Below are 288358 nucleotides of genomic sequence, written 5' to 3'. Positions count from 1 at the left end.
TCAGCCTTGCTCTAAACTGAAAGTGCTTTCCTAGCCTTTCAGTAAATTGCTTTGTGCTTGAGTCTGCCAATGATCTCTAATATGTGCATAATATCAGAATGTTCTGTTCATTGCTTATTTTATACTTTCTAATACACTCCCTGTCTTGGCCCCAGTTCACTCCTGTACAGACTCTGGCAATTCTGTACCTGCCCTGCTGGCCTGGTACCCCCAGATCACTGCTGCTTGGGACCCACTGCGACCCCTGTTGTCTTTGCTCTTCCCAGCAAGATTGGGCTTAAGTAAAAGCAAATATCCATAAGGTTGCCCTCGTCATTTCTTCTCCTTCAAACAACACATCTCAGTCCCCTAGGTCCATATGTCTCACAATCACCTGTGTGACTGAATTAAAAGGAGATCCATAGGTCACAAACCCAGAATGCTGCTTCAGTAGGTCTGGGAGGGAGCTGAGGAATCAGCATCTCTACAAACTCCCAGGTGACAGTGAGGCTCCTTGTCTGGGAAATGATACAGCATGGCAACCCCAGTCATTCCACACTCTCACAGCTTCACCATTCACAGAGGCTGGTGCTATGAGATCTTTGGGCTATGAGATCGCAAGGTTTTTGGTACATATTTCTTTCACTTTTCATGGACAGAGCGGGACCCAAATAAAGAACTGGTGACAGGAATAATAAGTTTCATTCCAATGAACCAGCTGGCAAATTTGAAGTTACTTTTTGCCAGGTTGAATCTTGGTTAAAAAAAAATTTTTTTTTTTTCAGTGATGAGGTGGGAGGAAATCTGCATAACGTTGTAGATATACTGGTCACCATTTGACAACTGAAAAATAAAAATGCTTGTGTACAATAAGCTAGTAGCCACCCCAACCTACCTGACTGAGGGGAACAGAAATAAAATTCAGAGACTCAGATAAAACTCAGAGACTCAGATTCATAAGCACTCAGATTCATAAAACTGCCCCAGAAAAAGCTTTGTGCATCTGACTGAGGCAGAGCTCTGCATCAAAGGCAGGAGAAGGGACCATCAGAGCCACAAAAATATTTTCTAGCCCTTGTTTCTGTCCTTCTGTGCAATGAAAAATAGCAGAAACATTGCCAGCCAGACAAAGCAAATGACTTTTCAGACTTTTGAAAAGTATTATATTACATGCAGTTCTTAATAATACCTAACATTAATCTAAAACTAACACCCGCAGCCAGCTCCACAGTGTGTTTCATGATTATGAAATGATACAACATTCTCAATGTCTGGGAACAGACTTTTTGCATGGGAGGTGGCCTGGATTGTCAGCGAAAAAGCTTGTTTTTCTTTGTTTTAACATTTTCTTCTCTAACATCCTATCACTCCCTTCTTTAAAAAAAAAAATGTAGTAGCTGCTCTAGTTTCTGCCCTTAGAAATCTGCTCTATTTATTAACTACTCCTCTGGTGAAGAAATTCCTCTGAAATTCCTTCAGGGCCTGGCTGCCTTTCAGCTTCTCTTTGCACATTCCTGCCTCTATGTATGTCACCATCTTAAATAGCTGAGCCTTTTGTGTTTTAATAAGGTCTCTCTGTAATCTCTCTCTCTCTCCCTTTTTTTTAAGAACACAGACCTAGTTTTGCTAAGTTTCTGAATACCTCAGATTGCAAAACCCCCATAATACTCTAATTATTTTCTGTTTTACCTCATCTGTCCTCACTGGTCGGCTAATGACAGAAAGACTAGAACTTACCTCATTACAATAACTTCTGACATTTCTTACATTATAATCAAAATAATTCCTCCAGGCTGGTATTTGAATTACACGCCACCACACACTTGCACTCCCCACCCCCTAAAAGTACCCTATTAAAGATTTAGATGTGCGTTGTTTATAAAATCTAGTTTTCTGGGTTCCAAATTTCTGGTACTGAATCTTTTAAAAGGCATTTTCCTTGCTAAGTTCATGACATGTCCAAGCATTGCACTGCCTGCATAAAAGAAAACTAAACATCGCAAAACACGGTTCTGATTACTATCAGCCAGAATTTATCAAGAAAGGGCGGGGAAGGGGGCGGGTTGCTGGGAGAGGAAGAAAACTGCAAAACTCTTACTGGTCTTTCTTATGACAAGGGCTTTTTTGAAAAGTAGATTTCAGAAGCTCTTAGGAAGAACACCTCACCCTTAGGGTATAAGCTGTCAGCAAATATCTCATCTTGATTTTACCCAGATGGAGGCTTTCAAGGTATAGTCCTATGAGAAAATCACAGAATTCCCCACAAAATCATTAAAGTGAAGTATTTTATAAATGTCTCTCCCACCACCCTTCCCCACTCCAACCTCACTTCCTTTTTTAAATTACCTCCAGACACTTCATTGTTAACCATAGCAAAACTCAGTAATGGAGCACCAAATTCAATGGCTCTTTTTGCCGATTCCTGAGCAAGGTGAAAGGTAACTCTGTCACTTATGGAAACACCTTGAGTTTCTACTCAAGTGGCCTTTTGATGGCTCCCACGGAGGGAGGTCCAGTGCACTTTCCAGGCAATGGGCTCTATACCAGCTGCATACGTCACCATCCTAAATAGTAACATATCCAGTGCTAACCCGAGGCTTGACATGGCCCTCCCCTGGCTCCTTTAGTATTCTCCCTCCTGGGATGAGATCTTCCTGTACTTGTACAGAAAACACCCACTATCAGCGATTTTTAATTTATGGGTTTGTGTAGTCATAAAGCCCTAGGTGGCTTAGGCAGCACTGCGATTTTCTTGCTGAATCGTGTTCTGCAGTTTACATTCAGTACACACCGTACCCTTAAATCATGTCACACAAATGAAAAGTGACTGTTAGGGAGAGAATTATTTAGACATTTTATTGGAGGCAAAGTTATGTTTGAGGATCTCCCTACTATACTTGGCAGTGGCATCTACAGTTATTGTCACATAGCCTGATTCCCCATCCCCTTTGGAACACAGCCCTCTTTCCTTTGGGGAGCTCCCCTGCTCCCGGTGAACCGAGCTCCTAAGCTCCACCACTACCCCTGAAGCACCTGGGGAAGCGCAAAGGGGCTGCGCAAATCACAGGGCGTTGTTGACCCCGAGCTAGGCCAATCACAACCTTTCCCTGAGGGTGACACTGACAGGCTAGACGGAAGAATCCCCGTTGATTCGAGGGCTGGATAAAATAGATGACGCAGACCTGGAGCTAGTGATGACCATCTTCTCTGCCGCGTGGAGACAGCCTAGCAGCAAACTGCAGCCAAGTAGAGGCAAGAGTTGAGAGATTAGTGCCAGCAATTACTGTTGTTGTCCCAGCTGGGTTGGAAACGCTGGCCTGCAACTTGGCTATGTGGTAAGAGAGCAGGCTAGATTTTAAAATTCTTTCCCAGAAAGAGCTTCTCATGGCACAATGTGTTAAGAGAACAGCTCAACCAGCAGGACTTCTTTGTTTCAAAGGAAATCTGAAATTCAATTCCCTTCCAATTTAAAAAAAAAAAAAGGTAAGTATTCTTTTATTCTCTTCTGCATCCAATTTATTTCCAGGCTGTGTTTGGTTGGTTGTTGATTATTTTGTTATTCATTGTTATTGTACTAAAAAAAAAAAAATCCAGATTACCAGAAATAACTATTGCAAATGGTACTTTTTGCTTCAAAAAAATGAGCTCACCTTGAATTCTTTGAAAATTCTTTAAGCAAGAGAAGTTGTATACTGAAATCTGCACCAAAAAAAAAAATGGTATATACTTAAGAATGTTATTTTTATCAAGCACTTCAGTTAAAACATATTTTAAATAAATTCTAATCCAATATTTAATTGCCATTAATTCATCTTTGTAATCTTGTTGTAGGCAAAATTCTAATATGGTCTCCAAGATTTCCATGCCATGGTGTACACACTCTATATAATAATTTCATCCCCTTTCTTATAGGAAAGACCTGTGATGGGATTGCACTCTCATAATCAGTTTAAATTTTGTGGCTAAGGTGAAGGGATTTTTAAATTTTTATTTATTTATTTATTTATTTTTTTTTTTTACTTTTCAACTACAGTTCGTATATTTTTCAGGAGTACAACATTGTGATTAGACATTTATATAACATGTAAGGTGCTCGCCCCCATAAAAGGTGATGGATTTTGTAGACATAAGTAAGGACCCTATTCAGTCCACTTTGAGTTACTCAAAAAGTTACTATCACATTGTAAGGTATATAAATGTTGAATCACTGTGTTGCACACCTGAAACTAATATAATATTGTATGTCAGCTATACTCTAATAAAAATGTTACCTTGTGTGAGTCTGACCGAGTCAGGTGAACCCCTAAAGGAGACTCAAAGTAGCAACACCTACTCTCCACTGGCCTTGAAGAATTAAGTGACACGTTGTGAGAGAGACACATAGCTAGGACCTAACAGCAGCTTCTAGAAGCTGAGAGTGACATGCAGCCAACAAACAGCAAAAAAAAAAAAAAAAGTGGGGGGGCATATCTATCACCAAAATCTTAAAAAGACTGACTACTGGCAAAAAAAAGAAAGAAAGAAAAAGAAAAGGAAGGAAGAAACAAACAAACAAACACTGAGTTTGGAAAAGAACCCTGAGCCTCAGATTCAGCCACAAGTCCCAACCAACACTTTATTTCAGCCTCAAGAGACCCTTAGCCTAAAACCCATTAACCCATACCTGGATTCCTGACCATGTTCCATACCTGGATTCCAGAAACCATAAGATAATAAATGGACATTATTCTAAGCCACCCAGTTTATGTTAATTTATTATTCAGAAATGGAAAACTAATATAAACTTCAGAGGAAGCACATATGCTAAATATGGGAGGATGCCCATCTAACAGGAGATTCTAAGAGACTTTCCAGAAGTAGATAAGAGTGTTTTTGACGGGGGTGGAGAAATCAAAAATCGGCAAAATTAGCTGTGCAAAAGAAGCCTGAAAACAAACAGCAATATTTGTAGCCAATGGAAGAGATAAGTGGCTAAGAACCTAGTAGAGACATCAAAAATTCCTACTGTGAAGGGCCTGAAACTAGAAACCAACCTCAAGGAAAAAAACTCAAAAACACTCAAACTTACGGAGGTTGAATAGCATGCTATTAAACAATGAATGCGTTAATAATGAGATCAAGGAAGAAATCAAAAAGTTTCTGGAAACAAATGAACACACAACTGTCCAAAATTTGTGAAACACAGCAAAGGCAGTTCTGCAAGGGACATTCATAGTGATACAGTTCTACCTAAAAAAGAAACATTTCAAATAAACAACCTAACACTATATGTACAAGAACTGGAGTAACAACAACAAACAAAGCCTAGAGCAAGTAGGAGAAAAGAAATAACCAAGATGAGAGAAGAATTAAACAACATAGAAACTAAAAGAACAATTCAAAGGATCAATAAATCCAGAAACTGGGTCTTTGAAAACATAAACAAAATCAACAAACTTTTAAGCTTACTCACCAAGAAACAAAGAGAGGACCCAAATAAAAATTCAGAAATGAAAGAGGAGAGATCACAAATGATACCACAGAAATACAAAGGCTTGTAAGAAATTACTATGAATAACTATATGCCAAGAAATTTGAAAGCCTGGGTGAAATGGACAAATTCCTAGAAAAATATAATCTTCCAAAACTGAATGAAAAAGAAGCAGAAAGCCAGAACAGACCGATAACAGCTGGTGAAATTGAAGCAGTAATCAAAAAACTCCCAGCACACAAAAGCCCTGGACCAGATGGTTTCACAGGAGAATTCTATAAAACATTTAAGGAAGAGCTAACCCCTATCCTTCTCAGACTATTCAAAAATTCAAAAAAAAAAAAAAAAAAAAAAAAGGGAAGACTCCCAAGCTCTTTTTATGAAGCCGCCATCATCCTAATCCCAAAACCAGATAAAGACACAACAAAGAAAGACTACAGGCCAATATCGCTGGTGAACATATGTGCTAAAATCCTCAACAAAATATTGGGAAACCACATCCAGCAACACATTAAAAAGATGATCCACCATGATCAAGTGAGATTCATCCCAACGATGCAAGGATGGTACAATTTGTAAATCAATAAATATAATACATATTTACATAATAAATATAATAAACAAAAGGAAAGACAAAATCACATTATCATAACAATAGATGCAGAAAAAGAATTTGATAAGGCACAGCCCCCATTTATGATAAAAACACTCAGCGAAGTGGAAGTAGAGGGAGCATACCTCAACATAATCAAGGCCATATATGAAAAACCTACAACCAACATCATACTCAATGGGCAAAGACTAAAAGCTTTCCTGCAAAGATCAGGAACAAAGCAAGGGTGTCTGTTTTCACCACTTCTATTCAACATAGTATTGAAAGTCCTAGCCACAGCAATCAGACAAGAAAAGGCATCCAAATTGGAAAAGCGGAAGTAAAACTCACTGTTTGCAGATGATATGAGACTGTGCAAAGAAAACCCTATAGACTTCACCAAAAACAACTCAATCTAATACATGAATTTGGCAAAACAGCTGGATACAAAGTCAATATTCAGAAATCAAAGGCATTTTTGTAAAAAAAAAAAAAAAAGTGCAATATCAGAATGAGAAATCAGGAAAAAGATCCCCTTTGCTGTAGCAACAGGAAAAATAAAGTACCTAGAAATAAACCTTATCAAGGAGGTAAAAGACCTGTACTCAGAAAACTATACAATACTGAAGAAAGAAATTAAGGAAGACACAAATAAATAGAAGCATATACTGTGCTCATGGATTGGAGGAATTAACATCATCAAAATGTCCATACTACCCAAAGCAATCTATAGATTCAATGTAATCCCTATTAAAATACCAATGACGTATTTCACAGATACAGAACAAACATTTCAAACATTCATATGGAACCATTAATGACCCCACATAGCAGCAGCAATTTTGAAAAAGAAGAACAAAGTTGGAGTGATCACAGTACCCCATATCAAACAATAGTACAAGGCTACTGTAATCAAAACAGTCTGGTACTGGCATAAGACCATAAGACATAGACCAATGGAACAGAATAGAGAGCCCAGAAATAAACTCATGTCTCTATGGCTAATCAATATTTGAAAAAGGGGGCAGAAGCATAAAGTGGAGTAAAAGTAGCCTCTTCAACAAATGGTGTTGGGAGATCTGGACAGCTACATGCAAAAAAATGAAACTTGACCACCACCTTATACCATACACAAAAATAAACTGAAGGTGGATAAAAGACTTAAATATGTCCCAACACCATAAAAGTCCCAGATGAAAGCATATGCATGAAAATCACAGATATTCCACACTGCAATATTTTCACCAATACGTCTCCTAGAGCAAGGGACATAAAGGAAATAATAAACAAATGAGTCTTCATCAAAGTAAAAAGTTTCTGCACAGTTAAAGAAAACATCAGCAAAATGAAAAGGGAACCAACCATATGGGAAAATATATTTGCCAATGATACCTCAGACAAGGGTTTGATCTCCAAAATATATGAAGAACTCACATGACTCCACTCTAGCAATTCAAACAACCCAAATGAAAAATGGGCAAAGGACCTGAACAGACACTTCTCTAATGAGGGCATACAGAGGGCCTAGAGGCATATGAAAGGATGTTCAGCATCACTAGCCATCAGAGAAATGCACTTTAAAACCACAATGAGATACCTCTTCATACTGGTCAGAATGGTCATCATAAACAAATCAACAAAAAAACAAGTGGGTGAGGTTGTGGAGAAAAGGGAACCCCAGTGCACTGTTGGTGGGAATGCAGACCAGAACAGCCACTGTAGAAAACAGTATGGAGTTTCCTCAAACAACTAAAAATGGAACTTCCTTTTGACCCAACAATTCTGCTGGGATTATACCCTAAGAATCCTAAAACACCAATTCAAAAGAACGGGTGCATCCCAAAGTTCATAGCAGCACAATTTATAATAGCCAAGTGCTGGAAGCAACCTAAGTGCTCATCAGTAAATGAGTGGATCAAAAACCTATGGTACATTTACGCAATGGAACACCTGGGACAACTTTAAACATTCCAAAATCTGAGTCATAAAGGTACCAGAAGGAGAAGAGGAAGATCAAGAAATTGAAAGCTTACTTGAACAAATAATGAAGGAGAACTTCCCCAATCTGGAAAAGGAAATAGACTTCTAGGAAGTCCAGGAAGCTCAGAGAGTCCTTAGGAAGTTGGACCCAAGGAAGCACACACCAAAGTACATCATAATTAAATTACCCAAGATTAAAGGTAAGTAGAGAATCTTAAAAGCAGCAAGAGAAAAGGAGACAGTTACCTACAAAGGAGTGCCCATAAGACTGTCAGCTGATTTCCCAGAAGAAACCTTACAGGAAAGAAGGGGCTGGAAAGAAGTATTCGAAGTCATGAAAGGCAAGGACCTACCCCCAAGATTACTCTATCCAGCAAAGCTATCCCTTAGAATGGAAGGGCAGAAAAAGTACTTCCCAAATAAGGTCAAGTTAAAGAAGTTCATCATCACCAAGCCTTTATTATATGAAATGTTAAAGGGACTTAATCTATGATAAAGAAGAAGATCAAAAACTATGAATAGTAAAATGATAACAAACTTACAAATATCAACTGAACCTAGAAAAAACAAAAACAAAAACAAACTAAGCAAACAACTAGAACAGGAACAGAATCACAGAAATGGAGATCAGAGGGAAGGGGGAAAGGAGGGAATGAGGGAAAAGGCACAGGGAATAAGAAGCATAAATATTAGGTACAAAATAGATAGGGGGAGACGAAGAATAGTGTAGGAAATGGAGAAGCCAAAGAACTTATATGCACAACCCATGGACATCAATTAAGAGGTGGAAGAATGTTGGTGGAGGTGCAGGGTGGAGGGGAAGAAAGGGGAAGAAAAAATGGGACAACTATAATAGCATAATCATAAATAAATAAATACATACATACATACATACATACATAAAAATGAACAGATCCTCAAGGGTCTGTAGAAGAAAAAATAAATAAAAACCTTTTCAATCAGTATTATCCCAGGTTTATGTCATCTGCACATTGGCCCCTATATCATTCTGAAGGCTGCATACTATTCCATTAGATGGTATGTGCTGTGACTGTGATTTACTGTATTTTGCTGTGTATAATGCATACTTTTGTGCTCAAATTATTTGAAGGAAAAATAAAGATAGATGTTATACATGGGTATAATTATTACATACCATGGTATAATAATGGGTATGATGATCCCGTGTATAAATCACGCAAACATGGGTGTACATTAAACACAGCAGAATACGGTACTCAACCATTCCCCTATTGTTAGAAGTTAAAGCTGTTCTTAATTCTAAAATATTCTAAACTTGGAAAAAACATTACAGCATCAAAATCTGTAGAAAATAGTATTTGTTCATAGAACTTATTGCCTTAGCATTTGACTACCTTCCCTCAGTTTAAAACAGCCTAGAATCAACCTAATAGAGGTTCCTGCTGTGCACAATCCTATTTTACCCTTAGTTTCCTCTGTCCTTAGGTATTCTTTTTGTTCAAACATGTTATGACTTGCTCTAGATTACTTGTTCTCATTGCAATTTCCTCCCCTGGGAAATCTGTTCTTTCCTGTCCTCTCATCCGCTGTCTCTTTTGTAAATTTTAAGGTATGATATGAGATTTGTTCTAAGTAATGTTTACTTTCTTCTTTAGTAAAAGGCGTCTTCCATCTCTAAGAAAGCTTTATTGTCATTGTCACTAATAACTCATTCCCTTTGCACATGCAAAATAATCCCTACCAGTCTCTGGGCAATCTTCCCACCCTCCCATCTTATGACTTCCATGTGTCCTATTTTTCTTGCACTCTCTTCAATTTACCTTGTAATCTCTCCAGCTTGCCTCTGTGCTGTCATATGTTTACATTTAGCTCAGGGAAGCCACAGAACTAGTGGATACCATTATCCACTAGTCATGAAGGCAGGTTTTGAGGTCTGGTCCACCTTTGAAAGGTGGCTGGCACCCCAAAAGGGAAAGAAGCCCCATGAGGGAGATGCCATGCACTGTGTCTGGGGGAGGTAATGTAACATGGGTTTTACAGGGTCTGTATGTCAGAATCAGACCTGATGTGATGTGTCTAGGTCTGGGTAATAATACTTTTAAATTTTCCCAGGTGATGCTAATGAGAGCCAGGACTGAGAACCATTACACCAGCTTTCTGTTGTGCAGAGAAAAGAAAAAAAAATTGACAAGGAACGAAGGCCTCTTACATAACCAGATGCTTTTGTGGTCCTCTGTCTACTGGCTTTTACTCCTTTTCTAACACTGAACTGATCTCAAAATTCCTGGCTTCCTCATAAGGCATTCTTGGGAGCTCTTCAGAAGCCTCTAAGTGCTCCTCCACTTCCCCGCTGTGAGGATCCACTTCCAGCTAAACCTCCTCACCCCTCCTCAGCTCTCACCATCAGCCTTTCACCATACCCCTTACTGCTGGGGCTCCCCCAACCACGGTCCTCTCTCCTGGGTAGAGCAACAGCCTAGAGACTGCAGCTAACGATATTTGTGTGCTGTTCCTTGGTATACGGAAAACTCAGGCCAAACTGGCAGCACAGGCTCGTCCATTGCACACTCTGTCTTGTCCTGCCATTTCTGTCCCAGACACCTTTTGCCCTGCTTGGGCAGAAGATGGGTGAATCAACATGTCCTCTGCCTAAGGAGACATCTCCCTACACAACTGGGATCTCCCTACAAGATTGTTATGTCTATACACCATATTAGAGCCCCACCCCCATTTTTAGCTTGGCAGAGGTTGGGTCACCTTTTGGTCATGGTGGGGAATAACCTCAGAGGACAAACACTGAAATCCAGCTCACTCCTCCTCTCATTGTTCTCTCTTCCACAGTATTCTGCCTATACAACCTGGCTTGGTGTTGGTGATAGGCTGTTTCATGGCCTTAGAGGAAGTCCTGGAAGTTCTTTTTAGAGTTAAAGTCCAGCTGAACATCAGATTCATCTACAGCATAAAACAAACAAAAGAACCTATGTCCCCAAGTTCAAGCCCTGGAGACCTTTTCCTTTGGTGGGGGGAGGGGATCTGAGGTGAATCTCAGATTTTTGTGAATTTGTTTCCTTTTTCAGCTTTTTTGGGGGGGGGTTATTAAGAAATTTTTTTGAGATAATTCTACAATCTGCATGTAATTATAAGAAATAAGAAAGGGATCCTAGGTACGCTTTACCTGGTCCTCCCAAATGGCAACATCTTGCAAAACTATGGTAGAAAGTCACACCAGGATATGGACAGTGATAACAGTTCAAGATACAGAACATTTTGATCAACACAAGTTGTACAAGTTAAAACCACTAACATGTTCTCTGTGTACGTTCAAGAATGTTTATAAATGGAACCATGTAGTATGTAACATTTTAAGTTTAACACCCAGCATAATTCTCTAGGGACTCGTGTAGGTTATTTCATATATCATATATCAAAAATCTGTTCCCATTTCTGCTCTCCAGGAATCCAAAGCAAATTACTATAAACCGAGATGCGAGAACTTCTAGGTGGGACTCTGCCAGCCCCGTGCCGCTATGAGTGTGGGCAGCAGTCACCCAGTCCTTAGTATAGGCGGTTCGGCTTTTCATCGCAAGCCAGGGGATGGTAGGGGATGAGTGCTAGGGGCAGCTCCCGGGCACCGTTTGCAGCCGGCCGCCCACTCCCCCTCCCCCGGGAGCTTTTATATACTACAGGTGGTGAGGGCCGACTAAAGCGCTGGGCGCCCTGAGCCTGGGCTGGGAACCGCGCGATAGCCGCAGCAGGACCGTCCCAACGCGGCCCCAGAGCAGTCCAGGCCGTGGCAGTGGTGCGACGTAACCGGCGTGCGAGGGGCGCACGGGGCGGGGACGACTGGAGAGGCACGCAGGACTCTCCAGCCAGGTGAACGCGCGCTGTGCAGTGTCTGACGCACAACTTCCAGGGCTCACTCCGCGGGGCTTGCGCGGGGGTGGAGGGGGGGCACCGTTAAGCAGTATCTGTCTGATGCCAGGCCCGAAGCCCGGTCTTACGAGGGGTGTCCTTGGCAGGATGGAGCTGGCTGGATTTCTGTGTCCCCATCTGCCTCGGATTTGCTGTCCATTGAGCTGGCCATGCAAAGCAACCATTACCGTCACGCCCAGCAGAGTCCTGGCAGTCACTGCAGTCGCTGTAACTTCAAGAAGGAGCAGGCCTGTCGTCAGATCTCTGTGGCCTCTGCCATCTGCCTGGTGTTCATGACTGGGGAGGTCATTGGTGACTACCTAGCACATAGCCTTGTGCTCATGACAGATGCAGCCCATCCACTCGCTGACTCTGCCAGCGTGCTCATCAGCTTCAGAGGCTCTTCTCTCTCTGGATGTCCTCCCAGCCCGCCATCCAGACTGTGAACTTCAGCTGGCAGTGAGCTGAGACCCTGGGAGCCCTGCTCTCTGTGCTGGTCATCTGGGTCATGAGTGGGGTGCTAGTATACCTAGCAGTGGAATGGCTGATCTTGCCGATTATGATATGAAGGGGAGGACCATGCTGATAAGGGCGGGCTTCACTGCAGCAGTGAACATCATAATGGGGTTGACTCTTCTCCAGTCTGACCAGGGGGCACAGCCGTGGCTGGGGGCATAGCCATGAGGCCAGCCAGCAGCAGAACCCCAGTGTCCAAGTTGCCTTTATCCATGTGATAGGAGACTTGCTGCAGAGCTTGGGCATCCTGGTGGCAGCCTATATTTTATACTCCAAGCCAGCATGCAAGTATGTAGACCCCATTTGCACCTTCTTCTCCATCCTGGTCCTGGGGACAAACAACCTTGCCCATCCTGAGAGACATGCTCCTGGTATTAATGGAATGGGTCCCAAAGGCATGGACTTCCCAGCTGTTTAGGATCTGCTGCTGTCAGTGGAGGGGCAGGAAGCCTTGCACAACCTGCATATCCGAGCACTGACTGTGTCCCAGCCTGTGCTGTCTGTCCACATAGCCATCACTCAGAACACAGACTCCCAGGCTGTGCTGAAGGCCGCCAGCACCTGCCTACAAGGAAGCTCCACTTCACACCATGACCATCCAGATCGAGGACTACTCTGAGGAGATAAAGGACTGTCGGACATGCCAGGGTCCCTCGGACATAAAGGACTGTCAGTCTGGCCAGGTGCCAGCTGGGCCATGGACAAGACCTGCAGATGGCACGGCTGAGTGTCTCCCAGGCCCAGCCAAGACTTTGTTTACCTTGGCTGTGTTATAAACCAGATTTCCTCTCCTGCCCTTAGCTCCATGTTCAGTGTGGAGGAGTCTTGCCCACACCAGGAATGAGACCCTTCCCCTGTCTCCTGCATTGGACAATAGCCAGCCCTAGGATGGGAACTCAGCTAGTGTAAAGCTAGTATGACCTGACTCCTCCTGCTTTTGCGTCAGTTCCTGGAGGGACTGAGTTTGGGCCTAATCCTCTGCCAGTGCTGTCTTACCATGAGCCTCAGGGAAAGGCAATGAGGGCTGTTGGAAGGGAGCCTGGCATCAACGTCCCCTGCCTACCTGCCTCATTTTCTTTTCTCAGTCTATCTGGACTTTGCTTTATGAACCTGTAAAGAGGCTTGGGGACAGAACCCCCCCCCCCCCCCGCCTCTAACAACAACCTGATTTAAAGAGGCCATGGGGTTTAGGAAGATGTAGGTAAGACAGGCTAGTAAGCCAGGACAAGTGGAATAGGAAAACTGAGATAGTTAGCCAATCTATTTACTGCCATCTAGTAAATTGCAAAATCCTTTCTCTCTTAACCAAGGGTGCTTAAGAATAAATGATTTATACTTCTTCTCAACCAGAGGGTAAATAGCTTAAATCAACCTACTTAGGGAGATAGATAATAAAAATCTAATGAGAGCCATTTGTGCCAACCACACCCAAGGACAGATAAAGTAAGGGGAAACAATCTCATTTGGTGCATCAGCGTAAAGTTGCATACTCAGTTTTATAAGAAAATGCATTGCTTCATGGTCCAAGATAGTTCTTTGAATACCAGCGATCATTTCCTGAATTCCAGGTAACAGAAAGAGGAAAGGCAGAAGGGAAAAGGAATCCTCTCCAGTTGCATCACTTCTCTTTATCTAGTCTTCCCAGAAGTTACAGACAACATTTCTGTTTATGTCTTACAGCAATATCTGACAATACTTGGCTGAAAACGAGTCTGGGAAATCATAACTCTTGTGAGTATACTGCCACTCTAAATAAAACCAGAATCCCACCTATCAGAATAAACTAGATTATACTGCACTAACAATCTCAAAATCCCAGAGGCTTAACACAACAAAGGCTTATTTTCTTCTCACACTACATGACCATCCTGAAGAGTTAGGGCTCTTATCTGTAGTGTCTTCACTCTGAAACTCAGAACCACCATCAGAAACATTGCAGTCATCATAGCAGAAAGAGAAAAAGAACATGAGTCTCACTCTGTTTCTTAAAGTTCACATTTTATTGGCCAAAACAAATCACATGGCCACATCTAACTACAATGAGGCAGGAAAGTGTACACAACTCCCTTCCAAAGATCTTTCTCATTAGTTGCAAATAATAACTCTACTCACATCTCATTAACCAGAATTTAGTCACAGAGCTATACTCTACTGCAAAGGAGTCTGGGAAATTGTAGTCTTTTTCTAGTCAAGCATGTGTTGGCATCAATATTGAGGTTCTACTACCAATAAAGAAGACACGATATTGAAAGAGATTGAGGGACAAATAGCATTCTGTACTGCAAAGATGAACACACTAGTCCATTATTTTCTATTCCCCTTTCAGTCTTTAATTAATCAAAACTTATCTTTTGAGTTACTACTGTCTAGCAATAAGCAAGCAAGCAGGGTTTTTATATTTATGGAGCTTTCAAACATGAAACAAATAGCTACCCAGAGGAATATATGATTACAAATTTTAAATAGTGCAACAAAGGAAAATTTTGCTGAGAGAGAAACTAAAAGGGATGGGGCTAATTTAGATGGATGGAGGGATCAGGAAAAGTCTTTTAGGGGGTTTTGGGGAGAAGTATGGCTGGGGGGAGAGTGGCACAAGAATCAGCTGGCAATAGATTGGGGCCATTCTAGGAAGAAGGGGAAATATTTGCAAAGCCCTTGAGGCAAGAAGGAGTTTGATGTATCTGAAAAACAGAACCTGGTAAGGGAGAGGAAGAGATGTGTGAGTTGCAGGTGGAAATGTGGACAGAGGCCAGATCCCGGGACTTTGCAGGTCATGTTAAGGACTTTGGATTTTATTCCAAATACATTAGAAAGACATTGGAGGATTTTTAGGAAGAGCAACATGATTAGTAGATACCAAGCAAATAAGGAAATTAAGAAATGGTGATTTCTTATTTTTCTTAAGTTACATTTTCCCCTACATTATGCTGCTATTTTTATCATTCTTTGTATAATCATTTTTCTTTGAACATTTTTCCTTCTCCTATCCAAATTCTGCAATATTTGCATTCTTCTGAATTAGCCTTATTAAAATTCATCATTGGTTTATTTTTATTCTTTTTTAGGCCCCTGTTTTTCATTTGCCTATGCTCTAAAAAAGGCAGAAAAGCATTGATTCATTCAAGAAAAAAAATGGTTGTTTAATGTACTGCAATTTAAGGCCAGTCCCCAGTCTTCCTTTGTTGACAACTATAATCAGCCCTATCTTGTGAACTCACAAGCTGGTACAAACCATAAACTTCTAGATTCATCATTGGACTGCACAGCGCAAAGATGAATTGTGAGGAAGGGCACGATGGAATTCTCACGGCTACTTTTCTAGGCTTTAACCCTGCCGCGGTTCCCACGTTCTGATTTGGATCTTGGCCCTCGACTTTTGGCAGTGATATATTCTGGCCCAATGATTTCTGTGACCTCATCAGATTTTTGTCCCCAGGATTTCTCTACAAGCTTAAGCAATGGACCCTGGTGCTGGGCTGAGGATCTCTGCTTCAAGCCTTGAGTCTTAGCGTTTTGGATATATTTTTATATTTTAAATATCTTTCTATGTAGCCATCATAAATCTAGGAAATAGGAAATAAAGGAAAATTTTGCTGGGAGAGAGATTGATGGGGATGGGGGCTAATTCAGATGGACAGAAGAACCTGGTAAAGGCTTCGAGGGTTACAGGGAGAAAAGTGTGGCTGGGTAGACTTCACTGGGGTAGAGAGAAGGTACTGATCACCTACTGTGTCAGCACTGTCCTATGTACAGGGATTCAAGGATACACTGTCTGAGAGACTCAGGGAAAGATTCACATAAACACAGCTCTTAAGCTGATGCTTAAGGCATGAGCAGGTGAGGACAACATGGAGGGAAACTCAAGGGAAGAGGCACAGCATGGCCCAAGTGTGTAGATAAGAGAACATACTGAGGAACTGTAACATGTGGAGGCCAATGTAGAGGGTGCAAGAAGTAGATAAGCAAGATGTGAGACCAGAGAGCCAAACAGCATCTTTATATGGAGGGCCTCATATCCTGTAGGTGATGGAGGACAATTAAAATTCTTTTTTTACATTCTGTATTTTTAAAATTTATTTTTCAGCCATGGCCAGTGTGGCTCAGTTGGTTGGTACATCTTCCAGTAGAGCAAAGTGTGGCAGGTTTGATCCCTGGTCAGGGCACATACTCAGGTTGAGGGTTCGATCCCTAGTTGGTGCATATAAGAGAAGGCAACCAATCAATGTTTCTCTCCCATTTCAATGTTTCTCTATCTCTCTCTTTCTAAGCATTGTAAAAAAATTCTCCTCAGGTGAAGATAAGAAAACAATTAAATTTATTTTTCAATTACAGTTGACATACAACATTGTATTACTTTCAGGTATAAAACATAGTGATTAGATAGTTATACAACTTAGAAAGTTGTTTTTTACCCCAATAAGTCTAGTACCCATCTGACACTATATATAGTTATTACAATATTATTGACTACATTTCCTATGCTGTACTTTACATCCCACGACTGTTTTTATAGTTGGCAGTTTGTATTTTTTATCCCTTCACCTTTTTCACACATCTATCTGGCTATCATCAAATTGTCCTCTGTGTCCATGAGTTTGTTTCTGTTTTCTTTGTTCATTTATTATGTTTTTTAGATTCCACATATAAGCAAAATCATACAGTATTTGTTTTTCTCTGTCTGGCTTACTTCACTTAGCATAACCCCCCCTAGGTCCATCCATGTTATCACAAGTGGTAAGACAGATTTTAAGGAGACAGATAAGAAAACCTTCATGTGAAAAAACTTCCTGAAAGTCATGTGGAGAAAAGATATGAGGGCATGAGCCTGGAAGCATGGAGGCCAGTTTTCAAAGGAGTCTACATGCAAGTTGATGAAAACTGAACTTGAGTAATGGTAATACAATTTGAGCTATTGAGGAAGACACAGCCAGGGAGGCAGAAGGAACACACCTCAGGGAATAATTAGATGAGGGATATGAGTGACAGTCAGGGGTCAAAGATGAATCCTCAGTTGGTGGTTGGTGCTACTGAATGATGCTAATCACTAAGTTAAGCAATAAAGGGAGAAAAGCAAGTTTTGTAGGAAAGAGGATGAGTTCATTCCTAAACATATTGAGTCAACTGATATGAATGGTCAGAAAGCAAGTTGACTTTAGTTCCAACCCATTTCAATTTCATTTTTTCTCTACTGGATGTAAAGGCCAGAAGTAAAGATTAGTAAAAAAGAAAGAGATCAGTGGAAAAACTAGGCTATGAGAGCAAGCAATCACTTTGCTATAAAATTTGCGGCTGGCCATTCATTTCACAAATATTCACAGGACAAGTACAATTCCCAAGGTAATATTCTATAGAAAGTATAAAAATCACCGATATGTGTGTGTGTGTGTGTGTGTGTGTGTGTGTGTGTGTGTGTATATATATATATTTGTGTGCATATATATATATCATTATAAGTATCATTAAATGTAATAGAAAGATAGTAGTACCATTCAAGATAGCTATCACACAGTGCTACAAAAATTCCAAAAACAAAATGCAAAAGTAAAAAGTACCCTTATAATGAACAACTTAAATGATTTAGTAGTCATAATCTTATCTAAGTATAAACATTTCATCATTCATAGCAGGATATCCTGTCATGTTGCTTCTTGGCATGACACAATATGAAATAAAGAAGCATCTATGAAGCAATCTAGCCAAAAACTTTTACTTGAGTTTAACTAAGACTTTATATTAACTTTCAGATTATAAATAATATAAGGAGTTTAGAAATAAGTCCAGTGACAAGAAGGAAGAAAATCGAAAAATTTAGAATGTGGAACATTCTAGAGGAAAAATGATCTGGTATTCTTAAAAATCAATGTCATGTGAAAAAATGTGGATCTACTCCAGATTAAGTGAAACTAAAAGACATTACAATCAAATGCAATGAGTGAACTTTGATTAGATTTAGATTTAATATGGACTGGAGTATTAGATGATATTACAGAGTTATTAGTAATTTTCTTAAATGATAATTGTATTTAGGTTGGTAGAAGAATGTCCTTACTTTTAGAAGAAACATGTAGAAGAATTTTTAAATTGTGTTACTCAGAATCAGGAAAATACACACACACAAAAGAGGGGATTCAATACAAGGAACCATTTAAAAGGTATTAGAAGAGTTGAAAAGGCAAAAAGGGGACAAAGAAGCCACCCATAGGTTAACAAAAACAAAAAGCCATTGCCACCCCTTGGGCTGAAGGATCAATGGGAGAAGGTGGTTTTACCAGAAACCAAGAACCAGGGCTGTCCATTGGGAATTATTAGGGGCTCCCCAGTGGAAGCCTAGACTATGGACAAAGAGACTTTTTGGCAAAAATAAACAAAAACACTGACAAAGACACTTCCCAGAGCACAGCAAGGGGAGTAGAAATCCTGTCTTCTCTCTTAACATGCAGTTTCCAAAGTTTGCTTCCTATTGACTATAACTTAAACAGAAAGCAGTTGAAAGGGAGTCTGGGAAATGTAGTTTGCAGGTACCAGTTCCCTGAGATACAGAACAATGCAGAGGAAGAAAAGAAAATGGATCAAGCTGGCAAATGACTGGCTCAGGAGAAAATTTTCATGATGCTTGTAACTTATTTTCAAATAGTTCATAAAACAAAATACATACATATAAGTACAGATAAAGCAAATATGATAAAGTGTTGAATCTAGGTGGGTGTATAGATCTTCATTATATTATTCTTTCCATTTTTCTATTGAAAAGTGTTTGAAATTTTTCAGAATAAAAAGTTGGTGACAAATCCATTCTAATAATCCATGAAAGAAACAAAAAGAACCTGATACAAGGCCATGACCATGGGAAGGAAGAGAGGAAATACTCAAAATAAATTTGGCAAAGTTTCTCAATAAATTTTTGTACCAAGATGCAAAAATGTGAGCCAGAGTAACATTTATCATTTTTTCCCATCATGTTACATTTGAGAGTTGAGTTTTCTATTTGTCGCTCTCCAGAGGATATATTCACTATTATTCCCATGTCAGTTATAACCCCTACCTTATTTATCACACTCAAAAAAGTTTGATAAAATGAAAGTGAATGCAAGTCACTTTAATTTGGTGGTAATCTTTAATCTGCCCTGTATTTTAAGAAACAAATCGGTTATGAAACACCTCACAGTTGCTTGCAATACACCAATATGTTGTGACATTAGAGTTGAGAAACCTTTAACTAGAAAAATAGTATAATTATAAAGCCACATTCATGATTGAGCACTTCTATCCGAAGTTGTTGGCTAATGGATAAGATGTCAACCTCGAGAGTGACTCCACATGGTGTACCAGAGGGTATAACTTAGTTTGGCTCTATACAATTTTACACTTCTATCAAGATCTTGGATGAAATTTAGAAAACATTGTGTGGTTATAATTGCTGATGACATGAAACAGGGTGAAAATAAAGGCATCAAATGCCAGCTCAAGAAAAACAGGATCTGAATCAATCAGAGTGATGAACAAATATAATCTGATATCTAATAGAAATATGCAACCAGCCTTTCACTTGAGTCCAGAAAAGCCAACTAATTATGATATATATCATACATACTACTAGGGAGCTGGAGTTCATTCTCTGGTTCTGCCATTAATGACCTGTATAAACTTCAGCAAGTTATTTTATCTCCCCTCAACTGCCTCAGTTTCTACATGAGTAAATGGGAATAATAATAATACCTAACTGATAGTAGCTTGAGTTAACATATGTAAAGTAATGGAATAGTCTCTGACATAGAGTAAAAGATGTCGATTGCTATTAGTGATGTGTGTGTGGGAGTGCTAGTAGCAATATTGCCTAGTAAATAGCTACAAAAAAGATTTAGTAATTGATATTACATTTACAATAATAGATTTCAGTTGTGGGACAGAGTTGTCAAAGGAACACATTTCATTTAATACTTTATTTAATTAGAACCCCACTGCCTGGAATGAGGCTGATGAAGTCATGATTTACTCTGCTCTCCTCAGGCTGCTACTAGAGCAAGGGGTTCAGGTCGGGTGCCATAGTAACAAGCTATCATAAACAAATTGGAGTCTGTTCAACACAGTGCTGTAATGCAGTAACTGGTGACAGAATTAGAGGTGTCAGTCTGTCTTTAGAAATCTAATGAGCTGTGGAATAGAATTTCGAACTTGTTTTGTGGGACCACCATTGATTTCTCCAGAACCAATGAGTAAAAATTAGCATGACACAAATTCTGAGTCCACAAAATGAAAAGCTTCCTTGTGATCAGATTTAGGGGAAACTGCTTTGGAGTGTGCTAAGTTCCCTGTCCCCACAATGATTAGGCATTATACGTCAGGGTGACGATTTGTCCAGGATATGATGCGATTCAAACCCCAGATAAGAAATTAAATTAGGTGTCTTGTGAGACTGGCCCCTAGAAATTCTGAGATTTTTATCCAATGCTATCTGAAGATTCTAGATTTGTTTTTAGTTACATACTTAACTGCTTCCCAAACTGCTGGCTTTTAAGCTCTTACTGGGTTTTTTTAGGCTCTGGGCCAAAGGTCTGTACCTTTTTTTTTCCTCTCTCTCACCACCAAATAGGTTAAAGTACTCAGTGTGTTCATTTTTTAGAACATGAAGTTGAAATGACTAAACAGGAAATATGCACTTAGCTCCTAATGTTAACTGCCTCAAGACAAAATCAATTCCATTTCAAATGGAATGCTATTGGAGAGCTATTTAGAAATCTTTTGATAGGAAAGAAATATTGAAGGTGAATACAGCAGGGACAGGAAATGAGAAACCTAGATCTTTAAAGCTAAAAGGTACTCTGTCTTTCCTGTTTTCAGAAACATGAATAAATCTTTTAAATGTTCTGCTCATTTGAAGCATAAATATGTTGACTAAAAGCCAATGACACCTAGATAAAATACCAAAGTTTTCTCTGCTAGATACTTTACAGAAATTCAGAAATTTGAATTTTGAAGATGTCTAAATTAGTGGCCAGACCTGATTCCACTAACACATAGGCAATGGGAAAAGAAAATAAGAAAAATTAAAAATCCTGCTAGTTCTGGCACCTTTACATGAATAAACTGATTGCTCAAATCCTACGTGGCCTCAGTTGTCAATTAATAAGCATTCTTCACAAGCCTGAGAAGTAGTATTCATATATTATACGGTGCAGTGCCTCATTTCCTTCTCAATAACTGGCTCTGCTGCTTAGTCAAGGGAACATTCTCCAATTCTCTCAAGAGGTTTATATCAAACATTATGAGTTTTTCAAGTTGATACCACACAACTGCACTTAACTTTGTGGCTTCTGTTAAATAACCAAAAAGCATATTCAAAATCAGTGACCTCCAGTCAATAGTGCAGATGGAAGCATGAAATCTAAGTTGAATATATCATCTCTTTACTCAGTGTTAGGTTTTCATGTTTTACCTATAGAAGAAAAAGTCAAATATACATTTCAAAGGCTTATATTGATGGGAAGAGGAATTCTAATTTTTAAGTTTAATCAGACTATTCTTTCCAAGTTTCAGAACATACCAATTTAACACAGCTTATAGAAGTCAGTAATAAATGAAACTGAAAACCAGTAAAATATTTCTTGTAGTTGTTTAAAAATGGATGTTCTCACATGAGAAATTGGATTCTTTGTTTTTCAGAACTCACATTTTTCACCTTAGATCCAAAACTCTAGTTTACCACATCCTGGACCAGATGTCCCAGATTCCTGATTAGAAAGCATCTATGCCTTCAAGTCCAGGAGTTGAAGAAATGCTCCTCTACTATCATATTTTTATATATATTTTACTGATTATGCTATTGCACATGTCCCATTTTTTTTCCCCTATTCCTCTCTGCCCTGCACCCTCCCTCCCACCAACATCCTCCCTTCCTCCTTTTTTCCTGTCCATGGGTTGTACATATAAGTTCTTTGGCTTCTCCATTTCCTATACTAAACCTCCCTTTCCATTTTATACCTATTATTTATGCTTCCTATTCCTTATACCTTTTTCCCCATTCTCCCTCCTCCCCCTCCCCACTGATAACCCTCCGTGTGATCTCCACTTCTGTGATTCTGTTTCTGCTCTAGTTGTTTGCTTAGTTTGATTTGTTTTCTTTTAGAGTTCAGTTGTTGATAGTTCTGAACTTCATTTTCTGGCCAGAAGTCCTCAGCTATCTTCTCATATTAAGGATGGAGGAATGTTTTGTTTTGTCTTACTATACTTCTGAATTCCATCAGAAGTATATAGAAACAATACAAAACAAGAATACAGCAGTATTAAATAGAAATAAGATAGTGTGTATCATCAAATAGATCGATTTTTTTAAATTTGTTTTTCTGAGTAACATTCATACACAACTCTAAGAAGTATAGGTCAGGATCTATTATAGCAAATAATTTTTCTGTGGCACTATTTTAAATAGGAAAAATTTGGAAAACAGATTGGAGAACAAGAATAAAGAAATTCACCTAAATTATGTTTACCAACTATATGTAATAACATTGGAAATATTACAGGCCACCTTGAAAACTTATACTACCTCTTTGAAACTCAGCTTACACCTTAAGGTGATAACATTGAGAAAAAAAGATTTCTATAATTCTGAAACAGGTGGTTAACATCATTAGCCTTTTCTTTATGCATTAGTGCATCATCAGTTTTCTTTGACAACAAATATGGATGTGAACAAAGTGCAGGGCAAAATGAAGAAAAAATATTCCAAAAAAAACATTTTCCTACCCCGAGAAAACTCTGCTAGTAAAGTGCTAGTGAAACTTTTACCTACTGTTTAACTTACCCTGGTTTTATCTGACAACATCAAATTATTTTTTAAAAAATATTTCATAAAGAACAGCTTATAATTCCCAAAGATGACCAGCCATAGATTTAAAACTGCCTACTCTTCTGGAGAAAATAAGGGTCTCTTATTTACCTCAGTCCTGTGTGATTTGCAATTGAGTGGACACTCAATAAATGTCTGTGGAGTAGATCAATGAAAAAAAACCCCAAATGAATAAAAAGGATATATGGGAGAAAAGTGGAAAAATCACATTTTGAGAGATTAGAAAAGGCACCTAAATTTTCAAAATGTAGAATCTTGTAGATGATTGTTATGATTAATAAAGGCAAAGAGCTATCATAATCCCACATCATTTTATTTGGTAGGGTTTATGATTATCCTGTAAGTATTTGCCTACCAAGCAAATACTTAAAAATTGCATAACCTTAGACAAGAAACTTCACTTCTCAGAGTATCAATTTGTTCATCTGCAAAATAGAAATGACTAGAGTAGTGAAGTTAAATGATTCATAATCATAAAGCACTTAGAACAGAGCCTGGCATATGTTAAATATACAATAATTATTCATTCAAATTGTGATTATCATCTTTATCCTCAGCAGATTCATCTGATGCAGAGAAAGTTATAATAAATTCCTTTTAAATGATTTTTTTATAATCAGATTAAAAGTCGTTTTGTGTTCAATCAAGTACATAAAAATGGAAAAGGGAAGCAAAATGGTCTTATCCTTAAGGGCCAGATCTATGCAGTATTTAGCTTTTTACCTCTCATTGTATCTTGTAAACCCTCTTGTAGTTCCAGGTCTATGGTAGTCAAGATATGTTAAGGAAACATGAAAGAATTGATAGAACAAATTAATAGTAGAACAAACTCCCCACAACTGGAGTTGACGTCACCAAAATTTTTTTCATGTGGCTTTACTTTTACATACAATTTTTTAGCAACTTCAAGAATTTCTGTTCTGTATAAAAGAATATTGAGTCAGTCTTCTTGACAATAATAGAAAAGGTGGAACCCAAGAGCTAGCAATAGAAGAGAAAGGTAAAGTACGTGACAGAACTGGAATAGAGAGTTTTGCAATAAAGGGTTTTTTTTTTTTGCAAAAAAGGAAAGAATGTAGAGATAAAGTAGCCCCCTCGCTTGAAGATACACTCGTGTGTCTGTAAAAAGGCAAGAATATGATATTAGGAAAAGGCTACAGGCAATCTTTCTGAGCTTTGGCTTGAATAATGACTGTTGCCAATACTCATTGAGACTTTGCTATACACCACACAGATCAAATCATTTAATCCATGGTCACAGCAATGCTATTAAAGAGGCACTGTTGGCCTTACTCTGTAGATGAAGACACAAGTCATACAAAGTTTTAAAATGTGCCTGCAGTCACTTCTGGCAAATAGCAAAGACATGATTGAATCTGAGCAGTCTGACTGCAGAGACTGTATGGGCTTAAACACTGTATGAAACTACATGAGAAAACCTATGTAATTCTCTGTATTGGAGCAGGAATTAGACATATTTACTTGATGCCAATAAGGCTAAATAAAAGCTAAATAAAGGTTTTTGCCCCCCAGTATTTCTAGTTCTTCATCTCTGGGCCCACAATGATAAAAATCAAAACTGAGTCAAAAATTAGAAAAGCATTGGTTATTTGAGGAAAAGACAAGGAGCAGAAAGAGAAACAAAAGGAGAAGAGGACATTTGTGTAAAGGTCATCCACAGCAACAGCAAACGACCTTTATAAGCATCTTACTGAAACTCTAAAGGAGGAAGACTCTAAAGATTTCCTTAAAATGTCTTAAGGCAGGAAATGGAAATCAATTGCACACACTACTCAATTTACACACTGTAGTTTTTTTCATCTGCTCGTGATCTATACTTGTCTTCTGAAAAGAGCCCCCTGGTTTTACTTTGGGAAATCACTCTCCATCTCAGGACAAATTCTCACAGAAGTGACTCCACTCCCAACCTGCACGTATGACCCAGTCTGACCATTAAAAGATCTGCATCCCTCTGATCAGTATGTGTGAGAAGTCTGTCAGCCATGGGATTTTTCATTGGAATTACTGGGAAAGAGAAGGGTTCCACCCAAGGATTGCCAGTTATGCACTGGGAAGAACTTGGTGGTGGCCATCTTTTTGCATTAGTGGGAAAAGGCTGTCTGAAATGAAGACAATGCAGTGGATGTCAGGGAAGACAGATCGGGTATCATATGCACACCTGGATCTCACTGAGCGAACCAACTTGACTTTTCAATGATAAGGCCAATTTTTTTTAAGTTTTAAGTCAGTTTGACTTGGCTTTCTGCCACATACAGCAGACAAAATCCAAACTAAAACACTAATATGAGATATTTAAAATGTCCAATGGTAGTCTCATTAATTTGTAAGATACCTTTAAGATTTTAATTTTGTGTTCACAGAAAGAAAAGTATAAAACAATAGTTTTACATAAGGCTTAATCCTTCAACTTTTAACTTTTCTTGCCTGTGAATTCTTCTTCTACGGTGTCTTTAGGAATTTAAATCTCATGAATTGGGTGGACTATCATATAGCACATTACGTTTACTCATACAGCTGTTTCATTGAAGTATTGTTAATAAGTACAAGAGGTCAAAGACTTCGTTAAGAACTTAATATGGTAGAATTCCTTAAGCACTGCATTAGTTTATTTAGAAGATTTCTTTTTAAAAAAAATTAACATATCTAATGGAAATTGGAAATTAATGAATGTAAGTAGAACAGTGGCCCTCAAATTTTAATATGCATAAGAATCACCTAGGAAACTTGATGAATTGATGATTCCAGGGTCCCATCCTCAAAAATATCAATGGGATATTTGGGCCTGAAATCCAGAATTTTAAGTCTTCCTAAGCTCTTGAAGTGATTTTGATATAAGTACTTTCACCCTTGAGGTAGTCTTGGAGTTCTCACTGAGCATCAGCAAAGATGTTTGAGTTTGTAAATTATGGATCTGTGTCTCCAGTCATCAATGATCCCTAAGGATAAACCTGAAAAGTTTTCTAATTTTACTTTCCTGTAGCTTGGTCAAAATTAAATGACATAATACATATATAAAATACTTCATAGAAACAAATACTATATTATTTGACTTATATATAGAATCTAAAGAACGAAGTGAAAAAAAAATAGAAAGAGACTCATAGATACTGAGAACTCAGGCTTGCCAGACTGGAGGGGGGTTGGAGGGGCTGGGTAAAAAGGTGAAGGGGCTAAGAAGGGACTGTTTGGAATAGTCACAGGGATATAAAGCACAGCATAGGAAAAATAGTTAATAATATGTGAATAACTGTATATGGTACCAGATGGGTTACTATAATTATTGAGGAAATGACTTTGTAAATTATGTAATTGTCTAACCACTTATACTGTACACCTGAAATTAATACAAAATAATATTGAATGCCAACTGTAATTGAAAAATAATATATGATAAAAAGACTCCATAGAGTTAACATGTGCAAAGAGCAGTTCTTTTTTACCATGCTTATTATAATAAAACAAAAAGACAACAGCCTTGATCTTCTTGGTGTATTTAAAGTCCATGTCTCTTCCCTCTTTAATGTGTTTTAGGTTCGAGAAGGTTAAATACAGTAGTTCCCCATTACCTCTGGGTTCAATTTCCACGGTTTCAGTTACCTTAGTTCAACCATGGTCCAAAAGTATTAGATGAAAAATCCCCAAAATAAAAAATTCGTAAGTTTTAAATTGCATGCCCTTCAGAGTATAGCGATACAACTTTGCGCTGTCCTGCTCTGTGCTGCCCAGGACGTGAATCATTCTTTCGTCCAGAGAATGCACGCTGCATACGTTCCCTGCTGGTTGGTCACTTAGTAACTTCCTCTGTTATCGGATCTACTGTGGTTGTATCACACTGCTTGTGTTCTAGTAACTCTTATTTTATTTAGTAAAAGGTCCCAAATCACAAGATGCTGGCAATCTGGATATGCCAAAGAGAAGCCATAAAGTGCTTCCTTTAATTAAAAAGATGGATGTGATAAATAAGATACTTTGATAGACCATATTCACATTACTTTTATTGCTATATATGGTTATAATTGTCCCATTTTATTCTCAGTTATTGTTAATCTCTTACTCTGTTTAATTTATAAATTAAAGTTTATCATTAGTATTATGTATAGAAAAAACATACATACTATATATACTATGTATAGAGTTTGGTACTATCAGTAATTTCAGGCACCCGCTGGGGAACATATCCCCCAAAGATAAGCACTGACTACTGTATTGTGCCAGCTTTTTTTAGCTTTTGTCTCCTGGTACCAAACCTGTGAGTCTCTGGAATCAAAGGAAAATATATACCATATCTGTGGATGCTTCTCTCTGACCCATTTACAAAAAAAATTGTAAGGCTGCAAATTTTGAGTGGGCTTAGAGTAAGAAAAGACTGTAGCACATCCATTCTGCAGTAGAAGCTGCTCTGTCTCTTGAACTCTAGAAGAAAAGACTTGTAGCAGTAGTCTCCTTCCACCCAAGACCATCGGAATAAGACTCTCCAGATGCCAAAAATCTCTAGTTAGCTCTCAGTTCTTTGTATATTTTTGGTCTTTAGCTCTTGGCTATTTTCTTCTCTTAAAGTCAGTTTAAGGTTCTAAAAGCTCCCAGTCATTCCTGGTCTTTAATCAGAGTACTTCTAAGATCTCACCCAGGACAGTCACTAGATAAAGGACTGATTATCCAGACACCAGCAAAGTTGAGTAATCCACATCCAAATTAAGGGGAAATGACACTTGATTATCTAAGGAAGATTGAGACAGATTATAAAACATGCCTTCATAGCTTAGATTTGTAAGTCTCATATTTTGATTTTAAAGTAACATGCAAACTTTAATATTCTTTTTCTTAGTATGTTCGTGTTGCAGAAAACTAATGTGTGATCATCAGAGTCTTAATTGTTGCTGTATAGTTGCACAAGTGATCATCCAACAAAGAAAGCAAGAAGCCCTGATAATTAACTTCCTAATCCCTATAAACTTCCTTCATTCACCCATTGTGACACACCCCATGATTCCCCAGGGTGTACACTCCTTATTGCAGCAACAAGTTAATAAACTTAATTAACTTTATGTTCCTGGTGATCTATCACTGGTGGGATGTAACCAAGCACCCCATCACCCAGAAATAGCTGGTCTAATAGAACAGTAGAATGACCTACTGAAGATTCAGTTACAACACCAGTTATGAGGCAATATCCTGAAAGGTTTGGAGTGTCCCTTACAAGCTACAATATAAGCTTTAGGTCTGTGACAAATATGGTGCAATTTCACCCATAGCCAGAATAGATGGGTCCAGGAATCATTAAGGGTTAGAAGTGAGAGTGGCTTTTTTCAATTTTATACCCACTTAGAGATAATTTGATCTCTATTCTCCCAACTTTGAATTCAACATATTTGGAGGACTTAGAGGAATGCTTCTACCAAGTACCCAATAATGATTCCACTGAACTGGAAGTTTGAGATCTACTACATGGCTATTTTGAGTTCCTCATGCTACTGTATCAACAAGCCAAGAAAGGGTTATTTACTGACTGGACTGATTGATCTTGATCGCCCAGGAAAAGTTAGGTTGCTGCTACAAAATGGGTGCAGGAAAGACAATGTGTGCAACCCAAGCATTCTTTCAGGTACCTACTGCTTCAATTTTCAGTAAGAAAAGTTATTGGAAAACTATAATAACTAAAAAAAAAAAAAAAATGACCATGAAAGGTCCAGATACACTAACAATGAAGATTTGGATGACCCCACCAAGTAAAGGATTTAGAACAGTTGAAGTGCTAGCTGGGAGCAAAGAAAACATAAAATGTTTAGTGGAAGAAGGAAATTATAAATAGCACTACAACTTAGTGATATTTATAGTCCTACTGATATTTATAGATTATAAATATCAAAGCTAAGACTACAACTATGTATATTTTCTTCCTTGCATGTTACACAGATATAAATAAGTATATAATATTTGGCATATTATTGTAATGTTTTATTATTTTTTATATTATGTATAAGATATTGTGTACTCTAATATCCATATACTTGCACATATTATCAAATTTCTTTTTTCCTGATTTTGAAAAGATCATTGATAGTGATTAACTTTATAATTTAGTCATTAGATTACAAAATATTTATATGAAACTGGGAATGAATTTAAGAAATAATTAATATCACTTAGAGATGGACACCATGATCATCCCTGTACTGAATATTAGACATGTTAAGATATTATTTAATTTGACTTTTGTGACTTCATTTCTCTTTTTTTTGAAGAGAAGGTAAAAACAACTTCTGTATGAGGGGTACTTGCATATATATGTTGTTATTACTGTTTGGAAACTAAATTTGTTGAAAAGGGTGTGTATGGATGCCGAGCAGCCCAAAATTTGGACTGTCCCTATTTCTCAGCTCTTGTCTTTCAGCTGCAAACGCATCCTTCTATACTCTGCTTTGGAATCCTGTTGATAAAAATCTGCACACTGTATCCTCTTTGGCATCTGGCTCTTTGATAAGCTCCATTGATAGAGGGCACTAAAAGGGGACAGGAAGGATACAAGAGGAGAAAGGACTTATTTCCTCCTTCTTGCTTGCTGTTCCTGTCTGTTCGCCCCAACAACTGGTTCAGCAGCAGCTGTTTTTAGTCTGTCATTTTCTGGTGCTCCCAAGATCAACTTCATTATATTCCCTCAAATGTACCAGCTTTGGACAGGTAGTGCCACCTCTTACAGGCTTGAATTTCAAACCTTCAGGCTCTGCCTAATTTCCTAGGTACTAAAAATTCAAAACTTTTCCCTTTATCCTTCCAGCCCCAGAGTGATAACTCTTCCCATCATTATTCCCTCTCTCTAAATGGAGCATTACCCTTTTTGCCTTTTGATTCTCTAGCAACTGGTCAACCAATGTCTCAGATTAAATTCTCTGAGATAAAATAACTGGTATGGCTCCTTTTCCCTGATTGGACACTAAGGGATGAAAATATAAACAGCACTGTTGACTTAAGATGAAATTTAGCAAACAGGGTTCACCTGTTTAATTAAGTTGAGAATTCTATTCCTAATAACATTCTACTTTTACAACACAGGCCAACAAGCCTTTATTCAAAGTTTTAAAAGCCATAAATGTTTCAGAATTAGATTTTTAAAAGGTAATAGTGTATATATTCAATACAGTAAATTGTGTAATAGCTCCCGTGGGGTGTGGACAGACAGTACCTCATAATGAAACACTTAAGGGAATAAATATTTCCCTGAATCAGTTCAGGTTAAGTTTTTGCCACCAAATGAGTTACAGGGAAAAAAACAAAAAAAAAACAACAAAAAAACCCTGTGGTTTTCAGAGCATTTTCGTTTGCGATTGTACATAATGCACTTTGAACTTGTATTTTAAAAAATTACCAAAGGACTAATCAAAGGACCAATTTTCTTTAAATGTAAAATTGTATTAAAGTGTTCTCAGGAAATTTCTGAATAAATCTGGATAGAGATGTGATGTCTGGCTTAAATGTAAGAGAAATGAGAGAGAAGCAGAGAAATCTTTGAAGAGACTACGCTGATAACCTTCAGGAAAAATTGGCCCCATTTACCTGAGAGTCAATGAACCAGTTCTGTGGAAGAGGAAAAAACTCTGCTCTGACAGAGAACCATAAGGAGTCTGTATCTGAGACTAGGTTAATGAAATTGCATGTGAACTTCAGACAGTGAAACTCGATGCAAAGAGTTGTGACAGCGCTCCATGGAACACGTCCTAAAATGCCTATTTGTCACTTTGACTTTTTTATGTATTGCAAAATTATCCAGAAAAATATATACTTAAGTATAAATACATTCCTGATCATTTAAATATATCAAGCCAACTGCCAGAAGACCTCAAAAGAGAAACAAGTAAAAAGTGATTGCGGCGCGTGGGGGGCGCAGTTGAAGAAAGTAGACATGGGAAGGGGCAGAGGGGGTTTTATTAGGCCTTGTTGTCTTTTATTTATAACTAGGTGACTATATCGCTTTAATAAAAGATGTTTAATTACTGTCTAAAATGAGTAGACTTAAAATGAAAAGTCTCTGAGCTGCGGAGAATAGGCACTTTATAGAAAATAAATACACTGTTTTGTACTTTCTGAAGAACAATCTAAAATTTGATTTAATAAAATCAATTTAAGTTGGATTCATTCAACTTCTAGGTCTAAGTGACCTACCACAGACATTTCTACCCCTGCTCTTCTCCCCAAAGCCAACCTAAACAACAAGAACAATGGTCGAAACAGAGACAAGGACTTGATCTCCAGTGAAGCTGCAAAATAACCACAACCTCAGACCATAGACTATGAAAACCAGTTACCACAAGACAGAAGATGCTAGACCAAATTTAAAGACACCAAACTGACAGTCTTGTACAGTAAGGCAAGTTCCCCAAAAGCAGCAGGTGGCCCTGATGGGCTCAATCGGTGTTCCTTAAGTGGAAGAGCAAATTCTTGGAGTTTGCCCAGGAATATGTTTGATGCCTGCTCTGACCTGCCAGCAGTAGTGCATGTGAGCCTGGGTGAGAAACAGTGACTCATGACGTTGTTTTTTATCCTCACCTGAGGACATGTTTATTAATTTAAGAGAGACTGGAAGGAAGGGAGAGAAACGTCAATGTAAGAAAGAAACATGATTGGTTGCCTCTCGAACACATCCTGGCTGGGGACTTAGGCTTGTACCCTGACTGGGAATTGAACCCGAGACCTTTCAGTTTACAGGATGACGCTCCAGCCAACTGAGCCGCACCAGCCAGGCCCTGACTCATGACGTTTATACAAAAAGTCTGCCTATGTGACAAGGAGGAGAAGAGATGATAAGAAGCAATCAGATTTTGTAGCAGGTGATCACAGAAAGTTTTATTTATTTTTATAAACATTTAGTTCTTATTCTTTGCCAGAAACTGTTTGAGGTACCTTACAAATTTTAACTCATTGCTGATAGCCCTAGGAGCTAATTGTTATTATTATCACTGCCCATTGGATGCTGAGGCACGGAGGGGCTACAGTGACCAGCATAGGCCCACAGCTTGTCAGTGATGGAATCTGAAATCAGACTAAGCAGAATGCCTCTAGAGTTCATGCTTACAACCACTGATTTATCATACCTCTTTGAAGAGAAGAATGAGTAAAGAAACAAAAGAAGGAAGCTAGGAAAGAAACATTATTGCACACAAAAAACTTTGTCATCATTAGGAAGGCCAACCTGCTCAGTCGAGGAGACTACAGAGAACGCTGAAGCTACTGGGAAGAGAAATGCTCACAGGCAGAGCCCTTAACAGGGAGAGCTAGAAGGTGTTCTGAGATTTTCAGAGCTTCCATAAACTCTCAGATTTCTCAAATTACTGTTACCTGGGCTTAGTCCCCTAAATTGAAACTGCCTGCTGCTTCAATTCACCCCTTGGGTCCCTTTCCTCCAAACTATTGAGGTCATACTGTTTATGACCAGGGGATCCTCCTCCAAAGATGAGTAATAATCAAAAATGGAACCTTGGGACCAATAAGGAAGAACAGAACAAAACAAAGGCAATTGATTAGACAGCAGAAAGACAAGTGAGCAGCTGAAAGAAAATAAAACAGATACAGAAAATAAGGAGGAAAAAAATAGACTTAGCATTGCTTAAAACAGAGTCAAATATATGAAGATTTAAATCACACACACACACACACACACACACACACACGCAAACACACACCCTATATGTCCTGTGTCATACAGGACTTTGCTGTGAGCCAGAGAGAAATCACAATATTTCAAAATCAACTAATATTCATAGGCCAGTGTGTTAAGGAGAAAGTTCCCAAAAACTCATATTTATCAAATTACTGTGACTTCAGCATAGTCCTCTGGCTCATTCCCTACAGGTCTCCTAAAAATAGTTTATTAAGAAAAAATTCCCTTCATTTAGAAATAATTGATTTTTAAAAAACAGAATCAGTTTAGAATATATATAAAAATAAACTAAAAACCAAAAAACAGATAAAGAACACACATGCACACATTTATACCATAAAATAAGCTAGAATTCTCCATTAAATAAGAGAACTTAGGAAGAACAATGGTCTTCATGCAATAAGAACTCTGAGTAGATAGCTAACATTTACTGAGTGATTATCAAGTTCCAGGCACCACTCTAAGTAAACTATTTAAACTTAAAGATCCCTCTGAGACTCAAGGCAACAATAATAAAATCGCCTAGAAGTGTTTAAAAAAATTAAGAAAAGATAGCTTTGGACTTCTCCATAGCGGTACTCAACTCCAGAAAACAAGGCAGGAATGTCTACAAAGGCCACAGGAAAGCCCTGACTAATGTGGCTCAGTTGGTTGGACATTGTACCACAAATCAAAAGGGCACAGGTTAAATTTCCAGTCAGGGCAGATTCCTGGGTTGTGGGTTTGGTCTCCCGTCAGGACAGGTACATGAAGGAGCCAATGAATACTTCTCTCATTGATGAAACATCAATGTTTCTCTACTTCTCTTTCTCCCTCCCTTCCCCTCTCCTTAAAAATAAATAAATAAAATCTTTTTTAAAACTTTTTTAAAAGACCATGGGAAAAAACCAGAGAAACATATATTCAAGTATAAAAACAGCTATTTTCAAGCATGAAAAATTTAGGAATATAGTTCACCTGGATCTTCTTATATAAAATTTCAAGAACAACTTCACTAAACAACAGTTAGAGAAAATGTGATTTTTAAATTCACTTAAATGCTAAGTGCCCATCAGTAAATGAGTGGATCAAAAAACTATGGTACATTTACACAATGGAATACTACGCAGCAGAAAGAAATAGCTACTATCCTTCGCAACAGCTTGTATGGAACTGGAGAGCATTAAGTGAATTTCACTTAGAGCATTAAGCACTAAGTGAAATGAGCCAAGGGGCGAAAGACAAATAGCATATGATCTCACCTACAAGTGGAACCTGACCAACAAAACAAAAAAGCAAGGAAAATATAACCAGCAACATTGAAAGAAAAAAAGAAACCAACACAACCAAGAAGGAAGGGGGGAGCAGGGAAAGGAAAGGGAAGGGTCAAGTCAAGGAACATGTATAAAGGACCCATGGACAAAGCCAAACTGGGAAAGGACTGAGAGAGGGAGGTGGGGGAGAGGGGAAGGAGAAAGTGGTGGCAGGAAAATGGAGACAAATGTATTTGAACACTAAAAACATAAAAAGTAAAAAATTCAAATGTGTTTGAAAAAATAAATTAAAAGAATATATATAAATATATAAATTCACCTAAATGTAGCATTGAGACTAAACAACAATTAAGTTACAAAATAAAATGTAAATGTCATGAACTAAGGTAACATAGAATGAATATTATTCAAAAGGCACAAATTTTTAAGTAGAGATGAAATCAGCTTTCATGGAAAGGGGATATTATCAATTACACTGTTTGACAACCAATGAAGTTTACAGCTAATATTGTACTTAGTGATGAAATACAATGCTTTCCCCTTAAGACTGGGAACAGAACAAGGAAGTCTCCTTTCACCACTCCTATGCAACATTGTTGTGTTATTGTAACCAGAGCAATATAGCAAGGGAAAGAAATAGAAGGCATGCAAATTCAAAGGAACGAAGTTTTTATTTCTAGTCTACATTATCCCTACCTCATAAATGGCAAAAAGCTAAAAACTGTGAAACATTGATGAAGGAAATCAAAGATGTAATAAATGGTTAAATATTTTGTGTTCATGGCTCAGCAGATTTAATATCATCATAATGTCATTTCTACCCAAAATCATCTGTAGATTCAATGGAATTACCAATCAAAATCACAGAAGACATTTTTATAGAAATCAACAAGTTGATTCTAAATGTATATGAACAATCAGAAGCCCTAAAATAGGTAGTTACAGAATAACCACGGCAATGTAAAGTACAGTATAGGAAATGGAGCAGCCAAAGAACTTATAAGCATGTCCCACGGACATGAACAGTGGTGTGGGGCTTGCCTGAGGGAGTGGGGGTGCTGGGTAGAGGGGGATGAAAGGGTGAAAACTGGGACAACTGTAATAGCATCAATAAAATATAATTTAAAAATTAATTGATTAATTAATAAAATAAAAATCATTCTGAAATAGAAAAACAAAGTTGAAGGACCCATACTGTCTGATTTCAAGACTTCTCACAATCTACAAAGTGTGATACTGGCAAAATGATAGACGTATAGATAATAAGACAGAACAGAAAATCCAAAAATAAGACCATGCGTTTGGTTAAATTTTGTCAAATGTACCAAGGTAATTCAATGCAGAAAGGATAGTTTTTTTCAACAAGTGGTGCTGAAATGATTGGACATCTATATGTTTATATAAAGACTCTTACAATATAATAGGAAAAACAACGCGGTCTGTTTTAAATGAGATTTAAAGACATTTTGCCAAAGGAAGAATCAGATGGCAAACAAACACATGAACATATGTTCAACATTATTAGTCATGAAAGAATTTCAAATTAAAGCTTCAATTATACACCATCATACACCTAGTAAAATGGTTAAAGTTTTAAAAGGTGGCAATACCAAGTGTTGAGAATGAAACAGCAATGGATCTCTCATATATTTCTGTTGCAAATGTAAAATAGCATAGCTGCTTTGGAAAACAAATAGTCTTTTAGAAGGTTAAACATACACTCAGCAATCCACTACCAGGTAGTTATCCCAGAAAAATGAAAATATATATCCTCACAAACACCAGTGTGCAAATATTTAAAGCAGATTTATTCATAATCCCTAAAAACCAGAAACAACCCAAGTGTCTATTAACCTGGGAATGGATAAACAAATTGTGACATATCCGTACTTAGCAATATGAAATAAGAAACTACTGATGTATGCAACAGCATGGATGAATCTCAAAATTGTTATGCCAAGTGAAGTAAGGCAGACACTAAAGATAACATAATGGATTACTCAATTCATATGACGTTCCCGAAAAGCAAAACTATAGAGAGAAAAATCTGATCAGTGGTTGCCAGAGGCTGGAATGGTGTCAGTCAGGGGTTAACTACAAAGGCCTCCAGGGGACTTTGGAGCGTGATGGAAACATGGCTTGGTGGATATTTTACTCTTTGTTGATTGTGGTAATGGTTATACTATAGTATACACTTGTCATTGCTCTGAGAATTATACACCTAAAAAGTGTGAATTTTGCTATATGTAAATTATAGTTCAACAAACCTGATATTTAAAAAGAATATCCTGTTATGCCAGAAAGTAAGAAAATGCTCAAAGAATAATTGGATGCATCAAAGGACAAAGAAGGCAGATAAAGGGGGCTTCTAATATTCAAATCTGATACAATTCAAGAGTCAAAGTAACTAGATAATGATGGAGTACAGACTACTGAATAATATAGGAGTCCCTGAGTCTACATTGACAAAAGTAAGTAAATAAATAAATAGGGAGAAGAGAACGAGCTTTCTTACCATAGAAAGTTTTAAAAATGCAGATGAAATGAAGGAATAAGAAAATCATTTGGCATTAGTCAGAGTAACAATTCAGAGAAGAAATACCAATGCCTGCTGGAACTAGTGGGAGAAAATAAAATGATAAAGGGAATATTTACATACTCTCAAAACTATCTCTCACAAAATATTAATTGCAAAACACAAAGTAACGTAGTAAAGATATCTAGCAGACACCTCTAATTAATTACTCAAAATTAAGATCATGAATAATGGGACAAGTGAACTGCATGTAATGCCAGACAGCATGCAGTGTGGAAAACACAGCATCACTTCTGTGATATTCCTGGAAAAGATGCATAACCTAGGTCCTGCCTGAAAAAACCATTGGACAAGCCCAGATTGGAGCATGTTCTGGAACAAGAATGACCTATAATCTTAGAAAATGTCAATGGCATGGAACTCAAGGATAAACAGAAAAAGGGTTCCAGATTAAGGGAAACAAGAAAAACATGACAACTAGAAGCAACATGTAATACTAGAATGGACCCTCTTGCTGAAAAAGATGTTGTCTGAACTTGTTTAAGTTGACTTGGTTAAGAGTTAACAACCAGATTCATTTATTGTAAAAGCGATTGTATTTTTCCCTTAGCAATTAGTGATAAGAGAATATTTAGGCACTATAAGATAGTCCTTCTCTACAACTACCTTTCACATAATGGTTTTAAACTTTAGCATCTATGGATCATCCTGGCAAAAATCAATTATTTCACTGAGAATTGCAAAATGATGGTTTTTTAATTCTCTCATTTCGTCTACATTTATTAGCTGACATTCTTCCATAAAGAAGAGCTTTCCTTCATCATCTTCTAAAAAAGACATAGTAAATGATTATTCTTTCCCTTTAACTACAGATTTTCAGAGCAAGCATTTGAAGTAAAAGTCACCTTCAATGTGACACATGAGGCATGTGCTGTCTTCCCTCTCTCACTACAAATTCATGAAGAGAATCAGTTACATCTGATACTCTTTTTAATGCTAAAATTGTCTCAAATTTGGCCAATGGAAGACTCTTCAATCTGGTTCTTACATACTTTCATCACATGCCCACTATTCTTTGAGTATTTCCTTGTTTTCTATGACTACAAGACATCCCAGGCGGACTTTGTACTTTTCCAGTCAATGTGCCTGAGAATCATCCATTTTCCAAGGTGTTTAAAAAACAGATGACGATGTTAAGTACAACTGTTGCTACTGAGGTGTCATCAATTCTAGACCATTTCAGTGGGTAACATTTAATATAAAACCAAAAATTTTATACTGATATGTTCAATTCAGATTTAGATATCAGAGGGTTTTATTCCCCTAACTTCCCTAACTTTCTATTTTTATCTCTATCACTTACATTTAAAAATTTGATTCCTAATAACATTAACAAGTTATCTTATTTGCTTTACCCTATTATACATAAAATAGTTTCCAAGTTATAATAAAATATTATTATTAACGGTAAAACTACTGAGTTAAGTTTCAACTTTCTTTGCAGTTCTATTTGTCCTTAGAATATCCCACCAATAACATCATCAGGAAATGGAAATCCAAAGTACAGTGAGATACCACTTTGTATCCACTAGAATGACTATAATCAAAAAGACAAATAACAAGGATTGACTAAGATATGGAAAATTTGAACCCTCATATATTGCTGGTAAAAAAGTTAAATGTTTCAGCCACTAGAAAACAGTCTCGCAGTTCTTAAAATGTTTAATGTAGATTTACCAAATGACCTACCAGTTCTACTCCTAGATATATACCCAAGAGGAAAAAAAAATATGTACACACACAAGCTTGTACATAGCAGCATTACTGATAATAGCCAAAGAGTGAAAACAACCTACTGAAGAATAAATAAATAAAATGTACCATAAAGAAACATTTAATAATGTTAATTATTATTATTTTTCAGCAATAAAAAGTGAAGTGTCATTACCTGCTACCACTTAGATGAACCTTAAAAACATGCTAAATGGAAAAAATCAGTCACAAAAGACCATTCATATTGAATGATTCCATTTATGTGAGATGTCCAAAACAGGTAAACTTACAGGGTCAAAAAGTAAGTTCGTAGTTGCCATTGGAAGGCCTGGGGAGTAGAAGAAGAGGCAGCAGCTGCCAAGGGACACAGAGTTCTCTTTAGGGTAATGAAAAATGTTCTAAACTTAGATTGTGATGGTGGTTGTACCTGTTATTTTATAGTATACAAATTATATATCAACATGGATTTTTTTAAATAAAAGAGAACTTTCCAAACCTGATAAAAATTTATCTACAAGAACCTCAGATAAGTTCGTATTTAATAGAAAAGACTGATTCCTCTCCCCTATGATCAGGAAAGAAAAAGATGTCTGCTCAACCACTTCTTTTCAACATTATATTGGAGGTCCTAGCAGTGCCATAAGGCAAGCAAACAAAAAAAAAATAAAATAAAATAATATAATATAAAATATTGAAAGGCAAGAAGGACATGATCCCAAAAATCCTACAAAGGAGCTACTGGAACTAATAGGTGAATTTAGCAAAGTTGCTAAATACAAAGCAAATATATAAAAATCAAATGTTTCAACATATAATCAATGACAACTGGAAAACAAAATGACAAAAACAATTACATTTAAATAGAATCCAAACCGTGAGATACTTTATATAAAAATACATATAAGATCTGTGCATTGAAAAATGTAAAAGAAAATAAAAATATCTAAATGAATGCAGAGATATACCATGTTTCTGGATTGAAAGACTCAGTATGGTTAGGATATCATTTCTACTCAAATTGATCTATAGATTCGATGCAATATGACTCAAAATACCAGCAAGCTTTCTGTGTAGAAATTGCAAAGGTCTAAAATAGAAAAAGCAATTTTTGAAAAACCGTTCTTCTTTGAAGAATAGAGTTGGAGAGCTTACATATCTGATCTCAAGATTATCATAAAGTTGAAGTAATTAAGTCTAATTATAAAGCAAAAGACAGTGTGGTGTTGACATAGGAAGAAAGGTATAAAAAATGGAACAGAATAGAGAGTCTAGAAATAGACTCACACATCCATGGTGAATTAATTTTTGACAAAAGTGCCAAGGTAACTGAAAGTGAAAAGCATAGCCTTCTCAACAAATGGTGCTGGAAGAACTGGATATCCATATAAAGAAAAATCTATCTTGATTATTTCCTTCACATTACACACACACATACACACACACCACACACACACACATATCACACACACACACACACACACACACACACACACACACACCCCTCTAAGTGGATTATAGACCTACATGAAAGCTAAAATTATAAAACTTTTAGATAAAAACATAAGAGAAAATCGTTGCAACCTTGTGGTAAGCAAAGATTTCTTGGCTAGGGCAAAAAATCATAAAATATAAAAGAAAAACTTGATAAATTGAACTTTATCAAAATTAAAACTTTTACTCTTCAAAAATGCCATTAAGAAGTAAAAGTACAAGTCAAAACTTGGGAAAAAATATTTCTTCAATCTAAAATACACAAATAAATCTTTTGGATCAATAATAACTTAAAAAGTAATCTAGTTTTTAAAAGATAGAAGATTTGAAGAGCTACCTACAAAAGCAGGTATATAAATAAACATTAAGCACATGAATAGACAACCAACATCATTAGTTCCAAGGGAAATGAAATTAGAACCACAATGAGATGCTATAACATATCCATATTAAATGGCTGAAATTAAAGATTGAAAAGACTAAGTGTTAGCATGTTAATTCTTATATTTTTCTGATGGAAATGCAAAAAGCTATACAGCCACTTTGCAAACAGTTGAGCAGTTTCTTACAGGGTTAAACATACATTTACCATATGCCCCCCAAATTTTATATTTCTAGATATTTCTTAGCACTTAGTTATATCAACTTTAGGTAGAAAAAAATGACCCAAGTTTGGAATATATATGATTCAGAGATAATGGCAAATGGCCTAACTTTTCGGCCAGAGGCCAAGAAATAGTCAATGTTCAGTGTCTGGAAAGCAAGACATTGGAAGATTAAGTACAATGAGGTCTAAGATAGAGGTATGTGGATAGACATATGGAAGTAGGTGCAAAGGATGAAGATCTATGTTTCACATGTCAGCACCCACTAGACAACATCCACCAGAGAAGTGACACTAACCAACCAAGTAGACAAAATGGCTTGTATAGCTGACATCAGCAACATGTCATTGACTATATGAGCCCTTTTATTCTAGAAGAACCAGAGATTTGTCCTACCAAGAATAAACAAATACCCCAGGTCTGGTTTGCCATCCCTGCTTGCAGGACCACAGCCAGAACCACTACCTGAGGGCTAACCGAGGCCCACAAATATAGGATCCCACACAGCCCACGGGATCCACTTCACAGCAGAGAATTTACCAGTCTTCTAAGGCTATGGTATCCACTATTTATAGCACATCTTGCATCACCCACAAACAGCTGGCTTGCTGGGAGGATTTTCTGCACAATTGTCTTTCAAGGTCACTCCTGACTTCTTGGTTTGCAACACCAAATTGGGCAGATCTACCTATAAGTCAAGTATAGATGATTTCTTCTTTCAACAGCTGGTTGTAATGAATTCCACACGGCCATAGGTGTCAGCTAAGGTGCTTCTCCAGACATGTGGTCTGGGCTTTCTGTTCACATAGCTTGCTTGTGAGCTCTGGTCCTGCTTGTGCTCAACCTCAGATGCATTGCTGCCATCACATGTGGGATGGCTACTGGGCCTGCCTGACCTTATGACTTGGTGGATCGACAGAACTCAGACCCAAATGCATGGTCCCTTGGTCAGGCATGCCATCTCTACTGGGCCCAATTTTACCTATATTTTCAATTACTTCTATTTTTTCATAAAGCAGTTTTATCATGCAACCTCAAGTTTCTGTTTGTGTCCAGTCCTGAAAGAACACGCACAAAAGTGAAAGTTAAACAAAAAACATAGTTTTTAAAGGGTGCTGGTTCTCCAGGTGCTGGCGAGGCTGTGGAGAAAAGGGAACTCTAGTCCACTGTTGGTGGGAATGCAGACTGGTGCAGCCACTATGGAAAGCAGTGTGGAATTTCCTCAGAAAGCTGAAAATGGAACTGCCTTTTGATCCAGCGATTCCCCTGCTGGGACTATACCCTGAGAACACCAAAACGCCAATACAAAAGAACCTATGCACCCCAATGTTCATAGCAGCACAATTTACAATAGCCAAGTGTTGGAAGCAACCTAAATGCCCATCAGTAGATGATTGGATCAAAAAATTATGGTACATATACACAATGGAATACTACGTAGCAGAAAGAAAAAAGAAGTACTAAACTTCGCAACAGTATGGATGGAACTGGAGAGCATCATGCTAAGCGAAATAAGCCAGGGGGCGAAAGACAAATACCATATGATCTCACCTATAAGCGGAACCTAACCAACAATGCAAAGAAGCAAGGCAAATATGGCCAGCAACACTGAAAGGAAAAGAAATCAACAGAGACAAGAGGGAAGGGGGGGGCAGGGAAAGGGAAGGGAAGGGGAAAGTCAAGGAACATATAGCAAGGACTCATGGACAAAACCAAAGGGGAAGAGCTGAGGGAGGGAAGGTGGGAGGGGGCAAGGGAAAGGGGGGGGGGAAGGCAGAGACAAATGTATTTAAAAAGTAAATAAATTAATAAAAAAAAAATAAATAAAAAATAAAAATAAAAAAAAAATAAAGGGTGCTGGTTCTCAGAAATCGAAAGATATAAAAATTTGAATATCACTTCATGTTTGAATCATAATCTTGTGCTTTGTTCTTGTTGATTTTTTTCCTGGACATTGAAAGCAAAAGTTAAATTCTTCTATGACCAAAGATTTTCACTGTTTTGTTTTATGGTTTGTATTTTTGTCTCTATTTTCTTAAGCATATCAAAGGTCCCATGATTAATATTAACACTTCTCCTTTTCATTAAAATTGGGGCAAAGATCAAAATAAAATAGTCAATTAATTGATCAATTCAACTAATAAACAAAAGCACCCAGCATTCTCACAGAAAAGCTTGATATTAACAGTGAATGTACAAAGATTTCAATTCAATACAAGGAAGGGTTTAGGCACTTAAATTTGTATATACAAGCACAGGTTGTCCAAAAAGTCAAATACAAAAATTTAATACCAACTGTATTAAATTTACTTTAAAACTTGAATGGAGTATGACCCTAATAAAAATGGTATTGGACAGGCCATGAAGCCTACACATGAAAAGCTATTTGTTGACTTATAGAAAAGAACATATGACTATAGATTTAAATAGATACTTTAAAGGCAGAAGGTACTGGTTTCAATTCTAGGTTCATTCATGATAAAATTAACAACTTTGATACATGTAAAAAATTTGGATTTCCACAGAATTGAAGATGTTTTGCGTCTTATCATCTTATTGCTCATTAGTGTGTCTTTATTTCTGTTGCCATAAATAACTCTGTTTCCAAGTATTTTACATTGAAACTTCCCAGGAGAGGACTGCTTGGGTTCATCGGTCTATTCCAGTCATTTTCAACTGGTGTGCCACAAGAATTTTTTTTAAACATGCAATACCTGACTATTTATTCAGGGCACTGACCCCTTTTCCCTTAGACTGTCAAATTAAAAAATGACAACAGCCAGCACAACAATAGCCATCCAGTGTGAATGAATCAAAATTATTTTTAAAAATCCTATACAAATTGCAAATAGATTATTCGAGTTATCGTGTTCCTAAAATTTTATTCTATACCTCAAATTCCAAAGGTTTGATAATGTAGGTTAATTCTGGTACTTTGTGAATTACCCAAAATGCCTTAAGCAAAAAGTTTTCATATTTCAGGTGTTAAAAGTATAATCTCCTTCTTACAGTTTGCTTTCTGTGTTTCTGTGTTAGTAAAGATGTTCTTCAAAACACCAGCATTTCGCATCTGATTAGAGGAGGTATAATTTACATCTTCCTCTGAGTCACATCCCAAGTCATAAGTAAAAGCACAGTTCTGCAGTTTGAGACTGAAAAGAGATTTTTCAGGTTGTACTAATGTTAATGATGTTTCTTAAAACGATTTAGAAGGAAAGGCACACCCCTTTACAGCTTTTTAAGCCTAATATAGATAACAGTAATGCATTAGAACTTTTAAGAACGTTTGTGGCCATTATCTTGGGCTCCCCTACCAGAATCCATGAGATAAGGAGTGTAGGTATTACCTTACAAGTGAAGGATGAGGAAACAGGGATACGAACTGTGCAGTTCACTTTAATAAGGTTCAGATAAGCTGTTTGTAAGGGCCAGGACCTCAGTCTCCTGGCCTGCTACTCTTTGTCCTCCACCACTGTGAGGCCAAAGTATCTGTACTCTATGATTTTAAAATTGTGAGTCCTTGAAGGCAAGGGTCACATCTTCCAATGTAATGGCTTAGAACAGTGTGATACATATGGAATGCTTCAAATGGGCATTTACTTATGATCATTTAAAATGTTTCTAATAGGCCCAAAATATGTTTTTAAAAAGTCTTTGAACAAAAAAATAATCCTTGAAACTCACATCAGCGTTGAGAGTGGTTTTAATTTTTTTAAGTGAAAAATTCCCCCAAGATCAAGTCTCTTACTTCATATGTTCAATCTAATAACTTTCTTTAAAAAAACAGAAAAGCAATTTTTAAAATGAAACAAATCTTAAGATTTCTAACTTATCCTGGCCCCATTGTATCCCACTTTGTCCTGTAGTTACTGCTAGACTAATGAAGGTAATAATGACTAGAAGTATTTTCAAAGTTATATTCAAGAAATGTGCACCACAGTTACTGTGACTTCATAAGTTAGAGCCTATGTGTTCTATCTGGAACATAAACTTGAAGTTTTATTTTGATATATTTAATATATAGCATTTTATTTTTATATCCATTAAACACTGGAGAAGTAGAATGATTTTCTACCACTGTTTGCTTTTAAGGAATAAGTTTGTGAATTGAAGTACAAGGCCTCCCTATTCCTCTACCATCATATATAACTCAGGACAGAGACTTCTGGCTGACGTGTGAGTTAGATGACCTTTATTTCTAGCTATCAGTGGCATGGGAGCTTAGGAATCTCATAATTATACCCTGTGGACCAGCTCCAAAACAAGCTTCCAAGGAGGTTGCTGGAGGGTCATTTAGTGACAGGGTAGCGGGAGCTGGCGCTTCCTTATATGACAGCTGAATCTTCTCATTGCTCTTAGAGGCTTACTGGCAGGTGCCAATCTGATATTTAGTCTCCAGATTCTCCAATATTTATTGCTGAGATGCCAGTATTTAAATTGTATTTCCAAAAGCCCAAAGCACTCATCTGGTAAAATCCAAAAGTCATTTCATCTTAAATCTAATCTGTGTGTCCTTTTAGGCAGTTTTTTTCCACCCTCTTCACCAGGTGAAGACCACTTGCCCCTCCTCACCAAGGTCACTTTTAAAGCCCCTGTGGAAATTTTTTAATGTGTTTTGGGTTTCGGTTGTCAGAGCATATTCCTCGGATCACAAATTACTCTTTTTTCCTTCTCCTGCACAATTCCTAGAGCTCAGAATAAGCTGCATTTTGAGCTGAGAATTTTTGAATTAACATTGGTTTTTAATATGGGCTTAGGATCCTGATAACCAATAAGAAATTCATTTGTTAGGCTTATCAGCAACATCTGACAATACTGTTTCTTGAAAAAGGCTGGCGATAGCATATTTGATGTGTATCTGATTCATAAAATCCCGAATTTCTTGCCATGTGTATAGTTGCTATACTGGAACATTAATATTCTGGGTTGAAGAAATGAAATCTAAGGAACACATCCTGGATAATTTAACCAATGGCTCTGGTTCAATCTGAGACACACAAAAGAGATCAATAAATGAATCAGCAAATAATTACCTAATTAAGAGAAGTCACTTAACCCCACCATCGTTTAAATCCATAATGTATTATAATAAGCATTTATATAATAGTACGGTTCAACTTGGAGATGCCATTAATGATAGCACCTACTGTTGGCATTGGTCATTTGTTTGGGATCCACCCCTCTTTTCTATCTGCTTTATTTTTCTAAGGACACTTCCTATGATCAAGATTCCCTTCCGCAGCCCCATCACAGCCAGAGGACAAGCGCATGACCAGCCGCTCCCTGGACTTTGCATGCTGAGCAGAATAAAATTATTTTGAGAGAGTTCAAGATTATGTGAAGAAGCTAAGCGTGTGAGCCAGATCATTCCTTCAACGTGACCTTAATTGTGGCTTCTGTTGCCTAGTTCTCGGACGGCTCTCACCCACCCTTTAAGCCTGTTCCTCAAGCTTTCCCATTAACTCTCCTCACCCTGATACCCTTCCAACTCCGCCCTTTTTTCCACCCTTCTTCTTTTTAAAGAACTGTGTTTTCTGCTGCTTATAATAAAAAACCCGAGCTTAAACTGCACTGATCAGTAAGGATCCTGGGAGAAAAGAAAATTCCATCTAGGTGATTAATGGGAAGAGATTTTAATAAAGTGACAATTTACAGAGGTGTGGGGAGAGTTAAAGGGACCAATAAGGGGTGTTGGGGCACCCAGAGATTAGCACCATTACCACCGCTAAGCCTGAAGGGTAAAGGTTAGGAAATGGTATTACTGGGGGCCAAGAAGGAAGGGGCTGCTCGATGCAGAGTGGGGCAGAAATATTCCAACTTTCTTCTCCTCTTCCCCCGAGCTCTCCTCTCATTGGCTGAGCTCTTCCAGAAGCCTGTTGACAAGGAAGAGTAGGTGACGCAGTATGAATGGGTAAGCCTCCCAGGGCACAGCTGGGGCAGAGAAAAACAGAATATGAATCTGAGTGAGGCAGTGCCACAAAGCAAAGGGAATAAGCAACACAGTCATAATGGAGGAGGTGGAACTCTTCAAATTTTTCTGTTTCACGTAATAATTAAGCATGGGCATACAATCCCCTGACATTGTTAACCACACTTCTCATTACTGTTTGTAATTTTTATTTTATTTATCAAAAGTTGTGACAAAACATCTTTCTGAAATCCATACCAAAAATAAATTGAAAGCAGCTTTTATAATTCTCCATTATTAAAATTTTACTTTATGACACACAATTTTTAAAAATAAGCTTGTTTTCATATTATTTATTTTCCATTTCAAACCTGTATTTTGAGGTCATACCATATGAAGTTATATAAAGTTATGAAAATGTAAAATAGGTAGACTATATATAATTGCTATAGTAGGAAACATAATTTTTAAAGAAAAATTAAATTACTAATATTGACTTACATAAAAATCAATTACCTCAATTGGTCTTATACATATCAAAAAGAAAATGGTGACAACAATATTAATATCTGAGGCAAAAAGTACATTGAATGGGAATATTACATAACACAAAGTCATTTTATATTAATGAAAAAAATTAACAGTCATGAAACTATGTATTTCAAGTAAAATATATAAGGTAAAAAGGTAAATAAACAACATAGTAAAAGTACATGACCTAAATATCCATCTTCTTGATACAGTAATCAAAAAATTATGAAACTGAAGTGAAAATGTAATTAATAAAGTTGATTTAGTAACTACAAATTAAACTCAGTACTAAACAAGAATGTACTTTGTATTTTAAAAACTCATGGAAACTTTATAAAAATGTCCATGCATTAAATTTTAAAGAACACCTCAGTGCCATGACCTGCGTGGTTCAGTTGATTAGGCATCTTTCGACTCCCAGTCAGGGCACATGCCTGGGTTGTGAGTTTGACCCCAGGGGCACATACGCGAGGCAACTGATTGATGTTTCTCTCTCACATTGATTTTTCTTTCCTCTCTCTCCCTCCCTTCCCCTGTAATCAAATAAATAAATAAAACCTTTTAAAAAGAGAAAACCCCAGTGAATTCCAACAAAACAGGAATCATGCAAGATGTTTTTGACCATAAATCTTTATAACTAGAAATTAATTTCAAAAATATAAACTGAAAGACAAACATTTTGAAATGAAAAGAGAAACCACTAAGAAATAGCTCTTGGGACAAATCTGAAATTATAAAGTTCTAAAGAAAGAGCAATAATGAGAACATGACATAGCAATATTGATGGGACATGGGTAAAGCATTTATTTATACGAAGCACACTCAGAACACAAGGGAAAAGTTTAACTATTTAATTCAAGAAATCAGGAGAGAGTAACAAAACATATCAGGAAAGCAGGAAGAAAGAAATAATTTTAAAAGAAATAAAAATGACCTCAAAAAAGAAAGAGTAAATAGACAAACTTAAGAGCAGCTTACACTTTGAGGAAAAAATACAATAAAATAGAAATGCTTTTACTTAGTGTACTAAGTCAAAAAACAAAATGCAAATAATAAGAGCATATATAAAACTCAAAGCAAGGCATTTTTAAATCTCATATAAATAAATTAATTTCTAGAAAAATACAAATTAACAATATTGACTCAGGAAGAGACAGATGGCCTGAAATGTCCATTAATATTAAGAATATATGAAACGCTATCAAAACCTTATCTACAAGAAAATCATAGGGTCCAGACAGTCACATGAGCAAGATTTTTTGAACCTCAAGGAACATACAATTTCTATGCTACCTGAACCATTTTTAAGCATAAAATATATGGACATTTTCCACATCCAAATTCTGACATCTAAACTTTACAGTTGGAGTGGGGGATGGATGGACAGACGGACTGACAGATGGAAGGGCAGGCAGGTGGGTGGGTGAATAGGTGACTCTCATTCTTGAATATAGATGCAAAAATTATGCATAATCAGACCACTTCTTATTACGTCTGCAATAACTACCTGTTTCTTCTATTATTGTATAGTATTTTAACTGGACTCTCTGCTTCTGCCTTGTACTGTATGTATGGTTCATTCTTCACGCAGCTACCAGAGAAATCTTTTTAAAACATAAATTATAGAATGTCACTCTTCTGCTCATATCTCTTCAATAACTTGCTGTTGTCTCAGAGTAAAAACCAAAGATCTTAACTCGTCTGTAAGTGTTGACATGATCTGCCCGCATACACATATCCCACCTCTCTGACCCTTTCTTCTGATACTCTCCTTACTTGCTCAGTTCCAGCCACCCTGGCCCCCTTACAGGTTCTCAGATATGACAGGCACACTACTATCTCAGGACCTTTGCACTTACTAGCTCCTCTTTCAGGAAGTTCTTACCCAAAATTAAATCCTTATTTTCTGACTTCCTTCAGATGTCTATTCAAATGCCACCTTCTGGGTAGGTCCTCAAAGAACCCTACTGCAGACACATTTATCCTTGCCTGCTTTGTTTTTCTCCATAGCACTTATCTCCATCTGACCCACATATTTTATCCATATTTTTAATTTATTATCTGTCTGCTCCCCATTAAAATATAAGCTCTACAAGGACAAGGTTTACACTTTGTTTACTCCTGTGTCCACAACCCTTAGAACAGTGCCTGGCATATAATAGGTTTCCAATAAAAATTGAGCAAAAGTTGAAAAATATTCGGGGGGGAAGAATAAGCAATCCCCACAAAAACTAGCAATTTTTGCTATAAAAGAAAGAAGAGAAAAAATACAGATATCCAATAAATGTACAAAAAAATTAACTTACTAGTAATTTTTTTAAATGTAAACTCAAACAGTGAGATTGCACTTATTACTTACTAAATTACAAAAAAATTTAAATAATAGCAAGCAGTGTTGAGAAAAAAGAGGAGCAAAGCATACTATTAAACATTGCTGCCCTGGCTGGTGTAGCTCAGTGGATTGAGCACTGGTCTGTGAACGGAAAGGTCACCAGTTCAATTCCCAGTTAGGGCACTTGCCTGAGTTGTGGGCCAGGTCCCCAGCTGCGGGCATGCAAGAGGCAACTTATCGATGTATCTTTCACACATTGATGTTTCTCTGCCTCTTTTTCTCTGCCCCTCTTTCTCCCTCTCTTCCCCTCTCTCTAAAGGTAAATAAATAAAATCTTTAGAAAAAAACAAAAACATTGCTGCATGCTGCTTGTGCTTAAATTGACAAACCAGTCCAGAGGGCAATTTGGCAATATGTTTGGAGAGCCTTTTAAAAGTATTTTTGCCTCTTTTGTCTCAACTTCTCAAAAACTTGTCCTAAGGAAATTAGTTTAAAATATTCACAAAAATTTGGCTAAATAGTTATCATTGCCTACTTTATAATAATATCAAGTATGAAGAGATAAATATTAACACACATGTCCCTATCCTCTTCCTACCTGTTACGGGAGATTTCGGTCTCTGTCACCTTACACTGGTCTTTAGAGTTGATGAATCTGTAAAATGGGTAGAAAAAAAATGGAGAAGGAAACATGGTGATTTCAAAAAGAGAAAAAAGATTGGCTGATTTTTCTTTTTTGTGATTTTTTTATCTTCTAATTTATCTACAGTAAACTGGATTTTTGTAAACAATGATGAAATCAGTTTTTAAAGAAGAAAATGAAAGTCACCATTTACTGAGAAAAAAAAAATGGAATAGAAAGTTGCTGGTGAAATTTAATGGAATATTTTTAACCTAGGAATTAACCCAGAATTCAGACTACAAGAACTTTTTTTTAAATTGGGGCTTTTGGTTCAAAATGGTAACTGAGCACACATTTTTTACTGCTCACTCTCCTGAGGTGAAATTAAAATAAGAATGAACTTTTTAAAATAAGTTTAATGTCTCAAGAAGGAAGAGGAAGAGTAAAGGGAGAAGATTTTAGCTGACAAGAAAATGCTACACATTTCTAGAAGATGAAAAGATAATGAATGGAAAGGTATGTATCCATGAAGACAGAGAAAGGAAGCCCCACTTCAGAACACACACACGGAACGAAATGCGTCCAAGGAGCCCAGGAGAGGTTCAACCAAACAGGACCAGCGTAGGGAATGACGAATGAGATGAAAATTGGGGAATCATTTTTAAATGAATATGCTTAACAATGAACCCATCCCACATTCTTCCCCACTGTGGAAGAGCTTGCAGTCAGGCACTCAACACAAAGCAAAGTAAGCTGAGGGTTCTTCTCTAAAGAAATTAGGCTGATTATCTAGGGAGAACTACAGTGTCGTTTACCAAAGAATGATTATCAGACTGGTATCAGAATTCTCATCAGCAACTCAAAGATTTGGAGGAATGCTTTAATGTTTTAAGAGAACTTTTTCTCATAAAAATGAGAGAGAGAGAGAGAGAGAGAGAGAGAGAGAGAGGTGTACATGGGGGGACCCAAAGAAACCTGGAATTTATTTATAAAAAATTGTGTATCTATTCTTACACATTTAAACTTCAGTCACCTTCAAAATAGCAATACACTTATAGGGACATTTTTTCCACTGTCCAAAACAGTTTTTGAACTTGTCAATTTTGATATCTTTTAGTGCTTCTGCCATTTTATGTTTCACTCTTCCACATCTGCAAAATGTTTCTTTTTGAAGACTTGAGATAAGGTGAATAAGGAGGGTGGGGGTCATGCCATTTTTGGTCAAAAACTGCTGAACACTCAGCGCAGTGTGTGCAGGTGTGCTCATAAATCATCCATCGTGAAATGGACAAACATGTTAAAAGACTCTTCAAAAAATTGCACTGAAGCCGAACACAGCCTCTCACAACAATACCAGCAGGTGCACTGATACAGACGGGTTCCTAGAACACTCACCGAGCAGGAGAAGCCTGTACTACAGGTGCCTGCCCTCCAGAAGGTAATTTTGGTTTTTTGGAACCAGTAATGGTGGGGAATGGCAAGTCTGAAATTTGTAGGGCAGGCCCACAAGCTGGATAAATTAGGCAGGAGATGATGCTATGGTTTTAAGGCAAAATTTCTTTTTTTCCTCTTAAGATCATTCATTAATTGGATAAGACACATCCACATTATCAAAGGTAATCTCCTTTACTTAAAGTCAACCAACTGTAAATATTAAGGATATCTACAAGATCCCAACCAAATGTCCTCACAGCAATACATAGGTTAGTTTTTGATTTAATAGCTGGATACTATATTCTAGCCAAGTTGACAAAACTAACCAGCACAGGTGTCTGCTTTGGCCTCCTCTGCTATCTTTTTTTTTCCATTGTGGTAAAATATATATAATATACAATTTACCATAACGATGTCTGAGGGTTAAAATTTCTCCACATCTTTGCCAACACCTGTTATTTTCCACCCCACCCTCAATGATCATCTTAGTGATTGTAAAGTGGTATCTTATTGCAGTTTCGGTTTTGATTTTCATTTCCCTGATGACTGATGACATTGGTCATCTTTTTATGTGTTTGTTGGCCACTAGTCTATTTTCTTTGGAGAAATGTCTATCCAAGTCCTTTGCCCATTTTTAAATTAGATTTTTATCTTTTTTTTGCTGAGTATGAAAGTTCTTTATTCTGAGTGTTAGGTCTTTATCATATATATAGTTTGCAAATATTTTTTTCCCACTTTGTGGATTGTTTTTTCACTCTCTTAATGGTGTTCAATGCATAAAATTTTTTATTCCAATGAAATCCAATTTATCTATACATTTTTTGCTCCTTGTGACTTTGATATGATAGCTAAGAAAATCATTGCTAAATCTTAGGTTATAGAGATTTACCCCTAAGTTTTCTTCTATGATTTTTATAATTTTAGCTCTTTATTTTGAGATCATTTTTGTATCTAAAGTGAGTAAGAGTCCAACTTCATTCTTTTGCAAATGGATATCCTATTGTCCTGGCACCATTTGTTGAAGAAACTATTCTTTCTTATTAAAGGGTCTTGGCACCTTTGTCAACATGAATTGGCCCCATTATATCCACAGATTTATTTCTAGACTCACAATTCTTTTTCTCTGATCTATAAGTTATTCCTATGCCAGTATCACATGGTTTTGATTACTGTAGTTTGTAATAGGTTATTAAATTAAGGAGTGTGAGATCTCCACTTTTGTTTTTCTTTTCCAATATTGTTTTGGCTAGTTAGGGCATTTTGCAATTCCATATGAATTTGATGGTTGGCTTTTCCATTTTCCCCCCCCCCCAAAAAAGTTATTGGACTTTTGATAGGCATTTGTATTAAATCTGTAGATTACTTTAGGTTGTATTGCCATTTTAACAATATTAAATTTCCAATCCAAGAATATGTTATTTCCTTCCATTTATTTAGATCTCCTTTAATTTCTTTCAGCAATGTTTTATAGTTTTTAGTATGCAAATCTTTTATCTCTTTAGTTAAATTTATTCCTAAGTATTTTATTCTTTTGGATGCTACTGTAAATGGAATTGTAGTTCTGATTATTTTTGTACTATATATTGCTAGTGTGTAAAAATAAAACTGAATTGTGTGTGTTGATCTTGTACCTTGAAACTTCGCTGAATTCCTTTATAAGTGCTAATAGTTCTAAAGAATTCATTAGGGTTTTCTATATATAAGATCATGTCTCCCCGGCTGGGTGTCTCAGTTGGTTGGAGCATCATCCCATACACCAAAAGTTTGCAGATTTGATCCCGTCAGGGCACATACCTAGGTTGCGGGTTCGATCCTGGTCGGGGTGCGTAAGGGTGGCAGTCGTTGGATGATCCTCACTTGTATCAATGTTTCTCTCTTTCTCTCTCTAGAATCAATAAACATATCCTCAGGTACGGTTTTTTAAAAATGTTAAAAAAAAGATCATGTCATTTATGAATAGTTTTATTTTTTCCCTTTGCCTTTTGAATGCTTTTTATTTATTCTTCTTGCCTAAAATCTCTAACTAAAACTTCCAGTACAAAATTGAATAAAAATGGCAAAAGCACACAATGTTGTCTTATTCCTGGTCTTAGAGAGAGAGCTTTCAGTTTTTCACCACTGAGTAGATGTTAGCTGTGGGATTTTCATAAATTTCTTTTATCATATTGTGGAAGTTTTAAAAGAATTTTTTTCAACTTCAAATTCAGCACTCAGCCAAGCTCTCAATCAGAAGTGAGAGCAGAATACATTTTCAAACTTGTAATGTCTCAGAACATTTGCACCACATTAATCTTTCCATAGGCAGTTGCTTGAAAATGTACTACAGCAAAACAAGTTACAAAGTAATCAAAAGGAAGATGTAGGATACAAAAATAGTAGCTCTATCCAATCCAGGAGCACAATAAAAGAAATTTCTAGAATGACATCATGTCTAGACAGCAACTAGTCCAAATTTTAATACTATTAAAAGGATTCTAAGAGAGAGCTCTATGGTAAGAGTTGGGAGCGGGGTAAGTATAAAGTATTGGTCCACAAATGATGAAACTAGTCAAATTAAAACATAAGTCAGGAGCCTTAAGGAAGAATAAAATTGATTCTAAGTAATAAAGACTAAGAATGAGACTATTTAGATACATAGTGGGGAAAGTAACATTAGAAAACTGGCTGGGTTTAAAAGGGAAATGGTTAAGCAAGTAAAAATAAACAAACAAACAAAAACCACCACCTCATACACACGCACACTCCACAAAAACTGTCTGGACTAGATATTATGAAACTAACTGTGGAATGATTTTAAGTAATTGGTGGCATAAGTAATTGGTCACTTGAACTTAACACAACAAACTGTCCTTGGAATGGCACCAAAGTCATGAAACTGTACCATTGGAAAGACTTTAAGTGATGAGTATTTACACATTCATAGTAATTTTAGAGCTGCTGATTGCTTTTCAGTGTTCATAAAGAAATACAAAAGAAGTTTTCATTATAATTATAAAATGGAATGAAAATGTAACCCACAGTGTGATGGAAAGACAAAAAAAAAATGTCTTGGATTATCCCTTGGGCAAGGATTTTTTTCCCAATTGTCTCTTAGTTGAGTTCTTCATGAGACAGGCTCTACCAACAGGCTTTTCCCAATGTGTAGGAGGGAATGGCAGATTTACAAGTCAATGTGTGGACTGGTGGCATGAAGTTGTAAAAAGGATATGAAGGAAACCTTTCAAAAGCACTGGTTCAAAAAAAGGGGATATTCTGTCATCCTTTAGGGAAGAGAGATAGAAGTGGTAGTAATTAGTATAATTGAGATGGGGGCAAAAAAAATTCCAGAGACATCTGTCAAATTACTCTAAAAGTTCTATCTCTGTTTAACTAGTCTCTAACTTTTGCCTGAAAACCAAGGGTGATATATCATATCCAATTCATTTAAAGCATAAATTTGAATCTGTGAATAAAGTTCATTTTTGCAACACCCCACCATCTTCCCATCTTCTAGTTCTGTTCAATTTTGTTCCATCAGACAATTGTGCCATTATGATCATGGAAACCATTCCATGCATCCTTGGCATTAACTTTGGTCCTCTTAGTATCTACAACTCCTACTAGTATGAATGGGCATGATATCGCTATCACAGGGTCATTTAGTTTGGTGTAGACCATAGATATGCTCATAATGAATTATTTTCTGTGTATGTCATGTAAACAACTCAAAGCGTATATTGAATATAAATAGTTCTTGAACATATCGTGTCCTTTTTGAAAAGCAATGCTGTACTTATATGCATAAATCCCATGATTTCTTCCAGTGATTTTGGACATATTACATGTGATTTCACCAGAAAAAGAAAGTGGAAAATTAAGCAATTATCCAATGAATGTATTTAATGGAGACAGTCAGTCTGGACCACATAAATAATAAAACATTTTCTCAGAACGCCTTTTTGAAACTTGAATTATCAATACAGGCACCTTAACCCCTGAGTTATTTGTGTATGTGCTGCCAATTCCTAGGAATGATGATATTAAGTGTCAATATTTTACCTATTTTCATAGAAAAAAAGAAGAAATTGACCCTGCTTAAATAAATTTTAAGAATTTTGATGTAGACATTGGCAAGTTTAATTTCTTCAATGTGGTAAGTGATATATTGTAAGCTGCAGCTAAACTATAAAGATTGCTGCTTTTCCCATGGGCATCCTTCAAATACGACTTTTCCCAACACACTAGAAATAGATGAGGGAGAACAGACTCCCCTAGAGATTTCAATCACTTATCTTAAATGATCTTTTACATACATGTGTACTTATAGTTAAGAACCCTGGGGCTGAGAGTACAGATGTGTAAAATACATAAATTAGCACCTTGAGTCAAAAGCCAAGATCTGTTTTTTAACAAACTCTGAAATATGGATAAGCAGTCCCTCCTACTCTTCCACCTGCTTAGGGTGCTCCCACAGGAAGCAGAAGGGAAGAATATTTCATTTTTCACTCTCTCCAGCCCTCCTCTTCTGTCCTAGGCAAAGGGAGCTCATTGGCGTTATCCCAGCAGGCAGGAGAACGAGGAGAAAGCTGCTGAGAACCGGGCTTTGATAGCTTCATGTTTTCCGGAGCATGGCATCGTTGTGCCTTGGACACTGAGATGACATCAATTATAAAAGATAATATAAAAACTCATTAAGAATTAGTTACAAGACAAGGCCAAACAAATATTCATCTGGATACAGATCTACCATCTGTTTTCAGGATTGATTGGCAAAAATAATGTAGTTGAGAAATCTCTACCATAATGTATCATGGGAACTTTGGTCTTTCTCAGTGTATGTGGGCATCTTCATGTACTACCCCCAGCATGACCCTTCCTAATAATTAGACTACAGTCTCTTAATCAATGTATTTGTTATTTCTCCCATCCCTATTGTCACTCTGATACTCATGAGAAGACCATGTACTTCAACCTCCAAAGTTTTCTACTTGAAAACTTCCACTCTAAAGTTGTCATGACAGAAGAGACTTCTATTTGACATCTCCCCATCCATCAGTTCAATCCATGTATATCTGGTTAGCACTGAAACTCAAACACTTAGCCACTACATTTTCAGTTTTCTCTCTTACTGTCTGGTCCATCTTGGCAGCCATTTAAAATTTGTCACTTAATGACTTTTAGAGAGATAGCCAAGGTTGAAAGGTTTTCTTTGTTTTTTTAATTATTTGCTATAGATGATGAAGAGGTAAGCTTTGCCCTCTGTAAGTCTAGCCCTTCCAAATAGCTGCATTCAAAAAAGTGTTTTTATTTCCCACTCCCCTACCTTGTCTCTGTTAAAACAGAAGCAGGGATATGTGTCTCACTCCTGAATACATGTAAAATTTGTACAAAAATGTCTTCTATGAAAATTATTTGTAATCTGTAGACTTATTGGGACATCTCTTGAGAGGTGAATCCCATCCTTCGGGCTGTGGGATTTTTTGTTTTCTCCTAATAAATTTGGTATTTAAAGTTAAATAAAATAAAATAAATAAATAAATAAATAAATAAAACTTGTCACTTAAAAAATCTTTTTTCTGCTTGCAGGAATAAAACATGCTCATGAACACCTCAATGTTTAGCTGTACACTATTCCATAGTACAGATACATCTGCAAAATGACCAACCAAGTCAAGTTTCAACAATGTGTTCATCTGAAATTCCTTAAATATTTGCTGATTTACCAACTACTATCTCCTCTCAGTAGGTTGTGTTCTGTTTTCTCCCTTTTCTACTTCCAGGCTGATAAATATTGTCAGAGCAAGTCACAAAAACCTGTTGATGGAAGCCATCTATGTAATTCATGCTCTCTAAGCTTGCCTGGGTCCTTCTTGATTTTTGGCAATCTTTTAATGCTTTTCTTGCCAAATCACCAACAACGACTATTCCTCACCTGTTTCACTTTCTTGAACTCCCAACTCTGACCTTGATTTTTCTCTTTCTGGGAAGGTGATTTAACATCACACTTTATGGAAAAAATTAAGATCATGTGATTTGACATATCTCAGACTTCATTGTGGTCTGGGCTCCTGCTATCCTTCAGTAAATGCAAATCTGAGCTTTCCCCCAAGGATCATGTCTCATTACTTGCCCTGTGACCATGCAGTCCTCTCTTACCTGCTCTTTCACAGAGAGGCTAAATAATTTGCCCATATTCACATAGCTTGTAAGTGGCAGAGCTTGGCTTCAAACCTAAGCGATCTGGCTGCAGACTCTTATGCTAAACTACTATGCAAATCTGTCTCTCACTTAGGCTACTTACTGTCTTGTCTCTCCTTCTTTGTTATCCTAATTTTCTGAAAGAATAATCTTTGCTCTTGGTTAAATCCTCACCATGCACTCTTTGCAGTTTCCTTTATGATAAAGCTAGTGCCCTGAAAATACTCTCTCCAGGATGCCGTCATTGAAAGCTTTTTTTCTTGCTTCATCCTGAACTTTTCTAAAGGATTTGAATCTATTGGTAAGAAGAAAGGACATCGGGAGAGAATTTCTGTTTACTATTAGGTACAGAACCTTTGCAAATTATCTAGTCTAATTTTGATAACAATTCTACAGTTTAGGTAATGTTTCTTTTTCATAGATGAGAAAAAATATTTGCAAAACACATTCATTAAAGCATTTGTTTAAATCAAAACTTATTTTAAAATGAAAAATAAACTTTTAGGTCTCGATAACAAGACAACCCCCCAAAACCCCAATTTTTTAAAAGAGCAAAGATTTGAATAGATACTTCACCAAAAAGTAGTCAATGGATAATGAAAAGATGCTTAACATTATTAATCATTAGGAAACTGCAGATTAAAAAGATACCCCCTACACACATTCAAACAGCCAAAATTAAGAAGACTGACAATGCAAAGTATTAAGAAAGATGTCAAATAATTATACAAATTGCTGGTGGAAAATTAAAGCCATTTTCAAAACAGTTTGCGGTTTCTTATAAAGGTAAACCTAGATCTACCATACAACCGACTAATCCCAGTAAGAGGTATTTACCCAAGAAAAATGAAGATGTATTGTTCACACAAAGACTTGGACTCATATATTCATGTCAGTTGTATTCATAATTGCCCAAGGCTGGAAACAATTCAAATGTCCATCCAATTGACGAAAAGGTAACATATCGTGATACATTGAAAAAATGGATAACTACTCAACAATAAACAGGAATGAGCTATGATACCTGCAACACCATGGATGAATCTCAGAATCATTATGCTAAGTGCAATAGGCAGATACAAAATAGTACATATACTTGAAACATTAGAAAAGCCATAAATATGTTGATAAGAAGCAGATCATACTGGAGGCCAGGAATGAGAGGAGGGGATTGCGTACAAAAGGGCAGGAGGGACTTCTGAGTAGTGATGACGGTGTTCTATATGGTGACTGTGGTGGTAGCATCACAGCTACAAACATTTATCAAAAATCATCAGTAATTCACATAAAGTTTATGAGTTTATAATATATTGCTATATGTTATAATAAAAATATAATAAAATAAGTAAAATAAAATAATAGCCTTGGCTGGTGTGCCTCAGTTGAGTGGGCACCTACCTGCAAACCAATAGGTCACCAGTTTGACTCCCAGGCAGGGCACATGCCTGGGTAGCAGGCCAGGTCCCCCAGTTAGGGACGCGCGAGAGGCAACCGATCAATGTCTCTGGTGCACATCCATGTTTCTCTCACTGTCTTTCTCCTTTCCTTCCCCCCTGTCTCTAAAAATAAATAAATAAAATCTCTTAAAAAATAATAGTAAACACTTAAAATATATTATATTTTAAATAAAACAAATAAGAAATAGAATAGGAGGTGAGAAAATTAGAAAATAATTGGCTATTAGAAAAGAGCTACATTGACCTTAACTGTGTTTTCTCTTCTATCCCTCATTATTCCTTTTCTTCTTGGCCCTCCATATTATTCTATCTTCTTTTCCCCATACCTCAAATTTTTATTTCCATAAATGATTAGCTTTACAAATTATCTGATAATCTGTAATGATAGAATGTGGCTGTTACGTGAAGGGGAAAGGAAGACAGCCTTATGGAATCATGCAGTACAACGTTTCTCCTGAGTAGAAAAGCAAAGCTCTGTTAGAATGATATGCGGACACAGCTATGTGATCATAAATGGTGACTGCCATGAGGGCAGAACCAAAGTTGATGCCTGGTCACAGCAATTCTATTAGCCCTTCAGCAACATATTAGCAACATATTTGCTTTCTCCTTCTTTCCATGGTCTTGACTTTCTATTTCAATGTCATCATCCTTATAATACATCTCTTCTTCATGAGCCACTTAAATTTCTTTCAAGAAAAAAAGAAATATAAATAAGGCAAGGAAAGTTATAATAATAATGATGATACTTGTGGTAATGGATTATTCCTATATATGGAAAGAACTATGGTGGTTTGTACTCTACTTATAGTTCTTTTCCCAAAACACAGAAGTAATTAGTATCTTCCAGTACCAGTGTGTAATGGTCTGAAATTACAGAAAAAAAAAAAAAAAGAAATACGTTCTCATTTGTGTTTTACATATAAAAAAAAGTTAAATTTACTGCCACATTTATAAAAGCAACCTCATTTGAACCTCTAACTTGAGAACATCTCAGTTCCTCCTCAGGAGGAGTAATGTCCTGATGTCTGGGATGTTTTCTGTTTGCCCCTCCGGATCTACTCTCTACCCTTCTCTATCATGGACTGCATCATTGGGCATCTTTTCCTTTGGCATTCATTTTGATTTGGCCAATGAGAGGTGACAGCAGGAAGGTGGGGAGAGAATAAAGTTGGGTATTTATTCCCTCAGCTTTGTTTATGTCAGTCCACACACTGAAATTCTCTTTCAAAAGCCTCACTGCTTCCAGGTGGAACTACTGGCTCTAACAATGATCTGGCTCTGCAGATTCTGTTGTGTGTTTCTTCCCCTTTCTCCTGCAGCCCTAGTAAAACAAACCCTGTAGGGCTTCACTATCCCTTGTTTGTTTCCCACAATCCTGCTCTTGTGAATTGAATGGTGGTCCCCTAAAATACATGCTCACAGTTTAACCTCTAATTTGGAAAAAAAATTATCTTTGCAGATATATTTAAGTTTGAAGATCTTGAGATTAAGAGATCAGCCTTTACTACTTGGATGGGCCCAAAATCCAATGACAAACATCCTTAGAAAAGAAAGGTGAAGGAAAATTTGACCCAGACAGAAGATAACGATGCATTGTAGAAACAGTCACAGAGATTGGATTAAGTGGCCACAACTCAAGGAAACCAAGGAATACCAACAGCCACCAAAAGCAGAAAGAAGCAAAGAAGCTTTCTCCCCTAGAGCTTCGAGAGGGAGCGCAGCCCTTCTGACACCTTGACTTTGACTCCTGGCCCCCAGATTGGTGAGAAAATAAATTCCTGTTGTTTTAAGACACCAAGTGTGTGGTAATCTGTTACAGCAGCCTAGGAAACAAATACACCTGCCCATATCTTTGTAAACAGACCCTTTTAAAACTCTTGCCACCTATCTCCTGCCAAGAGCTGCTGTATATATCTGGCAATGAGTGAGTGCCTCATTATTATAACTCTGAACTCCAGGAGTGTTCTGGTGACGTAAATACAAAGTTGGTATTTACAGTACTTATTCTTATTAAATAGTATGTTTTATGTATTTTATTTTTTCCATCACCATTTATCCACCCTATACCCTTTCCTACCTCCACCTACTCCCCTCTACCCCACAATCACCACACTGTTGTCTGTGTTCATGAGTTTTTTCTCATTTTTTCTTTTTTGCTTAGTCTTTCCATCCCCACCCCCAACCCACTCCCCAACCCACACTCAAACATACCATTAACTTTCTATACAGCTTGAGGTACGTTTAGATGTATAAGGTATGTTACAAAGTCCCCATATAACCTTATGGTAAGTTTGTTTCTCCTGTGAGGTAGTTTCACAGTAAGGATTACAGTGTTTAAAATGTTCTATGAAACAATTCCTAGGCAGTGGGAGTTGATATCTGGATGAAGAGACTGTAACTTAGCCTCATAACTAAGAATTTTCACATCTAAATTCCAAAACTATCATAAAACCAAGATTAAAGTCACTAGGTGGCCTACTAAACCACCTCTGTGGGAGAGATCAGGACAACAGGTAGTTAGTTGCATGACCAGTGTTTGTAGGCGGGTAAAGCCATGACACAGTCCAGGGAAAACGAATCAGAGAAGAAGCCTAGGAAAGCTCTTTGGAGAGCATTTATATTTAAGGTGAAAGGTTGAAGAGGAGGCAGAAAAGTATTTAGAAGTACAGGAGGAGAACCAAGAGACTGAAGAGTTTTAAGGTACCTGAAAACATGAAGTATTCCTAAATCTGAACCTGAGAGGTTCAGAGGACTAAGCACTAATAAGAAGCCATTGATTAGGGGTCTTTCAAGAGTGTTGCCTGGGACAAAAGCCAGATTGCACCGGGAAGGGTCCGCTGATTGCTGATAAGGGTCCACTGTTCAGGGTCAACTTTCAAATACACAAACAGCAACTATTTCAGAGCAATGGCTTTCAATATTGGCTGCACATTTTAATCCCTGGGGAATTTTAACTAATCCCAACATTGAGGGCCCTCCCAGACTAAGAAAATCAGAATTTGGGGGTGCGAAGTTCAAGCAATACCATCATTTAAAAGCTCCTGGGTTATTCTAGTGCACATTCAAGACTGAGAATCACTCCTGTGGAGTGGTCCACAAAGTATAGCCCAAGCCAAATCCAGCATGATCATTGTTTTGATAAAGTTTATTGGATAACAGCTGCATTGTTTGTCAGCTGGGTTACTGTCAGTCGCTGATCTCATGCCACAATGACAGAATTGAGTGGTTGTGATGGAGACTGCATGGACCACAAAGGTGAAAATGCTAACTATTTGGCCCTTGTAGAAAAAGTTTGCAGGCCTCAGTGTAAGAGAGGCTTGGCACTGTTGACATTTTTGATGGGATAATTTTTCTCTTCTTTTTACTAGGTGTACAATGTTTGGATTCATTAACACTGACTCACAGCCAACAGCACTATAACTCATATCCTGTGTATTGTGTGGAGTTTAACAGGATCCTTGACCTATATCCACTAGATTCCAGTAGCACCTTCCCCCACCTCCAACCTCCACTTCACCATGACCATCAAGATGCCTCTACACATGTCACATGGGGTACAAAAATCACCATGATTGAAAACTACTGATCTATATAATCAAAATATATAATCTTATACATAAATTAATTCTTGTTACTCATAGTAGTTGTGTTTTATAAAGTCACTGGAAACACTGAGTTAGTGAATACTGTGCTTTTGCTCCTAGGGGAAATACAGGGTTAGATTCCTACAAGCTTCTGGTCACAATAATATCAATGCATAATCTTGTCTTATTCTGTTTAAAGACAACATATTTGATACAGATTTTTCACAAATAGTTATATGGAGTATTTCTTTATAAGAAGACTTAGCCAAGAGAGGTTTAATGTTTTCCTGACCCTGAGTAATGTGACTATAAATTTCTTTGGTTTTCAGCCCCACAACAATTCATTATCTCATGAATACACAAATTCAGCCACTTTTCCATTGTCTTCTTCGTTTCATCATTCACCATAGATGTTACAGTAGCACTTTCTGGAGCAGTCTCAAGTACAGATTGGTGAGTCTTCTCTTCCTTTTACTGTATGTACAATATTTTGATTCATTAACATTAAACTCACAGCCAACAGCACTAGAACGCCTGCTTAAACAAAGCTTATCTAATACATGTATTTTCTCCATAAGGCTTATCAGCCTTGTGTTTAGGAACACTAGACACCACTTTACTATACTGGGAGCCATTTTAAATAGCAAAATCACCAAAAAAGCACAAAAATAAAAAAAAAAATGTGGTAAATAAATAGACCGCAAAAAGGACACGTAACAGAATGAGAGCTGAAACAGGAAGGCAGAGAACAGACTTGTTTGGCTTCAGCTGGATATGTGAGTGACAGGGGACTCAATCTGTTTGTGCTCTGTGTATGTCCACTAATGACCGCAAAAGCACCTCAAGTCTTGATAATGGAATTACAAACAAATTTTATTGAGTAGACTAAATAATAATGAGGATCTGCGCAATAAGAAATCAACACTACACTCGGTAGTTTAGTTACTACCTGAGTATAAGTCTCATATGAACAAGGACCATGATTCATTTATCCTTATATATCAATTGCTTAACACATACTAGGGTTCAGTATGTATTCATCTACTAAATTCATGAACACTACAAATAAGAAAACATTTTAATCTGCGTGTTGCTCTTTTAAAACTAAGCAACTCTTACAAGTAGTATGAATACTGGGGAAGATCTAGTGATCTTTAGTGACTGTTCTAGCACCATTCAAAGTTTGAAAGTTGGTAACTGGTTACCTGACTGTGGAAAACTCAGGTAAAACTTGGAGATCATGCCATGGGGCAAGTAGAGAGACTGACAAATATGCAGTTATGGCAGCTTGCAGGTCCCGTTAAATGAAGAGAAGTTTGAAATGTGGATCCCTGCTCATCCTGATTGGATTAGGTCAGGCTGGCTCTTGACATCTTGAGAAAGTGATAGTTGCCTCAGAGACAGTTCATGAACCTTAAGATTTAGTTAACCACAAAATAGTGGTCACTTTGCTCAGTAAAGGGTAAATTTTTTCCTTGTGTTTGCACATCATCTAGGAGTTCCTATGCTATCGAATTTCTCTTGTGCTGTGAAGAATCCCTTATTTCAATTTTTCCTAATGTCTAGGGTCAGTATAATAATTGCATTTTAAGGTTAGTAATAACAGCTGACATACATAGTGTTGATTACTTAGTAGGTACCCTTCTCAGTAAGGGATACACATATGATATGAATAATATCATAATATGAATAAATATTACTTATTCATAATAAATTTAATACATATAACAATTTATGAATAGCAACAATTATTACCTTCCTCATTTTATAATGAGGGAATGATTGTATACAACAATTAAGTGAGAGAGCAAAATTTCAAATTTAAGTTTATCTCCTGACTCCCACCCACTTAGGTATCTGCATGTATAAAAAGACTGCATTATCACTTGATATGATCAGCAAATACAACTTTGGCTACATTTTCTGAGTCTAAGACCAATTAACCACTCAGTAATATTTGTTGAACATATGCCTCCTAAACACTGGTAAAATACAAAATTGTACTGCAGTTGAAGAGTTTGTAGGTTTTTACCAGAGTCTGACGAGAAACATATCTTGTTTTCTGCTTTATTGTGTTATTAGATTCAGACTACTATCTTTTCCTTTTTTTTTATTAACATACCTTGTTTCAAAATTATATATAACATAAAAAATAAAATCATGTCTTTGTCATGGGGATTTTTATAATTTATAAAAAATGATCAACACAACCTGTCAAAGTGATATTAACCATTTTCAAAAGTGTAAAAATATGATCCTAGAAAGTCCTGCAGGTACTGTAGCATGAATGGAAAAAAAACAATTGTTTCAACTAAAACATACTCTATTTTACTACACACAAACTAAGATGATGTAAAGATATAACTTTATACAGTAGCTGTCAGAGGAACCTTGAAAAGACAATCTGTTTTGCCCATAACAAACTTAATCATGTGCAAAATGGCTGAATCTGATAGAGAATTCTTATCTAGCACTTGTGTCTACATATCAGTCTCAGTGCCAAAAAGGAAAGAAAACAGACGAAAGAACCCTGGATCAAGGGGAAGTGTTGGCTATTGTTTATATTCTTCAAAATAGAAATTTTCTAAGAAAAGGAAAATAAGGAAACCAAACCTGTGAGAAGGTTGATATTAGAGGAAAATAATCCATCTATTTTTGTAGAATTAACGTATAAATTAAACTAGCCAAAACTATAGCAGTAATACATGATGCTTTAAGAAACCATGTGCTGACCTATTAAGAAAAACACCAGTGTGGTGCTGACAAGCAGGTCGGGTGTGTGGAAAACACAAAAACAGGGATGTTGACCAGGCCACTTCTATCCTTAACTAATCTTTGTCCTTTTAAGTCTCTTCAAAATTTCCAGCTTCCTGATATTTAAAACAACTAAATAAAAGTTGATGGGAGGCAATTAGCAAAATACCAGCAGAATGGTAAACAGCAATTTCCCCCCTCACTGAACAAAAATAAAACTGTATTATGTGTGTGGAAGGAGGCAGAATGATTTTCATTATTGTGTATCTTAAATATAACCTTGCTCAAATATAATCTCATTTCAATATAATCTAATTCACTAAAAGAGAATAAAATATTTGTGGGGAGTGAGTGAAAGGTGCAACATTATCTACTACCTTAAATATAATCATACATCCCCAGCCAAATGTTAAAAAATATTTAAGATATATGTTTACATTTACAAAATTTGGGACTTTTAGGAAATATTTGCTATTGAGCATCTTAACATTATAACATAATACTAGTATATTGAAAATCACAGAAAATATAAAGGACATTTTGTTTTCTACTTTCCATATTTATTTTTCTTCAATTTTAAACCCATGAAAAATTAGACCTATAATTGTAAGAAGTACATGGAAGCTTTCTGTTAATTGTGTGAAAATTAAATTGGAATTTTGGATAGACTGTGAAATGGGGTTACTGGGGAAATTAGGAATACTCCCAGTCCCATGATCTTGTTAAAAATAGGACAGTCTCATCTGTCTGGGCTGGTCTGGGTGTGGTCCCAACTGGAGGCAGGAGGATGGACTAGAATAGATGACCACACATTGTCCCTGACATCCTAAGGACACTAAGCTTCTAGAAACACTTGTAGTCAGGACGGTGGGAGTAAACTAGAGAAAAACTCTTCCCACTTTTATTGTCCAACCAGGGCCTGAAAAACAAACACATCCTTCATTCCTGTAGGTTTCTGTACTTGAAAAACACCAAGAATTTATGGGTAGCTTCATTTGACCCAATTAGTGTATCAGTCATGGTATGCTAAGAAAGCATCTCAGAAATTATGCAACTTTAGGCAGACCTTCACAAAATTATGTAACTCTTAATTTTAAGAAATTAAATTTCCTAGGGACTCAGGGGAACATAATATTTAGAGAAATTCCATATTGAATCCTTCATTAAGAAAATATTCATCTTGTGTTTTGTTTTCTCCTTTGTCCATATTTTGGTTTTCATAAAGTGAGGTACACTTGCATGGTAATGTCTTAATATTCACCACTACATGAAGGATCTTTCCTCAATGACTGATATGTATTGATTGCATTGTTGTGTAGCTACTAAAATTGTAACTATAAAAACTATACTACATGGAAAAATGTAAATGAAATGTCACATAAGAAAGTTAGAACTTGAAACTGGGCATTTGCTATGATGACAACGATATAAAAATTATAATTGTACCCTAATTAAAATCAGAAGGTGCTTTTTAAGAGTAGAAAAAGCAGAATGTTACAGAAAATTTCCATAAATGTACTTACTATTTTATAAAATTAATTAAATGAACTGCTCGTATCTTCCATTGATTCTGTTTAAAATAAAATAATGACACATAAAGCATGCAGTACGAATTTAGTTCAAATCCTGAATCCTCCACTCTGAAGGCTTGGGCAAGATGTAACCTCACATAGCCTTGTGTCTTCTCATTGGCAAATGCAAAGCTAGTTAAACTACAAAGCAGGGTAATTGAGAGGATTAAGTACGATAACATTTAGTAAGTGGAGGATTGTGCAAGAGCTATGAAGTGGGAAGGATTCAAGGAAGTTAAGTATAAGCATAACCTCCAGGAAGCCAACTGAAATGGCTGTTTTTCTGTAAGATCCTGGTGGACCAAAGGTGCCCTGACCTAACCACATTGTGCCCATTCCCCACCAAAGCCAATTACCCATTAAGCAATCTAGTTTCCCTGCGCAACATGCATTAAAGAGTGTTAACTGCAACTTTTGAGCACCGAAGAGACCAATCTTTCAAAGAGCTGGAATATACTAATAATTCCACAGCAGTAAACACTACTGCCCTGTAATCACATTACCCAGGAGTCTAACTTACTTCCTCCTAGACATCAGGGTGCAGGTACTGTTGTGAATGCTAGATTAGATTTCCTCCTCTCCCTAGGCCAGACATCTCCTGAATACAAGGAAATCCATCTAAAGCATCTTGACAGGGCAGGATTACTTGCATTTCATTTTGTTGCTATGTCAATCACAATATATACCAAACACAGAAAGTCCTGACAAAGATTGGATGGCTCACAATCACTGCATTCTGCAATGTACGTGTAGGAAATGGAAACAACTGAAGTTCGTGTGAGCTAAAATTTAGTCCACCGGACAGATTTATCATCTTGCTTATGTTCCATATCCATTAAAGTGGGAAGATTGCAAATAAGAAGGGGTTTATGAAATTGTAGAAGCATAATTTGATGGTGAGTAATATCCCCCCAAAGTACAGGTGAACAGCTTAGTGTCAATCTAATTGAAAGCTACCATGCGGGGTGAATTTTAGGTCCCCAATGTTGTTTGATGTTCCTTATCAGTGACAAAATGGAATTAGGGAAATTCTCAATTCTGGTATGATGACAAATATGACAAGATTATTAACACTTTAAAAATAATATGAGAAAAAATTGAAAGTTTTCTCTATAAATTAGAGATATGTATAAACAAAGAATTTTGATAGAAAAGTGTGAAGGCATCATTAACATATGCCCTGAAATTAAAATATTCTCTGCTGACATAATAAAAGAAATGATGCTGTAGACATATACACCAAAGGGTTTGAGATTACAATGGAACACAAGTTAAAGATACTGATAAATTAATAGTGGATTTGTCCTGTTCCCTTTTATAATAACAGAACACGATACTATCCTAAGAAAAGGGTGGATATAAGAACTTGGTAGAGGACATTCTTTATTGAGCATGAGACAGTATTTTGCTAACTTATCTAATTGAATCATGATATAGTAAATTATGGGTGATGTAGAAAATGAATCTAAATATTAGAAAATATTTAAAGGGAAGATAAAAGACCTGAGGTTATTTAGTCAGTAGAAAAAAACGCCTGAGACATTATTTATATCACAGAGCACTGACTAAACGTTATCTATCTTCCACAGGGCAGGAAGTGATTTCTTAATGTCATAAATTGCAATTTGAGCACCTAGAAAAAGGGCATTTCTTAATAATAAAAATGACTAAACTCTTGAATAAGTTATCAGAAGAAGTCATGTTTATTATATACAAGAGGTCTACAATAATCCTACATGATCCTACAATGTCTGTAAGTCAATGATAAATGAGAAGCTCTGCCTATTGTGAGCTAATCCGATGCTTGCGTAACTCAAGGTGTTAGACCAGAGAATATATAGAGGTTTTAGCTAAGTATTATATGAGGTTTGTCCAGAAGGTATCCAGCCATGTACTATGAAAAATAGAGACATTTATTGAAGAAGATACAAGAAACATGGAACATAGGACACTGATTCTTCAAAGTAGGCACGTTGGGATCTCACACAGTTCTCCCAGTCATCATCAGCTGTCCCGTTGTATTTTCCTAAATCTTATTGATGGTATGAAATCTCTTCCCTTTCAAAGGTGATTTTAGTTTTAGGAAAGCCAGAAGTCACAGGGCGCTAAATCTGGGCTGTAGGGGAGCTGAGTCACCTGGGTGATTTGATGTTTTGCCAAAAAACTCTGCGTGAGAAGTGATGTATGAGCAGGCAGGTGTGTTGTCGTAATGAAGCTGCCTATCACCAGTTGCCCATAACTGCGGCGCTTTTCATCTTACTGCATCTCTCAGCCAACAAAGAACATTGAGGTAGTACTTCCTGTTAATTTTTTGGCCTGAAAGTACCACACTTGTGATGGCCAACACCTTCCCAAACAAAAAACACAGGAAACATTGTCTTAATCTTGCTGCAACTTTGCTGTACCTCCTTCAGATGTGGAGAACCAGGAAACTTCCATTGAGACGACTGGGCCTTCATTTCCAGATCATAGCCATAGACCCACAATTCATCTCTGGTTATGACTTTCTTGAGGAAATCCAGTTCATTGGTAGTGGTTTGAATCAAGTCATTAGCAACTACAGCACGATGTTTCTTCTGCTCTGGTAGCAAAAGCCACAGAACAAATTTTGCCACATGTTTCATGCCAAGATCCTGCGTCAAAATCTCAGACAGAGTAATTTTTTGAATTCTTAGATCAGCTTCTAGTTCCCGCACTGTTAGTCACCAATCTTTGTTGATTGCAGCCCATACACATTCTGCTTGTTGCAGGCCTTCCAGAATGTGGATCACTTTCAACAGATTCTTGGCCATCTTAGAAGCATTTGTGCCATGCTTTTATTTGCACTGCATTCACTGCATCTTCCTGAAAGCCTTCTAAATCATTCAAATAGTATTCACAGAGGAAAGTTCAAGCTTACTGTAAAATCTTATCCAGGTTTGTTGTTCTACTTGCTCAGTCATTTTGAATGTGACAGCCACACAATACACTTTCTCACTTAAGGGCCTCTACTGCCCCCACTGACTAGTACAGTGAAGTCGTCTTCATTCATGCATGCACATTCCAGTCCACTCTCCTTGGCTGCCAGGTTACATTGATGTCACACAAACCATTCTTGTTATAGTCATAATAGCTGGACTTTTCACCGATAGACCCCTTGTATACAATAAACATTTTGATTTAATTTCTACCTTTGGTCTCCTATCCTTTTTTCTGTACATGCCCTCTTTAGGTGATCTCATCTACTCTTTTGGTTTTGACTACAACCCATGTGGAGTTGCTGACTGCAGGTCTATCCTCATTTCTGTCCTTTCTTCTTACCTTGGGACTCACAGATACAAATATCTGATGAACACATTCACTCAAATATTCACTGACACCTCACAATCAATATTCTCCCCCCAAAATACTTTCACATAAATGTTCATAACAGCACTATTCATGATAGCCAAAAGATGGAAACAACCCAAATACCCATCAATGGGTGGACAGATACATCAATTGTGGCATATACATACAATGGAAAATTATTCAGTCATAAAAAGGAATCAAGTACTAACAAATGCTTCAATGTGGATGAACCTCAAAAACATGCTTGGTGAAAGAAGCCAGACAAAAAAGGTCACATGTCATATGATTCCATTTATATAAAATATCCAGAATTGGCAAAGCCATAGAAACAGAAAGCAGTCTATTGGTTGACAGAGGAAGAGATGGGAATGGGGAGTAATTGTTTAATGGGTAATTTTCTAAATTAACTTCTATGTAGCATACAGTGTTTATTATATGAGTAAGTAGAGTAAGTAAAAAGATAAGTAATAAGAATGTGTCCATTTGAACTTTCTATGTATATTATTGTGGTAGTCAGACTCCAAGATGGCCATCAATGATCCCCAGTCCAGGTATTCACATTCTTGTGTAGTCATAGTCAATCCCTTGCTACATTGTGACTAATAGAATATGGCAGAAACGCCACTATATCTCTTAAGATACTAGGTTATGAAAGGAACTGCAGTTTTTGTCTCTCTAAATATATATACACAGAGAGAGAGAGAGAGAGATGCACTACATAATGTATATGTTATATGTTGCATATAATATATAGTATATACAGACACACACATATGTGTGTATACATATATATGTAATGGAGAGTCCTTCTGAGAGACTCACATGGAGAGGAACTAAGGATGCCAACCAACAGCCATAAGAATAAACTTGAATGTGGATCCTCCAGCTCCAGTCATACCTTCACATGACTACCGTCCCAGTTGACAGCTAAATCTCATGACAGACCCTGAGCCAGAATCACTCCCAAATTCCTTACCCTCAGAAACCATGTGAGGTAATGTTTTTTAAGTTTTTAAATTTGGGATAATTTGTTAAGCAGCAATAGATAACTAATATAATTATTAAAACTCAGTAGTACTCACGGCAAGTATTGGGAACGTAGACTAACAAAAGATCTTTTCAGGAAGGAGCGTTTAATCACTAACATTGCTTAGACAAAAAGGGTGCATAGTGGTAATATAAGCATATTGATTTTTAGTTAGCTTTCTTATTATTTTAAAATTCCCCACAGACAATTCACCACCCCCTTATAGCTCGCACCCAGAATGGACTGCGCTGATTGCTCTCATACATCCTGGCTCTAGTTTAGGCCATTGTCATCTCTTTCCTGGAGTAACCAGAGTTTCTGATTCTAGTCACCTCCTTCCTCACTGAGTCTACCTACTGTATTGAGGACAGTGTAATCTTCCTAATTATAAATCTGAGCTTCTAACTCACATTGCAACTCTGTTAAGCCCCTCAATAACTCCCTTGTACCTTCCGAATAAAGCCCACATGATTTTCAAAGCCTTACATGCTGCTCATGTAGAAAATAAAGGAAAATTTCACTTGTTGCACAATAGTATCTAATAAAGTTGTCATGATCTGGCCCTCACCCTTGCTTTTCCAGCCTCATTCCCCACTCATCCCTGCAGGTACTTGGAGTTGTGAGCCGTCATGAAAGATCTGTAGTTCTCCAAGCATGCACATATTCTTTTTCACATTCTGATCTTTTTGCTTGAAATTCTCTTATCTCCTTCAACTCTACTCCAACTCCATTCCAATTATATCCCTATTTACTTAGTAAATTTCACCCCCTCCCGCCCCCCGCAATGAATTGTAGCTAAAAACAGTCTCTTCTAGGAGAAGCTTCATTGGACTTCTACAGTTCAAATAGTTTCTTTCTTATCTAGCTCTCCATACTCTATAGCAATCATGTTTACATATCTGTTTTCTCTACTAGATGGAGAACCACTCAAGAACAGAAACTATATTCAATTCATCTTCAGTGCACTCTTGGTTAACACAGTGTCAAGCCTCCCAGTATTAAACAATGCAATGAATAAATATGAAAAATTAAAGCAAAAATAGCAACAAAATTATCCACTATCACATTTTAACTCTTACACTATTATAATTTTTACACAAGTTATTTCCATATTTTTCTAGATAAATTTATATTATTTATCAATTTTAATATGTAAAATTTGCACAGTTCAGTATTCTGCATTTATTTTTCACTTTGGATAGCTTCTCTTGCTTTCTGTTAAAGTCCACTAATTTTTTCTTCTGGTGTTGAGTTTTATAAGTTCTTTATAAATTTTGGATATTAACCCCTTATCAGATGTATCAGCATATATGTTCTCCCATTCAGTGGGTTGTCTTTTCATTTTGTTGACAGTTTCCTTTGCTGTGAAAAAACTTTTTAGTTTGATGTAGTCCCATTTATTTTTTGTGTTTCCTGCCTGGGGAAATACATCAGCAAAAATATCGCTACAAGAAATGTCCAAGATATCACTGCCTATGTCTTCTTCTAGGATTTTTTTATTCAAGTCTAACATTTAAGTCTTTAATCAATTTTAAGTTTATGCTTGTGTATGATGTAAGAAGGTGGTCTAGTGTCATTTTTTTGCACCTATCTGTCCAATTTTTCCCAACACCATTTATTAAACAAACTATCTTTAGCCCATTGTATGTTCTGGTCACCTTTGCCAAATATTAATTGATTAAGAAGGCATGGGTTTATTTCGGGGCTCTTGATTTTGTTCTAATGATCTATATGTCTGTTTTTATGCCAATGCTATGTTATTCTCATTATTATGGCTTCACTGTATAGTTTAATATCATGTAGTATGATTCCCCCAACTTTGTTCTTTCTCAAGATCATTGCTGCTATTCAGGGTCATGTGCAGTTCCATATAAATTTTTGGAATAACTGTTCTAGTTCTGTGAAATATGCCATTGGCATTAGGAATTGCATTGAATCTACAGATTGCCTTGGGTAGTTTGGACATTTTAATTATGTTAATTCTTCCTACCCATAAACATGGCATACGCTTCCACTTACTTGAATCTTTTTCAATTTCTTTCTTCAATGTTTTATAATTCCAAGTACAGTTCTTTTATATCCTTGGTTAAATTTATTTCAAGTATTTTATTCTTTTTGAAGCAATTGTGAATGGGATTGTTTTCTCCCGGCATTTTTTAAAATAAATAAGTACAGAACATAACTGTAAGTTGTATATACAGCATAGTGTGGTTTTCAGGTAAAATGTGCCTCATTCATGCTGTTACACACATTTCCTTCCTCCCTCTCTCTCTCCCTCCCTCCCTTCCTTCTTTCCTTCCTTCCCTCCTTCTTCATCATCCATTAAAAAAACCCCAAAATTTTCAACGTAAGTTCTTTTCAAATTTTCTGGGAATGCAGTTCATCACACTAGTGTTTTCAGGGGAGCGTCAGTGGCAGCCGTGGCGGAAGAGGTGATGAGAATGATGGTAGGGCTCAGAGGAGGAAGGAGAGGGGAGGGGGAGGAGAGGAAGGGTATGAAAGAGATGAAATAAAGAAAGGATGAAATGGAGAAAAAAGAGGAGGAAAGGAATCTTAAAGGAAACTCAATCTAAATAGGGGAGTAGTACTAAACACTATTAAATATAGGGCTTTTACTATGAGAAGTCTTGTGGTTTTGCTTTAAATTTTTAACTTATCATAAAGAACTGCCTCAGACCAAATACTGACTCTCCCTGAGTCTTGTTTTTTATATATAAAGTAACTGATAATAATTAATACTTTTATAATGCTTAGGCACTATTTTATATGCCCTAATGATGTTAACTCAGTCCTCTCAACAACTTTATTTTGCGCTTTCCCAGCCCAGGAGTGGAACAGCCAGCTTCAAGCCTAGGCAGTCTGATCCCAGCGACTGTGCCCCGAATAACAGTTATCTACCTGGAAGACTTCAGTGAGGATCAAATGCGGTAACTTATGGGGGAGGGTTTTGTTAGCTAAAAAATGATTTTGTTAAAACAATCTTCAAAGGACTTGTGCTGGCCATGATGGTGATTATGTCCTGAGAAGATGAGAAGTCTTAAGAGCAAAATCAAAGTATTGCTGAGAGTTCCACTGTAAGTTAGATTTGAAAAATTTACAAGTGCTAAAGAAGCTGAAGATGATATTTCCCTTATGTGTTCTTTCTTCCTCTGTTTTCTAATTCTACAACAGCATCAATAGGATTACCAATGCCTTTCACCTTGACTTGGTAATAGTCTATAATACCACAGAACTCATACTCTGATAGAATTTACAGTCTTGAGGTTTGATTTTTATTAAATATTTCTCTTGATCTGGAAATACATGTTATATTTCATTTTAGTAATGCATTGAAGAGTATGTGTGTATACATAGACATATATAATACGTGCCCACACTGTTTGGTTAAATCTCAGCTTTTAGGACATTGTTCTATCTCACTTTTAAATGTTAATACTTTTTTTTTAAAAAAAAGAAGTCTCTAACATCTAAGAATTTAAACTACCAGTTACCTTTAAAGTCAGTTTTTTAAAAGAAGTGAAGAAAGGCAAAATCTCCCTTCTCTCTGCCTCCTCTCATACCCCTTTAGAAGCTCTCTTACTGGTGAGCACACTGGAAGCACCTCTGATAAAAAGACAGCCTTAGCATGTTCATAGCTGAGGCATCTTTTCTTGACTTCGGCTGACTGTGATATCATGAAATCACAGCCTGCTTCTCACAGGCATCTAAACATATTGCTGCAGAAGTCTGGCTTTTTTTAAATTAAAGATTTCATTTATTTATTTTTAGAGAGTAGAAGGAAGGGAGAAGAGAAGGACAGAAGGATCAGTGTGCGATCTGTTGCCTCTTGCATGCCGCCATCCGGGGACCTGGCTGGTAACCCAGGCAGGTACAACTGACCAAGGATGGAACCGGCGACCTTCCGGTCTGTGGGACCATGCTCAGCCCGTTGAACCACACCAGTCAGGGTGAGGTTAGCCTATTTTAAAAAGTGAAATTACAGTTAAAAACTAACTCTCAGTAGACACATGTTTAATAACATGATTTTGTTGGTCTTCTTAAAACATTAAAAAAAATTATTCCGTTAAATGATTTTTATCAAGAGCATTTTGAAAACCTGAAAAGCAAAGGAAAAAATTAAAATCTATTTTTAGGAAATATTGGCCTCTACAAAATCCAAATTTTTAACAAAAAGCAGCTCAAGGACTGCTGGCCTATTTAGGAAATAAATCAGACAATAAAGTGAAAGGTATTTTTCCCTTCTCATTCAACTGCTTTCTCCCTTAATTTTTGTTGAAATTTTCGTTATTTTATTAAAATAATGCTTATTAGGAACCTGTTTACAAATTCACTTGTACGATAGGCTAATGAGCACAAATAATGAAACTATGGTTCCTTGAGGGGAAGGTGTGTCCTTACTTGACTCTAGAGGCCATCAACAAACAGTCCCTTGCATACTGATGGTGCTTACTAAATGCTGACAGGGCGCACTACTTAGTTACTAAATTATTAGATTTCATCTGTCCCTTTGTGGAGATGGTCATCTGGGCTAAGTCAGATAAGGTATGGAGATATACAGGTGAAAACTTCTATATGGACCACTCGTACCAAGCAGTCTTTTGGGGTCATATACAAACTTGATGGTCAACTGTGTCCTTAGTTCCACCACGTTCTTGGAGAGCAGCATCTAATTCTACATGTTACTTACTCAAAGTAGTCTACCATCATCCACATTATTTAAATATTCATTGTAACTGAGTTCCTCAACTATGCCCAATTTGAGCCATTATTAAAATTATATAAAAAAGTACCAAAAAATATATCATTTTAAAAATATATACTTGTTATCCATTTCACTTGTTGGTGGAATGTTTTCTAAGTTTTAGTGCCTAGTGTTTGAAATTTGTGTTCTTTTTTGGGGTGTAAAATACACTGGGGCAGGGGGGGATGAGTGGGTGCTCATTATACAGTCACTTCTTCAAAAGACAATCACTGAATTCTAAATTGGAAGGGAACTGTGAGCACGTAAACACCATTTCCTACCACAAATTTTGGAGGATGTCTAGTTTTGACATCCTCCAAAATTTGTGCTTCCAATGAATTTGCACACTAATTGGATAATTTGTGTTCAGAGAGAAGTTTAGAGTGGGTACCAGGGAGGGGCATTCAGTCCAACCTGGGAGCTGAAGGAAGTCTTGATGGAGTGGCTTTGAAAGGAAAGAGTAAGAGTGGACCAGCTGAAGAAAGGCAAAAGGTGCTCCAGGCAGATGGATCAGAAAAAGTCAAAGCGGTCCAACGACAGGGTGATGTTAGGGCAGAGCAGGCATGGAGGAGGGAAGGACTACAAGCCAAGAGGTAAGGTAGTGAGATGAAATGAATCTAAATAATGGTTAGGGTCTGGCCAGGAAAGAAATTATGAGCTGTGGTTTACAAAAAAGAGTGTGAATTAAACAGTCCTTCCCAAACTCTGGTGGAAAATAGGGACACATTCTGAGCATTTTCAAATTTGTGTTTCATTTGGATGAAAAAAATTTTAAGTATATTACTACTTATAAAGATAATAAGATTTTAGTTTCTTATGACAGGGATCCACAAAATATGGCCTGAGAATAAATATCTGAGAAATATCAGGCTAGAAGATTTATATATAACCTTTCCTGAAGACTGTAAAACAATTCCCTGTTCATGACAAAACTTCACTGTAAATTATAACCACTGATTCCTTTCCATCTACATTCTTATTTGTTTAACCCTCTAAGAACTATACCATATATGTCAGTTAGAATTGCACCTTACAAATATTATGTAACCTTTCTAGATTTAAGTGTTCAGTAAATGTATTATAGATATTATCTAGTTACCCAGTGTGGAAGTAAGAGTACTCACTGATCAATAATTCTCCAAGTTTTGTGTGCAGTCATTCCAAAGGACCTAAAACCCATTTCCAATTTACTGATACTCTAGCACAGGGGCTTTTTGTAGGAAAATTTCTAATTTTATCTTTCAATTATTTCAGTACTCCCAGGCAGATGGCAATAGAACAAAGGCATTAATCAGTGCTAATTTGTTTGGTCCACTTCTGATTAACTGTAATAAAAAAAGTTTACCTTCAGTTATAATTGAAACCAGATTGGAGATCTTGGATTTTAACTTGCTGTTGTTTCTGCAGGGACACAATGCCTCACCTTTCGCCTCATACAAGGTTCTTACGGCAGACATAGTCTCACTCACATCATGCCCCTTCCAAACGGTTTTCCCTAACCATTCTATTGAAAATGTGTAACCCAACTCCCACAAAGTTCCTCTCCTCCCATTATCCTGTTGCTTTCTTCATAGAGTTTATCCCAATTTTTCATTGTTTTATCTTTGTCTCTCTTACTTGATCATAAGCTCTGTGCAAGTGAACCCCAAGTCATCTGTATCCCCAGTGTCCTGCACATACAGGATGCTTCTTAAACAATGGTGAAAGTATAAACGCACACCCTCTCTTGCAGAAGATTGCTCAGTGGCTCATGCTCTCCTACGGGTCATGATGGCACAGGTTTCATTAAGAATCTTTCATGGGCTTCTTCCCCAACACGTGGTAAGTATGGAGAACACATTGTAAAGAATTTGTTATTATTTTTTTAATTGTTTTAAGAAAAATCTAAGGTTTCTTAGAGAAGTATTTGATCCAGGCTTGAGCATGAATTTACCATGCTGGAAAACAAACAAACAAACAAACAAACAACCAAAATCTATCAAAGACTATTAGGGTCTGGTAGAAAAGACACAAGGACCAATTCAAAGGATCTCCCATTGGCTGAAGACAGAAAAATCTATTATCAACTATTAATCTATTCATAATAGATTCATAATATTCATAATAGATTAATGAATATTAATCTATTCATGAACAAGAATAATAATTGCAAATGATTAAAACAAATCAAGTGTATACAAATTCACGAGTTCAGAATGTTAGTAAAATTGGTTAGTTTTGGAGTTTCCAATGGCATCAACTCATTGTTTGGAAATGGGCAAACAGGGGAAGATTTATTCTGCTTTCCTGTGCTAAGTGTTATTTCAAGTTAACCAAAGAGCTGAAGGGAGAAAGTTCTTCACCATAGAAAATATCTAACTAATAAAGGCATAAGGAATGACAAAATTATAAAAACCACAATTTCGTAACCTCTAATAAAATAATGGATGGACGTAACACTCATGAGTAACTATTAAAACCATGGGCATTTTTAATGGTCAAGTCAGACTGATATAACCTGAATTTTTTTATCATTCTTAACATCATTAAAAGTGAGACAACCAGCTCTGGCTGGTGTGGCATAGTTGGTTGGAACATTGTCCAGTAGACTGAAAGGTAGCAAGTTAGATTCCTGGTTAGGGCACAGGGCACATACCCAGGTTGTGGGTTCAATCCTCAGATGCATACCAGAAAGCAGTCTCTCTTTCTCTCTCCCCACCCCACCTTCCTCTCTCTCAAAAAAGCAGTGAAAAAATATCCTCAGGTAATGATAATAAAAAAAAGTGAGACAATGAACCATTACGTGTCTCCTGATGTGACAGTGATATGATGCATGTCATATTGCCTATGTGTGTTTAGTGCCACCTATGAAGTATTCTTTGCCAATAATTAAACCCCTAGAACTCACCACCAAATTATGTGACACCACGAGATTGCAAACAGCCATGTGGGAAATTCTATAGGACAAGTGGCCCGATTTCTTTAACAAATAAATAGCAATTTAAAAAGTGAGTGTATGTGTGGGGTGAACTTTTATATATTAAAAGAAACTTGAAAGATATATCAACCAAATGTAATATGTGGACATTGTTTAATCCTGATTTAAATTAATGAACTACAAAAAGTGATTTTTAGATAATTGAAGAAAAATTAACAAGAACTGGGTATCTTAATGAATTATTGTCAGTTTTGTTAGATGTGATTATAATATTGTGTTTTTAAAAAGTTATTTGTTGGAGGTAGATATTAAAATGGTTGCAGGTAAAATGATACTATGTTTGGAATTTGCTTTACAATACTCCAGAAAAATAAAAATGTGTGTGTGTGTGTGTGAAAGTGAGAGAGAGAGAGAGAGAGAGAGAGAGGAAGAGAAACACAAATGACAACAGAGAGCGAGAGCGAGAGCGAGAGAGAGAGAGAGAGAGAGAGAGGAAGAGAAACACAAATGACAACATGTTAATAAATGTTGAAATGGGGTGTTAAGAACAGAGGGGTCATTATTTAATTCCCTCTGCTTTTGGGTTTGTTTGAAAATGATCACGATTAAGATTAAAAGTTGAGTTTTGTTTTAAACGTGTGCTAGTATAAAATACAACAAACATACAAAACAGTCTACAAACCACTTAAAGAAAAATATTGAAATATATTCCTACATGTCCACAACCAAGTGCAAACCATGAGGCATCACCGTTTCTACAATTCCCCCTCAGTCCCTTCCTGAACATCTATCTGCAACTTCTCCCTCAGAGATAACTGCTACTCTGAATTTTATATTATAACCCCCTTATTTTTCTTTATAGTTTCTTTTGCGCCTAATGTACCTATTCTTATACAACTTACTGCTTAGTTTATTTTCAGTTTTTAAACTTTCCACAAGTGGAATCATGCTTTATGTTGACTTGTTTCTTCAACATCAATTTTGAAATGATGTATGTTGATGCTTTTAGCTGTAGTTTATTCATTTTCATTGCTGCAAATGTTCTATTGTATGCATATATCACATTTTATCCATTTACTGTTGATAGACATTTGAGTTATTTTCAATATATTATCAATCTTGTATGTTTCTCATGGTGCACACATAGAAATTCTTTGAGGTATATACCTACAAGTAGAGTTACTGTGTCATAGCATGTAATGCAGATGAGATTGCATAATGCCAAATTGTCTTCTAAAGTTGTGGTTGTACCAATTTATACTTCCTCCAGTAAGCAATGTTTTTAAGATTTTTCTCTATATTACATCTTCACCTACTGCTACTATTTTCAGAGTGCTTAATTTTTTGCTAGCCTGACGAGTGTAAAATATCTCATTATTTAAGTTTGCATTTCCTTTACCACTGTGAGCATCTTTTCATATATTATAGAAATACTTGGGCTTCCTCCTCTGTGAAATACACAAGTCCATTCTTTTACTCATATTCTAATAAGTTGTTTTTCCTTTTCTTATTGATTTCAAGGAGTCCTTTATATATTCTGTATATTAACCTTTTGTAGTTATATAGACTACAAATAACTACTTTGCGGCCTGCCTTTTCATTTTCTTTAAAAAATCCTTTGATGAATCAGTGTTCGGAATTTTAATATAGTCAAATTGATCAATCTTGCATCCTTGGTCACCTTATTAAAGAAATTTTTCCTACCTCAAGGCTATAAAGATATTTCTCTATATGGCCTTCTAACAGCTTTATAGTTCTGTTTTTTACATCTAAGTCTTTAATTCACTTGAACTTTTTTCTTCTCCTTTTGTGAGGCAGGGCTCCAATTTCATTTTTTCCATATGAATAGCCAATTGACCCAGAATCATTTATTGAAAAGCTCATTCTTTCTCCACTGCTCTGCAATACCAACTCAGACATAAATCAAGTGTCTACATAATTGTGGGTGTGCTTCTGGGCTCTCTAAAGCAGGCTGAATTTTCATCATCCAGAAAAAAGTAGAACAGTCTAAGTTTGGTAATTTCTCTTATCTCCTCGAGCCTAGAACTTCTGAGGTTGTTCTTAACTTGTTCCCTTCCTTCAGTCTTCCAAAGCATCATTCCTAGTCCAGGCACAAGTTAGTTTATGTTGGTCCTCTGCTCAAAAATAGTAAAGAGTCTCACAATGAAACAGTGTAATGAACTATTTTGAGTACCCCAAGCTGCATAGTTAACCACTCCAACCTTTAGATTAAAATTAATATCAACAGTGCCCATGATGTAGCAGAACCTCAGTAAACACCCGTGTCCCTACAGGATTTCACATAGGTTAACTGTTAATTTTTTTTAGAGAACATGATTTGCTTCCTGCCATATCACATGAACTCATATTTAGTTTTGTCAAAATGTATAGCCTAGAAATTTATCTAAATCATATAAAGATCATAAATGTTTCAGTTCACTATTTCATTGTTTTAAAGTATCTTTCTAAACCTGTTTTGAAATGTAATCATATAAAAATGTCACTGTCTAACACAATCCTGCACTCCATTTCAGTTTGATTTACCTTTGTGCTGTTAAGGAAACAGATTCTCGGAAAACCAAAACTACAAAACAAAGTAATCAAGTTCTTATTTAATAATAAATGAATTTTTCATTTCATTTTATTAGATGTGCAAGAACTCCAATTTGGAGGTGGTTTCTTACTTATCTTATTTGTACATTTTGGTATTTCTCTTTTTCAGCTAGAATATAAAAAGTCTTCTACAGGCAGCTTCGGGGACCAATTAACTCCATTAAATTATATCCAGTTATGTAGTGAACTGAACCACTGCTGTCTGGGGCTGTCTAGAACTGTGACAATTAGGAGATGGAAAGAGGCAGAAAGAGAGATTGATTTTATATGTCACTGAAGCACACGGCAACAATATGCCAGCGTGACTTTCAAAATGGCCTTAAAATATTCCAAACTCAGGGAGTTTCCTTGCTCCTGAGTGGGAGTTGACAGACTGTCTGACAGCATTAGAAAGAGGCAGAGAAAAGCTGATGTCTATATTGCGTCCTCTAGTAATAACATTCTGCCTTTTAGCGGCATCTCCCCTTTAGAAGGATCTATTTGTTGTGAGGGGTGTATGTGTCTGTGTGTGTCCCCAAGCTTCGCTTCCCCTCATGCTGAGGGCATAATTTCACCTCTCCCACCTGGGAAAACCAAACCGAAGGACACTAACCCTCCCAAGGTCACCTAGAAAATCAGTGTTGTGGCCTGGGGGGCTGGTTGGGGGTGAACAGAACCCAGGTGTCCTGACTCCAGCCTTGTGATTGGGTACTAAATCATTTTTCCTTCCCTTGTTGGGGTGGGGGGGGAATCATTGGGCGGGGGGAAGTGAGAGATTAATCAGATTTCCTCCTCTTTCCCCTTACCTCCTCTCTCCCTTACCGAGATAAAAACTCATGAGAGCAAACGAGGTGTTCTCTCTGCAATTCTTAAGCTGAGTCCCCCAAATCCACCTCCATCCCGACACAAAGCAACCCCAGCCCCCAGGGTTTCTGCGCGTCCAACCGCGAGCTGGGAGGTGAGGAGTGGTTTAAAACTCAGCCCTCACCTCCAGCGGGTCCCGGCTTCGCGGCGCCCAAGCCCCGCCCCCGCCCGCCCTTCCCCCACGGTCTCGGCACGCCAGCCCCTCTCCCCTCTCCCAGTCGGGCGCACCCACCCCAGATGCCGCCTGGCACCGATCGCAGCCACCACCGCCGCCGCCGCCACCGCACTTTCCACTTGTATTGATCACCTAGCCCCGCTCAGCCTGGTCGCCGGAGCGGAGCGGCCAGCGCGCCAGCCCTTGGCAGCTCCCGAGCAGACGGGCTCCCGGAGGCAACTCCGCCGGAGCGCCCTGTCCGGGGTGCCCTCTGCGTTCTGCAGTGTCTTTTCTCTACCTGGGAGGAGGAGAAGGAGGAGGAGAAGGAGGACGTCTTGTCCGGGCTGGGAGGTGGAGCAGCGGCAGCCGCCGCCGCCGGAAAGGGAGAGGCAGGAGAGATCGAGACTTGGAAACCCCAAAGTGCCCGCGACCCTGCACGGCAGGCTCCCTTCCAGCTTCATGGGCAAAGTGTGGAAACAGCAGATGTACCCTCAGTACGCCACCTACTACTACCCCCAGTATCTTCAAGCGAAGGTAAAGGAGCTCGGGGGTGGGGGCTCTGGGGGCGCGCACGGCTCGGGCCCGGGAGGGGCGCGCGACCGACCCCCGCCTCCCCCGACGGAGTTGCTGGAAGGTTGCTAACTATAGCGCCGGCCTGGGCAAAGCCGGGCAGCGCGCGGGGCGGCGGCTGCCGAGGGAGCGGAGTGCGGAGATCGGGTTACAGAAAGCCGCGGGGGGAGAGACTAGACAGGAAAGAGCCGCCAGCCCCTTCCTGGCCCGGGAGGCGGGAGGGTCGCGGGGCCGAGCGGCGCCCCTCGCCGAGCCCCTCGCTTAGCGTTGGCTGCTCGGCCGCCGACGCCTGGGGCCCGCGTCAGGACCCGCAGGCGGCGCGGCTTTTCGACCCCTTCTCCTGGGCCCCGCCCTGCGAGCAGTAACTCTTGGCTTCCCTCGAGTGGCACGGAGCCTCCCGCCCCCCCGGGGACGCCCCTCAGCCTCCCGCGCGCGCGATGTCTGGGGATTGGGGGGCGGACGGGGGACGGGACATTTTCCTCCCCGCCCGCCTTCGGCCCTGTGCGCCCGCCTTTCGCCTTGATCTTTGTGCGGTGTGCCACTTCACCTGGTTACTGATTTCTACTTTTACGCTGGTGTTTTGGGTAGGAAAGTGGCCAAAGTTCACTCAGCGTTCATTGATGTCCCTTTTAATCTTCCATGTAGCTTTTGAGAAGGAGGGACAATGGGCAGATTTCAGTGCAGAGAGAGAAGTGACTTTGTATTTAGTTTAGAAAAATACTACCTTGTATGTTTACCACAGATCGATTTCCAATGTTGCTTTCTCAAAAGTGGCCTTGGCATACTCTTAGGTAACGCAGCTGATGAGATGTAGCTGTGCAAATTACGACCGGCTTTCTAGGGACCCTGGATACTTGGTTAGAGGGCCTATCTTATTTTTACAAGAATTGGATGGCGCTGAACTCATTAAAAAAATATATGGGGTCCATGCAGAGTGAGGCTTTCACTGCTTTGGAAGCTTCTTCCACAGTTTGGGAAGGTGGAAGTTGGATGCACCAGCTTTGCTCAACAATTAGCATCTCCTATCTCGACTCCAGGCGCCCTTCGAGACCACAAAAGAACCAAGTATGGATGCAGCGTCTGAACTTTGTTTGGGAGGTTGTAATCATGCCCTGCTTGCTGGCAGAGGGCATTTCTGGCCTGGTGCAAAGAATCTCTGATTCATCCTTGATAAGCTTTTATTGCTTACAATGTGTGTGGTCCATGTTATGCATCTACAACATAGCATTTGTCCAGAAGGACACTTGTCAGCATAGAGACCGGACATTTCCTAGCCCTCAAGGGCCTCATTCTCACTCCCCTCAATTCTTATTTTACTTTGAGTTGCCTGAAAGCAGCGAGATGGTAGCAGCAAGGATATCCATTATTCACTTCTGTGTGGTCCCTATAAATTTGTTTTCAGGGACGGGGGAGAGATGCCTGATTTTTGCGAGCAACATTGTAAATATAAGTTGTTCAAAGAAATTTTGAGGTGTAATCAATGCACTACTTTTTAGATATCATATATGTTTAATGCACTTGTTTAAATTATGCAGCATTGGCTAAAGGACAGCCTATTCAACACTTAACTGTATGAATAATAAATACATACACTCAGGTGAAGAAAAAAGGCCATGTTTCCACAGGCACATTCACCTTAATAATTTTTATGTACCATTAAGTTAGAAACCAAGTACATAGCATTTAATATAGCTAATGCAGTGCCATTTGGCTTTTTTTGCCCCTTAAATAATTGAAGAGAGAGACAAACGGCAAGAGCCAGCTCTAGTAATTAGGGTCGGATCCCAGAAAGCTTTAGGGCCCATTTTCTGAAACTGTGCTTCCTGCATAAAGCATTTAATATTGATTTGTGTTACAGTAAATGACATTCTCAAAACATATCTTGCGGTTTCTATTATGAAATCTGAAATCCTATTACTCTGAATCTCTTTGTTTCCGGAGAAGGACATACATACTCACTTGACCTATATAACATGGTATTAAAGTTTGATAATTAAATCTAAATTCCCTATTGTAAAGTATCTTGATTATCTCAAAAAAGGGCATCTCCTAAAATGTAAAGTGACTAGTTGCCGATTCTAGATAAGCACAGTTGGGAACACACAGGCCTTTTTTACTTCCTTACATATTTTTTGGTATCATGGTACTGTGAGTCATTAAAAAAATAGATACTTCTTTTGATTTCTAGTTGAAAAACAAGTGTTGCCTAATCTATCTAAAGAGTTAAGTTAATGAACTCAGAACCCGTTGTCTGCAGTGATGAGCCTCCTGTGCGTGCGTGTGTTTTAACCTCTCTGAAGTATGGGATAGAAAACATCATTCTGTTTAAAATACAGTGATGTGTTCACTAGTCAGTTATTCTGAGACTTCTGTTACGAAGCCGTATCAAAAACTGCAGAATGGCATGGTCGTTTACAAGTGATACTTGAGTTACACTTGTGATCAAGAGATGGATATGACTATTTTAAACTAAGGAAGAATAAATGGGTGGGATTTCTTTCCATCAGAAGAAATAGATATCAATTAACATGGTTCTTGAAAATGAGCTTTCTTACCACACTTTTACAAGTTAATGTTTGAAAATTATTTTTCTTGTGTTAATCATTCAATCAGTGTCTGTTTCGGACAGTTTATTAATAATTTTTTCCATAAAAACATATTGGTCACTTGTATATTTTATTAGCAACAACAAAAAAATCTACAGTTTTATTACAGTGTGTGAACATATTGGTATGTTTTACTCTTTGACAGTAAGATGAAATTGTTAGAAAAAGTAATGCAGCTGCATTAAACATAAAGTAAATTTGAGGAGCTGTGGAAGAGTAGCACATGGGTGGAAATGAAGGAAATTGTGAAATTTTCATAATACTCTAGTGTAGAGCAACATAGATTTCAAGTAACCCGATTTTACACGTTTGTTGGTTTTTTCGTACCTCTCTGTCAGGATGGTCTGTCTTACCATAGCAAATTCTCTTTATCACCTGACACATTCATTCTAAAGTGTCGTTTGATAGAACTTCGTATATATAAGCATACATTGATCTAAAGGATTTTCTAAATTTTATAAAATGACTTATGAAAAATTAAATTTAGTATCCACTTTGAGGCTACACAGAGATAATTCAATGTTACACATTTTTAAACAATGGCTACATAATTTCACTTATAGAAGAAGCAACCCTTCAATCATGGTCTGTTTATTTCAAAGATACTACAACTTAAACTAATTGCCATTGCACATATGCAAATATTTATGGGAATTGACATATTTATTCTATTTCTTTTGAAGAAAAGGAAGTATAAAATGTTCTTTATGATTACCTAATTTTTGTACCACCTAAAAACAATTTGACAAATTTGTGATCTTTATTTATAGTTATCAAAATATTTCTATAAAATATATGATGAAAGCTTGACTTTTAAGTTTCATGTATACAACAGTATTGTTTTTCTATACTAAAGAATTGCTTGTTTCTAAACAAAAGTTTGTTTTAAACCTATTTTTGTGTTAACTGTATGCAAAAAACCATCCTGAACTGAGATTCAAAATCTGAAAAATAGTGAGTGATATAATTTGGGATTCTATTAATGAAGGCTATTAGAACAAAACAGGTTTCTGAATTGAATTTCTGACTGCATTAACATTTTGCTGAATTCCTTAACTTTTACTTAGTTGGACCCCAATGGCTATTGCATCAGTCTGTTTCTCCAGGAATTAAGGGTCATAATTTGACACAATAAAACAACTGAGCATTTTAAGGTGGATTGGAGGTAGAGAAGCAGGATTTAAGACCCAAAGTGCTTTGTGTATTAAGAAGTAACCACATTTATGAGGTGAATAAAGTTTGCTTAAATGTATCAATACAGTAAAGCAATATTTTACACAAGGACTACATATTATTCTACTTAGTCGCGTGGGGTGTTGTGGCCACGTGGGAGTGGTGTTGGAAGACCGACGGTCATGGGAATGTGAAAATGAAGATGCATTATGATGCAGTATTATAGCAGCCTTCCCCTTAGATAGCTACTTCTTTTGCTTTTTCTATAACAAGTATTATTTTTTTATATGTTGGGAGCTAAATTCTAAGCTGCTAGGAGAGAACAGGAAAAGGTAAGTGAAGAAAAGTAGGAAAGTATTCAGTCATTTAGTATCAGTATAACTACATATACCTTACAGGGTTGGCACTCTTGGCTTTGAATTAAATTCAGATAGGGGTGACTTCCATGTAATACACTTTTAAGAAAAAAATTTTAAACTTTACTGATTTATTGCTCAGACATTGTATTTTGCTTACTGGTTTATTGAAACTATAAAATTACCCCAGCGTACTTAATGAGTACAGAAATTTTAAGTTACGGGTCTTTTAGCTAAAGACAAAAGGCTCTTTTTTCCTTTTCTTTTCACTCAGGAAGGAGTCACCAAAAAAGAAAAAAAAAAATTTCTGTATATGCTTAACCAGTAAAATTCCTGCAAGGAAGCTCTAGAATGAAAAGATAAGGGCTTAGTAAAAATGATAGAGACTCTCAATGTTGTTCATTCCTTTTAAAGATGAGGGATTTCTTGTTTAGTTTGTTTTTTATTGGATGCTCAGTTCCCAAAAGTTTATCTTCCCCAAGCATGATCTTGCTGTTGCACTGTTAGTCTCTCTTCAAAGGATATTAACACCTCCCTAGTTTCTTGTTTGGTTCGCAGTACTGTATGTGCTAGATAAATGCCTGTTAATGACTATTATTATTCAGAATAAGTACCTGCATATTTTTCTAGACCAGCAAGAAAATCATAGACCAAAATCTACAAATATAATAATCTAGCCTAATTTTCTAATGAAATCTTAACATAGTTAGATATGTGTTTTATTTGTTCTAAAATTAAAACTTTCAAATGTTTTTTGAATCAAGTAAGATCCCTAAAATGAATCATATATTAATTGGTCAATGCTTCATTTATGGGATTGAAAGTGCCTTTTTGTGCAATCTTTACTAAAAATTAAGCTGCCAGAGAAGAAATCTCATAGTGTTTTATTGAGGGGAGGAAATGTTATGAGGAATTGGTGACCCAGCCTGTCTTTCCCTTCTCTCACTGGCCCCAACCAACTTTTCCTGCTTAATTTTAAACTTTTCCTGCTTAATTTTAAAGAACGCTCCCTTTTTTCACGGGGTATGTCAGAATTGGTTAAAAGAAAAAGAAAAAAACCCAAAATATTTATTTATTTAATGGATAATAACTAAAATATAAACTAGCATTGAGGCATTCAGAACTGTAGTTCTCTCAGTTACTGACCGTTGAATAACCCTAAACATGACATTCGGCCATCTAGCTTTTTATCCCATTCATTTGGGATATTATGGGAATAAGAAGGAACATGCCACGGTTTTCTTAGGTGGAAGTGTTTTATTCAGTGTAACATAGGTTATTGTAAAGAATGTGTAGTAATGATATGTCAGTGATTTAAACGCAGTCTAATATTTGGTATAAAATCAAACCATATTTATGCAGGATGAATTTAAATGTTCTGGATTGTGCTGTTCATTTTCATGAACAAATAGTTCATTAAAACCTGGTGGGCCTTGGCTCTGTCTCATAAGAGGCAGCACTTGGATGGCAACATTTACCAGTAGTTAGATCAGATGATACTCAGCAAAATGTCTTCTTAGAAGCACATGTGCAAACACGCATGCAAATCTGAGTGCATGTGCAATTCTATAACAGAAACTAAACATTTCTTAATCAGGTCGATACAAGGGGAAAAGTGTAAAGGAGATGGTGACAGTAAGCCAAGAACAAACTGAACATGTCTCCGATAACTGAATTCCTGGTTTTCGCTTAGTGCATCTAGCCTCCGCAACATAATTATATGAGTATTTTAATTTTTCAAGCAAGCACTGGAAAATAAGTGTGTCACAGAGGCTGAGAGAAAGACACACAAAGGGGAGAGCAAAAATCGACATCCTAGATCTTCGAGGGCAGAAAATGGATAAAACTGAACATTGTCCTTCTCCATACATTGTTTTTTGGCTAATTGTTAAATGAATGCATTTGTCATTTTAGAGTATGGAGAGCAGTCTTCTGGACGATGAATATGAAGACCTGGATTCTAAACATCTGTATTCTGGAATTAGGTTAGGTTTTAAGATGGTAGCTTGTTGGAAAATTGCTGAGACTCATGATGGGCTAAAATACTAATCAGTCGTGTATTTTCTGAATGACCCCAGAGCAGCATTCTCTGCACTTGACATTGGAAAAGGTTAGAGAGTGCAGTGGCTGGTGCCTGCTCTTCAGAATCTCACCAACTACCAGGGAGTACCGAACAGGCACAATACAAGAAATAAGTAAAGACTATTTACAAAGATAGTACACCCAAGGGTCTGAGTGAGAGCGAAGCCACTAAGGTCTATATGTGGGATTAAAAATATCGCCAAGTGTTTTGTGAGAAAAAAGTAAAGTGCTAGCTAATTAAAGCTACCGTAAACCTGAAAATTTTAGAAAGAAGTTGGGCTTTAGATGAATGAATGAAATTTTTTTAAGTTGATAATCCTCAATATTTTGTATTTTTTTCTGCTTTGTAATCCTCTTATGAGTACTTAGAATTTTGAAGAATAACATTTTTTAAGTACTTTCTGTGAACTCCTCCCTCTCAGATTTTCATATTCAATTAATTTACTTTACATTATTATTTTTCCAGTTTTATGCTTATAAATTGTGCACAGGCCAACCTGTTAGGGTTGTAAAAGTCTGAAACTATAATCCTTAAGTGATGACATAGTGCTTATACAGAAGTGTTACTTTTGTAGTTTTAAACCATTTGACATGATGTATCTTTTAATTTGTTAGCCTTGCTCATGGCAAAGGGGAGAAAATAAGTTTGGAGTTTTGTTATTGCTGCTAATTAGATCACTGTGTGCCTGAAATCTACACATTAACAGTGTGTCTAATGTGAGCCAGCATTTCATCAGAAAATAACAGATTTTTATGATTTCTGATCTTTTGTGGATATAGCTATTTATTCTCTTTATTTGGTCATTATCTAGCTTTAATTCCTTTAAAATAAACTGCTACTCACCTCTGCAAGTGGAACACAGTCCTTAGGAGTCATGTTGTCCAGGTCATGGGACCTGGAACCCATCCCTCTGGCTGCTCATTGAACAACACGTGGTCTTGGCCTGCTGGTCCCAGATGAAGAGGGAAAGGTTCTGTGTAGCAAAACCAGATCGTTTTGTAGATGTCAAAAATATTTTTTACTGATCTTGAAGGAAAAATGCCTCATCTTCCCACATCTTCCCAGTATGTGGGCCCATTTTACAAGATACCAGTTTGGGTTTTTTAATAAGTTGAAAAATGCAATAATTAGAACGGGCAGAATTGGATATATCATGGAATATTGTGCTCTTAAATTTCTGGGGGGAAAAAATCAAAGTTGCCAAAATGAATTTTAGACAATAAATTTACATTAATCTTATACTTAAGCTTGCCAAATGATGCTTTTCTATCTCCCCTGTTTAATACTTTTGAAACATGGTGATTTTGAGAGTTGCGATTGGAATTGTATTTCTACTGTTGGAGAACCTCGAAACACTTTCTTGCCTGTAAAATAACAACGAAATATTTTCACAGTTTAGAAAATAAAGTCTCAGTTACGTTTTTGTTTATAAGGAAAAGTAAATCTTATTAGAAATTTGTAATGCTATCAGCTTTACCTTTGTCTTCTTGAGAGCAATTTGGATTTTTCATCAACAGGCTTTTGACAAATGCAAACATTTATGAAAATAAAAATTTGCCAGTTTTTATTTTCCGGTCATTAACTGCAATACTCCTAAGAGCCCCTCTGCCTCCCACAAAGCACAGCTTAGATTAATTTCATTGTTTTAAAAATGGGAATCTTAAAAACGAGGTTCCTAAATCAGTCTCTTTGTAGATATCATTCCACTTGAACCCTTGCATACTTTCATTAAACAACAACACAAAGATTTGGCTGCCAGAGAAAATGCTAGAGCAAAAATTCTAAAGCAGCACCGATAGTATTTTTCTGGAGGTTTTTGTGATTTGTTTGATGATCGGGCTTACCTTACTTTACAAGTGAGTTGTGTTTACAACAGGTTTTATTCCCAAAAGTTCACTTGCCAGTTACTTAGAACTTAAAAAACTCATTTCCTATATTTCACATATAGGGCCCTGCAAAGTGGGAGTGGGTAGGGATAGAGTCCCGGAGTTTGGGCAGCCTCAAACTGTGTTTCCTTTTCCCTCACTCCTTTCTTCTTCGCCCTTCTCCCCCACTCATACTCTCAACTTTTCCTCCTGCGCAGTTAGGAGTAATGCCACTCTGCACTGACCTTGCAGGTGTATGTGCCATTTGTGGATCTACCAGGGTGACTGTCCCATAAAAGCCACTCGCACTGCCTTTGTCTGAATCAGCAACCAAATATGCCTGGCTTAATTTTGCTAAAGGAATCTATCCTACCTCCTAATGCTACAGGTTATGACTAAGAATTTCCCAGCTGCAATGGCCTCTTTGAATTAGATTTTCTTTCTCATTCCTTATTCAATTTTATATGGAAATTTTAAATACAATTTTATCTGTTAATGTACATGCGTGTTAAAGAAGTGTTAAAGAAGTGCAGACATGATGTAATAGTTTGAACAAAAGAGAACATAATCAGCATAATAGAAGGTATTTTGATGATAAATGTATACTCTAATGAGATTGGAATGTAAATATGACAGTGAAATAGTAAGATGTTTACAATTTGTCTTCACCCATGCTTAAATATTTCACAGACTGTTCTTTATCTAAAAATAATCACGAAGGTATTGTTTTTTTAAATTTGTAAAAGACTAAAAAAAGGTGTTTCTTGAAAATCGTTCCTCAGATTTTAATTTTAATAGCAGAAATCTTAAGTGTTAATTTTGATTTTTTTTTTTTTAAGAACTGATTTTTTTCTTAATATATAAATAGGATCTAAGATGATAGTGGGTGCTATCTGGTGTTCTTTACTGCCCCTCTGTCTCACACAATTCACATTCGTGTTTCAGCAGTACAGGATGTTCTTCAGTGCACATCCTTTGAGCCTTCAAAATTTGATTTGACTCTGGCCTGATGAGAGCATGTTCAGATAAGTACGTTGTGATAGTAATCTGTGTCTGGGCCCTAATGAACATCTGCTTTCTAGGGCGCCACCGCAGCACCTTTCTTTGTTTCCTTTTCTTTTGCCTTTTTGATTTAAATCTTGTTTAAACCCTGCAAATGGGGTTGTTTTTCAATATGCAAATGATCCTATCTCCCTTTTTAGGAAAAAAAAAATCCCCCAGATATTTTAAATATGAATGCATTGGGAATTTAAAAGGCGTCTGCAGGAAACAAGCCCACAGCTATAGTTCTACTATTGATAACTCAGACACGCTGTACTCAAGTCATCTAGTTCAGATCGTGTAGATGGAACTACCTGGCCAATTTAATTAAATTCAACAAACACTGAGCAGGCATTGTATTAGGCCTTGGAAAGTGCAAATATGTAAATAAGACATGATTTGGGCCATCATGGAGCACAGTGGAATAATTTTATTTACTTATTTCTTTGTTTAAAATTTTTATGGAGGTAGAACACACATGCATAGTACAGTGCACAAATTGTAAATAAATGGATGTTCTCGTATGATGGCCACCATGTCACTCTATGTTTCTAGCACCCAGAAAACACCCTCATGCTCCTTCCCACTCTGTACTCTCTGAAAATAACCATACTTCTATCTTTGTAGATTTGTTTTGCCCATTCTTGTACTTCGTAAAAATGAAACCCTATAGTATCCTTTTGTGTCTGGCCTCCTTAGTGCATCATTTTGGTTTGATTCATCTGTGTTGTTCTGTGTAGCAGACTTTTTTTTTTTTTTTTTTAATGCTATGTAGTATTCTGTCACAGAATAGAGGGCAATTTATTTCTCTGCTCCACTATTAATGGGTATTTGGATTATTTTTGTCCAATTGCTATAATTATTTGTGTTCATATCATTTGGCCAACATGTGCACTTACTCATAAGAGGGGAACTGGTAGGTTTTGGAACTGGTATGATATGTCTGTGTTCAGCTTTGGTCAATATTACCAGATATTACCAGGCAAAGCACAAGAAATCTAATTGCTGTACAAATCACTAACACTTGGTATTGTCAGTCCTTTTAAGTTTAGCCCTTCTGGTAGATGGTATCTTATTATGATTTTAATTTGTATTTCCCTGATGATTAATGATGCTGAGCACTTTTTCGTGTATTTATTGGCCAAATGGCTATTTTGTGAAGTGCCTTTCAAGTTTTTTGCTCACTTTTTATTTTATTTTTTTAAAAAGGTACTTTTTTAAAAAAGGTATTTTTTGTTCTTTTTTGTTTTATTTTATTTATTCATTTTTAGAGAGGGAAAGAGTGGGAGAGAAACATCGATGTGTGTGGTTGCATTTCACGTGCCCCCTGCTGGGGGCCTGGCCTGCAACTCAGGCATTTGCTCTACATTGGGAATTGAACCAGTGACCCTTTGGTTCTCAGGTGGGTGCTCAGTCCACTGAGCCACACCAGCTAGGGCTTGTTCACTTTTTAGAAATAACAGATTTATTAAGTATAATTTACATAACTTACAACTTAACCTTTTGCTCACTTTTCATATTGGATTTTTTTTTTATTGGTTTATAGGATTTGAAATATAGTCTGGATACAAAGTCTTCATCAAATATATATGTATCAGAATATTTTCTGGCAATTTTTCCTTTAACTGTCTGGTTAGTATATTTTAATGAATAGAAGTTCTTAATTTTACTGAAGTCCACTTTGCCAATCTTTTATGATTATTGTTTTTTTGTGCCTGTTTAAGAAGTTTTCACTTACTTTAAGGTCATGAAGATATATTCCTATTTTCCTTCTAGAAGCTGTATTTTACCTTTCACATTCAGGTCTGCAATGCATTTCTAATTAATTTTTGTGTTTGGTGTTTGGAGAGAGTCAAGATTTTTTCCCCCTCCATATGAATATCTAATTGATCCAGCACCATTTATTGAAAAGACGTTTTCATTTCCTCCTTTAAATTTCAGCGTTGCCTTTGTTGTAAATTAGGTGCCAAAGTTTACATTTTTCTTTTTCTGGATTCTTTGTTTTGTTCCATATGTGTCCTTGTGTCAGCACTTATGGTCTGAATTTTTGTAACAATATATTAAATGTATGTTCTTCAAAGTGGCCTTTGCAGTTTATAAATCTCAGAATCAGTTTGTTAATTTCCATAAAAACACTGATACAATTATTATTGGAATGGCATTAAATCTATATATCAATTTTGGGAGAATCGATATCATCCAAACTGTAAGTATATCTCTTCTTATTTATTTACGAATTTACCACTTTTAAGTTATTCATAACAAAACATGGAAAATTGTTTTAAGTGCTCATTTCTTAAATACATCCAGTAATTGCTTCACGATCTGTAGTATGATAATTAGCATAGGTTGTGTTAAGAAAATTCTTTTGAGGAGAGAAAAAGACTATTTATTATCAGAGATCAAATTTAATTTTGAAAAGTAACTTACTAACTGAAACTTACCCTTTAAGAATAGATGGCATTTTTTTGTTCTGTTTTTTTAATGCATCTCAAAATATGACTGATCCTCCTTTGTAGTCTTTATTCTCCTTTTGAGGCTTTGTTTATTTGATGTTGTGACTTCTCATCACCCTGTCTTATGCAGTTATAAATGTAATAACAAATTAAAAATTAGTTGCATTTGGAGAATTTTCTGACATCCCTTGAGATTTTTCAGTATGCCCTGGATATTGTGAAAATGAAGACCGGGAACGATGCTTAGATACAGACTTTTAAGCAATAGAACATGCAGCTATATGGGCCTCACTCCCTCAAACTTTTTCTTAGATGTTCTAAAAATCATATATATATTTCATGCTTTAAGGTTTTAAAGCTTTGATTATTGCCATCTTCAGGCAGCCAAAAACAACTACATAGAACTTTCAAAGCTTATTGGTTCTGGCTAGGTTAGCTTAGGTTGAGTAGGAGTTTGAATAGACAACTTCTGAAGTTCCTTTCAAGTTTAAATTTTAGGATTCTGGGAATTTATAACATCCAAGAATCACAGAATGTTAGAACTGGAAGGAACTTTAAGATAATCTTGTTCAGACCACTCATTTTACAGATGAGGAAAGCTACCCAAAGTGAAGAAATGAAAGTAGAGCTCCGGAGAGACAGCTTTGGGGGGAGTGGCAGGCGGGCCAGAGATCAAGAGGGTGGAGGCCTGACCTCACACAATTACTCAATACAGTGACCTGAAGAGGAAGAAAGGAGAAGAGAGGCCACATACAGCTTTAGCAGTCCTTCCAGGAAATTTATCACAGAGGTTGGACCCTCTGTGTAACTGGGGCCAGCTGGTGTCTTCTGATCAGGAATCAGCAGCGGCCATGCTGTGTGAGGTCACCCCAGCACGCAGAGCTGGCCAGACATCTGCGTTTGCTTCATGAGCATGGCTGCTTCTCCTGGTTTCGCAGAACTGTGTTCAGAGCTCATTCTGCTTTGTTCTAATGTTTCTAACTTTGCAGGTTTTGGGTAGCTGTAGTGGGGCCCAGCGTATCCTCCATGGCTTCCAACCTGTTCATGGCCTTGTTCTTCTTCTGGATTCTTCCTTTACCATATTCCTAACGGTCTTTGTCTTTGGAGCCCTGGGTCTGGGGTCAAAACCCTCTCCGTTTTTTAGCGTGCCTGGAGCGTCCCCCGCACTGACAGGGTAGACTCCAGACTACTTCATTCTTGCTAACTTTCTTTATCCTGCCATCACTGTGTGCTGTAACCTGTTTAGTCACCTCCCCACCCTAATCCAGAGAGTCTCCGACTAAACCCCTGCTTTACTTGTTCACCGCTCTGATGGGAAACATCTTCGTAAATGCCAAGCACTCCACACTTGTCTTTAGTGTCTTGTATTTTCATGAGACATTTGAACACAGTTGACAGCCTTTGGTACTCATTATATGATCATGCTTCAGGACCTCTGTTTTAGTTGATTATTATGTGGAGAGCCTTGAAAAACAAAATGCCCAGTATGTGGCATCACAAGCCCAGGTGTCACTTGGACATAGCTTTTCTCTCATGTTGTTCGGATCATACAGTCATTAAGGACACTGAAAATACCATGCCAGGCTAAATGCTACACACTATGGAAATCAAATGCCGGAGAAATTGGGGTGTATTAAGCAAATTAAAGAGAATGATTTTTCCACAGTTTACAAAGAGATTCAACAGTGAATAACCCTCCTTGGTACATTTATGTGTTTCAAAGATTATTACAGGTCACTAAGCCTTTGAGAGAAAGTATAATTTAAAGTTAAGTCATCGGGAACCATGGCTTATTAAAGATTAATTAGATATTAAAAAAAGTTTGTGAAATAATTTCTTAAGTCAGTTGGAAATAATTAGTTTATTTTGTTATATTTGATTTACACCCAACTTCTTAGGAATGCGTGATGGAGTAAAGGCACAATTATAGCTAGCGGTGTTTGTTTTTTTCCTCGCTGTTTCAAGAATCTTCTGCACTGATTGGTTCACACCTTTCATTTTTCCTCCTGTAAGTGTGTGTAACCATAATCATGAACTTTGGAGGTCGTGGGCTGTGCAGAAGGAAATGATAGAAAGGGCTGTGGGTGATTGAAAATGTTAGGGCCTCTATGTTATCTGTAAAGAAACCAAGTTGTTTTTGGCCCATTATTAGTTGACAAATGTCATAGTCAATGTTTCCAGTGTGGTGGTATGTTTGTAAAGATTAGGGAGTAGCATTCTTTTTAGACATTTTAAGGTGCCTTTTTACAGAGCAGTTGATTACTTGGGGTAGAGCGTTCTCTCAGGTGGGATCCAGTGAATAGTCTTAAACAACTGATGATCCAGAACATTTTGTTGTTAATGTTTGTGTGTAAATTACTCTTCCAAAACACAGCATTAGCCTTGTATTTGGATTTCCTTTACTTAAGATTCAACAGTGAAAGATGGGTGTGCTTGACACCTTACAAGTCACGTGTGTTAATTCATCTAGGTTAAAAAGGTACATATTCAATCAGAGTGACATAAAGTCTAAAAGGAAAGTTAGGATTTAAATAAGCACATGAGTAATTATAACTTAAAAAAACAGAGGGAATTGTCTTTCTGGTCCAAGTTGACTTCTTCAGCTACAGTTTCTGGTTTTAGAACGTTTCATCTAACTTTCTCAACATATTATGAAGATCTTGAGCATAGTTTGCCCACATTTTAAAAAATATACAGGCAGGTTGAGGAAGATATATCAAATTCCATGTTGGTTGTATGTCCTCCTTAGGCAGCTTGTAAAATCTTGTTTTTACGATGCATATGTGGCCCAAGACAATTCTTCTTTTTCCAGTGTGGCACAGAGATGTCAAAAGATTGGACAGCCCTGACTATATTGCATAATAAATTTACATTATGATCTAATAAAATTTACCTGATGGGGGGAAAAAACTGAAGAAAGCCGGAAGACAGCAGGAAAAAAAAAATCATGTGTGTATATTTGGTAACAATTTAATGTAGTATTCTGATAACAGTAATCTGTGTACTCATGGTCTCCTTTGTGAGAATGTAAGATTCTTAGAAATATATTTTGTTCATTTTCATGCCCATTATAATGCTTTTGCACATAGCTGGTACTTAACAAATATTTATTAAATTAGATTCATATCTTTTGTTTTCTAACATGATAAACAGAAATATGAAGCCAGAATTTTTAGGAATGAAGTGCTTCTGCTTAAAATACACACATGATTAGGATATAAATGGGCTAAATTACCTAAATAATTCTCTCACTTTCTGGCTTTATTATTAGACTCCTAGTTTATGCCTAGCAGGCTATTAGTACTCTTAGGCTAGTTTGTCATTGTCATTAAGCCCTTTATGAAGTACAAAAACAAGAGTATTCAATGACTAATTTAAGTTAAATACAGTGAATATAATGTGCATAGAAATGGGAGGCCCATTAAAATGAACATTTCTATTAGTCTAACTTTTTGAACGTCATCTGATTGGGGCATTATTATGGAAGAGCAATTAAATTTATTTTTAAAAGGGCTACATTTCTAAGAACTATGTTTCTTCAGATTAGCTGGAGGTCTCTAAGGGCCTAGAACTGTATCTGAAAGGGTAAGTGATTATATTTGTCAGGGTTCAGACAGGAAATATGGCATACTTAAACTTGGTTTCTAGGGAATGTTTAATAAACAAGAATATTTGTGAATGTGTTGGCAGGCGTTAAGGAAACCAAAATGGGATAATGACATTCTGAGGCCAGCAAAAGTTGGGCACCTTCACTAAAGGGGGGCTAGGGCTAGGGCTAGGGTGTGGGAACAGTGGCAAGAGCCCCAGAAGGGTGTGACCTGCTATGTGAAGAGGGCTGCCTGCCTGCAAGGAGCCACGGCCTTCAGCGGAGGACCAAGGCCAACCAACCCCTGCTGAGCAGACGTCCCTGACTTCCCTCCTACATTGGGATCTCCTGCCAGTGCCTTCAATTGGAACTTATAGGAAGTTGGAGAGAGGAGGATCCCTTTGATGCAAGGCATTATGGGTCAGCCTCCCAGGGCACAGAATAGGGTAGAGAAAGAAGGTGGACAGGCAAACAAAGTTATGGGGATCAGTGAATATTGGTTGAATAAATGAACAGCTGCATACAACTTTTCTTAATGGGTAGTTTTGTTTCTTTTAATTAACAGTGGTACCGAGTGCCTTTTAAAAATTCTGCAGTACTTGAATGAGCTAATTAGTATTTAGTGAGCGCCTACTATATGCAAAGCATTTTGCCAGGCCTGTTGCTATTGATAGAGGGTAACTTTCTAAGAAAACTAGCCGGTACTGGAGTTGTAACTCCCTTTCAATAATATATAGATACTGAAAACAACCAATCAGGTATTGACATTAAATAACTGGAGGTGACATAAAGTAATCTAAGCACCTCATTTCAAGTAAATTTGGGAAGCTGGGTTTTTAAAGCCATCCTATAGTGCAGCTTTGTCCAGTAGAACTTTCTGCAGTGATGGAAATGTTTTATTTTTTCTTTTTTTAAATTTATTTATTTAAGTTCAAATACATTTGTCCCCACCTTCCCACCACCACTTTCCCATGCTCCCCTCCCCCACCTCCCTCCCTCAGTCCTTCCCCACTTTGGCTTTGTCCATGAGTCCCTGATACACGTTGCTTGACTTGACCCTTCCCTTTCCCTGCCCACCCTTCCCTCCTTCCCTCTTGACTCTGTTGGTTTCTTTTTTCCTTCAATGTTGCTGGTCATATTTTCCTTGCACTTTCATTTTGTTGTTTAGGTTCCACTTATAGGTGAGATCATATGGTATTTGTCTTTTGTTCCCTGGCTTATTTCGCTTAGCATAATGCTCTCGAGTTCCATCCATGCTGCCGCGAAGAGTGGTAGTTCTTCTTTTCTTCCTGTTGCGTAGTATTCCATTGTGTAAATGTACCATAGTTTTTTGATCCAATCATCTACTGACGGGCATTTAGGTTGCTTCCAGCACTTGGCTATTGTAAATTGTGCTGCTATGAACATTGGGGTGCATAGGTTCTTTTGTATTGGCATTTTGGGGTTCTTAGGGTATAGTCCCAGCAAGGGAATCACTGGATCAAAAGGCAGTTCCATTTTTAGCTTTTTCAGGAAATTCCTAATTGTTTTTCACAGTGGCTGCACCAGTCTGCATTCCCACCAACAGTGTACTAGGGTTCCCTTTTCTCCACAGCCTCACCAGCACCGGTTGTTTGTTGATCTGTTTATGATGGCCATTCTGACCAGTGTGAGGTGGTACCTCACTGTGGTTTTAATTTGCATTTCTCTGATGGCTAGTGATGCTGAGCATCCTTTCATGTCTCTGGACCCTCTGTATCTCTTCCTTGGAAAAGTGTCTGCCCAGATCCTTTGCCCATTTTTTGATTGGATCGTTTGTCTTCTTGGAGTGGAGTTGTGTGAATTCTCTATATATTTTGGAAGTCAAACCTCTATTTGATATATCATTAGGAAATATATTTTCCCATACGGTTGACTCCCTTTTCATTTTGCTGATGTTTTCTTTAGCCGTGCAGAAGCTTCTTATTTTGATGAGGTCCCACTTGTTTATTCTTTCCTTTGTGATGAAAATGTTTTATATCTGCAGTTTGATGTGGAAGCCGCTGGCCCCATGTGGCCTATTAAGTACTTGAAATTTGGCCAGTATAACTGAGGACCTGAATTTAAAATTTTTAGTTACATGTGGCCAGTGGCTATCTTATTGGACGGTGCAGCTGTGGTTAGTTGTTAAGTAAATATATGCTCCCTGATTTGATTTTTGTATGAAATCCTTTTAAAGTAAGAAATTGGATCTTGCATTTTCAGGTTTTCAGATTCTTAGCCTCTCTATATAGAAAACATGCAAATACTGGTGACCAGAATGTAAAGTGAAAAGAAATCAAAAGCAACTAAGATGAAGCAGGTCCTAAGGCTTGGCTAATAAAAGCAAAGGAAAAGATACAGGAATCCTTTTATGTTATACAATATATGCATTCCAAACGTAGTTATATTTATTTAGACTGAGCTGTAAATATGTAAAAATAGATCATTGTGTCCAGGTTTCTCATCATTAAAAAGTCCGCTTCAATTAAAAAAATCCATTTCTTTCTATGATGTAATTCTTCTGGGTATTTGATCCTTCATTATCATACTAGTTGCTTATCAATAAATTATCAGTGAAGAAATATCTGTTAATATCCTATCAAATGGTATTTTAAAGTGGTATTAAATTAGCAAAGCTATTGTAAGCTTGTTGATCAACACACAAACAGAACTTGTTGAATGAAAATGGCACTTTAAATACGAAGATGCAATTATTTTTCTTCTTTGCCTTTCACTTTTGAAAGAATTTTGTCAAAAACCCAGCTAAAGCTATGCCGAAGTGATAAGGTATGACGAAGGAAAGCTGTGGCGGTAGTGTGTGGGGTAGTCCATGCTTTGTGACTGACTCACCTTCCTTTAATGTATTTTTCAAGTTTGTATAATTATATCCAGACTTAAGCTTTCTTTCTTTTGTTCATTTAATTGGGTTCTTAAGATAATACTAACACAACAATGACATTTTGACTTACTTTCATGTGTGATAAAACACATAATTAACTCATAGGTTTTGAAAATATAAAAATTAAAACCAGCTTTCTTCCATGACACGGGTTCCTCCTACTTACCTGTTGTCATAGTAACCAGGTAAACACCAATAAAACCAATGGGCATCAAAAAAGTTTCTCAACAGTAATTTGTGCTGCAAATTCATAGGATCTTTAGAAAATTAATCTTATTTGGGCAGAGGAAGGAAAGATTCAAGTAATGGAAGAGAGGAAGTCAAACTTTATTTGAATACGGAGAATAGAAGGGGTGGAGGTCTGTATATTGCTGAGAAAAGCATTTTCAGAGCAGACCGTTCTGGTATTTTATACCAATTACGTGCAGCTATTGCTTTGAATAAATTTTGCCGTCCTGCTGAGATTTCCTTTTTACAAATCCTGGAGCAATTATAAGTTGGAAGTCTGGAATGTATAAACAATGTCCTTTGAACAGTAAATGAGCCTCATTCTTATAAAACTCAAGGGTTGGAAAGTACTACCTTTTATTCTGTGGTTCTCTGCCTTTCCTTCCCATTGATTGTTGCACAGAAACTAGCGTCACCTTTGAGTGTACAAAAACATGAATTATTGCCTAGAAATACTTTCAAATAATCACTTCCATCAAATTAACAAAATCTCTCTGTTGCTATCACAGTGTAATCAGTATTCTTAATATCTGTTCAGTATAGCTATTGATTATATGTGTCTGAGTTTCCAACCTTAACACAACCGATTACGTTTATCTGTAGACCTGGAAACAAAACACTGCACCAAGTGAGTGTTCATGAGGGGAAAAAATGACCATAGCTTTAGACCATAACTTTAGACTGAGTTTCCACATGTCAACTTGTTTTATGTGACAAAGCAGTCTGCACTACTCATGGCAAACAATATATAGAATCTGAAAGAGAAGGCAACTGTCACTTGGAGTTAACTATAAAAAGCCTGAACTCCATTATTTTGCTGAACTTACAGACCTTATACAATGTTTACAATAAGATTTGGAGAGTTGCCTAGCATTGGAATATATACAATTAAACAACACAGTTGAACAGCCCTTTTATGTCAGCACTGCTAAAGACCACCACTATACTCACATGATAGTCATTCTTGGAACTCTTAGCATAAACAGGAATAGAGAACATTCATTTGTAATTGTATCTAAGTGCATGAAGGATTTTACTTTATTTTGTTTCATTATTTTTTCTATTCTATTCTATTCTATTCCATTCTATTCTATTCCATTCTATTCATATAAACCCCCATGGAAACTAAAGATAACAATAATAAAGAGATCACCGAATGAGAATTATTTCTTTGTCAAAGAATGTAATGCTTTTATTTTGTTTGCAACTGAGCCTAACCCTTCAGCTCTTTGGACTTTTATGTAAGCTTATGTAAATAAAGGAGATTGTGTTTGAATGTATTACAAGGCGAATTTTATTTGTTTAGAAATTAACTTTACACTAGAAATTAACACAAAATGCACTTACTGGTTCCCTTTTTGAGAAATTTACTTCAAATAACAAATGCAAAGAGACAACAGAATATCGGAGATTAAAATGAAAGCAAACACAGCCTAGGTTTTAAGTCCCCATCCATGTTTTGTTGAAGTTAGGTTAGGTCCATTTAAGAGTAATAGGCCAGAAAGGTTGACCATTTATCCTTGATGGTAACAATAAGAAGGATATACAACCGAAGCACTTTTTTTTGGAAAGTGGAAATATTTAAGATATTGGTTTTTAGTGCCATCTTTAAGTAATATACATATATATTTTTAATACACATTTTGGTGGATTTTCCCTGTAATAATGTTCTACCTGTCAGTTTCCTAGAGACGTTTAGCTTTATAGCTCTGAAAAGTTTACAGCAACACCAAAATAAAGCACAGCTCTATCCTGTGACTCAATGCTGAAAGGAAGGTTTGCGCTCCATTTAGGGCAGTGGGGCCAGTGACTCCAGCTGTGTTTGCCTGTTTTCTAGTCTGGTGTCTAAAGTTTGGGAATTTGTTAAGCATGTTTCTAGAGAGGTTTGAGCTGCTTGACAAAGAGTTGACCTGTTATATGGCCAAAAATCTAAAAAATAAAAGACTGTCAACTTATGAATCATTTGCAGCATGACATTTGAATGACTGGTACAGTACCTCAAAAAATTAAAAGGTTATAAAATTATAAAGGTTAAAAGTGACCTGAAATAAGATTTTGCAATAAAAAATGAAATGTTTGTCTCCCCCTAACCATGGCCTGAAACTTACAAAGTCTTAATACAGACAACTTTTCATCCTTTACTTTCTCTTATAATGTAAGTCCCCAGTTCTCAAAACACCTAGTGGGCCTCCACTTATAATCAGAATATATGAAAGTTTACATTGAATCATACCAAAGGATTTTGTAAACGTGGTTTTTTTCCCTACTTTTAGAAATAAAGGAGGTACTTTTCAGAGCATTAGTCATTTGGACAATGTTAACCAAATGGCCCAAGTATCCCTTAAATACCAAATGAATCAATCATCTGTGAGTGTGCCTAGACCATTCTTGGACCTATTTATGTGTTTAGTACTTGAGAGTAATGTGATCCACACACATTTGTGAAGTACTACTGGCTTTTTGTTTGTTTAAAAAAAAAAATTCTTATTTCATGTTTTCTCTGTTCCAAATTTTCCATACTTTAATGAATAAATTTGGTAACGATTTTATAAACTTTAAATATATCTCCATCAAATAAATATTTTTTCCAGACCAAAGTATCTTAATTTAAAAATTATACTCTCGTGGAAATATCTCTGCTCTTTGAATCAGTTTAGTTCTCCGTTTTGTTTTTTGGAAGGGCAATAATGACATCTTTCTAGAGCAACTTAGATGTGCTTGAATCTTGCACATAGTAAGATTAGTTTTTTAACTTTATTCCCATTAAGTAGCTCTTTATGCCCAGTGTTTATTGTGCTTTTGGTTTATGGTTCCTGTTGGGCTGCTTCCTTCCAGGTAATCCAACTAACCCCCAAACATTGTTCCAGTTGTAACTGATAGTTTAGTGGGCTCTGTTAAGCTTCTTTTTATGGATGTCGAAGATAATGCATTACCTTTTGGATCTGCTTTCCTGCAGCTCAACCATATCAGCTCAGTGTTATTAAAGGGTAGATTGTTGTTACATGTAAATGTGGATGTTTTAATGTGTACCTCTCCTTTCAAATGCTATATAAAAATGTTAAACTAAGCTAGAAATGAGTCTGAGAGAGACTGTTGTTGGAACTTAAAAGAATTATGACATGATTCTTACGTGGGTTTCTTGTTAAATTTCCTTCTGTAATAATGTTTTTTGCACACATATTCTTAATTAAGCATATGGAGGATTCAGATCCTCCAAATATGTCAGAAGACATATCCGCACCCTTGGAGAGAGTACACCACAACTAGGCAAAACAGTGTATTGTTAATAGCCATTAGCAACCTAAGGTGAGGGCAATGGATGGTATGGGGAGAACGTTCTATAGAAAACTTAAGAAACAGACCTCCCTTCTGTCCAGGAGACATCACAAAAACTCTGGCTTGGACAACATTTGTGCTCAGTGTTGAAAGGAAGGTGACGATCCTGTTGGGAGGCGTTGGGGGCAGAATCGCTGTGCTGGGTTTGGGGTAGAGAGAAGAGCAGGGCAGGAACATTCTGGCAAAGCCGTGAAGGAAGACCAGACAGGCGGCAAGTTCTTACCTTATCCTTGGGGCAGTGAAGAACCGCAAAAAGTTTTAAGTTAAGGAATGACAATATTTCAGAGAGATTAATCCAGCATGTGCATGAAGAATGAAGGGGAAAGAAACTCTGTGAATAATAAGGCTTTGTTTGTATGAATTTTAAAATGGACTCTTTGGGAACTTTGTCTCAGATTTCTTGAAGCCCCCCCAGATCAGGTACTGTCTATATTATTTAAACAAACTTAGTGTTAAACAGCTCTTTTCATACTGACCATAAAAATAGTCTAAGTACAAAATCAAATGTGCCTGGGATGTGTACAAAAGAGATCTGACCAATTTTTCATTAATTATTTGAATTTGGAATCCTACTTTGTAAGACTCAAGTACTATTTAACTCCATCTAGTAAACTGTAGGAATTTCCTGGCAAATATAAGCTGTGATACGATTAGAATTCATTGTAACACAGTAAGTTGTTATTAACACTAATGACAAAATTAATAATGATAATGATTTACAGATAACATTTAATGAGTATATACCATGTGCTAGCCATTGTTTCAAGGAGTTTATATGTATACAATTTACTATTGTTAAAATATACATAGTTAAGTGTGAATGTATCTATCTCATGTTAGAGTTAACAGTAGTAAAAGAGAACAACAGATTGATGTGCTTGATAAATAGAACAAATTTAATCAATAGTGCCTCTTTTTATATAATTAAGAAAATACCTGTGTACTAGGCACTGTGGGAAATGAACAATGTCAATGTTTTATACCGATAAATCTATACTATAGTTAATTAACATATGCTAGAAAGTAAAAGTAAATTGGGTGCTCAGAATAATATTTGGGGAATGTGATGTGGAGCTACTCCAAGGAGAACACCAGCTTGGATTTGTTTTTCTTTTGCATCTACACCCACACAACAGCCTCATGGCTTTCAAAATGTTATCTGTGGAGTTTTATCTTCATAGCTTTGGAGCACCACACTCAGTGAGCATCATGGTTGTCTGCGTTAGGCCTCAGATCCTGCCAGTGCAGGCTGAGCATCTCTTATTAAGAATCTTCTCATTCCTTCTTTCAGAAATGCATAGCCCTGCCCTCTTCCCACTATCTATTGTTTTATCATTTCCCTATGAGGTCAGCTTTTTGCCTCTTTACTTCACTTTATTTTTTGAATGCCTTTTTAACTTACGTGTGGAGTTACAATCCAGAATGTGTATTCCCTGTCATTATACATGTTGTCTTGTCACAAGTCCCTCCGTGCTTTCCAAGTTGTTTACATAAGCCTGTGGCTTCGGTGAGAGTTACAGGGATACCACTGAGGTCCTGAGGGAAAAGAGAAGGTCTGGATCTAAATGCTGAGATTAGTGACTCCCTGAAGGAAGATGATCTGTGGGGTGGTGGGTACCAAGGTGGGCAGTTCAAAACCATTGGATAGTGGCTCTGCGGGAGGGTTGTCCAACTCAGAAGAAGCTGAACCTACTAGAGAAATCATGAGTATAAAAAACAGCTGGAAGCTCTCTCAGGGCCCTGCATACCCTAGTTGCCACTAAGGGCCACATACCTTTTAAAGGCAGAATCCAAGGAAGCCCGGAGTCAGGGCAATGGTGGCAGCAAGGGCCCAGGAGATGAGAAAGAGACCCAGGCAAGAGCCTTCACATCCAAGCAGACAGATAGAGAAGACTCTGCTTTGAATTAAGGCTGCGAGACTTGGAAAAGAGGCTGAAAGTGCCGTGAAAGAATGGTCTAGTGTGTAAACATGAGCCAGACCGTGTAGAATTTGAGAGTGGATGCCTATACCAAGTCTAATTTGCATGTAGTTTATTCCTCGAGATTCTTTTGTGTTTGCTTGTAAACAGTTACCAGCCAGCCTTTTTTTTCTGTTTGAAATGACTTTCTGAACATGCAGGGCTGAAGGACCCAGAGTGGGGAGGAAGGCACTGTCCGGAAGAAAGTACAACTGCATGAAACCTAGTGGTGGCTCTGTGTTTGGAGGACAAATCTGTATTCCTTTAGGTGATGACAGAAAATTTCCCAAGAAGTGGCATCAAACAAACTTTGTGTAAGGGTCGCCTGGGGCTGGGTTTTTTGGCGTATGTACATGTAACCAGTAATCTTCTCAGCATGGGTAAATATTAACTCCTATCATGGGCGAGGGCAGAACTAATGCTAACAATTCATTTTTTCAATGAGCTGTTATGAAACTAGCCTCATACCTATTTTGATATAAAAGTTCAGATCTCTCTTGACTGGTAAATGAGATGTTCCCTTTTCAAACCTGAATTAATGAATAAACGTTGCCTTTATGATGCCTTACATTTTAGGGGTTTTTTTTAAGCCTCATGGATAAAGTTTTCACAGATTTTCCTGCCCAAGATAGAAGTCAATCCTGTCTACTTAAGCTATACATTTTAGCTTTATCAAATGATCAAGATCGAATATCCCACATGCTGAACATCATAGTTATTTACTTTTAAAGGTCTTTTTAAGTTTTTTATTTGTTAATTTTAGAGAGAGAAAGAGAAACCTCAACTTGCCGTTTATTCCTTCTATCTATACATTCATTCATTGGTTCATTCCCGCATCTTCTTTGACGGGGGATCTAACCTGCAACCTTGGTGTATCGGGACAGCACTCTAACCAACTTAGCTACCAGGCCAGGGCAAAAATACTGCTCTTTTAAATGAAAACTAGTCAAAGTAATGAGAAAGTACCTTGCATGGGCTTTTTGTTGTTGTTAGAACTGGAAGAATTAAAATAAGTTTACTTTTATTAAGCTGACTTTATATAAGCATCCTTTTAATGCTAGACCATAAAAAGCAGACCCACTAGCGGGGTGAATGTGTGTGTTTCCCCTCCTATCCATTTAATAACGATACTATAACCATGCTGGCAAAACAACCCCAAAGTAAATGAGATAAAACCATGAATCTGTGTTCCCAGGAAGATTGTTAATAAGCTGCTTATAAGCAGGGGTCATGCCTTCAATTGTTTTGAGACCTCTGTTACACACATACTAATAAGTACTTGTCCAGTGACCCAAATCTACATATAATATCTTATTCTAAGAAAGTAGCTACTGCTATTCCTTTAATTCCAAAGGTATACATTCTCTTCCCCATACATCAACATCCTTGAAATCAAAGTGTGTATATGTGCCTGTGTGTGTGTGTGTGTGTGTGTGTGTGTGTGTATGCATGCATGCATGCATATACATAGTGTCTGAGGGGCTATCAGCCTGGATGAAGGTCCAGTTCCTCGAGAGGGGGTTTGTGGATTTATGTTTATTTGTGATAGCTACCTAGGGACATGACCCATCTGCGACCACTTGAAATTCTCTCCTTGAGGTTTTCCTGTGCCACACTGGTTGTGTGGATGCAGTGGCGGTTGGTAGCTAAAATCCTCAGGGGAGTTTTTTTCTTCTCTTCACTCGGTCACAAGCATGAGAAATGCACATGTCCTTGTTGTCTCTTTCAGCGTGGTAAGTTTATTTCTTGTTTGCCCTTCCCCAGAGAATGGCACCCTTTGGGGTCTCAGCTTCCTGTAGCACTCCTCCATTAGATTTCTCGTGTGAGAGCATGTTTTATTTCTAAGGGGTGCATAGTAGAGTGGTATATTCCATTGTTGATGGCACCTTAGGTTTGTTGAAACACAGTTCTTGTTAGGGTTGCAATTATCCAGCGGATCCATGGCATTTGAAAGCCGAGAGAGAGGTTCTGCTGATTGGCTGGCTGCCTGTGGGTCCAGAAAGCTTATTTTGTGTGGATGATGGTTACGATACCCTTGTGGATTCAAAGGTACGAATCTTTCTGGGTGACAATTAATGTCTTAACAGTATTTCTGCTAAGCTTCTTCAGGGTTTGGGAAACAAAGTCCCACTGTAGTTTCTTCATCATGGTTCTTTACTATGCCTGAGATTGACTTTGAGATGACACTTAAGTGATATGATCAGAAATCTGATTGGTATTTAATCAGAAGTCCTTTTTCTTCTCATTAGCTCTCACAAAATACCCTTTCTTGTCCTTCATGGCTAAACTTTTACTTTACAAACTTACTAATGTGTTGCGTCCCTCTTGTATTTCTCATAGCAATTACTAGTTCTTACCCGCCTTTTTGATATCACACGTGCAGAGTAGAATACCTTCCCAAGTTATGATCTTTACTTGTTAACAGATTATTTGTTTCTCTCCTTGACAAGTATTGCCAATACTTTATGCTTCTGTCCCTGGATGATTCTCTTCTTCTTTGGGGAAAAGAAAAAACAAGAGGAAGAGGATTAAGTTATTTATGGCCCACTACTGTCAGGTACTTTATGAAATTATTTTATTTAACTCTCATAGCAACCTGTGGCAGATAGTCATTATTATCCTATTTTATATATGGGGAGACGGAGGTTCCCAGAGGTGAAGCACTTGCCCAAGGTGCCACTGACAACAGATAAAGAGCCGGGCCAGGATTGAAACTTGTCATGTTGCGAAGCCAAACTGTTTTCACTCTACCTCATTGTTTCACTTGAGGGCAGAACTTTACCTAGTTCTTCTTTTTATTTTCTTTTTTAAGTAAAGCTCATTAAAGCGATTTATTCACAGTAAACATTCAACACACGTGTATGGTTCAACTAAAAGTTGATGCTTCTTTTCGACATCATAGCTGTAGGCCTTGAGGCCTGAAATTTGGACTTTGTGTTATATACATGCTGGTTTTGGCTACTGTGTTAACATTTAAGAAATGAATATTTTTACCTCAGATAAAAACAAAAACTGAGGCCTTGTTAATCTAATTCTCAAGTTTAAACACCTTAAAATTAGTCCCATATCTGCTTTGGTGTCTCATTTTCACCATGGATGCCCAATTTAGAATTTTTTTTCTGTTTAGGATTTTGACAAATCGTCAGTTCAAAGCAAACAATATTTTATATTTATATGTATATACTGAAAATTTCAGCACTTATAATATAATTTGAGTAAATTTAATGTCATAAAATAAAGTAAAATTTTTAGAAAATTTGTATAGGTATGATTGACAAACATAATCTAATCTAACTCACTTGGAATTATAATAAATAGCAATAAAATTATAATAATATACTTTGAATACACACACACACACACACACACACCCCCGCATAATAATACACAGGTACATTTTAAGCGAACAAAAATTTTTCTCAATTAAGTGTTAGGATTACCTAGAGAGGGAGGCTTTGTGAAAGCTAGATGACATTCATAGTTACTAAGTAAAAATTGAAATTCAGAAGAGAGAGGGAGTGTGTGTGTATACGTACCTATAGTCCTACCAAGGCCTAATTTATTTACCTGGCCTCCTGTTTCGTGCTGCTTGATTAGACCCAGGCGCAGGTTTTGGTATTCTGAACAAGCCTTCCAATCTGATGGGCTCTGCCATGAGCTTTGATGATTGATGAGCACTCTCAGGAGAAAGCATTAGAGAGAAGAGAGAGTTCCGTTCCACAGTCTTCACACTTGGTTCCTGAGCCAAGCCTGCTTTAATAATTTCATGCTAGGATTCCTTACTCCTGATACTGGCTGTGATCTGGTTAGTATCTGACTTTTTTTCACCCATAGACCTGGTCCCTCTTTGAAAGTAAGTAAGAGTCAGAATAGCCCGACTGCAGGCCTGAGGACAGACAGGTGAGGGTTGAAAAAGTGGTGCCTGTATCAAATAAAAAAGTAGAATGAAAATGTAGGACTGAGTTGGGCCTTGATTTTTTTCAATACCAGTGGCAATATACGTTTGTTGTGCAAAGACTGTACACAGCTTCCTTACAGAAAAAGAAGATATACAAGACTTTTAGTCTTGAATTTCTACAGAATTGAGTCATAATGTGTTGGGAGTGCTGTTTCCGTGTTGTAGTAATTATGCCGAATTCAAGTTTCATTATGTCACATATGTTGTCATTAGTAGTGACAGGTTGGCCGATTAATTCTTCTCTTTGGAAAACTTTCAAAGAAAGATCAACTTATTTGACTTTTTATCATTACGATTGTCTGTTTGATATTAATTCACTTTGGAACGTCTTCAAAACTCATTTGCTTCTGTGCCTTTTAAAAAAACTCTTGGCAAAAAGACAGTTTCAGATAAATATTAACAATTATATTTTTGGCTCTATAGTAGTGTGCTGTTTTGTAAATAAGCACGTTGCAGTTACTCTTGAGCAATTTCAAACTTAGTGGAAACCCTTCCTACTGTATACGTTGTGGGATGTGACAGGATTCCTAAACTGGAATTAGTGCATTCGTGTGGGCCTCACAAGGGCAAGGATCTTTGGTTATTCTTTGTATCCCAGGATTAGTGACGCGTTCAACAAATATTTGTTGAAGTCATGAGTAAATGGGCAATTGAATGAATTTAAGAAAATGTATGAAAACTACACTATTTTAAAAAGTCAATTTCACATTCAGAATGCTGCAGAGAATTACTTAAGAACCCATATATCTACCTTAAAGTATTAATCATTAACATTTGCCACATACACTTTACCTTCTTTTTTCATTTTAATTCAAGAAATAAAACATTGCTTTCTCTCCTTCCTCAAGGCACCTCCCATTGTGAATTTTGAAACCTTTCTTCATGTTCATGTCCTTATACTTTTTTTACATTTATGTGTACCAACAAAACAGTTTATAGTACTAGATTATTATGTTTTTGAATTTGTATTTATGACATCATACTGTATACTTGAGTATTGTTCTGCAGTTTTGTTAATTCAGTTATGATTTTGAGAAATACCCATGTTGACTACATATATATCTATTTTATTCATTTTATTGCTTTGTAGTTTTCTGTCATATACCACAATTTATCCATTCACGTGTTGATGCATATTTAGATTGTCGCAGACTTTATTTCACTGTGAACATTTGTATACGGTTCTGTGTTCACATGCGGGGCCTTCTCTGAGGAGTACTTGTGGGAGTGGGGTAGGAGGTCTTGGTGTGTTCTGTGCTCCCTGAAAGGCCTGTCTTTACTCACCCTTCTGCCAGCATGCAGGAGAGAGTCCCCTTCCTCCATGTGCCTTTGAAGAGGCTATACAGTATTTAGTTAATAGAATATGCAACGTGGGTTTTTTCTTTATAAGTTCATGGTGGATGGCTTAACTGCTGGTAATTTTGTGAAATTCAAATTCTTTATTATTATTATTATTTTTAAGTAATTTTATTGCTTATGCTATTACAGTTGTCCCATTTTTTTCTCTCCTGTATTCCCCTCTGCCCTGCACCCCCCATCCCACCAGCATTCCACCCACCCCTCAGTTCATGTCCTTGGGCCGTGCACATGAGTTCTTTGGCTTCTCCATTTCCTATACTATTCTTAACCTCCTCTTGTTTAATTTGTACCTACCATCTTCCCTGTACCTTTTCCCCCATTTTCTCCCCTCCCTCTTCCCCAGTCTCCATTTCTATGATTCTGTTCTTGTTCTAGTTGTTTGCTTAGTTTGTTTCTGTTTTTGTTTTTGTTTTAGGTTCAGTTGTTGATAGTTGTGATTTTGTTGTTATTTTACTGTTCATAGTTTTTGATCTTCTTTTTTTTCTGAGATAACTTCCTTTTAAGTCCCTTTAACATTTCATATAGTAAGGGCTTGATGACGATGAACTCCTTTAACTTGACGTTATCTAGGAAGTACTTTACCTGCCCTTCTATTCTAAATGATAGCTTTGCTGGATAGAGTAATCTTGGATGTAGGTCCTTGTCTTTCATGACTTTGAATACTTTTTTCCAGCCCCTTCTGGCCTATAAGGTTTTTTTTGAGAAATCAGCTGATAGTCTTATGGGAGCTCCTTTGTAGGTAACTGTCTCCTTTTCTCTTGCTGCTTTTAAGATTTTCTCCTTATCTTTAATTTTGAATAACTTAATTATGATGCGCCTTGGTGTGTGCTTCCTTGGGTCCAACTTCTTTGGGACTCTCTGAGCTTTGTGCATCTCCTGGGAGTCTATTTCCTTGTCCAGATTTGGGAAGTTCTCCTTCATTATTTGTTCAAATAAGTTTTTAATTTCTTGCTTTTCTTCTTCTCCTTCTGGCATCCCTGTGATTCGGATGTTGGAGTGTTTAAAGTTGTCCCAGAGATTCCTAAGCCTCTCCTCATTTTTTTTTGAATTCTTGTTTCTTCATTCTGTTCCCATTGAATGTTTATTTCTTCCTTCTGCTCCCAATCGTTGATTTGAGTCCTGGTTTCCTTCCTTTCACTGTTGGTTCCCTGTATATTTTCCTTTATTTTACTTCGCATAGCCTTCACTTTTCTCTCTATTTTGCAGCCACACTCAACCATTTCTGTGAGCATCCAGATTACCAGTGCTTTGAACTCTGCATCTGATAGATTGGTTGTCTGTTAATCGCTTAGTTCTTTTTCTGCGGTTTTGATCTGTTCTTTCATTTGGTCCATGGTTCTTTGTCTTGGCACTCCTGTCATGTTGTAAGGGGCAGAGGCTTAGATATTCGCCAGTGCAAGGCAACGCAGGTCACTGCATTGTGATGCTCTATGTGGGGGAGGGGTCTGAGAGGGAACAATGCCATTTGCTTGGCTCTCTGTGAGCTTTCAGTCACTTACCCTACTACCTACAAGTAAATTGGGCCCTTCTAGTGCTGATTCCCAGGTGGGTGGGTGTGTGTATGTTCTAGGACCCTGTGGGACTTTCCAGCGAAACCTCCTGTGAGGCTGGGAGTTTCTCCCACCACTGTAACCCCTACAGGTATTTATAGCCAGAAGTTTTTGAGGCTTTAGTTTCCCATGCTGGAACCCTGATTGCGTGTTGGTCTTGCTCCCCTCTCTTTCCTCCTGGTTTATTGCACGCAAATATGGAACTGCCCAGTCTGTCCCCTTTGCTCATCTCCTCCCCTCCTACTAGTTTGGATAAATGTTTCTTCTTTAACTCCTTGGTTAGTGAACTCCATACAGTTCGATTTTCTGGTAGTTCTGGTTGTTTTTGTTTTTAAATTGGTTGCTATCGTTTTTTTTGGTTGTGCAAGGACGCAAAGTGTATCTACCTACGCCTCCATCTTTGCCAGAAGTCAGATCTCATATTCTTTTCCATAATCTTACAGGAGGAAGGAAGACAACCTACTTTAACAAAATACTTGTGAATGAAAAAAGGAAATAGCCATGGAATAAGATAAGAGCCCGTTAGATTAGAACTCCTTTCGTTGCCTTCCTTCCAGTGTTGCTTTTGAGCTACAATGAAGCATGTCTTGATGTGTAAGGCATGGTGACTAAACCTGATAACAATCCTGGCTGAGAAGACTACATAGTAATCATTTTTCAGCCCCAAATACTTAGTTTCTGAGCAACCTGAACTGATGCTTTTTGAGAGCTATATTATAGAATGAAATTAGATATCTGATAAAAGGTTCTGGATTAAATAGTTGGAGTAAGAATCAGTTTACTCATCTTAATCACTTGGGACATCTTTTTAAACCTCTTTAAAAAAAAAGATTTATGTGGAAACTACTCTTAGCAGAAATGAAAACTTGGTTTTGTCAGAAGAAAAAAACGTATGGGTAATTTTAAAGATTTTTTTTCTCTCTTGTCCTGACAGTGGGTTCTCTTTTGTCAATTCTACAGAGAGACTCCATTTCCTTGAAATGTTTTTTTTTTTCCTTTAATACATAAATAGCAAGTATGAGACTGCTTTTTTTCACCTCCAGTCTCTTCCATTCACCTCAGATTTTCATCCTTCAACTGAAATGTCCATCTAAATCTAACAAATGATCATGGCAAATATGATGTTCTTCATCTTTTGTCCAAATTCTCTATTCTTCTTGCCATATATTTTTATTGTTAAGAGTATCATTTCTACTTACATGGTACTAGAATCTCAAAAATCAGCTGGTTGTAAAATCTTTCCTATGGGTACCAGTCATTGCCCTCGTTAGAAAAAAAATCACCTTTTCCTCTTCTGTCAACTCCTTCCTTTTCTGCCTTAATCTGACCAATGTAGTATTTTTAATTATAGGTTTATAGAAGGTCATCTCAAGGTCACTACCTTGAAACCTGGATTATGTCCTTGTTATTTCGGTACAGTACTTAGCACATTTGTGAACTCAGTGAATATTAAGCACCAACTCTTGAGTGTCCACTTGCCTGTTACCTGTGATAAATGGCACAAAACAGATTGATTTTTTTCCTCACACAATATGCTTTCAGGCTACTTGACTATCCTTCCTCAGATGAATTTGGTGCACATCCAAGTTTGGGGCCCATTGGGCTAAGCAGAAGAGAGCTCTGGAAGGAAATTGATGGGGGCAGGGCATGTAAAACAATAATAATAACACATTATCTGTTGTTCTGGGTCATCTGCTCTGCTACTTGCCTTCTGTTGTCATAGAAAACTGAATATTGATTGAAATTATTAAATCAAGAAGATAACATTGGTGACTCCATTCAGCTGCCTCTAAGCCTCAGGGATTCTTTCACAGCTAAGCAAATAGCCACATGGCTAATGCCTGAAAGAAAATAGGCAGCAGGTTCAAGGGAAATTAAACTCTCCTTTCTCTGACCCCTTTCTATTATATTCCGCTGGAAATTTGTATTTGTGAAGAATTTCTGAGTCATTGGCTGTAGGCAAATACTTGTGTGGGCCTAATGGAGTATAATAGAGCCATGCAGAGGGAGGGCAGAAGGCTGTGAGTGGCAGTCGCGGGTGGGAGCCAGGTGGGGTGTCCTCTGCAGCCTTGTGGCCGTGTGCACTCACTGCTGCCCCACCGCTCACCTGGAGCTCACCAGCCACGAGGACTCTCCGTCCAGATGTGAGAAGGGCACAGGCTCTGGCATTCTCAGTGACTGTTGTGCTGACTTTATAGAAGCTGGAAGAAAGAAAGGGCTGGGAAGTCACACTCTGCCTCTCCACTGACTTGAATTGGAGTGAAGTGAGTTCTAAAACTGCAGACCAGGCCACAGCCAGCCTGCCTCTCTCTGATGTTTGTAATGCCACCATTTGCACTGTATTCCTTTCATCAGAGCATGATCCCTGGTTCTAAAAACCAAAGCACATGTTCTAAAAAATTAAGCATCATTGCACATTTCACTCTTATTATAGTAAGTTGGATGAAGAACCAAGAAAACAAGAGGCAACTCTGCTTTTAGAAGAACTCCGCCAAGGTCATCAGAAAGGGAGGTGGAGGTGGAGACGGTCATTCATCAGGGAGCATAGGGACCAGAGAGAAAATGCACCTCCTTTCTCCCCACCTCACGTAGCCACTCATGTAGCCACCGGATTATATATTAGTAAAATTAGAGTAAGCTGAGTCAAGGGCGGCCTTAAAGGGGAGCAAAACAATCAGAGAAAAATACAACAAAGCAACGTGTTGTCTGATGGCCTGTGATAGAACAGGGAGCGAGTACCATTGCAGCAGCTGCTCCAGAACTTCTTTCCCCTGATAGGTAGCCAGCTGACGGACCTGTGGCCAAACTCCAGTAGTTCTATGAAAGCCCCACTTGAGACTCAGCCTCTGAATCGCAGTGTCCTTATCAAGAGGTTGTCCATCGTGGTGCCCCTGAGTGTTGATCCCTTTAACTTATGGGGACATGCTGAGTGATGGTCACCACCTCCTCCTTCTCCAGCTTCCCTCACTTGATGCATCTCAGAATCATCACGTGGCCTCAACTTCCTATTCCCACAGAAAAGCACAGATGTACCCCAGTATTTATGACCAGCCCTGACTGTTGGGGCTCATCCTGCAAACCTTAAGGTCACCAATTAATTCCCAGTCAGGGCACATTCCTGGGTTGTAGACCAGGTCCCCAGTTGGGAGTGTGCAAGAGACAACCGATTGATGTTTCTCTCTTTTCTTTCATGCATCAGTTTTTCTTTCCCTCTCTTTCTCCCTCCCTCCCTCCCTTCCCCTCTCTCTAAAAATAAATACATAAAGCCTTAAAAAATAAAATTTATGACCAGAAGCAGGACATTCACCTTGATTGCCTCGCTTCAAGGTAAGGCTGGAGCAGTTGAGGGCAGAATGGGTTCATCACCTTCTTCAGGGAGACTGTACCTTCTTTGGGCCCAGAGATTTGTTTTAATTTATCTACAAAGTTAATGGATTTTATTGTATATTAGAATGTAATTAAGGATTCTTCCCAATTAATGATGCTGGTGTAGGAAAGCAATAAATTCTCCCATGTCTCAGCAAGCTTAGGGTTGAAATAAAGTGGTGTTTGGAGGAAGTTCCTCTCTCCTAATATATGCTTTTGTACACATTGGGTTCAATCAATATTGACGAACTGATGTCTTAGAAAGAGGATAAGTGCGTTAGATTTTATCTCGTCCGTCCAGTAAGTCAGTTGCTATGCTTTGAGTGTTAGGGGCAGGTGGTATTCTGAAACTTTTCTTTCCAAGTGATGGAAAAGTAGAATAAATTATGTATTGAGGAGGACATGGTCATAGAATGCCCCCTGATCACCGGAGGAAGAAAAATTAACTCTATAATATGTGAAATAATATACAACTTTGGTCAACAGTTAATAATGATAAATGAGTGAAGAAAGAGAAAAATGTTTTTAAATAGTCCTGGAATGTAATGTTTATGTTGGTTTCTACTTCTGTTTGAAATTTTTAAAGATCAACATATGTATCATTTTCAACTATTTGAAATCTGCCATTAAGAATTACGGATTTAAGGTTTCCCGAAAGAACACTTAATCTTTTAAGCTTTTGTGCTATTAAAAAGATCATGGAGGATCAAGTAAAAGCATTTTAAATGTAAATCTTATACACCAAAAGAATGGCAGCACTTTGTGTGCTGTCTAGTTTATTTTTCTAAGATGAAATTAACTGTCATGTACTTGGGAAGCCTACTAGAGGTTTTTTTGTGAAGGAGACAACAACTTAGTTAACCCTGAGAGAGTTGGCACTTACAGGAAGTAGGGATACAGATGCCAGTGCTAGAAAGGAGACAAAGAAAGCCTCAGTCTACGTGAATGCAAACTATAGTGTGGTAGACACTGTAGTCACAGCGTTGTGAAGAACATAAATGCAGATTGACTGTAGGCCAAACAATCTCAAAACATAATTGCATCACAAAAACAATCAGACTACAGTTAGATCTGGTCACTGAAGCTGTATTGTAAAGGTACCTGAACACCTAAGGAGCTTTTTCAGGGGATGCGATTTTTGCTTGGGTGCCTTTGCTTTGTGCTTAAAAGGAGTCAAGATGGCACATAAAGCCCGTGTGAGTCTAAAGTGAAAGAAACAGAAAGGCTTCCCGCTTCCAAGAGCCATTTCTCCACATCTCTGTTGGTATATATATTGTTGGTATACATTGTTGGCCTTTGTGTTAAACAGTTTCTCTGGTGATTTCCTTCTCTCTGTGTGTTGTGAGATCCAAGGCACCAAGATGTGACCAACAGTTCTTACTACGGGTCTCAGGAAGTTCTTTGGTGTATGATTGGTTCCTGCATGGAGGGATCTCCATTGCATGTTAACTTCAGTACCTTTAAGTATTAGTAAGTTGGGAAGAAGAGGCTTTTAATGTAATTTCATCTGGGAAATAACTTGTATGGAAAGTTTCCTCGTCAGCTTTTAAAATATTTACAATTTTAATCGTCATTGTGAATGAATGAAGGTTCACGTTAATCCAATGACAATCACCATACTTAGGTAAATACCCAGAATTATCTACTTAAAAGTATATGTCCTTCAATCCTGCCACCCATAATATGTAGCACAGACTATCTGTAGCTCACTATCTACTTAATATGTATTGATTAAATAAATAAGTGGATTTGCACAACCTGGCTGAAGTAGAATTGTGTCTAAATAGGAGATAAATGGATTTATGAGTCAGATGTCTGAATAAAGTGATCAGTAAAGCTTGAGTGCTATGATATTCAAACACCGATGCTAGCAATATATTTATTCTAAAAGATATTTAATATGTATTAGGGAAGCCTGTATGACTTTGCATAGTAGTTTCATTCTTGTGCACTAATCTGCTTTGAAAGTGGTGTGTTGCACCCGAAGGGCCAGGAAATCACTGAGGAAGTCACGTGATATGCGAGAGTGACCTTCAGGCTGCGCGGATTAATGCAAAGGCAGCACTGCCCAGCCGATCACATATTGTCTGTTGCCTGTTTAGCAAGCTCTGAATCTTGTCTCATCATTTTCATGGAGGTTTGCGGCCTCATTCAGTACTTACCATACATTAAAGACATAAAGCAAATTGTGGCTCTTTCTTGAAGCCATTAGTGTTACATGTAATTATTGTGTTTTCTGCTCACTTTTGTTGCAGTGAACCTTAGGACACAGAAGGATCATGTGCGAATCTTACTAGCTGTGAAAGCCTGAGTTGATCAACACCTGAGTCTTAGGTTACCTCTCTGTAAAATGAAGATACTGCTACTGATTCACAGAATTGTCAGTCTTCTCCAGCTACGTTAAATTACAGTGTCCCTCAGAACTGGCTAGCTGAGGTTTGCTTGAAAGGAAGTGTAAGTTTTCTTGGTTTGATACAGTATCTCTGCAATCACTGTTGATAAAAGAACCTACGGACAACAAACAGAGGTCAAAGTTGACTTGATAAAATTGTTGAACTCGACTGGCTGGGATTCAGGAGTCTGTGGATGAAGGAAGAGAGGGCTGGAGAAGCAGCTGAACTGGAGGTGTGAGGAGGGCGGATTGTTGATGGAGCTCAGCGCCCGACAGCAACTGGAAGTTGGAGGTGATACCCTGGCAGTGAGGGGACTGACAGCCAAAATACATAGAAAGAGAGCAGCTCAAAGAGCATTCGGCTCCCATTTGATGTAGGAACAAATAGCCCTCCATACGTCAGTATTTCTTGAGGTTGCTAGCAAGGCAGAACATGATAGCTAATGTTTAAATTCTGCTCAGTATATTGTGGATTATTAAGAGAACTTTAAATTATGTTCAGGATATTGTGTTTAAGAAAGAAGGAAAACCTAAACTTTCTCTATAAAGTGTTAAGGAAAAAAAATCTATACTGTATTTTATTTAAGCCTTAATTATCTAGACTGAAAAAACAACGTTTACTGGAATTTATTTGCAAAAGCTCCAGCCAGCCGGGGCTGACCTCACATACACATTTTAGCTTCATGATATTGGATTTAGCCCAGTTTCCTCATCTTTCAAATGGAATTAAAGTTACTACCCACCATGGAGCTGGCAACAGGTTTAAACCGATAACCCATGGAAAGCACTTAGTACAGTACCTAATACAATGTGCTAAATAAAAGTTAGCTTTTAGTATTGGTGTTCTTACTATTAGTGCACAACTACTATGTTACCTTTTCAAGGTTATTTTTCTGAAACCTTAAGTCCCACTCCTTGTACATTATCTGGAGGTCTTCGCTTTCTATTCCCTTGTCTGGTCTGGATTTCCTTTTCTTTCATTGATTTTTCCAAGTATTGTTTTTAAGTGGGATTACATAAAAGGCTTGGACAAGGAGTTTATATTACACTGTGTGTACAAAGTACACTTTTTTCCTCTGTTCTTTTTCTCGTCTTGGCTGGGCGTTGGATATTTCTTTGGTGTCCTTTCCGTGCATGTTCACTGTTCTCTTTCCCAAGCTCTAAGTAGTGCCCGGATGTCGTTGATGCTTGCTGGCCTCAGTCCATACACTGAAGTGAGGTGTGCGAGCGGGTTCCTGTCCGTTTTTATTTAATCTGCAGCTGTATTTCTCTCCTCCCCTACTCTCCCCTCTTTCTGGTTGAAACATTTCTTTTGGTTTAACAAAATGTCACAGGAGCAGTCTAAAAATGATACTGCGCTTTATCTCCATTTTGTGACATAGTTATAACTTGAGTGAATTTGTTCTTAGCAGAGAGGATTGTGACATTTCTAAACAAACAAACATTACAGCCTCCACTGTTTCTTATATGCCATTCATAAAGCATGAGCTCAGAAAGAAAAGGGCAAGTTTTCTACTGCCATTAAAATGAAAAATTCGAGTTTTAATCAACACTGGGTATTAGTTTTTATCTTAACAAGCGGCTTTAAATACTGGAATGATAGCTGATTAAACATTCGTTGGCACTTGTAATGTGGCATGCTAGGAACCAAGACCTGTACTGGAATTTTGTATACCTTAAGTGTATTATTCAGAGAAATGAGAGCTACAAGGGTGGTTTGGGTGTTACTTTTGAGAATGATCAGAGACAAATATTTGACTGATGAATATAATATTTGACTGATGGATGTTCAAACAACTATTACCTTAAAAGTACTGGAAAATCAAATAAATGAAGAACTTCTCCATCTCACTAGTAATTCTACCGAAAAGGAATTTTAATTCCTCACTTCAGAGTAATATTTTAAATATGTAAATCTGATCCCATCATTCCCCCATCTGCACCCCAAGAATGCCTAGAATCTTGAGTGGCTTTGGACGCCCCTAGAAGAAAATGCGTTTTTCACGGGACCAGCACACCTCAAAGCGGCCAGCCCGGCACACTCCAGCTTCTTCACCAGGCAAACTGCCCATTCTTCACTTTCTCAAAAGCGCCGTGCTCCCTCCTGCCTCAGGACCTTCCAGGACAGTTTCCCTCTTTTGGAATGCTCTTTCTCCCATTTTTTTTTTTTTTTTTTTTTACATGGTTCATTCCTCCTTAGCCTTCACTTTTCATCATCACAGTTACTGTCTTAGAGCAGCCTTCTCTGGCTCCACGTTTCAGCTGGAGCCTCAGGGTCGCCATCTTTCTTGGTTTCCTTCTCTTTTCCCTATGGCACTTGCCACAATCTGTAATTGTATGTTTAGTTGTATGTTTCTTCAGCACCCATCTCACTAGCAGGTTGTAAGCCTATGAGGACAAGGGTTCTGTTTCATTTACAGCTGTATACATAGTTTCCAGCACAGTGCCTGCAAATTGTGAGCTCTCAATAACTGCGTGCTGAAGTGATAAATGCTCAGGCAAGATTGCAGGAGAAGGAAAAATAATTGAAATGGTTTGCATGTGTTGTCTTTGCTTCTCTTTCTTATCTCTAGTATGCTGTAAACATTCTACCTTTTATGAGATTTCCTGAAAGAAACCATTGTATTATTTTAATTTGAGTAACAACAGCACAACGTTTATCCACTTAGGCTGTGTGCTTTTACGCTCAAAGGTAAATTAGATGTAGCTTCTACTTTAATGAAACTTGGAATGTAAGCAGAGAGATAAACATTTATCTAACGCTTTGGAGGGCAATATGAGGATAGTTCCAAAGGGCTTGTGTTTTGGGGAGAGGTGGACAGACTAGGAGAAAGTTTAATAAGGATATGACATTGAGACTCATTGAATTCGGGAGAAGTAGTAGGATTTTGCGAGATGGAGAAGGTTGGAAGGCTGCTCTTGGCAGCAAAACTCAAATGAACTAAGTACATGCTGTGTGTAGGAAATTTGGTGAGGAGTTCTGTGTGGCTGGGATTGGGTGCAGAGAAGGCTGAGTAATGAAGAGTGGCTGGAAATGACACTGGAAAGATGGATTGGCCTTAGGTCCTGGATGATTTGAGTGATTTGGCTTAGTTTTTAGAGGTTATGTAGGGCTTAAGAGGCCATGAAATGTTTTAAGCAGGTGAGCGAGGGAGCATATCTGTGCTTTAGAAACATAATGCCAGAGTTCTGTGTGAAGACCTTTCTAAGGGAGCTCTTTCTCTGGAGTGGTGACAGTTTGCTGCTGAGTGAGTGGGAAGGGGCGGAAGAGGGCAGTGAATAAATAATGGCCACACTTGGCACAAGTTAGATTGCTATGGGAAGGGAAATAGTGATGGGCTCTCCTTTTAAAATCTTTCTCTTCTTTTTCTTTTTTTTAATTATGAAAGCCATACAAACATAATCAAATTTGGAAAATGCAGAACATTATAAGAAAGAGAATAAAGAGTACCATACAGAATCTGGAAGGGAAAGTAGAATGAAGGGGAAATGCTCTTAGCATGCTCAGGGTGAGGAGGAACTTTTGGAAAGGATCCAGAGGGTCTTTCCTTATAGAGAAACTTTATTTCTCTTCTCTCTCTCTCTCGTCCTAATTCTATCCATCTAGAGGGGCCACAACCTTTTGGGTGTCATGGATTTTGCATCTGCCTCTGTCTTGAATGGTTCCTCTTACTGTCCTTCCTTTCTTCCTTTTACCTGGCTAACTTCCTCCTTCAGGCCAATAATAGTGGTCATAATAAACATAATAATAATTGCAGAAACATACACTGATCACTGTGGTTAGTTTTTTTCATTTGTTATCTAATTTAATCCTCACAAGAGTTCTATATGGTACATACTATTATTATGCCATTTTGCAGATGAGGACACTGAGGCATTGCCAGGTTAAGTGACTTGAACAAGTGTACATATCACCAGTTACCATTTTCTCAGGGAAGCCTTCCACACCCCTGACTGAGTTAGAACTGCTGTAATGTAATTTCGTGGCTCCTAACTTCTCCTGGGAGACTTTTATCACATTAGTATTTATTTGATAAATGGGGACTTTCCCTGTTAAACTGTATGGCCCATGAGGGTACCTTTTGTGTCTGTCTTATTCCCGGCTTTGTCTCCAGTACTTAGCTTTGTGATTCCGTGACACATAGTAGGGTGCTCAATTAACCAACCTCTTGACAGTGATGGTGGTTGCTGTTCTTGTAGTAAGGTCAGTCTAAGCCAGGGGTGCACTCGCCTGGAAAAAGCACCTATACTACACGGATATACTTATTAGCTGGGTTCCATGGTAGCCTGAAGCCTTGAGATATGAGGACTTTGGGAATTTCTGAAACCTAGAGGCCTGTAGTTCAAACTCTACATAACTCTTTTTCATCTCCTCTCAGTTCTCTTTATTTCATGGAGCCATCTTCCAACTGGTCTGATGTTGTAGGCCTTGAACTAGATCTCATCTCATGCAGGTCTAGACAGCAGGGACTGTGGGTTGGCCAAGGTCGATGCTCAAATTCTCTGCGCTGTTTCCTTAAGTGCTCAAGTTTGCTTTTCCTTGTTTTTGTTTTTTTGGGTTTTTTTTTTAAAAAAGATTTTATTTATATCTTTTTTAGAGGGAGGGGAAGGGAGGGAGAAAAAGAGGAAGAGAAATATCAGTGTGTGGTTGCCTCTCACACGCCCCCTACTGGAGACTTGGCCTACAACCCAGACATGTGCCCTGACTAGGAATCAACTCATGACCCTTTGGCCACAGGCTGACACTCAATCGACTGAGCCACACCAGCCAGGGGCTTTTCTTTGGGTTTTATGTCTGATTTTAACTGAACTTTTAAGCCTTTATAATTTGGGGGGAAAAAAAACCAGGCAGTGATCCTAGAAGGTGATTTTTCAAGATAATGCTGCATTAAGGTTTCTTTTTCATATTTTGTCTGATAGATTAAGTCGATTTGAAAATTACCAATAAAGAAACTGAGCTTTTTTTAACACAAAAAAGGTGAATTATTGAGATTTGCATTTTAATTCAAATGTAGGTTTCGCTGTATATTCTAAGGTAAATATATTTTTGGATTAGTTTTGGACCTGTTGCTTCTTTATTTTATTTACCAAGATATAAGAACTGTAAAGGCACCAAAAAGTGAACACTCATTTCAGCAGGTTAATTTTGGTGTATTTTCAGCACAACAACCAACATCCAGAGAGCAAGAGTTTATATTAGTTTTGATAAAAACCAATAGATTTAAAGGTTCTGGCAGTTTCTTTAACAGTTAATGCAAAGAGTGAAGAAAAAAAGCACGCATTATGAATTTTTTTCTAGTTGAGATTTTTTTTTTTCTCTTTAAAAACTGGTCACAGTAAGTAAGGCATTTAAGGCGGGTCAACACAAGTTTCAAAATATTGGCTTGGAAGCTGCTTCAGTCTTTATCTTTGTCCTTCTGTTTATTTATAGACTGGAAAGGGAAGACAGCTTTTCCTGCTTTTTCAGTTTCCTAATGTTGATATCTCAGTTTGTAGTGAACTGGTCCAAAGGAAGAAGTCTTCTTTCTGCATCTGCAGAAGAAACCACCACTATTAAAAGCTAGAGTCAGGGTTGTCAAATTCAAATGTGAAGTGATTTCCACCATTTCCCTTTATTTAAAAGTTAATGCAACTTTCTAAAAAATTTCTTAGCCTTAAAATGTATTAGAGGAAGTATAATAAAAAGAATATAGCAATAGACATTGTTATTAAAGGATATAAAGATAATTGTTGTAAGCCATAGTAAAACTAACTCTTTGTTGGCATTTCATGGCTGGTCCTGATACCAAATTTTGTTATTTTTGGCATGAAATTAAAGTGAATATAGTCTATGACTTGATTATCCTATTTATAACAGTATTTTATATTCATTCATTTAACAGGCACTTTCTAAGAGTGCTGAGTGCTGAGGATCCAGCGATGAGTAAGGCCTAGCTTGTGCTTTTGGAGAGCTCATAGTCAAGGGCACAAAGAGATGACTTAATTATCAAGGGCATCGTCCAATCTACTATAAGAGCCACTGTAGCATATCTTGACCACAGCATAGAGGAGCCATGCTTCGGTATATCTTGATTTTTTTTTTCTTATCCTAATCTTTGGGTCTTCAAGATTTCAGCAAGCTAGTTAGCAACAGTAGAAAGGGTGAGCCAAGACTCCTTCATTAATCCATTTACTCACAAGAAATCTGACATTTGTGGCGGTAATGTCCTGTGTTACATGCTAGCAATGCAAAGGTGAAAGCCACATTGTTGTGCTTAAGGCACTTACAGTTAATTGTAGAAACTAATAAGTCAACATATTTAGTTTCCCCATCTATTGTAGTAAGTGCAATGAGAGCAGAAACCATAGACTTTCAGGGAGAACAATGTAGTCATCTAGAGATAATGTTATGGATTCAGCAACCCTACCTCAGTTTCCTCTTCCAGAAGCATTTCCTAGCTTCTTTTGCAGCAGGGTTGGAAGCCTGTGACTGAGTTGTGGTGAGTGGAATGTGGGCAAAAATGATGTACATCTTGGCCCAAACATAAAATCCTTCACATTATTCCTTCCCTCTCCGAGATGACCCTGGAGACCAGGTGTAGAAGATGTCAGCGTTATTCAGACAGAAGGAGCCTGGATCCTTGAAGGACTGTGTGCAGATTACCCACTCACCTATAAACATTGCCCCTCCCAAACAATATTGGACTATACCGTAAATGAGAAATAAACTTTAATTATGTTAATTCCCTACATTTTGAAGGTTATTTTTCATAGCAGTTAATCTGTATTGCTTAATGTACTCTCTGTGATGAGGGGGAGAAAGAGGAATCCAGGTGGAAAGCAGCATGCAGGAGGGAGGAACCTTGGAACTTTCAGGACAGTAGTTTGGTGTGTCCAGGGTGTAGCAGGAGTGAAGGATAGTATTTATGGATGGGACTGGAGAAAAAAGTCAAAGACAGATCATGGAAAGCTTTGTGGGCCAAGTTAAGGAAGGAGAACCATCAAGAACTGCAGGAAAAGCGGCCTACGTGATGGAATTTATAATGGTGATGGTCAAACAATAAAGAAAGGTAGCTAACTCAGATTTGGTAAATGGTTTAGTCATAGAAATGATTTGTCATAATAGAGAACTCTTTAAATAATGGACATGCTTATTGCGTTTTCTCACATACATGGTCTCCTAAAGTTCATGAATGTAGACCACCTCCATTGAGGCCAACGTGGACATGGACATCAATAGAACATGAGAAAAGTGAAGGATCTGGGAATGGTTAGCCTGAGAAGAGGGAACTTGGAAAGACTGTAGTCATGGTCTTCAAGTATGGACAGCAGGTGGAAGACAGGTATACTTGACTGAGTGCTCCCAAAGGGCTAGGTAAGACAAACAGGTAGAAGAGAAGGGAGACAGATAAGGGTGTGGCATGAGGAAGAACTTTCTGTCAGAATTGCCTGAGGAACAATCATTCAGCCCTGGAGAAGATGGCAATGAGTTTTGTAAACAGAAAGGGGTGAAATAGACTGCACTTACAGTTTGGAGGTATTGTCATGAAGGTGGTTCTTAAGTGTTGGTTGAGGCTGGGAGTAGGTAACTCATGAAGTCTTTGCTAATAGTCCCATATTCTTTGATATTTATCTGAATTTTAAATTTTATGAAGGCTGACTTCACTTACATTCACACTGGTTTCAAAGTCAAGGAAGTGTATGATACAAGGTCAGAAAACTTCTAAAGAGAGAAAAGTATGTTTGCACAAATGTCTTTACCTAGAGATAATCATTTGACACATAATACATAGTTTTTGTTGGGGCTGATGAATAGGCATTTAGTCCGATTAGTGTAGCTAAATGACCTTGCAGTGGTATCACTGAATTGTATCTCCAATAGAATGTCAGCCCCCACTTACAAGGCAGTGGGGTGAATGAAAAGACAGATACTATCTTCCTCGGAGATATTGGGGGAAGAAATGTTCCCTTAACTCCCTTATTTATCAAAGCCAGATAGCTTAGCTGTTCCTCTGAAAATGTCAGAATTTCTCATCGTTGCCTTTGAACTGATGGATGGGGATTGATTGGTATTGCTTACTAAATGTGCATTGTAGCAAGACACAACTTTATTTAAAAGACCATTAAGATGCAAACACATTATGACCAATCTGAAGGCCTTTTCTTACAACATGAATTATTCAAATGGTTTCTTAATAATTGCATTGATTCCCACAGTTAAAAGCAGATCAGATTATGGAATCTGCTCAATACCACTTAAATGTTTATAGATGTTAGAGTTGACAAAGACCTTTTAGACAATGATAATTCGTTTCACTAGGTTGAATGCTAGAGACCTAGCTTGCTAATAATGCCCTGTGATTATTTTTAATAAATCAGGAACACCATAACAGTAGCCATTTAAGGTCTTGATTCTTATTCCATTTCATTCCTAGAGTCATTGCCTGAAAATCTAGTTATGCTAAAAATCCAACCAAAAACTTTTCATTTACATTAACTAGAAGCTTTTATGTTTCTTTTGCAAAGATGAATATAGTAAATGTGTCTTAACCTGCATGTATTGATGCATATATTTTAAAAATCTATGAATATTTATAGTGATAAAATCCAATACAATTTCAGTTTCTCAGATGCTTTTAGTACCTGTTGAAAAAGGGGTAAGTTTACTAGGATGAGGAGAAATTATAGATGAAGCACAAATTAGATCTTGTGTTCTTTTTGAATCTCCCTTTATTTGAAAATTTCTGCAAAGATGATTTCCATAGTGTTTTAGTTTATTCGGTCTGCCAGAACAAGGCACCATAGACTGTCGGTGGCATAAAAAGTTATTTTCTCACAGGTCCTGGAGGCTGTGAGTCTGAGGTCAGGGTGCCAGCATGGTTGGGTTCTGAGAGAACTCCTTTCCTGGCTTGCAGATGGCCACCTTCTTGCTGTGTTCTATCCGTGTTGTCCACGGGATCATGGAGGGAGAAGCTATCAATCCTATTGGATTAGGACCCCACCCATATAACCTCTTCTAACCTTAATTTCCTCTCAGAAGTCCTACCTCCAAATACAGTCACATTGGGAGTAAGGACTTCAACATACGAATATGGGGGAGACACAATTCAGTCCATAGCACATAAGCAGTGAGGTGTAGGATCAGGCTGTGTGAGTTTGAATGTGACCTCACCATCTCTCTTTTTTAGTTTTGTGCATACTGAGAATAAAAATAGTAATTTTTTGGTGGCTTTGTTATGTTGAATAAGTAAGTTAAGCAAAGTACTTAGCTCATGGCATCTACTAAGCATTAAATAAGTGTTAGTTCTTTTTATTAAATGTCTAACTAGACATTCATGCCTTAGCAAAGACTTCTGTGATTTTATATGTGCTCTCCAAGTACTTCATGTTTACATGGTAAATGATTACTGGCACTGGGAATTCACAGCATGCCCTGAAAATTTCCCCCCTAAATCTTGATAGATGCTTAAATATAAGAGAGTAAAGTTTATTTTTAAAAAATTTTTTAAAATAAGTTGTTACCATCAGTGCTGATCAGCTTTCCTCCCCTCCTCCTCATCCTGTCCCATCCCCAGCACTGAAGAAAGTCTGTTCTGCAAACAGACTCAGGACCTGCTCTGTCACTTAAAGATTTCAGGATGACATTGTGCACATTCTGCCAAGTAACAAGAACAGAGTAACTTTCCTAGCCAGAGAAAAAAAAAGAATTTTCTTATCCCATTTTCCTACCTACCACATACACACTCACACACACGCGCGCACACACATACACAGACACACACAGTATCCTACTTGTACAGTAAAAAATAGAACACATGATTGCATACCTTGTTACTGTGGAAACCAAGACACTTCATTCATAACAAGAAATTCAGTAGTCTTTGGACTCTAGCATAAGGAATTTGGGGTCAAAGATATTCCATTTAGTGTCTTGGAAAGCCAAGTAGAAAACAGTTGACAGCTTACCAGTAGCTCTACAGGTAGGGTACAGTTGCCTGATTCATTGGCCGCTATTTTATTTCATGTGTTAAAGTGAACACTGACTGGAATTTAAATTGAATTAAAAGGGTGAAGAAAGTGCACTTAACTGATGCTCAAATAATAAATTATTTGTCAACATTTGCAATACGCACTATCAGACAGTCTCCACTTCTTCCTGTCTATGAGTCTAGAGGAGGAGCTGTGTTTTCTGTCACCATCAGTCAAGGTCATTTCTATTGGCAGGCAGGGTTAAAAAAACAAGGAAGGAGAAAAAGCAAGAAAGAAATGCCCATGAGTCTCTTAGCTCCCTTCTTAAGAAGCAGTTTTCTTTTCCTGCCTTCTGAATTCTTATTGTGAGAGTGGGCCCATTGCTCACTTTCCTATCCCATTTTTAGGACACGAACAAGTCATGGATATTTTTCACTTATAAACATTTCATTCTAAGTAGTTGTAGTGATAAGTCAAATTATAAGACTTTCTATCTAAAATTAGCAACCTAAGAGTCTTTTGACATCTGAATACCTGCTTTAAAAAAATTAAAGTGAAATATTTATTTAGCACAAGCTTTAGCTGTAGGATGTACAGTTTAAGTGATCTGTCCTTGATATACATTTCAGTGTTAAGATGGTCAGTTTTACCGGCAAACTGAATGCAGTAGGAAATAAAATCAGCATGATGTGGACATGTATAAGGTACATAAACACTAAGGAGTTTTTATATTATATATCAAATTTCTCTATTTCCCATATTTCTCAAGCTAGTAGTATCAAGAAACAATCTCTTGGGGAAAAAATGAACTTTGACAGCTATCTCCATATTAAAAAGTTAATTTGAACTGGATTATAGACTGGAGTGTAAATTAAAATTGTAAATCTTCTAGAAAACATAGAAGAATATCTTTGTGACCTCAGAGTAGGCAAAGATTTCTTGGACACCACACAAAAAGCACAAATCATAAACTAAAAAAATTGATAATTTGGACATCATTAAAATTAAACATTTCTGCTCTCCAAAGTATACCTGTTGGAAAATGAATAGACAAGTATCTACTGGGAAAATATTCACAACACACATACGTGACAAAAGACTTGAGTCAAAAATACATAAAGAATTACTAGAAATCTGTAAGCAAATAACAAACAACCCAATTAATGACTTGAACAGGTACTATACAAAAGAAGATATGTATGAATGGCCAATAAGCTCAGAAAAGATGCTCAACATCATTACACATCAGGGAAATGCAAATTATAGCCACAATGAGATGCCACTTCACATCCACTAGAATAGCTAAAAGAAAAAAAGAAAAAAAAAAGTCTGCCAAATGTTGAGAGGATGTAGAAGCACCTGGAATTCTCAGTCATAGGTAGGAGTGTAAAACGGGTCTCACTGCACTGAGGAACTGCTGGACAGTCTTGTAAAGTTAGACATACATCTGTCATAGGACCCTGTAGTTTCTTTCCTGGGTATTTACCAAGGAGAAATAAAGATAAAGACACACAAAAAGACTCACATAAGAATGTTTATAGCAGCATTATTCATAAAACCCAAAACTGGAAGCAATCTAAATGTCCATTAACAGGAAAATGGATAAACAGATTCCTTTTTAATGGAATACTACTCAGCAACAAAATAAAACACTGCTGGTTCTGCCCTGGCTGGGTAGCTAAGTTGGTTAGAGCACCATCTGGATACGCCAAGGTTGTAGGTTTGATCCCTGGTCAGGGCACATACAAGAATCAAACAATGAATGCAAAAATAAGTGGAACAATAAAAACCAATGTTTCGCTCTCTCTCACACATACTCTATCTCTAAACATCAATAAAAATAAATAAATAAATACAACACTACTGGTTCAGGCAAAAGCATTGATAAATCTCAAAAACATGCTGAATTCTAAAGGCCTGTCACAAAAAAAAAAAAAAAAACCTTATTCTACTATTTTATTTTCATGAAATCCAAATACAGGTAAAACCAACTTGGTGATAGACATCAGATAGTGGTTGGAGAGAGAGTTTGACAGGTAAGGGGCAGGATGGAATTCTCCTAGGGACACAGATCACCTACACTTTGTTTGAGTGGTGACAACACAACTTTATACAAGTAAACACTTAAGATATATGTATTTTATTCTATGTTAACATCTCTTTTTTTTTTTTAAAAAAAAAAAGAAGAATCTGTCTTCTTTCATCAAAATGATTGCAGACTGATGAGTAATCCAAGGTGGGAGCCTAGAGAATGTGAGAAAATATTTTTTGAGATTTCTTGGAAGTAGGAGAAACTGGCTGCTTACAATGTGTACGGATATGCCTGTACACTGAGAAGTGCTCGGAAGAATCTTATTAAAGAGGGGGACCTGGAGCCATCAACCCACTAACCAAAAGGAAACGGGAAGTACAGATTCTGTACAGGCAGACCTAGGACGGTCGCTAAGGAGGCCGTTTTAGAGTGAACAGACTTTGGTGAAGAAGTGGGGACGGCCTTTGCCATCAGTGAAGATGCCGACCCTCATGCTTCGCCCAGAGGAGGAGCTGGTACATGGAGATCCTCCTGGGGATACTTCTGGTGTTCTTTGGTTTGGAAGTCGACTGACCAAAAGGACTAGTTAGTGGGCGTGTGTTGAAGGTAGAGCAGAGGTGGAAGCATCCTGAACTCACGGATGCTGGACTGGTTTTAGGTGTCAGAATTGTTCCTTGGACTGGGTTTCTGGAGGCTAGCAGTGTTGGATTCCACTTCAGGCAGGAGGCCTGATCCATCTGGTTAGCCTTCCTGATGGAAAAGGAGAATTCCTTTATGTTCCCAGTTACTGGAAAGCATTGATCCTCCAAAGATCGCCTTTCACAAAAGCCTGCATGAACAATGGCCTTTATAGAACTTGATTTCCCTACGGAGTCCCTTATAATGGTCTCCGAGAGCATTCTTGACTTCCGAGTGCTTTCAGTGCTGCTGAAAAGCGAAAAAGGACTTGATGGGAAGTCAGAGAGGGCATCAGCATCACAGCCATTCACTCCCTTCTTGCAATGGAAGGAAGAGCAGGAGCCTAAGGCATTTCTTATTACTTGTTCAGGTCCTGTCAGAAATCGCAGCTGATCACAGGAATGAAAGTGGTATGAACAGGGTGATTCTGCATTTCGAAGTCAAGCTCTTGACAGTTATTTCAGAGAACTTTTCTTGTTATCCTTAATCCCTTAAATATGCCTTAAGCATCTAATACAGCTATAATCATAACTTGGTTTTAGAGAAACTGGAAAGTATCATTTGGGTCCCTTTAATAATCAGTGCTTCTGGTTTTCCTGAATGACAGTAGGGGGTCTGGGTGTGATGTGGACTGTTCTTCTATACCTGTAGCCCTCACAGTTTGAACATTTCCTATTAAGTGCTCTAAAGATGCAAAAATGTTGTGAGACAATGTCCACAAAACCCTTGAAGAAGGAGGTGTGATCTTCATGGACTGCTTCTGTTCACGTGGTTGTAGACATTTCAGGATTCATTTGTCAGCCACAAAAATTGGTCATATTTCAACATCTGTTACTCCTACACATACTGATGGAAAGGTGAACATTCTGTGTAGTGAGTACTAGATTAGTGTTGGCATTTTTGACAGAACTGGCAGTTTTTCAAATTGAGTGAGGCATTAGGTGGACTTTGCTTTATGGATTATATATCACTTTATTATGGATTATATACCGTTCGTGCTAATTGTCCTCAACTTGGAGAGGCTGCAAGAGAAATGAGAACAGTCTGTGCTGTGCACCTCTCCCCGCCCAGAGTACCTTTAGGAAGGGATCAGGTGGAAGCCACAAATGACACAAAAGCAAAGGAGGTGGCAGTGATGGAGCTAAATGAGTTGTCACTAAGGGTAAGGATGAAAGTCTGAGATGATGGCTTTTCAGACAGCAGTTGCCAATTTCTTATTTTATTTTTATGTAAGTTTTTTTCCCCTTCAGCATCACTCTTTCAGGGTTCAATCTAAATGGATTAGGAACTCTAAAGCAGGTTTTACCTTAAAGGTTATCTCCTTTTAGCCTTTTAGACTTCTCTAGTGATTGTTCTTTCATACCATTTATATTTACTTTGTCTAATATAAATATTTTCTAAGCATCATTTCATTGTAGGGAAAGGAAGTAGTCTCCTTCATAAGCGAAGAAAATTAATGTGAAAACTTAGCACATATTTACGTATGTCTTGTAATGATTTAAAGTTCTTATCCCGTTGTTGACTTAAATGTTCACGGTAAAAAAGAAAAGGTGAGACATAGAGTGGGGCGGGGGAAGATTCCAGGATGCACTGCAGAGATGGACAGCCTGGCGGCTTGATTTCAGTCTTACCTGACCGTTTTTCTTCATTAACCTTCAAATTTCAATGTAAAGCCTCAGCTAAAGATTCTTTTGCTACCTTTGTTTCTGAACAGTGTACAAATGTACACTACTGTTTTCCAGAAACTCATTACTCTCTTAAAAAGCTCCCTCTTTCTTTTCTTTTTACTTGGTGGTGGCAATAAGAGTGAGCCCAGTGTAGCAGGAAACCTCAAAGATGAGCTTTCTGTTTGGGTGGTAAGTTGGTGAAGGTTTCACTTTTAATAGCTAGTCCCTCTTGCTTTGCGCTTACCCTTTCTTTCTCCACCTGGGTAGCTTGACTGTTCTCACAGGACAGTGGTCTTAAGATGTAGGACCAGTTACACAGTGTCTGGCTTCCGAGGGGAAAAGCAGAAGCTGCCAAACACAGCATGACTGCTACCACATTTTTACTGGTTGAAGCCAGTCACCATGCCAGCCCAGACTTTTTTTTTTCATTTTAACCAGAGGATATGTTTTTATTGATTTAAGAGAAAGAGAGAAAAACATCTATGTGAGAGAAACATCCATCGGTTGCCTCCTGTACACGCCCCTACTGGGGATCAAACCTGCAGCCTTTTTGTGTGTGGGACAATGCTCCAACCAGCCGAGCCACCAGCCAGGGCAGGGCGCCGGGCCATACTTAGTGAAGTGAGGTAGGTTCCACCTTTTGATGGGTGGAAGGGTATATGAGTACAGGAAGGGAAGGAATTGAGGGTGGCGGTTGGAGGTTATCTATCACGGTTATTTATATATGTAACTTGAATTGGAAGGGGCAATTTTAAGAAAAATTGCCAATTTTTATTTGTACCAATGAGGTGGATGGCTATAGTGAAGATTATGAAACCTCTTTTGATGGATTGTTTCATGGACATGACTTCATAAATACAGAAATATTGATCAAAATTCCTTTCCCACTACACCTCCCTTTCAATTTATCAATGCTTATCAAATAATAACTTGACTATCTGATGGAACATTTATTTACACATTGTAACTAAATCCTTGGGATACTGTTATGAATGCATTCTTGATTCTTAGAAAATTCTTAGGCTATTTAGTCTAATTCGGAAAATAATTCTAGATTTCCCATTATTGTACTTCAGTTGACCATGTAACACTTCTCTTTTCTCCTCCTACTTCCTCAAGGAATGGTTAATGTACATTTTCTCACAGCCAGAGATGATCTAGAAAGTACCTTTTTTAGAAGGAAAAATAAGGCTTGAGTTATAATGTAAAAATTCTCCCAATACAAAGACTAAGCAATGGCTTGGTGAACATAAAAATCTGCTGTTCCTATTGTACTGCAATCATTGAACCATAAAATATATCGCATGGCTATTGTGTATTAAATATTCTGAAGAAAGAGCCATGGGATAGGCATGAGAACTTTGATGTTCTGGTTGCCTTTGGCAAGTCGCTTAACTTCAAGACTTTTTCTTAATCTATAAAATGAGGAAAATAATTCTTAGTCCACCTACCTCAGAAAGTGTTTGTGAAATTTAAATGAATAAAAGTAATTAGGGCCACACTAAGTTATGATACCTGGGTGAAAAAAGATATGCTGATACCAAAAAAGTGAGAAAGAACTCAGTTGAATATCCATATACAAGGTCTGTCCGGGAAAAGTCCATCCATTGTTAATATAACAAGAACAGTTTATGTGACATGGATGTAACCTGGCAGCCAAGGAGAGTGGACTGGAATGAGCATGCATGAACAATGATGACTTTATTGTACTAGTCAGTGGGGGCAGTAGATGTTACTGAGTGAGCATGTGCACTGTGTGGCTATGCCATTAAAAATGACTGCGCAAGTAGAGCAACAAATCTACATCAAATTTCGTCTTAAGCTTGAACATTCCTCACTGGAAACTATTTGGATGATTCAGAAGGCCACAGCCACAGGCAACTGGTGATAGGCAGCTTCATCACGACAGTGCATCTGCTCATGCATCACGTCTCATGCAGAGTTTTTTGGTGAAACATCAAATCACCCAGGTGACTCAGCCCTGTTACAGCCCAGATTTGGTGCCCTGTGACTTCTGGTTTTTCTCAAAACTAAAATTACCTTTGAAAGGGAAGAGATTTCAGACCATCAGTGAGATTCAGGAAAATACAGTGGGGCAGCTGATGGCAACTGGGAGGACTGTGTGAGGTCCCAAGGTGCCTACTTTGAAGGGGACTAACGCGTCATTGTCCTATGTACACTATTTCTTGTATCTTGTATCGTCTTCAATAAATGTCTCTATTTTTCATATTACATAGCTGGATACCTTTTGGACAGACCATATGTGTGTGTTTGTATTTGTACACCCACACATATTAATTTCTCCCAAGAGGCTCAAGTCTCATTAAGAGGGTATTTGCATTAGGATATCTAGATAAGGCATACAAATAGTTTAAAATAACACCAGTCATTTCAAGAGAGACTTACCAAGACCTAACTTTCATTTTAGTTCTGCTCGGTTTTGCAGTTTATGTAGAAAGTCTGGATCAGGCAGAACTGCCCTGGCCAAAGAACCAGTCTCCCTAAATATTTCATTCCCTGGAAGAGCTGGGTGACATGGCCGAACAGTAACCACAGGACTCAGGATTGGGCTTGTTCCTTCTGCCCTTATTCCATCATTTCTGGCCTTCTGAGACAGCTCTTTTACTTACTTGTGGTTAAAGATCCTTTTCATGACCAATTTAATAAGGATTTTAAAAGATCATTAGGTAATCACCAGATAAAAATAATTGTAGACTCCTGCTGACCATAAAATAATCGCCACATTTAACTGATGGTTATCCACTAGTTTGCATCTTCATTTTTCAGAAATTCATTAAAATATAGGCCTGTGCTATCTAATATGGTAGCTACTAGCTAAGTGTGACTATTTAAATTTAAATAATTAAAAAATTCAGTTTCTTAGTCAACACTTGCCATGTTTCAAGTGTTCACTAACTAGCCCCATGCGGCTAGTGGCTACCATATCAAATAATATACATGTAGAACATTTTTATAATTACAGAAAATTCTAATGGATAGCGCTATTATCGGCTATTTTCTAGTTTTTATGTTGTTTTCTTTTCTCTTGCTGTCTCCCTCAAAGTCTCTTTGTTTCATGCTTGTTTATTTTGGTTGAGCAATGGGAAAAGAAGAGATCAAACTCATGTCCAGTGTGTGTTGTTTTTAGAAGTGTCGATGAAATAGTTGGTGACTGGGTAGACTAGAACTATAGGCTACAGTAAGATTTTGAGCCTTTGAATTTAATTTGTATCTAATGCCCAAAACAGTGGTTGGAGAGGTAGCTGTATCTCTTTTTAAGCAGACTGGAATCCTCTGTTAGCTAAATATTTCTCATGAGCTAATGACTACACTTTTTCTATTGAGTGTTGTTTCATTACTTCTAAAAATTTCACTTCATTACAGACTGTTTTCCTAAGTGAAAATTAGGCCACTATGCTCATATCTAGGTCATTTGAAGTAATATGTGTCCTTTTCTCAGTTTAAACAGAATTTCTGATCCAAGATATGTTTGGATCTTGATATATGCCAATTAAAATATTGACTTTAAACAAAGGGGCCATAAAAAATGTGAGATTAAAATGATTAGGAGCTGAGTTCTTATCACATAACCCAGAATAAATGAGGATTGCACAATTGCGTACTTAAGAAGCACAGTTTGGTTGCACAGGCATGTTCCTGGATGTTCGAAACTGCTTTTAATGACAGTGTTTCATGTTGAGAGATTTGTGTTTAAATATTCTAGGGAATTAAAATTCATTTATGATGAAAAGTTACTAAAAAAACTAAGATAGCTCTATGGAGACATGGTATAAAACAGAATAGTGTTTTCAAAGCCAAGTCATTTCTTCAGATAAGAACCAGGAACATTTGTGTAAGCTATGTAGTTTACCAAACATGTGTCTTCCATAATGGAAGCCTGTATTTCTCCTTAATGTTGACATAATTTATGCAAAGCCAGGAAACAAAAGTATAACTTAATGTCACTTAGTGTTTGCTACATGAACCCAATTTCAGTAACTTTAATTGTGAAACTAAAAATGAATTTTTATTGATGAAAACCTGAATTCTGTGAACAGACTTGTTTTAAGCATGTTTTCCCATCTTCATATCAAAACTGTGATAAGGCCAGGAGATCTGGCCAGCTAGCCAGCAGCCAAACCTCAAAAGGGAAGAGTAGCTTTCATAGCTCATCTCATTGGACTTCCACCTGATGCGAATTGCTTGAGGACTGGGCAATGAGGGTAATGCCCCAGATCTGATCTGTTTTGTTCTAGGTAGTTGGGCAGGATACTAAACATACCTGTCCAGAATTCCAATGAAATGCTGTCGTCAGTGTTTCCCAGTCACTGTCATGACACATCACACATCACAAAGATTTCCCTGCAGGGTTGCAACAAGCCTAAAAGAAGAAGCCAAAGCTCTGGCTTCTTCCTGGACACATAGCCACCCACACTACCTGCATGGCCTGCATGCTCTTTCCCCACTCACAAGCATTTTGCATTCCTTATATCTGGATTTACCTAAGGACTTTTCTTGGGGAAGGTTGGTAAATCTCTTTTCCCTCCTCTCTCACTGTATATTATATAGATCTTTCTCGTACTGCTGCTGATCAGGTTCGGCTTTACCATTTGGTCATCTGCGTATGTCACTTTCTTATTGAAACTCAAACTCTTCTTTTTGCCTTCATAAGTACCTATAATATAGCACAGCAATGTATGTTTATACATATATATGTTCCTTAAATATAATAGATTTATATTCCATAAATAATACTGAGTACCTACTCGAGATTGTACAATACAAGACACTAGTGAAAAATCTGTGAACAAAACAAATATGACCTCCTTTTCTCAAGGATCTTTTCATCAGAGGATCGACATGAAATAACCATTTAAATTACAACTCGATGAGTACAGAAAAGCAGATGTAGAGTATGCTAGGAGTTAACAAGGCAGAAGTAGAGGAAGAGGGTTCCATGCCAAGGGAATAGTATGTATGAAACAAGATGATGGGTATGTGGCCTTGTAGATATGAAGAGCTGAAAGACCAGAATGCCTGGAACTCAGTGGGTGAAGAAGAGATGGTGGAAGATGCTGCTGGAGGAGTAGTTTGGCATCCGATCTTGCAGGTATTTGTGGTCCATGTGAAGGATTTGGTCTTTAGCCTAAAATCAAGAAACAGTCAATGAAAGGTATTAAGTATAAAATGTTTAATCTATGTATTTATTCAATTATACTGTCCAGCTTCCAGCTTCTATAACTTATATTTGGACACATTCTAATTTGCACTGTGACTGTTGGTGGAAAAAGAGGAAGTGGCAGGGCTTATACAGGTAATTGAAACCTCTTTACCAAAAAGTAGTGAGATCCTTTGTCCATTTTTTAACTGGACTTTTTTTTTTTTTGATGTTGAGTTTTATAAGCCCTATAAATTTTGGATATTAGTCTTTATCAGATGCATTATTGGTGAATATGTTCTCCCATTCAGTGGGTTGTCTTTTCATTTTTATTAATGGTTTCCTTTGCTGAGCAAAAATTTTTTAGTTTGATAGAGTCCCATTGGTTAATTTTTCCTTTTCTTTCCCTTGCTCAAGGAGATAGATCAGAAAAAATAATTGCTATAAGAAATGTCCAAGATTTTACTCAGTTTCAATGAGACAGTTTCAATAAGATTTGACATTCTAGGGTATTTATGGTTTTGAGTCTAACATTTAAGCCTTTATTCCATTTTGAGTTTATTCTTATGTATGCTGTAAGAAGTTGATCCAGTTTCACTCTTTTTGCACGTATCTGTCCAGTTTTCCCAACACCATTTTTTGAATAGACTATCTTTACCCCATTGTATATGTTCTTGTCTCCTTTGCCAAATATTAATTGACCATAAAGGTGTGGGTTATACACCCTTAATCTATATAATTTTATTAACCAATGTAACCCCAACAAATTTAATTTTTAAAAAAATGATGAAATGCCTCCTCAGAAAAGAAACTTGACTATTAGGTAGAAGGATCACCAGTCTGGATCCAAGAATTTCAAAATTTGAGTTTTATTTTGTCTTGGACACGGACCGCTTGGTATATTTTGAAAAATCTATTTCTAGCAATCATCATCCTTCCAATTTAATCTTGGACTGTTGCCTTGACGTCCTAGGTCATTCTTGAATTCTAAAACCATTCCCCAGCTATGTACAACACTGGTCTCCACCCTAAACACTTAGTTGTCAGAGGGGAAAAATCCCAGCACTTTTCATCTGTGGGAGCTGAGCATCCTTACCAGTCATAAGCAATCTCAGTAGGAAGCCTGGAGGAGGGAAAGTGAGGTGGGGTGGGAGGACCAAAGCCCAAAGGACCTGGTGCCAAGAGATCTGGTCATTATTTCATTGAAGTGGAGCTCAGACAGGAGAGTTGTAAACTTTATGAATGCAGTTAGAACAAGGAAGGCAAGAATTTTTAAAGGATCTTTTCAAATTTAAAAATTTAGTTTATAAAATTGCTTGAAGATTCCAGTGCTTTGTTCATAGACCTTTTAAATGATTAATATTTCTTAAACATCAACAGTGAAGTGTACATACATAAAGAGGCACAGGTTCAGAAAGGTTATTTTTTGCTTTTCAAATCCTTAGGACTAATAGAAGTGAATAAATTGTTTCTATTAATCAGCTCTTACTGAAAAGAAACACTGGAAAGAATAGTTTTTAGTCAGTGCTTGATTATTTTGGTAATCACTACTCTACTAGACACAAAATTTGAAAATAGAGAAGCAATGTTTTCTTATAAGAAACATCTCTCTTTTAAATGTAAATTTTGTGTTTGCCCTTAAGGACTCTCTGCACTTGGATAGGGTGTTTAACCTCTAACCCAGTTTCCTACTGTGGGGTAAGGCTATGGGAGATTGTGGATGTGAAAGGGCTTTTTAAAACTATAGAGCACCATAGAAATGTATATACTAGTATTACTGTTTCAGCTATCTATTACTGAAGAACAAACCCCTGCAAGTTTAAAACAGTGATTTGTTTTTTTTGCACAAATCCCTGGATTGGCTGGGATCAGCTGAGTGGATCTTCTGCTCCATGTGACTTTGGGTCACTCACGCAGCAGCCTGCACTTGGGAGCTCAGCTGCAGATGAAATGTCCCTTGTGGCCACAGTCACATGCTTTGCAGTTGTCGGGCTCTTGGCTGGAGTGCCTCTGTTCCCTCTGCCTGGCTTCCCATTCTGCAAGACCTCCTTCTCCATGTAGGCTTTCTCCCTGGGTCAGCTTACCAACCCAGGGTTCTTCAGTAGTAGTTGGCTAAAGGCCTCTTAAGGCCTAGACCAGCATGTCGCTCAACAGTACTTGTGCATTTCTCTGGATCTTCACATTCAGAGGTTGGAAAGATAGGTTCCAACTCTGCTCTGAGGAGGGCAAAGTCACGGTGGGAAAGCATATGCAGAATGGGAGGGATTGTGGCACTTTCTGCATCTCTGGACCGTTCTACCACAATTACTAAGTAAGACTTGGCGATTAAAAGATTCCATTCTCAGTGAATACACAATAAGAACCAACCTCTTAACCTGCACTTCTTCCAGAGATTAACATTTTTCAAGTTGTTTTTGGTATAAATGTGCTGTGCATATAATTATCAAATATATTTAATGTAGTTAATCTAGTTGAAGGGAAATTATATCCTCAAAAACCTCATTCTGATTCAGTCTTATTGTTTAATAAAAAAGAAATGTACAGCATTTCTTTTTTATGATCCTCTTATTGTTTTAGAAATTAAACTCACTCTACATATTTATTGATACAGAGGGAATTTTGAACTCCCTCTAGTGGCAAAAGGTTTTCTTCAATTTTTTTTTCGAGGAGCTTGCTTGAAATAATAAGATGGCTGACAAATATAACAACGTGGTTTCAAAAATGACTTGTTCTTTCTGCAATGTGTGCTTTCTCCTGTGTGAGTTATGGTAGGATTCTTTCATCTCTTACGAGAACTGTTCTCCTTCCTAAGAAACATTGATTATATTACATGAAGAAAAATGTAAAGACTTTCTGTTAACTTTTAAGGTATAAAAACTGCTAACTGCTCCCATCAGTCAAACTCTTAAGTAAAAATTATTATAATTTGACAACCAAAGTATCCTAATCTCTACCCAAAAGGTAAGTCCAATTTTTAATTTTTTTCTGAAGAGTTTTTTCATGAACAGATAAATGCATTAAACTGCAAAAATCTTTAGAAAGAGAGTAATAGGTTGAAATGTGAAGCTTGGAAAGCACTAATATAGTAAAAAAAAAAAAAGGGTGCCAAAACATTATGCTTTCCTCTTAAAAAAAAAAAAAGAGGTCACATTTGGACTCCCTGTAACCAATGGGGAAGTGATATTTGTCATAGCTATCATCATCGCTCTGGAACAAAAAGAAGCACAACGTCAAAGGCTGGGAATAGAAAAATAGCTCCTATGGACTTTGTAAGTGGAGTTTTCCTATTGCCACCCACCACCAGAGAGAGTTAATAACGCTTATTAGCTTACTCTGTTATCTATTTACAGACAGATATATTCCTTTTCTTTAAAAAACAAAAGATATCACAAAAGACATTCTTACAAAATACTACTTTCTCAACTATTTGCTGAAGTTGATCCAAGCTCCTTGTTACTCCATTGTCTTGTCTGGCAGGCTGAGGCCCTTATCCTTCTCTTCTTTCAGAGACAGAATGGCCATTGGTGCTGATAAGATTTGGTAAGAATCCATAGGTTTGTTTTTTTTTTTTCCTTTAAATCTCCAGAAAGCAGAACCTAGGATTATCAGAATAATTCCCACAGATTTTGTTTTGTTTGGGAATAAACAATGAAGTAGTAAGATTTCACGAAAACAATTTAATCATCCAATGAAAGTTAGATTTTGTTTCTTTCCAATACCTCTTTTTAGTCCGACATGTATAACCAAGTATGTGTCTCTTGTGGTCTCGATTACATCCGGTGTTTTAGCTGGCAGCATTTCCTCTGTTGAGGCCCCACTTTATTTGCCAGGCTTTATTTCTGTGAATATAAAGAGAGAAAAATGAGTTGTATTAGAGAGTGAAATTTAAGAAAAAAATTGTTAGTATAACTTTTTAAAACAAACAAAAAAAAAAACGAAGCCCTAAATTTGTTATAAATAAACTGGTGATCTGGTTATTAAAATATAGACTCTACAAAAGTGCATAGAAAGTATTATAGCTATCTTTTAACCACCCTGCATGTTTTATTTTGACTATTTCTAAAAACCTAATTTAGTTAATTGAGACCAAAGATGCCCCACCCATTTAGTTGCTTAGATTTGGAATAATGAAAGTGAATTTGCAATTCTTAAAATGGTGTTTCCTTTCGTTTTTCAATCCAGTTCTCATAGAAATGTTTTTGGAACAGTGGTCTGTGCTAACAGCTGTATTCAATCTTGACTAAAAGTCACTTCCTGAAGAGAGTGAAATTCAACTTAACATGCAAACTTGCCTGGAACGTAATCCTAGGGCAAGTGTACTATGTGATTATGAAACTGGACGCGGGCATCCTGCTGAGGTGATTTCTTGTAAATTGTACCCAGTAGAAACCATTAATCAGTGTCAGTGTTTCTAATTGAAGATTTAATCATCTAAAGACATTGCTTATTCATACATATCACAGTCTTAATTTTCAAGAATTTTATTCTTTGTCACTTTGATAGCATGATTCTTTTCGGAATTGTATTTATATGGAATATAATAGTAGCAGATTTATATGTATTCTATAATATATATCTATATCTACCTATGTACACATAAAGATTGATAGCAATATACATAAATATATGTTATTCTTGAGTTTCAGGAAAAATTTTATTTTTTATTCAGTTTTACTTGTTCAGTAATTTATTCTTTTATTTATTATAGTGAGCCTAATCTAAATGGAATTTTTTTCCTGGTCTCATAAGACCAGGAAAAAATTTTATTTATATATATATATATAAATAAAAAATATATAAAAAATTCATATATGTGTATATACATGTATTTATATGTATATATGTATAGATATATACACATTATGTATACATACACATATAAATATATGTATATATAAAAATGAGAGGTACAGTTTTAACTATTTAATATTTCAAAATATCTTTTAAGTAGGTGTTACTGACTTACTCTCTTAAGTACTTCTTTATTTTAAAGAAAGAAAATATTGGCCCTGGCTGGTGTGGCTCAGTGGATTGAGTGCTGGCCTGTGAACCAAAGGGTTGCAGGTTCAATTCCCAGGCAGGGCACATGCCTGGGTTGCAGGCCAGGTAAACCACACATTGATGTTTCTTTCCTCTCTTTCTCCTTCCCTTCCCCTCTGTAAAAATAAATAAATAAAATCTTTTAAAAAAAGAAAGAAAATATTGTATCGATATAACTTGGATATTGTTAAACCTTAATGGAATCATGCTTTAGATGGAGAAGTTTTTTACTAAATCAGTTTTTTTTTAATGGATCACTCTTTTGTTGTCTAAACAGTGAATGGAGAGTACTCAAACCAAGGGTACATAATTGAAATAGAAAGTCTAACTTTAACCAGAATTAATAAACATACACAAAAATCACAGCCTTCTCAATTTGTAGTTACTAGAACCATTTTCAGCTTTACTTTGGTAACAAAAATGGAACTAGGGTTATTTTCATTCCTTGACCAAATCACCGAGTTGCCTTGAAGACCTTTGTTCATAATGTCTTTGTGCATTGTTCTCCTCTTGACATGCTCCCCTTCCTCAAATGAGATACTAATTTACGAGAAGCCACTGTGACCCTAGGTTGTTTAGAATTCATTGGGAATGAGGCAGCAACACAAATCTGGACAGGAAGTGCTCATTCCTAAAATATAACACAACCCTTGAGACCATGTTATTAATAATCCGTTGGTTTCTGATAGCAAAAAAGTGCCTCCTTTGATTTAAAACATGTACACTTAAATCCAAAACAGAATCCTTAAGACTTAAACAATGTCATGTATCTCACTTTTTAGAAGAATTTGCAACAAATAACATTATCTCATTTTATCAAATAATAGTTTATTTTAGAGACACTGAAATATGTAAACATTAAGGACATTTTAAGTTTGATGAAAGAGAGTCTTAATTTGTATGTGGGGTTTTCCTGGAGGGGAGAGCCTATATCTTGTCATTCCTTTTGAAAAAATTGAGACAGCGCAGATTGTATATGAGAAGCTTGGTTTTTTTGGACATCAAGCAACCCTTTAATTGGGATGATAAAAAAGATGAATGTAGTACCTGCTGATCATGTAGGTGCAATTAGGGCAATTTTGTTAATAATAAATTATTTGAAAGAAATGAAAATAATTTAGTAACATGTCATTATAAGCAGGTGGTGCTGCCTGATCTCAAATTATTTCCTTCTTGCGATGACTTGCTGTTGCCAACTGCTAACTTCCAAGAGTAATTTCTTAGACAACTCTGTCAGTGTTTGTTTAGCAAGGTGCTTTTGATTACAGGTAAGAGAGGTCCGCTACTCTCTGTGTTAAGTCGTGGGGTGGGATTGTTCTGAGGATATGTAAGGGCATGAGAATCTCCGTCATGAAGCGAGACCCCAGGGGAGCCCGGGGAAGCTGGCTTTCCAGGCCTCAGGATTGGCAGGAACCGTGGTGGTCATGGACCTCATGGGGACCAACTGGAAGATCGTTCTCAGTTCAAGGCACGAATTCGAGATCTGGAATTTTGAATTTTGCCTCTTGAACTTCCACCATTTTTGTCACCAGGTTGCTTTGTTTAGCAGTTTTCTGGGTCCGGTTACTTTGCTTCTGGCTCTCTATTAACACCTCATTCCTCCACTTCTCTGAGTCTCATAGTTGTTGAAAATCCCTGCCCTGTGAGTCACTATTACAAGTGATGATTCCTCTCTTATTGTTTCTGTTTCCTCCCAATGTCAGCTTGGTCGTAACCCCTCAGCAACCTCATGGCCTCCCTCTCTATGCACAGCACCGAACAGTTTGACTGTAGTATTCTCCTTGTAAATAGTAGTTGAATGAATAGGTGAGAAACATTTCTAGGGAATTTTAAAAGTAACCTATCTTCTCTTTCAGTCAAACTTTAAAAGAGCTAATGAGATATAAAATAACTAAAAGGCAGCTTGAAGAGAAAAGATATTTTGAAAATTTTGAGAGTTGTGATCAACTCTCTTTGGGTTAAAAGGAATTCTCTGTAATAGTAGTAAGAAATCATTTGTTTACACAGGCACTGAAGTGTATGTGTTTAAAATTGAGGGTCTGGACTATCCCATTAATAGATAGAAGTGCCTTTAAATCCTCCCACTTCATGCTGCCCCATTTAAGCAGCTAAATGTACTGCTAGGAATGAAGATCATTTAACTTCAGGGACCAAGAAGGGAAGTCACCATTTTGTTGACCATTATTGCACCTAGGAACCAAGATTAAGATCTTTAATATGGGTCTGAAACTACTTTTTTTTTTGCTGTCAGATCTTAATTATATGCCTGTGAATAGATTATCAGGTTTTGATTATCTTAAGGCAACCATCTTTTTTATGTTCACTTTTTTAAATCCCCTACTTACTGCTCATCTCTAATTTTTGGTTGTGAGGGTATAAAAATAAACACCAAGAAAGATTTCTCAATTCTTCATTCATTTCCTAGCTTTTTTCCCCCCCTTAATGTAAAGGAAATGTTTCAAAGTTCATTCTGTAAAATCTTTCTTAGATTATGCCATTTCTGTAATAGTTCGTGAGTAGATAGATGGTAGACATAATTAGACCCAAATGTGTAATTATTCTTTTCTTTTAAAATTTTGTGACTAAAAATTGGGTTGAACAAGAACCTGAAAAGCAGTTTAAAATTTAGTTGCAGAGCTTTCCCTCTTAGGGCATGAATATCCAATATTCATCTTCCGCTTAGAGCACAAATGTCCCCATTTAATGGGGCTTTTATTCCTTCTGCACTTTGGAAATTACTAGCATTCCCAAATGCATTAGAGAGTGTTGTCCCTCATTAGAGAAAAAGTGCTTCTCAGAATCTGAACACTTTCTGTGTGAAAACAAAACAAAATAGATAGTAAAAGCACTACATGAGCATGGGGATAATTTTCTCTTTAATTTTATGAAAATTGAACATTTTTTCTTGGACTCCTAAGTCAATAAATTTAAAATAATTTTTGCTTATAGAGTTGCAGCTGTGTGCCAGGCAGTGAGCTAGACTTCTAGCTCTTAACAAGCTTAGATTCCAGTGAAACACATAGTTAAATATAACCAAAGCACACTACAAGTGGCCATAGTAGGCAGTGTATACATTTCAGTGGAGGCGGGGCGGGGGAGAGATGCTGACAGGGGAAATAAAGGTTCAAGGATGTTTGGACCATGAGTCTGGATCTCTACAGAGAAAAAGTAAGATTGGCTCTCTTGATGTGGACTCCTTTGTTCAGGGTGATTATTGATATGCTAGTCGTAGGAGAAATCCTATGTGGAAAAGAATCTACAGCAGGGGGAAAAAAAGGCAAAGGAAGACAGCCAGATGAACAGGCATATTGGAATGCCCTGAAGGTGAGTGACAGAGTTAAGTCATGCTGGATGGGAGCTAAGAGGCAGTTGTGGGTGAGTGGTGGGGGCAGGAGCCAGATTACAGTGGTCTGAACTGGAGTGGGAAGTGAAGACCTACAAACTCGCACTGATGAATGGTCTTTTCAGAAGTTTGGCAATGAAAGAAAAAAGGAATAAAATAGCTTAAGAAGCAAAGAAGCATTTCCTTGTTTTAGGATAGAGAAAACTAGAATAAGTTGGTATAGAGGGGAAAAGCCATTGAATCTGTTCTAATTCCTCAAAGGAAAATATATTAATGTATTACTTTTATAGTAAAAATAAGTCACCAAGAAGGAAAGAAGGGAGGGAGGGAGGGAAGGAGAGGAAGGATGGAAAGAAAGAACGAAGGAGGGAGGGAAGAAGAAAGGAAGGGCCAGAGACAGGGTTGGAAAAAAGGTGAGGGTGATAGAGAGAGGAAGTAATAGGAAAATTTATTTGAGATCAAGGATACACATGGAAACATACATCTTGAAAAGAACTGGGAACATTTCTACTACTAGGTAGAGAAGAAGGCCAAGGAAAAATACACACACACAAATATTCATGCAAATAATATCACATGATGTCTGCCTTATTATTTGACAATGAAGAGTGAGATTGAGAGTTTGAGGGGAAAAATAAAAAGTTTGGAATTAATTTTGTGTGTGTTGGAGTAGGAAGCCACTGGGAAATGCTAGGCTTAGGTGAATTTTTGTGAAGCCAACCAGCATTGTTTTGATTTGCAGTTGTCAACAACTCAGGAGGAAGAGTAGAAAAACCTAATGGTCAAAAGTGCTCACCTGAAAGAATGGAAGGACTGTGGGTACTGGATATAACAAAGCGTGTTGGCTGACTTGGGGATTTAAATTTGCTGGGAGTAAGTGAAATGTAGGGAGGTGCTCCGCTGGTGGTGGTGGTGGCCTGATGAAGCGGGGGAATGGAGGGGTGAGGAGAATGAAGGGAAGCTGAAGTTCCCTCATGAGCAATGGGAAGAACAATGGCGGTCTGAGGATTAATGAAACAATGCCTGTAAAATACTTATAACAATACTTGGCACATACTATACACTCAAAACGTATCTAATGCTATTATTTTTATTAATAAGAGCACAGAAGAGAGGGAAGAATGGGAATTTCAGTACTTGAGGACGTGCAATGATGTTAGTCATTGAAGCAAAGTGGATAGGCAGGAAGTGGAATTTAAGGACCTGTAAAGTTGGGGTTTTGGATGAAATGATATCATGTAAGAAAAGCTCTTAGCTATGTGCTAAATGATCTAAAAGTAAGTACATTTATGCTGAGAGTAAGTAAATGATGGTAACTAATCTTTATAATTTAACAAACTGTTAAATTATAAACAAATTTATAAAACAAATTATAAATAGATTGTTACTATAAATTTATAAAACAAATTTATAAATAAATTATAAAACGAAGTGTCTTGTTTGCTTCTCCCAAAAATACTGTAAGAGGGATACTGTTTTTTTTCCTTTTACAGTTAAACAGATGTAGGTGAATATTGCTGAACTAGCAAATGGTAGAATTGTCCTTCGAATATGGCAGTATTTCTGAAAGCCGATGCCTGTCCTCTACTCCACAGCACACGCGGCAGTGGCGGGCTGGGCTGTAGGTCACAGAACAAAATGGAGTCCTCATCAGGGGTATGCACATGCCTCCTGGTGGAGGGAAGAAAGAAGAATCAACACCGAAGTTTCAAGGGAAGTTGTGTCAGCAAGGAAAAGTAATTCTCAGCAGCTTTAATCATTCTAAAATACATTTTGAAACCATCTTGGGTTTTAACAAATACATGTTCACCCCGGAGAAAACATTTAATCATTTCCAGGCCCTCTTTGGTCAAGAGGTTAGTTTTTTATGTCCTTTATAGCAAGAATTTTTTTTAAATAGGAAAGCATTGTATATTTATAATATGTTTTATGTATATGTATTTATGGGGGTGGGGGAAAGAAAGAGAGAGATCGATCGCGAATGTACACATCCAAGTGCAAGAGTACTGAAATTTTTAATACTTATCTTTTCTGGGTTCCTGTAACCACTCTGGCTAATTCTTTATAACAGTGTTTTTCAGATAAGGATGGGAGTGTGTGTCCTCATCAAATCTGAGTCAGAATTATGCAGAAGACTGATGGGAGTATATAGTATTCTTTAGGTGGGAGGAAGGAAAAACGGGAGGGAGGGAGGGAGGGAGGCAGGGAAGAATGAGTCTGAGAACCAGTGATTTATGGTGAAGCCCGTTCAGTAATTTCTTGCCTTTTGATGTAGTAAATAGTAAAGAGTACGTGAAAAATCTTGGCCATGGTTTTATCAGTAGAGGAATTCTTAATGTAAAAGAAACTAAATTGATCGATATTTTCTATTTCTTTAGAAAATATAGCAAGAGGTCTTTGAAAATAGAGGAGAGTAGGAAAAACTCATGGGGTGGACCATGAGCTGCAATTTCAACAGAGTCAACAGACAGAGGGATAAAATGTGGTTTGGCTGATGGAAAAACAGAGGCTGTTTCCTGGCAAAAGTCAGAGCCAGAAAAGAGTGAGTTCATGGGCAGCCAAAACACAAATCGTAGCTGGAAGAGAGGTAAAGGGAGAAAGGAGTTAGAAAGCAGAGTGCTTTTTAAGTGATGCTCAGAAATTTGCATTTGATGTGGGAGTTTTTAAAAGTGGAATGATAACCAATAAGGACATAAAATATTATTTTGGAGGCAGTGTACACAACAATTTGCAATTTGGAATAAATAAGGACCAGTCAGAGAAAGAAACAGAAGAGGTTCCAGTAGTTCTAGCTTAAGGACACTATAGATAAAAGGTGTGGAAAAAGAACAGAGAGTCAGTAAGCACCATAGAAGTGCTGCTAATTTAGAAATAGCGCATTTTCACTGTAGAGTATAGAAATTGGCTGAATTCTATTTAATCACTTGGATGTGTAGCATTTTCTAAAAACATTCACTGTTAACCTTTGTACTCTACAGGCTGTAGTCTCATATCTAAACTTTTTAACCTTTTTTAGATACATGGAGAAAAGGGTAAAATGGTCAGATAATGTAATTATGTAAAAGAAAACATAACAAGCTATGCTGTCACTTTGTAAGAGTTGTAGCACCAAGAATCAATTTGCTTTGGTTTTTGGAACCCTCTGAAAATCAACCTCATTTATCTTTTGGTACACTGATATCTAAAAATACACGGCTTGTGGAAATTTTCAAACATTGCTAAAGCAGAAAGAACAGCTTCAATGATTACCAAGAATTTACCCATTCTTATTTACTGATAGAATTTTTTAAAACATTATATAATAGAATGAAATGAACTACATGATTTTCAGTTACAAGAGTATGTACACCTATTTAAAAATTTTTGGTAATCATCAAAAACAAATTATGATTTTTTAAATTTACGATTTTTAGAAAGAGAGGAAGGGAGTCAGAGAGAGAAATATTGACTTGTTGTTCCACTTGTTTATGCATTCATTGGTTGAATCTTGTGTGTGCCCCAACCAGGGATCAAACCTGCAACCTTGGCCTATCAGGATGATGTTCAAAGCAACTGAGCTACCCAGCCAGGGCAACGTATGATTAAAAAAAAAAAAGGGGGGGGGGACAGATATAAAAACAAAGAAAAAAATCTCTACAGTGATTTGCAATATTTTATAGCCGGATATACTTAACGATGTCCATGGTAAATAGCACAAATGAATTCTAAGAGTTCTGAAAAGAGCCCTTAAAATAGAAGAGATTTTTAAATCACTCAAGAGATCATGAATTATAGAACCTGGAATGATATTCTTTAATACTGAAGAAGTTTAGTTAATAAATTGTAATATATAATTTGTCATTGAATTAACATCTCAAAATCATGAACCTACTTTATGAAGTAATATCTATTTATTAAATAACACTTGCATGCATTTTCAAGATACTGTTTTTTCCTTCATTCATTCATTGAACCAATATTTGGATGCCTAATATGTGCCAAGTCCTGAGTTAGGGACTTGGGTTCTGCTAATGGTTTGATGTGTTAGTAATTCCTATAAAATAATTTTCTGTGTGAAATCAATTATACTTTTATTTTACAGCAAAGAGAAACATTACAGATAAATGGAATTCAAATATAATCTCCAAGCTTCAGTTTGACCATCCTATGGTTCCACTTGACCAGTTGACCAGTTTGTTTCACTTTTTCATATCAGCTTTATCTCAACACCCGCAGTGAGATGACTAAAAAGGAAATTACATAAGGAAGAGGAAGGAAGTAAAAGGGGACTAGTCATTCCTGATCAAATACGAAATACCAGAAACTAGCATCTCATAGTCACTGCTTCAAATGTCAACCTTTACATTGTTTTCTATTACTGGGTCGTCTTACGTGCTATGTTACTGCTTTCGATTCACTTTGTGGTATCATATCAAATTTAAGGATTGTGATAACCATTTTAGATATATGTGCTTTTATCAGACTTATCTGGTCAATGTAAAAATTACTTTTCCTGTCTGAAGACTTAGAAGGACTGAGAACTGGCCCTCCACGTCCTACCAGAAGGTGGGAATCTCTATGACTCACAGGTTGGAATTGGTGCTGTGTGCCAGAACAACTATGGCGGTTGATGTTTTGAGCATGTGTGTATTTCCAGGTGCATGTGTGTGTGTGACTAAAACTTGCTAAAGAAGTAACCACCTAGGATAAATGTTACCAAGTTATGTTTGCAACTGACAGCTTTAAAGCACCAATAATAGCAAGAAGTGTGAAGTGGAAAAGTTTGATAAATATGTACAGATTGACATTTATCTCCCTTTAACCGTCTGTTAGATTAATGCATTATATGTTGGAGACACTATGGGTGTAACTTGTGATTGTGTGAGGGAGGTGGATGAGGATGGACGCAGACAGCCCGGCTTGTTCCTCAGTGAGGGATGCCTGTGAGACCAGGGGAAAGTTTCTCATTCTAACTCTCAGAGACTGTGCTCCTCGATTGTAAGACACTGTCAGATCTCCTTGGAAAAACTGAGTGTATGAGACATTTACTTGTAACCACTTAGTAGCTCTGTGTTCTTCAGAAGATTAAAAATGAGTGCTTGAGAGAACATACTTCTCGAGCCGAAGCTATGAGTAAGAAAATGTGTGCACATTTGCATGCATGTGTTCATGCATCTGTATGCCATACTGCACAGATTCTAAGACTTACCTTTTTCACATTTCAACATCTCTGAAATCAGGCTGCATCTTATAATTTATGATGCCTTATAATTACTGTTGCCCATTTTTTTCAAATGTTAACATCTCAGTAATTGTCAGATATCCTATAATCAGTAGCATCTTAGATTTCATGGCATACAGTTCATATCCAAACATTTATAGGAGACTGATTTCAGAGCGATAAGTAGGACAATTCCCTTTCCCCCAAAAAAGTAAAGCACGAAGATTTATTCCAACAGTAAGAGTTGAGGTCAAGAGAAACCATTTAGTCATGGAATCACATTTCCTTAATAAGTCACATACAAATAGAAAATGCAGCATTCATTACAACCCCTCTTATGATCCCAGGTGATATAAAAATTAGGATGCAAATTCACCATGTTTAATATAATCTGTATAGTCTTGAAACTTGATCACTCCATAGCTTACATTCATCTCTTTCTAGCATCAGGTGATCATCATTTTTGACAAGAGGGCAAAAGTGATCATTTCTGCCCTTCGTGGCTGTGTGGATATGAAAGCTATTTTCTGTGTCCATTCACGCCTCCCACAAAACCTACTCTGTGTAGAACAATAAGTTAAATAACTCATTAGAGATTTACAGACTGTATGAGTACTCTTTACAAGATTGTTAAGCCTCAGAATAAGACTCCATGGTCATTTTTAAGGGCGGGGCAGTATAGAAGCACTGTACAATTACAGAAGACATACACTGTAGGCCTTGGGTAGAACTATGGTGGATAGGTTCAGATTTGGAGACTATTTAACAAAGAACTTTCTAGGCGATATATGGCTAAATATTGATAGACGAAATTAACTTGTTATTGGTCAAGGTGTCCATAGAGAGAGAGTACCGTTCCCTCCATTATTGAAGTACTTTTGGCCTAGGGCAAGTTGTTTAACCTATCTTAGGCTGTCTTACCTGTTTCAAAAAAGTGGGGAATGCCTGCCTTGCTTCATTTTCTGAGACTTAATGAGATTAATGTATAATAAAGCATTTTGTAAATTATAAGATTTTATACATTCTGCTTTTATGTGTTAACATATGTACACATATAAAATATTTTTAAAAATACATTTCTAAACAGATATATAGGCTGAGAAATGTCTTTAGGAATTATCTATTTCTTCATCTTGGCACCTTTACCAGCTTTAAACAGTTTAACAGAATGCTTAATAATCCTTTAGTTGAAACATCATCACACTTGCCACTAGATCAAATATTAGATTGGGAGATTAAGGGAGGGTGGTTTTGGGTGGATCTGTGTAATGTGTTGTCAGCATTCTGGGAGTGTTCTTTATAGTTTGGAATTGGGAATTGCTGATGTCACGATCAGTCACATTGTCATGACAACATCAGAATTTCCTCATTCACCTTGCCTTCACTTGGGGAGTATCAATTTGCCACAGGTCTGTCATCAGTCTGCCGTATGTGTTAAGTATATTAATAACCCAGAACTAGTCATTCTTAGACACTTAGGGTGGGGGATTTTTGTAAGTTCCATGGGTAGCCCATTCCAGAAATCAACTAAATGTTCCAATGTTGAAAAGTTTGCCTTCATACATATTCAACTGAATAGAATTTTTTTCTAATTCTATATTTTCTTCTTCAAACCTTTGTAATTCAGTGGAGCATGAAAAGCTTTTCAGCATCCCCACTTACATACAGGATGTCATTAATTATTCTGTGATCCTCCTCTTCAGGTGAAAGAGACCTAATTTAATGGTAAGTGTGGCAACTGAAGAGACAGAGAGCTGTGGGTTTTTTCCCTTCTTCTTCTGTGTTTTGAATGCTTTGAAACCTAATTTGTGCTATGGATCCTAGATTTTGGATAGACATTGCTTGTGTCCCCCAACATTTAATAATGTCTTTATGATAACCTATTGTCATTCTTAGCTTATATGACAGTTTGTCTCAGGCACAGTTATTCACCCTGTATTGTCAAAGTTGTCATTTGAACAGTTATTCTTACTCATGGAAAGGAGATGATCATTGTAGGTTTGAATTTTGCTTTTCCATGTGGAAAATGGGGTTTTTTTTTGTTTTTTTTTTTTGCTCTAGCTTTTCACAGATGCTGTTTCCTAGGTCATATAGTATGAGGTGGATGTGATTAGCTATTTCCACAGCACATCAGCCCCTCCCTTCCTCACTGGAGTACTTACCATTTACCCATAGTTGCCTCACAGTCAGTAGATGATTATGTTACTCCCATCTCTTTAGATAAGCTGTAATTAAAAAAAAATTACCTAATAATATCTTTATACTTTGTAGGTTTTATTATAATTCATGGAGAACTTATTGAGTTATCTTTATGTATTGTGAAAGTAAGCACTTATTTTTTTGAATAGGCTTGCTATGGGAATGGAGAATAACAGCGCCAGTACTAGATTTGCACAGTCAAGGAATATGGAGGATTGGGGCATCCATCCCTGGCTGACTCTCCTTTACTTTGTTACAGAATTTGATCTACAAATACAAATTCAGTGTAGTATGAACCAAACCAAAACAAATATCTTGAATTTTTAATTCATATAGCCTCTCCCTCTTCCCGTTTTGTTTTTTTGGAAAGAATAAAAACCCATTTACATATTTTTATACAAAAACAGGAAAAGAAATTGAACTTATACAGAACCCTTTTGCCAGGAATTTGAGCAAGCGTTGAATTTTATTAACTACTCTGCAGGAGCAGGATTTATGAACAGGTATATCCAAAACAATTTGGCTGTAAACTATTTGTTTCAAATTTGGAGGATGTTTTGCCATAGGGAGAAATGTCCTGAATGGTGATTAGGACATCAATTGACCTATAAACATCTATGAATTAAATAATGAAGCTGATTACTAACATGGTCTTCCATTATTTTTTTGAGGGAAAATGCGTTTTCAGTTCCATTCAGGATTCAGGAAATATCTTTCACCTGTCACTGTCCTGGCTTCTAGAAGATTGTCTTTCTGCCTCTCTCCCAAATCCATCCTACCAGTGACCCCAGAAAATAAAACTGGTTGAAAGAGAGAGGTTACACCTTAACAACTATAAGTTAAATGAGATTAGGAGCTAATTTAGACTAGAATATATACCGTATTATTACTGTAGATTCTAATATTAGAAAATTTGCCTTTATATTCAACTGAATGGAAATTCTATGTAATTTTATATCCTTTTTAAGTGACTTGTCCAAGGTCACATAGATTGTAATTGATTAAGCTAAGATGCACACCTAGGGTTGGACTCTCAAGTTTTCCCCTGTGAGGTTTGGCCTTGATTTGTGGGTAGTAGTAATAATAATTATCATAAGTATTATTAAAGGCAGGGGACTTTGGAGTTGAGATACCTGAGTTCAAACTTCAGCTTTGTTATATATTGAATTTATGTGGCCCTGGGAAAGTTCCTTAAATCTGAGTCTCAGTTTTCTCGTCAATAAAATGCGATAATCATTCATCTCTCTTTGGGCACGTGATGCATGTGTGTACATGTTGGGGGAGGGGAGAACATGCTGAGAAAGTGCCTGGAATATAGTAGTTACTCCATAAATGATAGCTGTTACGTATGAGCTCATGTAGAGAAGCACAGTAGGGCAAAGCTTGTTTCTTCTCTTTTGTTCATCAGGATAGATTTAGGAAACACTAGAATATTGTTTCTGGTAAAACTCATCAGTATATGTCTGCGTTTATTTTTTCTGTATACCTTCTAGGATTATAGCTACAAAGCTATAGTTTTATTATAGTGGTTTCATTTTATATGTGTCTAGGGAGACTTTAAGTCTAGAATAAGAATCATAAATTTTTTAAAAAGCAAAATAGTAAATAACAGAAAATATTTCTGCTACTTTAGAAATAGGGTACTGTATCAACTCTTTTTTGTACCAGGAAAGAACAGAAACTTAAAGAATCTGCTGATCTCATATTCTTTCTCCCTCCCTCCCTCCCTCCCTCCCTCCCTCTCTCTCTCTCTCTCTCTCTCTTTCTGTTTTGCTAGGCATCAGAGGTTTTGCGACCAATGTAGACCTACACAGAAATAATATCTTTAGTGTGAATTGTTTAAACTGACCAATAATAATATGTGGTTATATTTTATTCATTAAAGATTGTAATTTGAAATCATGTTGGATGAATCTTCCTGTTAACTCCTTTCTGTTTTTAACATGACCCAAATAAAAAAAGGTGCCTGAAATGCATTAGCAGGGACAGAGGGACAGAACCTGCTATAGGTCTGTTCTCTTGATAGAAGTGTTCTATTCTTATCTCATTGGACATCTTCTCTGCCTCCATTTTGTTTTTTTTTTTTCTTTTTTCCAAGTTGAGCTTTGCTGTTATCCTTTCTTTGTAATTTCATTCGAAGTCTTCTTTCCACAGGGCTCAATAATGTGTGTGTTGGAATGGGGTGAGGCGGAGGGAAGGCGTCTTTTATATGGCTTTCCATTATTTGCTCCATTCTAGGAGTACCTTGATTAGCCATGATTTCAGTAGTGATCACCCCAAATCTACATCCTCACTCATCCCAGCTCTCTATCTCAAGTTCCATTTTCTGGTTATCCGCACAGTGCTTCTTTCTGAATGTCCCTCAAACAAAACATTTATACAGCTAAGCTTCCCACACCCACGTTACATATCCTGTATTGATCTCTCCCTCCTGTGGACTCCGTAGCACATAATTGTCTAGACCACTTGGCTGGCACTTATCACTTAATGCCTTGCATTATTAGTGTACAGCAGCTCGGTGCTGCAGGGGTTACAAGTAGTCACATGGGAATTAGAGCATTATTTATAAGGCTTTTTGGAGACACAGCATTATAGAATTGAAGGCACACAGGACAAAGTCTTTTAACCCTAGCTAGGTCTAGATTTTTAATGCTTGCTACTTACTAGCTTTTTGGGTGGGTCAATCAGTCAGTCTTACTTTTTTTTCCTTTCATCTATAAATAGAGCCCAGTAACTCTTCCATCCTTACAGAGCTGTTGTGAAACTGAAATGAGATGTGAAAGATTTATAAATGAAAGTTTCTTTTTCGAATTGTTTCTATGGGACAAATGTCTTCTGCATTCAGATTCTCGAATTCCAGTTATACAAATGCTTGTAAGTTGCAGGTCTCCTGTCTCTAAAAGATTGCAGGCTTCTGCAGGTACTGATGGCTCCAATCTGATTACCCTCATCTGTCTACTCCTCCTGCCTTACAAAGTGTGCCCATTCATACAGATATGGCCCTAGTCCAACACATAACTCCATTAAAGGAAACAGACAAAAGCAAATAGAGGAGAAAAACTCCAGTGCACCTAGGCTATTAAAACAGTTTGCAGACTTTTTTTTGTAACCTCTCAAAGTTAAATCTGTTGTGTAACAGCCTTAAAAAATATATTCATGTGGCCATTCAACAGGTATCGGAAAGACAGCCTCCCCTAGCCTAAGTTTGTTCTTTTTAGCTCTTTTCAGTTACAGCTACACCCTTCTGCTTTTTGATGGTCAGCCAGGCTTACTAAGCATCAGTTACCCGTACAGTACACCCACTTCAATCTACAAACCACCACTGTAAAACCTTGAAAAACAATAATAACAGCACTTTTGTTTGTGTATTGTATAGATACTTGAAACAATCTGTGAGGAGTGTTGGACCCAGAGAGGTTAACTGACTTGCCCAAGCCATGTGGCTAGTAAGTGGGAAGATGAAATATGGAGCGAGGTTTGTCTGGCTGTTTTAATTTTGTTCCTTGGATTACAAAGTCCAGATTCACTTAAGTTATTTGAAGAAGGGGAGAGGGCACTAAGTGTGCACTCGGAGGGGCTGTTTTTAAGTCTCAAGAGCAAAAGCAGCTCCAGGGACTCTGGCTGGCTCCGTCGTCTAATGGCGAAGAGCTCACCCGCTGCTGGCATCTGCCTTACTCTCTGCTTGCTGCCAGTCAGCTTCCTGTTTACTCATAGTTTCTGCTTCCTCATAACCTTGGCTTGCGTATGGTTTTGGCTTTTTGTGACCTCAGCTCTACCCCCAGCACTCTTGCTATTTCTGCCCCTTTCCTAACTGGTTCAGCTCTTGGAGTTTTCTGAATCAAATTCCCAGGGTGAGGATCTGATTGGCTCTGCTCCTTTTTCAACCCTAGGCATGTCATAGGTCACTGGCTCATCTGGGGATTGACTGCCTTGGGTCAGATCCCTACAACTTAACCTGTTAGCTGATTTGAAGAAGAGGATGATGTAGGACCGCCCAGCAGCTAAGTCTCAGTTTCCCTTTCAGGAGGATGAGCGTGTACAGGATAACTTGCAGTTTCTCTAGAGTGTTGCCTTATGTTGTCTGTCTTAAAAACCTATTTGTTTCAAAGGTCAAGAAGCCTTTCCAGATGAATCTCACCAGAATCACCAGCTGTAATTACTTACAACTAAGCACTAGTGGATACCTATCATTGATTATATATACACACATGGTTTCATATTTCTTTTACTTCTCTTAATGTTGGAATTATTTGAGCTTTTGTGACTTCATTATATTTTATAGTCTTTGAGGGTGGAAAAATCTATCTTCTTTCTTTATAATCCTTTACTTAATGAAGAGTGTAGCACCTACCTGAGTCTGGAGCTTTTGAACTCTGGCTGATAAACATTGTTTTTTTTAAAGATGTATACTTGTGTTCTCTCCTATTATGTCATGCACCAGTATAGAACACTACATTTTGTTGATAGATACCTTTTTTATTTTCAAAATAGTTTAATATTTTAATATTAATATACAATTTATCTAGTATTATCATTTTTTTCATATTCTAATTTAAAATCTATTATCACTTAAAATCTTATCTTCGTAAAACTATTGGAGGGTATCAAGTCTTAGCAGTCTAGAATAGCACAATATCCAAAGTATCATGACCTTAGAGCACAGCCATAGGAAAATTAATCTACACTGTTCTTTTGTGGTTTAGGTTGTGGCTTCCTAAGAGACCAGTCATGACAACTGAGGTTGTACATGGATTTTTTCCCCAAAGAGGACAGGTCTGAACTATGGAGATCAGGGCAGTAAGGTTTCAGGAAAAGGCACCTGTGAGTAGAACACTTCTACCTAAAACCTTATATTTTACACTTGTGGTTGATAACTTGCTATTAAGGGTCCTAGTGAGAGGAAGTAGCAAATGGGCAGCCAAAACAATTGTAAATACATCAAGTACTCAGGGAATAGTTATACCATATATATACTGAGTGTTAGTTGTGCTGTGTTTATTAAATCACTTTAAAGGACAGATATGTATCTGTGAATTTTAGTAAGTTCTTGACCATTGTGTGCCTAGTATTGTGCCCAGAATAAGATTTTTTTGTTTTTTGGGTTTTTTTTTTTGTTTGTTTTTTTAATGAAAAGAATTGGGAATTGTATGCATACTTTATGTATATGGTTGTTTTTGTTTAGGTGAGACTTGCTAGTTCTCATCGCTTTCACTCAAGAATATGAGCAGCACCGTGGAGTGGAGGTGGCCTAATAAGTCACCAGCAGGGTATCTAGGATGAATTAATTGTCAGTTTCTTGCTCTTGGACAAATCCTTGAATGGCCACAGCTTTGCTAGGTGGCTTGATCTCCATAGGGGGACCCTTTGTTTTCTTTCTGGCAGCTAGTTGAGTGCCTTCACTTCTTAGTCCAGCTAGAATTTTTCATTATCAGGGAAGATGGCCCTTTCCAGGAAGGTATTTAGAGGCCAGATTCCAAGGAAGAACTCTGTCATACAATACTTACTGCGGCGATATAACCCTGTAATTGTTAAGAGGAACAGGCCAACTTGAAAGGTATCAAGCTTGTCCCAGTTGTCTATCCAGAGAAGGTGGGCTCTGCCTGTGGGGTTTGCTGTGGAGCCTTCTGGACTGTACAGGTTCTAGACTTGACACAGAAACGCAGAGGTGATCCAGAAAAGTGGCATCTTGAGCTGCCGGAGAATCATTTCAGCCGGGGAAACAAAGGGAACTACCTGCTCCCTTTGTCCCTTTTTTGCAGTTTCTGTGTCCCTTCAATAGTACTTATTTGTGTAGCTTCTAATAATTACCACGTAGAAGGATTACACTGTTCCAGTCTTCTGGAAGGTTTACCAAACCGATGACCTTTAAATGATTTTCATTCTTTGATATTGTCATCTTGAAGGTAAACTTGCAAACTCTAGCATAGAAATGAAGTACGGAACTTTACCGTGCGTATTTGCGGCGAGGGCGTGGGGAGTGGGGACCTGTTTTCGGTGCTAACATTTTAGTGGGAACGGGGATTTGCAGAGATTTGATGGAGGGTTGGTTTGTTCCTTGAAATAGGAGTGATTGCCCGCACCTTTTCTGGGAGAGTGGAGGGCGGGGGAGGGGTGGTAGTTTGGAAGGATGAAAGAACTGAGAGGAGACCTGGGACCATTTCGCTCCAAACCCAGGTGTCAGAGTGATCCCCGAAACGATGCCCTTAAAAGGGGCTTCGAGCAGGGGTGCAGAGCTGCGGCTGGTGCTCAAGCAAAGACACGAAAGGGAGAAAAAGAAAAGAGGGGGGTGGTTACTCCAAGGAATGTGCGGCATGCGGGGAGCCAGACCCAACCATTGCACTGGAGCGGGGGCGCCGGCGACTCCCCGGGCCGCGCAGCCCCGGCCCCCGCCCCGAGCCCCGAGCCCGGGAGGGAGCGCGCGGGGGCAGGCCAGCCGGCGGGGCTGCGGGCGCGGCGCCCAGCCGAAGGGCGGGGAGGCGCGGGTGGGCCTGGGCGCGGCGCGGGGCGGTGCGCTGCCGCCTCCCCGCCCCCGGCCGGCGCGCTCTCAGGGCGGTGGTTGAGGCCACGGTAGGTGGGAACGCGGCAGCGCTGCTCCTCCGCTGCCGCCGGGAGAGACCGCGGCGCCGCCAGCTCTGCGCGCGAACTCCCGTCCATGGCACGCAGGGCGGCGGCCGTCCGAACTGTCCGAGTCTCTCCCGCCGCCGCGCGGCACTTTTAGGCGAGTCCGGAGGTCGAGGGCGGAGGAGAAGTCCGCTCGCAGCTGCAGCCCCCGCCGGCCGCCGCCGCGCGGCGAGAGGGAGTTCCCAGAGCGGCCGCGGCCCCGCGGGCCACCCCCCCCGCCCGCGCCCTCCCCCTCGCGGCGAGGCTGCCCCGCGCCCGCCCGTCGCGATGATCTTCCCCAGCAGCAGCGGCAACCCCGGGGGCAGCGGCAACTGCAGGACGCCCTATCGCAAGCAGGTGAGGCGGCGGCGGGGATGCCGCGCGGAGGCCGGCGGCCCCGCTTTACAAAGGACGGTAGCGCTCGGCCGGGCACCGCTCTGCTCCTCGGAGGGACCGGGCTGGGCGGTGACCTTGTTTCCGAAGGAGGCGGCCCGCGGGGACGGCTCGGGCCGGTGACCTTAGCAGGGGAGATGCCGTCGCCACTGCCGGCCCGGCCGGAGGAAGGTGGAGGACGGGGTAGGGGCGGAGAGGCGGCGGGAGCCGGAGCGCGCCGGGCCGGGGGCTTCGCTCAGCTCTGCAACAAGTTTCGTTTTTGTTTTTGTTTTTTTCTGAAACCTTTGTGTGTAGAAGAGTACGATAATCAGTCGGAACAAGGGTTTGCAACAATCTTCACTTGGAACCTCAGAGAAGCTGCCCGATTCGTAGGGAAACCCGGAAGACCAATTTGTGTGTGTGTGTGTGTGTGTGTCTGTGTGTGTGTGTGTCTGTGTGTGTGTGTGTCTGTGTGTGTGTGTGTCTGTGTGTGTCTGTCTCTGTGTGTGTGTGTCTGTGTGTGTGTCTGTGTGTTCGCGTGCGCCCCCCTCCCATATATTTTAAAGAGAAAAAAAGAAAAACAGGAACTTGTACTGTCACTTTCTTAAGGTTTTCAGTTTTCAGAAGCACAGGGAAATCCTGTGACATCCTAGTTGCAGAGATAGTTGGATAAGCCTGAGTCATACACATGCCTTTTATTTTAATACCGTTTCATACATTTTTTAACAGATTGAACTCCAAAGGCACTCTAGTGGTTAGATCAAAATCCCCTGCCGGGAAAAGGAGTGGAGCTAGGAGCTTATAGTTATGGCCTTTTGTTTTGTTTTTCATCTTTGTTTTTAAAGGAAGGGTACTGAAGCCATGTTGTGATAAATCTCACAGATCCTTTCAGCAGCAGCAATAACAAAACCTAGCTTTAAATTATGTAAAAAATGTGCAGGTCTGTTTAGAAAAGGTTAAACTGATTTAGAGGTCACTGGCAAGATGCTTGTTGAGAAAACAAAAACAGGGTTGCAGATATTTTTCTTCCATAATAAATCTCTTGTGTACATCCTTAGCCACTGAGACAAATCAATTAAGTTATTATCCCAATAACGATAGAAGCAAACTGTATCTTTCCATGCAGACCATGACTCTGTTAAGATCGTGACAGATGACAGGGATGCCTGGTGGCTTTCCCAAAGGTGTTCACAGGATTGTTGATTCTGTTTAGTACTTTTTGTTCTCAAAGTCATTTTGGGGGGATGGGTTATGTCCTAGCATAAGTATATCTGAAAGTAGGTCTAATTTTTGTCAAACAGGGACGGTGTCAAAAAGTATTGTTTTCTGCTCTTTCGTTCTTTTACTTGCTACTTTTCCCTTAAAAAGGCTATAAACACATCATGGTTTGTGTGCCCCTCTGCTGTGCAAGTCAGTGGAACTTTTTTTACCTGGCTTATGAAAAGCCCTGCCCTTAAATTAAAAATCAAAAATCAAAAATCTGCATTTGGGACCTAGCTGAAGTATATGCTAAAATTGTCAAGATTCAGAAACAGGCATCTCTCAACTTCATGTGGCCTCATTTAAAATAAATGCCTTCAGGTCCAGCACACTCACATCAACTTCATAAATGGAGCCAATTTACGATAAATATTCTTATCCTGAACTCTCCTCCCCCACCCACCTCACTCTACCTGAAAAGAAGGCTAATTATGTAAAGGCCTTGTGTATTCATTTATTTGTTGTCAAAACCCGGCAGGGTGTTAGCTCTGAAATGGGGAAAGAGCTCTGAGGGCGAGGCCTTTTGCTGTGAGGGGCTGGAGGTTTTGTGTGTGGAGGGGGACAGCCTGCTGGTCTGGAGCACGCTGATAAGATGCTCTTCTTTTCACTGGGCTCTCCTTAGATTCGGAGACTAAAAGGGCTGACTGAATCAGAAAAACAAACAGACTTTCTTTTTTCTATAGGCAAAGAAAGAAATGAATGTGTAGGCATTATACAGACACAAGACCCCGGGTACCAGTGGTATTTGAGTCAAAGGTTTCTTTTGTTAGTATTTAGCCATTCACTGGGAAAGCACACTTCCAGCGCAGGGACCTGGTTACCACGAGTGACTTTGTGATCTCATCCTGGCTTAGTCTAAACGGGAAGTCTAATTAGTGCTTTGTATAAAGTTTGTGTGATGTTCAGCTTGCATCTTTCAATTCATATTAGTTCATTTTGATGAAAGAATAGCTAACTTTTAGATGTATAAAGCAGTTTAATTTTAATCTAGAAATATATACTCAGCTGTTAGAGATGATTACAAATACTTAGCGTGAGGGGGTTAGGGGAAGTTGACTGTGAGGAATACTTAAAAATAACCTTTAGAAAAAGGTACCATATATGTGTATATATATTTATATGTATTTATTTGTGAATGATAGTAGCAGCCAACTGTCTTTGAGCACTTACCTTACTGCCTGCTGGTCACTGGTCTAAGTCCTTCTGTGGGGTTAACTTATTTAGTCATCTCGATAGTCCTATGAGGCAGGTAATATAATAATATATCCCTTTTACAGTTAAGGAAACTGAGGCAGGTAATATCTTCACTTCACAGTTAAGAAAACTGAGGCATTAAGTAACTTGCTCAGTTTGTACAATCCAATGTAGTAAAGAGCCAGGATTTGGACCCAGGCAGTCAAACTCTTAAAACCACCACACTGTAAATGCCTGCTTACAGCCACGCCTCAACAGAAACTCATCCAGGGCCCACCTCCATCATTGCCCGTTGCTCTTCGGGTCTCCGAAGTCCAGTTGAGGAGTTCCTACCACCCTCTTTGGCGGGGGGTGGGCAGAGGCTGTGAGATTGGAGGTGAGGGATGAGATAAATTAATGCTGATGTGAATGGTGGGTTTGTGATATTTGGAAGCAGGATTGAAGTCAGAATATGGTACCTCTGAATGATTGTACAACTTCTTCTTAAAATTTTATATTTTATATGTACATAGGAGTCAGCCAGTTTCAGTTACAGCAGAGGTAGGAGGTGCTCATCTCCTTCCTTCCCCACGTAGTGTATCAAGGGCGTCCAGGAGCACTGATCTCTGGCATCATCTAGGATAAACAGGATTTTCCTGCATCACGGGCCTCAGAGCACATTAGAAATACACCTGCTTGTCTCGGGTCAAAAGTGAGAGGCTTTTGAGTGGAGTGATAGCCCAGTAAGCAGTATCTAGACAAGGACTGCTGGTTCATTCAGGTCTTGGAGGAGAAACGTCCTCCTGTTTATTGCCCATAACTTTCAGATATGCGATGATATTTCTTAAGCAAATCCAGGCTGATTGTATGAAAACAGCACTCCCACAGCCAAAACAAAAACTATTTACCGGGGCTTTCATAGTTGTGAAAATATTTTAGTGTGTTTTGAAAGAAAAAGTGCTTTATGCGGAAAAGCGTTTAAATATGGAATATGAATTGGAACTGTTTTCTTGAGGTAGTTGACTCCGTTATGTCATGTGCTCTGGTTTTTGTAAGTCATGGCAGGCAGCAAGCCCTTTTTGGCCACATAATGTGCTCTGGTGGTTCACCATGGGGTTTTGGGGTAGAGGAGTGTGAATGGCAAGAATTTTCATGGATGTGTATATATTTCTTGCTCTTTAGAGGTTCTTGCCAACTAATAGCTGTACTTGTTAAAGGTTGCTAACTTTGATGAGTGAAGTTCTTATCTCCCCAGTTTGAAGATTAACTGGGTGTAGCTTCACGTGAAGAATTCAACAGTGATTCAATTTAAGGGGATGAGGAACAAAGCTGTTGATTAATCCTCTTCAAGCAGTTTCTGTTCACAGCAATTTGTGTGTAGTAGATAGAGTTTTGTTAAAGTTTGAAGGTTAAAGTTGTGCATAGAAATATTTAAATGAACACTGTCTGAGCTAGTCCAGTTTCTTGTTTTTTTAAAAGAAGGTAAACATTACTGGAAATTAGCAGAAAATTAAATTGGTGTGCATAAGTAAGGCCTTGTCCTGTTTTTGTATTAGACTATCTGGGGGTGTGTGTGTTTCAATTTATGAGCCAAAGCAACTCTGTTTAACTATGTATCCATGGCCATTTGAAAGGTACAGAATTCTCCAGCAGTGCGAACCCAGGTTTCCTTCCAGGCACCCTTTTTGGCGTCCTACTGCATTTCCCATAGTTCACTTGAAGTTTTGATCACATTTCTTGATTTTTTCTTTCCTCCCTTTTAGAGACTGCTATCAGCTGGGCTCACCATATATTTTAATACTTTTCAAGCCCTTTCTTGGTCGTGGGGAAAGAGCCTGTCTTGTCCAAGTTTCTGAGAGTTTTTTTCCCAAAGCACTCTGCCAATAAGTTAGTATTTAAAGATACATATGATACTCCCCTCATAACCTCAGTTATATTTAATCTTCATAACATCCATATAAAGTAGAGAAGGATCAGGACTCTAGAGTGGGGGAATTTAAATATCTTAGGTGCTGAAAGCTAGGTCTCTGGAGTCAAGGGTTGTGTCTGCTACCAGGGAAAGGAGAAGGAAGCTCAGTCAAGAACAGCTGTAGCCCTACTCACTACACTTCCCTCTACTTGGCCTCCCAGAGACATGTGGCACGCAGAGCGTCCCAGATTTCAGCTGTGGGAATTGTAGCTCTGTAATTTATTAATGTGTTTTGTTTGTTTCGTAAAGGCCTTTACTCTAGGGTTGTCAGATAAATATACAGGAAGCCAGTTTAAATTGAATTTCAGATAAACATATAATGTTTTAGTGTTAGTGTCTCAAAAATTCACGGTACTCTGTGTGCGTGGATAGATAGATAGAAGTAGGTAGGTAGGTAGGTAGGTAGGTAGGTAGGTAGGTAGGTAGGTAGATGGATGGATAGATGGATGGATGGATGGATGGATGGATGATAGTGAAATCTAGCAACCTTACTCTGGGGAAGGCAATTCACTTTTTAAAACTAGTTATAAAAATCATAATTATCGACCATATTATTCCTACTTTTGTCACTTAAAAGTTTGCCTTTTTGCCTGTTCCTTGAGCCCTGATAATGATGCAGATTGCACATTTCAACTTCACCAAGCATCACTCGGTTTAACAGAGGGACCCTGGCAAAAGCTCTGGCCATCCCTCTTGCGTGCTTTTTCACTTCACCTCGCTAAGCCTCAGCTTCTGTGCAGTGAAGACAACAGTGCCCATTCCACAGGGTTGTTGTTAATCCTTCTAAGGTGTTATTATTATTAATGCCCCCAGAGAGCAGGCAGCAGCGGGTGGTCCTGGGAGGCTGTGTGTGTTCTTGGGACACCTTGACACAGCCTTTAGGAATGGACAGTGTTTAGAAAGTGGGGGCAGCCTCCAAAAGAGTAAAGACCTAGAACTTGAAAACAAGAGTCTCAACCATATTTGAACCAAAAGAAGTATAGAAGTGAATCCCACTATATTTTAAAACAGCTGTTTCTGTGTTATGCTCTTAGCAGAGTTTGCCCTTTCTCTGGAGAAAGAACAGCCTTTCAGTCTTCCTTTTTTTTTTTTTTTTTTTTAATCTTATGATTGGAGAAGGATAAAAAGAGCGCTGCTCACTCTTGTTGATGAAAAATACTACCTTTTAATTTGCTTAAAAATAGACAGATTTGATTATTAGTATATGTATGATGACTTCCTGAATTCTTTTCTTTGTCTTGTTTGTATATTTGGTTTTCAAAGAATGCCATCTTGGCATTACTCAGAAAAATAAACATTTTTTTTTTTTTTTTTGTCCTTGCATATGTGTAGGTGTTTGGTGGGCGTTTGTTTTTAAACTCACATCTGTGGAGAATGCTTTGTTTAACACATTCTAAAAGCTTGGTAAATTTTAAAATAGGATAGACATACCGTAAGGAAGGAAACAAGCTTTTCCTGGAATCAGGACTAGGTAAAAAAAAATTAAATGGAGCAAACTGAATTTTGCTTTTAAAATAATGAATCAATGTAGCTATTGTTATTTAATTCTTATTAAATGGCAGCAACAACAACAAAACTTGTTATACAAAGCAGTACCCTAACTTTATTCCTTTAAACATATGGAGTTTCACAACAATGTAATGTAAACTAGGGATGGTTATACTATTTGTTACTTGTTAATTTTGTAAATACAATACAGTCTCAAAATACATTAAAAATAGATTGGAAGAAAATATGCCAAAATTTTAACAGGTGTTTTCTTCTGTTTAATAGAAAGACTCATAAGTGACTTATTTTTATGATTCTTTACATTTTTTCCCCAACCTTCTAGTCCCCTTTGCTTCACACAATGAATGTACACTACTTTGGTTATCAAGGAAAAAATAGTGAAAAAGAAATCTAGAAAACTTTGCTATTTTACTGTCTAAAAGTTGTAGCGAAAACCCATGGGATTCATGTCACGAAGAATTTTAGCAAGTAGCACGTAGATGATGCTTGTTTCTGTGCCTGAGCTTTGAGATGTGGACTTTTCCTATTCTTATGAATTTCTATTCTTATTTTTACTGCAGACTTCTTAAATAACCTTTTCTGGAAGTCACCTATTTTTGATAGTTTCTATATTTATGAACTTAGTATTTTCATATTTTATACATAATTAAATAGGCCTGTGCTTTAAAAAAAATTTTTATAACATCAATTTATCAGTCAGTGAGGGGCAAATGTACTATATATATATATTGGAAATTTTATATTCTTGATTACTTTTTAGGAAAGTAGCTATTCTAAATATTGAGGAATTACCACTATTGTCTCTGATTTCATTTGACTTAATAGCTGCATTTAAATACAGCTATTTGTATTTAAATACAAATTTCCCCACATTTAATTTCTGTATTAAATATGAAAAAATTGAGATTGTTCCATTACTTATGTCAGAATTTTTTGGATCTATTTTATTATGAAGACTCATGATTGTCTGCATCACATACTTCCTTTTTAGTTTTAACTTTTTGAAAGGGCCGTGCAGTGGGAGGTGTGGCCTCTTTACAGGCGTCCTTATAATGGAACAGTGAAGGTTTCTGTAAGAAATACACGTGGTACAGATAATGTCAGCACTTTGCAAGCTGCTGTTACTTTGTAACCCAGGGGATTTTCAGCGCATCAGGGGAGCTTTAGGTGTGCACCAAAGTGTCTGCAAGACTTCAGTGAAAGGAGGGAGCACCGAGGGAGGAAGAGGGGAGAGTGCGGGTGGGGGGTGGGCGGGGGCGGTGTTGAGTGAAATAAAGAAAAGGAGAGCAGTATTGCCCTGTTAGGTTCTTCATTAGTTGATGCGATCACGTTAAGAAATCTGTTAAGGTCTCCTTGTTTTCGTGCTGTGTAAGATGGGTGCAAGTATATCCCCTCATTCTTGTGTACTGTTTCAGAATCTTACTTCCCCCTTTTATCTTTATACCATTCCAATCACCTAGAATATCCTTTCAGTTCTGTTCTAAGACAAGATCTCTATCTCTCCACTTCAGGGAACTGCCTAAAAAAAAATCACCCTTTTGGAAGACTATTTATGATCCACCCAACCCTACCTAGTCAGATATTTCCAGAAACAACTTTGTCTCTACTTTCCCTCCATTCTCAGTTTTAAAGGTCAGGCGCATCAAGGGTGTGGCTAAGTGCTTTCCTTTAACTGAAAGTTTAACAGAGACTCAGAAACATTGTGTTAAATTAAATTATTGAGTAACATAAGTTAAGTGGGTTTTGGAACAGACATCCTGCTGTAGGAAGTAAACTGTTGGTGTGCAGGGGATACACTGTTGCTGGTCAGGGGAGAGGCAGGTCAGGGAAACCCCTTAGCTGGCTGTTAAAACAGCTGTGAGATGGTGAGGACCCAAAAGAAGACAGTGAAATTGTGGGCATAAGGAACAATCCAATTTTCTAGACTTTTAGTCTATAAAAGCCACTGAGCCCAGGCTGGATAGCTCAGTTGATTAGAGCGTCATCCCACTATGCAAGGGTTGCGGTTCGATCCCCAGGCAGGGCACATAGAAAATCAGTCAGTAAATGCATGAATAAGTAGAGCAACAAATCTATATTTTTCTCTCTTCCCCCATTCCTCCCCTCCCTCCCTTCTCTCTAAAATCAATAAATTAAAGATATTATTTTAAAAGCCCCTAAAAATGTATGTAAAGTGTTGCATATATTATTAGCTCTTTCTTGGGGAGAGGTTCAGAGTGTCATCAGTTTGCCAAAGGGATCTGTGTACTTTAAAAGAGTTTATGCCTGCATGTGAAAGGAGAGGGAGAGGGAGGACTTCAAGGCGATGCCAATGTTACTAACTCAGCAGACAGGATCGTTGGTTGCATCATGGAAGGTGACATTTCGGGAAGAAGGAACATTCCAGCAAAGATGTGAACATAGAAAACATGAGCTTTATTATAGGGGAATAGGGACTGATTCTGGTTTGGTGGACTGTGTAGTAAAGGTTGGAGGGCAGGAGGGTTAGGGCCAAGCTTGCTAAAATGAATGAGAAAAGAGCCCGAGTTTGGAAGGCGAATGAACCCACAATTGAAATAAAGCTCTGCAGTGGATTTGGGGCAGTGTGACTGTTTTAGACAGAGTGGGCTCAATATTACACAGCAAGAATTAGGATTTGGCTAGTGACTGGCAGGATGGGGAGGGGGTGGTCGTGATAAGAGGGTCTGAGGTTTCTAGTCTTAAATGATTGGAAAAATGAAAAGTTACTTTAAACCTCTGTGTTCTGGGCTATTGTCTTACAAGGATTTATACATTTTTTTTAGGCGTGAAAGTAAATGGGAGGGGGTTGTGTTTGCTAAATGCTCAATTCTGATATTCCATGTCCAGGACCATGACGGATGCAAAAGGCCTTTCTGTGTCTAAGCCAGTCTTAGGAGGGAGAATTGTCCAGCCTAAAATGCTGGCAGCACCCACAGTGTGAACCTCTTTAAGAATACATTTTGGGTCCAGGAGAATGTTGTAAACATTTTTTACCGTTCCTTTGGGATTTCATAAAGTCATTGTAGAGGCTGTGCCACCTGAGTGCATGAATTTTCCTGTTTGGCTTGATTTCTCACATTCTTTTGAGTGGAGCCCTTATTCAGTAAGTGTTTTCCTTGATAGTGCCCATCATCTATAACTCTATAGCTGTCTGTAATCTCCATGGTATAACAAGGGTATTGATTATGTTAAAAGGTTTCTCACTTCAACAGGAGCGTGGAAGAAGGCCAGGTATGGTGGTGAAGGTGTTAGCATGTTCATCCGACAACAACCAAAAAAAAAAAAAAAGGAAGAAAAGAAAAAGAAAAATAGTTTCTGAGGAAAGTGATATGGTTTGGCCATTTTAATCTGGCCGCACGAATTGTGCCTTACCTACCAGGCAGTTAGAAGTGCAGAACTGAAGCTCTGGGCAAGAGGCTCAGAGCCTCCGTAAGGGTAACAGGTGGGCGGGTCGCTGGGAGCAGATGAACGCGCTCCAGGGGAGACCGTGCCTGGGAGAGTCTGGGCAGACCTAGCGGGGCACCGATTCAGTCATGGGGAGGTTAGAAGGTGAGCCTTTGGCAAAGGAGCGGAACGAAATGGCAAAATACGGGGAGAACCCAGAGAGCGTCACAGGAACCCAGGAAGCACAGTCTCTAGATGGTGAGCTCTGTTAAATGTTTCCTTGAGGTAAAAGAAGGCAAAGGCTGACTGAGTGATAAGCTGGTGGCAATACAGTAGTCCCCCCGTTATCCATGGTTTTAGCCACAGTCCAAAAATTTTAAATGAAAAATTCCAGAAATAAACAATTCATACGTTTTCAATGCTGCTGTGAGCTGCAGGATGGAATGCCGCGCCCTCTCTCTCCTGCCCTGGATATGAATCATCCGTTTGTCCAGTGTGTATCCATTCTGTGTACACTTCCTGCCCACTCGTTAGTCACTTACTTAGTAGCCCCCACAGTCATCAGCTCTGCTGTCTTGAAATCACAGTGCTTGTGTTCAAGTCACTCTTGTTTTACTTAATAATGCTCCCAAAGAGCAACAGTAGATTGCGATAAGCCAAAGAGAAGCTGTAAAATGCTTGTTGCGTATCATCAGAAGGTCAGGAGTAGCTTAACGCTGTGTCGCAGTGCCGAGGTCATTCACCTGACTTCCTCTCGTTACATAGGCCCTGCATCACCTCACAGCATCACGAGAGGGTGAGTGCGGTACAATAAGATACTTTGAGAGAGACTACATTCACGTATTACATTATATTATTATAACGAGTCTATTATTCATTATTGTTGTTAATTTCTTACTGAGCCTAATAGATACACTTTATTAGAGGGATGTGTGGATGAGAAACACATAATGTGGACAGGGCTTGTACTGTACACAGTTTCGAGCATCCACTGGTGGTCTTCAGATGTGTCCCCTGTGGATGAGGAGTGGGGCGGGGCTGATGTATTCTCTGGAAGGTCTTGAAAACCTTTGAAACAGAGGCTTCAGTAGAGTAGTATGTGAATAGCAGGGCAAGGAAGGGGGCTGGAGGCAAGGGTTGTAGAAAGCACAGTCCAAAAGCTTTAAGGAATGAATGAGTGGAGAGGGGGTTTCTTTAGAAAAGTCAGGAATCAAAAAGGAAAGAGAGTCCCTTCAGACAGCCTTGAGGCCGGATTACTTTAGTATCTTTCTGTGGTTGTAGGTAGAGCAAGGTAATAAATAATCGAGGGAATAGTTAGAAGTAGTTTTTTCTTTTAAGAAAGACTGAGGCAGCGTTGGTGTTACGGGAAAGGGATTTGAGAGAGTTTCTCATCAGTGCTGCAGGAAGGAGGAGGGCGGTTATGCTAGGTATGTTGAGGAGGAGGAAGGCCCGTGAAGCTCTCCACCTCTAAAAGCGTCCATTTCAGTAAAGAGGCTAGGTCATTTCTTAAGAATTTGTAAAGAGGGAAAAAAAAGATGGGATTCTAGGCTTCAAGAGTGTGACAGAAGATTTGGAATAATTGCTCTTGGGAGTTTGGCGATCATTCACATAGAGAGAAGTGAAAGGAGGACTGTGCTGCATGAGGGTCCCTGGGAGTTCGCTGGTCTGAGTCGGCCAGATGTTTTGACTTTTTTCCCAGCAGTAAAGAGGGGCAAAGAGCCTGGGTAATGAACTCCTGTCGGGTTTGGCATTGGTAAGGTGAATAGGTATGAAAATTGAAAGCATTGTTAGGAAGGTTAAGGAGACAAGTGAATTGAGAGAGAGAGAAGAAACTTTGAGGACAGTGAGGGGCATGAAGTTCTGATAAGATAAAAAGAAAAGTGAGTGAAGGAGAGAGACCAGAGAGGAAATACCATGGTGAAGATCTTCAAGGCAAAGTAATTCCAGAATCTTACCTTGTAGTTGTTGGAAGGATTAAATAAGATAATACATATGTGTCTCTCTGGCGTGTCCTAAATGCTCTGGTGGGTACATTTATTAGATGTGGCTCTTGAATAATTTATACCTCCCTATAACTACTGTTATGTTGTGTAAACAAAGTCGTATTTCAGACTTCAACCAACCATGAACCACAAACCAAAATAAAATACTATTTTTTAAAGCGAACCACAAGCCCAACTTAAGTTTCAAAATAGACCTTCAAATTATTTCAAAATATCTTAACTTGCTTTTAAAGGAAAAAAAAGTGAATCTTTTCTAATTATTTCTCATCAAACTTGTAAGCTCTCTGAAAGGAAGGGGCTAATAATTATTGAGTGCTCTCTATGGACCAGGCATAGGTCTGGGTACTTTCACATCCACTCTCTCTCACCTGCAACACCTCTGTGAGATACTTCCTCTTATCCCTGTTTCATAGATCAGGATGGTTTAAGTTGTTTGCCCCAAATCCTGGAGCAAATGGGCCAGAATTGCTACCCAGCCTCAAACGCCTCTCTTTCCAGTAGACAAGTAAGAATGCTCTCACAAGGTTGCTTTTGAAGAAAAAGAGGTGGACTTGGGGGTTGAATCCAGCTTCATCATTTATTAATTTCATTACTGTGAACATATTTCTATAACTTTCTGGACCTTAATTTCCTCAGTGGCAAAACTAGATGTAATAGTTACTTAATGTTATTGAGATGATTAGATGAGCTCCTATGTCATATGTGACAGTACCTGGCACAGGTGCTCTGTCTGCATCCCTTCTTTCTTGGGGTGTCACCTAACAAGTCAGTTTACACAAGGGGGTCTTGGAAGATGGGTCAAGGGAAGCCTGAAATGATAATAGGGGTAGAATGTTGCGATCATTCCATTCATTAGCAGAAAGTACTTTGTGACGAGAAAGATCTAAAAGGGAAGCTCAGTTATTATCATTGGTAAAATGGAAATGATTTTTTGACATCCTAGATGGTGGATCAATGAGTTTATGTAAGGTAAAGTGCTTTATGACCTGTAAACACTTAGGGATGTTGTTATGGTTTCTGAAATGGATGCCTTAAACTCTTAGGTGAGCATTTTGCCTCTTTTCAGACATCTGATTTTTAAATTCATGGAGTTTATTGTTTAAAGCTCCTTTCCCCAAATTGTGTTCACTAATATACTTGGCTTTTATTAAATGTTGAAAGTGTTCCAGGAATTAAAGTATTCAGTGTTCAAAGAAACTTGGGAAACACTACATACTATGTAGTATTGTTTTAGAGAGTAACAGTATAAAATTAGCAGTAAAAAGCCTCTGAGAAGTCTTCAGCAAAAACATTTGTCTAACTTTGTGTATTTCATTGTTTCCTAGAATTATTTGCTTATGGAACCATTTAGAGCTAGAATATTTATTAAATGCCTTCTATTGAACAGGTTGGGAAAGACTTACTTAAAGGGACCTTTTGCATTTTAGAGTTGGAAGGGACTTTAAAGATTAGTTATTCCAACCCTTTCAAGTAAGGGATTTAAAGTGCAGAGACATTGAATAATTTGTCCAAAATCTCACAGCTCGAAAAGCCTGAGTCTTCTAACTCTTAGTGCCCCGCCACTCTACCTTACAAGCCTCGGCTTTCCCACGTGTGGCACACCCTCGCACCAGTGTTTTCAGGATTGTTTTCATATGAGGGTTGCTTTTTTTTTAATCATTCTATGACCAAGTAGGCCCTTAGGGATGGTAATGCTGCATGTTATTTTTAGACAAAACAAACGACTATCATCTCTTTCATTTTTAATTTCTCCTCTCGTAAGGTTAATTTTCACACCTATTTTATTGCTTCTTAAAGCATTTATGAAGTCAAGATTACTGACTTGGGAAATCAACCTAGTTTAAAATATCAGTGATCTAGAAAACCCACACATTATAATTATTAATGAATGTACTTTTGTCCTCTAAATTGTCTTTTTTCATGTAATTGGCTGTGGGTAGATGAATTTACGTATTTTAGCTCCTTCCTGCCAGACTTTATTACAGCATGCAAAATTTGCTCTGTGGTTTCTAGGTTAAGTTCCTGTACAGAGAAACCACAGTGAAAAATTTATAGCACATCTGTGATGAATGCCCATCTAGGACATGCTGCTATGTGTTCCTGAAAAATCTGAATGACCAGTTTATTGCCCTTTGTTATAATTAAGATTTATTTCAGGCATGAATAGTTCACTTGTAGCATTTCTCTTTCTATGCATTTTAAAGTTCTTAGTTTTACTAAGTCTAAAGAAAAGTGGGTGTCTCTCAGAGACCCTCTCTGATTATTTCATGAAAATTTACCCTGATTGAATCCTGAGAAATGATACTAGTGTTTTGAATGAAGTGAAAGGAAATAATATCTGCTATATTATGTGTATCACAAAAGAAACATAAAATATTGGTGCCGAAGGGTCTTGAGATCAGCTTTTCCACGTACTCATTTTAGAGGTGAGGATGTTTCAACATCATGCAGCTTAATTGTAACAAAGACAGGACGAAAACCCCTGTATCTTGACTACCAGGGTAATTTGGGCATTTACAAATAAATCCAGCTTGGATTATCATTCTTTAAGTCAATATTTTAGAACTTGTTATGAGCCAGGCACTGTGGTAAGCCTTGAAGGGAATAATAAAATGACCCTGTTCTCAACAGTGTAGTTTAAAAGGGGGCAGTGGAACAAATATGTAAATAACTATATAATGGAGAAATTAATCAGTGCCTTAAGAGGTGCAGATATTTAAGAAGTACATAGCAAGAACATATCCAAATTAACTATCATGCTCCAGTGGACCTGAGTTTAGACTCTTTTACTTCCAGGTGTATTTAATTTGATTCCAGGTTAGACACAAGATTCTGAGTTGGCTGATCAGTTTTGTCCTTGTGTTGGTTGTCACCTTAGTTACTGTACCCTTTAATTGACTGTATTTGGCTGCTGCTTAGGGTGCTAAAGCAGAGTAGGGAAGAAAAGGAAGTATGTCTTCCACATTATTGGCATCACTTTATTGCCAAATTTGGTTATATTATTTCTTTAAAAGGAATGTGGAAAAACTAGAGAGCATTAAGAGAAATTCAAGCAAAAAAGATACCATTTCATCTTCTAAAAGGCCCTTCCTATTTTCATTCTTTGATAGTGAAGTAGGACTGGGAAGTAGTATCTGTGGAGTTGGCATTGCTGACAAAAGAAGAAATCAATAAAGGTTTGCATAGGAATTGCTCATACATTTTGTAGACTGGGGTCAACAAATGTTTTCCTCTGAAGGCTTCTTATTTTAGGCTTTGCAGGCCATAAGGTCTCTTTCTTTCACAATTACTTAGCACTGCCTTTGTAGCTCAAAAGCAGCCATAGATAACACATAAGTGAGTAGATGTGGCTGTTTTCCAAAAACTATTTTGAAAAGCAAGTGGTGGATGGGATTTGGCCTGTGGACGGTAGTTGGCAAACCCTGAATCTATAGAGTCCTTTGTTTGATGACTCTTTTACCAAAAGGTACACAGAAGTAATCGAAAGAAAGTGAAACTCAAACCAGATAATAATGATACGTATTAGCACTATCAAAACAGAGTAGACACAGAATAAAACCAAGTGAATGTAGGCCTGATTTATAGCTTTGATCAAAAGGTTTTGGATTAAAAGCTCAATCTTGACAAGATACTTTGTTTAGTTCTATTTGGGGAGGCATCATTCATGTATCTATGTAATCAATTCTACCTTGGTCATTTTTTATATTTTGAATCCCTAAGACTTGGCTGTAAGTGTGAAGTGGTGAGACAAAGAGCCATGGGAAAAAACAGAAATAGCATCCCAACACTAGAATGTTAATTTAAAAAAAAAACAAAACTTTTTTTTTTTAATTTTAAATACTAATTGTTATCAAAACAACCTGGCCCATACTACTCTTGCACCTGTGTATTAGTCAGCTAGGGCTGCCGTAACAAGGTTCCACAGAGTGAGTCAACAGAAATTAATTTTTTTACACTTCTGGAAGATAGAAGTGCCAGTTGAAAGAGTTATCAGTAGGGCCATGCTCCCCCTGAAGGTGGCGGGAAGGATCTGTCCCAGGCTTGCCTCCTGACTCCAGTCTTCACCTCTCACTCTGCCTGTGTGGATGTCTGCCTCTGTGTATAGATTTTCCCTTTTTTTTATAAGGACACTTAAGTCGTGGTGGATTAGGACCCACTCTGATGATCTCCCCTTAACTTGATTACCTTTGTAAAAACCTATCTCCAAATAAAGTCACATTCTAAGACAGTGGAGTTAGGGTCCCACTCTGTCATTTTTAGGGCAGGGGGGAGGGGGACAATTGAATACACATCAACCTAGTACCAGGTATTCATTCACCTTGGGCAGAAATCGTCATGGACCCAAAATAGCGCTCAAATGCTTCGTGACTCACTCCTGGTCACATTAGCTTTCATAACAGAAATGTTATACTGGCGGTTCAGTTAATACATAACGTAAGGAAATGTTTCTGGCCTGCAGGATAAAAGTTATTTCTGTACAGACATGGCTTAAACATGTAAATGGCTATGGAAGCATCCATTCCAGTCATAATCTTCAAGGATCTTGAGTAACTCCTGATCTGCTCAGCCCACGTTCCTACCTGCCACTCCAATCAGACGTTCTTTCCTGGATTTTTGAAGTCCATTTTATTCCTTTCTCTCCTTCAAGCTTTTTGTTACCTATCACAAATAGACACAGAATTCTGTCTTCTCCTCTTCACGCTTACATTCCTCTTTTTAAGTTGAGGTTCAAGGTCTGCCTCTTCCAGGAAGGTGATCTGTGTGGTCTCCCTTTTCTGCTGTCCCTGCTGTTACATTAGAACAGAATTCTGATGTGTTGGTTTCCCATTGACCACATCTCAGTTAGGGTGTGTATGTGTGGGCGGAGTGGGAAAGCAATAATGCCCTTTTTATTGAGAAGGGAATGATTTGCACCACTACCCATTAAGGCATCAGGTTACCTCTGGGGACCTGGAATGGGAGTGAGTTCCTGTAGTTATTAGGCAAGTCCTTCAGAACAGGGAAAGATTCTTGCCATTTGTAAGTTTGTTTTGAAAGCTATTAGAGAGCTGTAGTTCTGCAAGGATGTGAAGTGGCATCAAAGCATCTTGAGTCTTATACTGAATATGTTGTTCCATTAGAGGTGAAATTTCAGTTCTCAGTTTTTACTTTTTGTTCTTTTTTTCTTTTTCTTTTTGGAATACTGAAGACATATCTCAGATGACACCAGCTTTTTATTTTTAAACAGCCATATTATTTACTATTTCTCTTTATAAAAGGATTCCTTATTATATGTAACTGTTGCTTAATTGCTGAGTTGTTTGGGTGCCTTTCTCATTACTAACTAGATTGTTTTAATGTTTTTGAGCACGGGAGCCTGAGTTTCTTTGCAGCATACTGTTTATGCAGCATAGTGTTTTATACGTATGAGTATATTGTGGGGACAATATTTGCTGGCTTTATTTTCAGGTTTTCTTTAAAAATCCCTTTTCCTTACTTTACTGCATTTAAGACATGTATTTGCTTATGTAGAATTTTCAGAAACATCCATTATGTGAAAACTTACTTATAAGTCATTATTCCAGCAGCAATTTATCAGTGGTTGGCAGTGCTCTGTGTCAGGGAATGTACATTTCTGCCCCTGATGAGGTCATTGGGTATACAAAAGCAGCCACTTTCTCAATTTTTTAGTTTATTATTTTTGTTTTGGGGTACAAATAGTCACATAAACTCAAGTAAGAATCGAACACGTAGAATTCAATCGATGACTGAACTGGGACAGAAAGATCTAGTCTTGTGACTGTGTAGGAGAGGCACTGTGGTAGTCCTCCCCCCTCCCCCACCTCGGGAAATCTTCTAAGCAGATGAGTTTATATTTGCTTATACCCAGCGAAATATGTAGGGTTGTAACCTAGAGATGAGCATTGAATTCTCTTTATGTCAGTTAGTGAGAAGCCATGAAAATCTCTCACATCTGCAGAAGGGTTGGTAAGAAGTGTCAAATCAGGGAAACTGAGATTTGCTTGGATCAGCTGATGGAAAAGAGGATCTGGAGGCTGTGGCTAGAGGGTGTGCAGTTTTCAAACCAGGCGACGCCTTTTCCTGCTGGCAAGACAAAGGATCAACTGTCATTTGGAACAGTTGCAAGATAGACCCTGTGGGGAGCAAGGGACAAGATGGGAACTGCTTTGTGAGGGGCACAGTCACAGCCAGAGTGCTGGGGTGTACGTGGGTGGGGAAGCCCCGGGCCCCTGAAGACGCAGATCGCTGTAGAGACCACAGTGTAAACCCTCCAGGGTACACAGGGCATGAGGGTCTCCGAATTCCCAGCATGTGTCACCGTGGTTCTCGCCTTTACATAGGCATTTCCTAAGGTGTGGTCCCAGGACCATCTGCATCCGAATTTCCTGGGGTGTTTATTAAAAGTATAAGTTCCTGGGCGCCATGACCTCAGCAATACCCAAACACGACAGGGGCATTTTCTGGTCTCTAAGTGATGTAGAAACTCACTGAGGTCAGAGGACCACTGGGTGGAATATTCCTCAGAGGAGTGCTGCCCATTGGAATTTTTCCGTGATGAAGAAAAAGCTATAGTCTAAAGCAGCAATCATTTAAGTCCAGGGGCCATGCCGACAGGAAATGTAATGGGTGCCAAGTAGAGAATGACAGCGTATGATAACGAGTCAAAATTGGGTCCAGAGGAAAACTGGGACACATCTCTTAAGGCTGACAGCAGAAAAGCCCACAGCCCATGTCCCTTGGAAGCATGGTTGGTCAGAGTGCTGGACTAGCTGGGCTGTTGCATTTGAGCCATTCTGAGTTCCTGTAGGAAACCAGAAACGGTTCCAAAGGTCAGTCTGTAGATATGCTGAGCAGGCGAAGATGCCACAGCCAGCTGTAAACCTCAGGGACCAGATGAAGATCTTTACAATCCAGAATACAGAACGCTTTTTTCATTTTTTCCTGCTGAGTTTTTGGCATACGTGTTTTCCAAGTAACTGCCTGGAGTGTGTACGTGTGTCGGGGGGTTGGGGGGAAGGTGGGCCCAGGGCTTGCTGTGTGTCTTGTTGTGCGAGGACATAGCAGGGAGGAGAGATTCCTGAGCATCTCAGAGTCCCAAGAGAGGATGTGATTGAGCAGGTTTCCATTTTCTTTCCCTCATTGACCCTCTTCCATGCCGTCTCTGCTGTATACGCAGGGTGGACAGGACCGCCACTGGCCGCAGGCAGGGAGGTATCCAGGGCTGACACCGCAGCAGAGGCTCCACACCAGCTGACAGCTGTGCAGTCAGACGCGAGCCGGGTGCCCAGCTCCTTGCACATTCAAGTCCACTTCCTCTGCTTGCTGAGCCATGATCTACAGAACTCGCTGGTTACTGTTAATTTTAGGAAGCACCATTTAGTTATTGAAAGCTCTTGCTAAAATTTAGAGATTTAACCTGTTCTTGTTCATTCTGCCTAAGGGAGTAGTGCATGAAGAATCCTTAGAATGAAACGAATAGTTACTGTAATGCAATCTCATTTTCCTCAGCCTTTTCCTTATCATCACTACTTCCCCAATCCCATTTACTGCAGCTAAAGACCACATTTTGAAATGTTTAACTTCTGTATTGACAGCCATATGTAGGCCTCTTGAATAGTCAGAAGGGAAAAGCAGCCAGGAAGTCAAGAGGTGGGTTAGTCTTAGGATTTGATAAACCAGACAGTGAATGTCTTGTGATAAGATTTGTTGAAAATAGCAGCTTGTACTTGATGTATAAAACATGCCTCTCAGTTCTTCAGATAACATCCTGCCAGGAGGAAGCACCCTTCCGAATAGAATGACAGTTAGCAAAAAGATACCACACAATGGAAGGCAGGCCCAAGTTTCAACAAAAGAAGGGTCAATAGGAAGAAGCAGTCATAAAATCTTGTAGTTCAGTGAAAAATATTAAGGAAAATCTAATATGACGAGATATGTGAAATGACGTGTGTGGTTGGTTTGGCCATAAATGAGTATCTGCCAACAAACTAATTTAGCTGCTTAGACCATTAGCGTGTCATTTTACCTACATTTAATATAATTATAATACTTAATTTAAGAAAGAAAATCATCCTGCTGCATAAATATTGAAAGTTCTAATCCAAAAGTTCACCTCTAATTGAAATTTAATTAGGACACATTTTTTTTCATAGAAACATTGTATTTGGTAGGTTGGTTCCTAGTAGACTCCCAGGTCAATCCCAAAGACCATAGTCTTCTAGTGGAGTTTTAGAACTGAAGCTGTCTCTTGTGAGCAAAGGGCTGTCATATGATACTCGTAGGTGAGGTGGAGGAAGGAAACACCTTTTTCTCTTCTAATAATCATAGTGAAAAATGTAAATTAGGTGGCTTTTTGCACCCTTCCTCCTCTCTGAAGGTCAAGAATAACAAAAGTTAGGCACCTCTAAGGGACCATATGCACATCTTTAAATTCCCTTGCTGATGCTGCTCTCAACTGACTATTTTATCACATCGTATCCTGGAGGTTTGGGGATTTATTAAAGAGGGACTGTAACCCAAGCATCTGTAATTGGAACTTTGAGTGGTGAAAATACCCAAGTGATAAAGTCCAGGGAATAGGAAAGGCTTGATCAGGCTAGCCTTTCCAGGGAGCCTTTCCTGGGGAATCAGCCCCCCCCAATTTTATCTGCCTTTAGCAGCATCTTCCACTTTTAACCCACAGGGTCACTTTTATTTTGCTTCTTTTTTTTTTTTTTTCCCCCTGTAACTGGGGCTATGCAAAGGAGTCTCTGAGTAGGAAGAAGGGAACTGAGAAACTGCTTACCTGTACAAGTCAGTTTTAAGATTAGGACTGATCGTGCCTGTACTGGGCACAGCCCCTCGTGGCCATCTGGCTACCGAGTTTAGAGGGGGACATTGAGAAAGATGAACTCAAGTGCAGCTGACATTTATTGGGTGCTGCTTACAAGCTTGGCATTTGACTGAGGGCTCAACAGTAATTAGCTTGTGCAATCTTCACGACAACTCTGTGAGCTATAATAGATAGAGGGTATCGTACTCACTTTACAGATGAAGAAATGAAACTTGGAGATGTTAAAAAATAATTTGCCCAAGGTCATAGTGCACAGTTGACAGTGGTGCAATCTGAACTCGGCCAGTGGATATCAGAACCCATCCTTGCAACCCTCCGTGGTGTACTGCATCCTTAGAAGTTGTCTGGATGATGACATTTGTTTGGAGGTTTGAAGGACTGCAATTTGGGGGGGTGGGGGTAATAGTTATCATTAAAGATTTAAATTTGGATAAAAGAAAGGGAGGCTAGACTTGTTGTTATATGTTGTAGCAATTAGAAATGTTTTAGAAATAAATTGAGGCAACTGCTGTGTTGTAATGATACCCCACCTCACCCCCAGTCGCTATGCCATAGAGAAAAACCTTTGTGTATGAGACCGGACAAGATGCCCTGTTAAGTTTCTTCTGGATCTAATTATGGTTAAAGAATTCATGGTATTATAACTGAGTGGGTGCTTATGTACGGTAATTTTCTATATATGTTTTGATTAAAGGTTCAGGGTTTTTTTTTTAACTTTATTTATTTTTAGAGAGGGGGAAGGGGGGGGGACAGAAACATCTATGCGTGAGAGAAACATCAGTTGGTTTCCTCTGGTACACACCCCAGCTGGGACAGAACCACAGCCTAGTCACGTGCCCAGCCCAGGAATTGAACGGATGACCTTTCGCTTTGCAGAATGATGCCCAACCAATTGAGCCACACTGCTCAGATTTTTAAAAGTCAGATTAGGAGAGTCAAAAATCGGCATTTAGAGAAAGCCACTGTAGTGAGTTGCATAGTGTCTGCCAAGAAATTCATATCTAACTGGAACTTCAGAATGTGACTTAATTTGGAAATAAGATCTTTGCAGACGTAATTAGTTAAGGGTCTTGAGATTAAATTAAAGTGGCTTCAGGGTGGACCTTAAATTCAATGACTTGTGCCCTAATAAGAAGATAGGACACAGAGAGACACAGATAGAGATGGCCATGTGAAGATAGAGGCAGAGATTGGATTTGCGCCACCTCACGACAAGGACTAGCAGGAGCTACCAGAAACTGGAAGAGGCAAGGAAGGCTTCTCTCCTGGGACTCTCAGCGGGAGCACAGCCCTGCTGACACCTTGATTTCAGACTTCTGCCTGCTGAACTCAGAGTCAAGTTCTGCTGTTGTAATGTGATTTGTTTGTAGTGATTTGTTAGCAGTGATTGGTTACAGCAGCCACAGGAAGCTAATACAGCCATTTTCCCCATTGTCTCCATTTATATTTAACTTTGGTATCACTTGATGCACATATCTAATGCTGTACTGCACAAACTATAAGGTTTAAATTTCCTGACAGAAAGTAGTCGCATTTAAGTTTTATTAGTATTAAATGCATTTTATTTGCATTTAATTTAATTTTTTAAAGAGATGAGGTGCATTTCAAAGAATAGCTTGCTTTCTTTTTTTTTTTTTTAAAGCCATGTTAGAGTTGGAGATGGGTGGGTTTTGATTCATTGGAAAGAATTTTATCAGACCACTCAGATGACTCCATTAAGAAGTTAGTCTGAAAAAATTCTCCATCTTATACTTCTCCAAGGTTAAAAATCAATTAAAAGGATTGGAGTGAAGGTGTCATTTTTCAATTGAGAGTTTAATAAAGTGCATCCTGGAAACAACTGCCTGGCCAGATGTGGCTGTTACCAAAGGCCAGAGGCTCCAAAGTGATTACATATTTTTGAAGGTTTATAGTAATTCTGATTAATCACTTTTGAAAAGACAGATACCCATGTATATCATGTATCTAAAGGCAATAAGATTAAGATTATTACAACTCATACTTTCCTCTGAATTATAATTCTTAGTATCAATCATAATTTGTCTAGTGTCCTTGGTGTTTTGAAATTTAAACTAGCAATTTTAAAAGTCCACCTGTCAGAGCATTGGGAAATTGTTCAGAGGTGCTTCAGTCTGGAGAGAAAATACAGTAGTTTTCAGTGAAAGTAGAGATCTACTACTTGTAGATCATTAAAGATTGAAATTGGGATAAAAGAAAGGGAAGCTAGACTTGTTGTTATATGTTATAGCAATTAGAAATGTAAAAATGTTTTTTCAGCTAGGAAAACAATATGACCGATACAGTTCTCCCTAGATGTCAAACTCCTAAAATACTTAGGCTCCACCACTGTCTAGCTCTTGCTGACTTCTCTTACCCTCTTTTGCCCCAGAGTTGTTCAACATACAACATAACCACTGGATCAGTTACATGTACTCTAAGAAACGTCAGCATGTGTTTGTTCCCTGACCAAATACATGAAGCTTTTGGACCAGGGGCCTTGCCCTTCAGGGTAAGATTATCAGGCCGAATGTGGTCACAGGCCCTCACGGAGTTTCCAGGCTCCTAGCGGAGACTTGGTCTTTAATGCAAATGTGGAAATAATGTAAGTGTTAAAGCTTTATTGAAATTAAAATAGCATATATTTGGAAGATCTAAAGGATAGTGGACTTACTGTTCTCTAGCAATATTCCTTTATAGCACTGCTGTACTGTTGGTATGGAAGGAAGGAAGGACATGTCACTAAGTTCACTGTTTTGCTACCAGTGTCTTGAGCGAAACCTTTTGATTATGTTTTATTGATGGGCGTTAGGAAGGTTTTTGTAACTATGATATAGGTAAGCTGTTCATGGGAAAGGTTCGTTTTTCTAAAAACGGTAATCAGAGCTATTGTGTATCGCATAAAGTTCCCAATACAATGAAACTTAATGGGACACCCCTCCCTTATTCCCATTTTCCCTTCTACTTAGCTCCTAAAGGGGTTGTCAGAGTGGCCTTATTTACAACCAGACTGCCACCTCTTTGGCGATCTGGAGAAGATCTCTTTACTTCTGTTTCCTTATCTGTATAATGATGATAATCATACCTACCTTATTGTGATTAAATGAAAGAATACATACAAAGTACTTAGATTGCTTCAAAAATGGTAAATGCCTAACAATGTTAGTGATTATTACAATGTTAGTGAATGACACACAGCTCTAGAAAAAAAAATGTGTTCAATAAGTTGTCATGGTTTAAAATGTTTTTTTCCCTTTGGTTTTCCTTAGTTAGGTATTTTAAAAGACTGCCTAGATTACTCTGATAGTAAGAAAAAGATAAAAGTATCATAGATAGCCCCAACTAAAATGGGTAAACAAATAGCTAAACCTACCCCTTTCAGTTAAGGAAAAAAATACTGTTTTTTGGCATTTTGTCTATTTCTACAAGGATAACAGCTAGCAAGAATTTACATGTTAGCTATTATTGCAAGGCAAGATTGGATTTTGCAATAAGAAAAAATGAAGATGAAGTTAGAGTATATAATGCAGGCAAAGTTTCTGCATGTATTTCTGGGTGCAGCCGAATAAGATAACCTACTCAAGATTTTATGGATCAGTCTGGCATCGATATTTACCGTTTACATATGACCTTCTAAAAATGAATCCAGGCAGGATTAAATTATCCTTTAGATTTGTGTCTTTCTTAATTTGCTTGGCCATGGAAGCTCTTTTAAATAAGTAGGGTAATGTTTTACTTTGAACAGTTCTTGTGTAACTGGAGCAACTGCTGGTTACAGGGCAGAGCAAAGTCGCAGCTGGTGTCGTCTCCACTCTGCCATGAGGTGTGGGCCACCTCTCGGGCTTCCTTGCCACAGTGTAGACAAGGCAGCTTGCCCTTTAGTTCCTCAATTTTTTTCTATACTAAAAGTGGCAGTGCCTCGTTCTGACCTTTTTTTTTTTTTTATCCACCATTCTTTTTTGTTCATTTCTTTGTTCTATGCTCTGATTTTTAAATTGGACAGAGTACTGCTTTGAGATTAAATCTAGTACAAAATGTAAAGGAAGTATCAAATAGAAATTTAGGTAAACAGAAATTTAAAAACTGTATTCCGTCTTCATTTTTTAGCAAAATGATTTGATAACGTTTGGTGCTCTGAAGTTTCCATTCCCCTGCTTTGTGCTCACTCAGGTTGGTGCGCCTGGCCTGCGGCCGGCCCCTCCTAAATCTTTGCTCCCGTCTGCACTCGCCGGGCTGGGGTCCACAGCAGTTGCTGGGGCTCTGGACCGTTCCCTTTCCTGTGCTGTTGGCTTACTAGCGGCTTTGGGTTAGGTGGGGTGGGCTCAGAGAGCTGGTCCCTGGTCGCTGGTCATGGAGTGTGGAGTCTCCCAAAGAGTCGCCCAAAGCCAATTTCCATTCAGGCATAATCTTCTTCATAAACTTGTTTGTGTGGGGTGGGAAGAGATGGTGGTGTTTTCTTGCTTTGTGCATTTAGAAAGGCAGAGATTTATGAAACCCAGTTTGGGTACTTGCCACTTAGTAAATTATATTAATCTGGGGTTGTGATTGAGCATGAAGGATTGCATATTTTGATTATGGGCAACAAAGAAAGTGCATTTTATTTGATAACTGTAATGAAAGTAAGTAAAATGAGAAGAAAAAGGCATAGGCAAAATGCAAGTTTAGTAATAGTACTGTGTTGCTGTGGGATGTGGGATCCCCACACCAGACACCCCCAAACACAGAGGTTCTGGGTATTTGCTCTAGAAGACCAGGACTTTATTTACACCACCCAAGCTCCCTGGGAAAAGAAGCCTACTCTCAAATTTTCAGTAACCAGCGATGTATACATTTAGCTCATATGGTGTAGGGGCCCAAACTAATGCTTTGTAATGAACTTTAGCAAAAGAAAATACGAAGGTACTCAGGGCGAGTAATAGCTTCACTTCTTTTTTTCCTTTTTTCTTTTTTCTTTTTTTTCCCCTTTTTAATAACTCCCTACTCTGAACCAAGAGTATTGTGAAATACTTTGAAAACTAAGAAAAAAAAGCCATGTCTGGTTTACATAAACACTGAAACAGTTTCCCAGATTCTGCTTACTGCAGAATGAGGTTCTACTTCAGTTTATCTTTCAGAAAAGATGAAGAGAGGAATGCACCTTGCCAGCATTTGCGTTGGTGAGCTTCCAAGGCACTCGATACTCCAAGGGTGATAGCATCACTCCTGAAGTGATTAGACAGTAGTGCAGGGGCCAGCTCCCTAAAACAGAGGAAACTGAGGAAAGTCTCCAGCCTATTGCTGGCAGTAGCTATTCTAAGAATGTAGTATCCATCAAGAGAAGCCCGACATGTCCAAAAATTTGTCCCTGCAAAAATGGAGAAATGCTTATCAAGTTGAAAGAGAAACAGTTCCCCAAGTATACTGGCCAGCTGCTGGGATCAGGATTCACAGACCTATTTGGACTTCTGGAGGAAAACCAGCCCTTCTTGGAGAATTCATATAAGTATAGTCATTTTGATGCTTCAGGATAATAGCCAACACTGGAATACATAAAAGGAAAATTCTTACAACTATTATTTTTTGTATGGAAACAGGGTTGAAGACAGTGGGTGGACAATTCTAGTGATTCTTCAAAAGTTTCTAATCTAAGTCCATTAAACTGTCAGTTGACCCTAAATGTACATTTCTGACAGGAAGGCTCCAAACTGCTATAATTAATGTTAGATTTTTATATCTTCTTGTAGATGGTACACTTAATGATTGTGTGTTCTATTCACACATTTTAACTATAAATACAAAAACAGAAATGCTGGCATTCGTAAGAATTTTTTAGGAATTGTAAATTTAATACATGGTGTGAGCCACCACCCCCGCTTTTTGGTAAGCAAGAAACTAGATATTTAGCGTACAGTAGACATGGACATCCAAGTAAATCATCTAGAAATATGAGGTGGAGGGAATACAAGGTATGAAAGAGGATGTGCAAAATATATACTTTTTCTGTAATGTCTTTACAGAACTAGCATGTAAGTTTCCTTTTTATGACTCATTAAGAAAACTTGGCATGTACTTCATCTTTGCTGCAATCCTTGTGGCAAACAAGAGCTGGTACTTTTTGACACTGGGGGTGGAAATGGAGACCTAGTCCTACCTTAAATTAGCTCTGTGACCCTGGATATATATGCTTCGGCTTCTCTGGGCCTCGAGTTTCCTGAAAAGTGAAGACTTGGATAAGATCAGTGCTTCTTAGTATTTTAAAAGCCAAGCCCTCTGATAAAAATAAAAATAACTGTCTGCACCTCCACTCCTCAGACCCATCTCTTAAGATTCTATTGTACTTCCAGTTGGGAATCATTGGATTGTATGATCTCTGATCTCTCTCAGCTCTAACATTTTGTGACTCGACTGGTAATCAGATGAACAAAGATTATCTCATTTTGTGAATAGATGCAGATTGCTCCTTCTTAAAGCTGGAAAGGGACATTTCTAAAATTCATCTTCACTGAGTACTCACTGCCTTCAGTCTTGTTCTGTGCTTGTATGATGCCACCTCAGAGCTTGCTAGCGCTGCAGAATCTTGGCCCCACCTAAATGCTGAGTCGAAATCTGCATTTTTACAATGCAAGTGGTTCTATGTTCATCAAAGTTTGAGAAAAGCAGCAGACCACTGTTTTCTAACCTGCAAGTGACAATATTAGTGGGATCTCAAATCAATTTACTGGTTGCTGTCAGCATTTGTTTTTTGAATGATAGAGACAAGAAAAGACAATAAGGGTACAGTGCATATGGTAAAGGGAAATAACTCACAAAATTTTTGTTTCAGTTTTGTATGTCTGTGCCTTTCTGCACATATACAGGGTTGAGATAGCAGGCAAAAAGTTAATTTTTAAGGTGGGTTTTAGGCAAAAAAGTTTTTTTTTAAAGCCATTGTGTTTTGTATCTCAGAGACAGCCATCAACTTACTCCCTTTTATTTACTCACACACAGCCACACAGAGAGACGTAGAGATACAAGATAAAGAGCTCTACTGTACTGATTACCCAAGTTGTATCAGCTACAGGCTACTGGATTTTATCATGAGAAAGACATATAATCATTAATTTTTCCTTTAAGGTTTTATTTATTTCTAGAGAGAGGGGAAGGAAAGGAGAAAGAGAGGGAGAAAAACATCTGTGTGTGGTTGCCACTTGCGCCACCCCCCACTGGGTAGCTGGCCCGTAACCCAGGCGTGTGCCCTGACTGGGAAAGAGGGGGGCGACCCTTTGGGTCACAGGCCGGCGCCCCAGCCTGGCTCAGCCATACCAGCCAGGGCTGTATATAATCATTAATTTTTTATAGTAACTTAAAACTTTTTCCTGTTGATGATGTTTTACTTTGGCCATATGCAAATCACAGCACTGCCAGATACAATTTCATTTTTTAAATTATTATGAGGAGATTTCATACATTAGTTCAGTTTCCTGAAAGCACAGATAATACTTGTTTCTCTAGGAGCTAATTTGTGAAACCCATAATACTGTAAGCTCATTCACATGTCTCGTTGCCTGTTAAAAAAAAAAAAGGAAAATTGAATAAATTCATTTGGAGTTTTATTTTTGGATAAGCTGACTCATAATTTTTCTAACTTTAATGTTTACTTAATCAATTTAAAATATTTGGAATAAGTGTTGTTTAATGTGAAGAAAGGATATTTGAAAATAGGTTATTTCCACCCTGAAGCTTTTGCAGTTTCAGCAATAGTTCTTTACTTACAAGAAATACTTGGAGAAGATGCGAACTGTACTGTCCATGGACTTTAAAAAGTAGCTGGAAGGAAGTTGTGGACACTGGTAGCCCAACTCCATTGGGGTGAGGCAGGAAGCTCCGAGCTTTGCAGAGGTGTTCTGAACTGTCCTGATAAAGGTGATCCTGCACTTCCCAGAGGAAGCTTTCTTTTTTCAATTTATTTTGAGCCAAAAGGAAGAGTTTGGTCTTGTCCCCTTCACAAAACCGTTGAGGAAGAAAGCTGGTGTGGATCTGCAGATCCCTCAGATGGGGCTCAGAAGGAGAAGAAAAACATTCATTACACACCTGCGTTCAGAATCCAGAAGAGTAATTTTGCACATGAGGTTGGGCAGGATTTTATGTTTACCGTGTTGCAATAGCTGGCTGCTTCAGATATAATTGGCTTATTGTTTCGAGTTTTCTTTTAAGGAGGTTTTGGAGCTATTACATGGTCCTTGTATATATAAGAGATTAAACAGAATATGAAATGCAACTTTTTATACTGATTACACACTGAAAAAAGGATGCCAGGCTATTAACCAACATATCTAAGTTATTAAGGTAATTTCAGCTGTAATATTTTCGCCTTAAGAATATGCTGGTTTCAGGAACTCTGGCTGTTATGTAAATAAAAAATTTTTCCTTTAAGCTTTAGTTGTGATTTTAGTATAGTTTATGTATTTATAATGTTTTCTCCTCACCGTCTGTGGCTGAACCGGGAATCAGTGCTTGGCCTGACTGGTGGAGGGAAACAGGGCGGCAGTGCGTCGACCCCTGCCTGTCCCCCAGCTGCACTGTGAAGCAGTGCATGTCGCCCTCCTTGGGTCTTCCGGGGCCACCTCTTGTTCCATTTCTCTGGCTACAGAGGGGCCTGGCTGCCTTCTGTCTTGATATGCCTTAGCTCGAGATGGCAAGAAGCCTTTTTTCCAGTGTTGGAATTTGAAAGTTGGAAGGGAACTTAGAAACCACCTGGAGATGACATTTCAGTCATTGGCCAAGGCACGATTCGAACCCAGATATTCGGATTTTTTCCATCCAGTAACTTTTCTTTTCTATGTATCTTTTCATAGAGAGGAGAGGAAAGAACTTCCCCAGTTTTATGCCCCCGCCCCCACCAAGCTGTCCTCTTTATTTATCATCTTTAAATCTCATTTCTCCCTCTGAGACTCTCTACAGTGAGATCTGATGACATCCTTCCCATAGTCTGCCTTCAATTCGTATGTTACCCTACTACCTTCCCGCAGCCCCCAACCCTAAAATCAGGTTGTCCTAACATACCCTCCGAACCAACCAAGACTAGTTTTTTCCTCTGGTGTTTGTGACGAATGACCCTTCCTGTCTGTACCTTTGTTGTCTCCTCCTCTCCTCTCCCCACATACCCTTTCAGGACTGCATTCCTCTTACTCTTAATGGCTTTTCATTAATATTCAGCCCACTCAGCTCTCTACCCCTCCGTGAAGCCCTGTGCGACCTTTCTGTCTCTGGCGCTTTTCATCCCTCATCTTCCTTTGGTTGAACTCTTAACTATTTTTAGAAACCGTACCATACCACACTATTATATGTGGTGCAATTAAGGGTAGATAAGGCCAGCAGCCCACTCTTAAAAGCTTTTCCTTCCTAATGAGTGTGTTTTCTGGTAAGGAAGTATTGAACCCATTGCTTAATCCCCTCACTTCCTTTCTTGGCCCTTCAGTTTTCTGGTGAATGACTTAGATTTAACCCCTTCAGTCTGGTATTTACATGTTTGTTGCTTTTTTTTTTTTTTTAAATAAGACTTTTTTAGAACAGTTTTAGGTTTACCACAAAATTGAGAATAAGGTACAGGGATTTCCTATAAACCCCTGCCCCGACACATACATACATAGGTTCCTCCATTATCAACATCACTCACCAGAATGGTACATTTTTACCAAACCTGAACATACATTGACACATCATCATCATGCAAAATCTCACAGTTTACCTTAGATAACTTAGGGTTTGCTGTTGCTGGTTTACATCTATGGGTTTAAAGAAATGTTTAAGGACTGTACCATTATTATCATGCAGAGTATTTTCAGTCCTAAAAATTCCGTCTTCTCCAACTGTTCTTCCCTCCCCTCCCCCATGATCCTTGGAAACCACTGACCTTTTTTTACTGTCTCCATAATTTAACTTTTCCCATACTGTCATGTAATTGGAATTGTAGAGTATATGCTCCTCTCAGATTGGCTTCTTTCACTTAGTAATGTGTATTTAAGGTACCTCCATATCTTTTCACAGCTTGATAGCTCTCCTTTTTTTAAAAAAAGATTTTATTTGTTTACTTTTAGAGAGAGAGGAAGGGAGGGAGAAAGAGAGGGAGAGAAACATCTGTTGGTTGCCTCTCACCCACCCCCAGCAAGAGACCAAGCCCGCAACCCAGGCACATGGCCTGACCAGGAACCAGACTGGCAACTGTCTGGTTTGCAGGCCAGCACTCAGTCCACTGAGCCACACCAGCCAGGGTGCACACTCTTTTTTAAAGCACTGCATAACATTTTATTGTCTGGATCTACCATAGTTTATTTATCCATTCATCTCCTAAAGGACATCTTGGTTACTTCCAAGTTTGTGCAATTGTGAATAAAGCTGCTACAAAATCCAGATGCAGGTTTTGAGGTGAGCATACATTTTCAACTTCCTTAGGCAAATACCAGTGAGCATGATTGCTGGATCATATGGTAAAAGTATGCTTAGTTTTAGAAAAACCTCCAAACTCTCTTCTGAAATAGTGGTACCATTTTGCATTCCCACCATCAGTGAATGCAGGTTTTTGTTGCTCTCTGTTCTCTACAGCATTTGGTGGTACTGTTGATGTTCCAAATTTTGGCCATTTTAAATAAGTGTGTAGTGATATCTTGTTTTAATTTTGATTAAATTAAATATTATATTATCCTGGCTGGTGCGGCTCAATTGATTGAAGCGTCATCCCTTACACCAAAAGGTTATGGGTCCCATCCCTGATCAGGGCACATGCCTAGGTTGCAGGTTTGATCCCCGGCAAGGGCAGTTACAAGAGGCAACCAGTTGATGTTTCTCATGCCACTGTTTCTCTCTCTGCCTCTGTGTCTCTGTCTCTCTGTTTTTATCTCCGTCTCTCACCTTCCACCCCCTTCCTCTCTCTCTAAAAGCAATGAAAAATGTCTTCAGGTAAAAATAAACAAATTTTGTATTAAATTTTTATTTCCTGATGAAATATGTGAAGCAGTTTTTCATATGCTTATTTGACATCTGTATATCTTCTCTGGTGAGGTGTCTGTTAAGGTTTTCGCTCATTTTTAAAGTTGGGTGGTTATCTTATTGTTGAATCTTAAGATTTCTTTGTCTGTCTTGGATAACAGTCCCGATCAGATGTATCTTTAACAAATATTTTCTTCCAGTCTGTCTGTGGCTTATCTTCTAATTCTCTTAATACTGTTTTTTGCAAAGCCAAAGTTTTTCATTTTAGTGAACTCCAGCTTATAAGTTTTGGTTTTTTTTCATGGATTGTGTCTTTGGTGTTGCTTCTTGTATCTGAAAAGGCATCATCATGCCCCAAGGTCACCTACGTTTTCTCCTATGTTATCTTCTAAGAGTTTTATAGAATTGCATTTTACATTTAGGTCTATGATGAGTTTTGAGTGATTTTGGTGAAGGGTGTAAGGTCTTTGTATTGATTCATTTTCTTTTTTTTTGCATATGGAGGTCCAGTTGTTCCAGCACCATTTGTTGAAGAGACTATCTTTGTTCTATTGTATTGTCTTTGGTCCTTTTTTTTTAAAGATTATTTGACTATATTTATGAATGTTTCATGGTATTTTTTTCTGTCTGTTTCATAAATGCTCTTACAAAACCTAGAATTAACAGATAGGACGAGAACTCTACTAGGTCTCTTGGTCCAGAGTCTCAATAGGCAACGTGTGGGGGATCAGTGGGGTCTCTGGAAGGAACAGAACAGTTGAGCAGATTTGCATGCTGGAGCACAGAACCAGATCTTTAAAAGATATTTGCATGATAAGGAATCTATTGAATAGTTTCTTGGTGGAACCTTAAAGGAAAATTTGACCTCAGAAATCATATGTTGAATCTATGGTATGTTTTCTACTGTGGATCGGTCAGCCTTTCTTTTTTTCTTCTCTTTTGTTTTGTTTTTCATTTATTTTAGAGAGAGAAAGGGAGAGGGTGAGGGATGGGGTGCAAGTGAGAGTGGGCGCCATCGATATGTTACACTTACTTATACGTTCATTGGTTGATTCCTGTATGTACTTTGCCTGGGAATCGAACTTGCAACCTTGGCGTATCGGGATGAAATTCTAACCAACTGAGCTACCAGGCCAGGACCCCTACCACGGATTTTTCAATACCTGCTTGCCCTTTCTTGTTACCCGTTCACAACTACTACCTCCAGCCCTCAGAGCTTGTCTAAGTTGTTTAATTTTTAAGGGTTTTTCCCTTTCGTTTAAGTTGATTTTCATTTCTACAATATGGTCTCCATTCAGTCAGTCAGCCAGGTTATATTCAACAGATAAGTATCTGTGTAATGCAAGTCTTAATTTTGTGTTGTTTAACCTAAAGTTTAAGGAAGTGATGCAGTCTTCATGGACTCAGGTACAGAGCTTCTATGTAGAGGTTGCAGCTTTCCCTGCAAGAATCAGCTTTGGTAGGTATCTGAGAATATGAAGTGTGAAATCTGTTGGGAATTTTTATTTTTAGATTTTATTTGAATAGCTAGCATAACAACATGGACTACTTTCTTTTGACAGACATAATCCAAACAAAAATATTGAATAATGTATTTCTCAGTTTCATAGTCTTAGAGGCTACAGAGTCTGTCTCCAGACAAGGCACAGTGGTGGTATGAGAACCAGTTTTATTAACTAATTAGCCATGCGAATTTTAAGCTTTGATATCCCAACACCAACTGGGATTAAATTATATTTGCCCATTTGCTCTTCCTCCCACATTATGGAAAAGTAAGAGCCTGTATGTGTGAACGGGCACTACTGTTCTTCATTAATACAGATGGTGTCTTTTTAGTGTGACCTACCCGGAAGAACATCTGCTTCCTGACCAGTGTCTCTTCTCTCATTAATTCACCTCCTACTGCTCAGCTTTGTGTACTTTCCCAGCTCCCTGTGCCAGGAACTTTATCTCTTACACCTACTACTCCTAGCCCTCTTTGAGCCACTCAGATTTCCAAACCGAAACAAAGAAAATATCCTAACTGTGGTGAAATTGGTCCATTTGGATGATTTCTCTCCTTCCTGTTTGAAAATTCCCTTAACCTGTTAAATTTCTTTTGTATCTTGAAAGCTTATAGAGAGGAACAATGTATGGAATTCTTTATGTGGTACTCAGTTTATGTCAGGTTTGATATTGTACTATGTCCTCGTGTAAATGATAAAGTTCCATAACTTTGGTTTGCTCTCAGGAGCAACTGTGGAGAATATTATTTTGCTTCCGAATAAAGAAAAGAGTTGATGTGTGGAACCTCCCTGCTGTTTTGGCCGATGGCCCCTCTTCCTCTCTCTCTCTCTCTTTCTCTCTGCGTGTACGTGTGTGTGTGTGTGTGTGTGTGTGTGTGTGTGTGTGTGTGTGTGTGTATGGGAGGCAGATGGGGATAAGATTATGGATTTTGTTTTACTTTTTAACATAGTTTTTTACTTTATATTGTATTTTTTCTATTACCATTTATCCCCCTTATACTCTCTTCGACCTCCACCTACCGCTCACGCCCCCAAGTCTCCACACTGTTGTCTGTGTCCATGAGTGCGCTTTCTTTTTTCCTCAAGATTATGGATTATGGAGTATAACCTTCCTACACCGTAAGGATGATAGCCTTAAGAAGAGCTTGAGGATAACTCAGAGGCAGATCCTAGGTTTCTTTTCCCTTCAAAATACATTCGAATTCTTAGAAAAGCTGTTGAGTAAGGGGGAGGGGAGAGGACCGCTTTAGCTATAGCTTTAGCTATAGCTTTGACCGCTTATAGCTTTAGCTATTAGATTTGTCAGCACTGTTCTTGAGTTTATTAGAAATAGGAAGGAAATGAGACAATAGAATTTATATTGTCAGGTCTCTTTTTGTTGTCTTTGCTGAATAGAAATCTTCAGCAATAGACATGGTTACTAATATGTGTTAGTTTACACATGGTTAATTTTTGCCTTTTTTGGTAAAAGATTTTTAGACTTGCATTCACACAGAAGAGGCTGCTTCATGCAGCGCTGGAGCGGGGTGTGATGTGATGGAGAGGGAAAGGTTTACTGTGCGTGTAGTTGTCATGTGCCTGCTGTTGACCGGTCCTGTCTTTGAGTGTAGGAGGCGAACGGGCCTTCCGGCCCTGCCCGTGTGGAGGCATGGGACTGTCCACGCAGGAAGTCCCCCTTGACTGCTGACAAGCAGTCTTCCTGCTGGTGCCTTCGCCCACTTGTGCAGGGAGGGCAGAGAGGGCCTGCCGGTGTAGCCAGCCCATGTATTTACCACTGACTTGGTTTTTCTAGCAACTGTGGCATGCAAATTAAGCCCAGATAAATGTTAACATGAAAACTGAATTAGCTTGTTTTCCCTGCCTTTGGATAGACATCCTTGATAGGTAGCTTGTTTACATGACCGGAAGCAGTGAAATCAGTGAAATCGGCCCGCGAAGGCTGAGGTAGACTCCTGTGCTCTGAGATAGACTACCAAGTACCAGGATGTGTCAGCTCTTAGCTGTGGTATTCTAGCCACCCAGTCCTTTAACTCCATTGAGTTTGTGTGTAAATTAGTTACCAACATTGACCAAGGGCAGGGGGAAGGGAGAGGTGTCTTCAAATTCCAGGGCAGCTTAGGGGCTTTGAGAGGCAAAATGTAAAAGGACAACCAGTGATGAAAATGGAGTTTGGTAAAACGTCAGCCCTTTGTGAATGCTTTTTTGTTCTCTGTTTTAAAGTTTAACATCTGTGCTCTTGAGACATAACTAGAAAGTGTAATTACTTTGAGTTTATCCAAGTCCTGAAGTTGTAGTTAAAGACTTGTCAGTGCATTTCAGTCTGGGAGTGAAGGTTTAATTCTTTGCTGGTTAGGTTGAGCTTTCCTAAAATGCTGACTCTGTTCTGCCTGAATATGCTGTAGCACTCAAAAGCTGTTCGCAGAATTCATTTGTTAATGAAAAGGTTAGTAAGGTTTTAAAAACCAACCCTTTAAAAGCTACCTTTGTTACACACGCGCGTGCGCGCGCGCGCTGACTACTCATTAAATTAATTTAAAGGTGCCTTTGACTCTTAGGAACGTATAGCCACTGATGGTATTAACTGTCACATGTGAGAGAAACTTGAGTTTAGTAAGTAGGGTGCAGGAAGGATGGGCACAGGAGAGGCAAAGGTTACAGATAGGGCATTTAGGACGTAGCAGACAGTGTGTTGGGGGCCGTTTAGAGTGCTGTTTCAAGGCTCTGCCTATGTTGTCCGGGAGACCTGGGTTCAGACTCCAGCCCTGCCACCTACTAAATGTGCAGTCTTGACACATTACTTAACCCCTCTTGAGACTTAGTTTCCTAATCTGCAAAATGGGAGAACATTAATGTACCTGCCTTCAGTGGATTAAGTAAAATAATGCACATAAAGCCATCAACACAGTGCCTGGCACATATTAAACACGCAGTACGTGACAGTAATTATGACTCACATTTTTAAAATAATCATTAACCCATTCTGAATATTTAGGAGTAATCAGTTTTGTTGTGTTTGAGTTTTCTTCTTTGAATATGTGTCCAGTCTTAGGACTTAAATTTCTAAAATCAGCAAGTTCTAAAAACTTAATCTTTGATGAAAAATTTTTCTGCACCAGGATATAAAAAATGGACCACCTGGAGTAACTGAATGCTTCCCTCTTTCAGACTTTTTCTCTGTCTTAGCTAGTCCTGAGAAATAGTTCATGTGAGGATAAAATTTGAATTTGAAGCTATTTTATATAGGATTCGCCAGAAGCTAGTCGTCCTCCGCAGGGCACATTCAGAAACCTCTTTTACCCATCTGGGATCTGTGTAGTAGGAGACTTTTTCCCCTTAGGGCATCCGGAGGGGGAGGGGGAGGGACAGGCTGTATTTGCTCTCCACCCACTTTCCAGAGTTGGAAAATATTACTGTAATTAAATATGGAGGTCTGTCAAAGATACATTAAGCCAGCTGCATAAATTCTGACATGTAAATCATGCTTCTACTCAGGCCAAAACTAAATACATAAATAAAAACCTACTACCTTCACATCCACACAAAATCCAAATAAATCATACCTCCAAATGTTTCTTTTAACATGCAGGTCCACACCCAGCACTCCATTTGCCATCCCAGAGCAGAGCAGAGGTTAGAGCTGGTGGACCCGGGGAACGCTGTCTTTAAAATGAGTGCTGGTTCTTTTGCTTTGTGTTGGTATAATCCCACCGAGAGGTGGGGATGGACCTGATCCCCAGCTCCTCCCACATTTCTCCTGAGGTGACCACATTGCTCCCTCTGCCCACCGCACTAAACATGTCGGGTCCTGCCATGAAGAACAGTGTGGTTTGTGGCAAGGACGGGTTCTGGACATTCATCCAAGATGATTTAAGAAAAAAATGCGGACTTGCCTAGTTTTGTCTGCAGCTACAAGTTTTTGTGTAAATCAAAGGCTTGGGACAGGGAGGCGAACTGTGTGTTACTTCCCAGCACCTCTATTAACTGAAGTGAGAAGTAGGGCATGCCTGGCTCATTTCAGGTAGCAACTAGCAGATGTATTGAGTGCCTTTGGAGAAGAAACAGAGGCCTCTGTGTGGCATGGCTGGGGGTCTGAGGTTTTACATCTAGAAAATCAGATTCGTTATCCCTTAGAGAAAAACCAGGGATGAGAGGAAGGGATATGAGTTTGACTGCTTATTAAGGGCATAAATCAAACACATTTGATAGGATATGATTTCAGGCAGGTTTTTTCTTGGATTCAGCAATACTGATGTTCGCAGTCCAAGTTCAGCCTTCATTTATACATTACTGTCGTTAACCCTTTTTGCTACTTTCCTTCTAAAAGAGAATCTCTTGAGATAAATTGACATTTGGACTTAATGACCTTAGCGGGGACTCTGGGCAGTGAGAAGTAGAATCTGCATAGTAGAGGACATAAAGAAATGGTTGCGCGTCAGGCTGATGAGGCTCGCAGTGCAGTGGGGTACTGAGACCTGGTGCTTGGGCGTGGCAGACAGTGGGCACAGGGCCAGATACCCGTCGGGGATCGTTGAGGTTACTGACACGGTACACAAGGTTACATTTGTTTAAGGGGTCTGCTCTTTGAACTTTCCAAAATGAAATTTAATTGTGTCTTAGAGATGCCTCATTTGCTTGTTTTTGATAGTAAAAATCAAACTGTAAGATTTGAAATTTTTGTTGAGCATCCATTTAATTTTATATTTTCAAACTCCTACTTAATCTAAGTGATGTCCTTGGCTTAATATATTTATTATTTAGAAGGTGTGAGGGAAAAAAGTTCTGGTGTAAAACTGAGCATTTGCTCTAAGGACACATTGGGGTGTGTTCACTTCCATCTGAAGCTGAACCATTTAACTTCCTCAAAAGACGTGTGTGGCATAGGGACAGAGAGTGTGGTTGCTTTTGATTGGTTAACAGAGAGCTATCTGGTGTGAGTACAATTTCAGACATTCTTCCAAGGTTGCTGCTGACTGTGAAACCATACCGAGCCCTCAGTTGCAAGCTTTACAAAAGATGTCGGTTGCTGCGAGGCCCGGGAAGGTTTCCAAATACTTCGCCATTCTCACAGGGGTTAAATTTCACAAGGTTAGCCAGGGCGAAAGGCAGCATGCCTGTAAATCTTACCCAGAAGTCTCAGTGAGGGTCGACGCCTATCATAGGTGAAGTTTGCTCTATTTGAGCATCTTGATTGAACCCCAACTTTCTTACACTTGAAGACTAATCACTTTCCCCGCCAAGTCACCTGAATAAAATGTATCAGCAACTTTCTATCAGATGTTCTTCAGAATTTGAAAACCTTTTCAAAAGGCTGGTGATCTCTAAATGACTGAGTATTAAAATGATACTGCCACATAACTTCATGCAAGTTACTGTTGGGCCTCAGTTATGTTCCTTAAAATCTGTGAATAAATTAATCTTACATAAATTTAGTCACACTTAAGGTGTATGTAGAGAAAATTCTACCGGGTAAAATCCTCTTAGTTTTGTGTTGAAGGGGAGAGAAGTGTTTGTTTTTTGCAAAATGAACAGTTTTTTTAGGTGTAAATTAAAATGTGTATATTAAAGTACATTAAGATCATCTGTATTTATATCTCCATAACCTCATTTTATTTTGGAGATCAAACAGCCTCTGAATGGTGCTAAATACCTTCCACCCAGCGTTCCTCTAATGCTCCTCATCTTTGTCTTCCAGCAGTCTCTGGTCCCAGCCCACCCCATGGCCCCTCCCAGCCCCAGCACCGCCAGCAGTAATAACAACAGTAGCAGCAGTAGCAACTCAGGATGGGATCAGCTGAGCAAAACGAATCTCTATATCCGAGGACTCCCTCCCAACACCACGGACCAGGACCTGGTGAAGCTGTGCCAGCCGTAAGTAGCAGTGGTTTTCATTGTTTTTAGCTGCTAAACATTTCTTTGATCATATTATAGAGTGATATAAATTGTGTTATAAGAGAAGTGCAGTGCAAGACAAATCTGTGAATCCTCATTATCGGCACCGTGACAGCATTTCCGAGTTTTAAGTCCTTGGACACTTATTCATTCAGCCTATATAACAAGATAAATTGGAGGATTTTCTCAGTAGAATTTGACTTTATTGGCATACGGGAAGTACAGTATGAATTATTTAAAAACTGATGGTTAGATCCTTTTTGAAGAGTGTTCATTTCTGTGTGTGGAAGCACTTCTAGGGGCCGATCTGAGTCATCATAATAGAAACTTCGGTTGTCTTTGTTTGTTGGAAAGGTAGTTACTGCCAACCCTTATCCTAAATGTGTGCAAAAGTCTTAATTACAGCCAGGAAATTGTAGTCTGTCTCCATTAGCCACCTGTACTTCTGTAGTCGGAGTTGCTCACCCCCATCTCTTTGGGAATTCTTTTCCCCACCTTCCTATTTCTTTCTCACTGCCACCCTTTCTGAGTCTTGTGAAGAAGTATGCCCATGTATGTAAAGTTCCAAAGTAGATTTACATTCTTTGCTAATGTCGTCGATAAATATAAATATGCTACTTTGCTGCAGTTACATTTAAACCAAGGAGCCAGAGGTACTGTACAGTGCAAGGATGATTGTATAAAGACCTAAAAGTCCCTACTCACTTTGAGCTACTGTATAAAAATCTACATATATAACAGCATCTTTTATTTATCCAAAGACAATAATGGTCCCTTACAATGGGAAAATTTTACATAACTGGGGAAGAAAACGTCCACTAGTGGCTGTATCCTGTTCCCTGAAAATATTCCCAGCTCTAAGCATCTGATTAGTAGCACCTTATTTCTGTTGTCCTGAGTAAAATAATTAGATTTATTACTTCCTATTGGAAGGAGAAATTTTTTTCAAAATTTATTTGGAACACACAGTAGCTTCTAGCCTACCGTAAGGAGGTGGTGGTGGTTTTGCTTTGTTTCATTTTTAGAGGGAAAGGTGGGAGAGCAGGTGGGTGGTGGTTCTGGAGGATCTGAAGGCTTTGCAGACAGACATCACTCTTAGCACCTTCCTTGTTCTTTGCTTATGTTACTCTTTTGCTCATCCCTCTTGGTCTTTGACGGCCGCCCTTTGCTTCCAGGACAGTGAAATAATGTCCTGTGCTAGAGACTATTCTGAAAGCAATTCTGGCTCTTAGGGTTTGTCACGCCCAGCCCCAGAGTCAGAGGGAACTTTGCCAGGCACGCCCTGCCCTCTTGCAGCTGTTCAAGACCACAAATAGGCCTTTTGCTATCTTGTCTGCTGCAAGCCTTGGCTGGCGTCTTACTCTGCTTTTGCAGCATAATTACAGGTAGATAGAATGCCTTAAAGTCTAAGGAACCAAAAATAGGACTTTGTAGAGAGCAGAAGAATGAAGCTAACCCACAAATTCTTGAGGTGTAAGAGTATGGAAAAGAATTTCAGTTTACAAATTTTTCCTCACCTAGTTTTGAATCATGGAAGGTGAGTTTTAACATCAAAGAGATAAACAACCATAAAATAATAGAATAATGTCATGTTTTATATACTGTAAATAAGTGTTTTTAAAAAGTCATCAACCTTTCGATTGAATCAAATCATATTCCAAATGCGGTAGAAGAGCATTTTATCATTTTTCCTAGAAAATTGTTCCATTTTTGTTGTTAGTCTCTGATGTATGTGGTTTTTCTTCATGGGTGTAAACATCACTCTCTTTGCGGTTATCAATAACACTCTCACTCTCCCCTGTCATTTGGAAAACCCCCAGTTTGATGCTAATCTCTAGTGATAGTTGTCCTGATATATATTATACAGAGTCAGGACATCGAGTAAGGGAGGGCTCTGCATAAGTGCCTGCTGAAAGCGTCACTCCATTTAACACAGAGCATCTCGTAAATGCCAGATTTGACTTGCTGACAATTTCGTGTCTTAGAATGGATAGAAAGAGAGCAAAAAGTGACATTCCTATTTCGGACCTAATTGTTGCCAGCAAAGAATAGCTAGTGGTGACATAGAAATTACAAGAAATTTATGGGCAAGTAACTCATCCTAGAACATAAAAAACCCAGTGGACATAGAGATTTTTAGAAAAGTAAGTATCAGAAACTTCTCAGAAAAGGGGAGTGTAAATTCATAGCTCCAAAATAGAAAAATGTTTTAGAAATAAAAATGTAGTAATTACAAATTAACCTGAATGCAGGTGGATTGCAGGAAAACAATTGGAATAAGTGGTTTGGGTCCGCAGGGGTTTGGGATGTCTTAGAGGGTTATCTAACAGATGGACTAGGTACCTAAGAATGTGTATAATAGTGACCCAAATCCATACGAACAGTGCATGAAGTCTGAAGGCAAGACTGGCATGAAGGTTGTGAAAACTGAAGAGGAAAACGAAAGATATTTTTATAAATCTATGCTGGAAGTAGAAAATAAAGGTGTTACCATGTTAGAAGAAATGGCACTGAAAAAGCTGATGTTGTAATGCCACAAGAGATGACAAGTTAAAAAGAGATGACAGTGGAGAAACAGCCTCACCCCAAGTCAAACAGAGACTCATGCCACTGGAAAATGTAGATCAACATGGTTACAAGGAGAGGACAGCGCCTCCATGTTTAGGTTATGGAAGGAGGTAGCCTCATGGACCGGTCAGGGACGTGACTGTGGTTCTGGTGGTAAGGTGATGTGGATTAAAAGGAGATACGTTTTCTAGGAGCATTTGAAGAAAGAATCTGACCACCTCTAGTTAACTTCTAAATTATAAAATGTGTATGAGAAATCTTTTTGGGGCCTCATGACTACTCTGGCTACTGCAGCTTTGCTTCCTGTTTCTAAAAAGTTATCTACTCAGAAAAAGTACCTCAGCTCTGGTGGGGCAACTCATATGCCAAGGATGTGGGTTCAATGCTTCGTCAGGACACATAGAAGAATCAACCAATGAATGCATAAATAAATGGAAGAACAAATCCATGTTTCTCTCTCTCTCTCTCTCAAAAAAAAAAAAAGTACAACAGTATAGTTAACCATCAAGTTTAAGAACTAGAATAATCTAAGAAACAGAAAGGATTAATCTATTGCCCCTTAACCTTCAGAAATTAACTCTCCCCCTTCTGTGAAATCAGATACTTCACTTGACTCTGTTATCATTTTATTTCTCTCATTCAAACTTCTCATGGGAATGTTCTAGAAAAATGAGTTGGAGACTCTTATTGCTTTCATTTTCTTGCCACCTTTACCCTTTGCATTGTGCTTTCAAGTCCTCAACTGAAACTGTGAGGGCATCTTCCATCTCCCTTATTTGCTCTGGCTTTTCACTCTCGTCCACTTTTCCACCTCAAGTCTTGGTTCTTTTGGTATCAGTTTCCTTGCCTTGTTCCTCTGTAGCCCCATCCTCTCATAGGGTTATTCTCTACTGTTAGCACCTCAAATTCAACATGATGTTCTTCCTCACTAAACTGTCATTTTTCCAGGTTCGCTCCCCTCAACTTGAAACTGTGGAACAGTTGTTGACTATTTCCAGTGTCCACTTAGTCACCGAGTTCTGTAGCTTCCTCTTTGGCCTTTCTTCTTCCTTCTCACTGCCAGAAAAATTGGGCGGTTCCTCCCTCCTTTGCTGTAGGAAAGGCACCATTTGCTCCTGCTGCTGCTTTACCTCAGGGGCCTATCCATGTCTGTCTCCTGATTCTTCAAGTCCAACTCCAAGCTCACCTGGCCTCCTTCATGATTGCACCACACTAAATTCTGCTTATTTCTTTTTATGTGTTACAATCAGCATCTTATTTCCATACACTTCTGCTCTCCCAGTGCCTGTACATTATTTAGCAGCTTGTCTGTGACGGTGTAGGGTCTTCACAGATTTTTCACCTACGTTATAAAATTATGGTGGACAGCATGGCAGGTTGTTGAAACCCCAGAGTTACCTACCACAGTGCTAGGCACATACCTAATTCTCTGTCCAGAGCCTGTAAAATGAGTGAAATATACTTATATGATGAGGTTGTGATTGGGATTAAATCAAATTATATTGGGTTAACCAAAACGTTTGTTTGGTTTTTTTCTGTAAGATGGCTCTAGTAGCACTTAGTTGTCTTTAACTTTATTTGAAACAATTTTGTTAGATAGTATTGTGACTGCTGTCATGCCAGCATTTAAAAAAACAATTAAAATTGGCAAATTGTTTGTAGCCATTTTAGTATTGAAGATGGAAGAAAAAATGCAACATTGTGACATATTATGCTTTATTATTTCAAGAAAGGTAAAAAATGCAACTGAAACACAAAAAAAGATTTGTGTTATATGGAGAAGGTGCTGTTACTGATCGAAGGTGTGAAGTGATTTGCAAAGTTCATGCTGGAGATTTCTAACTGGACGATGCTCCACAGTCACGTAGACCAGTTGAAGTTGACAGCAATCAAATCGAGACACTAATTGAGAACAATCAACATTATACCACGTGGGAGGTAGCCAACCTACTCAGAAGAGTCAGACCAATCAAGTTATTGGTAAAAATGAAAAATGTGTTTTGTACTTTACAGAAAAAACTAAACGGACATTATGGCCAACCCAGTATAAGGAAATAACTGGTTTGCTGCCTAGAACACAGTCATTGAACAAATATAGTCTCCCCTGTGCCTGTACCTTTGCTCTTCATAATCCTAACTACTAGAGTAAACTTAAATTGTACGTAATCCTACATGTAAAACTAAAGAGCAAAAGAAAATACATTCTGATCTTGAAAGCCAGGGAAGCTAGGGAAGTAGGTTATGTTAACATAACTACCAGTCTTTTCCTCCTTGAGGCTTCTTTGCGGGGGAAGGGGGACCCTTGCAGAAGACTAATTTCAGCCTCCTGAGGGCCATGTCTGATTTATTTCTTGTCATAACAATGACTGTTGCATAGAAATATCTTTCATTGTATTTAAACTCTCTTTTCTGAAGATTTAAAAACAATGTGTCTATGTAAGACATTGGTTCATAGTTCCTCCTAGTTTGCCATTGAGAGCAAATGTATGAGTTTATTGGCCATGTCTAGGAAGCTTAGTGGTTACTTTTCCTATTGACATCACATGAAAGGTCTCAGTAACTCAGTGTATCAACAACTTATTTTGCAAGAAAAACAGTCTAGCCCTTCCTAGCTGGCAGAGCTCAGTGGATTGAGCACCGGCCTGAGAACTAAAGGGTCGCTGGTTGGATTCCCAGTGTAGGGCACATGCCTGGGTTGCAGGCCAGGTCCCCAGCAGGGGATGTGCGAGATGCAACCACGCTGTGATGTTTCTCTCCCTCTCTCCCTCCCTTATCCTCTCTAAAAAAAATAAATGAAATTTTTTTAACCTTAAAAAAAAAAAAGAAAAACAATCTGTTGATACTAAAACAAAATGAGGTATTTCCACTCCTTTATACAGCCTTTCATTTCCATACCAACCTTGGTCATTTTTCTTCTTTCATTCAATAGCCATATAATTTAAGTACAATAAAACATGATTTTAATGCAAATGTGAATTAAATCTAGCTTACAATATTATTGCCTATTATTAATTAAAAGGAAATACTTTTGAAATATAATCAGTTTCCCTGGTTGTAATATTCAATACATTTTCATTTCCTACCCCTTTGTTTTCTGTTCTCTGCAAGTTTCCTTATTCTTTTGAAAGGAGTACAACTCTTTAAGACGAAATAGGAAAGCAAGACAGGTCAACAGAGGTAGACGTAAAAAAAAAAAACCACCATGATATAGGATCGAGTAAATATTATAATTAGTGAGAAGTCAGAGGAAGGCTTTGTTGTTAACCTTGATGCCAGGGGATTGGTGTAGCTTTCAGTGAGGAGATGACATTGTAACCTTAAAGGACAGGAACAGTTTCATGCAGGGTAGACATAATTGTGTCCTCTAAGCCTCAGAAAGAGCCCAAGAGATGTAAGAGTGCTTGGGTGTCTACAAAGCACAAAGGTCACTACTTGCTACCATAGCTGTCATTCAGCAGTTGTTCGTCAGCCAGGACTCCTGGTGACCAGAGTGGAGAGTGCAGCTGTAAAGGAAAATGTGGCTGGAGGTTGGGGTATGGCTTGGAGCCAGGGGCCATAGTGTTAGCACCTTGAATGTCAAGCTAAAAAGTTCAGAGGTTTTTTCTCAGTTACAGAAGAGCTATCCCTGGGAGTAGAAGAGGAGCGTAAGTCAATGTCTCTCTCTCTCTCTCTCTCTCTCTCTCTCTCTCTCTCTCTCTCTCTCTCTCTCTGGTAACTCTGACAAAACTAGGAAGGTTGACTTGGAGAAGGAGATTTGGAGGGAGGAGGTGATGTGGCTGACCCAAGGCAATGACAGAACATGGAAGGGGAGAGAGCTTCAGGAACACTGAGGGTGGGGTTGTCTGGGAGATAGGAAGATCCAGACCAGAGCATGATTAAAAATGACTAAGGTTTTAGCTCTGAATAAATGGAAAACTTGAGTTGCGCTGAGAAAGAGAGCACAGGGAAATATCAGGGCAACTCTCAGGAAAAGGGCAACTTGAAATGAGTAATATTCTTTCTCTGTACATCTGTTTATCTCTGTAACTTCAGAATTTCTTCAGCAATCTATCTGTTGAGAGTTGTTTTCCTCTACCCTGGAATAAAATGATCATTCCTTCTATTCCATCGTGGTTAGGCTACTTTTAGGGTAAAATTTGAAAGTGAAGGCATTCTAGTAAGAATAATGTTAATTGACTTTATGCAAGGAAGAAGTTAATTTCAGTGTTTGTTCTGAAAGTAACAGTGGGCTTACCAGACCCAATATCCTGAAATTCCAGGTAAACATGAAACCCTTTGGGATTTATAGAAACTACATGAATGTCATGAGGACATGACATTCAAAACAAAACAGTGATCCTGTGGTGAAGTAGGAAAAATCATTCACCCAAGAGAGCTGGTTTTCACTTTCAAATTGAAGAGAAAACTTAGAGCCAGGTGACTCAAGTTCATTCAGGTATTCTCAGATGACCCAGTTCAAGAAGCCTGAATGTACTCAGAGTTACTACATTTATTTTAGAAAAGAAACACACACATATACATACCCCACATGGATTCTACACTGAAGTATTTATAACTATGTAGACATGAAAGATGCAGACCATAGATTTTATTGCCTACCTTTAGCATCATTCTAAAGTCAGGCAGTGAGTATTATAAACCCAGAACTCTTGAAGTAGGGTTAAATTAGAAGCTGATAAAAGGAGATGATCTCTCTCAAAGGTATAATTTACCCTTCAAGCACTGTCTTCCAGGCAAGTTGAAGTGGTGTCTTAGTGTGATGGTGGTGGTACTGTATTTAACTCAACAGTGGAAGACAGATCATTTTCTCTTTGGTACTGACTGCATCTCAGTTGCGATTTGGACATATTGAGCTGGATTGTATTCCAAAGCCATTGGAGATTTTAGGTCTTTTAAAAAAAATGAATTTTATAAGAGTACCAAAAAAAGTGTTCTTTATTGACTGGCATACTTTTTAAATCCTCCCAAAAGGTGAAGTTGAGTTAAGATGGTGAATTTTCCAGTTTTGGTCATAGAAAATGCATATCATTTTTGTTTCTTTTATTACTATTATATAGCTTCTTACAGATTCCATTTATAGTACAAATAATAGTATTTTTTTAAGTTGCAGATGTTTTTCTTCTGTAAAGCAGATAATTTTTATCTTTTAGGAATTCTTTCTTCATTGATCTAGAAGATTCTCAATACACAAAATACTAATAGCAATAGTTTCTGGGACTTGGCTTTTCCTAATATTGCTAATGTACTAAATGACACTTAATAACTCAGTGAGAGCTTAGACAAAGGATCTTGGGCATTTTACTGAAAGGTGATCTAAGATGTGAAATTTTTCAGGCTTTTTAAAAGACATGTCAGTCCACTGAGTCAAAACATTGAGTCACTAATTGTGATTTAACTCTTCGTGTACGGTACTTCAGTAAAGTTCTATACAGTCAAAGAGTAAAACATGATACATTGTAGACCAAGCAAAATACATCATCTTTGTGATCTTTTTTTCCTAAAGTAGAAGTGAAAGCAGATTTGAGAGTTTAGGAGCAACAGTGTGTTTAAATCTTCCTATTCATATTCTGAATAAGCTATATAGAATCATTTTCTTCTTCCTGCTAATTGTTTCATTTCCCTTCTTGGTAAGAAAGAATTCTGGCATGTTAGAAATTTTACATACAGTAGATCTTTGATAGGCCAAGATACGGTCTGAAGCCTTGGAAATCCCAGAGTTTAACAAAAATAATTTTAGCATCTAGAAATTTCCCACAACTACCTATTTTCGTATAGAGAACCTTCTCTTTCTTAGACCTCCGTTTGCTCTTTCTTCACTTCTATGATTAGAACTATCAGTTGGCTTTTATTAGAGTGTGGGCATCTATCAGACATTAACACTATCTAATTCCTTCTTTACCGGCAACAGAGAAAAGCCTTCGTGAGCCATGGGTCCTGGGTGATGGGCCCTGCTCCCCGCCTGACTACCTAGCTCGCTCCCTTCTGCCTGGAAGTGCTCATGATTCAAATATATGCTGCAGCCAAATTTAAAATAACTATAGCTCAGAAACTTTCAGTGTTATCATGAGTAGTTGAGATCTCAAATATTAATCATTAGTGTGAAGTACTTACTGCATGCATGCATTTATTGTTTTGGCAAACAATCTAAGTTATGTCTATTATGTATTTTATCATCCGGGCAAAATCTTCTGGTGAGCATGGACGTTTAGGGATTTAACCAGCCCTCCTTATTGTCAGTTGACCTCCTTCTTGAGTATCCCTTTTGTTGTTCCTAGGTATGATTAAGAGCGCTCCTCCCCAGTAATGCCCAAATACTGCATAAGCTGTTGGCAAACCAGTTTTAGTATTAGTATTAGCAAAAGTTCACTGAAGGTAATGGCCATAATCACAAGGATTTTTTTTTAAGAACATCCTCCCCTTCTCTGTGAGAGCAGATGGAATTTATTTTATGTCCATTTCGTGCTCCTTGTGAACCTTAGATTTCGGTAGCATCAGCTTTGGGGTATTGAACCATTTTATGAAGGGGGAACAAAAGCCTCTAAAATTTTTATTTGGCAATTGTGCTTGATTTGACTGAGAATTTCTTTATTGGGTTATTATGAATCCTACCAACTCACTACCTCTCCCTTTATCTTTCCCCATCTTCATTTAATAATCAATGTATGTGAAAAAATCTGGTATAATGCGTGTGAACTCCTGAATAATGCTAACAGTTCATCTCTGTCATCTACTTGCTATGTGCCAGTTACTGCGCCAAGCGTTTTATTATTTAACCCCAAGAACAGTTTTATGAGCAGTAGTAGTATCTCTGTTTTGAAAATGATTGAAATAGGTTTCTTATTGCTCAGGATAACGCAGCCGATGATGGTGGAGCCAGGACTTGAGCTTGGACAGTCGGACTCCAGGGCCCGTGCTCTGGACCGCTGTGCCGTCTGCCTCCCCAGGCGCACTCGGAACGCCCCCTCATTCTCCTCGTCCTGCCCTCAGCGGCACCCCTGTCCCTCCGTTTCCCGCAAGCTACAGAAAGACTCATTTCGCCAGGACCCTGAAAGAGACATTCCGACATGGTAGATTGAACACGATTTTGTTAGAAAAGTCAGCTTTCCTTAAGTCCCTTTGAATAGCCCACAGAATCAAAAGCTCAGAGTAAAGGCAGGAAGATAAAGGAGAAACTCGTCTTTCCTGACATCTAACAAGGTAATCCCTTTTAATGTAGCTGGTTTTACAAAACTCAGCTCCTGGTTAGCTGTCTAGTGTGCAGCTCCGCAAGATTATACGGCATAGAGAAGGTAGGTAATTTGTCATTTGCTTCATGCCTGAGAGAGTTAGTGCACACACAAAAAGAAAGATTCTTTTAGCCCTAGCTGATGTGGCTCAGTTGGAGCATCATCCTATAAACCGAGAGGTCACGGTTCAATTCCCAGTCAGGGCAGATGCCTGGGTTGAGAGTTCAGACTCTGGTCCAGACCCATACAAGAAGCAGCCCGGATGTTTCTCTTCCTCTCTTCCTCCCTCCCTTTCCCTCTCTCTAAAATCAAGTGTGTCTTCGGGTGAGGATTGTTACCTAACAAATCTAGACAACATTGCTTTAGAAAAAATTGTAGCATTACAATTTTACTTCAAGTTTAAATTTGATTAAAGCAGAAGACTACTTTTGAGGAGAAATTAAACACACAGAAATAAGTGGTGAATCCCTTTATTTATTAAACACAATGACTTTGATTTTGCTAGACACTGCACCAGACACATTTCCTGACCTCAAGGAAGGTTTTTGTCTTATACAGAAAATAAACTTCCCATATCTTGTAGATCAGAATGTGATATGTCATGTGAGAGATACATAGGGATGTGATTGGGAGCATCAGGAAAAACTTGGCACTTGAGTAAGTCTTCAGACAGGTAAGTAGCTGAAGGTCAGGTTTGAAGCCAGGGTGAGCCTCGCGGGCCTGCCCTGTCTGGTCCTCACTAGAACGGTATCACGAGGGATTTTGACACCAGAGGAAGGCTCGTACTTATTGGGAAGGTAGATGATACATGCTGCCTTTGATTTGCCCTTGATGGAATGTGAAAAAGAGGCTGGATCCAGGGAAGAAGATGATTCAAAAATAAGTGTAAGGTTTTGAGTCTAGGAAACTGGGAGTTGGTACCATTAACAGAGATACAGGGATGAGGAGGAAAAGCTTATTTTTATTCTTGCCTGGAAATTCTCACCCACTCTCAGGAAACTTTTCACATAAGTGTTTGTTTATGTTATGAGTTTGTGTGCTTTTGGTGTGGTTATTAAATGGAAAGAAATAATGCATCAATTCCAGACTGGTGAATCTTTAGCGCAGAAAAGAGACTAGTAATTAAACATGTTCATTTGTCAGCAGGAATACCGTGTATTAGAAACTTTCCATTGATACAGCTTTTATGGCCAGCAATAATAAGATCTGTATATTCCTCCAACATTTAATTATTTTCTTAAATTGTTATAGTTCAGTTTTAGAAGCTTAATCTTTTTTCTAAGTTGCTTTTGTTTAATAAATTGCAACTCCCTTGGTAGGATTGTTTGGTTTTAGACTAGAGGCTTTTGAGAAGAGATTTTGTAAGAGAGCCATGGGACTGAGTAGGAGGAGAGCAGGACGAGTTTCCCTAAATGGGGTGTCTAGAATTAGCCAGGAAGTACAGGCATAACACAAACAAACCTGATCAAGTTCACGCCTCTACCAGGGGACACGGACTCTCTCCTCCTGGCTGTCCGCGCACTCACTGACCTCTGGCCATACCAGGCCTAAACTTGTCTAAATTGTCTATGGGATAAGGATGACTTGTCTTCCTCATTTTCTCTTTATGCCGGAACGTCTTCCTGCCTCTATGAAGTGTCAAATGTCAGTGAAGGAGCCTGTATGAAAACCAACATTTTTTTGAGTGTCAGCATTTTTTATGCACAGCTTTAGATGTTGCAACTTTAAAAAGGCCACTTTCTGATAGCATAAGGACTATTTCTTTACATGAAACAAAGAGGCAGTCATTTGTGATCCTAGAAACAAATTAGGCTGCCAGCCCATTTGGAGAGGAGCATGGATCCTTTCCAAGGGTTTTTCTAAAATGCTTTATCTTCACCCCCAAATCTAAGTTACAAATTATGAAAATAGCATTGCCCCTTTATAGGCATAACTTTGCTCCAATACTTAACTGACTTAAATGGCCTGTGTAGTCCTTTTACTTAGTTGACTACCTAACATTTTGTTTTCCAAATTTTTCCTACTGTGTCTTTGTTCATTACCTTTTTTTGGTTGATACCATGCAATTAGCTGTTAAAAGCCACTCATTTAATTTCGACTCCGATTTTTGAGGCAAAAGAATTTGATTGTTTATTTAATGAAAAGGTTTATTGCACTTGTTTCTTCAGTCTGAATCAGCTCTTTACGTCTGTTCTAGTCAAGTGGCTGTTAAAGAGGAGGGCTCACCAGAATTACAGCTTGCCTGCCCAGGCCCTTCAGTAGATTCTGAGTCAGAAGCTTCAGAGAGAAATATATGGAGAGAAACAAAGTTAATGTGCAGTCGTACTAAAGAGCACAAAGGCTCTGGAACCTTCCGCCTTGCTCCGCCACTTGGTCGGGCAAATATCTCAATGTCTTTGTGCCCCAGTTTTTTCACCTGTAAAATCAGGATAATAATAGTACCTACAACACAGAGTTATTGTGGGGACTGCATGAAACAGATTAATACATGTAGAGTGTTCAGAACACTTTCCAGCACGTATTAATGTCCCTGCGATCATTATGTGTTTTTTAAAGCTTCCAAGAGGTTCTGATGTTCAGTCCTAGCTGAAAACTTCTGATTTAGCCCCTTTGTGTTATAATTGAGAAAGCTGAGGCGCAGAGCAGGTTAAGTGACCTCCTTGGACTCAAAATTACTAGGTGGCAGGCAGGTCTCCTGAAACACCCACCTAACTTGATTTGCCTCTTTACTTTTCATGAGTAAATGTAAACTCTGCCCTTAATCCCGCCCTTAATCATGAGTAGGAAATACATGAATTTCAGTTTCTTGCCAAAGAACGTAACTTTGTCCACTGCCAGCACCCATGAAGGCATTGGAAGAAATCAGATTTATGAAGAATTGTCTGATGGATTTATAGTGCGTTTGTTCATCACAGAACTGCTTCCCAACCTTGTCGTGGCACACAGAGGAGGACACTGTGTTATATTATATTGGGATTAGATTAGATTACATTCGATTCGAATGTCATCTATTGGCAAGGCTGTTTAGAGCTGGGAGGGACAGGCCTCACCCATTCTCCAGGGGTTCCTGGGATCAGTCTCTCTGTATTGGTAATAGAATGACCTCAGGAGGGGGATTTTAGAAATGTTTTCATAGAAAAGCCCTCAGTCAAATGTAACCTTAAAAAGAACTACACATACAAATATTTCAATGTAGTATTTTTAATATATTTTTATAAATACAAATTTGTAACATTTATAAAATCTGTTGGGGAGAAGAGACAGTTTTGATGAACTAAAAAATTTGCTGGAGGACAGTTGCAGTTCGGTATGAACAACCTAACATATCTAGGTATTTCTGTATTCCATTTTAGTTGTACAGTATTAGGAAAACTACTTATTCACATCCATAGGTAATTGCAAAAGATAACAATTTTTTAACAACTCCTTTTATCTTCTTCTTAGTGTTTTCTTGAATTACTCTAATCCAGAAGCTGGAAAGGACCAGGAATTTTTTGTTTTGACTTTGAATTCAAAATAATACAGTTATTCACAGGCTTTGTGACTGACATAAAGTTCAGAACAGGAGCACCTAAAACACATAGTCAGTCCCAGCCTTGATGATGTCACTTCACCCTGCCTCAACACAGTAGGCAGTTTAGTATTGTACAGCTGGCTGTTAGGTCATGGCAAGGAGGTATGCCAACCAGTTGTGCCTGCTTGTGGCCTGGGATTTATTAGAGAGTGATGTGTGTAGGTTGTTTGTACAATTCTTTATGAATGGACTTGTGCAGACTTGAATTTCCAGAATACCGACCTAGAGTGACAGCTTTCCTAATCAGTGGCTCATGTGCCTGAATTTGAAATGTACCTGAAGAGATGGCAAGGATGCATTTGCCCAGTGTCTGTGCTTGAAACGACTTAATGAGTGTTAAGTTGTGGTTATGAGTGTCTTAAAATTTGTTGTACAGTATATTTGCTTGCATTCCCTGTTTGTACATTTAAAAGGCTAAGAAATAAAATTCAAAGAAAAAAATTGGTAGAACTCCTCAAGCATCTTTTCAGAGCCTAACTTGATAAGCATTGTTCCAGGAAGTGTGGATTTTATTCCTGGATTCTACGAGGTCGTCAGAGAGCCTCATGTGTTAACCACGTGGCCATTTGCCCTTGTGGAATCTGCCCCAATGCCAGCGTACTCAGGGCCCAAGTGGTCATTTGACCAGGCATTACATTAGGGTGTGGCCCTCAGAAGGAAGCGCCTTCTGGCCTTAGAACGGGGGACAAACGGAACTTCTCCTGAGCCCCGGACTTGCTTTTACTTTAATGAGCACTCAGTTTCATAATTGCTGTATTTCCTTCTTATTTGACTGCTAGGGCGTCCTGAGCCAGATTTCCTTTCATTGCTGGCAGTTCTGCAAGAGCTCGCATCCTGGTTCACAGACTCCTAACTACTCTAATAATTCTACTCCTGGGTTTTTTACCTTTTATTTTGAACTCCATTTGTACTTGTCTTGTGATGTTGCTTATATTTTTGCCAGCAGCCTCAAACTTTTTTGGAAAGAGGTATAAATAAATCTTTCTCATGGCTCTCTATTTGACCAGCCCTTTAAATCACAGTAGATGGACTGTTAGTTGATCATCTTTTATCATTTTGTACAGCAGTCATTTTTATCAAAGGGGCTCAAGTGGAAATGTGGGTGTTTTCGGTTATCTAATGGCATTTCCATTGCAAAGGAAAAGCTGGTCCCTTCTTTTCATGGCCCTATAAAGACATAAGTGGATGTACAACTCTCCCAACTATCAGTAAACATTAAAATCAGCAAATATGCAAAATCGTGATTTTCAGCAACTCTTAGTTTGCTAGATGTCTGTAGTAAAAGAAGAGCTTTTGTAAAAAATATACCCATTCTCACTTGGAATTTTCTTTGGCCATGAATTAATTGTCCCTCTTTTTCATGTTTAAAGATGGTACACTCAGCAACTTGCCTGGATATGTATTTAGCTTGTTTCACCTGTGTTTCGATGGCTTAATAAATCACAGTGTAAAATATTTGATTCCAGCTTCTAAACCTTCTGTGAGCTATACGTCTATACTGTGTCTCCTGTGAGTTCCTGATGAGCTCCCTGATAAATTCCCAGACTTGAACCTGAAGGAACGTTCTCCATCTAGAAGTAGGTTGTCATACCACGGTTGTTAGTTTCTTTTTCTCCTCTCTCCCACTTTCTTCTCTTTTTCAGGTGTCTACGCTAGTAGCACCAGCCTTTGCTGGGTTTGCGTAGACAGTAACAATATGTTGGCTATGAGCTACTCAAGCATTGGCTTTATTTCTTTATAGAGCCCAATATTCCTGTATAGTTCCTATGGTTTTCTGGCTTCTGCTACAGCTAGACCTGGGTTTCCTCTGTGGGTCTGCCACTAACCTGTGTCTGGCTGGAAGAATTTGAATACCACACTGGGGAGAAATGGGAAGGTGACACTTTATAAATAATCTCAGACTGCAGCAAATTAGGTCACCCTTCGTCTCTCCTTTACAGGGCTGTTACTTTCTAACCCTCCCCAGCAGTGTGATCCTAAGGAGTGCTGCTGTCACACTGACACAGTTGTCAGGGTGTGTCACAGTTTGAGCAGGCCTTTGCATGCTATGGGCGAGCGTGAGCCATAAAGGTAAACATCACTGGGTGTGTGCCTAAAATCCCAGGTCCCTTCTGCTGCCCGCATCTGCACAGAAGGCCCAGGTAGGCCCTGTCGCCAAGTCCTGGTAGACTCACTTGTCCTGGCTAACTGAGCCCATGAGGCGTTTTCATTTTCCAAGTCATTTACAAGTCTTACTGTGGCGATAAGCCCCATATCATCTGCCCCCTCTCTCCTTTACGTTTCTGGTCTATCTCCCTTTATTCTTCTCTCCAGCCATGGAGGGGACCTGGGTGTCCCTCAGGCCCACCAGGCCTGTGTCTGCCTCCAGCCCTGCGGTGGCGTTTTCCTCCTTTATCTGCATTGCTCCTCCTCGGATCCTGCTGACATCATTCCCTCACCTCCTTTAAGGCTTAGCTCAAATGTCACCTCAACTACTCTACCTTAACCTGCCTTCACTTCATCTTGGCATTCTTAAGCTCAGTCCCCTTCTCCTTGAGCTACTTAATTGTCATAGGTGCCATCCGTTAACATACTGTGTGATTTGCTTGTTTTTACTTATTTATTATAAACAATATTAAATATTTTTGAGGGAATAAATAAAATGCTTTTTTAATATGACGCAAAGGAAAGCCAGGTACAAACCCACTTGTCTAATTGCAGAAGCATTATTTTCTTTATAGCCAAACTCAAGACCTTTCCTGCATATTTGTTACTCACTCACTCACACTCACACTCACTGAGTTGAGCACCTAAAGTATCCATGAATGTGGGATTACTCAGTGCTGGGAAAGGCAGTGCTGGGAATGGAATGCTTTGGAATTTGCCAGAGGGAAGAAATTTTATCTTTCCCCATGCTAAATGTTTTTTTCTTTCTAATCCAGTTTTTCTCATCTATTTATTATCGTATATGTGTATTTCTGTAACATCAAAGAATTTTTTTGTAATAAGACAGGCTGGAAATAAATAAATCTAAAGAGAAATGGTAAATAAATAACCAAGTACTTTTAGCCTTCAGCTCTCATTGATAACAGCAGAAAATTGAACTGAGACGAGAAATAAACACGGAAGTAGCAATGCACCGCCTCATTTCCTCTTCCCTGGCAGAATCGCTGATAAATAAATGAGAACACTCTTTCCTGCTGGGCCTGGGCCTCAGAATCCTTCCCTACACAGCACAACCACTGGCGACTCATCAGAGTTGGAGTGTAACATGAAAGCTATTTGAAACCCTTGGCAGATTTCTTCCAGTTTGTAATCTAAGGCAAGGGAGAACTACTCTTTGTCTTTCTAGGCAACTGAAACCTTGCTTGTTTTAGTTTCTTTGGTATTTAATGTCTCTGCATAGAGCACATTAACAAACCAAGGGTCTGTATCTCCAAGTAACCAATAACTGGGCTGTTTTTCAGTTTGGTCAAGAAATAGCTTGTATTGATTAATTGTTTTCCGATTACAGAGTTTTACCTTATAGGAACATCTCATATGAATTGTCAATTTTCAAAGCAAAGAATACAGTGGAATACATTTTCCCATCACGATTCAGGTTACACTGAACACTTGCATTTCAGAGCCATCAGTAGGACTAATTACCTTTGAACTATGCTTGTGGTGAAGAACTGCTTATGATCGATTTCTTGTCAATCAGTGTTTGATCTCCACATCATTTGCTGGCAGAGTGTCATAGACAGGCCCTTCAGGCTCGGCCACCAGTGAGAAGTCAGACACTTGAAACAATTGACCTTTGGCAGTAAAGCCATTTTCTTCCTGCCTCATTTTCCCTTTGTCCTGTGTTCCTTGCCATTGATGGTCCAAGCTCAGAAATGCTGCTCCTGACCATTCTCCATGCAGTGAACAGTGTCTGATTTGTTACCGTTTGCTCTAGCCTCCTTTCTCAGTCATGAACTATAGGTTAAGACCAGGATAACAAATGTGAAAGAACTTTGTAAAGGATTAAAATAATCTATACAAACAAGATCAGAGATGTCAGGTCCTCTGGTGCTGTGCTGTTGGACGAAGTTTGAGATTTTGCCCATGAAATGCAGCAAAATCCCTTAGTTTAATAATGCTATGATTCATGTGTTATAATGTGTGTGAAAGCGTTTTTATATGGTATTAGTGATCAGTAAAAGTGTAACTCAAAATAAACACATTCCATGGATGAAAATGCTGCACAGACCCTCAAAGTGGTTTTACCCCTAATTATCAGAGTTGGTTATTTATGCCAGGACTTTACAGCCTCCGTGAGGAAACTGGTTAGTGCTGCTGCTGTCTTGTGTTCACCACTATTCTAGTCCAAATAATTTTCCAGTTCTACAGTCTTGCTTGGTCTCGTGCATCAGTGAAACCTATTACATAAGTATCCTCCTCTACCTTTGGATATCACATGGATGCTATTATTGGAAATAAAAATAAGATTTAAAAATGTTTTTTAAAGAAACATTGAATGAAAAATTGTTGTTCAAGACTTATGTATATGCAGGGTTGTGTTCACTTTGGTGTTTATGTGGTTTGAAATGTCTTGTGAGCAATATTCTGGGTTTTTCATTGAATTTTTAAATCATTTGAATTATATTGTACCTGCAGAGCCAGTAGAATATTGCTTTAGCATTCTAAGCAATTAATTGCTGATCCTTAGACAGGAAAAGACATCCATGGTCCCACCTCTGCAGTAATACTAAAAGCGACTTTATTCTTTAATTCGAAGTCACTCCTTTCTCGGGTAATCATTCCTTATATGATTTAAGTTAAAGCACAAACACTCTCTGACAGTGGGTCTACACTTATTTTTTCACCAGTGATAAGAAAAGATCTATTTTATGAATTTTATTTTGTAACTATTCTTTTGCAACGTTTGCTATTTTTAAGAAAAATAACTTTTGTGCAATAATTAAATTTAGTTTAAATTGATTAACAACCCCAAATGAAAAATAGGAGTTCTTTATGGTGGGGGGTTTTGTTGTTTTGGGGGTTTTTTGTTTTGTTTTGTTTTTGAGGGTAGCTTTAAGAAATTTGGTTCAGAACTCTGTAGTGTTAAGAGAATTTTGTTATTGGACACAAGACCACTAACTTCTGTTCTTTGGTTCTTCCATTACATTGTATTGCCTTTGAAGTCTTTTAAGAATGGCTTAAAACAAAGGACGATTCAGTCAGCATTAATCATTGAGAGAGTTAATGTGTAACACATCTTTTGCTTTCTGGCTGTTTTTACCCTAACACCATTCCTAAGTTGATTAATACATCTTTAGGAAGAAGGGACAGAGAATAGAATTTCAAGCCATTTTAAGACATGGGAACTCAGGTCAACTTAGGTTAAATTTAGAAACAGACATAAAGGAGATTTGAATATTTTCTGTGATTTGTCTGTATTTTAAGGATATGATATAATTACCGTTTTATATCATTGTGGTAAATAAATGAGCATCATATAAAAGCCGGTCATTATATTCTGAAAGAATGATCAGGCTGGCTCAGGGCCTGCCTTCAGCACCAGGAGAGCCCACTGCCTGCCCTGCCTTCTGATTGGTTGGTAGCTGTGTCATATCAGGAGTTAAATATTCTCAGCATCATTTTGAGCTAGCATATCTGAGTTAAAGAGTACATTCTGATGGTGAATAATATTGTAGCCCATCTCTGATAAGAACTGTAGAGATTCACCAGAAGAGGTCAAGAGCTGAAGCTCTAATTAAATGGGTTTGTTTTGTTTATTTTTGGAATGAATGGACAGGCACGGGAGGATATCCCATGGTTACGGAGACCCAGAAGACTGCAGAAGTCTTTCCAGAGAGGGAAAAATTTGTTTATCGAGTAATTCAGCAAATATCTATTGAGAGTGCCTACTATATTAGATGCTGGAGATTAAAGATAAAGTTAATAGCACAGTTCTTTACTCTGAACACGCACTCTATGCTTAAGATACTAATTTTGATACCATGCTTGACATAGCGTGGACTTTTAGAGTGATGTCTAACCTTCTTCAAGTTTTAAACAAGGCATTATGAGGGAGGATTATTGCTACCACTGGAGTGACGGTCAAAATACTTATCAATCAGAACAGACTTTAACCAACCTGAATAAGAACTGGTAAACTATTTATTCTCATTCTGCCCACCCGTGGGAAACTGCCCCATTTTTCTAAAGGGATTTAAAGGCATACGCTTTAGCTGGGCTGTCTTCTCAAAGAATAAGTGAAAGACAATGCATATGATTTGGAGTCAGTTTAGATGCTAAAGACCTAATTTCAGGCCTTGAACCCTCCTACCCATTACACGACAAGAGTTGGTTATAAGCAGGCTGTTAGTCCCCTTTAGGAACTCTTCAGGTGTGTCCCCTAAAACACCCCTAGCCTCTCTGTATGGGGCTACTCGTCCTGGCATTAAACATTGAGAGTAACTCACTCTTCCCTCCCCTTCCCATGTTTTCTATTGCTCTCTAAACTATTTCTGGGATGAAAATGCCTGGTATAGTCTTCTGAGCTGCTTGCTGTCTTATGTTTTTGTCTGCTAGTCTATAAAACCTTATGTTCTATGGATTACTCAGCTTTGTGGGTTTTACAATGGAAAGAGAAAGGGTTCTACTTTGTCATTCTACTGAAAAATTTCTGTGTAATCTTGGACAGATTTGCCTGAAACTTATTCTCCTTTTTAGTAAAATAGAGGTAGAATACTAACATCCTAAGATTATTTTCGGACAGGTAGAGAGAGATCTTAGCTGTCATTTTGACCGCCCTCCCCCCCCCCCCGCCCCGTGGCCACTCACTGGTGGATGTGTCTAATGTCATCATTTTTTAAGTTAAGGATTAATGGTGCATCACCAGTCCAGTCGAGGGAGTCATTGTATACTAGGTTCAGTTTAATTAACTTGTATTTGAGTATCTACTGTGTGTCAGGCACTGTATAAATAAAGGCACACTGAGATGATGGTAAGCTGAACAAGCAGAGCCTCCCGCACCTGACACCCACCTGTTTCATATTATCATACCAGGTTTTCTATGCTGTCCTCAGTAGTCTAGCGTCTGGACTGAGTGCTAGCCTGTAGCGGGCACTCAGTAAATAAATAGTTGTGAAGTGCCATAGTTGCGAAATGTTGGCCATTCCCATACACTTGCCTTTTGAAAATTAAAGTCTGACCTATTCGTTTTGAATACCTTGTTTGCAACGTCACAGAAGACAGTAGTGTTTCCATATAGTGTTAGAGTGATAAGTCAAAATGCTCATCAATGCAGGTAAAACATCATAGATATGGAAAGGAGTATGAAAATATATCTACCCAGGTTCTGCCTTTGAATAAGGCTACACTGAAAGTATCTCAGGAAGTTGTTTGATCTTAGGTTAAAATTTCTAGAGGAATGAACTGTTACCTTTGTAGTAATACCTGTTGCCTCTCCCAGTATTTCTGCTTACAAATTACTTATTTTACCTACTTTACTCGTTGTTGTGAAGACTATGTGAAATAATTAGTAATAAAATATCAGAAGTATAGCAGTTTTATTGATTTCATGTTGACTTTTAAAAAATAAAACTTTAAAGTTAAAAAAAAGTCCATTAAATGGTAACAACTTTTTTTAAATTCCAAGTTGTTCAGAGCATTTGGCAACAAAGGTAGGATAGGAAGTAAATACGTAGGTTTAAAACATACATTGGTAAATCCTACAACACTTTAAAATGTAACTCTAACTTCAGTCCATAAATCCAGTTTTTTGTAGCTCATATATTTTTTTTAACTTTTTATTGATTTGAAAGAAAGAGAGAGAGACATCAGTCCACTGCACCACCCATTCATGCATGCACTGATTGATTCCTAATGTGCCATCAGGGATTGAACCCGCACCCCTGGCCCATTGGGATGACACTCTAACCAACTGAGCTACTCAGCCAGGGGATAGCTCTTACTCTTGTGCTGTGAAAACTATATTATATAAAGGATTTGCAGGACTATTAGCACACATGAAAATTAGAACAGATACACAGTTGTTCCTGCCGTAGGAGTGAATTATTTTTTAGGTTTTAGAAATGGGTTTAATTGTAATTATTATAATGTCAAAGCAAAAATTATAAAACAGTATTTTACAATCACAGATGCCTCATGAGAAGCCATTTTATATCATCAGTACTCCTATTTTCTCTGGTTGATAATTAAATTTTACTCCAGGTGACTCACAGCAGAAGGTCACAACTTCCTATAATTGCAGTAATGCACATTAATAACTGTGTGGTCACCGGTAACACAACCCTTAATTAGAACCAGGAATCCGATAGGTTTAATAACAAAACAGGAGGCCCACTGAAGTTGTTCAGTTTCCACATGCAGACCTAGGACAGAGCCGCTTCTCTGGTGTGACTACAGAAGACAACAAAATGCGGCCAATGCCAACTAAAATCAGTTTGTTATTTTAACGTGGATTATATATTTTTGGTTTTTCTTTTTTTAATTTATGGCGTTCAGAGAAAATTTCTGAAATCCTGAACAGCCATATTTGAAGGTACAGGTAACAATCTTGAACCAGTCTCTGGAAATCAAGTTCTGTCTTGTCTAAGATTCCATGAAAAGAGGACTCCTGAACCCTGTGGAACTGTGCTTTGTCCCTGCTTTGATTGATGTGAACATTTTTAACCCAGGCAGTGGCCTTCTTCCAGATGTGGCCTGTAATGACAAAATTGTCTAGAATCATAGTAAGTTTCCATGAGGTGTGACGGCCTTTTAGGTCCCTTATTTCAGTTCTTGGGAGATCATTGTTTTCTCACACATCACTTGAAGATCCTTAGTCTGGATTGTAGTGCGGTGATGACAGTGTAACATTTTTCCTAAAAATTTATTTTTCCTTCCTTGCTGCTAATTTGTTACATGCCTTTTAAGGACCCTCATATGAGCAAACAGTGTGGATGCTTTAGGGTAGAAAGAGTATCTGACCCCTAAGAATATGTGCTGTTTTTGCTGTGATGCTGACTTAATAATCTTAAGAAGAGATTTTTACTGTGCGAACTTTTAAATAAGTAGGCACCTGACACTCTTAACAAATGAATGTGATGGCTTCCAAAAATAACCTCTGGTTGAGTTCTTTGTATTACACATTTTGCATTTTTCATTAACTGTAAGGGACAATAGTGATGTCTATTTATATGTTTAAACATATATAGGAACATATCTCTCAGGTGATTTTTTAAAATTGAGATATAGTTGACATACAACATTGTATGGGTTTTAGGTATACAACATAATGGTTTGATTTATGTGCATACTGTGAAATGATCACCAAAATAAGTTTACATTCATGACCATATATAGTTACAAATTTATTTTTCTTGTGATAAGAGCTTTTAAGTTCTACTCTCTTAGCAACCTTGCTGGTTCAATTTCAAACAGAAAACAGATGGCATTACAGTTTAACTGTCCTATCCCTTCTGGATTTAGAGATACCCATTTCTAGTACCTGTAAGAACAGGAAAGTGTTCTCGGGTATTATCTAATTTGTCTTTTTATGGTAATGTAACTAGATTTATGGTTTGTCTTTTTTCAGTTTTGATTCCTTCCTGGACCCTTAGCTCTCCCCACTTCATGGGGAGCATGGGATCCCCTGTCCCTTTTGAGGTGTCAAGATGGAGACTATCTGTTCTTGACAGTGGTTACCAAGTTGTCAGCTTCCGTGTCAGCTCCGGGACTCAGGGTTCGGTGCTGGGCAGAGGGAAGGTAATTATGGGGCTGATGATGCTAGTAGAAGGATGTGTATCCCAGTGCCATTCGTAATATTGAGATTGGGAACCACAAATGTTCAGGCATAACTAATGAGTTTATAAATGTGCCAGTTAGAACATGTTACAGTCATTATGTACCTTGATTTTGAAGAATATTTAATGCCATTCAAAAAAATCGCACAATATATTATTAAGTGAAAAAGATTCAATACTGACATATTCAATATGATCCAAATTTTACATTAAATTTTTAGCTGTGTCTTCACCTACTCACATAGTTCTAAATTTTTCCAATTTTATAGTCTCTTAAAAAATGAACATTTGACAAAAGGGGAGATGTAATAGCAAAAATGAAAGTAAAATGTGAAACTGTTCCTAATCATTAATGGTCATTATTTGGGGTGTGATACTCTCTGTAATCATTGGGTTTTTAAGTTGCCTTGAAAGTATTGATCTCTCGTATTTTAGAATAGCAAGTTTTAAAAACAAATTCTGTACTTTTACTGACATACCTATGAGTGACCCAGTTTTCTAAAAGATTAAATCAGAAATTTCACCTTTTCATTAAGAGATGGACACATAATACTAATTTCTTTAACTGTGACTTTATAGTTTTGTTTTTTTCCTAGACAGTTGGCATATCTTTAATGACTTGGGTGTCAGAAAATTATGCTTATCTACATTTCTTTGTTGTAGAATTTGTGCCCGCTTTTGATCTTTCCTAAATGTTGTTAAGTCCTCACACTCTCAAGCCTCCTATAATTTCTATCATGGTTTCTTTAAAGATCTCCTTTCTTCCCTCCTTTTCCTGTATGTGCCGTAAGGTCAGCTTTTGTGTTTATACTGTGTTACTAGGTTACTCCTTGGAGAACCAGAAGCTAGTGTTGGGCCTCCTGGAAGTATGTTTTGAGAAATCCTTACTTCCAGGGTCTTCCAGAAACTCATATTCACCATAACAACATAGCCAAAGATGTCCCTCTTTAAAGCTATTAGTGGGATTCAACAGAATTCAAAATGTTTCAGATGATTATCTCATGTGACTATTTTGATACTTTGGCTACCATTCTTTAAATAGTACTGCTCCATTAATAAATTACAGCAAACGAAATTGTATATTTTAATTTTTTTTCTTGAAAATAATGTATGCTCATAAAAAATGAAAACAGATATACAGTTTAACGAAGATACTAAGATTCTGAAGTTATCCCATTACTAAAGAACCCCTTTTTACAGTTTATTAATTGATACTTAAAATGTGCATATTCAGTTAGCATAACCTGATTCATAAGGTCAACACAACACAGCATCAAATTTACATGAGAGAGAGAATGATTGATTGATTGAGAGATGAGAACCTAAGCAGTACAAGCTTCTGAAGGCCAAGAACATGGGTTACAAAGCTCTCTGAATATTGTGAATATTTGATGAGCACTAATGATGGTTCAGACATCATCGATCCAAAGATGAAATAAACGCCTTTATATATAGTTGTCTCATAAGAAAAAACCCATAAACTATGAGCTAGTCTAACTTTTACTGACTATACCTCATTACAGTTTGAGTCACAAAGACTGTTTCATCCATATTTATACACACGTGTTTTTTAATTGCATCACACACGTACACATGTGTGGAAGGGGATGTGCACACACCAGGCATATATATTCATTTTGCTATTTTGTACGCTTTACTAAGAACCTTATTTTAGAACAGTCCACAGTGACTAATAAATACACCCTTGTGTTTCAGTTCCTGGCACTTCAGGAAAAATTAATTTACAAATGCTGTTCCCAGAACTTTTACATCACCACAAATAATTTTAGAGCATCAATATAGCTTTGTCCTCTGTTTCTTTCCAACTATATCAGAAACCAGGAAAAACAATGGGTCAAAACCATTGTTACCATGAACTTCAGAGGCTCAAAATAATTTGTTTTCCTGGAATTTTATATTGACTATTATTAAAGTAACTTGGTCATCAATTTAGAGTTTATGCTCAGATTGTAATGTTATTTGTAATGAAAATAAACTTGTTTCAGTAAAACAAAATGAGGTTTGTGGCAGGTAAAAGAAAAAGAAAAATAACTCCTTGGATAACATAGCACAGAATTTTCCTCCAGAGCCTGTACAGCTGGCATCTTGGCTTTTTCTTTACCAGCTTCTACCACTAGAGCCGAGGACGCAAGGGAAGGGGATATGGTGTGGCTCAGGCAGGCCATGTTCAGATCTGGCCGCCTAGATTATCCTGGGCAAGTTGCTTCTCCTCCCTGGCCTCACTGTTCTCAGTCATGAAGTGGGGGACTAAATGAACCAACCTATGTAAAATTCCTACACCAGAGCTTGGCACAAATAGGGCATGGAACAAATATAGTCTCTTTCTTTCCGTTCCCTTCCATCTCCTAACTATCAGTGGTTATTAGATATTCTTTGTGCTCACCCTGTTGCCTGTGTCTTATGGCCACCATCCTCCCTGCTCAGTTTAACTCCTTAAATCAATCAGTTCAACCACCATTTATTGAGCACCTATTAAGTGAAAGGCAATGTGGTAGAAAGCATAAGACATGTAAGTGAATAGGGCATGATTCCTATCCTTAACAAGATTATATTATATATAAGAAAACAGATAGATATAAGGAAAGAAAGTAACCAATAAACAAGATGTAATGACTGTTTTCCCAGTGCAGAAAGAGTATCAGGTTTGGTTGGGAAAATGATAAGATCGGCTTGAAATAATTGTGCATTTTCATTTAGACCCTATTTAGATGGACAGTAGAAGGTACTGCAGTGTTTTTTTACAGCACACATGTAAAACTAAATTGAGCATTCTCTTCTGTATTCTGTTTCAGTCAAGTTATTGTAGCAAAGGAGGAATGAAAAAACATGTAATCAACAAGCTCCAGCTTTTCCAGTTATATAATTAGATGGACTCTCTTGGAATCATTTATTAATATCTTATAAAGATTTATGGAAAGCATTTTTATTAACTTCATGTGTATGTATTAAGAACTGCCTTAACTTTAGAAACTTTAATTTCCAACTTATATGTATAACAGCAGTTTTACTTTTTGAAAACGGTCTTTCTGCACCTGATTTTCTGCCTCAACTATCCCTAAGAGGAGCTGGCACTATTTTGCGATATTTGGTAAGGATCCCATTCTTGGTACCTACATCTTGAATTCATCCAGAGCTTGCACCCCACGCCTGCTTTTGTATACCAGCTGGGACAGTGTTCCCAGGACCCCATGTACAACTGGGGACATGGTCACCTGCACAAGAAAAGCCTGGCCCAGGAGGTGATTTAGGCTGAAAGCCATCTTACACTCAGTCACCAAGTGCTGTGCCTGTGGGATTTTCTCCTCTCACAGAGGGCACCTAGTCTACAAGAAGGGTGCCCTAAAGGCGAGCAGTGGCCCTGGCTGCTTCCCCAATGTCATGTGGTAGCATGTGGGTAAAATGTGAATTCTGAGAGACAGGTACCGGTCTCAGATCTGCAAGGCTGATTGACTTCAAATTTAGCCAGTTCCTTGTTTTTTTGACAGTGAATAAACACATGGCTACTCCCACCTCCATTTTTCCTTGACATGAAGGTCATCAAACATATGTACCATTCTGACATGGGACCCTAAGTGATATGTACTGTTCATTCTACCCAAAGTAGATGATTAAAGCTCATTCAAAGCCCCAAGAGTAGGGATGATGAGGGATGAATTGTAGAATGTTCTGCCATGTAAGTGCCATAAGACTTAATTTATACTGTGAGAGTAACCATAAAATCTTACAAATAAATGGAAAGGAAAATGCTGTTGGAACTTTTCAAGTATATCTTGCTGTTCAGACAATCTCAAAGATTAGTCCAAAAAAACTAAACGATCATTAACTCCCTTACAGCCAACTTTAGAAAAATTACCTCAGAAGTGCAGAGGTTGGAATATTGTCCTAATTTGTGCCCACTCTAAAGTGACTGCCATAAGCAATCCAAAGTAGTAGTTGCCAGCTGCGTGGCCATGATTTAAATGGTGCCAGGCTGCCATTTCCCACTGCAAGAGTAATGTTGGACTGCGGAGAGGCAGCCGCCCACGTACATCCAGATCTGTGCAGACAGCACGGTAGCCACTAGCCACATGTGGCTATAGAGCGCTGAGATGCGGCTTGTCCAAACTGAGATGTGCTGGCAGGGTAAAATACATGTTGGATTTCAAATGCTTAGTAGAAAAAATGTTCAGCATCTCAGTATTATTTTTATATTGATTGCGTGTTGAAATGATAATATTTCGGATATGTTGGTTAAAGAAAATATTTAATTTCATTTCTTTTTTACTTTGTAATGTGGTTACTACAAAATGTAAAATTACATATGTGGGTCACATTTGTGGTTTGCATTCTATTTCTGTTGGACAGCGCTGGTCTAGGTATTTCAAGAAGAAAGGGGGTGGGGACTGGAATGTGTATATGTTTTCCTCAAGTCTGTATCTCATAAAATACAGTTTTTTCCCTTGTTGCTGGGGACCTGGGCCATCTCCTTCCCCACTGTAACAAGGACACACAACATCATTGATGATGAGGTTTTTCATCCCATGGCTATTCTCTAGTTTACTTAGTATTTAGAATGTACTCTTTGCCAGTGAATCTTTGTACACAATCTTAATAAGTTCCTTAGGAGAAATAGTCTTAAGCTACTGCTCCAAATTGCCAGCTTGCCCACCAAGTGTGACGAGTGTGCTGTTAACAGAGGCATGTGCCTCTTGTGCCATTCTCGTATCCTGGGTTTTTGAAATTTTTTTGTTGTTAATCATCTCACCCCATTCAATAGTGCGTGTGTGTGTAATCTCTGCTAGAAAAGGAAAAACAACTAAATTTGATGCTCTTAACATGAGCTGCTCAGTGTAAAATGACAGAAAAGGATGAAGGATAGCTTCTACACAGGTTTGAATTAATTTGTAGTCTGTGCAGAAGTACATCAGACTCCGTGACCATTCCCACATTGTCTTTTTAACGAATGGCTGGTCCCCTTTACCAGCCATGAAGATCGTAAGAAACAAGTGATTTAAAATGCATGGAATACCTTGCAGGGTGAACCTTGTGGGAACCAATCCATACTTGTGCCCTAGAAATGAAAGGAAACCAAGAACAAGTTAACAACATTACGTGTAGTTTAAGAAGCACGTAATGAAGATCCTGGGGGAAAGAGTTCTCGATTGGGAAGTTTTTAATTGGCTTGGCTACCTGGGATACAATTACATCAGAATTGCAAGGCCAATTAGCCAAGAGTTTACGAAGATCTGTTCTGTGCCTTCTGCACTTGAGGAGAACAAATGAAAAGAAAACCTGAGCACACATTAGCTTCCCTTCTTTCATTTAGCCAGAGTAGGAACTGGTTTATGTCAAGAAATTGATCGTGGCTGTTGTCTCCAGCACATTAGCAACTTTCACACACAACAGTTTGAACAGTTCCCTGGAAGGTTGCTGTCCTGTAATTGACATGTCGCAGGTTTGCTGCCTGTTTGTAACAATAAGAGAGGCTCAGCCAGTTGATGAATTGGTTGCTCCTGGAAATGCGTGCTGCCTTCTTTCTTCCTGCTACTCCATATTCTGAGTAGAGCTCAATGGTACTGTTAATCCTTATAACCTTTGCCTTTTTTCACTTGTTTGATGAGCTTGATAATGAAATAAACACACTTACGGAAATATTTTCCCCAACAATAATGCATGCATTCTCTTATCCCCTGTTTTCAGGTGATGGATCGGTCACAGGTCATTTCTCTAGGAACCATTTCTTTCTTTTTGCTGAGCTTATTTGTACAAATCATACTCTTTAGATTCTATAGATTTCTTCCTTTTTCTCCTGCATGTGGGTGATAGATTTTAAGCTTTGTTACTTTGCCTTTTTGTCATGTGATTAGCTGAAGGGTGTTGGCCTTTACTTTCTGAGATAAATACCTCCCCACCCCGCCCCACAGGCTAAAGTTTTACATATACATTATAGCCTTTTTTTTTTTTTTTTTTTTTTTTTTTTTTTTTGCTCAATAACTGCAGTTTGGGATTTATTTTCCCTTAAATTGTCTTAAGTCTCTACTTTTACTAGTATAAACGTTAAACGTGTGCTTTAAACTTAGCCTGAAATGGTGACTAAAGGGATGAATATTTTTGTTTCGTTTTCCTGAAGGAGTTGTGTTGCGTTCTTTCCTTGGCCCAGCACACTCTTCGTGGCACAGGTCCAGTCTTGGCTCTAGTAACGATCTGTTCCCATTTTAGCCAACAGTTTCCTTAACGCACATTTTCATTGGAAGTGGCTGCTCACTGAATTTCAGAAGGAACCTGATTCAGACTCATTCTTTTTATTGAGCACCTACCGAATAACCTGGCTTCCTCTTCTGACTCCTTTCCTACTGCGGTCAGTGGAAAGGTGAGTCACTTTTCCCGTCAGTCTTAGAGTCCTTCCATAAAATGGGACTAACCTCCTTTTCTGGGTTGTCATGGGGCTTGGAAAAGATACATGTGTGAAAGACCTTGTAAAATGTCAGATGTGACAATTCTTTAAAAACATTATCATAGAAACTAAACACTTGCTAGAGTTCTCCTGGTTCTTATGTGAACTGCCCACGTGTTCATTGTACACTCATTAGACATGCAAATTCCCCATTCATTAGCTCATTTTTTTTACTCAAAATGTTGAGGACATAAAGTACGTTTATTTCTGCAGAATCTCCTTATGTAATGTTTTGTCAGAAATAAAAATCTTCAGGTACTGTAGATATGAGGAGGGGACCAAAAAACCTGAATTATTTATAAAAAATTGTGTATTCATACATGTTTAAACTTCAGTCACCTTCAAATACTCTTCCTTTGGTGCAGTACACATAGCGAGACTTTTTTCCACTCCTCAAAACAGTTTTGAACTTGTTGACTTTGATGTCTTTTAGTGCGTCTGCCATTTTTTTGTTTTACCTCTTCCATATCACCAAACTTTTTCCTTTGAGGACTTTTTTCATCTGGGGCAACAAGTGTCTCGGGGTGAGAGCAGATGAATAAGATATGGGCAGGTGTACTCATAAATCACCCATCATGAAATGAGCAAACTTGTCGAAAGAGCCTTCAAAACAAATTCAGCAAACTGAACGCAGCCTCTCACACCAACGCCAGCTGGTACACTGATGCAGGTGGGTTCCCAGAACACTCCCTAGCGGGGGAAGCCTGTACTACATGGGGCCCGCCCTCCAGAAGATAATTCTGGTTTTTTGTTTTTGGTTATTTTTGTTTTCTAGGGGTTTTTTTGTTTGTTTGTTTTGGTCCTCCCTAGTATATTGAGGATTCCTCCTTGAAAAGGATGAGAATATTTATGAAACTGAGTGCTCAAAATTACCATCATCACCAAAATGGATTTCAAGTGTTAGCATCTCATTACACAAGGTATTAGCACAGGTGCTGCATCCCTCAAGTTTTCATCTATTTTAAATGAATACACTTTATGTCTCTCTTTCCCTTATAGTGCACCATTTATGCCCAAGAGTTGTACACTTTCATCTCTGAAGTATTTGTTGGTTTTGAGACTGGTTTGTTATCTCTTGAATTTCCATTGCTGCTTCTCTCTGATTCTTTTATGATTGAATATTACTTGTGTTTTATGCCCAGTCACTAGAAGGAAATTTAATTTGCCACTTACTGTACCTAAAAGTGCTTATTCCTGTCCGTCCCCCACCCCCTACTTCGCTTGCCCTTCATTCCTGCCCTGTCGCCTCTGAGGTGACCAACTTTGGGAAGCTGGGGGTTCGGTTTAGGGAGTGAGCTGCAGCTTGTGGCCATTCCCTGCTTTCTTTCTGAGTTCAGGCTTTTGTGAGAGGAAACAAGCAGGGTCTGGAGTAATTAGTGCGCAGAGGGTAGGCCTGGGTGTTAAGGGGGCAATTATCACCTTCCTCTGGATACAGTTCTGAACAGACACTGGCCTGATGGGGCTGATCCAGGTAAAGCAAAACAAATATTTTGGTAAGCTGAACTCTGAACAGTTAAGTAGTGGGAAAAGATGCTTACCTTTTATTTAAGACTGTCTTTTATTTTATCTACATTGTAAGATGTACCATGTTCCTTACAAGACCATGGGAGTTATTATTGGGGTCATTATAAAGATTATACACACACACACACACACGTAGTTATCAAACAAGCACAGGAGTGGTAATCATGTCATATTCCTACTTTTCATTCTCAACTCAAGCTCAAAAAAAAAAAGCCCACCTAGCCTTCGCATCCACACTCCCGAGTACCTGGGTGTTTACGAAAAGTTAATTCACTTCCACCTGGGTTACCTTTTACTTGAATACCAGAGATGTTACATTTACTCTTTAAAGTATAAAAGCTCCCTGACTGGTGTGGCTCAGTGGATTAGTGCTGGACTGTGAAGCAAGGGGTCGCCGGTTCAATTCCCAGTCAGGGGACAAGCCTGGGTTGCAAGCCAGGTCCCCAGTGGGGGCCGTGCAAGAGGCAACCACACATTGATGTTTCTCTCCCTCTCTTTCTCCCTCCATTCCCCTCTGTGAAAATAAATAAATAAATAAAATCTTTTTAAAAAAACTTTAAAAAGTATAAAAGCACTTTACACTTACATGAAAAGAATTATATGTGTGTGCATGTATGTATGTAAAACTATGTGTGTAATGAGGCTTTCTAGTTATTTCCTTGGACACCTTGTCGTTAGCAATTTTCTAGAAATACTAGAATCTTGGCCCCTTTTTGAGGACCCCCTTTTTGCAGGTTCTGCGGGGCCTTTCTAAGGATCTATAAAAGACTGCATTTACATTCCGGGCCTGTTTTAGCTTGACTGCTTACACATACAAGGTTAAGGGACAAAGCAGGACATCTGGGGAGCTGAGGGTTGTGTTCTGCTAATTCAGCATGGTAGGTGCAGGAAGTGCAAGGAGGCATCCCTGCTGATAACAATGCCCACTTCAGCTAATCCTGGAGAGAAACGGAGAGGGAAGAGAGCTCGTGAAAAGCCTTCTTCCTGTTCTCCCATTTTCATGTTTATTTTTATTGGGAGCATGGTCAATTCATACACAATTTTATAGAATTTTATTGAGCTGTTTTTGTCTCAGTTTATAACTTTAAAATAAATGGAATGCCGTGAGGTGTGTGTTTTTTTTTTAAAAGATGTTTTCACCATTTTTCTTTTACCCGGTCATTCTGTTCATGTAACCATTATTCTTATTTACATTAATCTTGTTGATTATCCAGTCCAGTCCCCTTTCAGGGATACCAGCCTTCTGCCCACAATCCATCATGTTTTCACAAGTCCCAGATTTTTGGATTTCCAAGGCCAGTACAATAAACAAAATTAATTAGAGTTAATGTAGTCTAGAGTCAAGATTTTATTTTGTCAAAAAGGACACAGACTGAAACAGCCATCATTTTTCATCACTATTTCATAAAAAGACCATTTTAAGAACAAAAATGTGAGAAGTATATAATCTTAGAATAAATTCATCTTTTTGAAAAATGCGCTACACTTATTTTTCTGTTTACCACTAGCGGACTGGTGATCGTAGCTTCCTAGGTTAGTCTTGTGAGACACTTCCCTGCAACAGCATAAATGACCCTGACCCAGACGGTCACCTGGCTCTGCGTGAACACTGGCAGGGGCAGCAAGCTCTACATCAGCTGCTCCTTCCTCGTGGGATATGATTTCTACATTTTTGTCTGTGGTGCTCACTCTCTTCTGAAAGAGCTCAGACTAGGTCAAAAGACGTGTTTACAACAAACGTGTTCAATGTAGAAAGCACTCAATGAAAGCAGGGTATCGTTATTCATTTGTTTATTCCTCTACTCCTTTCTGCTGAATTTTTACAACTTACTATTTGCCAAGCACTGTGCTGCAGCCTGATATACAAAGAGGAAAGCAGTCCAAGGGTACACGTGTTACGGGGAGGCAGACATGCAGGCAGTGCAGCAGTGTGCTGGGTGTTGCACCTGCCTCCGTGGGGACACGCTGCCTGGAGCATAATGCAGAGGCAGCACTTAGCTCTGCCACGGAAGGTCAGTGAGGCTTGCTCTGGAGCGCGCCATTAAAGTCAGCGTTGCAGAATGACGCTGCATTTCCCAGGTGAGGTAACATCTTAAAGGCCAAGAAGTTAAGATGGAACAGGGCAGACGTGGGGACTTGTATAAGGACAGAGAGGCGAGCTGGAGCTCTGTGAATGTCCTAGGGCTGCTGGGACAAAGGACCACAGACTAAGTGGCTTCCAACAACAGAAATTATTATCGCACAGTTCTGGAGGCTAGAAGTCCAAAATGAAGGTGCCAGCAGAACCAAACTCCCTCTGAAATCTGTAGGGGAGAATCCTTCCTTGCGTCTTCCAAGCACTTCGGGTGGTTTGCTGGCTGTCCTTAACATTCTGGTTTGTGACTGAACCCCTCGGCTCAGCTGTCATGCGCTATATACCTGCGTCCATATATTTCTCTCGTAAGGACACCTGTCGACACTGGATCAGGGCCTGCTGTAATGCCCTCATCTTAACCTGTGTATATCTGCAAAGACCTTGTTTTGTAAGATCCCATTCACAGGTATTGGAGCATAGGACTTCCATGTATCTTTTGGGGGCCAAAAGCCCATAATGATGGGTGTTGGGGAATGTTGAACAAACAGGCTCCAAGAGCGTAATTTCTTTCTATGATCCAGATCACATATTTTTCTCAGTGTATCCTAAGCCTGGTGTTTTGTTGTTATTGTTGTTGTTTCGTTTTTCAGAGAACTTGAACTTGTTCCTAATTAAAATGCCTAGGTATTTTCATGTGAATAAGCCAAGGCTTTCCCTAAATTTGTACAGTTGATTTCCCAACCCCCCTTGGAATATTATATATAAGACTTAGCGGTTTTCCTATTGAATATTATAGTGTTGGCTCTGGCCAAGTATTCTTTCTAGCCTATTGAAATAATTTAAAAGTGTTAATCCTGACATCTTACATTCACCATGCCTCCTAGCTTTGGGGTATTTATATATTTATAATAAGTGTGCTGTCAGTTACCTGATTTATGTCATTGTTTAAATGTTGAGAAGGCTGGCCAAGAACAGAGCGTTGTGACATGTCACCAGAGGCTTTTCTCCCTGCTGACTGGGACCACACTGACCCACAGACTTGACCTGAGCTCAGTCACTTGTTTAACCAGTTACCCGCCCATCCAAACCAAATTTTCTCTTCCAAGACGTCCTCCAGGAGCAAATAATGATTTTTATTTAACTCAAATCCAAATACGTTATACAGCATTTCCAAGCAGCCCTCACTCCCTCACCTGGCTAGAGCATGTAAATGAGCTCTTGGAGCCCTGACCTCCTGCACAGCCCCCTTATTTGCAAAGGAGAATCAGAACACCTGGAAAATGCAGTGAAGTCTAGTTAGCTTGAAAGTGGGGCATGTCCCCTTCATTTGGGATATGGTAATTTTGCCAAACCGATACTACAGTAACTCACAGCATGTGGTTCTCTTTGGTTCCATTCTTACAGGTAAAGACAATTCCTCTCTGATTTTCCCAAGTGTTAAGATTATCGATTTTTAGAGCTGTACTATGTCTTTGGAGGGATTGCTTATCTTGATCTGCAGTGTCTAAGCACAGTCTTGTTCAGAGGCAGACCAGTAGGAAACCCCGGTGGGAGGCCTGTTTGTCCATTTCCATCAGATCCATTCTTAGAGCTGTGACCATTGTCACAACTGACCCTTGAACAAAATATCTAAGTTTAGAAACATCAACTGTGCTGGCAAGCTACCTCAGCGTGCCCTTGCTTGTGTAGTCCAAGTGTATTTTTTTTAACTACTGATACATTTATATTATATCCTCAGATTTCTAAGAGCTGAAGTGACTAAAATAGATATTATTTTTCCTTTCCAGTGTGCTCTTCTGACTCGCTTTTGAAGGTCATGGGGCAGTCAGGATTTATTACTTTACAAACGGATGGACTGACTGCACTTGGAAATCAATGCAATGGGGCAGTGTTTTGGATCAGAGCCAATGTTAGTGTTCAGTGTAGGAAATGTCCAATTTGACTTCTGCTTTTCTTTTTTTTACCTTGTGTTAGAATCAGGAGAAGTTTGTAGGTAATTTGCACACTCTGTTCTGATAGTTTCAGATAACTGTTTTGCTTCAGAGAGCATGTTTACTTTTGCCCTCTCTCACACTGTTCTAGTTTTCAATGAAGCAGTCATTTATGGTTTTCAGTTTTAGAGTTTAGTGCATTCAGTTCCTACAGATTCTGACACAGTCTTGGGGGTGGGGGGTGTGTGTGTGTGTGTGTGTGTGTGTGTGTGAGAGAGAGAGAGAAAGATTTCCAGTTTTGATTTCTTTTAAACAGCAACAAATTTAGAGATACTTGGAAAAAATCTAGGAACAGAGACTCTTCTAAATTTTTTGGCCCCCCCCCCCCCCCGCCGCCCACCGCCGCTCTCTATCCAGCCTTTTAGAGTTTTCTTATTGGTACTGATTTTAAATTTCATGTTAAACACTCAAATTACCTTGGTTCCCGCATGTGTTTATATCACTAAATTGGGATAAAACACAAGGCCATGTTCATTTTCCAAGGCAAAATGTAGTATTTCCCTTCTCCCTATCACTGCCAAACTCTTAATTCTCCACCCCAAGCATTTTCAGGGGAAAAATTCCTATTACATGTTTATGTTTTATTCATTCAATTAGCATATATTGAGTGGTTCTAATATACAAAGTACTGTACTGAGAAGTAATCATAAAATGATAGGTCTGCCTTTTCTTAACGTTTTGTAACATAGGAACAAGTCCATGTTCAGGGAAAGAGATAATCTAGTTTAGTGCTCTCATGTGGTATAAGAATGAAAAGGTCCATTATTAGGACAAGGGTAGAAAATGGATAACATTTATTGGTTACTGTATATCCGTAATATGTCAAGCAGCATGCTCGCCTCTTAGCAGCAGTCCTCTGAGGTAGTGTTACTGGGCCACTTTACAGAATGGGCTGCTGAAGCCAAACAACCGCGCCAGAGTCGCAGAGCTGGTCCATAGGCCAAACGAACCCTTGAGGATAGTTGTCTTTGGTTGCAACTCTATCTTCTTTCCAATGTAACATTGTCTCTCTTATGAAACAGTAAAGTGAAGTACTATATAAACATGAGGGTGACATTGTCCAAGCAAAGAAAATACATTACAGGTTTTGGTAGGAGAGTAAGAGAATTTAAGAAATGCTCCATCATTGTCAGTTCATACATTCAATTCAGAAATGAAAGACCACTTTCTATAATCAAATTGCCTTTGTTTTAAAAGTTAGACATTAATCAATGTTTGAGACTTTTAGGGATTTTTATGATAGATAACGTACCTTTTACTTGCAAAAATCTGGGTTCCCTTTTCAGTATGGGTTATTTTCCTCTGACATTTTAGTACTTGGGGGCATTAATTTGGGTCTGGCCACCTGACTGTATCCATAAGTGCTACAGGACAATGACTTGTGGCAAAAGTAGTGTCATATAATGATGTAAATGACCCTTTGTGCTGTGTACTCTTAGAAGGCCATAAAATAGTGTAAAGTTATTTTACTTTGATTGCAGACCATAATAAGCTTGATACTAAACTATAAGAGCAAATCTGTGTAATAAATCAAATGCCTTTCAGAGTGCTTTTTATGTAGAAGAGGGGTATAAGTTTTTCATAGAATATGGCAAAAATGCATCTTAACCATTTTTAATGGGGTAGTTTTCATGTATGTTCTATATGAATTACTTAGTTCAAGGCATATATGCAGTAAATAGCATCAGTTGTCACTAGTGTATAGCATTTATAATAGATCAGCTGTGCTGCCCAGAAACGTTGAGAAGGCAGATTAGCAGGGATGGTTCAAAGTTTAGTCAGAAGAGGTTATTAATCCAAAAACCTGGGTGCAAATTACCATTTTAAAGTATTCTGAAAGGATGTGTTTTTCTTAAAATTTTAATGTTACAAAAAAATCAGATACGTAGACATGCATATATTTTCTCTTGTAAAATGCGACACTTTGTCCCAAAGCTTCTGGAATGTATTCTTCATCAGCTCACTTGCTATAAGGCAAGCAACCTAACCGAGGGTTAGACTACTTGAGGATGCTCTAGCTTCTGCTGAGTCCTCTAACCTGTAAGCTCACGGTCTGTAACTGGGGCTGAAACTCACTGTCCTTTCCAGAACATTTCAGAAAGGGAGCGGTGCAGTGGTTCCTGCTCTCTACCTTCTCTGCATTCCCACAGACAAGCCATTGGCTCTTCAGAGCACAGATACCATGGATGATTTTAAAAAGCACTCAGAAGTCAGTTTAAGCATTTAAGGCTAGTTCGAAGAAACCTTCTGTCTCAGATTTTTTTCTGTCCTTCAGAATTTTTCCATTTATCTCCTACCTCTTCTCATTACTTGATTTTAATTTCTTGAACTTGAGTGCTATTGCTTGAATCAGAGACCAAAAAGAATTTACAATAACATAAAATGTGGCGTTGCTGTCTGCTAATCCGAGCTGTAACATTTCCTTAATCTTCCTGAAATCTTGCTTTCATCATAGCATTCGGCAGTTGCAAAACCTCCGCCGCATTCTGTTCTCTATCTTCTTTTCCTGGAACTCCAGGTCCTGTCAGGACCTTTTCAGGCCCAGCTTCCACTAGTCCCCCCGCACACAGGTTGCATTGTATAGGTTCTCCTGTTCGCCGTCCCATAGCCCTCCAGAACTTCTCTTTCCCCAAAGTCTTTTGTGCCGAGCTTGACCTTCATTCTGTGTCTCTTCCCCGTTTATTTAGCATTTCCCATACAAGATCACAACATTCGTAGTTATGTTTTAATATTAAACATTCCGTACATCTCCCAAAAGGTTGCACCCCCCCCCCCACAATGGCAGGAATGACATCTTACATATTTCTCATAGGTTTTGTCTGGTGAAGGGCATGCTGGAAACGTGCTATAAATATTTGTATGTTGATTTCTTGGTCTGATCTCTTTCTTGACTGTATGTGTGTTTCCTGTGTTTCATTCACCTTCAGCACCAGGTTTCTTTCTGACCTTTAGGGCTGTGGCATTTTTTCCTGCCAAGCATTTTCCTCCCTCAAACCCGGACTCCAGTTCTGAATGCATAAGCTGTCACTTCCTGCTGTATCCCAGGTACCAGGAATCATTGATCCACAGGCACACCCAGCTATTCAACACAGGTGGACCAGGCAGTCATCAAATGGAAGAGTTAAGCCAAAACTGCTAGAATTAAAAATGGAATATCTTTCTATACTTCCAATATTTTTACCTATAGAAACATTGAAAACCCTCAGGGCCAAAAACAAAGGTTTAAAATATCTGCTTGGTATTGGTTGCCTAATTTTAAAATTTACATGTCTTGTATTTCATCTAATGCTTACCACTTCCTATACCAAGTAAATAAATATAACCAGCAGAATGATTCAAGGTTGTGATAATTCAAAATACAAGGATAAATGATTCTGTCTACTTTAGTATTATTATTTTTTATTCTTCGACAAACTTTTCTATGAGCAAAATGAATGTATGTAATTTATACTTTGTTCCCTTCCCCAAGTCTACCCCTGTTAGAAGGGCTAAAGCAAATTTTAGTAAATCTGCTTTTCCTGGGAGGCCATTTAAAAAGTAAAGAAGCAGAAAAAGTAAGTTAGAAGATTACTTATACAGTATCATCTTTGTGAGAGTATGTATATATGTATATTTTTTTTTCCTTTCCCCCCAAGTTTATAATAACAAGAGGGGTTTTGGCTTTGAGTCCCATCAAATAATATGTGCGTCACTCCTTGGAAGCTTTAAAGGCATTCGTGCCTCCCCTCCCTGCCACTGTTGACGCTTCTGTTGGTGGGCTTTTCATTCCAAATACAACAGCGTGGCCTCCCCCAGAAAGTCAGGTAAGTGCTTCCTGAATGGGGTCACCGCCTGTCTTAGACACCGAAGCTGCTGAGGTCTGCCCTCATCCCCTCAATGGTTGGAGCTTTGCAGATTCAAGATGGGAATTCCTTTGAATCTTTGGAACAATCTGTGTTTAGTGATCAAAGCTTCTGCAGCTCTCAGTCAACATTGTTGGCCAAAGCAAAGCTCCTGCGTTTCATTTTTGCTGCTTTAGTGGGTCCCACGCTCAACTTTGCCCCTCAGTTTCTCATCTACAGAATGAGAGTGGTACTGTACCTACTGAAAAGGCTGTTGTGAAGACTGAAATAAATGACCTAAGTCACTTAGAACAGTGCCTGGCATCAAATAAAAGCTGTGTAAATGTAAGCTGTTACTTTTATTATTCCCCTGAATTAACTCACTAGGTCATGCATGGGCTTTCCAATGTTAATGCTGATCTGATAGCTACATACTCAGAAGTTTTGTTGTTTTTTTCCTCATTTCAACCCTCTCTCTCTCTCCTTCTTGCCGCTGTTATTTGTACAAGCAGAGCATCACTCACAGAATGTGAGTCCTTCTTTCTCCTCAGAGACAGTTCATCTTCTAAAACAAACAAAACCAATTGTAAACGTATGCATGAGTAGTATCCCACCCTCTTTCAAACTTTAAATCTTTTTTTTATTTTACATTATAAGTATGTACTTTTTACTGTTGTTTTCCACATACGTAATGCTTTGTCAGGCTTAATAATGTTCATAAAATAGTCTAAAACTAACACAAACACTGCAGATGACTCCATGTTGCCTTAAATGAATTTACCACTGTAATGACCAATATTAAAATAACTTATCAACCATTATCGCCATCTGTTGGTGGTGAGTGGAGTAGGCGCCACTCTCCAGAGCCTTGGCTCAAAACTGGGAATGTTCAAAAGCTTCAGCTGTGTTAGATGTGTGTGCATGCGCATGTGCACACATGTAGGTAGGCTCACGTTGGACAAAATCTGTACTGATTTGCACCAATATGTTTACCATTCAGATCCAGGACTCAGGTGATTTTAATATTTCAACCTACTTCTCTGTGTCTTCAAACTACAATAAGTATGCATTTCTTTTGTAATTAAGGTACATTAACAAAAAGGTAGAATTTAGGAGGAACTAAATGATGGGGTAGAGGAGAAAATTAATCATTTACTAATGCAAACTAAAATAGATTTTATATTACAGAAGATGAAAGAAGAGCTCTAAATGGAAATGGGGGGAGAGGACTTAAGCTGTGTTGCACACAAAAGAAATTTGTTGGGGTAGGTGTCTAGCAAAAAGTTTTGCTAGCCAAGTTCACTTGGGCCAGTAGGTTTAAAAGGTTTAATTGTGGGCCAGTAGTTTTTACTTTCTCTTCTTTTGAAATCCTAATTATTTTGTAGTCGCAATTCTTATTTATCCTTTTACTGTCCGAGCTTTGTCTGGAGTGGATTATCCACTCAGCAAAGACTTATATTCTAGGTAGTCAAGGCTGTGGTTGAGCCTTGTTACTTTGAGGCTGGATAAAGCCCAAAGAATCTTTATATTCACATTTTTCCCGTAAAATTCTGTACCTTGCTTTCTTGGGTGTGCATCTTCTTGGTGTTCTGAGAGTGTGAATTCTTCCAGTGAGGAGACCTGTTTCTCTCTATAGTACATTGTATGTCCCTGTTACTTAATTTTTTTTGTTTTTCTGTTTTAATTGTTTTTTTATACAAATGAGGCTGCAGAGAGGAACAAGGGGAAATGAAAATCTGGTTGCTTTATGAATTTGTACCCAAATATCTGTTACTCTGTGAGGCCCTGATGACCAACAATCAAATCAGACTAGATGTTAGTCATCGTAAGGGCTTCTCCCTTGCCCCACCCCTTGCCCCACCCCTTGCCCCACGGTGTTAAATCCTACTGCGTTAAAACTGGTAGGGGGAAACGGTCACCTCTCTGAGCTGCCACCTCCTTTCCGTTCCATGAGGTGCCATTTGGTAGACAGCTGTTCTTTATATTCTAGGTCCCTTGTCATGATCAAAGCCGCTTGTTGTGTCCTTGGAGTACTCGTCGTGAACCCCGCTGCCACAACAGGGGGGCTGTGGCACCCCCTACGGGGCTTACTGAGGCGGGGTCTGAGTGATTTGAAGTGCTGCATTTTCTAAGAGTCTGTATTTTAATGAGAACCTCTGTGCCATGAGTGATGTAACGGAACGGACAGCCCCAGAAAGCAGACAAAAGGAGAGGGGAAGCCTTCCGCGCCCCTTGGCAGTCCAGATAAGCGTCTTCCTGGCCCCCCGGATCGCAGGGAGGCCGGTGCGCCATAGTGCCACAGGGTGAAGACTGTTTCCTGCCTTTCTGGGGAGTCGTGGTCTTCCAGTCTTAACCCACAAATCATGATGAAACCCACAATAAAAAGTGAAACGATCAATTTCAGAATGTCTCGTCTCTACTCCCCCACCCACACGATTCCTCTTTTAGCCCTGAACGACATGTTTGTTTCTCACGTTTAAAACAAAAACAACTTGAAAAATAAATCTATTCCACTTCCAAAATGAAGAAATCTTCCATTTTCCCCTCTTCCTTTCATACTCTGATTGTATAAAGGAAACATCTTTTCTCAGAATTATTTCATAGATAAATTGCGGTGAGAACTTAAACACAATTTGTTATTGAGCTTTGAGGTTTTAGGCAAGATCTTAGGTTTAAACTATCTATGAGCTTTTGTTTTCCTGTTTGCAAAAATGGGACTAACAATACCTACCTCATACCATTGTTGTGAAGTTAATTAAAGAAGATCATACGTACAAAATGCCTGGCCTAGTGAGTAAATGTAATCCTCTTTCTGGTTTCCTATAAAATGCCGACTAAGTGGTCGAGGAGATCAGGGATGATTTCACAGAAAGATAATGTTTTAACAGGTTCTTCAGATTTAAGCATTGGTAGAATGAGGGGCATGTTTAAAGAGATGTTAAATGAATGCAGCAGACAGGGTTGGAAAGACCAGAGGCTGGTCCTATGATGTGCTCTTTGTGTACGACTAGATGCAGTGAAGAGAAGGAGCAAATATTAGGCACATGGCAGAGACAAAACCCAGATGAGTTACTGACTGACTGGATTCAGGAAGGGCTAGGTTGATGATGTTTTACAGACCTCACACCTGGTGGAAAAGATTGTGAGCGTGGCAGTGCTATCAAATGAAGAGAGACAGGAGGGGGAGCAAGGAGAAGATGTATTTGGGGTCCCTCAGGATGGGATTTAGAAAGTAGTGGGCACGAGGTGATATTTAACTAAATGTTTAAATATCTTAATAAGATACCAGGGTATTTAAGTTAAAAGAGGAGGAGACAAAAATTAAAACTTTAATGGGGTTTGGGGGGGAAAAGGAAATCCAGGAGATGAAATGGGCATCACCAACAGAGATACATTTATTAAAACCATGTCATTGGGTGAATTTCCTAGGATCAGGTAGGGTGGAGGAGTGAGTATTACACGTGTTTAAAGTACCTGGTTAAGGAGGGAAAGGAGGAGGCAGAATGGGCCATGAACCACTGAAAGAGTGCCCAGAGGTGGGATGAGATCCCAGGAGGGAGCAGAGGCAGAGAGAGGTGCTGCCGCTTAGATGTGGAAGTGAAGAGGAACGTCAAACGTAGCAAAGAGGTCAACACCCTTGGTAGCTTCAGTGCTACCGAGGGCCTTTTCTCCTTTCCTACTTCCCAGTCTCCCTTTCTCCATGTCTCCATCTCCCCCCATCATGGGTGTGGAGAATGCAGCCAGAAGGTAGAAGTCCAGCCCCGGGCCTTTCTAAGTTTCCTTTTATTTCTGTTTGGTTTACAAACAGCCATGAACTCTGCGACCTCGAGCAAAGTCTCTTAATCCGTATGACTCCCAATCCCCTTTATTCTAAATTGGAGTTATAGCAACTTTCTAATGTACTTCAGTAAAGGTATAAGGCGAGGGATGCAATCTGAGTTTCAGCTAAAACTTGTGCAAATGACAGAGTGCTGGTAAATACCAAGCATGTAAGTAACCTGGGTAGGTACGTGTAAATGATTACTTAAACGTGGTCTTTAAATCATGTATTTTTCCTGGTTTGCAGGGGGTTTTTTCAGTTATTTTTTTTTGTAAGCTCAGTGACCTGTGTTAATGTTGTTATAAATGCTCAGAATCTCTACAGGTAATTAAAGGTGTTTGTGCAGCATTATGCCTCTTGGATGTAATTGTCATTTGAACCTTATATTACCTTTACTTTCATGCCTACTTAATAATCATTTGATTACGTGATTACACACAGTGAAATCTGACTGAGGGAGAAAGGTGGCTCAAGCCATTTGTTTACTCTGGATAAATATATTTCAGCTTGTCAAAAGCATGAAATAGAAACCTACAGTTCTCAAAACGGTCTAAAATGCTACACTGATTCTTTTCATTTTCTAAAACTTTTACAACCCTTTTTAGTCCTCCAAATTAATCATGAGAAAGCAATATTAGAGAAAATGTGAAATTTTTAAAGTGAGAGTGTGTGTGTGTAAAGTTTTGGAACTTACTCTGTATGAATGAAGTGAGTCACAGATGCATGAAGTAAATTACATGCAGTTCCCAAAGTCCCAATAGTTTTTAAGAATTATTTTTTAAAGGTGTTTTTTTTCCTCCATTTCTAGAAGACAAATATAGCAGTGCTTTACACTGTGGTCTGGTAGCTGTGAAATGGTGTAGGATTAGTACATATATTTAAACAATACTGCCATTTCATTTTCAGGAGCAATGGACTAAATTTTAATGCTCTTAACGTTTTCCTCCTTCCCCCAACTTTCATTGTACATTAAGGATTTGAGCACATTATAAAATTAATGCTTAATTCCTTATTCATTGTTTTCTATTCTTGATTGTCCATTTCTTGCACATACATTTGTGAGTATGCCATTATTACTGAGTTTAAAGCAGTGTGAATAAACATTTATTAACAGTTATTAAAATCTTAGGTATAAAGAACTGTTTTAAATTAATCAAATGTATTGAACATATGCACATGCACCTTTCTTTGACAATCTAGAGCTATACAGGCCTGTCAGAAAAACCTAAATGAATGGGTACAATGCAGGCATTTTTCCCTTGTGATTAGTTTTAAGGGCTGTATGGGTCGTAGCACTTTCCTTTAATAAATCTGTAGTTTTGCATTATGTTTTGTAGTTGACCACAGAAGTAGTGCTACTAGAAGAAACTTTTTTATAGAGCTTATACTCTACTTTTTTTTTTCTTTTCTTTTTCTTTTTCTTTTTTTTTTTTTTTTTTTTTGGTCCCCAGATTGTTAGATAAGTAGCTCACTACTCAAAGCTAAACATCAAACTATAATCCAAAGATTCCAGTGGGTGGGAGGCCTCGCCATTCCCTTTTTTAACTTAAGTTTTGAGTTTCGAATTCTCATTTCCTGTCCCATAGTCAAGAACATTTTGTACTTTAAAGTTTGCAGATGTTTGAAAAGTGTATGTTCTCTGGACATTAATAAGGGTTCCTTGATTGTAACTTTTTTTTCCTTTTTGTCTTTTAGATATGGGAAAATAGTCTCCACAAAGGCAATCTTGGATAAGACAACGAACAAATGCAAAGGTGCGTTTCCTTGGCTGATGATTTGCTAAATCGTAGCTTTAGAAAAATGATGGAATTTTAAACGCAATCTCCGATTTCAGAACTCCTTCCGTTTTATTAAAAACCAAATCTTACGTGTCACCCAGTTTCTGTCTTGCACAGTGTCAGCATATTGCTTACGTTTGTCCCTTTTTGAGTTTTGGCTGGAAACCCAACAGCAGCTAACAGTTTGCCAGAATCCCAGATTTGACGCCAGAGGAGTTAACATGCAAAATGCTGGTTGGCATTTAGCCCCTGCTCTTAAAAGGAGAGTAGAGTTAGAAAATAGCTTTTCTTTGCTGAGCCTGAGGAGATTATAGCTGCTTACTGAAGCCCACTGGACTGTGCTAAAGAACTGAAAAGATTACATATTGTGCAAATTGGCTCTATTAATTAGAATAGAGTAGTTTTAAGCAGTACTTAATTACATGTTTCAATACTCTGAATTGTTCTCTGCTGAATGCCTGTTGACAATATTGGCAGCAGGGAGGAGAGAAGCATTTTCACTGACCAAATTGTAATAAGGAGGGGAGGTCACACGCCCCTTTGAAATATGCTGCTGCATTAATTTGATGCACTGACCTTCAGTTTTCTGTGTAATTAGGATGAGCTCATCCAGCCTCATGAGCTGGGAGAAGAGGCGTCTCCAGTAGGCAGCCCTGATGCTCCGTGGTTCTGACTTTTAATGATCCAGCATCTTAACAATGGGCATGTGATTTCTAGGAAAGGGGAAGAATGGAGTCAGCTGACTTTGAGTCTAACTACTGACCCCATGAATTGAAAGAAGGTTGACAGGAATGGGCAGAGAAGGCAAATCTCCTTGTTAATTAGACCCCCCGTTTTTCAAGTAGTGGTGGCGGCTGTGGCTTAGCACAATCTGAAAAAGGCAGAGAACGTAAATGAGCTCTGCTAGGGCCTCGCCTTAGAAGCCAGCCATTTCCTTTCATCTAGACTTGAAGTGGTTCATTGTATTTCTCTCTTCTTCAAAGCTCCTAAATTTAAAGGAGCTGTTGTTGCAGATATCTAAGCCCATGTTTAATCAACATGGCCCATTATGGCAGTTTTGCCTTGGGACAGTGAATAGAGCAGCTTTATGTAGAGTGGTACTTGATAAATATTTTAATGAATTAAATGAGAAAGAGTTCTGGACTGACATGTTTACACTGAGTTGCCTAGGTTAGTCTTCTTGAACATATTTGTAAATGATTTGGGAGAGTAGGGACACACACGCAAAAAATCTTTGGGTTTTATAAAGAAAAATGGACTCTTGCAGGTAAAATAAGAAGCTGAGATCTCAAAAAAGTAGTTTCAAACCAAGAGAGAAATCACAGTAGACAGGTGGTTTAGAGCCATTTATAGCCTTGCCTTCCCTTTCCTCCTCATCTAAAAACAAAAACAAAACAAAAAGAGAGAGAGAAGGGAGAGAGGAAGGAAGGAAAGAGAAAGAAAAGGAGGAAGGGAGGAAGAAGGAAGGAAAGGGAGGAAGAGAGACAAAAAGAGACAGAGAGAGGAAGAAAGGAAAGGAAAGACAGAAGGGAAGAGAGAGGGAGGGATCTTACAGTGCGTTACAAAGCAGAGCTGCCCTAGATGAGTGAGGGAGAGGACCCAGAGGCCTCCCTGCTTGAATTCTCCAGCACAGCCCTACACTGAAGACTACTTGTTGTACGCTCTTCTCCAATAAGAAACTATTCCCTAGAAGTCAGAATTCTCCAAAATGCCCAACATCATCTCAGAAACGTATGACTAAAAAATGCCAATGCTAAATCTAACATATTACCATAATACAAAACCCATTACAGTTGGAAAGGATCCAAAGATAAGTGGAGAGATTTGTGGGGATTTGAAATAAGCATAGGAATAATTCAGAACTAATTTTATATGCAATAGGTATTGGAACCTTTCAGATCATGCCTTGGGGTGGGGCCGAGGGGAAGATGATGGAAACCTATCAAGACTCCGTCTCACACAGGCCTCATGAATAGATGTCAACATGTATCGGTGTGTTTGTCAGTCAGTGAGCGAGGAGAGAGAGTAGGTTTATAATATCTTGGAAGCAAGAATGTAAGAGCTCCCCAAAAAAGTTTTAGAACAAATGAGAAGAAATGACACAACATGTAGCTCATAATGAAGACAGATAAGATAGATGTTAACCGTGTTATAGAAAACTTGAGAAGATAGCCAGGTGGATTGATGAATGAATATAGATAGTGCATTATTAGTATAATATGTAAGAGTATTAGTATAAATGAAGACTGCTTGTGTTGTGCACTAATTTTTTGAGATTGAACAGATCAAAGAATTTTATGTATGAAAATTAGAAACCTTTGAGATCACAGGTCTTTTTTTTTTTTGTCACAAATCATATTTTAGAGCCTCTACCCAAGAGAAAAAGTTAAGCTAAGACTCCTAAGTGGTCTCCTAAAATTGCGGAAAGTACTGAACCCTATACATACTGTTGTTCCTGTACATACATACCTTTGATATAGTTTCATTTATAAATTAGTCGCAGTAAGAGATTAACAACTAATAATAAATTAGAACATTTATAACAATATACTGTAATAAAAGCTACATGAGTGTGATCTCTCTCTAATCATCTAATAACTGAGATGGCGAGGTAGTGCATGCACCGTGGATACACTGGGCAAGGGGTGATCCCTGGCCCTGGCAGGGTGGAGCAGGGCAGCGTGAGGTTTCATCGTGCTACTCAAAACAGCTTGTGGCCTAAAACATATGCATTGTTTATTTCTGGGATTTTTCATTTAATGTTTCTGGACCACAATTGACCATATCTAACTGAAACTAAGGAAAACGAAACTGCAGGGAAGGGGGGACTACTGTATGAGTATGTGGCATGTCCAGGAACCTCCTGCCCCCCAAAAAAGGCCTCACAAAGTATTGATTGTAATACTGATTATTAATGCTTACAAGTTGCATGTAAGACCAGAAAACACTCACATACACACTAGGAAAAATAAGTGAAGATAAATCAGACCAAAGGGAAAATAGGGATAAAAGCAGGAAACTGAAGATTACTACACAAATGGCCCTGTGTTTCCTAGACACCAGTGGAAAAATAGAAACCATAGCTGTTCCCTTCATCCATTTCTCATGGTGTGGAGGAAAGTCCAGGAAGCTGGATACCGTAACTGTTCCCGGTCCTGAGACCTGAAAAGAATGCTCCTGGGAATTCAGAGGGTGCTGTATTATTTAATGAATCCTACCTTCAAAATATCTTTATATATATTTATATAATGAAACCCAAAGAACCTGTGTAAATCAAAGTTTTATATTCTTATGTTTGACTGAAAGTAAAAGAGCACAAGGTTGCATGCTTACTTGTTATATTCGTTTGCAGCAAATATTTATAAAACAATTGGAATGTGGTTGGAAAGGCCAAAAAAGGGTGTGAACAATGAACTAAAATGCAACCATTATGAATTTTTCCTAATAAAAAATAACAGATAACCCTGGCCAGTGTGGCTCAGTTGGTTGGAGCGTTGTCCCATTCCACCAAAGCTAATGGTTTTGATCTCCAGTCAGGGCACTTATGGGAGGCAACCAATCGATGTTTCTCTATCACATCGAAGTTTGTCTCTGTTTCTGTCTCTCCCTTTCTCTCTCAAAATTAATAAACATTTTATTTTAAAAAAACCAACAGATAAAATAATGCTAACAGTACCTGAGCAGATAACTTCAACTACAGTAACATCAAAATTGAGATCTTCTGTTTATTGTAATTTATTGACAACAACAAAATTGCAGGGGGGAGGGGACTTAAACATCCACCAGCAAGAGTTAAATCATTTCAGTGTAGTGTAGTGTTCCTTTATGACCTGCTAAAATTGCTTTTGATAATAAAATATGGATGAAGTTAGACGGTCAGTGTGTGTGCGCCTGTGTGTGTGTCCAGAGACGGTTGCACTAACAGATGATTTCTAAAAACACCTAAAAATATGTTTAACTTAATTTCTAACTGTGCAGTTGAGTAACATTCTCTTTCACCAGGGTCAGCCTCTTTTTCTTTTCAACCTGGCTATTCCTCCACTGCCTAAATCAAATTAAGCCTTATTTCAATCCAATTCCAAGTAATAGAAGGAAGCTGCCTCTTGTTTCAGCTTTAATGCTCATCTCTTCTAAAACATTTATTTCTATACTAGATTGTCGACTCCATTTCATTACAACTTATTTTGTTACCAGTCAGTATTTGGGGTTCTAGTGTTGCACACTGACCTTCAAACTATTTCCAAGCCTTCTCTTTAGTCTTGTTGATATACGAGGAGGACCCTTAAAAAGGATTATCATCTGGAGGGCAGGCCTCTTGTGGTACAGGCTTCCTGCACTGAGTGTTCTAGGAACCCACCAGTATCAGTGAACCAGCTGGCATTGTCATTAGAGGCTACATTAGGTTTCAGTTAATTTTTTTTTTAGACTCAGTGTATTTGCTCATTTCATGATGGGTGATTTACACGTGCACCTGCCCACGCCACACCAAGTGTTCAGTTTTTGACCAAAAATGGCATGACTGCTGTGCATCACCCTACTCACCCGATCTTGCCCCAAGTGTCTTTTTCTGTTTCCCCTGGATGAAAAAAAGTCCTCAAAGGGAAACATTTTGCCACTTTCGAAGAGGTAAAACAACAAATGGCAGAAGCACTAAAAGGCATCAAAATCGTAGAGTTCAAAAACTGTTCTGAGCAGTGGAAAAGGTACGTCTACCAGACGTCTCATAGGTATATTGCATCAAATGGAGAGTACTTTGAATATGACTGAAGTTTAAACATGTAAGAGTAAATACACAATTTCTATAAATAAACTCCAGGGGTTTTTGGGTCTCCCCTCATATATGTCTGTTTTGACACAATACCTTATACTCTAAATTACTCTATCTTTATATTATCTGTAACTAAGTGATAGGGCTGGTCCCTCTTCTATGCAACCTCCAAACAGTGCTTTTCTTTTTCAAAATATTCTTATCGTTTAAAATAAATTTTAAGTCCTGGCTGTGTAACTCAGTTGGTTAGAGCATCGCCCCAATATGCCAAGGTTGCGGGTTCAATCCCCAGTCAGGGCACAAGCAAGAATCAGCCAGTGAGTGCATAAATAAGTGGAACAGCAAATCAGTGTTTCTCTCCCTTCTCTCTCTCTCTATCAAAAATATAAGTAAATAAAATTTTTTTAATTAATTTAAAAATAGGTTTGAGTTTCTAGAAACTCCCTTGGTATTTTTGCCTGGTACTCTGATTGCTAAATATAATTTAACCTTTTCTCAATAACTTAGGAGTTATCACAGTGAAAAATCATTAATTGCCTATTTTAATACAGCGATGCTCAGATTGGTTGATTAAGGGACAGTTGCTCTTAAGCGGCCAAAGTCCTGTTTTTTGTACAGTTTTCCTATTTTACTGCTTATTAGTTTTCACTCCTAGATACCATCCATGTGCTTATTTTGTAGCAGTCCTACCCTCAGCCTGATCCCTCCTTTTTTTTTTTTCCTTTTTTTTAATTTCTTAGTTTTGGTATGTTGTGGCCAGGGAACATAACTGACCAGCTTGTTAGAGCTGTTTGGAAAGCTCTGGATAGATAAGCTTTGGACCAGGGCCTTTCTTTCTTATTTGTTTGTTTTGTTACAGTTTTGATTTTAGAACATGAATTATGGAAACAGCTATTTTGGGTATCTAGAGGCATGTTTTCCTTTATCTTGAAGGGAGATCATGATGAGCTGTATTTTAGGTAAATTAGTAATGATACTTCTAATCAAGTATGACTACTTAGATTATTTTATATTTTGTGTATTTAATGGTTGAACTTAATTTATTTGAAAAATAAATTTTAGTCTACAGAATAAACATAATTTTATTTGTGTTATTTGTAAGCTTTATAACAAGGCTTCATCTTTCTTACCAAATCATTAAAAATGCTCTCTCTCTGAAACTGATTCTCTCTTCTTTTAACCTTGGTTAATAACTTAGATGTCATTTTTGTCAGTAAATACAGGACATGTGAGAAAAGGATCTGGCAAGGGGCAAAGTTGGTTCTTTACTTTTAAGGGAGACTTACCTTGCCTGTCCAAGATGGACCACAGGGCAGGTCGGCCTGAGGAGGGTCCCAGCTGCCTTGCTCCTCGTAAAAGCTTGGAACCTGTCAGATCTGCAAGGTTTCCATTTTTTTGTTGCCTGTATCAGAAACCAAATAGAGTCATTCTTTCCCTCTCTACAGAATCATAAAACAATGGCTTAAAAGCAAAGTGTGTTTTGCATTTCAGGTTATGGTTTTGTCGACTTTGACAGTCCTGCAGCTGCTCAGAAAGCAGTGTCTGCCCTGAAGGCGAGTGGGGTTCAAGCTCAAATGGCAAAGGTGAGTTGAGAGCCAGTAATCACCTCTCTGGCCCCTGACTTAGGTTCTAAGTTTGATACATTGCTTTTCCTAGAACCATTCACTTTTCTTCTCTCCATCCCAACTAGCCATGGTTACTTCTGGACACTTCTCCCATAGCTCTACATCCTCAATAGTTGTTATGATGCAGTATAAGCTGTAGTTGCTGTTGTGAATCTGTACAAAAATCAGACATTTTTAGACATTGGTTATTTATGAGATATAAATCTACTCTTTATCTAGATGAGGAATATTGGTGAAGTGCTATTTATGCCCTAGTCTTTATCACCTAAATGTAAGCTTGGGTTATATCATACCTAGCACCCATACTGTGCTTATTATACATTCATATAATTATGTACATTTTTTCCATTTCTAGTCCTTGAATTGCTATGAAAAATATTTTCCAGCCTGAAACTCAGCAGTTTGATATTTTGTGCTTTCTTCTCAAAAGGTCAATAATTTCATATTCTCTGGTTTCTGGAAGTACAGAGGAAAGGAATTTTGTGCTGTCCTCTACTACGTCTGACTAATAGCATGTCATCATTCCCCAGGGAGCATTCGCATTTCCATAAGGAAAGAATACTTATGGAAGTCTGAGGACTCTAGTAAAGAGATAAGTTACACGCTAAGAACTTGAGGACACGGAAGGACATATATGCAGCTACCAGGATAGAGCTTTATAGTGACTAAAAGAGGCAACATAAATAAAGATTGTAGGAAGTAATGAAAGATCTCACTTTTCTAAAACGTTTAATATTTTTAAAGCTCTGGATTGAGTTGGACTTATTTTGGATTTTCTTGAACTCCAGAGTAAGGAGTTAAACAGAAACTGTAAATATTAAGTACCATGGTTTTCAGATTTTATAACATAGAGCAGTTTCCTGTGACACTGTTGAAAAACAGTGATTATGAAGCTTCAAATTGTTTAATTGTGAATATGCAATACCTGTATTGTGTAATGGTGTACAGAATGTTTAATTTTTCCTCTACTCTATTTTAACGCACACTGCGAATGAAGCTCCTGCTTCCTCCTCTCGTGGATCAAATCCAGAACAGGCCACATGGCTTCTCTGTACACTATCAGGATTTTAGAAAGTCCCTTCAATTCTTTCTCTCCTTTCAGGCCTTTCTGATTAAGTTTTTTTGGTAGAATGCGTCTTGATTTTTAATATACGAACTTCATGAAACAATTATCTTTCAGTACATTTTGGCTGTTTCTATATGTATTTATACGGACCTCAATACAATAATTTAAACAATATGTTGTATGGGGAATTGTATCAGCGGTCCCCAAACTTTTTGGCATCAGGGACCAGTTTCGTGGAAGACAGTTTTTTCACAGACAGCCGGCTGGGGGTGGAGCTCAGACAGTAATGTGCACAATGTGCAAGCGATATGAAACTGACTCGCTGGCACAAGCTCACCGCCTGCTGTGCAGCCCCTGTTCCATTACAAATGCAGTTCGTAGAGTGCCAAAATCATGTGTAGATGTTTTGAAACTGCTGAGTCAGCTAAAGGGATGTCTGCCTTGGATGTTGCTGGTTCTGAAAGAATCAGTTTAGAAAGCAGCAGTCTGCGTTATAACAACTATATTGATTACTTGCTAACCAGGAAGGGATATTTTAAAGGTTGTATCTCAACATAACCTTTTATTACTTGGGTGCATACACAGAGAGAGAGAGACAAAGAGGTGTAACAAATATATTTTAGTTGTATTTTAGGAAATTTGGGGTTGTAATTAATGTGTTATACATTATATTTTTTTCCTATTTGAAATATAAAACAGACTCTTAGTTCACATTTCAATACTGAATGTCTGATTTTCAAGAACACGTTACTGATATTAAATGTGTGATGCCTGTAATTGAAATGTCGAATCCATTTATTTGATAAAATTTTGAGTATCATATAATGGTAAAGCTTCTCTCCTATTTCCCAAACTTGTGTTTTTCCCACTCTTCCATTTGCTCCCAAGCTGTGGTTTTATATATAACAGTGTGAATTTTCAAAACCATATATATATTGATTAATTCACTAGAGAGAAGTGGATGGTGATGGATCCTTTCTCCCCTCCAGCGCTGGAGCTGTGGTAAAGGAACGGGAAGCTCCGGACCCAACAGTGATGTAATCTGGTGTTGGTTTCCCCAGCCAGACAGAGCACCTCTCCTGAGCATTCCTCCCTCATAGATGCTTTGGGAGTTTTTCCGAGATCCCTTACCACCATCACCACCCCAGCTGAGCTTTCCTCTGTGGTCCCTTGAAGGTAGACAATAATGTCTTCAGCCTCCTACAGCCCCTCTCTGCTGGGGCATCATTGCCCTTCAAGGCAGCCTTCTTGTCGGGGCGGCGGGGGGAAGGTGTCTGCCACAACCCTGGGCCAACAGCTCTGCCTGTGTGCTCACATCTGACCTTCATTTTTGCCAGCTATCCATATAATGGGAGTTACTTCCCAACAGTATTTATTAGGGCCCTTCAACCAGCCTTTTGCCTTTTGGCTTCCTCAGGTTTAAGTTGGACATCGATCCATTGTATCCACCATCATCCACAGAACGCAGATGAAGCCTCTGAGTGGCCTGTTGAAGCCCCTCTTGCTTGACCGGTGGTGATGGGGAAGCAGCCCCTGTGGGGAGACTCAGACTATATCTGTGTTTCTCTCCGCAGCCGTACTCATTCTCAGCCTCTCCAGTCTCTCAGAGACAGACAGGAGGTGGGTGGTCGGCCAAGCATCCCAGCCAGTTTTCAGCCAGCTCCTACGCAGACTCTCTTTAGGTGGTCTGGTTTCTCAGTGAGTATGGGAGTGCCTGACACCCATTGTTTTGTGTCCTCTGCTGAAATGCAGAAAGAGGCCTCTTTTAACAACCTGCTGTAAATGTAGAAGCCTTATTTAGACTGGCCCCAAGGACAGTTATCTAGGCATCTTTTCAGTGTCTGTGCTGTTCATCAGCATAGTTTATTAAATATACTCTTTTTTTTTTTTTTTGAAGAAGTCTTTACAATACATTTAGTCAAAACTGGACTGGATGTAGTAGATTGGCAGTAGTATATGTCATGTCAACCATGCACTTGGAATGCCAGCTTTCCCATGAGCTGATAATGAGCACTGTTCAGAGACCTCCTTAAGAGGCTCAGTGCTATAGATAGGCTGGAAAAAATGATCCTTTCGTACACCATCTGTAGGGAAAGAACAGTACACAGGTTCAGAGACACTGGTCCTGTGCCAACATTCTGCACCTTACGAATTTCTTCAGGTCTTTGTAGAGCTTCCTGGATCTTTTTTTTCTCCTTGCTGTTACATCATTAAAGTTACAAAAGGTATTTTTAAATGCTAGAGTCCATTCTTCTTTACCATAGGACCATGGATTTGAGTATCTGGAGTTGACTTAGGCTTTCATGTTGCCTGAGTAAAGAACAGATGACACATACTTTTTTGGAGACAGATGTTAAAAGAAGTTTAGGTTTGGCCATGATTGGATAATAAGGGGCCACTTTCCTCTTGTGAATTGTCAGGATACAAAAGGTTTTGAAAATTCACATTGCCATGTATTAAACACTTCCTTTCTTCCGTACTGAGAAAAAAATTAAGGGGCATTCTACTAGAGGAGACCAGGGGGTGAGGGAGAATATGTTGTTTGACACATTGGCTACCTGGGTTGAAAAAGGACTCTACACATACTCAAAACTGAATGTAAAACTGCCAATAAAGAACATTAGACAACAGTGATTGTTATTTATTCATGTTTTAATTTCCAGTGCCTTAACCTGGTATCTGGCACATATTAGCTATTAAATGTTTGTTATGTTAATGATCAAAAAAGCCAATTAAGTGGCAGATATTGAGAATTACGAATGGGACATTTAAAAATATTCATTGAGCTCTGTCCATGGAGTACCTGATGAAACTTAGCAAAAGTTTTTCTTTCCAAGATCTCAAGGCCAACCCTGTTTATGTTACACTTGGCATTTGTTTCAAATATGTGCATTTTTAAAATAAAAGTCTTGGAATCTATGAAAAGAGGAGAAAACCTCAGAAAACAAGCTAAAAAGATGTAAAACTCAAATCAGCATTGGTGACATCTGTTAATAGAGTGACTTGTGTAAGCCTTTTGGTAGAGCCTTTTGGGCCTGCCAGGGGTCAGCAGATCATCCTGTTATTTGGCTGGTGGCAAGCTTGCACTGCGCGCACCCCGCCTCCCACCCCCCGCCCCAAGTAAATAGGCAGTTAAAGGAACAGAAATTGAATTCCCCTTCCTCACAGAGGCCTACCAGTCTTCAGGCAGTTTGCATTCACAAGCCAGTAAGCAGTGAGATCTGCTGCTTGGTGAACCTATTCAGTACAAGAGAAAACAGATGTCTGGTCTTCCTGCCAAGCCCCTTTCTTGCATTTTAGGAACCATTCCACACGCACAGGGAGGTTTTTGTTAATTTCTTTCAGATGATGACTGAGTGCTTTACACCACGCGGGACCTCTGAGTCCTGCTTTCCTACTCAAGTGAACATTAGTAGCCATTTATCCCTCTCACAGCCAATGTGGAATCTAGTTTTCTACTTGTTAGAGAAGCCATTGAAGCCTTTCCATGGATATAAAGAGGCCTGTTGGCCCCATGTTTATGTTTGGCCACCCATAATTTACAGAAGAATTGTTTTCTCAGATATATCTTTGTATGTAATAAAACAGTTATGCTTGTCACTGATTTTAAGGAAACAATTACCCTCATTCAAGACCCACCCCCCACTTACTACAAGTATAATATATTTTGTTCACTATGAATGGATGGTAATTGTTATGCATGGACACCTTGAGGATTAAATATTTTGTGGCCAAAGCTTGGAGAGCCTTTATATTTATTTTTATTTTTTTTTTAACAATTAGTGCAACTGTGTGGACAGCGTTTGCAGAATAAGTTGACCATTTGAAAAAAAAAAATAGATGGCATTAGTTCTAAGGGTCAGTTTCCAAACAAAGAAACCTAATTGAGTTGTTGCTATTGAAAACAAATGCATTAAAATCAGAGAAAATATTTACTTCTATTTAGTCTACTCTGTGTCACTGTTTATCAAAGGCTGGGTTAAGAGCTGAATTTCTTTCTGGCTTCTAATTTTAGCACATATTTTTTTTTCTTCATTGGTAAACTTTCAAGTTGAATGAAGATTTTTAAAAATATATTCCTATTAATATTTTAATAATCAGAGTAACTCTAAAACAGATTTAGAAAATAGTACCTACATCAGCAGCCCTTTTACTATTTCACATATGAAAAATTCTCCTATGAAATTCTTAAATATTAGTCATTTAGAGTACTATAATTGTAATTTAAGATGAAAACCTACAATATTTATGATGTATGTTTCTTACATAACATTTTTTATGCCATATCTTTGCCCAAGGGGTCTTTAATGCTCTCCAGTTATGGGGTTCCCAGCTTTATTCTGAATCTGACGAAGCATGATTCAGAAATCCTTCTACTTAGATAGGTTTAATCATATTACTCTGTGCCTCCAGTAGCTCCCCGTTTTTCACGGTGTGGCTTTCAAACTGCAGTACCGGGACAGCAGTTCCTCCTTCCGCCTACTCCCCTTCACTGGCCCCTCACCCGCCGGAATACATGAAATCACAGGATAAACATGTCTTATCTCTAGAGTGTGAGCATTACTTGAAAGTATTAGGACAGAAATATTGTTTCTATATTGAAACGAACTTGAGCAGTTAAGCGGCAGATTGCAAAATTTACACCCCCACCCCACCCCCCCTTTTTTTTTCTTTACATAAAGAACAAGGCTTCAAGGAAACTTTGCAGTTCTTGCAGAGCTACTTTGGCCTTTGCCTACAGACTCTCCAGGATACACAGCCATTCTCCCTGCTGTTAACGTTGCTTAAGAGGAAAAGTTGAAGTAGCAATGACTGACGAAATAAAATCAAGCTCCTTAGGTAGTCTTTCACAATCTGGTTTCAGCCTCACGACTTCTGCTTGTTTCTCAGATTTCAGTTCAATGTCATGCCTTCTGAAAAGTCGTCTTTAATCTTCCTAAGACAAGGTCCCCTGCCAGTCCTCCCACTGTCATTTCTACAAATCCGTACCATAGTATTCATGAAACATGTTCTTGTCTCCCCGACTTAACTGCTGGAAGACAGGACTGGGGTCGTGGTTTATAACGGGCCTGGGGTGTGTGCGATGCACGCCAGTGTCGGTCAGCTGTATTGCACTGCAGGGCCCCTAAATACCCAGCTTCAGACAAAAAGGACCCCGTCTGTGTTGGCCAATTAAGGACCAGACGTCCGCGGGAACCAGTACAGTCGTTTGTGCTGCAGGAAAGTTTGGGGATTTGGGAGGTTACAGCCAACATGAAACGGAGCTTTGTGATTAATTGGGTGAAGTTGGTAGAGGTAGTGAGCGAAGTAGAAATAGGATTTTACCTCTCATCCCATCCATCTCAGAAGAACTTGAAAACTTTATACATAAGACCATTGAGCTTCTCCCAATATCTTGAAATATTTTATCTGTTATTGTCATACGTTTATTAAATGAATCCCTTTCAATTTTCATCTTTAAAGAAACACTTGATGTAATTGGCATTAGGAGGTTTTACTTAGCATACCACGCCGAATTTACCTAATTTCAGCTAAAAGCAAAGATGGTTGCCATTTTGTTTAATTTGTGGAAGGATTAATGAGGATGACTGTTCAGCTTGCTATATTTTTTTGGACCCAGCTGCACTGACACACCCCAAGAGTCCGGGGCACCCAGGCTGGGAGCCTGCTCTGTACCTTCAGAACCAGCCTGATTCCGTGCTGCTGCCTGCTCAGAGCCAGGAAGTCCCAGGGACAGTACTTCCTGTTCCTAGTTTCTCAGTCTTTGATACCTTTAATTCTTGGGAGTGCCAGGATATTTTTCATTTTCTAGTATGCCAGATCGTTATTTTAAATCTTACCAGAAAAATCAATGTTTACTTTTACATGAGCAGTATGTAAAAGGAAAAGATGTAGTTCAGGTCTCATTAGTGCTAGGATACATTTGAAAGTAGAGACATTGTGCAAATTCAAATGTGCATATGTTTCACATACATTTTTAGAGCACTGTGCACTTTGGAAATCTAAAATAGAATGAGTGTGCTATTTTGTTGCCTAAAGCTAAAACATCAATTAATGATCTTACTAATAGTGCTTATTAAAGAAATAGTATAAGCTTGCATAGTTTAATATGTAAAGATACAGTTGGTTAATAAGATCAAGGGAAAACCTGATTGAAAATTAAAGTTAAGGCTATCTTAATCTCACAATTCCAGGGGTGAATTTTGACTTGGTCAGAAAATATTCCTTTAGGTTTTGCCCCTGATGATTTGAACACCATACTTTTAGTAAATATACCTAACAGTTACTGGTTCTCAGAAAATTCTACTGTCTATCTTTGGTTTTAGCTGATTCTACTTCAACAAAGGAATGATGAGTAGGAAATGATATGGTTATTGCTTCTTGAATTTTCATATGCAAATAAATCACCTGGAAATCTTGTGAAAATGCAGCTTTTGATTGTGTAGGGCTGGGATAGGGCCTGAGATTTAGCATTTCTAACATACAAGCAAGTGATTCCATCACTGCTGGTCGGTGGGACAGGCACTCTTTGAGTAGCAACGATTTAGCAAAACTCCCCGCCCCCACATATGCTCTAGAGTCGATCGTTTTGTCCGACTTTGAGCTTTCTTGTTTTTTGTTAATTTAGGAGCTCTTATTTTCCCAAGTGATCACAACTCAAAAGTAGTAAGAGCTCTGCCATAGGGCAGAGTTGGGGATTTGTTTCGGGCAGAGCCCCACTGGGCTTTAGATTTAGATGACTCAATCCAGAATCCCTCATGTGTCTCTTGATTGAATTATTAGCAGTAACAGCCTTCTGCACAATAATGTGCCTGCAATGGGCTCCTAAAAATAGTAGGAGAGAAGAGGTTGGTTATTTTTGGGAAGACTGCAGGCAGCTGAGAGTTCTGGTTCCATGAGGGGATCCTCTCTAACTAACTCTGTGGTCCCTGCCAGCACTTGCACTTCCAGATCTGCTGAGAAAGGCTCGGTCGGATCATGTCTGACCTGCACAGACTGCCCAAGCTTCAGATCCCGTTTTCAAGAGTCCACAGTGACTTGTGTGTTCTGTAGTTCCCTTGACCTTACCAGTAATACTTGTAAAAACTGATCAAAGAGAGTGGCTAAAATAAAAGGAGGTGTGTCAACATATCTCACCTTCTGTTGGAAATTAATGGACAATTCTCTGTTCTGTTCTAGCAACAAGAACAAGACCCTACCAACCTGTATATTTCTAATTTGCCACTGTCCATGGATGAGCAAGAACTTGAAAATATGCTGAAGCCATTTGGACAGGTCATTTCTACAAGGATACTACGTGATTCCAGTGGTACAAGTCGTGGTGTTGGCTTTGCTAGGTAAGCACATCTTCCTGCCTCTATTATGCTAACAACAATAACTTGGCTAAATTTCCTGGAAAATAAATATTGAGCAAGAAGAGAACTTAAGTCATAATGATGGGAGCTAGTTGCACCATGAACTTGAAGTATGTGTTAATATTGGTTTGCATTTTCCTAAATCTTTTGGAAGTTCATTAGTATTCTTGAATCTGGGATCACTACTATTTAGTGACCCAGGGCAAGGAAATATTACATGAACAATAGTTCTGAAAGTCTGTGCCTCTGATATTTTATTAATTAGATCAGGATGCCTGTAACATCTTCAAAATAACAATCTCCAACTCCTGGATTTTGTACAGATATCAGTATGGTTTATCTCATTAGATGGAAGTTGGATTCCAGATTCATCATCAATAAAGTCAGTGAATTACATTTTTCAGTGAAATATTTCAAACTTTAAGAAAAGTAAGACAATGATATGACACTTGTCTAACCACCAATTGTTACACCAGTGGCAACATTTTACAGTTTTGCTTCAGGTTATTTTCTTAAGAAGTAAAATGTTACTGGTGGATCTAAAGTGCCATCACTCTGTTCATTTTACTTTTGTCCCTTCCTCCCTAGAAAGGATGCCAGTGTAGTGGATAATTTGGTTTCTAGAGGAAAAATCTCAATTAGAAGGAACTTTGATTTGTTACATAGTTTTCACCTGAGGAGTTATTTTATGTGATGCATTATTTAGGAATCTGTTAACACTGTGCAGTAACAGATAATGTCTACATGTCTCAAAGTACTGATTTTCATTTTTGGAGGAAAAATTGCTGACATTTTACTTTTATATACATTATCCTATTTAATGTCAATCAGTGTGCTACCACAGACTATGAGATAACAATGCAAGCGTTGTTTACTATTTTACATACAAGAAAATTGAGGCAAAGAAGGGACTTATTCATTGTCAGTGGGCTGTGAAGTAATGATTAGGCAAGGTCTCTGGCTTATAGTCCATCGCCCTTCCTGTAGGCCGGATAATTTTATGATTCAACTAAGGCGGTCTAGAGTTGAAAGTCACCAAGGTCAGCATCTCCAGTGTGCACTTGATGAGGTAAAAGGATCCGAGTGAAACAAGGAAAAGTTAAGTGCCACCTAAAACTTGTCACCTCTGGGTGTTCTGAAAGCAGATCAGGTAGTTTTATTTCTATATCCAAAGATGGAATCCAGTTAAATTTTACTGCTTTGTGAAACTATTATTATTAAAACCTGTTTATTGCTCTGGATAGTCCAGGAGTGTAGCACATTTTGAATAGATAATTCAGTGTTCCTTCCGTGAAAGAAAAATAAGTCAAAATAATTCAGTTTCCTTGAAATGTTTCTCAAATGTTTTAGCCCCCTGCAGATGTAGAATAAGTTGTAACGTTAGGCTCTATCCTTTAATTTACTCCTCTAAAGCCTAGATTTTTAGGAAGGTACGTAAATGACTTAAATTTAATGTTAAACTTGTGGCAAATGTAAAAAACATATAAAGTACTATATCCTCTGCTTGACAGTAGTTCTTATCACAGCTTTTGAGTCTTTCATTTTGTGACTTTGTAAAAGGAAAGACCATCTTTAAACTAGTCTAGCAAACAGTAAATACACTAGTGTTTTAAACTATTTTTTGTTTTTAATTCCATATCATGACTAACAAAGCTATTGTGTATTGATTGTCCGTTTTCCAACAAGTAGATAAAAATTGTACATTTGATATGCTTGGTCTTAAACCCTCTAGATATAATTTACTTCTTTTGTGATTCAGAATGTAGTCGTTAATATTTATTTTACTATGGAAGTATGCAAGCAAGTTAGATAAAAGATAGGATAAACCCACTTTTTATTCACATTCTTGCTAGGTTTCATTTGTATTCACTAAACTTGTAAGAAGGTATTCACATGCCCAGAACAAAATGAAAACTAAGAGATTTCTAAATATTTGTGTTTTTTTTTTATAAATATAGAATGGAATCAACAGAAAAGTGTGAAGCCGTTATTGGTCATTTTAATGGGAAATTCATTAAGACACCACCTGGAGTTTCTGGTATGCTGTTTGTCTAAAATTTTATCAGTAGTCTTTTTTTATACAGTATGTGTATAATTTTAGCACCTGAGGTCTCATATCAAAGAACTGAAAAAAACCTTCATTTAGCTCTTTAAAGTTTACTTCTTTGGATCTACAAATAGGACTTAATAATTCACCTCTCTCCAGATATTGGGTGTTTAAATGTGAATGGAAGCTGACCCGTTGGTAAGGATCTGACTTGTAAAGCCATAAGAAGCTTCTCTTCCTTTGATATTTAAACTGTTCTCTAATCTACCTCATCACCATCCTCAACAAATCTGGCATTCAGTCTGGCTGCTGAGGACTGTGATACTTTCCAACCCAGCTCCTGCCTTTGTTACCACCCACACCCCCTTACAGTGTCTGGACCTCAACTCATATGGCCTTTCTGTCCACTTCCTCCCATTGCTCTGCCTTGTGTTGTCATGACCAGAAACACTGCACCTCTGTAGCTTTTCATTCCAACATCCTACCCAATAACTCCCATTCAGCTTGATCTGCAACACAAAGGGCTTCTTCCATTTTCACTTTTTATTGATCCTCCTTTCCCATCCCATCTGGTCTCCTTTTTTTTTAACATATATTTTTTATTGATTGATTTTTTTTGGGCGGGGAGGGAGAGAGGAGAGAATGAGAGACAGAGACAGACATCAGTTTGTTGTTCCACTTTTCTGTGCATTCTTGTTTATGCCCTCACCAGGGATTGAACCTGCAACCTTGGTGTATCAGGATGATGCTCTAACCAACTGAGCTCCCTGGCCAGGGCTTTACTCTCCACTTTTCAACACTAAAACCGTTTCTTTAGCAGCATCCTGAGTTTCCTGGTACTCCGTCCCTTGGTCACATGGGCTTGGCAGAATGCTGAGCGTGGGTTGGTCCCACAGCAGCCCACCTTCCCTGTTCCTGTTACACCCAGGCAGGGAAAGGCTGTGTCCAGCTTGACCAGCCCCGCAGTCACTGGTCCTCACTCAGCTTCCTCACCCTGCCCTGGCAGCAGTTCTTTTCAATACTCACCATCCTGCTTAGTCCCTTCCCTACTCCACCCTCCACTCTACGCAGATAACTTCACTTCCTGTTTGATGAATAAAATTGAAACCACCCAGCAGAAACACCATTATCAACTTCCTGCTTCCTCCCAACAAGGAGGCCCTCCCTCCTAAAGTGTCAAGGACCAGGGGTTCAAACCTGTGCCCTTGATCCCATCCTGTCAAGGCCTGCTCTGCCAGTTATCCCTTCCCTAGAATTTCAGTTTGTCTTTTGCTTTTTTTTTCTTTTTTTCAACAAAACCAAAAACCTTTATTTTTAATTAAAGACATGTCTGACAAACTAGTGGAAAAATGGGAGAAAATGCACAAATATTACTAGGAACAAAAATTGTGATCGTAACTACAATAGACGTTTTTAAAAGCACAAAACTATGAACTATTTTATGCAAGTACATTTTAATAGTTTTCTAGAAAAATCTGTTCATTTGTGTTGGCAATTGTTGAGGTCTCTGTGCTCTTGAAACTAAATTAAACTAAGCGCTCTTTAGCTCCTTCTCACATAAACCTTGTAAGATTGTAATCCACTTTCCCACTTCTCATTTATACCTCAACTTTCTCCAATCTGACTTCCCTCCATAGTGTACAACTGAAATTCCTTGAGGGAAACGTATTGTCTTAGTCTGCTAGGGCTGCCATGACAAAATACCACAGATTCGTTGGCCTAAACGATAGAAATGCATTGTCTCGGAGTTCCGGAGGCTAGAAATCTAAGATCAAGGTGCCCGCAAGGCTGGCTCCTCCTGAGGGCTGTGAGGGAAGATCTGTTGCAGCCATGCTCCTTGGCCTGTAAAGATGGCTGTCTTCTCCCTCTGCCTCTCACGCCATTCTCTCTCTATGCCTGTCTATAGCTGCATCCAAATGTCCTTTTTTTATAAGGACATCAGTCATTGGATTCGGGCCCACCCCTATGACCTAATTTTACTGTAAAGACTCTATGTCTAAATAAGGTCACATTCTGAGGTACTGAGAGTTAGGACTCCAACTTTTTTATGTATGCCTAAAGAGAACACGATTCAACTCTGAACACTTTCCTCCCGATGATCAAGCCTGGAGCTTTCCTGTCTTTTCCATGGTTGGTCTGCCTGCTGCGCTTGGTACTGCTGGTCCCTCACTCATCCTTGAAATGTGACTTCCTTTGATATTTTACCTGTCTCTCTAGTTTCTTCCCATTTTGTGTTAATTCCTGTCTTTTGTGGGCTTCTTTTCTTTTAGCTACTCCTTAATTATTAGTATTTCCCTGGATTCCATTTTTGGCTCATGACTCTGCTAGATTTCATCCACCCTCAAGGTTCCAGCTCGTACTTACATTCAGGTGACTCAAACATTCATCTCTTGTCCTGGCTTTCCCCCTGAGTTTCAGGCTGCCTGGCCTCAGTCACCTCGCATGCACCTACTTCAAATCAGAATCCTCTCCTTTCCCCCTAATCCTGCTCCTCTTCCTGTTTTCCTTTCCTATGTGAGTGTAACCAGTATCCACCCAGGCACCCAAAGCAGAAACCCGGGACTGAGTATCCTGGGCTCCCCCAACCCCTCCATTTATCATCTCTCACATACCAAGTTTTTCAGGCCCTTGCATTTTCTCCCTGATTATTCCCAGAATCTACCGTCTCCCCTCTATCCCCCTACCACTGTCTAGGTGAACCCCTTACCTCTCACCTAGGCCATTCTCATGGCCTCCTGACTGTTTGCCCTATCTCTAGCCCTTCCTCTCTCAGATGGCATCCCTGACTGCAGCCAGGGGACTTAGATAAAATATTAAAGGCCCTTGTGTCATTTCACCACTAAAAGCCGTGGCCCTGCCCTTCGCACATACCCCTGGAAGAAAGAGCCAGGGTTCCTTGGATGCCATTGGCTTGTTCTTTAGTGCTGCCCAGCTCTGCTCCCAGCCGTACTATTTCTCCTCCTGCCACACTGCACTACCATCTGCATTCCAGACGCACCGTGCTGCTTCAGTTCTTACGTGCTTTCCAGTTACTCGGGTCCCTTTGGTGCCCTTTAATCTGGCTGTCCCCACCTCACCCTTCAAGACTGTTCAAGGCCCTGGAAGGGCCTCCTCTGGTCCACGTGGGTTCCCTCTGTGTGCTTGGTGCCCTGAGGACACCCACCCGTATCACAGCATTTAACATGTTTACATGTGTCAGTCCATTAAATTGAAGGGTCTTCTAAGGCAGAAACTCTTATCTATTTTCACACCTAGCATAGTATTTACACCATACTGAGCAACAGTCAACATTCATTGGTTTTGTGTAAATTTCACTACACTATTCACTAATACTACCTGTTCACAAGCGAGCATACTAGCGGCTGACCACAAACCAGAAGTTTAACTGGTGTTCAGTATTTATTCTGCTATAGCTCCAAAGTTCCATCTTTACCCAAATGGCTAATCATTATTAGAGATTCACTTTAATTGTTTGTATCCTGTTGAGTCTCACTCACTTCATAGAAAACCTTTCTGTAAGCACATGAAATACCACAGACTACATTCATCTGGTAATGCTAAAACCTCACAGCTCAGTTTGCATGGCTGTACGTGAGCTTGAACTGTCTACAGGCACAGGTTTGGAGGGTAAGCTCTAAGAATGGAAGTAAACTATTCCAAGGAGCTCAGCCTTGTGAAAGAGCTTCCTTTTTGTTAAGTTAGTTTTTTCTTCCATCAACAACACTGGAATTCAAAGAAAAAAGGGCATGTTTTTACCCTCCAAACGTTCTGCAAACCCTGCGCTGCGCGGCCTCCACGTTCTCCCCGTGCCCAGCTGACCCTCGCGTTTTGCTCCCTTCCCTGGGTCGTCCTCTGCGCTGTCCAGGCCCCAGGCATTAGTCCCTGTGAAGGGCTGCTGACGCACCCACCTGTGACTTCCTGGCTTGCCTAGCGTATTCCCGCGCACAGCGAAGTGGGAGAAGGAAGAGCGTCCCAGCACACGTTTGTTTTTGGTGTTACCAGTCTGTGAGAAGCTTTACCAGTTCCCTGAGTGAAGTAGATTTCAGTGTCCCAGACCGAGCTTGGACAGTTTCCTTTTCTCCAAAGGAGTACATGGTTGTATCATTTAACTAGTTTGTTGTTGTTTTGTTGTTTTTAAAGTGGGTTTTAGGATTGTTGGTCCCATCCATTCAAGGAAAAAAAAAAGACCTCGATTTCCAAACTACATGTAAATGATTCTAGGATTCTTTCTACCTTGCAACCAGTTAGAAAATGGTTTCTTCCCATGTGTGCCAAATGTCAAAAGGGACAGAAGGAACAGAGGATTCCTTTTCCATTGAGATCGTCACTCTTTGCAGGGGCAGGGAGCGGGGGGACTCTGCAGTCGAGCCATTCTCTCTGTTCTGAATCAGAGTTAATTTTATGCCATTTCCTAATGTTTAATGACTTCTCCTGTGCGTTAGTCTTGGTTCCCACCTAGATTACAAAGGGTTCCCACCCTTTGGCTGCCCCTAGAGGCTGTGTTGTATTTTGAATTCTGTGCCTGGCACAGAAAGCCCGTGCGGCGCCCTGTGATAGTAGAGGTCACTGAGTGGGCTCTAAGAGCATTTTTCATGTGGCACTCGTCACGATAACCGTGGCTCTTTTGAGAGCCTTTGTGGATACCTTTTTGCATATAAACAAGGTTGAACTACCTTTAGTCATGGGTTTGAAGTGTATTCTGGGAAGCACCCTGTCCCAGTGAACACAGCCTTTTCCCAAAACAAGTCCCCAGTGGATTTGAGAACCCACAACAAAATTTGAAGCACTTACCATCTTGTTTTTCTCCCTTTTCTGCAAACACGATACGAGAATTCTGTAGGACCGGCAGTCTGCGTGTTAGGTGCTACTCTCCCCCTCCAATTACCTGAGTGGCTGCTCCTTGACGTGGCCTCTCCACGGAGTGCATATAATTACTTTCAGTAGAACCAACTGAAAACAAAACTGTTGTCAGGCGAGGGTAAATTGAATGAGCCTCCACTTTAATGTTTAAATAATGTGGCTCATTGCTAGGCAGACATAACATTTCATAAATACAGTCAGAGGATGGTTTATTTAATGATGCAAGTTGCTTAGCCAGCATAGGCAGAATTATCCAGGATGGTTTCTGTCAGATTCTTGCACGGCTGGCAAGTTGCCTGTGACATTGGAGCCAAGTACAGAAAAGAAACCCATGTTAGACAGTTTCCAAAAGACACTTAATGAAAATTAACAAACTGAACAGTGAACCCATCTTCACTGTGACACTCTTAAGAAAGTCCGTAGGTGGCTTAGCAGAAGGAGGTCAACTACCCACATGAGTTGTCACATCTCGTATGCCACCCGTCCTTCTGCCAACACCCTCCTCATGGCAGGATGATGTGACTGGGTTCCTCCCCCGCCCCGTGCCAGACATACCCCGCCCTGGCCCGGGAGATGCTACAGAATGTAGCACATGCTTGTAGTTCTGTAAAAATCCACATCACAATGTAATGTGATCTGTATTCTGAAATTGCTTTTTAAAAATCAGCGCTTTTGTGTCTAATCTTTCCATATTTTCAAAGAGGCTTTATCGTTTTTATAGCAAATTCTTCTTTAAATGTGCAATACAGTGTCTGTTGGAGAAAAATAACTGTTCATAAGGCCTTTCCTTCTGTCCTTACCCACCCAGTCTCTCATTTTTTCCCAAAAATGTTGAAGCATTTTCCTTTATTTGGATTTACTTTGGTGTTGAGTGCAGCTGGTTTCCAGGAAGTCAGATTTGCTTAGAGGGCCCCCAACCAGGGTAAAAGCACCGACTTGTTTCTGTAGGGGTTTTAAAACACTACTTAATATTTACTTGATAACAATTCCATTATGGAGAATTAGTATGGTGGTGGTGTCGCACAAAATGAGTGTTGGAGACAAGGGTTGGGATGTCTTAGTTGGGTAGAGCTGATGTCCAGATTAGGAGACGTTCTCAAGGCAAAAACACTCTCACTATGGTCACGATTCAGAGACTTGTCTAAAAAACAACTCTTCCAGGACCTTTCTGGAAGAAAGTATGGTCTCGGAGAAGACTGGTGCCTGTGGTACATTAGCTGCAACTCTCCTAGGGCTGCCTGTCCTGCTCCTGTTGTTTTGCTTCTGTAGGAGACGCGTGCGCGTGCCACAGAGGGTTTCTGTGGTGCAGGAGGCAATGTGACCGCCCATCTCTCTTTCTAGACCTTTCCATGACATTAATGGAGTCTGAATAAGTTCCTATGTGCTAAAGGCAGAAAGTTAAAAAAAAAAGAAAGAAAGCGTCTAGTCACTGGATACGTGAGAGCTTGTTAGATTCTCAGTGTTTTGCCGACATCACTCTGCCCACCGCCCAGAGCTTCGTCTGTGATGAGGAGGAGCTCCAGGGAAGTGCCTATGTGACTGCTGGCCGACTCCGTCCAAAGACCTTAGCTTGTTTTACATCTGCTTTCTGCGTTGCTTTGACTCTTCCGATTGGGTCTGTGCCCAGCAGGGCTTGAAAACTGCTCTGACTACATTTCATAACTCTGTGTGTATAGGTGATATTATTAGGGCATTATCCTGTGCCAGGAGGTGGAAAAGGTAACATTTAGAAGAAAAATTATGACTCTAGTAAAAAGACTAGACATCTTTCAAGGGTTTTTATTGCCCGTTTTTTCCCTGAATGCTTGTCTTAAGCATTGTTACCCTGTAAAAACAGAAAGTTTTGGCAGCTGTAGGACAAAGAATTATTGCAAGACACCGTCAGTGCTCCTGGTACTTGTAGGACAACGTGATCATACCTTGGGGGTTGGGATCTGCTCATGTCTCCCTTGCCCACGGCGCACAGTAGAGCAGTTTCTGCGCCCGTGCCGTTGAGACGTCCTCTCCAAGGGCTGCACTCTCAGGAGCAACGCTTACCACAAAGGCCACAAGTCCGCAACAGTCTGCGCGGCCTGTGGGCTTGTAGCTTTCTTGCAGATCTAAAGTTCAAACTCATTCTCCGCCAAGGAGGGAAAGTCTAGCCTAGCTTATAAAATGTGACAGGGGACCACAACTGGAAAGGTGCCAGTGCTTTAGCAGAAGACGCTCTGAGTGGCATGCCAGGCTTACGATGGGGATGCCTTCCGGCGTGGTTGCCACCATCGATCACATCCAACCTGCAGCAGGCTCCTCGAATGAGGTGTAAAACCTTTGCACCATCAGCTTCCCACAGAGAGGAACCATAAGTAATGGAGACAAATTTTATTAAAGCATAAAGACCTTGGGCGGAGGGTGGAGGTGTTACTACGAAACAGTTTTGTAAAAGGCATTTGCCAATAACTTCCTCTTTAACTACAACTTGAACATTTCTCCCACTGTGCAAAGCCAAGGCAGCAACCCTTGCCATCTGGTTAAATCGCACAGAGTCGAATCTCATGGACAACAGGCTAGTCCCTAGCAATGTTTATAACTTCTGAACCAAAGTCCCTCTCCTGAGAACTTATCTTAATAATTCAAAGGCAAGATGAGGACCCATAATTAAAATGTGAGCTCTTCCTGTTACCATAGTAATAATAATAGCTAATATTAATTGAGCTGTTCAAGCACTCTGCATGTTAATCGTAACTGCCTTCTGAAGTAAGTACTATTGCTGTCCCCATTTCACAGATTATGAAACCAGAAATATTAAATAGCTTGCCCAGAGTCACTAGCTAGTAAATGGCAAAGCCACATTTCGAAGGGATACTAATCTAGAGCTGGTATTCTAACCACTGTGCAATCTGACCACCAGTATAGCTGTTAGCACTGAGATTGGGGAGATAAATAACACACACAGAGATATACACACAGTGTTATAACAACAAAGAAACTCTATGTGATCGTGATCCCTTTTCAGACGAGATTGGGCACATTCAGGGTGGTATGGCCGTAGACATGATCCCTTTTCAAATAGAGCATATTATGTGACCATTTTTTAATGACTATAAAAAAGGTACGGGAAGGTCCACCATGCTTACAGCAGAAGAAAAGGACCTAATGTTGCAAATATGAAAAAATACATATAGACTTAGAAACATAGAATAGTAAAATATTTATGTTAGAGTGATGGGAAAGGATTACATTTTCGTTTTTTATTTAATCTGACATTAATGCTGTTACATCATTATCTTACTGAGAGGTAAAGCTGAGTGGGAGACGGGGACACTCTGTAAGGGTCAGGAAAGGAGAGGCAGAAACCCACCAACGAGGTGTGGGAAGAGGCATCTGCAGAGTGTGGAGCCCTGCATCCTCTCTGAGCAGGACCGCAGGGTTTGGTTAGAAACCAAGGGGCCAAAATGGGAAGGGACGCCATTCATGCACACACACACCAGGGAAAAAAAGGATAATTTCTGTTGAATCCTTAGGTTGAATTTTTTAAAACAAGAGCCCCAGATTTTTCCTTGCATGTTCTTAGTTGAGGAATTTTTGAAAGTACACAACTTTATCAGAAATAAAGCTAATTACAGTTGCTGAGTGGACTAGTTTTCCACAACTGATGGAAAAGCTTCTATCAAGGGCAGTTTACGTTTCATAGAATGTTGATTGGAATAGAATACTACATAACTAGAAAAATCGGACTTTAGAAGTAGCAATTTCTCCAGCCGTTAGAACATGGAGAACACAGTGAGAAAAAGGTCCACTGTGTTACAGACAATGGAGACCTTGAGTCCTCTGAGCCACTTGATTAGATGTGTGAGGAAAACTTCCAGGAGGTCGAATTGTAAGCTTAGTGCTTAGTCAAAGTGGGCGTTCTAGATGCGATTTTTAGTGTGGGTGTCAAGGGAAGATATTTGAGCATAAATCACTATAGCGTTTGAGCTTTAAAAGATAGATAAACAAACTCCTTGCTGCAGATGTGCAGGGAGTCGTCATGGGGATCACCTGGGTGGGTGGCTCATGTCCCTTAGCGGCAGTGTGGTTAGTGCCACAAAGTCAGGCAGCTGTAAAAGATCGTCCCACTTGCAATGCCCTGTTGGAAGGCACACTGGAGAATCCAGTAATGCAGTTACCCTAGGTGGCTCTTAAGATGTTCCAGAAAAGCTCAGGTCAGTGTTTGCATCTGTGGCATTGCGTGCGGATGGTGTACAACAGTAGTTAAGCTTTTGGAGGTACATGTTCCTGTGGGTTTTGATGAACAAGAAAATAACTTCCCTGTTTTGGATGATAAGAAGAGACTCTGACCTGAAATATGTCACCAAAAAAAGAGAAGAAGAAGATGTTTGGGTCCTTGGGTTGAAATTTTTAAAGGAAAAGCTCCAGATATTTACTTGCATGGTGTTGGTCGAGGCATTTTCAAAGTAGGTGATATAATCAGAAAGAAAGCTAGTATAGTTGCTGCATGGGTTAGTTTTCCACAACTGGCAGAGAAGCTTCTGTTGAGGATGCTGCATTTTACAGAATGTTGACTGGGGTAAAATCTGAGGCACTCCCTTTACAAACCCAAAAGACTAATGAAGGGGAAATTCAGCTTAGGATACTCTGCATATTTGGTGAAATAAATTGATTGGGGTAACTTTATATAATGGTTGTATCATTTTAACCGAGGAATATATCTTAAATCCTAAGTCAGTTAGAACTTTCTGCAATTACTGTTTTGTGCAATAGGTACAGAGTAGCAAATCTAGAAAAGTGATCATACAGTTCACACTAATTTTTTAAACTTAATATACCCAAACTTACCTACTGAGAATAGTCATATTACTAGTACTCATGGCACTTCCTTTTCTGCATGTTAGCCCTCTTCAATGTGTCCCTTCTAAAAGGAACAATCGGGGAGGCCACCTGAAGCCAGGTCTGTAGAACAGGCTGACATCGCATAACGTCTCCAAATCTTTAACCTGGAACCTGTGCATTAGGCTCCAAAATGCAAACTGGATTATTCCCTGGTTTGGGCTGAGCTACAAGATATGCCAGTCAAATAAGAATCTCATTTTGTAACAATCTTGCACACACTTAAAAGCATGTGGGCCACGATAGACATAGGTGTGTATTTGTTTTTCGATTCAAAAATCTAATTGAAATCATCTAACCCTTGTTCAGCTTAATGGTAGCATGTAGTTATTCCTGGAGCACATGGTACAATCTCTGTAATGAATAAGACATCAAGAACTTACAGGGTTAAACACTTTATTATTATGTCATCCAAGTGCACAGAGCAGCAGCTGTAAAAGAAATAGAGCTCTTCCTGTATCAGAAGTATTTTGCTTCTGGGCGGCATTTTTTTTAAACATCTTTAAAATCAGTGCTCTGTCCCATAAATGATTAAATGGGTTTCCATAAGGTTGGGTACACTCTCATCCCCATCAGTTTACAAGTCTGTTTTATCCGCCACTGTATCCCTTGTTCTTAACACTGTACCTTATACTTAGTAGGCACTCAAAAAAAATAAATAAATAAAGAATTCGACTGCTAAATAGGCCAAAGGGACTTTTAATTGTAGAAAGCTGTTAGAATTTGATGTGATATTGTTTCACATGGAATACTGGGGCATTCCTATATGTTTTTAGCAGACTTTGTTGTTGCCCGGGGTTGTTTTTCTTTGACAGACAGTGGTCTAGGTAAATGGAAATGTGTTAGAAGCACCTTACCATAGATAGGGACACTTGGCCTATCAACAAATGTGGCATCTCTCCGCTCACCAGGGATTGCTACCAACTGCTTTCATTCACATCTACCTACAAATAAACTTTTTTTTTTTTTAATTAAACTTCAGTCCAGGAGCTAGTCTTTGTAATGCCTGTAGATAAAAGCATTTCCTTAAAATGAAGTCTCACAAAGTGCCAGCACCACAGAATTTATCTGTCTCATGCTCTATGAGATTATGGGAAGGCAAAATCCTCATACCTCAGATGTCATTGAAGAAAACATTTAATGCCAAAAGGACCTTTCTTGATCTGTGGAGAATAAGATCTTGCTTCCTTTTGTCTGAGTTCTTGGTCTATTCTTAAAGTCAAGGTGAGACATCCAAGGTCAGAACCCATGGGTACTCTCCTTACTCTCAGCGGGGTTTGCATTTTTTTATCCCCTCCTCTGCTTTGAGGTGTGTATTCTCTTGGTCCTAGTTTCCATCTGTCCCTAAATGGCCCAGCTATAGTATTAAGAGCATCATCAGTGATAGGAAAGCTCTCTTGCTTCTTTACATCTTTGTACTTTACCTGCTGTGAATGTTGGTAAGGGAAGAAATTTCCATAAGCCAATACTTTTTTTTTTTTTTTTGAAAAACAAAAAGAGTAACTCGTCCACTACCTAGGATTTGGCCCGATCCGTCTCCTGTCACACCCAGTTTGCCTTAAATGGAAGTTCCTTGTTTGGTGAACTTGGAGGGTATGGGGTGTGGTTGGAATCCGAAGGAAAACGAAGGACCCCTTTGTGAAAGGTAGGGCCGAGGCGCAAGGTATTCTCACCTCTTGGTACCCACAGTGCAACTGTCATCCTCTGGGGCGGGTCCCACCTGGGAGAGGAGAAGAGAGAGCCAAATCATGGCCTTGAAAGCACACCAAGGAGAACTTACAGTGAAATTTTTTGTTGTGTTTTGTATTTTGGCAGAGAAGTGTTGAGAGACACTGTTGCTTTCACCCTGTCATTAGTGGGTGGGTAATAGTGATATAAAATAAGAGATCAATTAGGATAATAAGAGGCAAAGGAGAAAGGAGTAAATTTCCCACAAGTAATATTTTTCTCTTCATGGTTATTTAACTTTGAAATAGAACTTGAAAGTAGTAATCACAGTTCTGTAGTAGACAAAGGACAGAATGAGAACCAGACAGGAAGGTGTGATTGCCTCTATTGCGTTAACTAGAATCATACAGAAACATGCACCATTTTCAGGAATACACTGCTATTTCCATTATGGAAAAGCAAAGCAAAGTCATGGGTGGCCTCCTCTGCCACTGTGTCTCTGTCTTTGTCTCCCCCCTCCACCCCGCCTTTTTTTTAAATAGCTAATGTTTATGTATCCCTGTGAGAGTATCTCTGCATCTTTTGCTTTCCTATGTTTCTTGAGTTGTTCTTTGGATCTTCTTATGACGTGGACATACACAATAGCAACACCGAGTGGGATGGTTAAAGGCACAGAAGAACCTTCAAATAGGGTGTTCACTTGTTTTCAGCTTTTTTACTACAGCTATCTTCAATGCTGTATCCCAGAAATAAACTAAGGAGACCTACTTGATTCATTCACTGATTGAACCAAGATATAATAAGTGCCTACAATGTGCCAGACCCTTAGGCACTGGGGATACAGTGATGAATGAAATGGCTGTCACTGCTCCATGAAGCTTACACTCTAGAGAGGAAACAGACACCAAGCAGATCAGCACGCTCACTGGTTGTTATAAACGCTCTGAGTAAAAATACATGCGAGGGGTGTAAGGGGGAACTTGGTTTCTTCTGGGAAAACGAAGGCCTAAGAAATTATATGGGAAACTGTGGCAGCATTTTTAACGGGGGAGGAGAGGATGGCATAACCATATTTACATTGGGAGATTTATAGAGGTGGAATTGCAGAGGGCCCAGGATGAAAAAACAATGTGTATCTGCACTTAGGTGGCAGAAGTGAATCAAAAAACCCCTATGCTTCCTCAGAATAGCTCTTCAAATGTTTTCATTACACTCTGGTTTGAAAATGATAATTAATATATTTTTCACCAATGGGTAATCTTAAAAGGGTCTGAGTAAACTTTTACCTTGAAGTACTATCAGTTCCCTTGTAACACACTACTCCTGTTACAAAAGAAACTCAGTTACAGTTTGTCATTTGTATATACATAGAATTTTGGTCTCATGTTATTTCTCTGTTTATTTAGCTCCTACAGAACCTTTATTGTGTAAGTTTGCAGACGGAGGACAGAAGAAGAGGCAGAACCCAAACAAGTACATCCCCAATGGGAGACCGTGGCATAGAGAAGGAGAGGTGAGACTTGTAAGTTCTTTCTTAAAACTTCAGTGTGGGTGTATAGTTGTGAAAGCCTGTGTGACCAGTTACTAAAGTATTATAACTTAATCCAGTTAATGTCCAATTAAAACTCTGCCCAGTGGACATAGTGCTAAGAGAGTGACGATTTGCCAGATGGACAGGTAGATGGTGGAAACAGCTATATTGACTAGTTAACTATACATAAAGGAAAAGAGCACTTCAAATGTTAAGGAATTTTAGAAAGGTTTAACATTTACAATTACTCAGAAATCATTCTAAATAATATGATTAAAATTAATAGTATATTTGCCATGGAGGTTTTTTTGTTTTTGTTTTTGCCTAATTCTTTTCAATAATATTATTTTTACTTAAAAAAGCTCAATTTCTTAATAAAAATGTTAGGCTTCCATTTTCCCATGTTTATTTTCAAAAAATTGTTTGTTTTTGAAAGTATCACACTGATTCAAGAACATGTAGGTGAGTGCCATCCAGTAGAAATGCTCTAGAATCTGCCCAATGATAACCAGTAGCCACATGTGGCTATTTAAACACTTCATATGTAGCTTATATGCTGGAGAGACTCAATTTTTTTATTTAATTTTTAATAACTGCATGTGGCTAATGGTTATTGCATGGGACAGTGCAGATCTAGAGTTTAATTCTCATAACCGAGTTTATGACTATGTTTGCCCAACAGAAACCCCTAATGTTATGAAATGCTACTAAACTGTCACTGTTTTATGTTGCCATGACTCTACAAAATGGAATTTTGTAATCGTGCCTTTGCAGAAGTTTCTCTTTCTTTTTCATTCCCATAGGCTGGAATGACACTTACTTATGACCCAACCACAGCTGCTATACAGAACGGGTATGTCATTAAGATAAATACATAATGGCTTCAGGGAAAATGTGAAGGTGGAAAATATCAGACGTTTGTTCCATGAAATATTCTACTTAAAGGATTACTTAATGAAGGCTTTTGTGTTTGTTCTAGATTTTACCCTTCACCGTACAGTATTGCTGCAAACCGAATGATCACTCAAACTTCCATCACACCCTATATTGCGTCTCCTGTATCTGCCTACCAGGTTTGTACCATCAGGATTCCTCAAGAGTGTGACTACTTGCTGACCACAAATCAGTGCTACATTTTTGTGTGTCTTAAACTTTTGAACATTTATAATGAAATTTAAGTCGAATGCTATGCAGCTTGGATACCTGGATTAGAATAAGCTGCTTTCTATTTGACAAAATGATTTACTTTATAAGAGGATATAATCCAGAGGAAAATGAGTGTCAGTTGTCAGCCCTTGAAACCATAGCATTTCAGAATCGGGATGAACCCCACTACTTCCTCTACAGTGAGCCCTGCAATTAAACACCATGTATCCCAGAAATTGACTCCTAAAGAGATGTGCTGTCAGATGAAATACAGAATAGGTGTGCACGCTTGCTTGTGTTTCTTCCTCAGCAGGAACTAACAAAAGAGCAAGTAAACATGCTAATAAATAAAGATGCCTTTATTAGGTAATATTAATTGAGCATACAGAAAGATTTTAGGCCAAAAAACAAAACAAAACAAAGGAGGTTGCTCCCCATTCAGGTTGTTTTTGTGAGGAAGCTTTATCTTAAAATAAATTCCCAACTTAGAATCAAGATCTCACTAAGCAGCTTGTTATAATATTGATTTGGTTTTATTTCAGGCTTAGGTCCTGTTCCTCACGCACCCAGTGGGGTACGTGCATCTCTCTTCCTCTAGCCGGACGCCTCTGACGGGGCTGCCGCCTCGGCCCAGGCAGGACCGTGATAAGCGAGTTCTGTTACAGACGTGTAGGAATATAGTTCTCTGTAGTTGAATGTTAAGATCCTGCGTAACTAAACTGAACTTTTGTGTCGTCTTGTTTTTAAAACAATTGAATCAGATGTTGTAGCCCTATTTCTGGGGTTAGGGGGTTGGAGTATCTATCTAATAACTGTGTTTATTTTACTTCCGCAAGCCTCAGTTTCCTCATCTTTAAAATGGGGATAATAATAGTTTCTATCTCATAGGCTTGTTATAAGAAGTAAATGAGAGTACATATAGAGCTTGGCACATTATCCTGGCATATCATTAGCACTCAGTAAATTTTAGCTGTGATTATTATCATCATCGTTAATGTGCAGGATTGGCTGGCTGATGAGAATATATTCATTATACATTTTTCAAATAATGGATTGGTCAACATAAGCAATATCTTAAAAGTGTTTCTGTTTAAAAACATAAAAGTAGCCTTGAATAGCAAAGAGTAGTGATTAAATGCACTGAAACTGAAGTTTTTTGAAATAGTATTCACAGCCTCCCTTAGCTTTTAGGTTCTTTTCTCCTCCTTTCCCCAAGTTGTCTCTTATTTTTTTCTTTCATCTCTCTGAGTTGTTATGTTACTTATGCTGATGTTTTAATCTGCTGGACATAATATTCACCCATTTAATGCCTCTTTAATCATTTTGGACTTAAGATTTCTATGTTTTCCTTGTCTATGTAAAACTCTAAGATCTGTTCTAGTGCATTTTCCCTAATTAACAATTCCTGTGTCTGATATTGAAAGGTAGTCTTCTTTCTTAACTATCTGAACTTGGAACCCTCTGCCGTTAATGGATATCACTAAAAATAGGTATAACTAAGCTTATTCTCAGGCAAATGGAAGATTGTACATATTTATCTGAATGTATGCTGCTATAGATAGATTACAGCTATTAATGCATCTCCCTGCCACCTCTTTTATATAAAAGCAATGAACATTTTGGCCACAGAACTGTTTCATAGAATTTTAAAAATTAGACTAATTTTGGGAATAGATTTGATACACCTAACTGGAAACAGCATTTCATTTCAAAGGCCTGATTTTCTTCTCCTGGGCATTCTGTGTTTCCCTAAGATTCACAGAATGTGGAACCTTTTTCATTTGCCTGACACTCAATGCCATAACCTTAAAGACTGATTAACCCAATAAGGTCAGGGGCCTAGTAGGGTCAGCAGATGGGCTTTAAGGGGTCTTTCTGTGATTCTCTTAAATTGTTTGCAAAATGTTGCTTGTGTGTGTGTGCATTTAGTTGGGGGAAAAAAGGCCTGTTTCTTTCATCAGGTTTTCAGCAGGCTCCATGCCCCAAACAAGGGTAAAAAAACCAATAGTTTAAAAAAAATCATAGAACATAAATTATTATTCCCATTTTTTAGTTAGGGAAAAATGAGGAATTGTCATTGACAGCAGCTGATTTGCTGCTTAGGAAAGAAAACTGGGTTAGATGTCATGGCTCCCTAACCCCATAAGGCTGTGTTGGAGTATTAAGATCACTGAAGCATACAAAAAAAATAGGAGCATCTGGCCCAAATTGGGGTCTTCAGGGAGCTCCTCGCCTCCCCGTGACTTACTTAGTGAAGGCCTTGTACTTGTGTTGGAGTGGGCCTTTCTCCACTAAACTACCATATGCTTCTGTAATTGAATTTGAGAAATTGGCATCTGCAAGAAACCACCAATACCCCGATGGGGAAAGGCTGCAGTCCAGATAACTGAAATGTTAACAAGGCAGAAGCACTTAACTTTGGTCTGCCTTAGGTGGCAAAGGAAACCAGAGAAAACAAGTATCGGGGCTCTGCTATCAAGGTAAATCATAATACATTCTTTCCCCATGACTCTTCCATCTCTCTATAGAACCTTTGAAGTTAACAGTTGGGGATAAGACACAGGAGGGTTTCATTGTTAAGAATTAGAAACTGAAACTTACTCTAAAAATTACATAGTCACTGGAAAGCTCTGGGCATCAAGAAACGGACTGGTTTCTTTTTTTCTCTTGAATGGCAGGCTGCTTTCTTTCCTGCCACAGAATCTGACTCTCGCATCTTATTTCTCAGTCCAGAGGGTCTACTGTGGATGCCCTATTGACTGTAGATGTCAAGATCTATTAGTGAAGTTTAACTTTGTATATCTGAATTTCAGACTTTTATTTTTCCACACTAACTAGAAATTGTTGACCAACGAACAAGATTTCTAATTCTAATGAATGTCCTGGGTATAAAGGAGGGATTAAATTTGATTATTCTTTTAAAATAACTACATACTTTATGAATTAGTATATAATAAGATGTGCTGGAATTAATTCTCATTCCTCAGTATTCCTGAAGCACCTAGTTCATACCTTGATGATAGCACTTTTCACGATTGATTTGTTTACTTATCTCTCTTGCTTAGACAGTGAATTTATTGAGGGTGGGGCCCATGTCTTATTCACCTTTTTCTCTTTGGTGCCTGATACTCAGTAAATACTTTTTGAGTGGGCAAATGGAACTTGGTTTTAAATAATCATTTCATCCTATTCAGAGTGACCAGTTTGCCAAGAACTCTGCCTTAAAAACTTTTTAATCATTGAGAGTATTGTCTCTTTATTTTCCTTCTGTAGATTTTAACATGATTAAAAGATATATAGAGAAATAGGCAGTATTCCAATGGAAATCATTGTTTCTATCAAAATCCTCCCTTTTCCAGGTGCAAAGTCCTTCTTGGATGCAACCTCAACCATATATCCTACAGCACCCTGTAAGTTTCCATCTTAATGGCTTTGTGCTTTGCGAGTAAAGCATGTATATGTTAAAACCACTCTGGGTTAAAACTGTTTGCCAAAGATGATTTGGGAAGTTTTAAGCATGTAATATGAGAATGTACAAACTCATTATGAAACTCTCACTCACCTTTGTCTTCAGACAAATTGGTAGTTGACAATAAGTTAAATGTGCAATCTGTCAGAACTTAAAATATGTCATATTGGAGATGGGGCACCATTTTCTTCCTCACACCAATTTTGTAGGAGATTGTTAAATTGAGTTTTTAACTTTTTAAAGTTTTTAAATTGTATGGTTAAGTTGCAAAATTTTAACAGTACTTAGGATGAAACCTCATTTTTTACATTCTGTTTAAAATTGATCTACAGATATTTTTGTTGTTGATTTTAGAGAGGAAGGGGGGAGAGAGAATGAGAGAGAGAGAGAGAGAGGAACATCCATTTGTTATTCCTCTTAATGCATTCATTGGTTGATTCCTGTATGTTCCCTGATCGGGATCAAACTCACCACCTTGACATACTAGGCCCTCAGTCTAACCAGCTGAGCTTTCTGGCCTGAGGCAAAAGTGATCTAGAGATTTCTATCAGAGTTACTTAGCCTCTCCATAGAAACTGTGAATACAAAAGTGGTAACACCTTCTTTGGTAGATAAGTGTGATTACTTTAGTAATATGAGCATTTGTTACATTTATGTATACATTATATTTTTAATTGAGTGAGTTGCACTTCACCTTATTAGCATATTTAATGTGTCTTTCAAAAATACATAAAATCCGGTTAGCTGAATTAAAACATGGGCTTAAACCGTTGATAAAATAAAAGTGGAGAACAAAATCACATACACACAAGCTAAAAATGCCCAACACAGTGACCTACCGGCTTGCCATGGGAAGACCAACCACATCTTTGGCCCTAAGCTTTCTAATAACAAATGCAAAATGGCAATCTTGATCAGCAGTACAGCTCACAGCACTTACAAGATAAAGACAGATCAGTTATTTGGAAAAAGCACACTATTCTGGACCTTAAGGTGAGACAGGAATTTCTCTCACGACACCTAAAAAGGACATCAAGATCATGTGTATGATTGGCAGTCCAGGGACAAGTTCTGAATAGAAAGTGGCTAAGATGACTTTGAAGAAGTGAGGAAGACATGGTTAGTTGATAGCACAGGAGGAGAACCCTGTGCTGTGTGTCCATATACACACACATACACATTTCTATATATACACATATATCCACAAACTCACACATACCTACTCGTGTGTACATTTACCACCACCCCCATACACAGATGTTCATGGCAATGTGTCCCTCTCACGAACTGCTGGAAAGGATCCCACTTTTCGTTGGGGGGTTTCCTAGTAATAGTAGTTCCTTCAGATGAATGGGGAAAGGATCGGGACACTCCTTCAGCACATCACAGCGTCATTTCCACGTCACCACACACATTTCTATGATGCACATTAAACCTTAAAAAGGAAAAAAATTTCTTACAAGATATATGAACAACAAACTATTTCTGACACACATTTATATTTTCTTGGCAACTTCTAGAGACAAAGCTGCACATATCTCAGTTTAACCTCTTTAAGGAGACAGTAGTGTGCAGAAGGTTCCTGTTTGAGGATTCATTTCCTTTCCCACCCAGACCCAGACTGCCTGCAGCCAGAATTAAAGTGCCTGCACATCAGCCTCTGCCCTCAGTTGTGTATCTGTTATCAGTAACAGCATATTTAAGGGATAAGTCCAGTACATCGTTACCACAAACTTCACATTGATTTTGTAATGTTAGAATGATTGTATTCTCAGGTAATTGGGTGATTGCAAAAGTGAGAGGGATGGTAGAATCCATAAGAATATTATGTAGGATAAATGAGAGAAAATGTAAAAATCCAGAAACAGAATTAAATTTTGGTTTATGCAATCAAGTGTGCCTGACATTATGTAATCATTAAAAACAATGATAAAATGACAGTTACACAGTAGGGTAGGTAAATATTTATAATGGAACGTTAAGTTAAAAGCAGAAGGCCGAGGTATGAAATCGGGTATGGAGCCTCGTCGCAACCCGGCAGAAGCCTGCGGCGGTTAAACCTGGCCCGCAGCGCCCTGATGGTGCCAGCAGTAAGGTGTTACCAAGAGACGTCAGGTGGTGGGCGATTGTTTTCACCTCTCCTCTGTTTTTTTTAAACTATATTTTACTTACAATGACCAAAATTTTTATATACAAAATCAGAGAATCTGAAATTGGTTTAGTCATTATATCTGAATCGATTTCCTTCCCCTGACCCCAAATTGTAATTGAAAGTGCTGGGAAACACTGAGTGAATGACGAATGTGATCTTGACCCCAACAGCCTGATCCTGAATCCAATGACTGTCTGTATGGAACCTTTTTTTTAACAAAACAGTAATAATATTCAATATATTATTTTGTGGCCTCCTAAAACATCAACTGTCATTTATTTTAAAAATTAAGCCTTTTGTAACCCTAGCCCTGCAAAGTAGTCTGCATTTCCTGTTGCGGGTCCTCCTGCGGGACTAGCTTGCTTTACAATTAAGTGAAGGCAAAAGGAGAGGCGTTTAAGGCAGGGATTTCTGTGTAGTGGGCGCTCTTTAAAAAGTCTCAGGAAACACAGCCCAGAAGATTTTAAGGAAACTATATATGATACCATTTGCAAGTTTAAGGGGAGGTTATTTTTGCTTCACATTCCTCAACAAACAGGTATTTCATTTGCTAAAGGTGATTACAGAATCTTAACCCCTCCGTCTTATGTTGCATCTTCCTTTGCTCTTGTCCCCAACCTCCCAGGGTGCCGTGTTAACTCCCTCGATGGAGCACACCATGTCACTACAGCCTGCGTCTATGATCAACCCTCTGGCCCAGCAGATGAGTCATCTGTCAATAGGCAGCACCGGAACAGTAGGTGGCAAATTAATATCATCTGTCTCGGCAAACAGAGGAGTGTGAATTAATGCAGCCTGTGCCTTCCCTATCAATCACAGGCTCTGTGATGTCAGCGATTATGTCTGACCCCCTGACACCCTCCCAGGTTGCCTTCCTCATAGTAAACACTGAGATATTTCTTGATTAATTGATGCACTAAAAGTTGGTCCTCTGGGTATCTCTTCTCTACCTGAATATAGCACCCACACGTGACTACGTCCAGCCCTAATAACCAGTGTCATTCATTTCACACTGGCAGACCTGGTCTCGTGAATGAAAAGATAAAGGTGATACATGGTGGGAAAGGCAGGGGATTTCTCCTCACATACTTCTTTTATGGAATTTGGAGACATGGAATGATCTTTGTACTGAATTATTTCCCCAGAGTCCAGGGGACTTAGCTGGGTATTGAGGTCGCGCTGATACCATACCAGATTAACTTCGAGGGTTGATACGGGCAGCATTTGTCTGTGGTGGCTTAAAAGAACAAAGGGTGGTGTGTTTTCTCCACTTATATTCAGAACTAGCAGCAGCTTCTTGAAGGCGAAAGCAGGGCTACACACACCCAGTGAGACTGACTAGAAAGCTCTCCTGCCTTTGGAAAAGGAGACATTGTGAGCATCAGGAAATAAGTCACTTACCCCTTGGGCCTCCACTTACGGAATCAGTTCTGGCTGCTAGCACAGGGGGCTGCTGGAAAATAATGAGGCCCTTTGAGGAGACGTCTTCTGAACTAGCCCATTAATGATGTTGAGTTATTGAGGGTGAGAAACCTTCATGATCTTCACCCATGTGTTTCTTTCTTAGGAAACCCAAAGAAAGGTGGGATTTTTACTTTGACAAATTCAGAAAGTACAAAACGTTCACTTTGCCTTTCATCTGATTACATTGATGTATACTAATTAAATTTTGAGCCCATTTAAAAATGTCTTCTTGAAGACTTCCCAATACTTGTCATCCCATCTCAAACACCAAGTGTCCAGAATTTTGCATGGCTTGTCCTGGCCCATCCTAACCATATTCTTCTTTTCAGTACATGCCTGCGACATCAGCTATGCAAGGAGCCTACCTGCCCCAGTACACACACGTACAGACGACGGCGGTTCCTGTTGAGGTTGGTACAGGCCATCCGCTGGCCATTCTGAAGATGCATAGTTTCAGAAATGGGTAAATTAGCTGAAACTCCGAAGAAAAATCAACCAAAAGTCAAAATTTGCCTAAAGATCTGAGTTTAGAGGGAGTACACAAGTATCCTGTAGTTGTTTTTAACAATTCTCTGCATACAAAATAGTGTAGTGACACCAAGGTGATACTCCCAAGACTCCCAGAAACATTTTCCAAGCTTGTAAGACATTTCATCACCCCTTCAGGGCACTATCTTGTCTCCCACAAAATGGTGCTTACAGGGAAATTAAGATAAGGCTGGAATCTATAATTCGAGCATCAAAGATTACATCAGCCGTAATAATTCCAAAAAGCAATCAGTTATAATTAAGATAGTTAGGGAAAACTTTAACAGGGATGGGAAACATATCACACCTGTTTTAATAAAGACTGTTAGTATAGCAAAGTAACTCTTAGTTCTTGTTATAAAAGATACTAGTGTGATATTGATATGAAAGAAGTCTGACATTTGAATTAAGATTTGAATAAAGCTTGGACAAAACAGCATTTTCTAGCAAAGCACCCTTAAAACTCCGAGGAAATTCATCAACGCAATCAATTCTGCCCTCTGAGCAGATCCCATAGGTTCCAATTCCAAAAGCAGCGCTGGGACTGTGGCTGGTTAGGGAGGTGGAGAGGGGGGTCCTTGTTTTGTTTGCTTCTGATTCATTAACCTTGTGCAGTTATTGAAATCACAGTTACCAAACCCAAAATCTCTTTATCTGCAATTCCAAAAAAAAAAAAAATTCTTTTTGTAATACTTCAGCAAAAAACTTGACCTGCAGCAAAACCCAACCTGAATTGATGCAAGACAAAAATCTTTGCTCCACTTTCTGTGTATATTCATGTCTTTCAGTGTAGACCTGTTACTGTGACTGATAATGAGGCACAGCCCTAGACCCCCCTTGGATATATTCAATGAGATACTGCATATGCACACTGTATTTCGGATCCTAAAGTCTGAAAATACTGAATTCCAAGTCACATCTGGACCAAAGGATTAAGAGATTTGTTTGATAAATTGTAGTTTGGTTTGAAGAGACGACTCCTAAGTGTTGGGGTGGGAGGTCCTTTGAGTCTGTCAGATATTTGAACTTCTTAGGGAAATAACCTTGAAAGCTCTACATGACCTTAAGAAAATCACTTTGTAAAAACATTGCTTGTAAAGAGTACTTGTTTTGAAGATGTTGGACTCAGTCAGACCTGGATAGCAGCATTTGGATTTCATTGCTCACATGTCTCATCTGTTCTGCTTTGTTGTAGGAGGCGAGTGGTCAGCAGCAGGTGGCTGTAGAGACGTCTAATGACCATTCTCCATATACCTTTCAACCCAATAAGTAACTGTGAGGTATGAGAGAAAGGTCACCATAACTGTAGGGCTCAGGTCAAGAAAAGTCTATGGTTCTTTAATCAAAATTGAATTCAGAATAACTCTGATGTTGTCCCACTGCTATAACCATGGCCAAGGAAGCCAGTGTTACCGAAATGTTCAAATTGGTGACTATGGGTTTGCAGATTAAGTATTCTGTCCAGAGGGAGTTTATGTTGAAATCAAATGTATGGTCAGTCTCTCTTCCTCCTTACTTCTTCCCAAAAATCTGTAACATACTAGAAAATACCAGGTACCAAATTTGTCCTACAGTATATGTATTTTATATTTATCTTACTTGAATAATCACAAACTCAAGGAAGTGTAGCATAAGAGTTTGTATAACATAGCATTGCAAGATTAGCCCTATCTTGACTATGAATTTAATGTCAGAGGTTGCATTCCCAGCTCTCACTTGGACCACAGATCTGAAAGCCTTTTACTTTACCCATGCAGATTGCGGTCAAGTAGCTGCATGGAACTGGGATTTCTTGTTGCTCTGGCAAGAGTATGCCACAAGTCCCAGATTTCAAAGATAGACTCAAAGCGTAGGAAGTGACCCTCCGTTCTAGAGTTTGTGTTTATTGGTCTACCACAGTGATGAGCACAGCCTTTTCTAAACACCTTTATCTTTAAAACAAGAAAGAGATTACAAAGTTCTGTGGCATATTACACCAAATGTACAAAAGCATTTGTCTTTATTTTTCTCTTCCAGATATGCAGAAGGGTGTTCTTACATGAAGAAGGGTGTGAAGGCTGAACAATCATGGATTTTTCTGATCAATTGTGCTTTAGGAAATTATTGACAGTTTTGCACATGTTCTTGAAGACGTTATTTATAACGAAATCAACTAAAACTATTTTTGCTATAAGTTCTATAAGGTGCATAAAACCCTTAAATTCATCTAGTAGCTGTTCCCCTGAACAGGTTTATTTTAGTAAAAAAAAAAAACAAAAAAAACAAAAAGAACAAAAACAAAACAAAAGATTTTTATCAAATGTTACAATGCAAAAAAAAAAAAAAAGAAAAAAAGAAAAGAAAAAGAAAAAAAAAGAAAACTTCAATTTTCTGGGTATGCACAAAGACCATGAAGACTTATCCAAGTGCATGACCGGATTTTTGTGGTTTTGTTCATTTTGTGTTTAGTTTGTGTTTTTTTCAGCTGTATGAAATGGGCTTTCTGACGTTCAACTAGTCCGACCTCACCCCCGGTGTTCTGTGCTTGCAGTGCGAGTGTTGCTGTAATTCAGTGTTGCCGTCAGTGTCTCTTCCTTCGCTTTCCATTTTTCTTTCATCGTAGTGTGAAGTGTCTTATCCTTTTCTATGAATTCCAATTTGCCTTAACTCTTTTGATGCTGTAGCTGTTTCAGTAAAAGTTAGTTCAAACTAATGATGTAGAATGCTTTGACCAAATGAGCTGGTCTATTATGCCTTGTAAAACAGCAGCATAGGGCTTTTAAAAGGTAGTCAATAAAAGTTGCTGACATTTTGGCTTTTTTAAATATGTAGTAGGTGTTTTTAATGATTTTTCACATAATGTGTAAGGTAGTGAAATGCAAGAAGGGAAAAATGTTTTGTGTGAAACACATTTTCTGACTGGGGAACTTTTAATAGGGTGTTTGTAAGGCTGTATGCCAACAGTTTCCTCTGATAGTTTGACTGATTTAGGATATCTGCTGTATGATGCAATGTAAAGTCTTTTTTGCCTTTTTTCAGGAAAAAACAAAAAAAACCTAACTTGATGTTCTAGATTTAGTGTAGGTAGTGTTGGGACTGGGGGTGGGGGGCGGGGGAGGGGAGTCCCCGGCTGTTTTGTCCTTCCTTTATACTAATGATAGTGCTTTAGAATGAGAATTATGCCTGAGATCTGGCAAACCGAAAAATGTTGCTATTGCAACTAAATGGCAAAAGCTAAGGATTTATCTTTGAACATAAGCTGAGATATGGATATAAGCAAAACGATTGGCTACTAGCTCTCTCTCTCTGTCTCTGTCTGTCTGTCTCTCTCTCCTTTCTCTCTCTCTATTACGTAAATTTGAGAAATAAAAATTACTTGGCACTTTTAAAGGTAACTTCACCAAAGACCGAAGAGCCAGTAACCAGTAGCTCCAACTCGTCTCAGCATCACATCTTCTGTGCTCTTTATTTTTGCCGGACCAGTTTGCGGTTAGGAGAATGTGCCTTTTTTGTACCTTTGCATTTAGGTTTTATAATTTTAACTGATGTATGGACACACACAAACAAAAAAGCATGAAGGAAGATTTGGATCCAAGCAGTGCCACACTTTACATCATCACTACAAGTGTTAAGTGTAAAGAAAAACCAATTTTGAAACTATGAAATTCCTGATTCATAAATACACAGTTATTTCTACTTTAGTACATATAAGATGATTCACTGTTATTAAAGCTCTTTTATTAAGATAATTGCATATGTTTGAAAAGCAACGGTAAATTAAGTTGTCTTCCAAAACTGTGTACTTGTCTGGTCAACTGTGTGTGATCAGTTATCTACCTCAGAGTCTGTTTTCTTTTGTGCTGGGGCAGGTAGCTGGCCCTCCCTGTTTCCACAGACCAAATCCTCCTAGCTCAGGAGCTAGGGCTGAGCAGTTATGTCTTTCAAGTGTTTTTTTTAGTTCTTAAATTTTATGCTTGTATTTGATTATAGATGTCAGTGACATTTCATAGTTTCAAAAGTCCTTGCTGCTCTGAGAAGTGTAGATTCTATTGAAAATTACTTAGTCATAAGAGAAATGTGTTTTTGTTTTTGTTTTTGTTTCCTTTTTTAAAGTTGTGGTATTATTGGTTCTATGCTCCCTGGAATATTACTGCTTTGTGAAAGTCCAGACTGAACGCAGCACCCTCCTTGTACCTAGTACATTTATAAACCTGGGTCTCTCACTACTTGATATTTTTGCATTAGTTAAGACAGAAATTTGATAGTTCAGTTAGAGGGGAGGGCAAGTTTGCTGCTAGAAATGTCTGAACTAAGTGCCATACTCGTCTGGGTAAGATTTGGGAAACATAACCTCTGTACATAAAAAAAATAAAAAAATAAAAAAAAATCAGTTAAACATCACATAGTAGACAGCCATTAAATTATAAAAAAATTAATTTATGAAGAAAGACCTTTTGTACAGATTGAAAAAAAGATTTTCATAGAGATATCTATATGATCAAGAGAGTTAATTTTTTATTTTGTTTTACTAGTGCCACAAACTTGCCAGTGGTAACTTATTTGTCCGGTTCAAGATAACTCTGTAGTTTTCTTTCCTAGGACTTGTTGACTCGTTGTTAAACGCCAAAAGACATTTTTGAACTGTACATTTGATCAGATTGTTAGCTTTTTCTGTTTTATTTCTTTTGAGACCTTTGAATAAAAAACATCTGAAATTTTATTTTTTGTCAGTTTTTTTAAGTAGATTAAATGTGTGTCAATTTTATTTGACTTTTGTTGAGCTCAGTAGACTGGTATGAAAGTGAGTTGAAAATTACTCTAGATTCAATATGTACTTGAAATACATTTTCCTCAAAAGAATTAGAAAAACCTTTCCCTGCTCTTGTCTTCAGCTATTTAAATCTGTGTACAGGGACCATAGACACCAACCATTAGCTCACCACATTTCCTCTCGGCCACAGTGCACCTTTGGTCTGTTCTTAAGAGCCCCCTCCTTCCTCATACCTTCCTTCTACACTCCGACTGTGGCACTGTTTGTCATTGCCCAGCAAGGAGGACAGAATGAAAGCTGTGTCCCATCAAGCAAACACACAGGTAAGAATTTCAAGATGATCTTATCCATACCTGGATGGCCATGGGCCTCTTTCGTGAC

The 288358-nt window shown here is 38.5% G+C and overlaps 1 protein-coding gene and 1 pseudogene across 8 annotated transcripts; both read left to right on the top strand.

Annotated features, from left to right (window-relative positions):
- Nucleotides 1-11530: 11530 nt before the first annotated feature.
- LOC129061807 (proton-coupled zinc antiporter SLC30A2-like) lies at nt 11531-13207 on the top strand (annotated as a pseudogene).
- Nucleotides 13208-83019: 69812 nt separating this feature from the next.
- On the top strand, nt 83020-287926 carry RBMS1 (RNA binding motif single stranded interacting protein 1). Of its 8 annotated transcripts, none has more exons than XM_054562549.1 (15): nt 83020-83140; nt 199895-200070; nt 244597-244655; nt 250939-251030; nt 259318-259475; nt 261452-261531; nt 274344-274450; nt 275272-275321; nt 275448-275541; nt 278047-278094; nt 278974-279024; nt 281861-281971; nt 283029-283109; nt 284423-284507; nt 285244-287926. In XM_054562549.1, the coding sequence occupies exons 1-14, from the start codon at nt 83066-83068 to the stop codon at nt 284498-284500; spliced, it is 1260 nt and encodes a 419-aa protein (XP_054418524.1). In that variant the 5' UTR covers nt 83020-83065; the 3' UTR covers nt 284501-284507; nt 285244-287926. The 8 variants fall into 8 exon arrangements, with proteins under 8 accessions (XP_054418524.1, XP_054418521.1, XP_054418529.1 ...); XM_054562546.1 differs by having other exon boundaries at nt 274344-274459; XM_054562547.1 differs by having other exon boundaries at nt 83064-83140; nt 199898-200070; nt 274344-274459.
- The last annotated feature ends 432 nt before the right edge of the window (nt 287927-288358 follow it).

The sequence above is a fragment of the Pteronotus mesoamericanus genome, unplaced genomic scaffold (genome assembly GCF_021234165.1).
Source record: "Pteronotus mesoamericanus isolate MK-2021 breed Mesoamerican mustached bat unplaced genomic scaffold, CSHL_Meso_final scaffold_651, whole genome shotgun sequence".
Classification (NCBI taxonomy): Eukaryota; Metazoa; Chordata; class Mammalia; order Chiroptera; family Mormoopidae; genus Pteronotus; species Pteronotus mesoamericanus.
Note: the sequence above shows the minus strand (reverse complement) of the source record. Positions and strands in the feature narration are given on the sequence as shown.

Bases quoted from the DNA above. Each gene is read 5' to 3' on its own strand.
- RBMS1 (XM_054562546.1), top strand. From the start codon at position 83,066: ATGGGCAAAGTGTGGAAACAGCAGATGTACCCTCAGTACGCCACCTAC. The intron at 278,095-278,973 runs GTAAATCATAAT...TCCCTTTTCCAG, and splicing joins ATCGGGGCTCTGCTATCAAG to GTGCAAAGTCCTTCTTGGAT. The intron at 281,972-283,028 runs GTAGGTGGCAAA...TCTTCTTTTCAG, and splicing joins CAATAGGCAGCACCGGAACA to TACATGCCTGCGACATCAGC.